The sequence below is a fragment of the Falco rusticolus genome, chromosome 10 (genome assembly GCF_015220075.1).
Source record: "Falco rusticolus isolate bFalRus1 chromosome 10, bFalRus1.pri, whole genome shotgun sequence".
Classification (NCBI taxonomy): Eukaryota; Metazoa; Chordata; class Aves; order Falconiformes; family Falconidae; genus Falco; species Falco rusticolus.
In genome coordinates, this window is record NC_051196.1 from 6,701,689 (window position 1) to 6,945,481 (window position 243,793).

At 37.9% G+C, this 243,793-nt stretch overlaps 1 protein-coding gene across 4 annotated transcripts; it reads right to left on the reverse strand.

The window, feature by feature from the left end:
* Window positions 1-118,328: 118,328 nt before the first annotated feature.
* Window positions 118,329-238,011, reverse strand: INSC (INSC spindle orientation adaptor protein). Of its 4 annotated transcripts, XM_037403183.1 has the most exons (16): window positions 237,868-238,011; window positions 237,595-237,683; window positions 223,154-223,288; window positions 222,236-222,330; window positions 213,822-213,915; window positions 180,594-180,939; window positions 180,042-180,094; window positions 178,567-178,690; window positions 176,027-176,140; window positions 170,098-170,223; window positions 139,893-140,064; window positions 137,019-137,197; window positions 124,686-124,752; window positions 121,666-121,821; window positions 120,929-121,005; window positions 118,329-118,999 (listed from the first exon to the last, which is right to left on the reverse strand). In XM_037403183.1, exons 5-16 carry the CDS (start codon window positions 213,872-213,874, stop codon window positions 118,871-118,873), a joined length of 1,596 nt encoding a protein of 531 aa, XP_037259080.1. In that variant the 5' UTR covers window positions 213,875-213,915; window positions 222,236-222,330; window positions 223,154-223,288; window positions 237,595-237,683; window positions 237,868-238,011; the 3' UTR covers window positions 118,329-118,870. The 4 variants fall into 4 exon arrangements, with proteins under 4 accessions (XP_037259080.1, XP_037259081.1, XP_037259083.1 ...); XM_037403184.1 differs by lacking the exon at window positions 222,236-222,330; XM_037403186.1 differs by lacking the exons at window positions 222,236-222,330; window positions 223,154-223,288.
* Window positions 238,012-243,793: the final 5,782 nt, after the last annotated feature.

The window sequence follows — 243,793 nt, forward strand, 5'->3', positions numbered from 1 at the left end:
CCAAGCCACAGCCCGACCTCGAGACTGAACCTTGAAGGGTAACTGCAGTGTTCTCACACAGTGCTGTTGAGTTGACAGTCTCAGTTGTCCCAGCAAATAATCACCTTTTTTTTCTTTTTTTTTTTCCCCTTACTTGGTAGAGTAAGAAACCTGAGTAGGTAAGAGACCTGAGTAGAACTTCATTTAACTACAGACTGAGGAACTGGTACAATTTAAACATTTCCTGATTATTGTTTTTTTGCCCTTTTACATGGTAGGTAAACCTAGGAGGTAATCCAGAACATAAAACAATTTTCTTAAAATACTACACCAAACCTAACTGAACATTAGATAGAAAAAGACTTGGATATAATTGATTTTTTTTTAACTACTTCGAGCTCAGTTTTCTCCCATGAAGTCTATTTGGCTATTATAAGATGTACTGTTAACTGCAGTGGCAGCAAGAACGTGCTCCTTTATGTATAAGTGATATCAGTGAGGTTAGCCAGCGCAGGATTCATCCCAAAAATAGTTGTGAAGACATTAAATAATGCAGCAGTAACACCATCATATATTGATTGGGGATAAAGAAATTTGCTTGGGGGGAAAAAAAAAAGCTATCTTAAAAAATCCAATGAAACTAGAAAAGGAGTATGATACGTATTCTAAAAATATGTACTTTGCCATTCAATTTTCTCAATGTAAGCCCAAATGCTTTGTCTTCAGGATTAATTTTAGCTCCATTCTACTGCAGGTAAGTCTTCTGCAAATTCTAGCCTGAGGGTATACTTTTTTCCTTTGTGTTTAATGCTGTTTGAAGCTGCCTGAGTGGAACTTGTGAAATTCCCAGCATCACAAGAGAGGTTTGTGTTTTCCATTTAACCCCTGAGTTCTAACTTCTGCTCACAAACTGTCTGAGCAATGTGCTACATGCAGCATTTTCCACATGCTGATATGGACATTGGGCTCCATTCAAACGAAAGCGGAACACATTTATTTAAATATTGGTTCCACTTAGACAATATTTTTTTACCATAAAAGCTGTACCTGAATGTTGTGGAAAGTGGGGAAGATCTAAGTAGCACTTCCAATACTTTTTCCAGTAAGAACACAAGATCAATGCGAGTAAGAAAACAGATCAACAAAGAATGTGCCAACAATCATAAGAAGAAAAGATTTAAATTACATGGGTAGATATTTGGCAAAGACTACAGTGGTTTATTTTTATAGACAAAGTAAGAGCCTTATATAAACAGAGGAGGAACTGGATATACTAGCTTTAAGGCTTTATTCAAAGAACTTACACCTGAAGTTAATGTATTTTTAGGACTGATAAAACAAATGTAATTTAGAGTGCTCAGTGTGCTAAATCTACTTGGCATGCTCTACAACTTCCCCTTTGCTGCTGTAAGATTCGCTGCCTATAGCTTTTGGCAGTCCCAACAGAGCTAGCTCTTTCCACTAACAAAATACAAAATGCAAAATTAATAAAAGGACCCTTTGAAACTGACAAAAGTGCCTCAGGCAAACTATCTGCCCAGCAGCTGGTTAAAATTTAATCAGTTATTTTTTTCCAGTCCTGTATATCTTTTGTATGGAGCTCCCTAGACTGAGTGTGGTCAAAGTTTGTTAAAAAGAAATAATAGATAAGTCTCTCTCAGTAAATTAGCTGCAGAGCTGATTTATTTCTGGTGTTTATTAACAAATTAAACTAATCGCTTTGGTCTCCTCAAAAGCATCTAAAAGATCTATTGACCGATGTAATTTGAATATAAGAAAACTAAGACCTAAACCCTGATTTGGATTATGATGAAACTGTGATGCTTTTTATCATGTGCTATTGCTTTAAACCATATGTTTTGTGGAGGTGGATTTTAGCAGCCATGCTGTTTCTCAGCATTAATGCTACCTGTTACAGATGAGGAACATAGACTCACTCAGTAGTCAGATGCAAAATATAGCGTTGCTCTTCAGTTCATTTAGTTTGCTTAAAGACTGTTCCCAAGCATTCAAGAGAAAAGATGACATTTTCTTGAACCAGCGAGTACTTTAAGACTGGACTTGCATATGCAGATCAGCTTACTTTCTAGTGTCAGTCTCTTCTTTGAAATCTTAGGTTACACCTTCAAAAGTAATTACATGCAAAAAGTGTTTTGCACAGTTTAGGTAAACTTTAATACCAGGGATACATTTCCATGCACTAGACTGAGCATGTAAAAATTTACCTCTTCTTGAATATAACTTTCAGCTGCAAAGATTGTAGCAGACTATTTTTTAATAACTTCCAATAAGCTCTAACACTCTATTAGCATATGCTTTGTCATAATGCTCAGGAACTGCAGGCTTAGAAAAGGATTCCATTGCATTGTGTTTATTGTGGTCACGCCATCAGAGTGGAAGTTTCCCCAGAACGCTTAAAATAGACAGGAAAGCTGTTCTAGGAAGCAAGTAAGTGAGCATGAGAAGCACAGGAGCATGGGTCCAAGCAACCATATAACATATGTATTTTAAAATTTTGTTATTATTTTTGACATTATGATAAAGGACAGTTTTAAAAAGAGACCTAAAGAATGAAATGAGATTAAAAAGTGAACCTCTGAACCTGTGCACCTATTTCCATTGCTTTTAATACCTGTTTTTTCCTTTTTTTTTTTTCTTTCTTACTTACATATAGCCTTCATGGGGATATTTTAAATTGTTTTTCTTGTGTAAAACTTTTCATATTTCTGCAATATCAACTCTTGACAGTTCTGCATTTCCAGTGCTATTTTCTACCAGAAGTGTACACTACTTTTACACTTATTATGAGACTTTATAGTTCTTCAGGGGAGTCTTTTAGGTGACATAATATTCTCAACATCCCCACCAAGTTTCTTATGAGTCCATGCCTTCATCTAAAAGAGGATCATCCTTCTATGGGCCTCTGAAAAAAAATTCTTGTTTTTAATTGTATAGCTAATTCTTATGAATCATCTTTCTGATATCAGTCATCATGCCAGAATAGATACTTGGTGTATGCAGAATAGATACTTAGTGTATGCGAGTGTTATTTATTCTCTTAGGAAGAAAAATCAGGCTTAGAAAGAATCTTACCAATGCACAGACATTCTGTAGGGTCTTTCACGTTATTGCCTTGACATAGTGATAGTCACAGTATATAAAGATGATAAATTTTTCTTTTGGCCATATTTTTCCATAGACTTTGAAGATTTTTGTTATATGAATTTAAATATCAGTAAAAGGATAAACTTTAAAGGTAACTCTAGTTATGAGGTTTGTTTTTTTTACTTCAGTGGTACCACTAACACATATAGCCAGATGTAGGACATAAGCTATGTATTTTTGTTTGCTTGAATTATAACTAGAAGTCTACCCAAAATGTGGATTTAATGGTAATTTTTCTTTGGCATATTACGTACTGGCAAAGCAGACATGGACTTTTATTAACAATTCATAGTATGATAATGGCATCAAGTCGTATTTACAGAGCAGAGTAAGGAAGTTTATTGTGGCCTATAACTCCAGTGTAAAATGGATTATTCCATGAAATCTAATGTCCAACAACCTCTCTGTAGCTTCATGACAACACCCATCCATGCCCCAGCAGGCTTCCCTTGATTCACAGATGCTCACATGTAGGCACAAAGTTCAGTCCCATGGTCATCTGCTACCAGGATCAGTCACCTTGGTGTCTAACAGGCTTTTTGTATTTCTATTCTGCAATTCCTTATTTTTCCCAAATTTTCATTTCCAGGGAAAGAAAATGTATAAGAATGCTCAAGCCTTTCGACCTAGCTGAACAACTTGGTTTTCAGTAAATTCATGGTACAGGTACCTACCTGACTGAAGTTACCTCAGTAGTATATGTTTACCCTAATGTTCTTGCAGTAGTAACTAATAAGCTGGTTCAGTAACATTGTGCTGTGTAAGACACTGCCTCAGGCTCTTCAATGAACCCAGAAAGCCCAAGGCAGGCCTCAGCTACACCTACGCATAAACAGATTCAGCTGCAGGTGGAAATGCTTTCAAGCTATTTACCTTGAACAGATCATATGTCTTTCCCTAAATAACCAAGATAATGTGGCCAATAAAACCTCCAAGCACAGCCTACTTACAGGCAAGGATTTTGACAAATGATTTTCTTCATAATCTTAATGTCTATTCTTTATTGATATGGTGCTCTACATATTTTTAATAAACCCAAATGTCATTAATTGCAAATTGCAAAGTTCTCTCTTCATTCTTTAAATCTAGCAATGTAAAAATAAGAATATGAGAAGTAAAGCATTATAAGAAGAGTTAAATAAATCTGCATTTAACTAACAGAAATAAACCAAAACTGCAAACTCTACATTTTAGTTTAATATTCATTGGGAGAAATAAATTCCTTTTATCACAACAATTCTGTTGCGTTTACCCATCTGTCCTCGTACGCTCCGCATTTGTTTATACTATAATGTTACTCACTCTTCCATTACTATTCTATTATTAATAAAATGGTGTTGCATTCCTAGCAAGCATCCACCTATGTAATATATATCCCCTAATGGTTCCGAAGTCTTGATGATACCTAGTTGAAGATAAATCCTGGGCCTTCTGTGCTCTTACAAATGGTGACCAGAATTCCATACAACCATTTTTGCTTAGCTCTGGAAATTGTGCTAGCAGCTCTGATATGAACACCTGCCTCTACCTGCGCTTAGATTCAGAGTCACAGCACTGGTATTCTGTGTACCCGACAGACTGAGGGGCTGCTCATGGTACGTTTTTCCCGTGTTTCTGTAGCTCAGTCAGGTATATTCTGTCAGCTTTCTGAGGTTCACTGATTTCTGAGGTTCACAGTTTCCAAATATGCACAATCTAGCAGTAATCATTCTAACACCAATCCAAGTATATCAACTTTCACACGCGTGAATCTTTACAAATGACTGACAAGGGGTGTAAAGTGGTTACAGACAGCAATGGCAAGAGTCTGATTCAGGCAGAAGTGCAAAGTAGACAATCTTATTCAAATCTGTAAGTACTGGAACTAAAGTTGGGACTATAGTTTCTATGTATTTCTCGTAGCTTACACACTCTGGAATTCCTCACGAAGCTCAACAGTTCCACGAGAAAATTACGGAGCAATCATAAACAAGCAATGCATAAAAAGGAAGTGATATATTTAAGGTAAATATGAGACATGTATGTGTATATGTATATAAACACACACATGCATATACAAGGTTACTTTAGGATAAATACAAGCTGAAGTACAGTTATTTTTCCATTCTTTGACATCTCATGGAATCCACAGCCTAAAAGTGGGCTCATCACCATACAGAAGGGAAAGCTGGATAAATTATTCTTAGAAGATAACAAAAGACGCATCCTCCTGATAGACCAGTATTTGGAATATTTATCTGACATGCAAGGTATCCTGGTTCAAATGCCTTTTCAGGGTCTGAGGACACTTGTCTGGATAGCCATTAGGAGATGAAAGAAATAAGTTAATTTCCCTCTCTATATAATTATGTGAGGTATAGCAAGTTATAAAGCAGTGAATAGGAGAATTCCCAACTAGAAAATCCTTTTTCAGATTATCTGTTAGCGCAAACTCTTGCATTGGGAGTGCTCTTGAGATAAAAGGGAAGAACCATCGTGTTCCTCTCAGATTTGCACTGTGCAAGCCCCAGGTCAGTACGAGTCTTGAATAAATCCTTACCTTAATTGGACCCCTCAGGAAAGACAGGTAGAGGATCACTTTACTGTGAATTGTAATAGGATCTGTGAAAAGATCTATAAGAGATGTTGGCAGTCTTTATGTGTTCTTGATGGCCCACAGAGACCTATCTAACTATTGCAGTTCAGCATTCTATGCTTTTACCAAAGAATGCCTTGCCTGCCAAATTGCCTTCCCTATTGCACCCTTAGATTGTCCAGAGCTTTGTGGATTCCTCTTTTTTTTTTTTTTTTTTTTTTAATGCTGTTAGTACTTAGGACATGCCTAAGGGTACTGTAACTTTGCCTGAAAAAAACCTTTACAGACCTAGCCACCTGTTCAGAAATCGCAAAAGTTAGGTAAGTTTTAGCATCACCCAAACCCAGACATACCAGGGAGAGGAAATACCTGTGTTGCAGTTCCAAGGACTTACGCACCAATTTGACCACTACAGTAACCAGCACATCTGTTTCGTGAACTCTTTTGTGCTTTACTATAGAAAACGTATTCTTTGATTCTTGTATGATACGAGCAGGACTGGTAAAATGAGCTGCAGTGAAAAGAGCGGAGCAAGACCACAGTTTCCTCTCTATGGACAAGAACTTGTACAGGTAGTTCTAACTAATAAGATGAAGATAATGAAGAAGCCGTCAGACATTCTGCTCAGAAGTACCCAAACACATTCATACTCTAAAAAGTGCTTTCCCTTCTCTTTCTTTTATAAAATAAGATACTAATTTGGGCGGGCAGAAAGCCTCTTCCTGCTGCTAGTAACCCTTCTCTCTTCTGAGCTGCTGAAGAACCTGTTTCTATAGTACACATTTTACCTGAGCCTTTTCAGATATTTTCCCTGCTTTCCAGCATGAATGAGGAGGAAAACCCCCAGAGTTATACATAGGTCCCTTTGGGAAGGCAGGGAAGTAACTTTGTGTTACATGTGAGAATCTAACAGGACTCCCACTTCCGTTTATTATCAAAGAGCTGTCACCCACTCTTAAAAAGCCTATGGGAAACCTTTCAAACTAACCAATCCTCAATAATTATTTGGCAATTATTGATCTCCTCCTTTAAACTATTAAAAACTATCTATCTGAAAACTCAAACAGTAGTAGACATATAGCTGAATAGCGCTAAGTACTTATACACCAACAGCAGAGTAACTCAGCTGCATATCAAGACATAGAAAAGCTCAGTTTTACCCATTATCTCTATCAATTTTTTTTCTTTATCCAAGGTCATCAGGCCTGGCAGGTAAAAGATATAATATTCATCTAAGAGTTGAATAGACTGAGAAAAATATTACCAAAATGCTTAAAAGTGTAAAGATAGTCTTGATGACTGAATTATTCTGTGCTATACAAGAAAGGTTTAAAACCTGGTGGTAAACCTTCTCTCGGATCACTAGGGTTAATGATAAGGTAATTAAGATAAAGAGTGTCAGGTTACCAAGCACAATTAATCTGATCTGTAATTAATCTGAGGAAAGTGGAGATTTGCAAGACAGATGAAATATACTAAATGAGTGTCTGATTAGGAATAAAGTATGTAATAAAGTACTTTCAGAAGAATAATATAACTAAAGAAAGCGTATAAGTATACTGTGCTGCAAGTAAGTTACAAATGTTGGAGGGTCAATTGCAAGTTAGATCAAAACTGAAAGCTCAAATCTGAACTGTTCAGGTCTCCGGAGAGTGCAAGGAGCACAGGTTCAGATCAGCCTACAATCCTGAATTCAGTGATCCACTACTTGTTCCAAATACCTAACTCATTGTGATGGAATACCCTGAAATCAGAGGGATCGTTTTCCGATACGCTTTTGCATAATCAGCTAGTAAAAAGGCAGAAATCCTCACAGCCTCACCATTTGTGAATTTTTATGAAATTTCATTTCTCATTATGTATAGAGTTGAAACTGTTTTCTCAGTAATACTATTAAAAGCAGTAGGGATGTGTAAGGGGCAGCAGTCACTTTGGATTTAAGTGACAAAATCTGAAATTAAAAGAAGAGAGAATTTTAGGCTGTCATTAACCATCACCTTTAATTAAGGAGATGCTGTAAAGATATATCTGAAGTCAGGTCTTAGGATAAAACACTTTGCAAATCCTAATGATTCCTGTGAACAAACCTACTAGATAGAAAAGACATTATACGTTACCGACTGACAGAGTCATACACCCTGTTTGGTATTTTTACTTGGGTTTCATATTGTATGTATAAATAGCTGAGACACTTGTATTAAAACATCAGCTAAAATTAGTAATACAGCAATTTAAATGTAGGGAGCATTAAAATAAAAATCAAAGAATATAATATAGCCTTAATCTTTTTACTGTAGCAGCTTTAACCAAGCTCGTCTCAGTAGGCACAGTGACATTGCCTGAGTTGTATATAGTACACACAGCAAACTATTGGAGCCTTTATTTTGCCAGAAACCACAGACATTTGTTTTTATTAGCATATCTGAGGTACACTAACTTCGTGCCTGTAGTGTGAAAAAGACAGGTATTTAAGTAACTATCTAAAAGTATAATTATGGACAATTTGCATATCTTTCATGATTCACCCTTTTGTAGCAGCAACAGTGATTGTATGAATTTCTATGCATTTCCCATCTCTGTTTTCTGATATCAGGTTTTAAATTATCAAATTGGAGGTGGACTTGTGGGGCTACCAATTGTATTCAGAGGGGAAAAAAAGGGAGGGGGGTCATGGCTTTTGGGTTCCACGTATACTTTATATCCAGCTAACATTTCTGAAAGAGCTTCATTCACAAAAGTTCCACTTCTGTAGATTTATGTAGATTTCTTCCCATTGTCACCCCTAATTCCACCAATTTCCCACTTCTGAACCCACGTTCTGCCCCCTAAATTAATGGGGTCTGTTGCCACCCCTTGACTAAGCCATAGCACTCTCTGAACTACACCCGAAGGTAAGCAGGTAGCACAGGGACTTTACAAGATTCCCGACTTCTGGCCCACTCTGTTGTGTTTGCTGGAAAACCTATGTTCACAAACCAGCCTGGATCTACCTCCACATGTAGGCAGCTGTCAGGATGAATCATTTTCAAGAATAAATTCCAGAAGCAATGTCTACACTTTGGGAATGACTATTGGGAAAGCTGTGGGACATGTTCAGCTGTGGTTTTGAGTAAGTATGATATATATGGCAGTTTGGAGTTAAGAAAGCAATCATTTGAGGTCATACAGATGGAGTTTTAGAAAATGCCTAATTTTTCAACATCAGCTCAGCAATCGCTAGAGAAAAAAATCCATATGAAATTCTTCAAATGCATTATATCATTATCAGACCATTTTACTGGCTGAGAGGGCAAAATCAACAATTTTTCTGTCTGAAAACAGAAAACATAGTAGATGTTCTGCCTAGGACCCCAGATCTTTTTCAGATACTGACTTCAGTCCTTCTTATCACTGAAAGACTCTGAAAGGGAAAAGGACTTGTACCAGCTGTGCTTTGGGCTTGCTGAAAAAGGTTTTGAGACATAATGACATCTGTAGAGGGAGGAACGCAAAAATACCCTTATAGTTTGTGTCTGAACCAAGAAACTGCACACGGCAGGATTCAGAAATCAGTGATCTCTTGGGAAATTAACTGTAGAACTTAACCCATAAATCAGAGGTGTGTAAAAAGCTTTAATCGGGATTGTTTTCATGCAAAAAAGCTGTTTGGGGCAAAATTACTGTGATGATCTATTATTTCCTATGGAAGAACTGTAAACTTAGAGGGGTTTGGGTGTATATTCCACCATGAAAATCTACATAAATATTTTTAATTTTAAAAATTACATTTCAAAATGAACATATTTGCTGCAGAAGTAAATTAATGAAAATAGTTTTGTTCTGGAGTTGGTAGTAAATTTCAAAATAAAAACATTAGTGTCACTAGAAAGTATAAGTGGGAAAATATAGTCATTTGAAAGCTACTGAGATGGGGATGATATCAGAACTTGACATTGAAAATACTAGTATTTCTTAAAATTGACTGTAACTCTGCTTCCTTTTGTTTTTTGGTTGCTTTTTGATGTTACTGTTGTTCTGGTTTTTCTTTTTTTGTTCTATTTCAACAGATTGAACTAGTATTATTCACTGGAATCTGCTAACTTGCCTAATGTGAGCAGCTTACGAAACTTGTCATGCTTTCTACAGCACACAGAGCTTCCGAGAACATTATTTGTATGCAATTTAGAGTTCTTTTTTTTTTGTGCAATATTAAAAGTTATTAGTTCAAAGAGGTGTGCAGTATTCTTCTGAGCTGATTGATTTCTTTATCAGTCTTTCATTCTACATGCCTATCAAAATCCAGATTTGAGATAAAATTGCAAAACGGAACACAGCATATGTAGGTGTTAGAGGATCTGATGGATCATGGCTAGACATTTATTTTGGCTTACCTGGTTCATGTTGCTTTCCAGCATAATAATATAACTGACTTTAAAACTTCCATTTCTGATTACAGAGCTTAAGACAGTCATAAATACATTAGCTTTGGAAAGTAGTATCATGTCACAGGCCAGGTTTCAGAGCCGAGAACATTGCAAAATCTTTCCTGTGGATGGATATTTTTCTTACTGCCTATCGAATAATGCACAGGGAGGACTAAAGGTGATCTCAACTTGAATTAGGTATCAAATACCTACTAGGTTATTTATCTTTTGCTTTTGCTGCTGAGATCCTTGGCACCAAATAACACAGAGTTTTAAATTAGGAAACTATCTGTCAACAGAGGAATCATAGACCCCACAGGTATACTTACTGACAGCTGCCCTAACAAAGTACAGTTTTTATTTCTCTCAAAGACTATAAATTAATGAGCACAATTAAAAACCATCAGTCAGAAGTTTTAAATACATGGTATGAGAGAAAGAAATTTTAAAAAAGGGATATTATTGTGGTGCACACACGAAGATTTGCTAATCTCCTTATGCATTCTTCCATTGATGGGATTACAGGCCAGTTTTAACACTGCTCTGAGATAAAAGCAGTTGTTATTATCACAGTAAGTTACAAAACAGAAGGCTCTACCTCCACATAAAATTAGTGGTGTGTAAGAACGTTGATCAGAAATAATCTAGCCTTCCTCCTGACCACCACATCTCAGCAGTTAGCTGCCTGTCTAAATGAGGCACATCAACGCATACTCAAATGCAAGGGCACCCCCAGGAGTTGACCACCTACCTACACATATGCACCTAAACATACCTATGTTTGAGTGAAAAAGTGAAAATACCATTTGAAAACTCATTTTGTCTTCCAATTTAGACTACCTATGCCTTAACATTGACAATTGAGATTCTGAAACAGGTTTGGAAGCATAATCAATCCTTCACCTGTATCAGCTTCAGTTTTGGACAGCATACAGCTACAGTGGCTGGGCTGTGCAGATCTGGTATAATTTGACTAATAAAAAAAAAAAGGAAATCTCAAAGCTCAAGAAAAATCTTGTCTCCTTGACTTGTATCTTTTATGTTTGTGGTTATTAAAATGTTGGCCCCATTTCACCCAAAATGTTTAGAAATATTTAATGAATGAAAAGCAAGGAGTTTGTTAAACGCAGAATCAGGAGGAGATCAGTGATATGCAGCTTGTGGTAATATCTTCTCTGATAGAACTGCAGCTACAGTAACAGACTTCTCACAGTCTAAGCTGATGTTACTACGTGTATTAAGGGCATCAGCATGTAAACTAATCATCCTTCACCCAGCTTTTTAACAATCAGGCACCTATTTTACAGGCAATTATACTGAGGTACAGTAAGAACAAATGCCAAGTGTGGAAGAGAAGGACATACTAATAGGAGAGATTAGAATGTAGTAAAAGTTTAATCATACGTGCTTGTGCAGATTTCTGAAGTGAGTTCTGACAGGTAATACCTGAAGAATTTACTCTGAATTTGTGCCCATAAACTGGATGACTGGTTGATAATTTAGAAATGCAGAAAAGAAATATGAATGTACACGCAACTGTACTTGGCCCAAATAAGGAACAACACAGTGGATACAGCAAGCTTTCCAAATAAAACAGCAAATGGCTATAAACTTCGAAGTTACAGCTGTGATGTTTTAAAGGGGTTTTCTTAGCCTAAAAATAAAACCTCATCTCCTCTGATCAAAACAAGTATATGTTTTATATTGTATATACACATTTACAATATTTAAAACATAATTATATTTATATTAAAGAAGGCACTTTACAAAATGTAAGCATCATTTTTAATAGATCTCAGTGATTTGTAAACCTTAGTTTCACTATGGGTACTTTCCTATGGGATCTCTTGTTTTTCCTCTAGTCTTTGAATCTTTTAAAGCCTCTCTCATTATTTTTGTTGTCTGAAGTTGGGCAATAATGTTACTGTGATTAATTAAGCAAAAAGACATGGAAATAGGGGTGTGGTAATCATCAGATAATAAAGCCCTCTGGGTCTCACAATGCATGAGGTGCAGCCAGGACCCTTTATCCCCAGAGGTCTGATTATCTCCAGGAAAACTACACCTCCCTGAACTTGCTGTATGGCTATTATGAAATATCTTTACATTTTATAGATAAAGTAAATTACTTTAATCACTGAAAATTGCCAGTGTTGTGAGGTTTCAGCTGTGAGGTTCACAGAGCTTAATCTGCCCATTTCAAGTCTGAAATAACCAATAATTGTTCTAATAAAAGCAGCAGTAAATCATTATTTAAATGCTGGGATCATCCCCTCAGAGTGGCAAAGGCACCTTCTGTATGTTTGATGACATGGGGTGCTCGTTTAACCATAACCCTGGAAGTGCAAGCCATAAGGGAAATACTTTACCAGGGCTATTTAGTGTGTGTAATCAATGTTTTGTCAGAGCACCAAATTATTTTCTGTCATTCTGCAAAGTCCTAGGTCAGCAAACAATAACATCTGCCCAACATCTGAAAATCTTTTTGGAAAAATTCCAAATGTCTTCAATTTGTCACACTTCCAATCAAGCATTTTTCAGAAAATCTTCAGTGTTTTTTGTTCAAAGGGAAAATACATTTTCCCATTCCTAAATTGTTGGAACGCAAAAGAAACATGTTTACTAATTACAAATACGATGGAGATGTCAGTGACAACTCTATCCTGCCCTCCACATGCTCTGGAATTGCAAACACAGGGCTCTGGCAGAAGCCATGGTCAATCAAAACACACATCAGTGTAACTGCTGCCAGCCCTGGGACCGTGATATTCTCATGTTTCCCTTCCATGGATGATCACAGAAGTCAAAATTCCAGAATTATATCACTGCTGATGCAAGAGTCACCGACTGAGAAAAGTATCACCTTCTGGAGTGTTCCTGTTGGGAAAGGCATTCCCAGAAACAAAAATTAGTTACACTGCTATGTTATCTTACCCTTACCTGTCATATTACAGTAATAAATTTTAAATATGTTAACTATTTGTGAAGATTTGCAAGCAGTTACACAGGACTATAGATTTTCAGCAGCCTACTTCTCAGAGGCTTTTAGCAAACTAATACAGTATGAGAAAGACACTGTAGGATACAGACATATAACAACAAAGGGTTCCTGATTATGTGAGTAATGGGAAAGACAGTCTGTGTCTGAACCATGTAAACAGAGGAATTAAAAACACTCCAAAGTTTTTTTGCAGTGCAGCATTCGCATACACTTGAGAGCTGAAGACCAGGCTCCCAAGAAAGCAACTAGTTACGTTTATTAGGATAATGTATGACGGTTTCAACAGGCATGTCAAACTGGAGGTGGTTTACCTAAGTAACAGAAAAACAGTATCCTTAGAAGAGGTGGAGAAACAGAACTAGGACGCAGAGGAACATGGGTCCTGATGCCATTTAGTCTATTTTTTAACAGAAACGTTAAAAGGTTGTTGCATTTCTCCTAACAGGAAAATAATTTTATTTCAAAAGGAAAGACTCTGCTATCAGTAATTCTCAGGGGAAATCCGAGATTATTGTGCCAGAGGCAATTAACCCTGAGTAATAAAAACTTCTAACAGCCTCAAATGACAAACTGATAGAAGAGCGGATATTTTCAAGGGAAAATTGTGACTTGCAAACAAGATATCTTTTGCTTCTGTTCCAGCTTTCAACCTGTCCTGGTTTGAGCTGAGATTGAGTTAATTTACTTCTTAGTAGCTGGTTTGGATTTAGATGACAACAATGGTTGCACGCTGATGTTTTAGTTGTTTCTAAGTCATGCTTACCGTAAATCCAGGAATTTCCAGTTTCCCATGCTCTGCCAGCGAGCAGGTGCACAAGAAGCTGGGAGGGAGCAGAGCCAGGACAGCTGACCCAAACCAGCCAGAGGGATATTCCACACCACAGGGCATCATGCTGAATATATAAAGTAGGGGAGTTAGCCGGGGGCTGCTGGTCACTGCTCTGGGACTGGCTGGGCATCAGTCACTGGGTGCTGAGCAATGGTATTGTGCATCACTTGAGTGGTTTGTTGTTTTTTTTTTTTCCCTTTGGGTTTTATTCTTCTCTCTTTCTCTCTCCTTTTCATTACAATTGTTGCTATTATTAATATTATTATATATTTTATTCCAATTATTAAATTGTTTTTATCTCAACCCATGAGTTTTACCTTTTCCCCCAATTATGCTCCCTATCCTGCTGAGGGGGCAGGGAGACTGAGTGGTTGCCTGGTACTTAATCGCCAGCTGGAGTTAAACCATGACACAACCCAAGCTTTTAAGCTTCCTGCAGTAATTTGTTTACCAAGTTGACTAATGTGAAGAATTAATCAAAAGAGTTTTCATAGGAGAAATATGACGAGTAATGTAAGCAAGAATCGTATGATACAGAAGACCAATGCAATGCCATCTGCTTCTGGAAGGATTCCAAATTGAAAGATTTAATCTGGTTACAAGTTACAGCACAGAAGATGAGGAGGAATGCTCTGTGGAAAGCTGCACTTAACAAAACTAATTGGTATAAAACCAAATGAGACTATAAGTCCTAGCAATGAAGACGAGATTCACTCCTTAAGTCATGTAAAGAACGAACTGGTAAAGTCAGTGAAAGGACTGATGTCAGCAAATCATAAGAAAATGAAAAAGAGAGAAAAATTCCACATCCTGATCACCAATTCATTAGTGTTGAAAATCCATTGCATTTTTGAGATACAAAGGTGTATGTGAAAATCTCAATTGTGTGTCCTGGTTTTGACTAGGGCAGGGTTAATTTTCTTCCCAGTAGCCAGTACAGTGCTGTGTTTTGGATTTAGGATGAGAACCACGTTGACAACATGCTGTTGTTTGCGTTGTTGCTGAGCAGTGGTCAAGGAGTCTTCAGCTTCTCATACTGCCCTGCCAGCAAGGAGGCTGGGGGACACAAGAAGCTGAGAGGGGACACGGCCAGGACAGCTGACCCCAGCTGGCCAAAGGGATATTCCGTACCAAGGGACACATACTTAGCATGTAAACTAGGGGGAAAGCTGAGTGGGGGCATGTCTCGGGAAGTGGCTGGGCATTGATCAGCAGGTGGTGAGCAATTACACTGTGCATCACTTGTTTTGTGTATCCTAATTCTGCTATCATTATTTATTGTTGTTATTATTATTATCATTTCCCCTTCCTTTTCTGTCCTATTAAACTGTCTTTATCCCAACCTATGAATCTTACTTCTTTTCCTCAGCTCTCTCCCCCATCCTGCTGCAGGGGGGAGGGAGCGAGTGAGCAGTCATGCGGTGTTTAGCTGCCTGCTGTGTTAAACCACAACTGTCCTTCCAGCAGAAGAGTCATGTGCTTTGGTGAACAGCAAAGTATTAAACACGGGGAGGAACAGAGAGGGAAGGTAGTGTTCACAAGAGAGTATAATCCTGAGGAATGCACATTAATACCAATAGCAGAACAACTAGAAATAATCAGAAGAGTAGAGGGACCTCCTGATATTTGCTTCCTACATGATTTCTTTACAACTGGTATTGTGGACCTGGTCCAAGGGAAGGTGTACTAGGGAATCAGCTCAATGTCTTCCTTCCATGCAGAAAAGAACATTCTTTGAAGCTACAAATGGAAGGGAAATTTGTAGCTGGATAATCCTCAGACTACAGGACACTAAATACAAGGAATGAGACTGATTCTCAATAGTTGGAATTGTCAGTATCCCACTGAAAAGCAAAAGAGCCAGTAAGAATTTTCCAATGTTTTCCTGAAACATTTCTGTGAATGTTTTCATTTTCAAGATCAAAAAATTAAATGTGACACTTCCTACAAATGGCTATTTTTTAAAATTTCTGGTTGAAGTAGTTTGCATGAAGGATTTTATATTTGTAACAAAACAGTGAAAGTGCTAGATTCCCATTTTCTATATTTACACATAAAAATTATAAATAGTAAAGCAAAAGAATACCAAAATGTTCCATTCTGCAAATGCTGAAACACTTCCTTAGCTTTTCTCTTCTTTAGGGGCAGAAGGGCAGTTTGCTTGCAGGGTGTGTGTATATGTGCCAAATCTGAAATGTCATTGAAAGTACCCTATACTCAAAACTGAGGCTTTGCTGTTAATACCAGTGGAATCACCATTTCAAAGAACAACAAAACCATGAAAAGTGAAATTTTCTGGAAAGCTTAAGTACCATCTGAAAGAACAAGAAATAGTTTTACTAATTTAAAAGAAGGCAGTCCTGGTCATCTGCAATCATCCTATATAGACAATTATAATACAAAAAAAAAAACATTATTCCTGCATTACTAAGTACAGATTTTGTACTTAATCTGTCACAAACTTTGCAAAGATTACACTCTAGTAAAGTTCAAGTTTAGCCACCAAATTGGAAGGAGAACTCTCATGTCCCACATATATTACATTCTTCATATGCCTAACTGGAGAGGGACCATAAAGAACATTTTGTAACACTAATGAAGCCCATCTAATTAAAAACATTTCCAAATGAAACGGATGAAGCATCTCCAAAATTTCTAGCTACATAGAGTTTAGCTGCCATATCTCATTGGTTAATCCAGTTTCAAAAACTAACTTGTGTCTTGTAATTCAGCAAGACAGAGTGAACAGAACATAACAAAACAACTATACGAAGAGTACTAAAGATAAGCAGGTTCTTAGGACTTCTCATTGAAGTAATGCTTGTTGAATTTTAGGGCAGGAATTAGGGTTTTGTTTAGGTACGTCTCTTACGAAAACTGCACAGCTGTCTCAAAAGTTACCTATACAAGAACTATACTTTGTGTGGTACATTATGCATTCAGTAATTTTCTCAGGCAAAGGAAGTAAAAGCATGAAGAAATCTTCACCATACTTCAGTATTTCTCAAGGTAATTCTCTTGCAAACAGGCAATTAAAACCAAATTTAACAAAAATTTGGAAACTGGCATGTTGCATATTCTTAAATATGCAAAAGCCTTTGTCATACTTGTTTGCTATGAATGAACACAACAAAATCAAAGCTGCTTCTAAGTATGTTGGTATGTTCTGCTACTCAGGGCCAGAGCTTAAAGCTCACATGCAGTAAAGAAAAGCTTCCAAACAGTTCTGGACACACGGTACACCTGAAGTAAAAAACCTAAGACCAGACAGACCCTTGATTGTCCAGGAATGGGAATATCGCAATGGTAGACCCCAGAGTGTTGGGTTCCAGCATTGCAGTATGTTCGCAGTGAGCATCCTGGGACAGGTCAGAGGAGCAGTTCTCCTTGCCTGTGGTTAGTGAGGAGAATGAAAATGTTTAACAATCATGTTAGAAAAGGATTCATGTAGATACTCGGTATCAGGTAAACTCCTAGCCTAATACAGAAACTGAAATGTAACATTCATGCAGAAATATTTTACGTAGCTACAGTAAATATGATCAAAGCCTTTAACTGTAAAACAGGCTGAAGCTTCTTGTGAAGAATTTTGGGTAATAAGCAAATATGAAAGCCAACTTGGGGGTTACCTAAAAGGGTGAACAGCCTTTGAGGTACCAAGCTTAAAGCTTCTTGTACTTCAAAATCTATAATATTTAGAAATGAAACAGAGAGCTTTGAAGGCGTGAAAATCCTGAGGCTTCAAGAATATCTTATTTAGGCTGAAGAATGTTACATAAAATGGGAGAGGGCAGTATGAACACAGTCTAGCAAGGAAACACAGAGTAATGTCTCAACATGCTTTTTGTTCAAACTTTATAGGAAATTAGATTAATAATGCATGAGTTGCTTTATGCTAAGGTTATTCATTCATCCACCTCCTCACTTATTTTGGTTTGGAAAGTATTCTACTTTTACATACAAAATTAGATTTTTCACTTTTATTCAACATGGCTATAGCAGATACAGAGCTCTCCGGCATGCTTAGATAAAGCCACTTTTATCGAGCTAGGCAGAGCACTTCTCTTAACACAGGTATTCTTTTGCTTATTGCAAATAGACAATCTAAAGAGAATCACAACTACATTATATAATTATTTTTACAGCATCATTAGTTGCATCAAAGACGCTATTAAAGTAACATGGTAAATTTTAAGTAATACTTATCAGATCTGTAGGGAAAACCATTACATGTTTGGAAACCTTGTTTGCTGTGGTGGAGAGCAACAAGATCTGGTCTACAGAACATTTCCATCTTTCTCCCAGCCTTTCTTTGTGGGAAGACGATCAAGCTTACAATAGCCCATTTTCAGCCAATAGTTTGGTATCAAAAACTTAACCTCATTCTTATTCTGAAGAGAAACAAGTTACAATAACGCAGCCTCTCCCTAAAGTCACCATACCTCCACTACTCCTAACAATCAATGAGAAGATTAAACTATACACAGTGCATATGTCTTCTCTCATGAAGCATAAGGCATTTTTGGCATTTCTTCCCTTTAACTGCAATTAAAGTAGAGGTAGTAGACGAGATAGAGAACATCTTTGCTAGCAGAGTGCAACTGTATGTACACAGGGAGGAGACATCTTGAGCACAGACATGGATTATCAGAGTGTCAAACGTACATTGTGATTTTTCTTTAAAGGACAAATCATCATCAAAAGAAAGCTGGGAAACATGTCAACACTTGTGGAATATAAATAGGGGAGAAGAAAGCAAAAGAGAAAGAAGCACATTTCTCTCTTAAAGTCACAAAACTCATTAACAGAACAACAATAGGTTTTTCCGTAACCTTTTTGTTGACAAGTTCTCACAATCACTAAGTCAGACAATTACAGGGATGAAAAGAACCTCAGCAGATCACTTTGTCTAATACCATGACCTGAGTTAGAGTCATCTGTACTTAAATAAACATTTACCAGGGAAAGCTAACAGTTCTTTAAAATCTCCAGTTGCATTTCTTCCTTTAGGGAAATTATTTACCTCTTTACTTATCTGTACAGTGAAATTTTAATATATTTTTCGCTGAATGGAGGCCTCTTCTTTCTACAAACTAAGCTGATTTTCTCTTGTCCTTTACCTGACATACAGAGAGAAATTCAGCATGTTCCTGACAACTGTTTAGACACTGAAAAGCTACTGCCAAGATTCCTCTTCTTTTCAACAGCAAAAAACAAATCCAATTTTTAAAACTTTCTTAAGCTTTAAATTCTTAAACCAGACTGTGTTTTATCAAAGGAGGTAAATATAGTATAAATTAATATATCCTTAAGCTATATGTACTTTTTTGTCAAAGCACTTACTGCTTTGTCTTTAAAGTCATCATGAACTTTTTCATTGCCTTCACTAGGAATACCATTAATCTAAAGAGAAAAAAACAGAGTACCAAACCAGCATGATAATTATGAATAACAGTACAGGGGGAAATTCTGGCCAATTCCTTTCTTGCAAGACGTATCTCTTCCTTAACTTCAGAGAGAAGTTGCATGTAGGAGATAAGCAGGATCTGATTGTAAAAGAACTCCCTAATCATGTACACTACTATCTTAAGAGGTCATTATCCGATACACAGGCAATATTAATAAAATTTAAAAAACCAACATAATTCAGTTTTGTTTTGCTTATAATTAGTATTTTCATTGCCAAAACTCTTGCAAATTGAGAGAGCCAGCAACAAGACTCATTTTCTATAGATTATAAAAGTTAATTTCCAATACATTATGTATATCATTCATTAAATGCTATATATCCAAATGCATTTCTTGTGAGTGATCTTAATTTTGCATATGCTTTTAAGTTGTATTCATGAAAAAGTAATCTCAGTAAATTGATGTCAGGACCATATTTCATTTCGTCAATCAAATTCCTGAAACTTTTGGAGACAACTTCTTGCACATCACCGACTACACCTGGGAAACAATTGTTTCATTCTCACTTGAACTACACTCTGAAACATCAAAAAAATATTAGGAAGTTACTAGGGAGAGATCCTTCATTTAAAGCAGAAATGGAGAGTGCTACAATGCTGCACTGAGTCTTCCAGGCTGCCTTCCCTGAAGCCCGAGGTCAAGGTGAACCTCCTTATCAGCTGGGCAGAGCCACAACAGCCCACACCTGGTGGCAGGGCTAGGTTTTCAGGGTGGTTCTGCGTGACGTACTGAAGTGACTGACCTTCTCTGCATATACATAAACATTTCTAATTCATTTCTGATTTCAAATTAGACTGAAAATTCAATGAAGAGCAGGTTTTGCTTTAATTTACTGTGAATTTCATAATGTAATAACATCAGAGGAGTTAATGTACAGCTCTATTAATTGAAAGTAGAGCTCCAGGGGTTGATGGAGCTCTTTGGTTCCTTTCCTCATTTCTCTGTAGAGAATGAACTTTGAATTTTATATTTTCAGGTCCTGTAGACTTGTGAGACAAAATATTTTTTCCTTATTCTCGCCACAACGTGATTAGGGAGATAAGACACTTTTTTGGCTGGCTTATTCCTTCTCTTTTTTTACATATAATGACTCAGATCAACTAGTCAGTCTGAACACTCTTACAGTGTTGCAGCTTTCAGTACTGACAGCTGTTTCATTTTATATACTCCTGGCTAATAAAGAAATTTGGGAAATAAAATACTTATAATTGTTTTTGTGGAGAGATACAAAAAACCAAAATGTTGAAGAAAGGGGAAAACCAAAACTGAATCAGACTTCAAAGAGTTTCCCATCAAGATTTGGAGGAATCCTGGCAATTTCTTCCAGACAGATGCAATGTCTATTGAAATCAATTGAGATACTAAAGGTCATTTTCCTTTACTTAGTGTTGTATCAACTGGCAACTGAAAAGAGATATAAAAGTAATTTATTCTTCTACCCAACACAATAACACATACAAAGAGATAGGACTGAGCAGCACTGTATCCCCTTTCACATGTCATAAAGGGAAATTGTCCGGGGTGCACTGAGATACATGAGCGTACACCTGTATGCCAGGTACACCTGCATGCACATTGCTGCTGTTCTCAGGCAGGACATATTTTGTATTCGTCCTTCACACTTTCATATTTAAATAAGTATAAATGTAAGTCTTGCTGGAAAAAAAGAGCATGCTTGAAGTAAATAGCAAAATATGTAACAGAACACATCTCAGTCTTAACTGCACTGTGATGAATTCCCGATGACTCTGATCACAATATAGCCTACCATACTCCTGGACCAGCTAATCTAACTGTGAAATATGAACAATACAGAAACAGGGACTTCAAACCCCGAACTGCCCCTATATCCCATTCTCTCTTTACACATCCTTCCCAATAATTTCTGCAGGGGAATAAAATCAAGCAACAGAAGTGGAGGCAGAACTTTTCTCCTAGGAAATACCTCATGTCAGCCACAGGTAAAGCTAGATAGGAGATACCAGCCTTTGAAATCCTGGAGTAACTTCTGCTCAAGGCTTATACTCCATAATAAAACTGCAACTACAATTTAGATGACTGGCAGCCCAGCCTAAAAATCAAATGGAAGCACAGGTAAAGTTCCTGTAACAGCAAACTGAGGCCACTAGCTGCAATGAAGCTATGAAGAGAGATAACTTGCCAAACCAGACAGATACAAGCTAGAATCCAGTTTTGTATATTTTGTTGAGGGGCATGGCCGGTAAAGGAAAGAAGGTCTGCTTATACATTTTCTTAAAGTTTAGTACATCTTTTTTTTTTTTTCTATTAAATATGTTGCTTAGTATAAAAATCAGGGTGTTGCTTACTTCAGGTGAGGAATTCTGTTTCCCTCTTTTGAAAAATCACACACCGAACATTCCTCTCCACCTGCAAATATACAGACACAGTCTTGTACCCAAAAATATATAAATTCATATAAACCCCCAGAATTTGCAAAAAATCTGACTATGTTTCTGCATTTCCTTTAAGTGCAGAGGAGGGTTATGGATTCTGGCTGCTAACATGTCTACCATCAAAGCAGAAGGGAAAGGGGGCTAGGAGAGAAGTAAGCAACATGCTGGCCATTGGGTAAAGTTAAGGTACTTGATTCCTGTATTCCTGGTTTGATGCAAGAGCTCCATAGTCACAAAACACTGTTGCAGTTTCCCAGAGGATTACCTGGCCTCGTCTAAATCACAGGAAACTCTAACAAGTCATTGTGACTTTCTGGTTTGGAGACTCTTGTTTCTTCATTTCATTAAAAACCATATTCTGGGACAAACACGGTAACATGCTGGAAAAGTTTAGTAAATTTTAATTTTCCTCCAAAAGGGAAAGCATTAAACTCTACTGTACTAAAGATATATGATTCCTCAGGAAAACCTGAGGCAGAAGAAAAATAGTCTAAAAATTAGATTTGTTGGCTGTTAACACCATATTTTATATGTAATTTTCTTTTGTCACATTCCAGGAAAGCAATTATTTTTGCATGTACAGACACAATGCTCTTTCTGAAGGGCAGGGTTTCATATCTTTGTCCATCCCTTTTGATTTATTGCCTCAGTGTCAAAATAAGGTGGCTCTGCCAGCATTTTGAAACTCAAAAAGGGTATTCGCTCCACAGAATACAAATGTTAGTTCAAAGAAAACTTTGCTTGCATTTACGCTTTGAGAAAACAGATTTTAAAATCTTTGAAACCTGTTTAAATTTGAAGATGATTTACTGACAGTATCTGTCCAGTTATGTCATTTACCTCATTAGCTCCTGAAGGGTAGCAACATAGAAAAACTACTTGCCGTGGTCTGCAGATTAGTAACGGGTGACTCTAAAAATAAAACTATAAATATAATAAACATTACAATTTGATAAGGCATCTAACATCTAAAAATATAAACAAAACTGATGGAAAATTCTAAGTAATGGAGCCTACTAGAAGTGCCTAGAGCTTTCTCTTCTGGCTGGAATACATTATAGAAGTGCTATTGGCAGGTGCATATAGAAATACCGTTAGAATATTTTTGCAACTCTTAAGCTTTTTTTTTTTTTTTGTATCACCAACTGTTATTAAGTTTTACTGAGACAGAATCACAGTCCATATTTGCTATTGGGGTGGTAATCTGCTAACAAGCAAGCACGGTTCCCCTCATCAGTTTTGTTTGCTCAAGATGTTTATACTTTTTGTTTGTAAACACAGCAATGTTAACGAAATTTTCTCATATTCTGTGCTTAGTTTTTGAAGCCAGAAAGAACTGTTCTACAAGCATGGATGAAAACCTTTTTTTGCTGTTTCTATGGGACCAGCATTTATTCATATCACATACACTAAGACATTTGAATGAAATACTTCTATTTTCAGCTGAAATCCACTATTACTGTATATAACAAATTTTCTGAACTAAAAAAAAACATTAATAAAATAAGATGAATTATTGCAGACTGGCAAGTGCTCTTTAACTCTTCACAAAGGGGAATAACAGCTGTGAATATCAAGCAGAACTCACTCATTGAAAATGCCCCATAATTTACAGAGCTCACAGTAAAAAGTGCTGGGGGAGGGGTATACAGGGGTGAGGAGAGGGGGAGACTACTCAAAGATCTACCAAATCCAAAAAATGTTTTACCTTACTGCAATATCTTTGAATTCTGTCTACACCACTACTTTTAAAAATGCTTTGTTTGAAGTGTATTACACATATGAAGGGATTTCATCCGTGAACGCTATAGGTTAGTGCTTTTTAATTTTAACATGTAAATAACACATCCATGCATCACACCCCCTTGCAATGTATCCATGCTGAAAACACACAGGATATGTATTCTTAACCCTGTGATTTGAGAACAATAACTGTTAATGTAACTCAGTTAACTATTGCTTTTAATTGAAGATAATCTTGATTACAGCCAAAGGGCACTATTAATACTCTGAAGAAATGACTAAGACTTTAGCATTTGAATGTTGTAGAGAAAATAGAACTAATTAGCACTAATTTAATTCCAAGATTAAAGAAAATTCTTTTTTTTTAATTTTTAATTTAAGATAAACTATTTTACTCAGAACAAAGAAAGAATAATAAGTACTTTTTCCAACTGAAAGGCATTTTTTACTTTTGCATTATTTCATTAATATGGGAATATGGGAATCATGACCCCATTAAAGATCAAATAATAAGCATTTAATTATTGACAGCAAATAAATTTTTAATAAAGATACAAGGGTTTTGCTGTATAAAAGAAAAAAAACAAAGTACCTCTGACCCAGAAAATTCATAGAGGATCTCACACCACTATATAATCTATAACCTAATTTTAAAAGGATAGGTTCACAAAGGGACATGTCATTTTTCTTTCTTCTGTACCACAGAATGAGGTACTGTAAAGTATAACGTCTGTGAAAATGCTCCCCAGAAGTACCCCGGTTCTATCTTAATCATGCACTTAAACTAAATAATACATTGAATATGTCATAACCAGGAGGACAGTCATGATAAAAAGTGATTTAACCCCTTTTTACTCTACAAAATAATACTTTCTTTTCTTTACCTTGGGACTAGTTGTCATTTATAATTTCTGACCAAGGGAGACATAATGGATTTACAATGAAACCCTGATGCTTTTCCAAGGAACATGAAGATGCAGAAAATAAGCACCCATTACATTAGCAGACAAAAAGATGTTTTCACTGGAACTCTGAGCCTCATTCTGATGCTGGCAAATAAATGGACTGTTTGCAGGTTCTGAAAGCATAGTTTCTGGCTAATCATGATTCTTCAAAGGTAAAAATAAAATGAACTTTTTCTGAACCTTTTGATGCATCACATAGAAAAAGATCCAAACATGACTTCTTCCAGCTTTGAACTCATATTCAGAAGGGGCCCAAATCCAAGAGGCCAAATCCAGCCAGTAACCACCAAACACTCAGATTAGTTTCCTGAAATTATAAGATTTATCTACATGATGTCAAAAAAATTGAAGGAATTAGGAACTTATTACTGCAAGAAACTCTCATCCTAACTCTTTTCCCAAATTATTTCTTTTGTCACCTGTAAGTCTCATCAGAACATGGCATCAAGGAGGAAAAAAAATCTCAAAAATGTGAAGAGCAGAAGAAAAAGAAGAAAAACTGTCAGAAGCCAAAATATTTACTAAATTATGGAATCTATTTAGTCTTTTCATAGTTTAAATGAAATAGCATATTCTTGACAGATGAGCAAATTTCAAAAGATTCTGTGTTGAGACTCAGTTTGAATAACCCACGTACTAGCTGAGTTTCATGAATTTGCAAAAGTGGGTTGAAGTTCTCCCATGCATTGCTTTTCTCTACATTCCTCAGACATTGAGAAGAAACATAAATACAAATAGGGAGAAATGAGTCACATGAACACAAAAAAAATACCTCCTCAACAGTTCAGTCTAATTTAGTTTACAAAGCATAAGATCCAGGAATTCTCTTAGTTGTCTCATCCCCAAAGTGGTGGTAGGAAATTGGCAGCAGTCACGTGTACGTAGCAATCACGGAAATAGTCTTCATTTTGTGCCTGGCACTTAGATGATAGCAATATGAAGCAATACCCCTCATTTTGCCTGTGTTGCACAAAGTAAAAAAAAAAAAATCTGCAACAGAAAGTACTTTTCATATATGTATTTCTCATACAGTACATGTAAACTGCATGTACAGTGTCAGATGTAGCATGGCCATGAAACACGTGCCCTTGGCCTGCCTGCCAACACAAACACCAAAATGGTGGTTACCAATGCCACTTTCAAGGAGATCCAGAACATTCATAAGTAAAAGCAAACATTTTGGAATGAGTATGACTGCTTGAGAAAACCAGACAGACAACTGGTAACCGTTGAGCCTGAATCTCCCTATTGTAAAATTCTGTCAGATGCTGTGAAACATCTGGTGCAGGCCACTGCTCAAGGACAGGGTAATTGCTACTCTATGATTTGGACCAAGCCTAAAGGACCATTTTAAAGATAATATTTTAAGGTGGGATTTCCAAGTCTCTTAGACCAGGAAAACTGCAGCTCAGCAGCATCTGCTTTATTGGGAACAAAATGAAGCCCCTAGTAACCACTCTTGAAAATCCTTTGTAGTGAAAATTCCAAAAAAGCATTGTTATCAACTGGTAACATTGTAAAAAATCTGTTTGATTTTCATGTTTCTTCTAATGTAGTATGGATTTTTAAACTGTAAAATAGAACATATGATGCCTTTGGTTGCTTTGTCTTTCATGCAAGTGGAGTCTTTGTGCATATTTACAGTAACATGATTATTATGCAGACAGCTTCTCAGCTTGTTTGCCAGGGCAAGCACAGTAACATTGGGATAGCACCTCCAGTGCTAAGGCTTCCCAGTAACGTTAGAATAAAAATAAACCATGGGTCCAAAGCAGAGGAGCATAAAACTGAGCACCCATGAATGATTTCAGGCTACTTAAAGCAAATATTCAGAGATAAAGTACCTGGGGAAAAGGCAAAGTCTCCCCAGATAGACATACTGAGTACAACAAAAGTTTTTAATGACAAAACATTAAAAGAAGTTTCTATGAATTGAACAGCCTGCACAGATGAGAAGCACCTCTACCTGAAGCCTCTCCAGAACATGACCTGGCTGCTGCTGAACACCACAGAAAAATAGTATGAATCAATATCTAAGAGCCTCAAAGCAATGAGACGTTTCACATCAAGACCCAGGCACGTTAAAATGCATGGGTTATGGGAAAAACAGAACAGAGAAAGCTTCTGTGTTTGGTGAGAAGCTAACAGCCTTGCAAATGAAAGTACCAACTTGAAGAATTCAATGTTTAGAAATAACCACTGCAGATTTTTTTAGCATTAATGGAACATTTAAGATTCTTTTTCCCCTGAAGGATGCATACACTCAAAGATACTGACCCAAAGCCATATCTAGTGCTAATCAGTTGAGGACTTTGGCCTGCAGTAGATCATATATGCATGTACTCTAACATTAAGGACTAGAGAAGCATCAGTCAGATATACAATATACCTAAGAATGTACATCTGTTTAATAGGATACTTTTGGAACCAGCCCAGAATTACTCTAGAGATACTCACTTAGCACCAGTATGGTGTTAGAGCCTGACCTAACCTAAGGGTGACATGCTGTGCAAGTTTCTCAGTAATACAGGAGTCCACCTAGAAAATGTAGTTGATAACTTCATTGCCACAGTTTCATGCTACATTCTGTCCATTTATAAATTCTGCTTACCAAAAAAGACAAGGACAGTACATACCCCAAACCCTTCCACATCACAGCTTTTGTGGGTCAACAGTACATAGCTAACTGTTCGGTTCAGGCTCATCTGAATTTCCCAACTTGATGGAGAGGGCAGAAGGCATCAAAAGCACCTCACCTTAGATGCAAGAAGAGCAGTGTCCCACTTAAACAGCCCCTGACACAGGCCAGAGCCACCTGCTTTCCAGGGAAGCTTGGGTATTGAATACTCTGACTCAAAATGGAAGTTTTTGCCAATAGCTAGATGACCGTTGAGTAAAAATCGGAACTTTGGAGGTGATACAACCAGCATGTTTTGAATATTTGTTACCATTTAGCAGAATATTTAAATAATAATAATTTAAAAAAAAAATCTTCCTAAATTCTGTAATTCAGTGGCATCTTTTCTCAAGGAATTCTGCCAGGGAACCAAGTGAAAGTTTTTTTTTAATCATTTTGAGTTTGCCTCCTTTCCATTCCATTGTAAATTTTCTTGTTTTAGTGTTAAGAGAAAGGGTGAATAGCGTGGATCTACCTTCTCTACACCAGTCATTCCTTCTGATCGCTTTATCATATTTTTCTTATTCACTCTACTCTGAAATAAAAAAGCTTAGTACTTTCAATCTCTTTTCATATTATTCTTGTTCCATAACCCCAGTTATTCTTGTTTTCCCTTTCAACATCCTGTTTATTTCTTCCATATTCTTTTGAAGCTACTGTGCAAGTAGAACTGAATATTTATTCTGGAAAAAAAGAACAGATTTTACTTGAAGGTATTAGACTAGGTTTTTTATTCATTTCCAACCTATTCTTTACACAAGCTAATATATTCTGCTCCCTGGTGAATAATCCTTCAACAAGTCCAATGCCTTCCAATACTGCCCTTCAAGAAACCATATAAACCAACTTTTTATTGCACTTCAAGCCTGTTTCTCTTAGAATGATCACATAATCACAGAGTAAGATGTTAACTACAGCAAGGAAAATGCTTGACCAACACCCTTGGCAAACAATTGATTTCCATTTGGTTTTATGGGCTAGAATTTGAAGTATTGATACTAAACTTTCATCATAATCCTATGAATAGCTTAAGATTTTTTTAACCAGTATTTCAAAGATTCTATGTCAGCCATGAATGGACTTTGCTCTTTCAAGTAGGCTGATGTCTAGTTGGTTTGGGGCAGGGGAGAAGACTCTCAGGAAGAATTTCCATTAGAAAACAGAAGAATGATTATTTAAGAATGATAATCTAATAACATGCTGCACCCCTTACTTCTGCCTGATGGTTTAATTATTAGTAACTCAGTGCAGTTCATTAGGGACCTATTGTGCTGCTGTTGGCAAAACAGAAATGTCACTGCATGTTAAATAATTAAAAGCAGTAAAACAAACATTATCTTTTGAGTCCTGGATTTATAAATTGCTGTTAAGCATGCATCCCTTTAATCAATAACTACTTATCTATTTTGTTTTTGTGAATAATGAGTATAAATTCTTTCCTGCCATTCTAATTATGATTTGATGCTTTCCCAATTCTTCCTACAGTAACTATAGATATTTTATTTCATTTTGGTTTTGCAACAGAATATAAAAGTGAGCAACTGCTTGTGCATCCAGCAAGTTCTCCAGCAGTAACAGCCTATGCTTCCCCAAGCTAATCATTACATTTTTTCCTTTTTTAGAGGGTCAGGTATTTCCAGGGGACCAAATCCTGCACTTACTCAGGCAGAAGATACGTCCATGCCATGTCTTGGTTCTGTAGCACAGGAACTGGTTCAGACCCAGTCCTGAGCAAATGACAAAGTTGTAAGAAGTTCAGGGAGAAGTGGCAGTGAGAGGTTATTGAACAGCATTACACTTCGTATGTGAAATAAAGTAATGGTTTTGCTGGGTCCAATCCCCAAAAACTTTGAGGCTATTAACTTCTCATTAGCAGTGGGGATGCTTGTGCTGAAGTAACTCTGCATTCAGTCCTTAGTTCCTAGCATCAAAATAGCTACACTGCATATCATATATTTCATCACCAACCATTACTATTATTAAGCCCTGGTACAGCAAAGACTGAAGAAAGGTACAGTCAGTCTCAGAACACTTTGCTAACAGGCAGATTATTTAGACTGGAATAATCACAGGAGGGATTATTTTGTAACTGAGTATCCTCATTCTGATTTTTCATCTTTTTGGTTCTATTACATTATGGCAGTCTTGTCAAGAAGTTTTGCCAGCCTCAGTCAGAAGCAGACAGAGTGCATAATGAAAAATAAAAGGCAGAGTACATCCAACTTTTAAAAATTGTTGCTGCTGACATGAAAGAAATGCCAAGTGAAGAATAATGCTTCAGCTGCTGACTTTGTCACAACTTGGGAGAAACTTTCAGAACCATTAAGAGAGTCACTTCCACATTACAATTTCAAAACAGCTTTGGGCATGTGTTGGCTGGATTTTGAAAGGCAGCAAACCATTTAATAGTTTAAAGTAGGCATTTATATTGCCATGCTGGCAACACTCACATTTTAAAGTCAGAGCTAAAGCACCACCAACCCTTTTCCTTTACAACTGACTTTTCGCTAATTAAGCAAAGCAGGTGAAGTGCCGCCATCCAACAGCTAATGCCAGTGCGGAATAATAATTCAAATCCTTGGAAACAGGATACTTAAATTAGCCTGAGGAGTATCTGCCTCACCTGTTGGGTCTTGTAGCTGTATACAGAAAGTCCTTATAATTCAGTTGTGTTTCAGCAGAGGGCAGGTTAACTGTGATAAGAAAAGGCGGGTGTGATCAGAGACACAGCAGCATAAGCATGAGAAGAGAAAAAAGCATTTCAGATACTTATATGAGGGGTAATAAGTGCCTGACCTGACTTGAATAGCTTTCTCCAGAAGTTTAGTGGCAGAGAATAATGAAGAAAAAACAGCAGAATGTAAGATCTGTGGAGGAAGGTACAATCTCCCTGCACTGATTACTTTATGGACAAAGTAATTTAATACATCGGAGTGACAAAAATTATTTCTTTAAATAATCTGTTGCAAACTAGTCCTCACAGCTTCTTCTACACTTTGTGCTTCTTTGTTTTCCTCTATTAGGTCTCTTACAACCGTGACCTTTGAATTTCTGTTTTCAGTTCAGCGGACCTGAAGTACCTTCCCTTTACCCCAAAGCATAGCTGCACATGACACAAGCAGGTAACACACAACTACAAGCCTATTACTCCTGGCCTTAGCTGGCTACTGATTACAGTGCCTTTCATTGTACAGTCTCTCCGACTAACAGGTTTTGCATTGCCAGTACCTTCAGCCTAGCTTGCAACACAATGATTGTTATGTGTGTAACCATTCCAGCAACTGAACATAGGAAGACAAATGTTTTATATTAAAAGGGAAACTCAAGCAAAGCCTAAACCCAAATGCCAACAGGTGCATTTATTTTCTTCATGAGAAAAGGCAGCAAGAAGCCAAAGAAAAACAACAACGTAACATGCACTAAAAAGCCCATCAAACCTGAGATAGTCCTGGTGAAATGTACTTCAGCACCAGCACTTACACAATCCACACGGCGCATAGTAACAGCCTAGGTCCCTAACAGTAGCCAAGAAAAACAAAGTCATTTCTTATGCCTGCTCTTCAACAGGCAACTAAAACTGACATATCTCTTTTATCCATTTTACATAACAGTTCAGTGGATGATAAATGCATCTTCAATCACGTTGTCTTCAAGGCAAAGCCTGGTTTTTTTATTTGTTTGGGTTTTTTCTATGTAGGTACACAGGCACACAGCACAGACAACTGAGGCCTCCAAAGACTACTAGAAAGCAAACTATGTATTTCAGAAAACAAACAGTAAATGGGAAAGAAGGAACACCACAGGGAGGACAGAATAAGTGGGCTCCCTGCAGGACTATAAATGAGAATGAACAGTGGCTTATACAGGTGGGAGATGAGCAAGGAGAAGGCAAAAAGCAGATTGAAATTGTGTATCAGCTCCCAAAGCCTCACCAAGCAGTAGTTAAAACTTTAGCAGAGAGCAAATTATGGGGGGGGGGGGGGGGGGGGGGGAGTTATGCATGTTACATAGGCACTTCTTCATTTCTTCAACATCTTGGTTGCGTATGTTCTTCAGGGCTGGTGCAATCTGTGCATATTTACAATCTGAATGGATTATTTTTAGAAGACCAACAGGATTGCTGTCTGCAGAGTAAACATTACTTGGGGTCCAAGATCTAAGGCAAAGCAATTCAGTCACTGTTCACTTGACAGAACACCACAATGCCAACAGGAGAATCGTTTCCTCCTATTTTTCATGTGGGAGCTTTTGATTATTTTTTTTAGGCAATCTTCTCTTTCACAGGCTCCAGCTGATAGTTCATTTCCTCCTTGTCCTTTCCACTCCCTAGACACAACCACACTGTCTCCCTAGGTGCACATTATTCCCCACAAACTCCTCTTTGCTGATCATGCTGGATCCTTGAGCAAATTGGTTCTTTGCTTTTAGATATTTGCATTTTCAACATGTTTGGTTTGGTGCTGAAATAAGAAAAGAGCAATGGAGAGAAGAGAATCTGCAACAAGACAGGAATAGACTTTTCAGCATGAATAAAACCAACTACAGATTCAAATGCATTTTCAGACAAAGGTGATTTCAAGGGAAAGTTAAGGGAGATTAGTTCTGGGGAATCTTATCCATCTTTGCGTGTGTTTGTCCAAATTCATAAATACGCATATATTACTAAGGCTAGAAAATTCAAAGTACTAAACAATAACTGAAATTCTTTAAAGTGTAAGAAGTGAAAAAAGCACTGCTTAGGTACCTAAGAAACCTTAATTTACCCTATTGCCTTTCTAAAAAGTAACCATGCAAGTTTGAAAAACACCTCATAGACACATAATTGAAGACTAAATTAGAGTGATTGTTAAAAACATGTTTCAGTTCCCTGATATTGATAATTAGGTAACACTAAAGTTCTAAATTAACAAAGAAAATGTCATCTACAGTCAAAAACTGTTGTAGCTTTAGACTACAGATTCTTCTTCCATCCTGAGTCTCCCTGTGTTGGAGTGCTGTTATAGGTGAAAAACTACCTATGGCAAGTGTTTTCTGACTATGGTGGCCCATGAGGGTCCTGGGTAAGTGTCACCAGGTGGTGTTGTTAACCTTCTGACTTCTGTTTTATTAAAAAACAAAAACACAAATGAGATTTTTGCCTGGGAAAAACACTTTCATCCTTGTCCTGTCTCATAAGCTTTGAATACACAAAACCATCAAAACAGGGGGAAGATCAGTTCCTGAGATGGAGCAGCTTCCTGCCTAGTGAGGTCTGAGAGTTTTAGACAGGATAAGCTATGCTTACAACTACCCCTGGTGCTGGGGCACAAGTATAAATACAACAAGTTTACTTTAAAATATAAATATAATATGGATATTTTTTCTTCTCTGATGAATGTCAATCTCTAATGCTAGAAACTGCCAGAGGGGTAACATTCTTGTTGGCAGCAAGACAGCATTGTTGAAAGAACAGCAAATCTTTTTTATCTTCTTTTTTTTTTTTTTTTAATGAGATTGACTTCATTATAACACTAAGGAGACATAATATTGATTAGAAATCAGAAAGGAAGAAGTGGCATGTGTCTCAAGTATTTGTTGCAATTAATGGCCCAAATTACTAAGCAGTAGTCATATTTTGTCAAATATGTCTATCAAAGTTTTTCCTCTTCTAATCTATGCATTTTTCTGCATTGTGTCACATACTGAAAGGTCACTCCACCCCTGGTTTTCCAGCTACTATTGTCAATTCCAAAGCTTTGCCACACTTGCAAAACATCTAGTTTCATGACACTTCTTGCAAGGAAAAAAACGGTATTAGCTTTGCAAACAGTCTTGATACAGGAGAAGTTAAAACCACTGACTATAATCTCTTTGGAGCACAGTGCCTCTGTGTATTGTTTGTGCTACAGAATATTGGAAATCGTAGAACTCAAGAACTACACAGAAAAACTTCTTACACAAAATGCAGACATCAGAAGCAGGTAGAACAAGTTATGTGGTGATGTACACAAGCACCAAGCACAGCATACATACATGTATTCAAACTGTGGATGAATCTGGTACAAAGAAAGCAACTGGCCTGAAAAGCATTTACTGGGAGAAAAAACACATTTAAAAAATCAATAGTTAGGCGCTTTTTTTTTCCTACAGACAATGGCCTTAACATATAATCCATGTTCGCACAGACTTTAAAAAGAAATAAAGCTGCAAGATGACAATTTTTATGAAGTATTTGTTCACATTTTTAAAACCAGTGTTCCATTTGTCTGTATTCATGTTCCATAAATAGAGACAGCTCTACGCAGGCAACTGCCCAGAGAGGCTGACTGCTAAGGACAGCTGTGCAAGCCTTGCTTTATTATATTTCTGCCTGTGCCATAGCCTTGGAAAACCAGACAGACTTGCTAGTACCGGCCATGAAGAAAAGCTGAAGGCAAGTGGGGCAGCAGTAACAATCTGTTTGCAGACAATACATGAATATACTGAAGAAAGAAATTGCAAAGTAATTTGGAATTTTTTCCTGAACCAAAATAGAACCCATTTAGCCACTAATCCAGGGACTATGGATTTTTTTTTTTTATATTCCTATGGATTCACAAAAGAAGCTTCTTACATGAATTGGGTTTTCTTAGCCATCACATTCTCCAATTGTTGTAATTATTTTAATACCTATGATAAATGGGATCCTAATTTAATCTGCAGTTACTTATTATTAGAATTACATTCTTTCAGAACTAGATACTTGATAACTCCCATTAAAGTTTTTGTTTTGGGATACTTCTACACCTCCTCTTACTCAAGTATTTCACTTCCAACATTTACTCAATGGAAACTGCTTACGATATTCTCCCTTCTCTTTATTCAATGACATTACATAGATACAGTGGAGACTCCACAGCTGTATTTCCTAAATATACATGGCTTTAAAGTTTTCTGGTGGTGTCTGGGAGATAGAAGACAGCTCTGGACAACAAAGAGTCCTCATTTAATAAAGGAGTTATTCTTAAGTTAGCATACAGTCACATCTCATTAAGCATCTTATAGAACCCACCAACAGCATTCAGAGCTTCCCCCCTTCATTAGGGGTTAAGTGAAACTGTAGTTAAGATATAGATAACAATAAAACAAAAAACTTAAGAGCAAAGCCCACCTCACTGAATATCTCTTCATGGGCAGGTAATCCAAGCTAGTAATATACTTAGGCATTGAACAACACTGCAAATGGATGCAAGTAAAGCAGCATGTGTGCAGGAAAATAAGTCTGCAAGGTTATGCTAGACATAAGCCTATGTTAAAACTATTTCAACATTTAGGTTTTATTCTGTGCCAGAATTTCTGGCACAAGTGTGTAGCTTCAAATGGCATGTTCCTACTCTATTTTAAACAGCTAGGCATAAGTAGTCAACTGTTTGAGAGTCAAAGTAGAATATGCAACTCCAATTAACACTAATGGGAGCTGTATGTTTATTCAGCTACACATGGTGCTAAAAATGTACTTCTTGGCCCATAGCTTTAAAGTAAGAAAAAAATCATGTTCTGAAATGTAAAGGGAAAAAGGTTCATGTTTCAGACATTTTCACAGTGTGCAAAAAAAGATTATTATAGTGCAGTTGTTATAGGCAGTATAAACTGCTACATAAAGGCAAATCAGGCCTGCAATAAAAGATCTGATCACCAAATAATCATTTCTGTGTCAAGCCTCTTACACTGATATATAAACCGAATCAAGGCATTTGCATGGATAGAATATAGTGGACATAACTCACAGCTAAATCTTGAAACTTGCAATCAGCAATTATTTCAAAAAGTTTCCAAGTGCTCTGCATCATCTAAAGCAAAAGTATCATTCTAAAGAGGGAATATGAAACCATCTGTGTTTGTTAATATGGCCTTAAGTGTTAAATTTGCTGTTGCTGTCTTGAGCTATGTCAAGACTGTTTAAATAAAAGCTGTGACTTGCTAAATCCTGTCCCTAGCTAATTAAAACCATGAGTTTGAAGTATGTTGCTTAATACATACCCTTTACTCACTGTTCACTGTTGATACACTTACTAAAGAATTGCACAATACAGGACACATTCTGTTGCGTTAGAGGCCCTGAATAAGAAATGAAAATGTGAATTTAAGAGAATTCTTAGAGTACAAAAAAAAAAATCAAACATACTGCTGTTATTAAAGGCAGGAGGGGCTTCATGAAAATGCAGAAAATTCCTTGGTTTTCAAAGAAATTTATTTATTTTTTAATGGCTAACACTCCTAAATATAAATCAGACAAATGCAGGTTATCATCTAAGGGAGATGCTTTATAAGAAATTGTTTTCAGCATTGGAAGATGGACAAAATCCAACATTTAAAATTGAGAAAAAAAATTGTAAACACAATTCCAGGATGAATTCAAAGCACTTACTAAGTAAGGCACATACCAGCTTCTTAATATGGCAGATCTTTTCTTTTAAGTAGGATTTGAGATAATCCAGAAACAGCACTATGGCTGTGTGCTCCCTTCCGTTTTAGGAAGACACATTGTCACTCAGCTGTTTTAGTTACAGACTGGTTGCATTGAGAACTGTTTTTTTACAGTGAGGAAGATGTTTTCAAGTCCAATACATTCAAAAGGCGCTAATAACTTAGTGCAATCAGTGCAAGATACTATCAGTAGAGAGGATCCTGCATATAAAGTTCACACACGAGAAACTTCTGAGCATTGATTAAGTTTAGATCTGAAGCCAAACTTCATCATTATGGTTCCTCTGTGTCCATCAGTCAGCTTTCTTATGCAGCTGTAGCAAATTACAGTTGCAAAAGCATTATCCATCAGTTATTCAAGAATGGCTAATGATTGCGCATCAGAGAAAAGCCCTTTAAGTCAAAAGAGATAAAAAACATATTCTGGCTGCTGTCGGAGTATACAGCTCTTTGACAGTAACCACATATCGCAGATATACCGTGCAGAAGGGAAAGAGAGATACTGGTTCACACCCACACAAGCCACAAACTTCTTAATGTTAAAAATTTTCACCTTCCCAGAGGCAATGAATTCTTGGCTCATCCAAAGTATCTGAGACAATTATCAGTCACAATCCATGTCCCTGAAGCTTTTTCTTTAGCAAGAAGCAGCTTGTGCAACCAGGCAGCGTTCTACTTCTCTAGCAAATATTAGTAATAAAAGTAATAGCTCTTCATATCCTACAAATTCTACACTGCATTTAGTTATTTGTAATTGCAAACTTTTCAAGTCAAGGATAGGTTTGTATTTTGAAGGTAGCCTTAGTGCATGGGGACCTAACCATAGGTTCAGCTGTAAAATAAATGAGTAACAAATGGCATTTATTGAGAGTAATCGAGCAGCGAAATAAGAACAGTACTCTTCAATCTGCGACCTTAAGGTCAAAAGAATATTTCTTCATCCTAAAGAGGACATCAGGGAGCTCACCATTTCCACTGAATGGATACAGGGATTGCAAAGATATAGACTTCATTGCCAATCATCCTAAAAAAGCCCCACCATGTAAATGGGGACCAACTGTCCAGTGGTACACTGACACAAAGACCACTGTGTCCCCTTCACCAGAAAGTACGTACAGGTAAGGAGAAAGTCTCTCTGAACATGTGTAAGAAGGAGAAAAGTGACAGCATGGGAGATGCTCCAGATGTCCCAGTCCAAGTTTCATCTGAGACCTGAGAGATCTCAGGATATGTTCTGTTTGCAGTAATGTTTTCTTGCAGTCTCAAGAAAGGGGGGAGGGAGAAAATAAAGGAAAAAGGAAATAAAACACAAAAGGCAAACAAGAAAAACAAGGGAAAAACCCCCAAGAAAACAAATTTTAAAAATGAAGGGAAGATTTTGTAAACTTAGAAAAGTTCTTATTTACATAAGACCTACATTCACTCTGATTTTAATGGAACTACTTCAGCTTACAGTTGTGTGATCAAGAGTAAGATAAGAACTGTAGTTCAGTCTAACTGTACTTCTGAACTTGCTTTCAGCCTGAAATACCCATACATCAGTGCAATGCACAGAAGCTTTAATGCAAAACCTGCCCTTATCTTTTTCAATACAGTACCATGTCTATTATATTCTACAACTTCATTAGCATGAATAAATTCAATCAATATTTCAGCAAAGAATGAAAGTCAATTGTGCTTCTTATTCATAACCTCTTAGGGAACACAGTACTGTACCAATGACAGCCTCACACAGCTTTAGTAGAAGGTGTCTAAAGTAATTATCTGTGGACAAACTAGACAATTTTATATACTTTTTAATGAGGAACTTCCTGAAATAGTGAGCCATTTAAAAGTCAAAGGATTATCATGGCACTTTTATGTGTACTGTGTTTCTCAGGCCAAACTCGGCAGCAGTGTGCCTGCATATACATCCACTAACATTAGTGGAATTACGTCTCCTTGCAACGGGGTTAAATCGGAGCTCACGTAACCATGAAAAGTTAAAACACTGCTAAAGTCAGGTTGTTCACAAGGGGAAGAACACAGCCCTTTAACTAAGACATAGATCTTCCATAGCTTATTTATCATTAACAGAAAGTGCTTTATAGCACTGCATAGAGGTTGCCATAAAACAACATTTTAAGGCACTCTCAACCATATTTCAGCCATAAATGTCCTATAGACATAGGAAGGAAAACTACCAAGGTTCAATATTATCATCTTTATTACAGATGACCTCACTATTGTGTTCTCTATAAAGAAAAAATATTAAACCATTAACACAGCCTGAATCCTAAATTAATACAGGTTTACTACTCATATCTAGATCTAAATGGCCTTAGTTGCAGTGTAATTATTTTTCTGTGAAAATTTTGTTGACAGCCTCATTAACAGTGATCAGACCAGAATAAATGTTACCTCTTCCACTAAAAATGCGACTTCACTGGCAGAGTGTGCCATATATTAGTACACATCCATCAGTGATTCAGTTTCCAGTGAAGTTTTATAATGAATGATATATTAAAAAACAAGGCACAAATTAATGAAGTCAGTCATTTCACTATGTTTTACAAAGCTTAAACAGCTGAAACAGCTATACTGTTTAATCCAGATATTTCTATTACCCTATACACTACTTCTCAAAAATAGTCCTATTTGCCAGTATGCTTCCAGAATACAAAGATATTACAAGCTGTATCACTGCAGCCCATAAAGATTCTTATAAAAATTCAAAGGAAACAGTAGAAAAAATAATACTAGTTATTGTTTCATTATTTTTATAAGATTAATATGTTTGATACCAAAATATATTTCTGCTTAAATGGCAGCTCTATACATCCTAAATCTAAAAAGCCCCAAGGCAATTTCTAATGCCTTGTGTCAGAGTATGGCAACAGCAACAGTTCTCATTTTTGAGCCTATTCTACCTCATTATTCTACTGGAACTTCACAGAATTTGCCTGACTTACTGAAATGTTCTGAGATAAAACCCACATGATTTATGAAGACGGGCATTTTTACTTAAACACAGCAGATTTAAATCATTAAAATGGCTTTCTTACGTTGGAAATAGTTCCATCCACAAAAGTCATATTTCAGTACAAAGCAGTGTTACTCTGAAAATGGTTTCCCGTCATACAGTGCTTTGAAAAGGACTTTCTCTTATTTGCTCTGGAAACCACATTTTGCCTTGTATAAATAATAATGATTGCAGCAGATTAGATAAAAATGCTGTATTTTTTAAAAACTATTTGAAAATCCCTCCTTGCTAATTTAATTATTTCTTCTAATTGTTTATTAATTTTTTTTGGTCCTCTGGGAGGTACACACAGAATTTCTTCTTCTAGTTTTAACTATAACGTAGAGGGCACATGACTACAGTCACTGTATGGTTGCACCAAAACAGACCTGTGAGCACCGTTCTGCAGTAGGAACGTGTCTCTATTGATCGTGGCAATAAGCTCCCAGGAATTTGCCTAAAATCCTGAATGCCTCTAGGTCTCACTACTGTAATAGGCCCCAGGTTATTCTTTCTTTTTCTTTTGGTTATTATTGTTTCTCAAATGGGTAACACAGAAATCAGTTACAGAAAGTTATATTCTTGGCGGTTTAGGCATGAAAGAGGGCCTAGAGAGATAGGCAAGCTACAGCGACAGTATATTCTTCTTATTCACCTTGATACAGCTTTTGTACATTGTGCTCATCATAGTTCAATAGTACCTGACAAAACTAATGCTAGTTTTCATCTAACACTAGCTTGTGATGTGAAATAATCTGTGTGTGTGAACATGCTTTTAAGCACTACAGTGCACCAAAGAATGAGCTGTTTTCAGCTAACGTTGAGCCACTAATGATTTTAATGAGAGTGCCTTCTGGATTCATATTTTTTTCATAAAATACATCACACTAAAACAAAATCAATGAGAAACATTAATTAGGGCCTTTTTAGACGCCTTCTGTGGTGTTGTTTTTCTTTTGAGAAGCACCAGATGAAGAATGCTGTGCTTTATTTAAGCTAAGTTGTTTGACATTTAGATGAGAGAAAAAAGAGAAAAATACTAACAAACACAGGAACAATTTTTGACAGCTCTTTGTCATGCAAGAGAGAAAAAAGGGGACCGACTGTGAGATACTACTTTGAAGCCCTGGAAATTTGTAATGAAAAATTTAAGATACAAGAGAGGAAGAAAGATGAGCTATTCATTTGGTTCTGCATATATTAACACTTGTAATTCAAACTAAAGGTTTGCTATGTGTTTTCATAATTTTGACTCTAATAAATATCTTGGAGAATTGCTTTGATATTCTAAGATCATGCGTGTAGCTTGCATCCATTAAGAAAAATGGGGAACAATCATCATCAGCCCTCTTGGCACTAATGAGAAGGTCATTGCTCTTTAATTATCACAGACATGAAACTGAAATATTTCAAAGGGTTTGTAGAATACAGTAGCTATGGGCAAGGCTGTGTATCTGTTTATAAGTCTGTCTGTCCCACAGCAAATCAAGCAGGACGTGCATCTTCAATACTGTAGCCTCTCTGCTTTTGTGTATATTTAATTTTCAAGTTTGTATCACTGTTTCTTGCACATTGGATTAATCTGGGAAATTTAGACCAGCTATTAGCAGGGGCCGAGTAGGAGGGAGGAGGGCAGGGAGAGGCGGAGAAAAAGGGATAGAGATGTGAGAATAGTAAAATGTTCCTCATCAGGAGGTATTGTGAAATAAGTACTAGTGTGTTGTGTGACCTTATTTCCCACAGTAGGGGTGTTAGGAAGAAATAGCAACGATGAGGTATTGCAGGAAAATATTAGCAAATTAAAAATTTGTGGTTGGCATTGGTTGTGATCTCACTCATATTTCCACCCTTGCAAAGGAAGTGACTACAGGGGGAACAGATACAGTTGAAGCAAAGCAGGGGGTGGAACAAAAGTGAGTTTTTCCCTTTTGGTTCTGAATTCTCCAAAACAATTTCCTCCTGCTCTGGTACAGAACTAAAATAAATCTCTGTGTTTCCACCTAATATGTTTACATCAGATAAATTATATTGACCCATTACAAAATCTGGAATTACTTCAAAATTAAATAGACTATTTTAACTTCAGTAAACAGTAAGCAGCCTCGTCTTTCATGCAAGTGAAAGACTGGAGTAGAAAGAGAAGTTTCCTCTCTCTGAGGAAGAGCGAGAGGAAAGAGGAAGAGACAGCTTTTGTATATGATTTCCATTTTGGTTTGTACAATTTAGAGTACTAATGCTGAACAGCAACCTTCACACTTTTTGCTCTATTTTTACCTTTGAGAGCAGTCACATTCCCAAAGGCAGGGTCAGAGTAGAGAGGGGAGTGGGGGATAAAGCATTCAAAATGCCAGCAATCAATGCCCAGTCTCCTCTGGATGCTTTGTTGTAAATGGAAAGTTATGGCAAATAGGCAAAAATCGCTTCTAAATCTAAAATTCACAGATATTTGTCATAATTCAGACTGTTTCTATTTGCCAGCTTTGAAAGATCGATACTGAAATTTCAACTCATATTGACTTACAGAACCCGGATTTCTAAATTTTCATTACTGAAATCTGATGTTAACATTTCAATAGTTTCACAATGGCAAATCTTTACGACAAATGAAAAATTTACCTTCCTCCAACCCTCATCTTGAAAGCCACCTTAGGTGGAATTGCATTAGGTGAGGAAGGAATAATTTTCCAGGTTATTTCCAACAGAAATTCCAACCAATTCTTTTCACAGAGTTTGATCTTTCTGTGGAAATGCAAATTCCCTTTCCTCCCCCTGACAGACGTCAGGCCAGAAAAACTTCTGGGGACTTTTAAATTCTAAAAGCAAAACCCACCACCCTATATTTTTCAGTCTTTTATAATACTTTACACACAGAAAGGTAGAGAGAAATGTCATCATAGAATCACCATAGAATTGTTTGGGTTGGAAGGGACCTTAAAGATCACCCAGGTCCACCCCCCTGCCACAAGCAGGGCCCCCTCCCACCAGCCCAGGTTGCCCCCAGCCCCATCCAGCCTGGCCTGGGACACTGCCAGGGACGGGGCATCCACAGCTGCTCTGGGCAGGCTGGGCCGGTGCCTCATCACTCTTCCAGTAAAGAATTTTTTCCAAGTGTCTAAAGGATCATGGGCAAAGTCAGTATAGAGTAGTAGCTGCACAGATCTTGTGTGTTCAACTGGTAATACAAATGCAAAGCATGAGGGACTGGTAGATACCCTGAAACCAGGTGAAGTGGCCTAATCCCCACAGAAGGCAAGTCTCCAATTAAGTGATTCTGACCATTAAAAAAAAAAAAAAAAGATTTCCCTATTAAAAACTAACGTAAACATTTTCATAGGAGTTTTCCCTTGAGATCTACATACATAACATTGTACAAAAAGATCAGACCGCCTTTTTCAGAGAAAGGCTCAAGTAATTATTTCCAGGGTGACTAAAATGCCTGACTTGATATGGTCAAAGCAGCAGCATAGCCTATATCTGAACTGAGATACACATCTGAACACCCAGCTCAAGAAACGTTTTTTGGCCTTTCTCCTTCCCACTTTCCTAAGAACCTGCTTTCCACATTAAAGAAATTTGTTGCGTGAACCAGATGGGGAACACAGTGTACCTCCCACAAGTACTGCAGATGTACTGCTCACACCTGGAGAGAGACAATTTTAATCTGTAAATCAAGCAGCACAAAAAGCACCAGGGAGCATCTTTCCTCTTTCAAAGTATTATCCTGCTGGAAATATTTAGCAGGTTCCCAAATACTTCTCATTTACAGTATTTTCTCTCCTAAAAACACAAAACCAAAGTATAACTTCTCAGTACTACATTCCTTTTATATATTTTCCCCTAGCTTTATACAGCTCAATATCCAGAAATATAAATTACTTTCTATTTATGTAGCTAATTTATCCAGATCATTCTTAATTATACTGCCCCCTGTTTTTACTACTCTTTGCTTTGTATCTTTGGCAACTTAAATTCTTTTCTGTTTGTTTTTTCCTCTTGATCATTAAGACATAAAGCAAGCGAAATTAGTCCTAAAAACCGATCCTTGTAGCACTTCTTTTTTGTCCACCTCCTCATACCCTGAACTGACAACTCACAATTACCTTTTTGCGTTTGGTATCAAAGTACTTTAAAAGAAAATAAATCATCACTTCATGTAGTAGATCCCTATACAATACTTAGAAAACTTGCATGTGATTAGAAAAGCCTTTTGTGCAGCATTCTATCAAAAAATGCTGAAAGGAAAGGAAAACAGAAGAACGTTCACAACGTTACAGGACGAAAGATGATAAAGTAACTTTTACCAGAGACAGTTGCATGAGATTTTGACAGCTGGTGGGGGTGGGGGATGGGGGGTGGGGAATTGCTATTATTTTAATCTCTTAACAATGGAAATGCCACACAATGGACAAATAACATAGCTTGCTACTCAAGTTTTCTATTGCCTCAAATCATCTCCTTCTGCCAGTTATTACCAACCCTTCTTTCTTCTTCAGCCCTGCACCACATACAACCCTGAAAGCTGCACCTACCATTGAAAAAGAATACTCCGCATTTGAAGCATCTGCTTTTCTTTGTGGACTCCCCATTTCACTGTGATTAACATCACAGATGACAAAAAAATTTCCACTTATGGAACAGAAAGTGGCTGCTCAGTTCATCCCCATTGCTCCCACAAGAACCAAGTATCTTGGTAGACATTCATGGAAGGCACAGCATGTTTCCAGAACTCGGCTAGTAGAAGAAGAAAACAATTGGATAAAACTCACAGGTATAGAGAAACTAAAACTTCCTGGAAGTACACAAAACCGCGTCGAAAAGGTACAGTTTGCAGCAGTTACGTGGGTCTACTTAAGTATATCTGAAAACCCAAACCATGAGATCTGATCTACCCTCTGGGAAAAGCTTTACATGTTGAAGGCAGAGGTTGTTCTGTAGTTACCCACTCTCAGGGTTAACTAGTGTCTGAAGTAGACAAACATACTAGTTGAAGAAATTAAGCTCTTTCTTAAGAAATCATGAAAAAAACCCCAAAACTTAAACATACTTATTTAGAAATAGAAACACTGTGAAAGCTCATGAAAATAAGGCTGCTTGAGTTGTAAGGCAATGGAAAACCTGAGCATGAGGCAATGAATTCCTAGATCAACAGGGGCCTAAAGGGGCCAAACCCCGCACCTATTAATTTCATGCCATTGGCTTCAGTAGGGCCATATCCAATAATGACAAGTGATACTCCTGGTGCGGTTGTTTTTATGTTGTGTTAATACAGTGTTAAGCCAGTTGTTTAAAACTGCTTTGCAGTAATTAAGTAATGGCAGTTACTGTTACATGTGTTTATTAGTAAAAAATAGTAAAGGGCTGTTGCTGTTCTGTTCTTTATACGTGGCCTAAGGGACTCTAGTTTTTGTACTCCCCAAAGTGCCCTCTCATTACTGAACTAAACTTGCCAATAAAATGCCACAAGGGATAAAGGAGTTTATTTTTTTTCAGTGGGGTGGGAGTTCAGCTGAACCTGAACATCACCAGAACGACAGCTGCTGATTTCTTGCAATGGGAGCAGCAAGCCGTGCAGGGAGGGCTTTCTGTGCTGCTCTCCGCTCGCTTTCACATTGCGGCATCACTGCGACACAAGAGGTGTGTAGGCGGATGCTACAGTTTTCTTCCTACTTTATTTCTCTTCAAGAATACTAAACACTGCTGAAGTCAGCAGTAACTTTTCAAATGCAATGTCAGAAATCTGTAACACAACAAGCATGGAGCTTTTTCTAAGGCAACACAAGTATTACAAAAACGATCACAAAACCAAAGTCCAAATCTACTTCTTCACTGTATTTGTTAGAAAAGACAAAAACAGGCCTGAGCTTCTATCCCCACATGTAGCCAGAGCCCAACTCAGTTAGCCTCACACAGGGCACCAATTGTTGCAGCACACACAAACAAACTAGTAGGTTGCAACAAGACTCTTACCCGTAGGTCAGAGTCTACTATCTGTGCTGTAGCTTCTTCCTCCAGAGGCCAGACCACACTGCTCCTCCTCCATCCAACCCCCTCTCCCACAATCCTCAGGGCTATTTAACCACTTAGCAGACAAGCTACAGCTCCACATCGTCCATGTCAATCAACCCACTGCCTTCAAGGCAAGGCCACAGCTGCATGTTATCAATACTAATCAACCCACTGCCTTCATTGCTCTACAACCACATACCTTACACACCCCTTAACAGGAGTGTGAGATCAGCAACACGTGAAATCTTTATGTTCATCATTCTGACATTTGTTTACTAGGCAGCAACAATATGGAGAAAGTGCCTGAAACCCCAGGCTGAATGAAATTATGGCTGTTCAAAGCATATCTTAAAAAGACTGCGTCATAAAAAAAACCCCACAACTTAAGCCCCACGAAGGATAACCGCACAGATTGCCATGAAACATTCAAGGATCTAAAGATCAAGTGGCTCCATTTTTCACTTAAGAAAGGAAGTTCACTCCTTTTATTTGCTGACTTCTTCCAATCACTAAGCAATAAAAAGTGAACTTTATTTCAAGTAGGCAGCCTACAACTATGATAATATGAGCAATATAATCATCCCATGTCAAAGGAATATTCCTTATATTTACATTTATATTCTACATCATCTTTTAGTTTTCATATGAATGTTTTCTTTGCACTCCAGTTTTGATATATCTTGCCATAAGGACAATTTTAGTAAGTTCTGAATAGAAGTCTGGCAAAGATGAGGTATGCCTAAAGGTAGCATTTTCAGCAAGCTGAGTAACATGCAATAGCTACAATATAGTAAGATGATTTCTCTGGTCAAGACTAGCTTTCAGCAAATCATTGCCTCATAATACCATGGCTCCAGTATTTTAAAGACAATTTTGTCATAAATTCTAGTTCAAATGCTGCCAGTGAGTAAATCCTATGCATGTCTGACTTAAAATTCAGAGGGTGATAGTCTTGAAGATTCTTGTTAAACTGTTTTCTTTCTCTTGGACTCCTTATTTGAAGCATATTTTTAATTATGCATCATTGCCCACACATAAATTCATTTATGTATATTAATTTTTGCTCCACTTAGCAGAGTGGTCACTTAATTAAATGTCTTCAGTTGTTCTAATGAAAAGAAGAAAAAAAAAAAAAAAACCACAGCTTTAACGGAATGTTGTAACACTATACATTTAAACATACTATTTGTTGCCTTTATTTCAGTCCATTTGTAGCACTGATACTAGGACATTTGTGGAACCAATATTAAAAAGTAATATACTTTTCTAAAGCCCCTAGACTGTTTAGCAGATTTTTAAATTGAAATCAAAATTATACAGATTTTTCATTCTGATAATTTTACCAATTCACTAATTCTTTAATCTTTACAGGTCATTGAACAGCTTCACATTAATGAGATGTAGTTAAGAACAAATTTTACAGTTTTTCTTTTTTCTCTCTTTTTTTTTTGAAAAATGTTGCATATCATTTGCAAATTAGAAAGAACTTGTTCCATTTATGGTACATTTATTTAAAATAATCGAATGCATGAGAGCCAGCTGAACACTGTGTGCAATGATGCTTTAAAACAAATTACCATTTATTTATAAGGAAGAAATAGACTTTTAAAAAGCACACAGACTGAATTTCATTATTAATGGTGTTCTCCATGCAAAACCGATTTCTTTCAATAAGGTACAAAACCAAGAGAAAACTCAAAGAAAAACCAGGAAGAAAGCCTATCGCAGGGACACGCATATTTTGCATATTAGAAATTTGTAAAACATGAACAAAAGTCTTGAGATGCATGGATGAGGAATTTCAGTGGCAACTTCCCTGCAGCTGCTGGACAGTCTCAAACTATACAGTAGATACTGTATTTAAAAAGAAGTCAAATTACTCAACATCAGCATGTAAAAACACCACTTTTTTTCCAGTATGCACAGTGTATTCGAGAAACACTTCTAACATCAGATGCCTGAAAGAATCAATATTTCAAAATTATCGTAGACTGTAATTTCATGCTGTGGAAACAGTGAAAGGTAATTACTTTGGCTCAAGTATGTTAAATTACTATTATTCTATTATAAATTGAATAGACTGTTTATCTTTCTAAACAGCAAGTTAACCCCCTAGGGTTTCTTGGGCCAGGTTTGGTGCATAGACACATGTGCACACCACCCATGAAAGTCAGCTCCTGGCCCAGAGGTCCATTGTTATTCAGTCAAGAAAAATTAACTTGCTGAAGATTAAAGTTACATCTCTTAGCTGGATGTTTTGACTGCTGTTCAACAATTCTCTAGGCTCGTTTCTAAAAGCCTGCAAAATGTGCATTTGACTCCCTCTGGAACTCGAATGAAAAGCATTTTATACTGTTTATAAACAGTTATTTCATTGCAGAAGAGCAGCAGTCAGGAACAAAGATTTATTTATTTTTTTCTTTGGTTGAGAGAATAATTGAAAACTGTAATTCCATGAGTACATGTCTTATAACTTCAGCGTGCTCATTCCCTTGCCCTTTAGCTCCCTCTCTGATATTTTATCAGCTAGAATCTGACCTGTAGCATCACAGCTCAGTATAAAGGGGTACCACACGTTTCTTGGTTAATTTTAAGAGGTATAGATGGAAACCTAAGAAAATTTTCTTTCAAGTCAGCTTTTGGAAAGGCTCAAAAAATACCTTAGGTTCAAAGACATATGAACTGTTTGGCAATAATTACTACACACCTGACAATTCCAGAAAACTTTTTCATGTAGAGGAATGACGTACATAAAGCTTGGAACTACCGTTACTAATTAGATTGCTGTTAACAGTCAGCAATATCAGTGCTTGACTGCAAATTCATATCTGGCCAGTGATCTGACAACAATTCCAAATTACTTATTAGTGATTTTCACAACAGGAGGTGCTTTGTAAAAATCTAAACTAATTCCTTTTTCTCTCACTGAAATAGCTATTTGCACGACTCCTGAACTACCAAAATTTTTCTGTGTAGCTGCCAGCTATTGTAATTGATGAGATTCGAAGGGTTTTTGCTTCTAATAATCTTCCTTACCAAATTTCTTAGTAAAAAAAAAAAAAAAAGAAAATCAGAGATCCTGGGGCCTGTTTTCAGCTCTGCAGTCAGCTCCTCTGATGATTGTGCTTTCCACCTATTCTGATTTTTCACTCTTGCAGCCTTGGGGAGTGACATGGTCTCTGCCTAAGTTCTACTCACTCATTTTAATACTGCCTTCCCACAGCAAAGGGCCACTGAGATGTGGCAGCTTCTCCGAGCCTTCATTCCCTCACTTGTTCTTCACTACCTTACTACCAAATGGGGAGAGAACAACCTGCGCAGGGTTAGCCTGCCCGCTCTCACCACAGACCCTAACACGGCAGTTTACAGCTGCAACAGCAAGTTCTGACAGCAGATCTCAGGGTTCAGAGTAGCCTGTAGGGAAAAATATCTATCCTTCCCTTTACCACTCCTATTTGCTTCCATTTCTCTAAACACAGGAAGAAGGCAAAGAAACCACAGAGCTCTGGATGAAGAGACACGAGATAAAAAAGTAAAGACAGAATACAGAGAGAGGGGGGAAATGAAAAGAACATGTTCCTGGGAGAACGCTTTGGAAAGTTCAACTTGCTCTCTGCTGCTAGCAACCTGACGATGTAAGGAAGAGAAAGTGCATGATTGTCTAGTTTCCTCCTCTGTTAGCTCCAGCATAAGGAAAAGACACACTGCCCTGCAACATCTGAAAGATAATGGTCTGCCTTCAAGTACAACAGCTTCTGAAAGCCCCCATAATGGACTTCTTATTATGGCCTACACCACAATTAGGCCATTTCTAAGACACTTCTTCTCATTTCTTTTGGTCTACTCTCATCCAGTATAAGATTTGCACCCTTTTCTTCATGCAGTGGCTAATGGAAAGTGCTTAATGGAGCCACTATAAGTAAGTTTTTGTCTGAGAATCTGATTTCAGCAGAGCTGAAGTTCTAGAAGTTTCTGTCCAGCCAATGTGATTGAAACCAAAGTACCTCAAGTTGAATTTAAATCACTTGTGTAGCAGTACTTTTAAAAAATGGTTTGCCTTGTGATGATAAAGCCACGGAGTTACATTTTGCACAGACATAACTTAAATTATTTTACCTCTAGCACCCAAGTAATGTAAGTTTTTATATTTGTAGTTTTTGTCCTATGTGCTCGAAGCATAACACTCATGCAACATTAAAAAAATCTTTACACTCGAGCCTAATTCTAATACAGATGGACGGACAACGCCTATCTATGCCTTTCCCATTAAGGGAAAACCCGTAACATTCACTGTACATCCAAGCATGAAGTTTTATTTGGAAATTGAGAGAATTGAGTACAAAAATTAGGAAGGGGCTTAACCTTACCCATCAACAAGTTCTACAAACAATCAAGAATATACAGGAAAACTATTTCCCTCAGTTATCAGTCCCTGTTTCTTAAGATTATTTCCCCACTAAGGTTATTTGTGTTGAAACAACTAAGATCAGCTTTCTAAACTGCAAGTTCTCTGCACAGAGCTGCAGTACACGGTCCGCCTCAATAACTCATAAGAGTGGTTGACCTGAAGACTCCTTTCTCCTCTTCTGAAAGAATAATGTCCAGCTATTTGGCAATGCTAGCTTTGGCATTTTCACTTCATTCTGGAATAAATCTGGACTAATTACCCTAGCGCATTGTCACAGCCCTGATGCTTGTCAGCACATGGGCTGGGCACTGGAGCTGCACTTCCATTGCCTCAACCTCCACATGGCTTACAAACCTCCTTCCAGTGAGGAGCAAACCTGCAGAGTCCCTGGGGGAGAGTCCAGGCTCCCAGAGCTGCTGAGACGAATCTTTCTGTTCACCGTGGTCATCAAGGGAAACAGTGTGTTGTAACTAATAAAACAGCTGTGAAGCTATCTTTAAAAAAAAATAGGCAGAATAGCCCCATGGATATACTGAGATGCCAAGGCAATAGTAAAAATAATAATAGACTCATGTACGCTTTATTTTGACAAGAAAACACAAACTATTGTTTTCTCTTTGGTAACGGGTAATGTTTATGAAGAAATCATTGAGAAAGTAGTTGCTGTAGAAGAAAAAGAAAGCATTTGAATCCTGCTACTTATAGATCAAATAATAGAAGCAATTCCGAGGAAAATGTAAGATGTCACAGTCCTTTGATAGTTTTAGAAAAGGCAGTCACAACTCACTGATGGAAGACATTAGTTAATATTTTAGGGCTATAACCAATGACAATAACTTCTGGACAGATATAAACTGCTGGAGAAAGCCTTAAAGGAGGCACAAAACTTTCTCTGGTATTAATTTATTACCAGATGATAGTTTACCCAAAATAATACCAATCAGTAATTTGGATCATATTACTCCTGCAATTAGGACAGAACTCTATGTCAGTGTAAATACAGATCCATGCAAAGCAGTGTAACCAACCTTTGCCATCTTCATGTTCACTCTCTTGTCCTCCAGCCAGAAAATTGAATCTCTTTTTCTTTCAAAAATTCAAAGCTAGTCTTGCCATAGTCTATTGGAATTGGGCTGACAAATTCTCTAAGCCCCAGGGATTTGTCCTTGCAAAATTACATTCTTCAAGTCAACAGTCTTCTGCTGAAGGAGTCTTTGACTTAGAAGCAGAAGAATTGGGCAATATCCCCAATCTAATGCTCATACCAGTGTTGTAGCTTCACAAACTAGCTGCATTCCTTAGAATGATGGTAATCAGTATCGCTATTGGAAGCGTACATGCAGTAACCACAAAAAAATAGATTCTGGGAGAAGCAAAGGTAGTTGCAAGACAAAAGAGAAGCCCCTGTTCTACATTTCTCCTCAGCTTTCCAAGTAAAAGCTGCTTCACATCATAAAGACATGAAATCTGTCCTGAATGCAGTCTCTTGGGAATGGACTGAATGCAATATTCTAGATTAGGTAATCTATGCAATATTTCATTGTGTGCCCAGCTCCAGGTTGCACTCTTATTCCAGACAGCGCTCTGTACAGTCAGCTACTTTTTTGTCTGAAAAAGTCCATCTCCTGTGAGACTCACCTCAGATAAGCTGGGTGGTCTGAGGGAATGACCCAGCACAGGCATTCGTGTTGACACCTCACCTCAAGCCCAAGCTGGGCGTTTTTGCCTGCATCACTGATACTACTCTCCACTGCAAAAATGGCAAAGCCCAAGGAAATTCTCAGCAAGTAAGCCACAGAAAGGAAGCGTTTTTACAAAATACTCTTCCTCGGTCAGCACATCTTCACTTCCAGTATGGTTTCTCAATAGAAACAAACCCTGTTTTTCTTGGGCTACAGGAGGATTCCTGCGTCTCTTCAGGGCCCTGCAGCTCACCATAATGTGCCGATACAGGAGCACAGCCTGGCCCCATGCTGCCTGCCAGCCAGCCAAGCCACACAGCCCAGCAGCCCCTGCCCCCATGGGCTCTATCCCTTGAGACACCCATTGCTACCATGAACCACTCTTCCCAAAAGAACATGTCACAACCATGATCAAACAAAAGCATCCTAACAGTATCCACCACAGTCACAAAAAGGACCTCTATCCTCTTAGGCCAGCTTTAGAGAAAGTCAGCATATAAGCAGAAAAAGTTATAGCTACAGTTATCATTGTAATACTTAAAACCACCCCTTCAAGTTATAGAATAACCATGTCATTGCAATAGTACCAATGAAGTTTTCACATCTTTTCATGCATCTTCCAAGCTTTCTAAACCCACTCTGAATAACAGCATCTCACATGATGCCCACTCCCTATCTCATCACGCCTATCCTTAAGTGGTCTTCCTGTTTCTCTCAGAGGCATGTTCTCAGAGCTCTGCTGTACTCAAAAGCATTTGCAACAATAAATATTTCCCTTCAATCTGCAGTTTTCTTAACAAAGTGCTGCCCTTCTGAACAGAACCACATGGTTCTGCTTTTTTCCCCAGATACTTAGGTGGATGTCTCATTAGAATGGGTTTATAACAGATACTGAACTTGCTTCTGAAGTTCTGCCAAAAAATACTGCAGATTGCATGGAGATTCAACAGCTTGGGATGCTCCCACTCCCCCCTTGCTCACCCATTAATGAATTGATCAATGTTATTATGGTGACGTTATGCTCTGTCACAAATGTCTTCACAGCATTCAGTTTTGCACATCCATTAGGTGAGAGACAAGGGTCAGTTAGGAAACAGAGGTAGGCAGCTGTTGAGGCAAGAACAACTGGAAGCTAAGCCTGGGTACATCCATCCACTCAGTTTGCCTGTAAGAGCAAAACTGGAGCAACATGCAAAGCAGCCAGCTACAAGGTAAGCAGGTAGATGAGAAAAGAAGATTTTTAAAAGTTTCATATGTCAAAAACTGAAGGGAAATGGAAGAAGGAAAAGGAAAGGAAATCCAGAAAAGGAAGGAAAAGAAATGATTCAGCATGCTTTTTTCAGAAGAGGACTGGGGACTGGTCATCGGACAAGACTAATCAAGCCCAGAGAATTCAGGCATTGAACAGAATCCAAGCAAGAACTAGGATTCACTAGGACAGGCACCTAGGATGAGGATATTGTAGTGACCATAGCATCTATTAAGAAGTTAATTACACCACAGAAAAAATGGTGCCAGGAAAGGATTTTCCTGCAACAGGATAGCTGACAAAATAGTTCAAACTGCTCAAAACAAATAGTCTATAGCAAAATTTAATCCAGCAGGGGACTTTTATACTATGTGTCTTACATTTATATGTAAAATAATGCATTAATGTTTTCAGAAAAGATCTGCATTTTAAAACTTACAACTTACTGTAACCTTCACCATTTGTAGAGACTGGTATCAGCAGGCAGTCATACTATCATATGAAAATGGATATACAATAAAAAGGTTGGAAGAGACCTCTGAAGGTCATTTGGTCCAAACACCCTACTATACGCAGGGCCAGAGACAAGGTTAGAGACAACTTCAAAAGTTAAAGCGGGTTTCTGAGGGCCTTGTTCAGTTCTTGTTTTCGTTACCTTCACAGATGGAGATTTCACAGCTTCTCTGGGCTCTTGTACCTTGTATCTTGTTTGAGCACCTTCAGTGTGAAATTTCCCCAGTATCAAAACAGGATTTCATATGTTGTAACCTGTGCCCATTGCCCCTTCTCTTGCTCGACACATCTAAGGAAGAGTCTGACGCCATCTTTAAAACTTACTAAGCAGTTGAAGACAGAAGTATGATTCATCTTCTCTTCCTCAGAACAAACTCTCAAGATGCTCCAAATCACGTGCTTCAGCCTCCTCCATGATCTTGGTACACCTCTGCTGGACATGCATCTCTTTACTTATGTCTACTGTCAAGCCCCAGACTTGAGACAGCGCTTGAGACGCTGTCTCCCTTTCACCAAAGGGAGGGGGAACAATCGCCAGGCTGCTCTCTTGCTGATACAGCAGTAGGTTGCTGACCTTTCTTGACACAAGTACACACAACTGACTTGGGTTTGACTTGTTATCAGCCAAGACCCCAAGTGCTTTTCCACAGAAGTGCATCCTTGCCAGTCTGCTACCCCAGGTGCAGGACTTTGCATTTGGCTCTGTTGAACTCCATGAGATTAGTGCTGTCCCATTCCTCCAGCATGCCAAGGTTGCTCTGGATTGCCAGGCTTGCTCTCCAGCATAACGTCATCTGCAGAGTCCTGAGGGTACACACTCCATCCCATGTCCAACTTGGTAATAAAGACACTGAAGCACATTGGCCCTAGTATTGAGTCTTGAGAAATGCAGCTAGTAACCAGCCTCCAGTTCAGCCTGTTGGTGCAGCCAGTTTCCCCCTGACCTTAGAGCTCACCCAGTCGGTCCATATTTCAATAAAACATAATAAACAGTTAAAACATGAGAGTACGCGTATAATTAGGAACTGTTTCAAAGAGGTAGGCAGAAACAGATTCGCCATCCTGAAGAGAAGGGACCAAGCTACCCCTGCTGAGAAGGAGAAGCAGAGTCGAGAGGCCAGAAGACTGGGAGGTCCCAGGGGAGAGCCTTTCCTCATGCCAGATTTGCCACCTGCCAGCAATAACTGCAGGGCACATCACATTCTTAACTTCTTCAGCCACACCAGCCAGCCTGAACCTTCTGGGGCCATGCACCAGCAATGGAGTGGCAGTGGGGCCATTTTGCTACCCACACAACTGCTTTTTGTAGGGTGACTGTAGTCAGCCTAGGTACTATTCTTGGTTCAACTTCCTGGCCGAGCAGTCTGTAGCCATAAGGTGCAAATTGTAAGCATGTCAACAAGGTGCTTAAAATTCACCAACATAAGTAAACATTAAAATTGTGATGTGCATAAACTTTTGTGTTTTTCTTTAAGCATGTATAAATATATAAAAATTCTTATTTACATTATTTTCCAGGTAAAATAACGGCAATGTCTTTTTGTGACTTAAAAGAATCATACCACTTTAGCAAATGCCTAAATAACCCAAGTACTTGCATGTATTGATCCTTCCTTTATTCCCCACAGATATTAGTTATTGCAGTGTTTTGGGCCAACTGAAAATATGTTTCCAGTCATTTGCCATTGAAAGCTTATACTCTACTTTCTAAGACCTGCACTACTGCTTTTTTTCCTGTAAGGAAAAGCATTAGAGATCTTCCACGTCCCCATTGTGAAATCTGTGTGCTTCTGCTTCACTTCTCAATCCAACTTAACATGTACATCTGTCCTGTTTTAGCAGTTGGTTGCTTTACCAAACACAAAAAATAAGAGTAATAAATGATTCTTGGTTTTAAACTAAGTCTAAGACATGAATAAAAATCCTTTTCTTCAAAGCTCAAAAGAGACCCTTTCATAACCACTTTTGACAGACCACAGAGGATGGGTTCTAGACATATTTTAAACAAGAGGTTGTAGATGCCAACTTTATTTCTCAAGTGGCTAAACCAGATGTATTAACTCAAATGGAACAAGAAAGAAAGATGCCTTCCCTGTCCCAACAAACCTATCATCATGAGAGCTGTGAGTATTACGTGTTCAATGTTCTGTGTGAAAGAATGAACAGTGAAAGCTTTCAAAATGAAGTCAGCTGTAAATGCATACTGTTTTTTGAACCTAAGATGCAAGCTCCCATGAAAGTTGGCCTTTTAAAAAGTTAGAGAACAACATTTGAAAAATGAAGGCATAGCATATATAAAATTTCTATATTTTTAGAGCAAATTCAAAGATGAATACATCATAATCTTGTTAAAAAGAGATTTTTCATTATACTTCTAGTTGTACTAATCTGATGTTTAAGGATGATGTGTAGATCCTTCCTGCTTTATATTTCAGAAAACAAGCATTGATTGGTCCCAATTCTAACACTGTTATCTTGAATTCCAGTATTTTTGGTATTTCTTTCAGAATGACATGTTTTGAAAGCAGCATTAATTTCAGAAGTAATAAAAAGACAAAATTGCTAGCTTCATGGTTGGAGAGAAAGGCTGGAAAACATTAACTCAATACACAGATAAATTTCCAGAACATATTCCAGTTGAAATAAATTATCTTTCTCACAGTAGTTATTCCAAAGCAAAGTGGCTTTTGTGCCATGATAAAGAAAACCACACAGAGGGATAGTCTTTAACAAATCACATACCATTTCACATTTTTTGCAAAACATCTACAGTTCCTTATTCTCATGTAGATTAGACTTAGGCCTTTCAGGCTACACCTGGAAATTATGGAGAAACCTTTCCAGACCCTCATTTCATATTTTTTTTTCCCCCTAGTCGAGACTTCTTAGTGGGTGGAGGGCGATTACGGCCACATCTAGGTACAAAGAATTTTGGCCATTTCCTAGACTGGCCATCAGCTTGCACATCAAAGATGGCTGTTGTCCCTTAACCTATTTCAGTTCTACATGAGCCCTGGTAAGTCAAGCTGGTGATGGCACAGATCCCAGCAGGGATACTGGGGTGGGTTAGGGCACATGGTCCTCCTTGCTGCTGCCCTCATCCTTCCCACCTTAGAAGCAGCAAACCCAGTGCTGCAGTGCCCTTGCGCTCTTTCCAAGGCCCTCTCTTTCTCAAAGCAGAACTCACCATGGCCCCTGACCTGCACAGTGCTTGAATTCAATTTTTGTTTCACGCTCTGAAGAAGCCACGAGCTGAAGCTGAGCACAGTCACATAGGCAAGTGCTTGCAGCTGACTATTCTGGGAAGTACGTTATTGGGAGCTCTGCAAGGGGGAACCTTTACAACAGGGCTCTAGGACTAGTTCTGCCCTAGTGTGTGTAATGTGTGAATTACTGCACTTTCCTCACTGAGGATAAATAATGCAGTTCTTTCTGAAGCAAAACATACCCCAGGTCAAGTTTTCCCTCCTCAGTTATACTGGCAGGCTGGAGTACATGGAAATATGCCAAAATGGACTGTAATAAAGTCAATGGCATTTTATCAGATACCGTAGCTAGGGGCAGAATATGATCCAATATGTACATTCTGAATAGAATTCTTTTAGAAAGCACTTCAGAGAAATAAAACAAAACCAGTTTATTTTCCTTGATAATATTCAGTCCATGCAGTGCAACTCACAAGAGGCCAATAAATGATTGTTACTGGAAACTTTGAAAAATCATTGCAAAAGAAAACATTTATACAAGTTTATGAAGGCTTCTGAAGTATGGTTGATATGTTCAGGTCCAAAAGGACTGTAAAGTATTAGGATATTACATAGAGTAATGCTGATGGTTCTTACTCTGTTTACATTGAATGCAGTTTAGTTTGCTTTTTGCATATGGGAAAGGTTAATTCTATACTGAACAATGTTTTGATTCCACTCTAGTGAATTTCTTACAGAAACACAAAAGATTACTTGGATTAATAACAAGAGTAATAAAAATAGTTCCCACTTTATAATACAAAGATAAACATATGTATTTGTAACGGAAAAATGTGTTTTGTGGAAAGGATATAAAATTCAGATCTTGGCAAACAGTTTTGGAGAAAGTAAAAGTAGCCTTGAATGCTCACCCAAAACTGTTTTTAGCCCCTATATTTGTTTACAGCAGAAGTATTTTTCTTAGGTCATTTTTGGTTTAAGCTTGCTACTGAAGATAATTAGATATGCTTAATAATTATAGTAGGGTTACAGCAAGATTTTAATTAAAATGTGATGCATCTCAGGGCAGCTTTTCATCAATGTTTGAGCCAAGTTTGCTAAGTTCATGAACCTTTCAGTAAAGCTGGGTTGAGTCTAGAATGAACTCTGATTTATGGCATTGTATTTAAAATAGAGGTATCTTCTTATCTTCAGAAATGTTTTAAAATCAAATAATAGCATCAATATTATAAATCAGTGGGATATACTCCTATGGAATAGTTTTTTTGTGCTTTGTCTATGCTGCCTTGAAAAGAATACAGAGAAAGAAGTGGGCAGCTGACAGGATTCAAAACCAGGCAACAGTCATGATTGCAGTCACAGAAATACAACCACAGAAGCAAAGCTTGAAACACTTGGAGGTTTTTATTGGAGAGGAAACACAGGGGGAAGAGGGAGGGAACATGCTAGAGCTACTGCATTGAATGCATGGTATGACAGAATTCAGATGTTCTAATGTCCCCTACCACTATGTGAGACTAAGGGAATTTTCAGTAGGATTGCAAAACCACTCTTTTTAAAGTGATAAAGAAATTGCTCTGTTGTTTGGAGGTTTTTAACTACAAATTATAAATAACTGTAGAATTCATTGTTATAATCAAAAAGCTTAGTTATGTAGGGAAAATGAGTGATTACATCCAAAAATTCAAGATTATAAACCATGATGCTTAGCACAAAAGCCAACTGGTTAAAGAGGTTAACCTGATTCCAGACAAAACAAAACTCCCCTTTTGGGCATGTTGCCCTTCGTACCAAATACTATTACTACTACTAATGTTATTAAATTTACCTATTATTAATTCAGCATTTGTATTTCCTCCTATTAATGCTATTAAATTTCCACTCTTTTTTTCTCATTTAGGAGTTATGTTAGTCTTTATTGCCAAAGGATTGCTCTGAGATCAATCATCTACAAAGACTGTGTGTGTTCTTCAGTGCACAGGCTTCTAATAGAGGCCTGCAGAATAGAAGGCACTTCATTCATGATTATTAGACATACCTCCTTAAAAATAAAGATACTATATCCAAATAATTCACATAATTCTAGTGATCTTTATCACTGCATACCACCGGAGTAGTCTGGATACCATCTAGGAGCTTCACTAAAATATTTGCATAAATCATCATCATGGAGCCCCTCTAGGCATTTGTTGGGCCTCAAGTAACTAAAATGCAACAAAATCTCTTTGACTCAAAGTCAAGAGACAGCAACTGCCACCAATAGATGTCTTTAACTCTGAATCAGCTGCAACATCTTCCTCCAGAAGCCTGGACAAATGGACAAAGTAGGGGACATGGAAAGAAACTAGGAGTGGCATTGAGAACATGAAAGACAAATAAGGATATGTTTGCTGGAGATATTAGAAGAAGGGTGTAAAATACATACAAGAATGCCAGAATAGTATGGATTAATCACAGGAATCCAGAGGAGGTCAGTTTCTGTGCTCACAGAAAGGTTTATTCCATCTTCCTCTGATGTATCAGAGACTGACCACAGCCACAAAGAAGTACTAGGTAAAGGTGGACACCTCTTAGACAACACAGAATACTTATTTTCCTAAACACATATCTCAGGGTATGAGAATCAGTATATTAAAAGCCTCCACTATTCAGGGAGTCCTATGACATCATCAAACTGTTTCTCTTCTCTGCAGGTTCTAGATGTTAATCATGTGCCGTAGCCACTTTTCCTGTCTGCTTCATTCACTTTGGGCATAACACATTGCCTGTTGGGTATGGAGAACGGGGGCACATAGAACAATAGCAACAAGAAATATTAAGGATTTGAATCTCACCTTGCACACACGTCCTTCCATTGCCAAGAACAAACTTGGAGCAGACATCCTGCATGGTGCTTGTTCCATGCTACATAGCTTCACGTTTGTGGCAATCTTTTGCACAACCTTATACTGCAGTTGTTTCAGTAAAAGGCATTGCCTGCAGGAATGCAAAGCCCGCAAAACATTTTTCTTTCCTCCAAACACAAAGTTTGTTTCCTCCAAAACCAGTTTGAGCTGCTAAAAGATTGGGGAAGTATTTTTGAGACCTGTTTTTCTGAGTGTCCCGTAAACCATTGAAGAGTAAAAGAAGGATGGATGAACTGGCAGATACAATCAGTGCACACATTGACATGTTGTAGGATCACCCCTCCACAGCAAAAGGGAAAGTTAGCTCACAGCTTACTACCACGATGTTTCTGGGGTAAGCAGGAGGACTCAGAAGCCCTACCTACATGCTAAACTTCAAACTGCCAGTCCAGCCTATGGCATTTTCCAAATATTAAAAAAACAGTCCACAGCTGTAGAAGCAGATATATTAAGGGAGCTGACCGGGGTCACTGACTGCAGGTACTGGGCTTTGACTTGAAAGTCTCTTCCTCTCCACCTGGCCTACAGTAGTCTGTACTACCAGAGGGAGAAGCCTCTCCTGGACAGCAGTTTCTGGTCAGCTCAGAGCAACCACAGTTGCCAGGTGGCAGATGATACTCAGCTGGACCACCAGGAACTTGCAGAAGCATAGCCGTGGCTGAGGTTCAAACACAACCAATAACTAAGCTCCACATCTGTGATGTGCATGAACCCTGTAACCTTTTTTTTTTGTTTGTTTGTTTGTGGGTTTGGGTTTGTTGTTGTTTTTTTTTTTTTTCGGGGGGGGGGGGGGCAGGGAGAAAACAACAATAAAAGTCACAGCTACTTCTGTCGCCAGCTTCAGCTGAGAAAGCTATTGTCACAAAAAAAAAAAAAAAAGCTAGAAAGTTACTTTCCTTCCAAAAATTAAGTTTAGATGAACCTTGAAATTTCTAGTTGAGAATGCAAAGTCTACCTCCAGGTAAGAGTATATATGCTATGTATGTCACTTAGGAAATATATACAACTAAGAAGCATTAGTTAAGAGAGGCCCATTAGTCATTTGTGCATTTACAACACACTTCCTGACACTTGAACATTGCTTCTCTGGCTTGAAGAAGTATATACAGAATACCATTGTGAATTTTCTATCGAACACTAGCTGGTATCAAGAAAATGCAAATACTACATAGTGCTATAAGATCCAAATACACGAAAGTACTGTTGTAGCTGAATTGTTTGAAAAGACATATGGCATCCCAAGTGTAACAGATAGTTGAATCTCAAGGGGGAAACATTGTTCATTCATCTGGACCAAGTGACATTCTTTATGCAAGAATAATTCCTGATTAAAGGGTGAGTTTTAATGGAAACTAATTAGGCAACCTCTTTAGCCTGGGCATAATGATCAAATGAGCTGTCACACAGTACCTGATACAATGATCTCACTTGGTACAAGATTTTATTCCTTAGCAATTACACTCCCACGTTGCACTGCATGTGTTTATTGCCTGGAGCACACATGTCAAATTAAAGAGCAGCTTATGCACCTGATATTTAATTATTGCCTAGCACTACAGACAACGGGGAAATGTCAAAGCGAGCAGTCCTGCACTGGAGTAACTAAAACGGATATCTTCTTCGTCAAAGAAAAAAATAGAGATAAAATATGTATGGACGATTCAGTTGTCTTACAATTCAGTTACAAAAAATGGCCTCCCAAACCTTAAATAATTTACCATCATGCTCAACGCAGAGAATTCTGCCAAAGCAGAAGAGTACGTGAAACAGGTTCACTAGCTCATATGCTTATTTGTATTAGATGCATCTTTGCAAGATTAAAGTGTTTACAAGAAAATGGTAGGATTTGAGCTGGTTTACACCAACTTCAAATACCAAAGGAATCATTTATTTATTCAGGTATGGACTAATTCACAGGTGTTAAAAGAAACATTCATTTCTACAACTCTGTTATCCTGCAGTTAACTTAAAATCATCCTTAGCTTACTGGAAATTTTCCTAAATTCCTTCATAGTCAAATCACCTCCTTAATCCTAGCTGTAATAAGGTTGAAATGAAAAGCCAGCAATACTAAAAGAGATGTAAGCAAAGCGTTTCCAGCAAATTGAGACATGCTAATCAAAAAAGAAAGTTTTATGGCTGCAACAGAGGTGCTGACAGTAAGGTGAGGAAAATCCATACCGCCCCAAGTTTTGAGTACAATTTTTAATAAAGAAGAAACGTGCACAATACAAAAGAGTTTCTCTTAGTCATTGATCTGTAATGGAACACCCAAATAGAGATCCGATGGTATCCTGTGGCTAAGAAAGTTATGTGTGTATCTTGGACCATTCTACTCCAAATAAAGGAATCTAATTACCCGTAATCTTAATTGCACAGTCTAATACTAAAAAGGCTTAATAAGAGTGCTTTTGTATTTACAAAACTGCACAGCTTGTGAAAGAACCCTCAAAACATTTGGCAGGAATCCCAGCCGAGGTATGACTGACTGGAACCTCTAATGACTACAACATGTAAACAAGTGTTTTGTTTCGACTGATAATCATTAACTTCCAGTGTCAGACTTATCCCACAAGGTTTTGTTCACTCCTTCACCAGCCTGCTTTACAAAGGCATCTGGTGCTAAGGGAAAGGGGGGTGGGGGGGTGGGGGTGGCGCGGAAAGGGCAGAGTGCTATACAGTGTTGTCACTCTTAAACTAAAGTGGCAGTAGGCAAATGAAAGGGTCATGAGGTAAACGCTTCTAACAAGGAGCAAGCTGCTGTGATAATTCCCACTATTCTTTGATGGTCCCTCTTACTGTGTTACTTAGTGACATAATGTGCTAGACCTCCTGGTTATTTTATTTTATTTTTTAATGAAGAAAGGTAATTTGAAATGGAGCCTCTCTGATTTATTGTTTCATGCCTTGGTAGCTTTCAAAATTAAACATGTGCAAAAAAAAAAAAAAAAAAAAGGAAATTTGGTTTCCCTAACTACTGCATTACTGGAACAATCTGTGTCTAAGTGCTGCATTAAAATAAAAGACAGAGGAGCAGTTGAATATACTCCTACAGGGACAAATCTGTTACCCTAACAGAAGGGAAGCATGTCAGAAATTACACAAACTGCACTGGTTAGCTCAGCAACAGTCATGTTAAAAGTAAATTTCAAATGGCCGGATCCTCAGCTAGAGTAATTCTGCTAAAATGCAGGCACCATGGAGAAGCCTACCCAGATTTCTCATAAGCTACTTTGTTATTAAAGTGGTTATTGTTCAAATAATTTTATGTAGAAGCATTGGAGAAGTTGTAAAAAAATTATGTCTATTATGTAAAGTGTTTGGTAAAACCCTGCAGTCTATAAACAAAAAACTGAATAGTCCATATTTGCATTTTCAACCTTTACTTAGCTTGAGAAATGCAACTACTTCAGCAATTTTTAATCATGTAATTGCAGATAGCCAGTCTTTTGAGTGCTTAGCAAAACAGCTTATAGATTGCAGATCCAGTACTTCTGTGGCTACCTGTAAGTAAAAGGTCATTTGTAAACTCCTTTTAACTATCGATACCACGAAGACGAGTTTCAAAGGTTACATTTACTTCATGTCCTGCTAGGATCTTGCCTGTGTAACAAGTATTTCCTGATCAGTTTTAGCAGAACACTCAAAAGCGTACTGTGCATAGCTCTCATGATTGCATGAAGGAATTTATGCATGCAACTCTCCAACAGCTTTGATATACAACCCCGCACAATCAGGTAGGAGCTGTGAATCCGCCTGGTTAAATTTATTTAAAAAACACTTGGCAAAGCAAGTTTGCAATTGTTTAATTTTCATTATAACTGCTGCCTCACAAGATAATGAGCCCTCATAACAGTGTTTTATATAAAAGCACATTATGCCTTTACACAGCACACACAAATGGCCGGTGATTATTAACAATGTTAAAATGTCAGTAGAACCAAGCCAGCATAACGGCATACATTTAGATGCCATAAAAGCTGCAAATGACTGTTACATTGTTTTAAAGGAAGCATCTTAAAAAGGCACTTACAAATAGAGGAAAAGAAATATTTGTTACGAAGAATAGAAATTTATGATGAAATGTCAATCAAATTCGACTTTGTGAAAAGCATTAGCCACAAGAATCAGCTAAGCTCATCACTGCTGCTATTAGTACTCTCAGTTTTAGGATTAGAAACTAAATGCTCCATAAATAATTTTTGCTTTTGCCTTTGACTTGATTTTTTTTTTCCCTTGCCATTCCAGGATTTCAGTGTTTTGGAATGCTTTAAGAAAACAGTCTCAAAGTAAAACTTCGGAGAGTCCAAATGTGCACATTTGCCACTGATTTATGGTCTGAGAAAAGGTCCAACATTTAAATGAAAGTCTAGCAAAGAGTAAAAGGTCTAGACAGGGTAATCACTATCTAAATTATTACAAATCTTTTAGAGGCTTTTAGCTTCAAAATGCCACTCGGCATCATCCTAGATACAAGTGGGTCTTATTCCCATTCAGTGAGGGGAAAATTAATATGGTAAGAAGTTTGAATCACAAAGGATTCACGTTGTTAGGCTGCTGTTGGTTATTTACACCAATCCTCCAACATTATTCTTGTGAATTTGAAATTATTCAACTCATTTATTAGGCTATGTTTAGGTCAATTTTATTTTTAAATTAGAAAGAAAGGATTGCAGGGTGCAGTTTTTTGGGTTGGTTTATTTTTTTTGTTTTTCTGTTTTGTTTTTTAAAGTTACCACTATCTGGCAAAGAAAACAGCATCATCTAAAATTTGTCAGAAGAATTACTGTTTGGCTCCATGCAACTCCCAAGCTCTACAAACACATATAAGTTAAACAAATTATTGTTAATTTTAACTTGTTCATTTGCCAGGCCACATGCCACATTTAATTTCATACATTAACAAAAGGTGTTCAAGAGCAAATTAGTTGTGAATGTTCATTTTTCTCCTCAAAAAGAATTTTTTTAAACATAAACCCTCAATCCCTTTATTAAAAGTGAATATAAACAGAAATGAGAAATCGAGCATTTTAGACTGTCCTAATCCATGTAATCAATTGTAAATGTATTTTTTTATTCCTAGCTATCATAATTTTATCTTATACAGACAGTAGCCTATTCAAATGTGATATTCAATAAACATTTGTATCTCCCTCTCATTAACCACACCCCATTTTTTTTTTCCTCCCGGTTATTATAAATCAAATGCTTCAGAAACTGAGTCAGATAGCTCAAAGAATAAATTGGTGCATCTGTATAATTAACATAATACAGATTTTGAACACGGTAGATGTGACTTTAAAATATTAATATTCCATTGCTCTCATCGTGCATTCAATTGTGAGCTGAGTTAAAGCAGTAAATTAGTCTTCCTTAAACACACATTAAGTAGATAGTTTCTCTAAAGTTGGAAATCTATCATTTGCCTCCAGTCAGCTTTAACACTTAGCAGGTTTGTAATAAATACACAGGCAAGCAACAAAAGCCTGAACATTAGCAGAGACATTAAGAGGGCAATTAATTAAGCCACATTAGTACAACGTGATCAAAAACAAGGCATCAGTATCCTTAGGGCAAAAACACATTTCAGGTCAAACTTTACACATACGCACACATATACATGTACACGTATACATACACACACACGGGCACACATACAGAAGCATGTATCAGACAGACCCGTTACGTTAAGTATAAAACAAAAAAGCATCAAAGTAACTATTTGCACTGGCTGCTCCGTTTATTTGCACTGTAAATTATTTGAGATCAGATTTTAAAGCTCGTTTGATTTTTGATATGTACAAACCCAAACCATTGTCTCATACGGTATATACTGATGGCCTGGCGCCACCCAATGGCAGCCAGCAGAAGTGCAGATGGCAGTTCTTCCAGATGCATGCAGAAAAATTATCAACACTGAAACATATTAAAGAAAATAAGCAGTGGGTGTTTTCTCAAAAATGATAAACAGCTATTTCTTCAGAAAGTAGATGGCTTCTCTTAATCATGTTTTAAATTGGTTCAACAAGTTTCGTTCTTGCAAAAAGGTCAGTGCCATCCAAAATCCATAGCAAAGCAAATTAGTTGGTTACTGAATGCTACATTTGTTGTTTTAAAAACACCATTCAATGATCACATTTCTTATGACATCAAAGCTCACAACCAGATAAAAATTATTGTTAAGCCCTCTGTGACAGGAAAGCTCACCTACACTGCATAACTACAGAGGAAAGGGTAAAAGTTAATTCCAGCAACTAGAAAAAGAGAAATAGGTGGATTCCAAGCAGAGAAGGAAAGTCTTTAGTGATTTCTTAGCCACTGCAAATGTTATTCAAGCTTTACTTGGTCCATGATACACACTATAAATAAGTAAGAATATAAAGTACATGCACACGCATACACTCCTCAATCAAATGTAGGAGACTAAAAAATTCCAGTGGCTCCTCTGTTCCTTGAACAGGATAACAAAAATTACAGGTTTTAGGATCAGGAAAGCTGGCTATTCCCACTGAAGAGGCAAAGTCACAACTTCATCCCCAGACTATCTTATTCAGTCAGAACCTTTGTGCAACTCCAAATTAGATTTCCAGCCTATAGAATTACAACAAAATGTACAGGCAATATAAGGATCCCAAAACACTTGTTCAAAAATCCTTGGAAACAACACAGTTTCTTTTTCTCAGAGAAGCTGCTAAAAAGTCACTTGGTATTGCAATGTATTTTCATCACTCTTGTGCTCTAAGCTGTCTTAGGCTCTGGTGCATACTTTGCTCTTCACTGACTTCCTTACAAAGACTGAGCTCTATCAAGTGTGATGATAATTTCCTGCTACTCTCAGAAAACAATAAAAGAGAGCAACCGTATTTAGGCTTGTCCTTTTTGTTTGTTTGAACATACACATAAACTTGAAAAAGGATGAACTGGTGAGGTATTCTTTAATTGACAGACTGCTTACTATAGGCTTTACATGGAACTGAATGTACTGAAAACCTCAAAACTTAACACCTTCTGGGTCTCAAGTGGTACAAACATTTAGCACCTGCAGAATGCCACAGAAATGCCACAGTGGGGTTTTTTTTCACAGGAAAAAATTAAGTCTCAAATGCCATCAGGGGCTAAAAATGCTGTGGCAGCTTTATTCCATTTCAGATAAGCTGCACCTTCCTAATGTAAAATGAATACAGTAATACATAAAGTTTACTTGCTCCTGAGTTATCTAGTTCCATTTAAAGCTGGTATGCCTTGCCTGTATACTTTCATTATTTCCATGTACTTCTGTGAAGAACAATCTAAGGACCTTACAGCTTGGAACATAGGATATTCCTATTCCTGAGGACAGAAAGATGAAATAAGGACCAATGTTGTAGATATTCCTGTGATAATTATAAGTTGTTTTAATTAAGACACAACCTGTGATTCTTAGGTTTCAGGCTCAACAGTGCCAGTCTAATGGAGGCAAAACAGCCTATGTATAGAGAGATCATTCTGGATGCTTGAGTGCTAGGAAAGGAAATATTTACACAATTTTTTTTTTCTGCAGTTCCACACTGACAACTAAATCACAGATTCTGGACCACAGCTCTGTGTAAGGAGAAGGATTCTGCAGCAGATTTCACAACCAGAAAACACCTGCAGTATAGAAACCTGCAGTTTCTATAAAAACTTCCAGAGGAAAAATGCCAACAAATAAAGGCACACACAATGCTCCAGAGGTAAGCACATATTACCACATGCACTTTATAGATAGGATGGAAGTACACAGGGACTTAATAATTTTCCCTGGATCAGATGACAAATCCGAAGCATCTTGTGTCTTACTCACTGTAACAGCCTTCCTCCCTTTTCTTTATTCTCTAGGCAATAACCATGCTAATAACAGAGGTTCACAGAATTCACTAAGAGAATGGAAAAGGCACAGAATGTGTTCTTATGATGGTGGATTTTAACTCAGAAGGCATTATTTGTCGGAAATTCCACGGCTTCAAAAGGAAAACTAATAGCAACAGCAAAGCTTGCAGACTAAATATAATAGTAAAATTTATATGTTATTTTCACAAGGATAAGCTGTTTTCTAAGGACAAGACAAAATAATCAATCCTATAGAAGCAGCTTGAGTAGTCTAAATATGTCCCAGTTAAAATTTTTAATGAAGCTGCAGAGTGAATGCAAATCTGCAAGTCCCAGAGCTGGTGTAGCACCATGTAATTTCTAAGTAACAGTGCCTGAGAAGTCCCCTAGCAGCACACTGCAATCCCCGCTTAAAGAACGGAGTACCCTTGTAGCACATTAGTGGTCTACACAGCAGCATTCAATCAGTTTCTTTAATCCGAGGAGTGCCTTTTTAGTTTGCGAGGATTCTAACTCTACTGGGGGGATTTGAACTGGAGGCCCTTGATTCCAAAAACAGCAACATTACTAACGCAAGCGAAGGCAAATCTCCAGTACCTTTTAGCTGAAGCCTGTAAAAACAGTGAGTGCCTCTCCCTTGCAGGGATACTAGTTATAAAGGGTAAACCATTCAGCTAGGTTTAACAGAAATGAATGGGGTAGAAAAAAAAAAAAAAACCCACACAGGAAAAAGGGATGCTAAATTATAGGGGAACGGTAGCACGTATGTTGTATTCATTCCAGGTCAGAGTTCACAAGGCATTAAATTCTGGCAGAGCCTTAGTGCTTTCAGCTACCATCGGGCCAAATCCTCCCATCTTTAATGTTTCCTTACGAAACAGCAAAACTGCCAGTGACCTCTCAGATTATTTTTTTCCACACTTAGAAGAAGATCTGGTGGTACTAAAATGAGAGGGAGACGCAACAGAACTCTTCTGGCTTACAGACAGAGGTTTCTCAGCATATATTCTCCCCCTTAAAGAAGCAGGAAGATCAGATACATAAGAGAACAAGCAAAGATGAGGACAAATACTTCTCATGAAAACTAAAGGCAAAAGATGACTTGTTCTGCTCGGTAGCAGGACAGCTTCCCCCATGGCTGGAAGCCTTGGAGCGTCGGTACACTCCTTCCCCTGGAAACAGCTGCCCCCCAGCCCTGCTGCTGCTGCCCAGTTCCAGGTGAGATCAGCAGCTCTGAACTCCAGCACCCAGGCTGACGGGAAAGCCGAAAGGCTTTCCTGGCGTTTTTGGCTCACAACCTCTAACTGTTTGGGATGATGCCAAAGTACAGCTCTTTCTGTGCTTGTTGGCTCAGCAGCCCTAACAGACCAAACTAAAGCACAGGCCTCTAAAGGACAATTACTCATTTATGCACAATGAACATACAACCTTTTAACAACCAGGACAGATACAGCACTTCAGGGTCAGACTCTGCTTTTGGATAAACACGAAGTGAATAACACAGAGTGCATGTCATTTAGACATTTTTTAGCAAGTCAACAAAAAGCATATGCTTACACAGAAAAGGAAACCTTACCCCATTGGCATAACACAGCAAATACTGCTCAGTTGTATTCTATTTCAGTATCACATTTGTTACATCAAGAAGGTGAAATCTTCACTACCATCTACAGCTCTCCAAGAGACACAGTGATTCCAAGAACTGGGTTCAGACACTGACAGTAGGATGGCTCTTCAAAACCCCTCTGGAAAAGTTGCAGGGTGAATAGGGAGCACTTGGATCCGAAATTTATGTAGTAATATAAAATACTAACTCCAGCCAGGGTGTGCAGCCTTTGCCAAAGCTTGATTGGCGTTAGGTGATTTTGGCAACGTTGCTTACAAAGATTTCAATGGAAACCCAGGCGACTGAAAATTAAGTGTAAAAAAGTTATATGGACTAGCATCTACCTTTAAGCCCTTGTGCAGCAGAAGAGGTCAACCAGGTAGCTGTTATTCCAAAGTCAAGGAGGTGTATTTAAAAGCAGTTTTAAAGCTTTATAAAAAGGAAACACTGATATAGAAGATACCATGAAACTTCACCTGGCTAACAGCTTCTTCTAAAAAGCGACACCAAAGAAGTGAAAAAAAGGCAGTGAGCATGGGAAACCAAGAAAAAAAAATTAGCATAGGAGGTTCTGTCATTTCAGTTAATTTCTGTGTTGGCTATTCATTAAGTCTTTTGTCTACATCTACTGGTAAAAAGCTTTAATCTCTACACTTCAATTTCAAATCTCTACGAATGACAATTTAAGGCATTTTATTTACCCCATATTTTTAAAAGTGTGGTAATTAAAATAATCTGTTTTACACTTATTAAAAATAAATTATTGCATATTTTAATGTTTTTCTCCCTGCAACTTTTTCTTAATTAGTTATTTAAACTGCGTTGAAAATCCCAAGCCAATACATTTCAATATTCATTTTTCTATTTCAATTTTTCAAACAAGAAGAAAAGTTCCCCTCTTTAAGCTGAAAATTCAATTAAAAAAGCAGATTAAATACTCATTGGTGTTATTTTACATCGTTCACAGAGAGCTTCTTTTTTATTCAATATTTATTAATGACGACAATCTTGCATGTACCCATTATCTTACATCTATTAGCATCTTTCATCTGAAAGGATCTTGAAGAGCTCTAACAAATGGACACTTTTGTAACTAAGATGAGGGACTGATTCACCACTCAAAACCAAACCTCTCTGGAACAGAAATCCTTCAACTGTTTAAAAGTCCATAGTAATGCTATGAAAAGCAGCAAAAAAGCGCCTTAGCAACCATTAGCAGAATTCAGTGCAATGTAGCCCCATTCCCTCTTGGAACTGGATTCTAAGGTAAGATTCATAAAGTAAATAGATTGTCAAGGTGTAATTACTTCTGTTGAACTCCAAGATATCAGGGCTTATATCCCTAAATAAAGGATTAGTAAACTGTATATTCCCAAATTAGAAGTGGCTACACAAAATTTACGTAATTTAGCAGCACATACTTTCAATTATGTTGTTGTTTTACTCTCTGAAGAGCGCTGTCAAAAAGCCTACTAGTGGCCTATTTCAGTATTAGCCAAGAATTACCAAAAATATTACCAAAGACTGACTGCCATACTGGACAAGATCCTCAGCAGATGTAAGCAGGTGTAAGCCATGTGTATCATGGCCACACAGCAATGTCAGAGCAGAGATTCAGTCCAGCGAAGTGCTACGAACCAAGTTTACAAGATGCAATGTGAAGACACAACTCAATCGGTACTGGTGCTTGTCAGATGATAAATATAACTGGACAAACTCCATATGGGCTGAAAATCTCAAATTAATCATTGCAAAACATACATAAAGTTCTTTGGGATTTTTCAGTTGGGTAGGTTTTCTAAGGCTCTCCTCCACTTTAAATATAGATAAGCGCCATAGAAATGTTTTACTAGCATACACATACAATTGTATTGGTTTAAATTTACTTGTAATTACAGAGTTTGTTTAAAAAGTTCCAGCTGAAGATAGAAGTGTACTGTCAGCTCAGCTCCAACTGAAGTAACCATTACACAGTGTGGAATGTTAAGAAGAATGAACTCAGTAAGCTTAGGCAGAAAGTGACTGAGTTTAAGGGGCCCCTCCACACCTTAAAAAAAAATAATTTTTTTGTTCTTTGATATTCCACATGGCATAGTATAAACTAACTTTTCTCAGTTAGGCATGTGCTATACTGGGTTTGGCTGGAACAGAGTTAATTTTCTTATGCCTATAAGCATGAATGTTCTGTGTGGCATGCTTTTTCTATAACACTCAAAAAATACATATTTTCTGGTTTTCTACCACACATGCCATTATGACAGCCACTGTTCCTTGTGTCATCTTTTGTTCCCATGATACTGGTCATGACTGAAATATTTCTAGTTTGGCCAGTCTGTTTCCAGGCTTTCAGGTAGACATCCAGTCCAAGTCTGGCATTGTTTTCCCCCTTTATCTATTCCACTATTTTAGCCAGTGCAGACTGGTATATTATTCACATTGAAAGTAACAAGGTGAAACATGAGAGCACGGCCTTGGCACAGGGTGTTTTCTGATCCCCAGCATAGTTTTTATTGTTTGCATTGTTTAATGGTTCCCTAATAAATACTGTCTTGCTTCTTCATGCTATTCATATAATATAGTGTGTAGTGTATGCTACTCTCTCTTTGGCTGGTTTAATCTCTTCAGTGTCTCACTGGTACACTATCGTTCCATGTAGAACTCAGTTTAATTGGTGGAAATGACATTGCAGCAATTTACAAATTCTAAGTTCTTCAGTTTCAACATCTCCTTCCCAATTTTGATACATAGTTGCCAAGAAACTTTAAATTTTTATGCAGAGACCATCTTTAAAGAGCTGAAATAGGCTGCTGTCAGATTCAAAATTTTACAAGTTCTTCAGCATAAATATTAAGACCAGATTCCTAGGGAATTGAATTCCTCTGTGTAGTTCTCTCCCTCATAAGCTCCCTTTATTCATTTCATATAAAGTATCGGAAAGAGGAAGCGGTTTTCCAAAGTCCACTTACGAAAGTACAAACAGAGATAAAATCCAGCACATGCATGTACCTGTAGCAATGCAAACTCCATGTCAAACTGATGTTCTACATCTCTGTCACTCCTGGGCTGGAGTTGCAGAGTCTTGGGAATCAATACAAGGCAAAGCGCAGTGAATGACCACTTCTGACAGGTGCCATAGAAGGCAGCAACAGAGAAACTAGATCTATACAGCTATGAATACTGTGTTAGGAGTGAAAAGGACTCTTGTCTAACCTCCCAGAAACTAACTGCTATCACCCACCATATATCCTGATTAACTAATCACAGCAGTCCTCTTTGATCATGCTTTGAGCACACATGATGGGTATTATTCCTGATTGCCTCCAGGGCTAAGGGTAAAAGGACATAGCAAAAGAACCCTGGTTCATTTTTGTCCAACTTGGAATGCAGTATTTCCAGATAATTTCCCAGAAATACACATTGCACTAAATTGAAGCAAAACAAAAAAGATAAAGATATTTAAGTTTATGATATTGCCCAGTAACCTCTGTTTTCCCAATCTTCAGCCTTATTGCCTTTCAAAAATGCATTAGATTCTTCTGCATTCCTACAGGCTTTCTCTGTAGCTCAAGTGAGATGGTCAGGCCATATGTACATGGCAAAACACGATACCCACAACAAATATTCCTATGCCCAACAGCATGCCCAAAGCAGTGGGGTTTTTATGTTACATGATCAACATGTTACTCCTACTTCTAACTCCAACATAACCCCCAATAATTTTGCAAGTGTGCATCTCAAACATGGTACTCTGTAAAAAAAACGGTAGCTAAAAGAGCTACCTCATTTGCACAACGAGGATTAGAACTTGACACAACATTTCAGCCTAAATGCAGGTTGATACAGCTGAAGAGCTGAATTTTAAAGTTTTAATATCTGCACTGTGACCAACTGTCCACTCTATTAATTCTGTAAATTGACAACAGTGAACAAGAGCAGAGATCTGCAGATCTCAATGCCAAATCAAAGCCAAATTTATTGGCTGTCATCATAATGTCTTTATTCGTGTACACATATGCACATAGATACTCTGTACACTGCATGCAAATTCTCATTCTATAGGAATTACACTGTTACAGAGCAGAGCCAGGAAAGCTCTACTAAGGCTACATCCCTGTGGAAATACTGCATGAAAAGGCTTTTTATTTTTAAAGATAAATTACTTTTTTTGTATAATTGAGTCACACTTTTCATGTAGCACTCAGCCTAGGGATGTCTGCAGGAGAAAAGAACAATATCTTACTAAACCCCTTTTAGGATCATTAAATTTAGATCACAAAACTCTCGCAGGCATGCAATTCCAAACATGTCACAGAAACAAAAGGAACAACAAAAAATGACAAGCTTCCCTTACATTATTTTCCTTCTTTACAATGATGTTTAAGGTAGTAAAGTGTTAATGAATTCAGTACAATGTATCATGCATTGTGTTAGAACTTTTATATTGTTGAAAAATTGTCATATTTGGCTAGGCAGCTGCACAGAGAAAAAAGCTTTGACAATATCTAATTGAGTCTATTTTTACTGTCTTTTAGATAACATTGTTAGAATTATGTACTGTACATATTTCTTATTTTTAGTTTCATACTCCCTCCCCCCTCTTCACAGTCCTTCACTGCAACAGTATATTACTATTACTGATATAAATCCAGGTCATTTTCACAAAAGAAGAGTAAGTCCTATTCTGTAATACTGAAATGGGGCTACAAGCTGTTATGTAAATCACTATTAATAACAGAGTATTCAGGACATGTGCCTCTTAAAAGCTGGTCCTTCTTTAGAATGCTGACTGGGACACAAAAGCTTCAAGCTCTGTTTCCTACTTTATGATATGCTTCCTGAGCATTTCTGAGCTAAACATTTCATCTCTCTCTTGCTCCTTTCTGTAAAATGGGAATAGCAGAATATTTCCTTTTTTTCTGCCTTTTTAAACCATGAATGCTTCAACGTAAAGACTGCTTTTTCTATATATATATATCATGTCCAGTGTGACTCTCCAACTCATACACACGTGTGCAAAATTTCAGGTGTTGGTATGGGATATTTGTAGGTATCTCACCACAACAACTTTACATCTCATCCTTACCCAGTCAGCCTTTTCACCCGTGATTTTTCGTGAGTCTCCCAAGCCTTCGTAGTCTCGTAGGATAATCAGGTAACTAGGCTAGTCACACAGAAAGAACTGTTTTCTCTGAGGCTAGAGGAAGCATGTCTTATGCCTCACCCTTTGCAATCATCTGGTTCCTCACTCAAACTGGCAAGGTGAGTTGGATGACTAACCAGGACTGTCAGGAGCACAAATTTCAGACTTTGCTTCCATGCAGAAGAACAACACACCAAACTAGATAAAGCAAGCCAGGCAGGTCAAATAGCCTCATCGCCACACAGAAACACAGTTATTTAAAATTACTACTACTCTGGCTGAATCTCTCTCTTTGAAAATATCCCACAATTGAAAAAAAAAAAAAAACAAACCACGCAACAATACCACCACCACCAGTCCAAACGTTGTTGTTTAAATACAGTTTTGCACTCACAGACTCAAGGCACAGACTTTTGGGAACAGGATACTCAGTGAAAATTTCAACCAGGCATGACCCAAGAGAGCATTCTGCTATATATATGCTGGGGAGACTATCAATAGCTAGGCTCCACAATGCTTTGGAGGAAGACATTTATTGAGATGCAGCAGAATTATTTCAGGGACAAGGTGCAGGAATAGAGAGTAAGTAAAGAGGAGTTTCAAGATTGGAAATCAAACCACTTCAAAAAGATTACTAAGACTGCTCAGCTTGCTTACTTTGAGTTTCTGTGACTTCTCTAGTTAGCTCCTATTAGCACTACTAAGATTTTTAGGCAGAAAGGAGAGGAAAAATGTCTCCTCTTGAACTTTGATAAATGTATATTCATGTGGGTAAATAGGAACACTGAGCATGAAGTCAAAACTCGAGAAACAAAGTACTGCATTTAACAGGAAAAAAAAATTAGATTTACTCTTACTTTTTTTCTTCCCAACAATAGAAACATCAAGATTAGAATTAAAAGCAAGATATCATTTTGCAGAAGACTGAAAAAAGTAAAATACAAATTCCCTATACCTCCTTCTTGTCCTTTACCCTCCAATTTTATTGTTTTCTGCGTGACACCCCACATTCAAACCTAGTACTGAAACATTGTTCTGAGCGACTCAAGCTTGTGTAAGCTTTTAGGTACCCATGGGGACACCGATTATTAGAGGAACAGGAGTGAAAAAAAGGAATGAAAATAGAACTTGGAAAGCATGGCAGTCTGGGGAAGAATAGCTGGGACCTAATGAGGAGCTCTACCTGTGAAACCCAATAGCCAGAACAGAATTAGCCATTCAGGGTGACTTACTCAAAATAGTTCTTACAGCAGTTTTAACAGCAGAAGTGCTCCAAACCATTATAAAGTGCAGCTGTAGATACAAGTAACAAATGCATGAGTTAGTAGACCTGCTCCTCTGTTACAGATGCCCAGAGGCTATGGTCAGACATCCAGGATATGAAAATGGATACACCATGTAATCAAGACCATAATGCCCACGGCATTCACTTCCATCTAGCCTGCAGGCTTCTGAAAGTACAGGGAAAAGTCTAGTCGATTATGGGAATGGGCATTATATATGTATTGCCAAAGAGAGAAAAAATCTCTAATATGATAACACCAGTTTTCATTTTTCATGAGTTTCCTGATTTACAGTGCATAACATACTGGTCTGAACAGATGGATTTAGGAATCGATTGGCGTGTGCGCAAACTCTCTTCTGTTATTAAAAAAAAAGTCAGCATAATTTTCATGTGTGGATCTACACAAAGACTAAAAATGGAATGTCACCAACTTTGTAGGCTGAACTGTAATAACATTAACACAGATTCTGCCCATGTCTTTGCCTGTTCTCAGTAGAGGTGAGGACAGGGTCTCACATGAAAAGTTTTTTTAAAAAAACAAATTAAATCTGCTTGACTGCTACCATTTACTGTCTAGTGTTATTATGTGACTGCATATAAAATAATAACTACTAATGACAAAAAAAACCAGAAATACTTTATAAAAGAGATTTCCACTTTCTGAGTGCAAGATGAGCTGTAGCCTCATAATGATTACCGTGACATTTATTATTAATAGTATATTTTTTAGAAATAAAAGGATGTGTCGAGTTTTTTTGTGCAACATACAGTCTGACCCTTAACTGTCTACTGTGAAGATTATGGTTTAATACGTGAAAATAAGCACCATGTTACGATCACTTTATGTTCACGCCCAAGCTGTACACAGGATGACTATATGCCCAAGCCTCCTGCAGAAACACAGAACATGAGTGCTACCTGAACTATCAGCTCCTGGCCTTGTAGCTGCACTGCACACTTCATGTAAGCGTTTCAGAAGCAGTTAAACCTGCATCTTAGAAATGGTGATTTTGGTTCATAGGACTCATGCAAGGCATTTCTAGTCTCTCACTGCTCTGATAGGTTTGCTCCTGATTTTCAGTTTGAACCTATTCATGGCCAGCTAAACAATTTTCTCCCAAGTGTTCAGTGTTCCTGCATCTTCACTTCCTTTATACAGTCTGCTTCCTTGCTTGTTCAATTTTTCCCCCTTTCTCTTCTTTCCTTCCTGTCCCCCATGCTGTCCTTAAGAGTTTCTTGGGTAAATTACTGTTTGCAAGGACGTACTTGACAGCAAATTATTCATTTCTATTTTGCACAATTATGCAAGTAATTTATTTAAGCATCCTGTTGAATGTGTGTACATATAACACACACAATTGTTACTAGTAACTGAATTATCAAACAGCTCAACACAACAAAAGCAAAAACAGAGACTTCATTTTTGTGTTGGTAAAAACACTCACACTCACTAAGGCAGAAAAATATTTTTTGGCTCTTAGTTCTGTTTACAGCAAAGTCAGTTTTCAGAGTGGTTCTGCAGGACATTTCCTACCACAGTGGATTTGCAGAAGGAAGATTATTTTCTTTGAAATATCTGCTTCTGGCAATTTTCAAAGAAATTACACTGGACTAAACACACCATTCATTTGCCCCAGCATGTGTCATGCAAGCAGTTCTTACACCTGAGTTGCAATACCGGACCAACACTCAGATTTGTGAACAAATTCCTGCTTTAAGTGTCAGTCCCACACCATCCTTCACTTTGAGAACTAACCTTAATAAAATTAGCAGAATGTACTGATTGTACATTCTTCTCTCTCAAGTAAAGGTAAACACTAAAAAATCATTGCAAGAAAACAAGTACATCCATAAAGAGTCAAAGTTTCAAAGAAGCATGTGTAACAGGACGTAACCACATCTCTATTGTGTTCCCTGTTTATAACCCAGGAAACTAACTGGTAGGAACAGTACATCAGAGATGTAATACATGGTAAATTCAATTTTAAAACATCAGAAACAAAGTTGAACTTCATAAGCCAATGTACAATCTGTCGTGGAAACGTGGAAAAATTAAGCCTCGTGCATGGTTTGAGGCTTTATCAAATTTACACCCTTAATATTTAAAATTATGCAATTGCTGCAAGGCCTCCCTCTATCTCTTTTGGAAAGTCTAATACAAAACTTACATTAAAGGAGACTGTAATCTTGTCTGTGGAGCCAAATAATTTCCTCATACCCCATTTAAGAAAGCTCTTATTTTACAGGTCAGCTTTGCTTGCAATAGATGCTTATTTTGTAAAGGGCTGTAACTCATGCCAGCTAGACTAGTGGATAAAGTGCACTAGAAAAAAGAGATTAGCCTGGTGACTTGGGGGAAAGGACTTCATCTGGCAGCTCCACCTGATTAATAAAACATGTATTTTACGTTTTGAGACTGACTTCATTTTTCTTTCCCTTTGCATTTCACAGCCCATTATAGCCAAATGTTTTTTTCTTTTTTTTTTTTTTTTTTTTGTCCTTACCCTGTTCACCTTCTTCACATGCCATGCATTACTGCTCTGCTAACTCTCTCTACACTCTGCTGTCCACCTTCCTCCTTGCCACATGCTGTCTCACTGGGGATTCACCTCATCTTCTGCACTTCTCTATCTTCCACTTTAGAGCAACTCCCACATAACTGAGTCCTTTTAGGAGCTTCTCATTGCTACCATGTCCTGAAGGGTTTCTAGCCTGATAGGCACCTTTTATAACACGCATGGATCACACACAGCAAGGAGTACCCCTCTGGATCGGCTCCCCTCTACACCAGGGCTCTGGATATTACAGCATTGGGGTGTCCTATACATTATGAAGGCAAACAGCAAGCCCTTTGCTCCTGCAGGCCAGGTCCTTCTGTACCAGGAAGGAGGGGTATGTCACTACTGCTTTGATTCACCACAGATTTCCCAGACAGGAACTCATAAATACACTCCAGCTGTGTTCCTTAACCAGGGGTCTCACAGTCCACAAAGGGGGTTCTCAAACCACCCTGCTCAGCAGGAGTTTAGGAGTCTGTGTATTAAAAACCAGGACTTTTCCACATAGGATAGCCCAAGAAAGAGAAGAGGGGAAGGAGAAACTGACACCTAACCATGGATACCTAAACTCTGCTCCCACTGAAGTCAGAACACCCTTCAGGCTCAGGTCATCTGATTTGAAGCCCCCTAAGATCATTGACCAAATGCAGATTATGACTGTTTTACCATTCAACAATTCCTCTTCTCATGTCCCCTCTTCTCACCAAGAGATACTCTCTGTACTAGAGCTTACAATAAATAAAACCCATCTATGCTCTCTCAGTGTGCCTGCATCCAGAAGGGGTGGCTTTTGTCCTTTTGTGCAGCTCAAAAACAAAGCAGAGGATCTTCCCCATTTCTCGATTTCAGAACCCTAAAGTTTTGAAATAATGTCTTTGCCTTTCAAGCTGAAAGGGTTGGAAGCCATTGCATAGAAAGAGTATAAAAAAAAAAGTGAGAGAAGGAAAATCGGCAACAAAGAAAATGTTTTTGAAAGCATTCACTCAGCGTTTCAGAATTGATCTGCAGAGTGTGTTCCACTTGTGTTTGCTTTCCACAGCCATTAGAGCAAGAAAGCTCTATTCGCACTCATGCTCTGCCAAAGGGGTGGGAGACTGCAGAGAGAGGCCTTGTCAACAGTGCACACCCCAGCTTGTGTTGCAGCCTGGCAGAGTTAGGCTGCTATTCCACAGAATTAAGCCAAGGCCTGGTCAGAGGCCAGGCTAGAGACCTATCCTGGTTGAAGGGGAAAAAGCATCAAAAAGATCAGAGACAGTCCAAGTGCCCACACTCCAGACTGTTCCCTCATATATCAGAAAAGGCATTTTATTGCAACACTGGTCAGAAAGTGCAGACAGCTATGCCCCTGCTTACTTTCTTTCTGACCTCAGAGAATTAGTGACTCATAGGAATCATTGATACTGCACCCTGGGGAATGATGATCTTTCCCTAAGCTTGCCTCTCCCCTACCCACCATTCAATTAGGCAGTATTCAGCACCCAGAAATTACAGGCTGGCTCCAAAGGAAAGAGTCTCTGAAGCTATACAAGCTGCCATTTAGCCTGATCTGATATTGAGGAAATTCTATTGATCAGAAACATACTTCCTCAGGTAAGAAAAAAAAACCACAAAAAAAACAAAGAGAGGAAGGCAGCTGAATCTTTCCCAACATCATCTATTGGCGCATACTTGGTAATTCAAATAAAAAAAAAGACAATGCAAAAACCCACATCTGCCTGAAGGCAAGTAAGGGGATAACCATCTTTTTGACCTTTAATCGATGCCAACTTGAATTGCTCCATCATGTCTACAGCAATGCATTGAACCACTTGCAGAACAGAAGTTATTTATCTCAATGATCTCCTGTAAACTTCACATTTTCTGTGTAATCTGAAAAGACTGCCAAAATACTATTTATTTACTTCCCAACATACAGGCTCGTTCAATAGACCTTCCACAAGTAAAAGAAAAACCAAGCAAGCAACCCTTTCTCTGTCACAGAGCAGGCAAGTTCCTCACTGCTGGAATGCAAGACCCCAAACTTCTTTGGCATATCTCCTGTACATTGACAGAAAACAGTACAGGAAGCAATAGCTGTTTGACCTCTCCTTCTACTGACAATAAGCACAACAAACATATGGGATGTATCTGTGTAGTGAGAAAAGCAGACAAATTCTTAATTTATTTAATGTTATCAGAGGCTAGCAGTATTCTGTGACTTAGAAGGTCCCCTACAAACTCAGGCTTTCATGAAGAGATTATCACCATGGAAAGAAATATATTTAGAGATTTACTGCCCTGAGACTTATGAAAAGTATCAGGTTACAACCATCTTCTGGAAGTTAGAATTAAAACAAAAGGAACTTATGGGTTTAGAAGAGACTCAAAAGTTCAAGTTCTCAGAATAAATTTCACTAAGATTTTTAGAAGAGAGACAGACTTTTAAAAAAACACGAACATGTTTCTCTAACAAGTAGTCCAAGACTCCATGGCAGGAATATTTGACAGCATACTCTTTCCCATCTTTGCTCTGCCAAGATGTTTATGCCATGCCAACGGCACACCAGAGACCTTCACCCTAACAGCTGCCATTCTTTCCCAGTAATCAATACTGATCTGTATCGGCCAATATGGGGAATTCTTTCCTGATCTCAAACAGGTATCATGACGATTGTCTACATCATATAGTGTGTCATTCTATGCATTCTGCTGCATAAATTCCTCACCTAGAATAACTTGAAGTCTCTTGTATCTGAATATGCTGCATGGATTTTAGTCATGCTGTTCACCCTACTACTTGGCTATTTTCTTTAGGGCTGCTTCCTTTGTCGGCCTAAAAAACTTTAATATGACAGTGAGAATTTAAAAAAAGTTTTAAAGAGATCAAATTCTACTTTTACATCTACTCACAAAGCTGTTCATTTTTAATGAAAAACAAATCATTATTAAAATGCCTTGCAATAATCACAGAACCCATACCTTTCGTGGAGCTTCAGGAAAGCTTCTGGTTTTCAGCAGGGCCAGACTTAGGCCTAGCTGGTGTTAACAGCTCTAGGAAAACAAAACAAATGTTTTAAACAAATTTATCTGAGTTTAAGCTTTCTTCCTGACAAGTTGTGACTGTGCAGAAATTCTTTTTAATGCTTTCGTGCTACTGCCATAATTAAATATCACAGAAATTCACTCAGAACTACAGCAACACACGTGTAATTTTCACCATGTCAAAAATACAGTTAATATCATACTTCCTACTCATCTCCTGGCCACAGCATGACCGAAAAAGAAGGGGTGGGGTGGGAGTGGGGGGAGAAGAAAAAAAAAGATGTGGGAACTGTCTCCTTGGGAAAAGGCTGGAATTTCAAGTCTTGGCACTATTTATGCATGCTATGATTTCTTATGCACACTCTCTATAGCATGAAAAAGCCTACATCAAATATGACCATCTTCTGAAGATTCTGTGTGGGTTTCGAAAAATCACTTTGCGCATTCCAGTGCTAGTAGGTACCCACACTGAGTTATGAATAACTGCTAACGTGTCTCAAAGCCAGCAAGCCTCTGGCACTACTTCAGGATATGCCTGGCAAAAGAGAGTTTTCCTACAACTATCCTATTATACTCAGGTAGCATTTTGGAAAGGACATTCTACCTACTGAGCAATCTTTTTTTAAGAAGGGGTCACCCAAAACACTCTTCTTCACGTATATAGATATGCAAATGGGGTTTTAAGCCTGGTTTCCTCAGAAAACAAGGCTGATGCAATCACATTTGTTTATGTTTTCCCCCAAAGCTTCCCATACCAGCACACTTGCAAGTAGAACTAGCATCAAAGATAATATGTTGAGTGAAAACAGGCTGTCAATAGAGGGAAAAGCTGCAAGCAGGGCTTGTGCACTTACTGGTCTCCAGAAAAGTTTATACTGGGGAAACCAAAATAATTTGCTGCTTTTGAAAAGCCAGGATGATAACACAACCCTAGGGCAAATACAGGAGATCCGTCCAAGCCACAGGAAAATGTCAGATTTTACTATCAACCATTATACACAGCTGCATTGAAAACCAGTCTGCAATGGTTCCTGTGCTCCTGGAATTAGTTGCTTTTACTTTTCATTTTGCTGTTAGTGTCTGTGCAGTTCAGCAACATTAGAGCTCAGAAATCAGATGTATTCTGTTCTGGTTGCACTTGTGCATGTCTGTACACTTTCAAAGCTACTTAATTAATTGCTTTTTTGTTCCCATTTGGAAAGAGAATCTGTATCAGATTCGCCAAAAACAAGCTGGGCAGACAGGTCCCATACATCAACCTCATTCATTACACAGGCCTCTTGGAAAGAACATACATCTTCTAGTTCCTTTATGCATACACATTTTCTGAAGATTTATTTCTATAGAATTTATTTCAGTGACACTAAGAGTATGACCTGTTCCAAGTTCTCTTTCTCAATCAAAGTGGTAAAATCAGTATGATTTGACCCACAAAAGCAAGTTCCAACCCCATTTTTTTGGGCCACAGAGAAGAAAGAATCTAGGGCTTTAGTTCACTCTTAAATCTAGTTTAGAGCTCTGAAAGTACATCTATATTTGCACTGTGTTCTCATTTGGCAGATAAGCAATAAAATCACTCAGTTTTCTTGATGCTTTCAGCTGATGGTAGGCATATTTTACATGGCTTTCTTTATCTGAGTTTTACTTTTTTAAAAAAGTTTTATATATATATATATCTCCAAGAATGAATGAGAGCATTAGCGTCCACACATTCTGTACTTTATGCTATTTACTACTGGATAGCCCTGGAATATTTGCAGCTGGCTGTACTGTGTTTTGTACAATGTGGCTCTTTATCATGTTTTTTTATCAAAGAACTGTGGTTAAGCACAGAACGAGGCAGTGCTGCATTGAAGCTGTAATGTGGCTCAGGTTACCATATTGCAGTTTTGATGATTTGGTATTAAAGCGCTCAACACAAAATAAAAATCAACATCCAAGCAATGCAAGTGATAAAAAGCTCTAAATAGAGTCTGAATAAACTATAACATGGAGATTTTGCCTTACTTTCTATATTAAAATGAGTAGCTTTGAGTAAATACAAGCGAATCTCCCTATTATTTTCTTTCTGAGGCAAATCTTACACTCAACTTTTGCTAGCAGAAAGTCAGGGGTGCGAGGACATGGGATTTGCAACCAAACACAGCTGTGCTGGCAAAAGGCCCTAGCATAGATGTGGTTTTACTGGCAAAATTGAGCTTTTGCCAGCATAGCTAATTTCTCTCTTGGGAGTTAGTTTTGCCAGTACAGCTGCGTCCAGACTAGGGATCACTGGTGTTACAGACTTTTACAGCTCTACTGTCACCGACTTTCAAGCATAAGCACGCTTTTGGTCTCAACCTAACAGTAGTTTGCCAATGTGTGTGCATGTTGGCCTCTCTGAAATTGCAACCATGACCATCTAACAAAAAATAACCAACTAAACAAAAAGTTACCTGGCTCCTCCAATACTGTTTCCAGTGTCCTGAAGTTAGTGTTAGGGCTCTTCTTACTACAGTGCTTCCACATCTCCACACACAATTTTTTACTGCCACAGCTAGCTGTTTCTTGAAGCAGAGGTATATATGTTAGCATATCATATCTTTAATTTTTTTAGGGAGAAGCTTTGCTACTACAGATGCTTCTTTCTACTTTGTTCTCTTCTTGGCTGCTTCCAGCCATCTCACTCTTGTATCCTTTCTCCAGAAAGCTACATTCAACATACTTACTCCTTTTCTTGCCTTTATTTCTTGTCCTGACTGCCTGCTGTAGGGGAATCACAGGACAGTAACCTAAAATTAGAAGAGAAGTTGAATTATCCCACTACCTCCCCATCTCTAGCAATTTCACATCACCTTCTCTTCACTCCTTTTACTCTCCATAAAGCTTTTATGCTTCTGAGATCAGCTCCAGTTTGCAGCTGATACCTATGCTAATAATTGCTATCAGCTGCAGTTCTACCACCTAGTTACAGTGTTTGCCCAGTTGCTCATTTCTCACTTTAATGGACTTCTGCAGCATGCCATTTCTGATATGCTGCTGAAGTTGTGCTTTAAAGTGCTTTAAAGATCTGCTACCACCTGCACCCCTTTATCAGTTTTTCTGTCTTTCTCAAGCATTATTGCCTCCTGCCTGTAGTTCTCTTTCAAACTGGGATCTCTTTTTCTGTGGGAAGCAATTTCTGCTGCTGCACCAGATAGCAGACAGGACTGCTCCCCCTGCACATTTAAGACACTATTCTGCTCTAGTCGGAGTGCAACTTTTGCAGTTAGATGTTACAGAATGCAATTGTCTCCCCTGTGCCTCTCTGTCAGTAAAATTCTGAAGATGTTGCTCCATGTGAGGGTCTGCAGAGCAATGTTTTGATTTTGCAATAACTCCTCTGCCCTTAACTTACAGTAAAAAAAAAACCACAACCTATGGTACTATTCCTGCTGGTAAAGAAGAAAGACCAACCATAAAGCAGGATTAATTTACATCAAAATAAGTCAACAGAGTAGGAATATTCTACTTTCTATCACTGCTAAGAGCAGACTCCAGTGAAAATGGGAAATTCTTAAACAGAGAAGATTTCAGCATCTCAAGCCTTTGGTAGGGGGAAAACAATGACTGTTAAAATACTGAATGGTTTTCCTTGAAAGATTGTTTTTAATGCTCCTTTATATAGCTGAACGACCACAAAACACACTGCCTTTTAAAAATGTTTTCTTTCTTGGGATTTAAACTGAACCATCTAAACCTGTCATTTAAGTTGCACTTTTAATGATCAGAGTACTGTGGAATTATAATTCCCAGCATCCTTTGAGGATGTTTGCTTTTTAGTTCAGTTTCATATACAAATACATGGGCAGCAATTAAATGCCAACAGGCCACTTCGTTCTGTGTCATCCACCATTGAGAGTGCCATAGCCAGCACCTCCAAAGAGTCTCTGTATGCAGCAGCAGCAGAGGTAGTCTGCAAATATGCACAAGACGTTGCTTTGTTAATAGTCCCTCAGCACAGCAAACTAATGCCTTGATTACTAATGCCTTCAAAAAAGCAAATGCAACAAGTTGCTACCAGATTTCTTGAGAAAGAATGAAAGCCTTGAGTAAGATTTCTTTGAGAAATAGATCATGTGTATCAACTTATTAATAAAAGGCAAATCAGAAACAGATTTCTTTTTCCTCCTATCCCAGATACATCACTGCAGGTAAAATACAAAAGCATTCCTTAAGAGATAAAATTAAACCCCAGAAATCTCCCATCACAAGACACAGAATTCACCTCTGATGCAAAACAACTTGCATCCTTTGGTCCCTGATGGATGGAAGCCTCTACCCATCTCCTGGAACCTTATACTGGGAGAGCTGAAGAATGTTAGAAAACACCCTTCCCTGGGTCCAGGGTTTATTAGCTCCCTGCACAGATGGCAATTATTTTGAAGACTGTCTTTTTGAGGAGACTAACTTCCCTGTCATTATCCAGAAAAGACAGGTGTAATTTAGGGTTATGGATTCTACCCTGAAGATCAGGTGCTTACAAATTGGTTGCTGCAATGAAATGTCCAAACCTTTAGTAGGTCTTTCCAGTGTCTGTATTGTTTCATTTTGGTTTATTACATTATTCATATATTTATATCTCCCTCTCCAAACTGCTGACACATAACCTTTATGTTAGCTCTACCTTCCTGTGGTGTTTTTTCAGAGAAGCTCCACAGTTATTTAATACCCAAACAAAAGCAGTAAACAAGCACAAGAAGCAAGCCCGTGATACTTCTAACAATTTGTAATTTAGTATTGGTACTGAATAATTTTTATTCATTTTATAAAGGCCATTAACTAATTTGCTAAACACACCAACAGCTAGTTGGTTATGAGGCTTAATGTGGTTTTGGATTTTGGGGCAAGCATGTAAAACTACCACAACTTACAGGGGACTCTGGCCTTTAAATTGTATATCTGTTTTGCTCTACTGTTGGGGTTTTTTTCTGAGAACATGCGGAATGAAGTAAGGACAAAGCCAGTCTCCATACTTGATTTTTTTTTTTTCTTTTTAAACACTAACGAGTAGTGATTATGTAGCCATGAAGACTTTAAAGACCGAGGGAAGCAGTCCAAATAATCTACCAGTGAAAACTCTTGCTATGTGTATTTCGTCGTTCGTACCCTGGAGATGTTACAGCGAAAGGTGATGCTGTGTTCCCTTGAGCCCCAGGAAAAGGGTGGTACTCGCCTGGGACACTGCAAGACTCAAAGAGTTTCAACTTGGGAATCCTCCACCTGGAGTTCTCCAGGCTACTGGCCTCGGCTGAGTTGTGAACACTTGGCCTTACTATAGTCTCTTTTCTCCACATTCAGAGAAGATGCACTACCGCTACTAACTAAAAATTACCAAGTGTTTAAAGTACTTCAAATTATGCATTGTTGTAACAATTTGAGACAGAGGAAATAATACAGATGCTGCTGGTTTGTTGTGTTTGTTTTGTTGATTTTTGTTGTGTTTTTTTTTTCAAAGGGAACTAGTTGTCATTTCTATTAAATGCAAAGAAATAAGGGGTTTAACTGTCAATTCTTAGAAATTTATTTCTAACCTAAGGAAAAGATACTGTTATGTCCAGAGAGGATATTCTGCCTTTTTTTTTTTTTTTTTTTTGGGGGGGGGGCTTTTTTGTATGAAATAAAAAGTGCTTCAAGTCCAAAGTAAAACTCAGTGGGATACAATAAGCACATAACTTTGAATTTGGTGGCCATATGAAAATGCACACTTGATTACATACAACTTATCATATAGGCCAGGTAATGACAAGACTGTAGTTCAAACTGACAAATTCCAACAGATTCTTTGCTATAGGACTTTGTATATGCATTTGGGAGAGATTCTCACACACACACAGAGCAATGACCATACATTTCCTAAGTACCCTAATAGTACAGGCTGCAGATTCAACTTATCCTGAGCTTTGCATTTCTCAGCTATTGTCAATTTGCATCACAAGCATAAAGTTATTTAATACACAAAAGCTTTAATGCTTCTTCTGCATCATATAACAACACATGTTTATCTGAGTGCTAAATAAAAGCTTTCAGAACTTTAAAGTGACTTTATGAATTGTATGTACCATAAAATAAACATTAGAGTATAATAATATTCTGTAATTTGGAAAACAGCAACAGAAACCAGTAGAAGACAAAAGAACAAATGCTTGAATAATCTGCTGCATGTCAGAAACATTAAATTAATTTATGCGGTAATGTAAGCACAGTGATGTTAAGGTAATATGGAGGACATAAATTATACATTACTATTGTCAGTTCTAGCACTTATCTTAGTGGTATGTCAAAATAAATCCTGGTATGTTAATATTTATAGAAATGAACAACAAGTGTCACAGCTCAGGGATTCATCTGTGATATTTTTATATATAATTTGCATTTGCACATATGGTTGTCATTGTCTTTTCTGTAATTTGAGAGGTAAGCATCATGCAATTCATTTCTAATGCATTTTACATTACCATGAAAGCACATTATGCTTCTTCCACTAACGCTTTTCAAATAGATGGCCTGCAATGATTTAGGGATTGCACAAAACAACTCAGCAAATGGGTGACAATCTACCTGCAAAATCTGCAGTAACAATAGGTTATTGGTGAGCAAAGTGCATACTTGGCTAGTGACAGATTGTTTCCATAGAGTAAACACATCCCAAAGTTCTTGCATTGATGCATTTCTTAAGGATTAACACCTCTGAAGAACACATCTTTTCATTCCTTACATTTTGCACAAGACAGGAATAATTCACCATCCTCCTCCTCAAATCTGAGGATCTGTATTCTGCCCCCTTTTTTCACACCCATTTTCATCCAGCAGATCGGTTTCTGGCTGAAGGTAACTGGGCACAACTTGACTTAGCATTTGAAACTCACAGGAGAAGCTTCCATAAAAACAATACAAGAGAAGGTCCCCCTGCTAGGATTAAGTACACTCACAGTTGCTGGTACCTCAGAAGCAAGAGGCATACTTTCTTCCTTCAGCAAGAGACCGTAATTCCTTCCCTGGTTAAGGGTGGGTTAGGGATCTTGGCCTTGGGCCATGCCTTCTGGGGTCTGGGAACCATGCTTTGGATAAAAAGGTAGCTATAGAGTTTATATATTGCTGAGTCTACAAGTATGGCTACTGTTTCTAATTACCCAAGATCATTTTGCTGTTTTCCAGAAAAGAAGTGTGAAAATACTTATATTCCCTGATTCAGCAGTAAAAAACAGCCTGAGCCACACATTTGTGTTCTGCTTATGGAAGGATTGCCATGTCAAAATGATTTGGCTAAGTCTGATGATCCTATCTTTTCCCAATTGTCTCATACACAGCTGAAGTTTGTTGCCCCAAAGTTCATCTGTCAGGATTTCGAGTGCGGAAGAATCTAAGTTCAGATTTTTTATCTTTATTAATGCAGATGCCTGGTTTTAAAAAAAATCAAAACGTTTCCCTCTTACCAACCTTTATGCTCCATCTTATCTTCTGAAAGAGTTCGTTTCGAAAAATAGCTTCATATTTTTCTTTTAGTTTCCCTCCCAAATTATTTCTGGGTCTAATTAAAAACTATGAAAATCAACCCAAACATTCATTTTGATGGTACCATAAGCCTGAATACAGAGGACAAATAGTAGAGAAAATGAAAGGATAAGCCATGAAAAACATTGACTATCATATGTTGTGACCTAACACACAGCCAAGCTCCCCTTGGTATTGTGTGAGTGTACAAGAAGTTACAAGAGAAAACACAGGGAAGTCTCAGATCTGAGGTTTCTGATCAGCATACTCTAAAACCAGCCTAACACTTGAAAGATGAGAAGGGGCTGCACAGGGGAAAATTGAGAATATAAATTGTCCTGTAAACCCTTTTTCAGATGTGACAACATGGATGAAAAATTCTACTTGATTTCATCTTTCAACAGGAAAAACCCCAAAACGCAATGACCATATTTTCACAGATTCCACATACAATTCAGGCACAAGGGAGTACAATCTCTCTTCACACATGGAAACCACACCTGAAGAATTCTATACCACTACAAGCAGCAAATTATATACATGGAAAGTATATAAGTAAACATAGTATGTGGGTCTGATTTATCACTTGCCTCTTATTTATAACATTTTATGCTCCACAGAAGTATGGGATTCTCTTCCATCATTGAAATGAAACTCCTGTCATCACTGCAGTGAAATGAAATACTATAAAAGGCTGCTTGAAAGTTCTGGGAACAGAGAGGAAATAGACTTGGTGTAAGTGTGCAAAAAGCTTCTAAGTGTGCAACTTTACAATAGCATTCATTCCCTGTGGGACAGGTCTTCAGCCATGATAAATGTTATCATTTCACTAAAATTAGTGGAAGAGCAGCGATCAGTATCAGCTGAGGATTTGTCCCACTGACTTCAAAGGATGTACTAACAGTGCACATATTTAAAGCAAATGTATAAACCTTGCCAGCACTGGGGACTTCAATGTAAGCACACCAAATCCCAAGTCCTTACTAAACATTTTACATTATTCTTATTCAGAAATCTGTCATTGGAATGAGTCAGGATAAGTAATGAACAGAGTACTAAAAGGTGTTCTCAGACCAAGATAATACATTTGAGAATCTTACACGTCAAAGCTGTTGAGAAATGCTCTTTAGCTAAGTAAGGTGTTTAGTTTCATGTAAATTTGTATTCAGGAACCAAAATCCTTTTTGTTTCTTGAACTTAGGAAAGAAGGGGGACTTTTTAAATTTTTTTTTAATTATAACTTTCCCAATGTAGACAAAGCAAAGAAGAGAGTGAAAACAGGAGGAAAGTTAGAAGTAAGCATGTGTACACATTATGGATTTTAACTGATTAACTACCAAAAGGGAAAAATAAGAGAGGCAAGAAAAAACTTTGATTTCTAAAATAGCAAATGTGTTTTGCAAATATTACTCATTTTACAATTTTACAAACAACAAATTATGTCAAGTATTTTGAAGAATTCCATAAACTGTTTTTTCCATTTCCCAGCTAGTTTGTATACACATAAGCTGTTTATGTATTTTTGAGTAGAATTTTAGGAAAACATAAGAATATGTTAAAGATGTTTAATATGTGGCCATCCTTCTTGAGCACTCATAAATCCTAATAAGGGGAATGGGAGTTTAAAGTATAAAAGCATATTGTATATTTCCTCCAATTTCTTCTTAACTTGGTTTCATCTAGAGTTCTGATGTATATATTTGTATAAATTGTGCAAAGTTACTGGAAAATTCCAATAATGGGCATACAGAAAAACAGAGTAACTGACACTTGTCAGCTAGAAGGGAGGAAAAGGTGCAACTTTATAGCGTGCTGTTAACGGTAAAGCTGCCTCCCTCTCCTAGATTTAAAGGACCCTTTATAAAATGGTCACTCCAGCAAAGGTATCATTAAGAGATGTTTAATCTTGGCTACACAGTGGGGTTTAAGTGGCAGCCTGATGCTTGTTACTTGTTTCTTCGGTTTCATTTAAGCTTTCTATCACTGCACCGCAACGTATTTTTCAGTTTATTTCTTATTCTCCCCTCTGTAATGTCTCTAGTTTTCCCAGTACTACTTAACAATGGCTTCCTTGTTGCCTTTGGCTCTGTCCATCAGGCTCCTTTCCTACTTTGTCTTTTTTATCCTCCGAACCTCCTTTTTTGTCACTTTCTCACACATGACCTTTCTTCTTGTCTATAAAATATATTGTGCTTCCTCAGCTAGCTCAGTGTCCAACAGCGCTCTTTACCCACAAGATAATAAGACACATCCTTAGCATTTAGCCAGGAAACCAACAAGACCCCAGTCAATGCTCCTGCATTGAGAAAATCCCTAACTGGCATTGAGCCACTACACCAGCATATATGGCACGGCCCATGGAATACAGGATATATTTGGAGTATAAATGGCCTGACTGGACAATCCTGGTGCAGTATCAGCATTGGAACAACTCTGCAGGCAGTCAGCCAACCATGAGTTAGCACAGTCCTGAAGTTTACCAAAATTATACTGGCCACTAGGAAATGGCTATGGGATTTGGAGTGCATAAGCATGTATAAACCTGCTGCTGCTTCAGCATTTTCAGCTTCTAAAAGCATTTCCTTCTGCCTCCCTACAGGCAGCCATCACCAATGTGTTCTTTGGTCAGATACACTGCTTTGCTCCCTGGAAAACTTCTGTTTCTCTTTCTCAATGGCACAAACTGCCATAACTTTCTGTTACCAAGCTCAATTTCCATTAATTCACCTTTTGGATCTCTTCAAGGTCTCCTAACTCTGCTGAGTGCCAGCTAGCTTGTCTTGTACAAAAGAGGTGTAACACTACAATAACCTTGGCAGGGCAGAGAAGCACACGTGTCTAGAGAGAAGGAACAGGAGTCAGAGAGAACCAGGAAAGGTCTAATAACCCAGCCACAAAACAAGCTCTCCTATACACAGACGGGACCTACTGTATTGCCAGATGTGTATTTAGTGAGTTCTAAAGTGACATACCCTTTTGTGAGGCAGAGCAACACCATGTTTCTCAAACTTCAGGATCTATTTATACTTTTCTACAACACTCACCACTCTCACCTGGGACTATGTTGTGTCAAAACAGCCTGCTATATTGCTTCAGAGTCTCATAGTTACTTTTCTTCCTTTTTTTGATCTCTCAGGCATAAATATGCAGCATCCCTAATGCTACTGGTAAAAAATAAATAATCTAAAAATAAAACAGAAACACAAGTTCACACTGAGATGATTTTATTCCAGCTAGAGAACCAGCATGCATAGTCATGTGGTGTGCACCTGTAGCTCTCTCTCCTTCCTGTCTTTCGCAGGTCTTAGGCTTTGGTAGTAAACACACCCCACACACCTTCTCAGGGTGGTACAAGGGTGACATAGCCTGTGGGTACTGAGAGCAGCCAGGCAGGGTTGTGTATGTCAGCACCAGCTGTTCTCTGCAAAGAATGCGTGTTATCATGCTAAACAGGATGCATCTTTTCTGCATTAGGCTGGTAAAGCTTTGCAACTTTGTCAACCTTTTTAGTATTCAACAAATTCTGTTAAACATATGACTTTTAGTAAGTTAATCCATTCATTGTTTGGAACTGTGCAAAGTGACATAAAAGCACAATGAAGCCTAATTAAACTTGTTCTGTGAAAGCTAATTTGTCAAACCCAGAAGCATAGTTCATGGATAAATGCTAATATTTGAAAGTCAAATTAAAGTTGAAAAGGTTTGTAATAACAGTTAATTAACTCTTGTTTTGTTTTCCTCTCACAAACTTGAACCAACTGAAATATTGCTCAGTTCATCTTTAACATTTTGGACCACAAAGATAAAATTCAAAGCTTTGAGATAAGCCTTTGATGTTGGTATTCTCTACAGATTATATATTATTTTAAGATCTCTTTGTTTAAAAATTCATTTTTATTATCCCTGCATGAAATGCATGGCAATTCCCCAAATAACTAACCATCAGGGCAATTAACATCTTCGATCGACACCATATTCCTGATAATTAATACAGACTTTGTACCTCCCCTGTGATAGCTGCAAGGGTTTGATTTTTCAGAGCAACTGTTCATTTACAGAATCAGTTTCATCCTAATGAAAATGGATTGTGAAACTTTAATGAACAAGACTTTGCTGTCATAATAATAAAGACTTTGAAACAACACGAAGACCTACATAACAAGCATCTCACTATACCCGTGTCGCTACACTGTATCAAGCCAATTAAGCCATACAATGAATATTAACACCAGTGTACTTCTAAACTATATGACATCAGACAAACTCAAAAAACTGAGCATAATTTTGCTTCGACAACTTCTGGCATTATAGCTTAATAAACTCGCATCTGTAGAGCAAGATGGCCTGATCTGCCCTCCTCTCTTTGGTTTAACAAAGGTAAACAAAAGACTGGAAATCCAATTTACATGCAGTGCTAGTGTTTCTGCTATGAAAGGCAATGGATTACCTTTCCTATGTGCTTCCACCACATGAGGAGGTACATATAAAAGCAAACAAGTATGAAAGAGAGCTGCCAAAGAACACTGTCTGGCACACATTAAGTGCCTGTACCAGTACCTTGCGCTGTAAATAATTCATCTATTAACAGGTAGGCTATCCTAAGGAAGAGTGTGCTGTTTCAACATTAATCTTGAGTGGCCTTGCCAAGAACTCCCTGTCAGCAAAGAGTTAAAGGGTTTTCAACTAGGTAACTAAAACAAAAATAAAATCAGAGACAGGGAGAGAGAGTGCAAGCTGGAGAGAGACAGACAGCAACCGACTGCAGCCCAGGACACTGGCACATGGCCGCTTTACTTCTCCTGTCCTGCCAGAGCCCGGTGGGAAGGTGCAGGGGACCCTGCAGCTCCGCTCCCCTCAGCACCCTCAGCACCCTGCCCCAGGCCCAGGGCCGGGGAATGCGGAACCTGCTCCCCTTGGGCCCAGGCATGGAAGGTCTCTAAGGCATGTCCTGACCCGTCTTCTCTGGAAGCGGCCCCCTCAGGCTGCGGTTCAGCTTCAAAACCAACCAACTAATGGACTGACCGGCAACTGCGTGAGAAAATAAAATATCCAAGGGGAGGGAGGGTTAACATTTTCATCTGCTGAACCAAGATGTCAGTGTTCATACAGCCCACCTCACCTCTGTGCGGGGCTCCCTGGAAAGCTCAGAAAGGGATTTTGCTCTACCTCTGATGCCTTGGCAAAAGGTCTTTCAAAGTTGTCATCTAAGCTATAATATGCTTTTAGGTTTTGTTTGGCTAAATCCCCTCAAACATGGAAATGGCTGATTGTTCCCATTTTAAAAAATGGTGTACGGGAGGGAAGGGATAGAATCATTAGTAAATAAATGAATGGGATGATTTTAAAAAAGAATAATTTGCTCAATCAAGAATAATTTGAACAGCATCTAAGTAGTCATGGAAAATCATAAACTATTACCCTATATAGTGCTCTGTTGACTATTAAATGCCTCCTTTTTCACACCACTGGCCTGAATGAATAACTTGGCAGCACAAAATTAGCCAGGTGGCAAAATGTGCTTGTGTCAGCTATTGGCCAAACAAAACGGCAAATAGCAAAGCTCATTTTGCAGTGTCACATTAACTCCTTCAACACTGGGGGTACACATTTTTGTATCTGCTGTTCCGAAGTACCTGGGAGCAGGCCAGAAGAGAGCCGCTCACTCCCTGCAGCACAGGTGGCCCTGCCCTTGCGCCACTTGTCACTGTTGCAGGTTGAGGTGATGTACATGAGCGTGTCTATACATGGCATCTAAGATTATACGGAAGGGACTGTTCTGTTTCATCTATGTCAGCTTTAACATCCCAGTTTGGAAAAACTATTCTCGGATGCTCTTTACCAGAGGGAATTTTACGCACAACTTCCTTTACTTTTATTAAAGCCACCTCTTCACATTATCATAGTACTTGCCAATTTTTCTGTTCTCGTATTGTCATTATCTTATGTTTATCTTTGGCTTCCAAGAGACCTTCAGGAAATGGCTGTAAAGAGCGTGAAGCCAGGTGTTACAGGACTAGACTAACCTATACTATGTTCTGAGTAGCTTCAATGGAATTACCTCAGGGATTAATCTGGAGTTTTACTTATGTAGCATTACTAAAATATTATATACAACAAAAGGGCACTTATCTCATTGATGTCAGTGGGATTCTTTTGACAGATTTCACAGAATTTATCAAGAGCAACCAACAACCTTTTTCATTCTAGTGGTTAATATAGGGGAACAAAATACATTCTTTTATAATTAGCAGCCTTTTCCAGCTATAGAAACTCACCTTCCCATTCCACAGCTAACAGTACATCCCTGAAGTTAAGACTGGGCCTGGTTTTTGTTAACGGAGAATTTATTTAACCTTAGTATGTAATAATTCCCTGAAGTACTATGGAATTTCATTAAGAAAATAAAGGCAGTATTTCATAATTAAGTTTCCAGTTTAATATTTTTTTACATGAGACATGCTTTACTGATAAAACTGACCATGTCATTCACTGTAAATCCAAAGCACAAAAGGGTAGGATATTGGCAGCTGTATTTTATCCGAAGGACTTTCATAGTTTTTTGGTCCACAATATATATATCTCATATTTCAGATTCACTTCCAAAAATGATAAACACATTGTACCTAGCCAAGGATGATGTCCTGTTCTTATCCAGACAGTCTCTTTTCCGGAGTTGTTTCACATGTCCTAGGCAAAAGACATGGGTGAATATTTTCCATTAAAAACAGCAGTGGTGGGAGGAGGGTATCAGCAGTACTGTAAGTTAATGAGATGGGGGGCTTTAAATACACTTAATAAACAGTCACTTAGGCTGAGCATAATAAGTCATGGAAATTTATAAACTATTACCCACTATAGTACTTCATTGACTATTAAACATCTATTTTTCACACCGCAAGCCTGAGTGAATAGCTTGGCAGGAAAAAAAATTGGCCAGGTGGCAAAACGTGCTCAGTACAACCCATGTCAGATATCGGCCAAACAAAATAGTCCAATAGAAGCTGATTTTGAAATGCCTTTTTAACCCTTCATAGCCTACCGTGAAGTTTTCTAGGAGCAAACACACTTGTATTCCTGAGAAGGGTAATATGCATTTACACTATGCATGTATGTTTTTCCAAGTATCGCACTTCTGTCTGTCCTGGATACCTGTCCTCTCTATACTGCAGTCTCCAGTTCTGCTGATGGTCAGAGGCCAGGGAGAGGCACTGTCTGTCACCTGAGGTGTAAGAGCGCACCTGACATTGTTTCCATTGTTTTTCATTGCAGGGTTTTAATCCTGGGGTTTGGACCATGCTCTAATTTGCAAGCCTCTGTCACCTTAAGTTAAAAATGAGCTCCAAGGAGGACTGGAGGAATTTCCAGTCTAGTTAAACACATGGTGATCCCTAATGACTCTTGCATGACTGAAAAGGCTCTTTTCTGGTGTAGAGGTAAGGATTTACCTGTGGATTTAAAACCGGTGTGCATGGAGTTCCACAGAACAAGAAATGTCTGAGAGGAAATCTCTGAGCTTGGTTGCTTGATGCCATATTAGCACTGCTGATCTCTATGGAGGGACCAAAAGAACCACATTAATAGTAGTCATCAAACCTCAGCCACCTCCAGGCTGTTTAAGCATCCCAGGAGCTAGGTGTCTCACGCCTAGCTGAAGAGCCCATATATAAGGTAGGGTACAAGGGCTAAGACTGGTAGCATACAGCACACTGGAAACTGTTCAAAGTCCAGATGAAAAATGAGAGGTTTGCACTGCGGCTGACCTTTCATCATCCTTTGTGACTTCAGTTAGGCACAGCAGCAGAAAGACAGCAGCCTTGTTTTCCGTTATGTCATCATATCTATCAGAGCAAAGGATGTATTATTTTGATTCGGCTTCTCACCCCAACCTCATGTGTTTCTTCCTTTCTCCCATATAATACTGTACTTTGTCTTCAGCATACTCATCCCCTCTCTGACAAATTTTGAAAGCATTTTACCAGGTTACACAGAGAGACAGAATTATCTTTATCTCTTGCCGGTACCATCCATCACTACAAATCCAACTGCACAACACACACCTCCTGCCGCAAGCTGACTTGATAGTGTTCCTGTGTGCCACTACAGGGCTAAAAATCATTGGGTTAGAAGAATGACTCAGCCTCCAATGTTCAGTTTCTCTTTAATAGCTGATCCATTAACTTCTTGGGTTCCCGCTGAATGCTACTGTCTAGAAATGCACACACACACACACACACACACACCCATGCACTGCTGGAGAAATGGTACAGGTATATCACTGAAAACATGTCTGGTAAAGCTGTGTCAAGCATTAATTATATTCTTGGGACAAAGGGCTGTATGGAAGGAAAAGGAGGAAAAGGAGAGCTTACAGTTGTCTTAGTGTCTGCATCAGTCTAGCTGACAAAAGGGGGCCAGTGGGGCAACACCGAATTGAGCCCAACATACACAGCCAAATGAAACTGCTGAAGAAATGTGGTGTAAGTAAAGAATTTTATTTTTTTTAAAAAAAATCCAATTACCGGAGCTGGAATTAGGCCAGAACACCTTCACTAACACCTCTATTCATGAAAATAGAAAAAAACCAAGTGATTCTTAATGACCACAAATGATCACAGACTCTGTTTTACATCTCTTACAAAAGCCAGCATATTCAGCAGCGTTACATTCCCCAGAGCTGGACGGATAAAGGGGGAAATATGTCATTGATTTTTTTCCCCCCAAGAAATTCATGATACTGTTTGCACTAATTTCAACAGTACAGAGATTTTCAAAAAGAGATCAGTCCTGTTTAACCTGGAAGCTAACAGTATTAAAAACCTAAGGTGTCTCACTCACTACTTTCTTTTGCAGAGGCAATCAGGATCTGCTTCTTTTCAACCAGTATGCATAAAAACTGTCTTAACCACTAGACTGTAATGCTATTACCTGCAGCAGAATGGAAACAATGAGCCTCTCTGAAGGTGCCTTGTAACATCACTCCAGTGGGGCAATTACTGGTCTTTTCCAAAGCCCACTGAAGTAGATGGAAGGGCTTCTGTGGGTCTCACTGTTTCACAGCCAGGTATGGACACACATAGAAAAGACTTTGCTTTTTTTATTTCAGCTCATGAAGAACTATCAGTTTATATGAATGCTAACTGCTTTTAAGGATCACACCTTCATTTGCCTTTTCTGGTTCGTATCATTCTGTCTCAAAAATGTCCTGTTTTATACTAAAACCACGTAACCTATTCATCCACTGGTGGTTCTTTACCAAAACTTTGTTCTCTGTTACTGGCTACTATCTCTTAGTAATTTGTCCTGCAGTTGCAGTCAACCTCTCCCTTAGCTGTGCAAGAGACACACTCAGTCTGGGTAAGCTAATTGGACTTGAACTACACAAATCCTCAGTGGTTACAAAATTAGCAATAGCTCATAATGTACAAAGGCACAATGGAACATCTAGCTCAGGGGTCCTCAAACTTTTTAAACAGGGGGCTGGTGCACGGATGAAGTGGCAGGCAGTCATCTGCGGCTGCTTGGTTTCCCCCCCCCCCTCAACCTCGGGGGGGGGGGGGGGGGGCAGTGCAGGGCAGTGTGTGTCTCTAAATACCGGGCGCCGCCGGATTGAGGACCCTGGGGGGCTGTAACCAGCCCATGGGCCGTAGTTTGAGGACCCCTGATCTAGCTGCTTGATACTTAGTACTGTACTGTATATACATATAAGCCACCAAAAGTATTCCGAATTCTCTTCAGTATCTATGGGTACATTTTACTTACTGCATGGTACCATTCATCATAGTACTTTCTAATAATTTGAGCCACTAAACTGTGTGAACAGAATGGCATGATTAATGGCAGCAAGTGGCACAACTGAAGAAGCCTTGAAGAAAATGGATATTTAGTGATCACTGTCCGTGAGAAAGGTGGATTTTACCAAGAAAGGAGCTTATCAAGCTCTTTTAAAGTTGATAAGTATTTTCTGAGAGAGCAAGAAAGGGATGTCTTTTTCAAGTGAGGAACAAAATCTACATGGAGTTCTGTAACTAGATGCCTACCTAACACTTTAAGAATCAACCTCAAGATATATCTCATTATTTCAATTAACAAAATCATTGAGATCTGTCCCTTGAAGTCAGATTTTCTATTCATAGGTTAGGAAAATAGAAAAACTTTCCTTTATTTGCAAGTAGAAAAGTATTTTTTGTGAGGAAGAGGGAACATCAAATTTACTCTTGCTAACAGGTAGCATATACTGCACTTTGATTTGTCTGTTTTGAACTTTAACGTTTATTTATTAAGCAACATAAACCTGAGGTTTAAAATACATATACAGGTATGCAGTGTCAGACTATGGCTTGGATTTGATAGGAGTCAGTGTCTATCTTCTCTTATTCACATACAAACACAGAGATATATCCTCCCCTTCTCCGTATTCCTATTTATTCAGTTCCTTGCCCCCTTAAGTTTGGATCCACAGGAGTAAGAAGGGCTAACTTGCCTTTACTTACCCATCTTACCCTCAATTGGAAAAGGAAGAGGAGTGAAGAATTAGGAAACCATCTTTACCCCTCACACACTTGCTGGTCATCTGTTCTCATTGGGATTCAATGTCTTGTGGGACAATTCTTGGCATAGTGTATTCTTTTTCCCAATAACTTGTTCATGCTGCTGCCTACTAAAATCTCACCTTTACTTCACATGAAAATTACTGAATCGAAACTAAGAGAACAGCTCACATGGATCTACATATATTCCTCAGATTGTTTGTTCAAAGAGTCTGATATATTTCTGCTGTCAAACTTACAGTTGGCTTAACACAACTTGGAGCCTATAGCGTTGCTCCAACATGTGCTACTGGTAAAGTTCGCTCTTTCCAAAATGTTATTTTTCACTGCCAAAACACACACCAATCCTGTGCTCAGCTATGGAAACTTAATGAATGAAAGGGGACCATTTCTGAACTCTGAAGAATTTATTTTATTTCATATTCTTTTTTACATTGGCTACTACTCTGAAACACTTCTGCCACTTTAATGGGCAATAAAAATTGTCCAAAATCATTGTTGTCCTTAGGCCCTGTGGTGGTTAAATAAAGCAATATTCCAGCCTACATGTTGAGAGGAAACACATAGCCTCGCTTCACTTCCAAAGCAGACAAGTATCTTTGCTTAAGTGCTTGCAAAGGAAGAGAGTTGTCATACCATCACTGTAAGGTTTGGCATTAGGGCTGTTAAACCTGTTCTCATTTCTAGACTCGCCATTGTTGGGGGAAAATCCTACATTTAACACCTTAGGCTGACAGAAGAAGTAAGAAGCATGAAGGCTTGTTGCTTAATTGCTGACACAGTGGCATCTTGCCACAGATCCCTGTGATGGATCTGACCAAAATACTGGGGAATTTTTAAAGCAAAGCCCCATTCAGTCCCTTTAGGCAAAAAAAGGGGGCTCCAAAATGGAGGGTTTTCTTCATATTTATCTACTTTTATTTCATCTTTTGTCAAAGGAAATAATTATTAGCACTGACCAAATATTTTTGGCTCTGGTAACAAGATCTCTTCATTACCCATTATTTACTGTCATCTTACAACCCTCTGAATTCTGAATTTCATCTAGCAAGAACTCAGAGGATTTATGGTCCTCTAAGATGCTTGTGGTGTTGCTTTTTTCCTTATTATATGCCATTCATGGCATCTACACAAACTTGCTGTTTCAGCTATGGAACAAATCCATAAGACACCACTGTAGATGCAAGCCGTGTACCCAAATTAGTTGATTTTGGCACCCAGATTGCTGATGAAATTTATGCTTCATTAACAGATGCCTAATGTATATAATACACATACTTTAGAATTGACCTCAACCTGGCCAGGGAGGCTGGCTGACCCCATGAAAATACAATTACCTAATGAGAGATTAGAGAGTTTTGCTTATTGTATTTACTATTTCTAGGAAATTACTTTGTGTCTCTGTAGCTGCGTCAGCCTTCTTGCTTAAAGTATGTTTTAACGTTATTAGAGCTAAACTAGCGGAAAGACAGGGAAAGGCAGCACAATTTCCTTTTAGATCAGATCCAATGTTTCTCCAAAACCTTAGCAGGCTGGGTTTGCCATAAGATCAATGCAGCTGAACACTCCACCTGCAGAATGAGCTCACTGTCTGTGCATTACGCTAGCCCTCTGCCAGTCCAAGTAGTAAGACTCCTGGGGTTGGTCTTGAACCTGCTACTCCCCACACTGGAGTGCTAAGCTCTGCTGCCAAGACACCAGGCCAGGTATTAAATGCATTCTTGTTTCTGTTACTTTCCAGCACTCAGAGGACCACATTAGAAAGCCCAGAAAACTTAATTGGAAAGCAAGGAGAATGCAGCATGTTTAAAGACATTTTACAGACAGGGATATATTCTCAAAAAAACCCACCCAAAACTAAACAAAAATATACCCCATGGATTTAAACATTCAGCTCACCTTTCCCTTATAGAGGAATGAAAAATGATCAATCCTATTTAAAAAAAAAAAAAAAAAAAAAAGAAGATCAAGACTGAGTAAGCTTGTCTTCATTGCTGTGTTAAATTTTATGTGGCCTGCCCATTTCAGCATTGTAAGACTTGCATCTTTTGGAGAAGGGGACTTCAAATTCCCAGGTGTAGGAGTATAAACCCACCCAGGACCTCCAATTCAGTTTACTCAGGTCTGTGGACAGGGCATGTGCCCCCCCATGAATACCTTGGAAACCATAGCAAAGGGCAGGAGTGCTGCTTTCAATTAATTGGAGTAAAACTAGTGAACAGGAAAGTGAGGTTCCCATAAAAGTGATTTGGCAGGAGAGCTTGCCTTAGGTTTTATAGCTCTTGCAAGGGAAAAATGAAAAGTCCATTTGTGGTTTTCTAGTTGTGCTTACTGGAGGTAAAAACTCAAGCACCTCAGGTTTATCATTGTATAGACTGTATGCATGGGAAATAATGCACAGTAGAATTTGACCACTATGTTAAGTCAAGCTTCTCACTTGCAGGTTCTCCTAAGATCAAGATAGCAACAAGAAGCAATTCAAAGATTCTGAGCAGCAGTGAGGAATGCAGAAGCACATAGGCACTAGGATACATTTTTTCAATACAGATGATTGTTAAAAGAACATCAGTAATTTACTGTTTTCTGAATCACAGCTAAATTTTAGTCTTTCATTGTTTCACAAGACTGCTACTTGTAACTGTTCATTTGTTCCAATACAAGGAGCTTCCCCACTAACTGTGCTTCTTCTTGTCTACATTTTGCTAACTGAACTCTGACAAAAAGAAAAAGAAAGCTTTCCATTTGTAGTTATATGTCTTAAGAGAAATATTTCTATGCTAATTTAGGCTACCCTAAACACGACACTGCCTTCAAGCTACTCAAGTAAGTCAGGGGGAATAAAGAGGAAGCAGTCATATGAATTTGTATAGCTCCACTATTTACAGTGGAACTGCACTGATTTATCTCTTCTAAGATCTTTAAAACTTAACTATGTTGTTGGGCATGGAGGGAAAGACTTCCCATAAAAAATAATTCAGCGTGTAAATAACAAAACATTTGAGAAATCCATAAACCCTCATCAAAATACATATCTACTGCTGTAAACAGCAGTTCCAAGTTTTCCGTGACTTGATTTGGAAGGGTTCTCCATCTTGAACAAGAAATGATTAATGAACAATAATTAATCTGATGGTTTTGACAGCTGCTATTTATGTTGAACTTCGATATACAGCCTAGTCAGTTTTCTTGTTGGTAGCTTCACAATAAGGTAATTGATCTGGATCCAGACTGAAAGGCAACCATGTCTCATCACAGTCCTACAATGTCAGTCCTCAGTGCAGAGGACAGCAGTAACTTAAAGAGGCTGTTATTCAAAAATATTAACTTGCTTGAAAAGAAAATGCATGTTGAATGCATGTTGATAAAGTTTTGCTATTAACCCTAACATATTCATTAATTGCAAGAATAACAAATCTGTTTTCTCTCTGATTTGGCTAGGAACAATGCCAAAGCTAGGAGTGTTTTCACATTAGCGCAAGTAGAGGGTAGAGCGTAGCAATAGAGTTACTATATGCATTTGGAGGTACTATATCACTTAAAGGAATAGCTCTCTGTTGACAATGACAACCCTGACTCTTTGTATAAGCAGGGAAATATCAAGCAATAGCACTAAGGTTTTTATCCACATACATGACATTAGTGAGGTCTTTTAGATCTAAAAAAGCCCCACCAAACCCCACAAAGTGAAGATACTGAAACGGTCAGAAAGTTATAAAATGGTGAGATCAAAAGCAACAGCCATACAATGAGAAATATCAGAAGCTTTTTCTGTGCAATTCAAACATCTTGATTACAGCCCAGTCATACTTAGGTAGGGGAAGGAAAGTTCTCCATTAACGCAAGGTTCTTTGACATAACATGACAAGATCCCATAGCTGAAGATTAACTTCAGCTTCCAGCTGAAAGAAACCCACATTAGAAATACACTACTTTTTTTTTTTAAGCATAGATCATCATTAGTCACTGCAGCAATTTAAGCAATCAGTTTACTGTTAATCCTATAGTAGCTCAGTCAAAATAGGAGAATCTCTCTCTAAAACACATACACTCACTTGGGAGATATTAGATGCAAGGTCAATTATTGCCTTCAAGTAGCAAGCCAGACTAGATCATTTCAAAGTATCCCTCTAAAACCCATGACTCAAAACAAGAAAAATTCTGTTTAAATCAGTGGAGCTACATAAATGATGTCCCTTAAAAAATGAGAATAATAAAATTTAAAAGTCAGGGTCACTGTTTTTGTGTACTTGTGAAAAAAGACACTGAAAAATATTTGTAGGGCTATATGCTAGGCAAGGGACCTCCCACCCTGTTCCGAGTATTATGGTGTTTGGATGCTGACAAATAAATTACATTAATTACATCCATTCTAGCAACCACTTAAACACCATTAGGGCTTATGCATCCAATAACTGTGACATTAGTCAAATCTGGATACCTCACTGCTTGTAATCAACGTTCTGTCTTCTTCTAGTATAACTATCCTAATTTCTTTCTGCAAGCCTCCTTTAGCACCGTTCAGCTTTTCAACATGAAATGAAGGACATTATAATTTTGCCTAATAACATTACATGGTGTTCTCTCAGAGTTATGGTCTACTGGGCTACTTGCAATTACTTGCAGAGAAAAGCTGAGGAGGTTTGCTGCCTATGCTATTTTTTGCCATGCTGCAACCACCTGCTGCAATACCATCCTCATATTACTGTTGTAATTGTTGCTTTGTTTCTTTCTCAGTCTGGGGGGAAGTAAGACTCATTTTCTTTCTTATCCCTCTCCCAGGGGACTGACAACCTAGGCCAGGAGGGACAGAGAACATGAGATGCAGAGGAGTAAAAATTGGGAAGTTGCCTGCCCCTTGTACCCACTTTGAAATAAGAGAAAGTGGAGGGTGGAGTGGGTTGCTTCTTGAAATCTGTTTTCCTTCCTTGCCCTCCAGCTGGCTATAGGAACTGCCCCCAAGCCCGCAGAGTCCTGGGGTTAGAAAGTCGACTGCATGCCAAAGCTGCCTGTGCATGCTCTCCCAAGAGTTGATCCAGCTGTAGGGGCACGTGCTCTCAGCAGTCCCAGAGTACCACCTCCAGGAGACCCCAGCTTTGTCATCACTATAGCTGCTTCTGTATGTGAGGAGCAGGGGACTATGAGCCTTCTTTAAAAAGTAGCTTGAAAACACTCTTGGAATTTCAGCAGTCCTGTGTCAGTCCATGATCACAACAGTGAGATGATTTAGTTATCACATTGACACCAAAACCTCATCTATGCACCAGGGAGAAATTCCTTCATTATTTGAGTTAGAGAACTCTTTTATGTAATTGGGGGAAAAAATTAAAAGGCAGGGTAGAAGGCTTTAAACCTGATTATTCAGGTCACAGAGATCTCTATTTTTATCGTTTCATTAGCATTTGTTTCTGTTTGATCAAGGCAATAAAGAAAGGGATGAGTATACCCGGCATAGTATTTTGCAACTTTGGAAGTGTAGTTTGTCCACAGCTTTAAGTGAAGCTCAGCAATAAATCAGCAGACCTGAAAAGTGAATCTTAGGGACAGCATCTCACCATTATTTCAAACTCTTCATTCCACAGACAACACCTGCCCAAGATTCTTAAATTCAGCATTGATACAGCATTGTCCTAAATGTAACAGTTGTTCATTAAAATCAAGTTCTTTCATTTATGTTCATTCTCCCCCCTCTTGTGGTTCATTATAAAATCACAATTGTTGCTTTCAAAAATGTTCTATAGTTGGACTTTCATGCAGAAAGGATAGAAAAGGATCCACCAAATCTAAGCAGGCAGATTCAGGGTAATTCAGGGTAATTCTCATTGCTAATTTAAATGTTCCCTGTAATCTCTGATTGAAAGCAAATCTTGCCACAAATGATATGGAATACATTTCAGACAGATTTACCATAACTATTAATTGTATATCATGTGCTCTTGTCTGAGGAAGATTTTAGTACTTGCACCCTCAATCATTTATTGTCTTACTCGCTTAACATGAAGTATCGTAGCTATAATGTCTTCAGCCAGATCTTCAGCTCATTTAAGTGGATGCCATACTAAAACACTATGAACTTGTGCCAGATGGTTTGCCAGCTCCCTTGTACAGGCAACTTTTTGCATTTCTTACATACATTTCTCCACCAGACTGCGCACCCTGACCTGATTCAGCAAAGCATAATTATGAAAAGTACTAAATGAAAAGATATAAAGACTTTGTGTACAGATCTTGGATATTCAAAGGTCAGCAGTAAGAGTAGGTTTTAGCCATAGAAATGGATGTGGATATGCACACAGACTCAGGGAATCTCTGTTCAATTAAAAATGTGTTATTTGTGTCACTATAAACCTAGAGTAACCTGTGAGCAGCAGGCTAGCTAAGTAAGATTGGTGGATTGATAGAAACTTGTCAGTCTAGCAAATCAAAGACACAATGCAGGAAAGTCAAGATGTACTAACAAAATGTGTTTGGAGGATTAAAACTTATTAATAAAGTCAGAAAACTGTCACATCAGAGTTTCTCACCATAATGCCGACAGCCAAATAGTTCCAATTTTGTGATAAGTTAAAATACCACACGTAAAATTTCTTTAGACAGGCAGTGTCATAACCAGAGCACACTTCTGAAGTGAAACAACACCCATTACAACTCTATTACAAGAAAATCTAGTGTGACTGGGGATCTACTTTGATTCACAGGACTCAACTGAAGGCTGCAGGAATAGAATATTACAATAGGTCATATGCTCACAGGTGCAAAAATCAACACAAAATCTCCACACATTTGCAACTTTCAGAATTAGAGGTAAGACTGGTGTAGACTTGCATTTTGATGAATGACAGCAGATGGTTTCCTTTTGTCATACCATAATAATAAATCTCCTTAACAGTACAAAAAATCCTTAAGGACAGCTTGGTGGAAACCTTACAGAAAGTTTCTCACAGATTAGACACTTTCTAACAAAAAGGATATAATGGGTAAAAAAAACCCCAGGCACAATAATAATGTGAACCAGCTACATGTAATATTTGAAATAGTTCTTTCAAGAATGAAAAATGGTGGGACTTCAAGGAGCATCCTTCTCCATTTTCCCCTCAGTATTTCTTGTGCATGTTACTTTACATACTGCAGAAAAATCCAAGTGCTGCAGAGTCTGCCAATGATTAGCTTTTCTATTAGGAAGATGAGTTTGATTCCACTAGATAATTTTGAATCAGACACTAAACAATCATTTAACATCACCCACCAGAAATCACACAATTTATTTAGTCTATTATAGGCAAAGGTTGAAAATGCAGAGTGCCAGGTAAAAGACAGAGTTGCTAAGAGCCTGGGGAACTAGGACAGGCATTACTTCGGACATTGGTAATCTGGCTTTTCATTTTAGATCAGCAGGAAGACTCCCATTCCTCACCTTCTACAGTTTTAAATTGTATGACACAATCGCATCCTACGATCAGGTCATAAACTCTGTAAAGCCATAAACTCTTTGGATTTTAAGGATTAAAGATTAGGCATAGACTGAAGGGGATGGGATAGGTAAATTGCAATAGCACACAGACAACATTGGAAAACACAACTCAAGGGGTCAGTTTATTGCCTACATCTTCCTTGTCCCACAGGTAATTATTTCTTATCACTGGTTCATAATAATAAAATTTTGGGAAACCCTGACCCCCCAGCCAATCCCAGAAAGCCAGTTGGAGGATTTTTTTTGTGCCAAGAGGGATTGCTTCATCTACAATCCCATCCCCCTTTCCCTCCCCTCACATTCCCTCAGAGGGGAGAGAAGAAGCAGATGTATAACACTTCTGCTCCTGCAGACCCAGTCCCAAGGTCCACACAACCTACATCAGGATGCAGGAAAAGCCTTGCACTCTTATTGGGCATGCACTACGCATCACAATCTAGCCCCAAGAAATCAAGAGATTAAAGTTAGAACATGGTTTAAATGGATCTGAGTGAATAATTTTTAATGAATGCATTTAATGATGGATGAGTTTCCTTCCTTCTTTCCATGAAATGTGGGGAGCACGTTGCAATTTGCTTCACATATTCCTCCCTCACTGATTTTTTTTAAATTTCTTTTGAAGTAAGGGGTTGCTACTCCAAGCACAAACTCACTCTTCAATTGCAGTTGGTCCCATAAATCACTTAATATTGTTTCCATCTTCCAGTCTAATGAACATAACTCATGGAACCAGCTTTGTGGTACAAAGGCTTACAGAAACTACATTAGAAATTCACTTTTCATAGTATTCCTGTGTGAGCTTAACATTTATTTTCTGCCAACAGTTATGCAATTAAAGTTTCATACTTCTATGACTGTGTACAGGAAATGACATCAAAAGCAACCCCAAGATGGCTGAAGATTTGCTTCAAAATTTGCACAAATATAAGTAGAAATTGTTTCTTCATTATTCATCCAACTTCAGACCTAAACCAAATATGTCTTGCTAGCAGCCTTGGAAACATATGATGAAGTGTTTTAAAATTCCAGTAGATGTCACCACTTCTCCCCCAGCAAGTCCTTAAGTACATCTAAAACAAGCTTTCGAAAAGTCATTTTGCACTGCATCATGAGTTGAGAAAGCAAAGAGACTCATTTAGCTTTGGGTTACATCTATGTGTTTTGAAAGAAAAAAAAAATATCCATTTTTCTAATCTGTGTCAATGAATTAATGAGCTCATAGAACTCATGCCACTATTGTAAACCAAACACAGGCAGATGAGCTGTCAATTGCGAAGTGATGTCATTGCTAATACAAAACAGTATCTAGTGTTGTATCAGTTTTTCCCATGTCATTTGATGCTTCATAAATATCAAAGTTTTCAATGACACTTTGATTATAACTACATTCATGATTGTGACTACAGTTGGTTTTCCAGCTATAGTGTTCATATCGAGTCCCTGCAACATTTATTTGCTTTAGTTTCCCATGTTTAACCAAGTCCCAGTGGGGTCTTCTTCCTAAACATTTGGGTTCAATTCTTTTCAACTTTTACTTGCTCTTATCCACCCCTCTCGTGAAAAACAAGACCTCATGCTTTGGTTCACCTGGTTTTCATGGCTACATTTTTCTTCACTCCCACAGGGAACAAGAGGCCCACGAGGCCCAGAGTTCCCACACTATAGAAGAGGGCTCATACCCTTCTGGTCAGCTAAACCCAGACAGAGATTCTCAGTACTTTCCCTTCTTATTTGCACACTAAGTCTCCATGGAAGCATATATTTTTTTAAGAAATAAAAGATTAAACTCAGGATCAGCTAAACTCTGGATCTTTGATTAAGGAGACAAAACATCAATCAGTATTGATTTGTTTATACTGACCTTGACTCCTTGCACCTGACACCTGTAGCATCTTTCATTGTTCTCTATAAAACTAGTAACTTTTCATCACTTTATATTTATCTGCATCATGCATTGAAACAAAAAATTACTTACTCTGCTCTTTTAAAAGAAACTCAAATCCACTGAACAATATGTAAAACCAACTTAAGAAAAACTTATCCTGCTACAGAAAAATTCTTTAGTCTGAACTTCTTTTTGTGAAGAGCTTAATTTTCTTTAGAGACAAATTTCAGATTTTTTTAAGGCTATTGGAAGACAAAATTAACCCTCAAGAATTCTCCGTGCAATCAAATGTTTTCTGTGATTTTTTTTCATGTGACCAGGTGGCCCAAAGAGAAGCTGGCTATCTGGCTACATTCATCCCTTAAGACTTGGAAGAGAATTTGGATGCATAGCAAGCAGTGCATAGTGATCATATATTTCTGATGAGTTCAACAGCCTTATAAGACTTCAGAAAGGTTCATTTGAAGGTCTTTAGATGACTTAACCTTATTCAGATTTCACCCAGATTAAAACAGCCAAACTGACTAGAGACGTTACACATGTAAAGGAAATTGGCTCTTAAATATTTTAGGAAGTAAGATAAGATTCAAATGCATCACTAAGACCTTTTAAAATGTCCTTGTTCATGTGACTGGGTCACTTGAACAAGTTAAAAAGCTATCAAGCACTTTTCAAGAATATTTAAAACGTGATTGTTTCAATTCCTTTCCCACCCAGCTGTAAAGGGGCCCCTAGATTACTGTATTGTCAACGGGATTTGTAGAACAGCAGCCAGAACTAACATGAAACTGAACAATAGCAACATTGTACTTCTGGAGAAAAAAGAAAAATGCAGCCTATGGTAAAACCTTAGGCTGCTACGTGAGGATTGACTCCTTTTACAAGATTCTTTTGATTGCTCTTTATTTTTTTGAAAATCAAACCTTCACATTAATATTTTAAAATTGCTTCCTTGTTTAAAAATAAGTTAGAACTGAAAAAAAGACTTCACTTGAACCGTTAAAAGCAGTTTGTTGACAACTAAAATATGTGACTGGAGGAGAATAATATAAGCAACTGTTCCTAACAAAATTGGCTAATTATTAACATTAAGTATTCCAGAAAATGCTTCAGTATTATAAAATAATACTTGTCTGTACACAGAAGAAACATATTAGTTATGTGGTGAGTTTGACTGCAGTTTTCTAGATTTCAGAAAAGTTTGCCATGAGCAAATAAATAGTAAGGAAGATGGTTCTTCAGCAGGCAAGGGTTGCAAATAGAGCGGAAAAAAAGAGGTATGCAGACAAAATTAGAATTATCCACAGGGCTGCAGCTCTCAGCTGTCCTGATACGAACAGAGAGAAGTTACTGCTCAAGAGGCTTTTTTAAAAAGTAAACAAATCCACAGGATACTGAATGAAGACAATAGACACCTGAACTCATTAGGGGCCATGACGCATTCTTCAGATGAAGACTTGGTTGAATCTTCAACAGGAGAAGGCACATTCAGCAAGACCTTCCCTTTTGCTTGTACTTCATATCTTTCCTGGCTCCTGGCCTCCCACATGAAACAGACCTTCAGTCTGCACGGCAGGACTACAAAAGTGCTGCAAGTAAAACCATATGACCTTTTTTCACTTGCCTGTGACTCAAAAAGTAGCCCCTGGGTGAAACAAGATTTTCTTTTGTCCATTGACACAGGAATGTCTGGACTCAAGGTAAAAAGGGACATACAACTTTTGTGAAATATCTTGAAAGAAAGCAAGATGTGAGAACTTGTTTGGTAAAATCTTGTGAAAGGTAAACAGATATCTAGAACTGCCAAGAGTCACTGGACAGTGAAAAGTTGTTTCAGGACTTTGGGACAGTTTGTATCCGAGACATTTATTCCACTAGTGCAGTCACTAGGCCTTAGAAGGACGACTAAAGTGAAATTTATTAAAATAAATACTTCATACGTCTAAAATTTTTACTTACCAGCAGCCATATTTTATTCTACTGATTATAGCTGAGACCCAGAAATAGTTTTATATTAGAAAAAGTAAATCAGAATCTTAATAAAATTCATAGTTTGTCTATTCACACTCACCAGAGAATGAACTAATTCACAGGTAGCAAGACTGTAGAAACCAAAGTAATGGTTAAAGATTTTTTAATTCATTTGTATTATGGCTCTTCTCTAAACAAAATAGTTTTTCTTCTCTAGTTAGCTTTTAAAAATAGCAGGGAGGGTCCATTTGCGATTATTTTAACAGAAATACTTTTCATTAAAAATATAACTATGTAAGAAAGAATTTTTTTCAGGAAAAATAATTCATACTTCTTTAGTGAAGATGTTCTACCTCAAAAGTCTGAGATCCTAATGTCAATGACACCTCTGTACCAGCGTTTTGAATTATTGACCCCGCTAACTTACAACATTTAAATCAGAATTAAAAGAGCTACAGCATTTTTTCCCCCTATTATTTTTGGGTGAAATGAGGTTGGAGGGAAAGTTAACTAATAGGTGCCATTCTCCAAATAAAATTGGAGGGTTTATTGATTTAGGCAATTCAACGCCCAGTATTTCAGTTATGTAAATTTTCTCTTGCTTCTTTGCCTCCCCTAAAGATTCTAGTGAAGAAATTTTTTCTTCTTTCACCAGGAATATTTTGCATGCCTGACAAAGTAACTCTCCTCCTCTCCACTATTAATAAATTCATGGCGCATTAATATCTTTCTTTTGCTCAATGTGATTCCACTACATGTGTTCTGTTTTAATGGTTAATAGGATAATGCATAGTTAAAGTATCATTAGTAGACAACACTTCACAGATCATTCACCATTAATCATTGACAACAGCCAGAACAAACAGGTGAGCTAAAGTTCTAAACTAACAAAGGGGGGGTGTGGGGAGAGTGCAATGTATTTTTTTAGTCTGCTTTTTGACAAACAAACCCAAATGAATTTATCTGCTCTAGGTAGCAATGTGATGAAGTAAAAGAGAACTAATCTATGTAGAAAGACATTAGGCATGTAATGAACTACAGAGAAAATGCTACATTTCTAATTTACAAGGCCACAACTGTAGTATCAGCACGTGAGCTTTCCTCTGAAGGCTTTAGTGGGACGGGTGTGGAATCTGGACCTGAAAGGGATAGGTGGATTTCAGCAGACAATGAAAGATCTTTTACATGATTAGCAACAAGTAAGTCCTTAAATATATCCTTTACCATGAATAAAAATCAAAACTGTGTCATCAAAAATATCTCAGATCTGGGACATTTTCTTATTGATACGGATCATGAGAAAAGTGAAAAAATTATGAATGTGATCAATGGATAAATGAAGAAGGCAGAACACCAACTGAGTATGAGAAGCAACAAAAGTATTGCCGCCTGAAAGGGGCATTCAGCTGAGCTTGCAAACAATAGATGTATCCATGGAAAAAATGTTTGAATTCAGCTATTCTTTTTGAATAAATGCTGCAGCTGAAAATGGGCTTGGACACAAAAGGCAACCATTTCAGTTAAAGCCATGTCAGATTATTAACTGCAAAATAAACTGCAAAGGCATACACCACAAGAACACCACAAGGTCACAAAGACAAAGAACATGTTGGTACAGCCAAAGGAACTGCTCTTTGTATTAATATTAATTTTTAATATATTATTTTTAAGTGGCCTCAAATAAAATGAGGGATCTTAGAGAACTTAGTATCATATAAAAAGATGGAAAGGAATACGCCACACCTGTAGTTTTTAGTCTACATATGAAAGAGAGACAAAAAATGAGAGTAGAAACAACTCATGGACATTCATCTGATCTTTGCAGCAGAATCCAGAAATTCCATCTGAGTGCACTGCTCAACACTGTGGTAACTATTCTAAGTAAAATGCTTTCAAAAGGGAAAAGTAAATAAGATTTAAGTATTTGAGGAGAAATATTTGTCAGATGGTGATAATCTGCAAATGAGAAAAAAGACAACCTTTTAGCCAAGGTGCTAGACTAAGAGATTGCCTTGCAGATGTAACAGAGCAACGAGACAGTGCCAGCAAAAGCACTGTAAAGCATGTCACTGTCTTGGGGTTTGCATGTTGGGTTTGATCTTAAGCTGTGATTCACTCTAAAGGCAAGCATTAATCAGTTGACATCAAGCGGAAAGACACTGAGAAAATCAGAAAGGAACACAGTTGTGAACCACCACACATATATCATTATCATCTGCAGCGTTGATGGAAAGCACATTCTTGATTCAAGAAAGGGTTGCTAAAGTTTGCTAGCTCAGTGCTTAAGCCACACTAAGCACAGCAGCAGAGACTCCCATGCCAGGATTTAGCAACTTCCATTTATGCTTATAAGGATGGCCTGAACCACCTGGAAATTGCCCCCATTAATCAGTGTGTTACCCACTGACGCTGCTAGGTCCCAGACTCCACCTTGTAATGAAGGGTCCTTTCTCACTGTTATCCTGTGGTCCAAGTCTCCTAGCTGTCTGGTCAAGTGCAAAAATTTAGAATACAAACGCTGACAAATTCCTCTATAGCTATTAAAATGCTGTTGCCTCTATTCCTTCCCCTAATGATTGCGGGGGGAAAAAGGTGTAAAGAAATGTATTCAGTCCAGCAAAAGTATATCCAAGAGCTTCTGTATTTCTGGCCTACTGTAAAGTGATGGCATCTGTGAAATGGCACATTAACGGCTATTGGTTTTAAGATCCACCTATATTTATCTTGTGGCATAATTTACAAAAGCCTCACCTCATTGTCTCAAACAACTAAGTGAAAAACTCCAAACCGCATCATTTCTGAAGTTCTCTTGAGTCTTTCAAAGCTGGAAATATTGGATTTGTGTATAAGCGTAACACAGTTTTTCATGACTTCAAAGAGGACCATCCTGACACAGTTTTTCAGTTATCTACTTCATTAAGAAGCTGTTTAATCAAAACTTTGTTTTAAAATGTTTTTATGCACTAATTCATTTCCAAAAAGAAATCTCTTCAAGTTTTTCAAGTTTTGGCTTTGTATCTGTCCATTTTTCGTTTTTCATCTCTTATTTATCTAATACCACATTTAGAGCTAAAAATTTTGAGTTCAAGGAAAAAAAAATATTCATGTAACAGTAATTATGAGATCTTTAATACAAGCAAAGGCAAAGAAGACAACTTGACAGGCAAAGACAAGCAGTACAATTCAGACCATTCTGAATCAAAGTTGGAAATGTAAGAGGATTTTTTTCTCCTTAGAACTCACCTTTGTTCTTTCCAGGAAGGCTGCGTGGCGCTTGGTTGCCAGCCAGGGTTAAACCATGACAGAAGGGATGCTGGGTTTGAGGGTTTTTTTGTTTATTTCTTTTCTAGTGAGCAGCACCTTTCCTGACCTGCAATGCTATTTATTAGCTTAGTGGTTTTAACTCACTTTGGAGATCATTCTGAGTTACTGTCCTGTGACCCATTTTCTCTCTCCCTCTCTTTAATGCAATAGATTTTTCTCTAGTAAGAAATGTATAATCTGCTATAGTATTCTGGGTTAGATGAGTTGCTCCAGCTAGTCCTTATTTTACAACGCTAGCAAGAAGTCATCATCCAGTGCATACCAAACAACAAAATAATGTCTCAAGTTAGTAATTCCAAAGGGAGAGTCTGATGTTGCAAAAAATTCTGATTTTGATGGGAATTGTATTTGGTACGTAAACAGCATGTGAAACCCATTTGAAAAAATGCCTGCCTTTTGTCTCCAGACTGAGTCTGAAATTCATCTCACATGATCTGAACTAACAGCTAGATGTCAAGAACTCCAAACAAATCACCAGCACTTTTTTTCCATAGCCACTGGGAAAAAACCAACCAACCAAACAAACAAAAAACCCCCCACCAGCTCCATGGTATAATGTATACTCTCTGTCTTGGGCAGTCAACCTCAAAGAGAAAGAATGGTCCACTTCTCTCTGTGGTCTACAGAAAGTACCTAATTTTTTGGTCTGGGCTATACTTATAAAATTAAATTTCAAAACAGTTGAGAATTCCCCCCTAGACTAAAGCACAGAATAGATTTCTTCTACTCCAGATATCCTAAACTAATAACTATTCTATCTCATTCCACAAAGTTTGTGTCCTTCAAAGGATGAGACATGAGACGCTCATGTAAATAATTGGCTGTGCTTCACAGTATTGAATCACTTTCCTGTTTATCCATCTCTAAAGATGGGACAAACTTCTGAAATTACTCATTTGTAATAATTGCTGCTCTGAAAAGAAGTGTGGCCTTTTTAATAATTAAGCAGTACAAAAGTAAAGAGCCGTGATAGAAGGCATTGTATCTTGCTTTGGAAATGGAAGCAAGTGTAAACAAGTAAACTGCTTAATGTGCTTAATGTTTAAAGCGACTCCTTATATGTTCATGGTCATCACAAAATTTTACAAGCCATTTATCCTTAGCTTCATACTGTGAGATTTTATTTAGTTTTATTCTATAGGTTAGATCTCTACAGTTCAAATTCTAGCAGGAATCAAAACCTGGGGGTTAGCTTTGGCTCTTCTGTACTGCAGTACAGGCACACAGACCTACCATAGCTTCAAAGAAGGCTTCCCTAGATGATTCAGCCCATTCCGTAATTATTCTTCTAATCCAAGTGAAAATGGTTGTTTCTGGATCTTTTTAGATATATCTTCTCAACTTATCATAAACTTTGCCTTATCTGATGAGCATACGTAATGGACATATCTTGTTAGGTATATCCCTCCAGAGCTACTCAAAAAGAAGATTTTTACATTCTGTGGTATATATATAAAAAATGAGATTAAATTTTTTTAAGCACCAAAATTAAAAACTTTGGAGATACGTGTGCATTGTTAGGTCACATTTTAAATGTTGTTCAGGACATGGACAAAAGCAAGTTAAAAGAAAGCTTGAAGAAAAAGAGTAAAAGCAGTGTACCTTTCAGTTAGACATTTGTGACACAGGTGATCACAACAGTGATAGAAAAGGTACCACATTCAACATACCTCCTTCTTCACGCCATTTAAGCCCTTTGATACCTTTTGATTTCTCTCTAAAGCAAACTAGCAGTATTACCTACTACACCTTTTTTGCACTGGTTTCGCATAGGTTCCATTGGGTTCTAGGCACACGTGAATTATTAAAACAAAAAGTCACTGATTAGCTGTTGAAAAGGAAAGAGAAAAATCTTTGACTTCCCAGTGTTTTGTCTGTAGGTCTAGTAGTTTTCCTTTATTACTTTGATTCAGTGATTATTTAGCAGCGGACTGATCAATTCATTAACTCTAGCAAGTCTGCTAATATAAGTACCACCTGAAATCAGACTATCATACATATACTTTCTCTCAAGTTTTCTGGAGAATACAGTGGTTATTCCCCCCACACTGTGGGAACAATGAACATTTCTTTTTGTTCTAGGTGATCTAAAATACATTTATTTAAGAAGCTATTTTTATTAGTCAGTTTCTCAGCAAAACCCTTATCAATATAATAATTAGAAGCACCAGACCTTGGAATTTATCTCTCTCCTATTCAGATAACTAGCAATTATACAAATAACACTCCCAAGAGGAAGAAATTTGTCATAGATGGAAAAAGAGAAACTCAGGCCCAAGCACAAACTAGAAAGTAGAGATAAGGAGTTGTGCAAAGCATGTGAGTATCTAAAATAGATGACCCTGTGTTTTCCTTGTTCCTGGTTTTTTAGTCTGTCAAGGGCTGAAACTATTCACCCACCTCCCTTCCCCACCAGCTAAGCACTTCCAACTCAAATGAACAAATTCACTCTAGACCTATCTTTCAATGCTCAATGCCATCTTCCCTCCCTCCCCTTAAAAATGAGAACACTAGTGAATAATTTACGGTGTCTGGAGTGTTACTTTAAATACATTTAATATAAATTTAAACTGAAAATCAAAGCAGATTTATCCAAATACAAAAGCCATTGGGTTTTTTGACTGTTCATTGCTGATATTTAAACTCAACATACATATTTGGAACAAGCCAGATGAGATACTAGAATCAGTCTTGTGCTAAGACAACATGACACCCTAGAGATGAAGTCTCATCTTTTAGATAGTAACGGGCAACCCTAAAAAATAGGTAAGACATTCAATTTACCAAGACATTATCTTATCCCTTGTAGACACAAATATTATTTTATTTTAAACAAAACAGGTCAGACAAGCAACATTCCACATAAATGATTCATGTATCAAACACACAACAAACCAAGAAAAAAAAAATATTCTATGAAAGAAACATCTGGGCCCCAAATACCTGTAAACAGTTCAAACTAAAGCTGAAATTTGAACATATTGTCCAAAGTCACTGGAATGTAAATCAAAGTTGCAGAGAATCCTACAGTTCACTGCACATTTGTCTAACATTTCTAATCTCATACAAAATCTAAAATGTTCAGAAAATGAAACTACATTTCTGACAAGCATATCATTCAGTTTCCAGAATGATTAAGCTAAGATCTACCCTACATGAAGTCTCTAAAGGTCAGTGAGTCCACACAGAGGAATTGATATGTAAATGTATTACATATACTGTGTATCTCAGTCTACTAACTGTATATGTATATACACAGGGAGTCCAAAGATTGATCCACCAAAATATGTGTTTTAGTGAAAATCTTTTGATATGAAACATTTTGTTTCATGCTACATTGAAATCAAACATGTTTATTCTGGCTTAAACTGCTCTTTGTTTTTTGTTCATTTAAAAACTGAAAAGTCGCTTTCAGAGCAGACATTTTTTATCCAGAATTCATTCAGAAGTAATGTGAAAATAATATTTCAGTATTTTTAATGATTTTTTATTTCCAAGTTAATTAAGAAGAAAGGAAGAGGTATGTTTATGTTCTGCTAAACTTTAGCATATAAAAAAATAAGGTGCACAGCTTTAGGTGAAAAATTCAGACCTAGCAAAAATGTTTTTGATGACACTTAGATGATAACAGGTCTGAACTGGCTCTTTGAAGATATGTTTTTCTACTGCAAATACGAATATCACTTAAAAGTATTTTGTTTCTTTAACGTAAAAAGCCCCATTCATAATATGAACACATGTAAATGGACAATATAGGCTAGAATAATTGCCATATATTTACAGATCGAAAGTATCTGTAGTAAAATCAATTTTTTGTGGATTGACATTGCATCTGAGAGCAAATTACACTCATTCATTGCTGCTGGCCTGCTCACTGAATATTTGATTGAACTATTAGAAATGGCTTTAAAACCTTATTGGTCATAATGTTATTTTCTTAACAGCTCCTTCAGTCCACTTTACATGTGTGGACACTTTTTTGGAATGAGGTTTTAACTTCATGTAGTAGGGGATAAAAACTACCCCACCTACAAACTCATCTCTGGTGTTCATTGCAGCTAACAGAACAAGGTTCGGTACAGAACATCCACAACAGAATTTGATGTGTTGTATTCTGTTAGGGATTACTATGCTATCAGCATGATAGCAATGGGATCTTACTGAGTTAATTTTTTTATGAGATTTATGAGAACATTGTTTAGACCAGAAAGTTGATTTTACCATTTAAAGTATCCATAGTTCATACATGTATTTCTGCTTAGTGAGGGAAGTGTTAAAGTCCATCACTTGTATAACATTTTCAAAGCTGTACAGTACCATACATCTTAAGAATCTTGGAAATCTTGGAAATCTAAGGAGCTGTCTCAAAGTAAGCAAAGCAGAATTCATTTCTGCTCTTAGCAGAATATTACATCTGTGAAACATCTGATTCAACACTTATCTTTGAGTAGTTGCTTATGACAGAGGTCACTGTATGTTTTCTATGTTTTAAAACTTCAGTCAAGATAGAGCACATCGTTAAATGGGGAGTTCACAAGAAATGTTAAGGCAGAGACTTCTTAACCTATATACTCAAGTGGAGAAAAAAGTAGCTACCATATACCACTGCTAGAAGCAGGAGAGATTTCTCAGACACTGAAAATGCAGAAGGCAATCACAGCTTAGCAATTTCCTGGTGCCTTTCAACTAAACACCACATAATACTAAATAAACATTAATGAATTTAGCTGCTTAACATATCTACAAAGTAAGTACAGTAAAGAAGAAATGTACTTACTTTTTTGGCAGATGTCCTAGTACCCTAAAGCTGCTGATCATAAAATGATCCAGAGCAACTGTTGCAAGCCATCAAGAAAAAAATACATATACTTTCATTATCTAGAGATGTTTTGTGAGAAGCTGGGGGAAAACAGTCTCAAGATATTGCTGGTTGAGTAATTTTACATTTATATGGTTTGTTGATGAAAAGAAAAAGCAAATTTTAAGAGGAATGTTCATGAAAAAATAATTCTATTTTAGAATAAACTCTATTCTTTACTCTTTATGTTGTTATTTATGAGTAAAATCTCCCTTTTGTCAACTCTGAGAGCTCCTAAAAGTCCCATTTCAAAGTTTTAGAAAGACAGGACTAATTAGAAAAACAGGAAAATGGAAATTCAAGTTACAAATAGTTTATCTGTTCTGATCATTTAGTGTATGCATGTACAACTTTTCACAAAAATAGTAGCTTGAATCTTAAAAACGTGTCTGGACGTGCTTACTTCCAGTTCTTGTAAGGCTTGGAAAGGAGGGAAAATTATCAGTATGTAATGACTTTAAATCTTATGTGGATACCTTCACATTGATGATGTGTGTTTGATTGCATAAAGATGTTTCTAGAATACTCTCAATTTCTTTGTGAAATTTCAGTAAATGTAAATAAAAGAACTGTCTGCAAGTGTGTATCCTCTGATGGAGCACATCTTTATAGAGTATAAGAATGTCCTCTAACATGATTCCAAGCAAGTATTTGAAATTTAAAAAAAAAAAAAAAAAAATCAGCTAATCACAGTCCTATATTTTCATAATTCTATTTAAAAAATAACAACAGTTAAGAACTGGACTCAGACTGTAACATCCTTTTCATTTCAAAGTAGTTAACTTCAGCTATAAGATTAGTTTTCTTCTAGTGCAACAAATGCATGAGACTAAAGCATTTCTTAAAAAACCCTGCAAAATATTCTAACTGTAGAAAAATATCATTATAAGAAGCATTTAACATCGGAGCACCAAATTCTTGGCTTTGTTACCTTGACTCAACTATATTACACAAGGTAACATTTTGTTAGATTGCAGTGATAAGGTCTGTTGATATGTCTTGGCAGGAAAATAAAATATAAAATTACTTTTGCAAACCACTGAAACAAGTTCCCTCATTCTGTTTCTCTGCTCCTACAAACCACATGTTCATGGTTTTAAAATAAATAAGTCATAAATAACAATAGGACTAAAATGAAATAAAATTGTATATGTATTATCTTATTGTATATCTATCATCATGATTATTTTTCAAAGATTTTTGGCTCACATTTATACAAAGCTCTCTTCCATATTTGTGCATAGCAGAAAGGAATCCACAAGTCTGGGCTTTACTAGCTGCTGAAAATCTGAATCTTCAAGTCCATCAGGACTCATGACTGCTAGTCTCCGTAAGGCTGCCTAGAAAAAGAAAACACCACAACTGTAATACTGTTAAAGTTTGATGAAATCTTCATTGCAGGAATCCATTATAACAATCTCTAAACAATAGCCAAGGCTCAAATCTGAACCATGCAGGTCTATGGACATTTCTATCTGGCTAATATCTCATTACTGTCTTCAGCTATCTCAAGAATCTACCCTCAAATGCAGCTATTAAATGACAGTTCATTTTGGGCACATTACTCTCAGACCTGAGTGATAGTGTAGTGTTAACTGATCTGTTGCACATCTCACACTGTCTCTTTGTACCTCAACTCTCCTCTCAGCTTTTGCCTTATTTATGAGAACTGTAAGCCATCTGATTCAGAAAATATCTGCTTTTTTTTTATGCAATGCCAACAGCAGATATCTTTTTAGATACTAGCGTCGTAGAAAGAAACCATACATTTCAAACCATTTGGGAACAAATAAAACTGCCAGTTGTTCCGATTATGAGGCTGCACAATAAAAATTGCATTGATGTTACTATTATCTTCATAAACTCTTCCCTTCTGAGTTGTTACTTGTTTTTCTCACTGGAGGAAAATAAACAACAATTACATACCTTCTAGCAACCTGACACAACAGATGCAACTGGAAAACAGGCTGGCTTTCCTCAACAACAAAAATTGTCTTCTATTAGTAAGGTCTGATAGTTGTGATCAGCTTATCTCTGCGCTGTCAATGCAGCACTGAGACAAGAGTTAACTGCCTGCTTCAAAATGTACAAAAAGTAAACAGTCAAGCTAAAACTACAAAACACTACAAGTCCTCAGACTTTAGTGATGATACCTATCAGAGCCTGGAGCAGCTTCAGTCTCAGTGACAATATTTTTGCCGCATATTTACTAGAAAGTGTCATCAGGCAGTTACCAAAATATCAGGAGAAGCAGAATTGCTGAGATGGGCAGGCAGGTAACATATCTAGCAATAGGCATGAATTCAAGGAATGTGCAGCAACAACTTCAATGAGACAGGGAAAATCACAGTCTGGGTTGCTGCCATCACTGTGGCCTCTGCTCTAGCCATACAAGATTAACAAGCATTCTTGGTACATATGAAGAATAACCACACCATTTCTTATGCTTACATTCATACTCTTTTCACCCTGAATGAGTCCTGCTTAAACGAACAAAACCTCCTCATGTGCTGGTACAAAGCTAGCTGTTAATCAAAGCTGCAGTAACCAAGTTTTACATTTAAAATAACATTAATATTAAAAAGCACTGTCAAACAATATTCTTCAGTCTTCATTCATCAAACCTATCTCCTAACCCTAGATTACCCACGTCCTCAGAACACTTTGCTCTCAGAACGCTAGGTGAAATTACTCAACTCCAACAGCTGGCTGGGGCTCACATTCAATGCAGCGCAGGGCCAGCAGCTGGGAACTTTCTCCTAAGCAGAGAAAGTGTTAACCTTCTGTTGGCAGCTTCTTGGCTGGACACTATATTGTCTTGGAGGCTCAAATAGAAAAATATGTATTATAGTGAAAGCAAGAAAACACCTTTCTTCTCTTTGGCCACTTTACATAAATGTCTCCATACGTGTGTGTGTGTGTGTGCAGAAAAAGGGCTGCTACTCCTGTGATTCAAGGCTCGTTTCAACAAACAGAGCATCAGAGAATGGAATTTAAGAATTACTGAAACCTTAAATTATGAAGCATTCCAGTGAAATTTTTTAGTGCTCAATAATGTGGAGATGAAGCCAATTTTCCTTATGTGCTTAAATCTTCAATCAGAGGATAAATAATTGACACTGTATATGATTACGCTTAAGGGGAAAAGCAGGAGACCCTGGCATGAATTTAAAACATTCCTGCAATACTTAGGCATTTTGAAATCTAAAGGGCTGTTTTTTCCTGTATTTTTCAGGATAAGCATGAAAGAAAGATTAAAATGTACCTACCAGACATGCTACTAAAACAGAATCACTGTTATTTCTTTCAGTTGGTGATCTGCAAAGCTTAATTAGGCGAGGAATACCTGAGTACACAAAACAATATCAGGAAAAATAACTTAGAGAAACAATTTTGAGATTAGGTGGGTTTTCATATGTTTCATATTTATCTTCCTTAGTAGATATGATCTCTAATGCAAAGATGACACGCAAATACTTAAGGGATTGTCTATGGAATTATGCAGTTCTGAGGCATCATAATTAATAGTTGTAAAGTATAAACAAACAAATGCATTGTTTTTACCCACTATTGCTGTTTCAAAGTGGAAATTGTAATCTCCACTTCTTCCCTACCAATCTTCCCACACACCCTTAAAAAACTCCAGCCAAAAGAACATGTTCCTTCCTGTTAGATTCATCACATCTGAACCTGCAGGGGTCCAGGTTTTCTGTCCACTGACAGATCCTGCACAAGGGTTTAAATAAAGGAATGGAGGAAGCAGCACTCTCAGTTGGCATCGTCTGCAACAGCTATGTGTTGAGTGGATGCTGCACCTCAGGTTCCTCTGGGAAATGAGCCAGAGGTTCATCTAGCACAATCTCCTCAGTTACTCTCTGGACAGACTGTATAGGGAACCTTTTCCATAAAGTGTACCAAGTGAGGCTAAAAATTAAAAAATGCTTCTCCATGACTGGCAGTCGCTCCCTCTTCTTCATCTGCCATTAAGCTAGTGATAAATCCTTACAGCTGAGTTTTACAGCTGCATCTGCCACTTCAGGATCTCGGCTGAGTCGTGCCAGCGTAACTGCAGATTTCTGTTGGACTCGCTCACAAGCAGCAACTTCTGCTGAATTTCCTGAAGATGATCTTTCAAAGAGCATTTCCATTAAAAGCTGGACACCTAAAAGGATGTAAGAACCATTGTTATCCTCTCTCTGAACAAAAAATTCAGTCCAAAAAAGTAAAGGGAAAAAGCCAGCTACATAAATACAGACCAATCACTGCCCAAATAGGGCACAAAGAATGCATAAATGCAGACTGCAATTTGGTCATCAGCATTCAGGTATATGTGATCTTTGCATACCTTTGTCTTCACTAGGGTGCTACAGAATTTCTGGAAGTAGAACATGCACTAACCCTTCTCTCCTCCAACTTCTTGACTCCCCTACAAGTTGGTATTTTAGATTTCAGAAATTTATTTCTGTCAAACTAAATGCAATTCTTTATTTGCTTCTAAACTAACCTGAAGGTAAGCAGCTAAAAACCTGTAGTGATATATTTCATGCCTTTACATGAAGTTTTGCTTTGAATTAAAGGAAAGTAAAACTTTTTTTCTTTCAGTTTATGTATTTTTAAGCAAGCATTTAAAAGTTCCCATCTCAAACTCTTTAAAGGTATTTTAGAATAGGGAATCCTTTAATGAGGGAAATCAGGAAATTCTGCCTTTTAAAGTTTACTGTGTGAACTGACTTCACTTCAGAAGACTATGTAATCTGTGACAAAATGGTTTTATTAACTTATTGCCTGTAGGAGCTGATATTCTTATTGTAGCACCACAAAAACAGATGAGACTGTGCTGATTCCTATTTTCTATATTATTTTAAATGTAAGGACAATTATGTGCTATTAGACTCCATATGCTATTAGGCATTCAGATTATTTCAGGTAGCATCAGAGGATTTTAACTGTTAGAACGTTTGCATAAATAATTAAGAGAATTAGCATCAGAATCATGTTGCTAGGTCATAATCAATCGACATACAAAAAAGTCAAAGTTGAGAAGAAAATGCATCTAAACTTTCCAGGATTCAAAGACCCTTCTCAGTTTGTGAATCTGGCTTCTGACCAGCAGCTGATTACTACATTAGGCAGGCACATAAAAACTTTATACAGAAGGTGAGTGACAACCCTTCTCAAAAGCCTCGAGGCAAATGTGAACTTCCATTAGGGAGTGTATACACAAACTTTACTTCATCACACTGTGCTTGACAATCCACATGTAAATCTCCACCTACTGTAGTAATCTAGCATGAGTTAGAGTTGGCATAGCTGCTAGTATAAATTCATGAACTTCAGTCAAGTTTCTGCTGCAGCAGAAGTACATGAAATATGAACAAACACCTGTCCTGAAGAATAAAACTAGTTTTGGTGTGCGCAGTGAAACAGATAGCCAAACTACATAACCAATCTGTTAATGATGAGGAGTGCAAAAGTTTCCAGGGCATATCTGGATTGTGAGTGCTAACAGCAAATCAGAAAACAGCAGCATGAGTCAAACAGACAAATCACTGACAGGGTATTCCCTACCCAACCCTATAATTATAGACACCTAGGGTCCTGGGAAATGTCCTGGGAAATGTTTCTAGAAAAGACTCTGGGTAGGGAAGCCCCACATGCCTGCACTGAGAGTTCAAAGACCACCTCTGCAACCTCCAGGAGCACAGGGAGCTTGGACCAGGAGCATGGCAGAAACCATCATGTGGACCTGATCAACCTCCCTCTGGGACTGTCCCATCCCTCCCATGCAACAAGGAGATCCAGTAAGAAGCCACCATGCTAAAATGGCTTGCTACTACTAACCCCTCACTGAACTATCTTATGCATGGGACAGGAAAGTCTGGTAATTTGTAGAGTTGCATATATCTGATGAAACTGTTTCAGTATTCAGAACCATTCAACCTCCACATTATCATTTAGTCTCAAACTGAAACACCTATGCACTCTAGCAGGGACATCAAATACATACTACCTCTGTGCACACACAGATCACACCAAGCGAATTAGTTGTGCCTGATCCTTGCTAGTCATATTTGTGCGCACAGAGCTCAAATTTTCCACTGAAATGCAAAAAACATCTACATCCAAACCTACATAGGAATTGGCCAATTCTATTTCAAGACCTGCTTCTACGTAGATGCTTTCTAAACCCCTTCTCCCACCTACAATCAGCCATGTCTGAGATTCAAATGGATCTAAACTGAAACCGTTCCTATCCAAACCTTAATTTAAAAAGTGTGGAAAGGATATTCCTAGGACAGTAGGACAGAAAAAGCATGATATGTGAAGTTTTGCTGTAATTTAATATCTAAAAAAAAAAAAAAAAGCTGTCTTAATATATTTCTTGGCCATGAATTTGCTGGTATGTGTATTAATAAGGCAGTTACGCCTTCCTCTATCCTTATCCACAGAATTATTAACCTAACTTCTCAGACTTCTGTGGGCCTATAACACCTAAGGTTTTTTCAATGTAATGGATTTCTCAAAATATGACATTTAAAGAAGGGGGAAAACTGGCAACTTCTGTATAGTAATGAAAACGTAATGCTTCAAAATCTATCACACTTCTGAATGCCTGTGAAAAAAATGACACAAAATGCAGGTATGCATGGCTCAGTATCAGATTATTTCTTTTAATGCATAAGAATTGCTACCTTATACAATATGATTACTGGAATTACTATAATTACTGTTGTTGAAACACTTTGTACTACCTTGCTTTGTATCTATAAGTCACATACAGAGAGAAAATCAGCAGTATGGTTATACATGCAAAGTTTTCTAAAGCAGTGGTAATTTATTTCAGTTACATAGAACCATCCCAAGGACTCATTTTGTACCCTGTAGCAATATGCAACATCCAGCAGAGATAGGATGCAAAATGAGGTATTATTAATGAAGCCTTTCTCCCTTACCTTGTAAACCACTACTCTCCCATTTACCCACATTCTCCACAAATACAGAATACAATTTAGCTAAAATACATACCATTTCCTTGAATTATTTCTGAAGCACACTGGTCCAAGACAGACATGTTTGCCAATATTGTTACCACCTGTTATTAAAAAGAGAAGGAAATATGAAATATAGCCCTACAATTCAGTAATATTAAATAACACTGTGGTTTATAAAATTAGTATGGCAGAAATATGGCAAACCCAATAAAATTAAAAAGCATTCCTGTAGTTGAACAGTCTATTCCCACCTTTGTGATTTCTCAGGGGTCTTTATCTTACAGCTGCTAACTGAAATCCAAACAAGAAGAAAAGTAAAATTCTTTTTCTCACACTCCTATATTTATACATAAAAGCCTGTCATAGAGATAATACAGCAGATTTGTTCAGTAGTCAAATTGGTAGGAAGAGAAAAACTTAACAAAAAAGAGCCAACCAAAAAAACCCTGGAGTCCTACAAAGAATTCAGCCAGGAGCTGCCCACCTTCAGGAACCAGTCCTGTAGTCACATTCTAGCTCTGGCAGAGCTCACAGTGAAAGCTAAGAACCAGTATACAGCATACGTTCAGTAGTGGTAAGTCATTGCTACCTTTCTGCTTCAGGGTTCAGCTGAAATGTCAAGAAAACCGCACAAAAGATTTTGAGTTTTGAGCCTTGATTCAAGGAAGTATTTAAGGAATACTTTTCAGTTCTACTGAAGCCATAATTTGTGTGCATGTGAAAGCACTGTGCAAAAATGAGCTGGATTTAAAAATCTGTTTATACTTCCCCTGAGCTGAGGCCAAGATTAGGTTTTGTACCAATAGAAGCACATTTTGACATCCTAATTTACAGCATTTCTTATCCAAAATAGCACTAACTGTTTTAAAGATTAGGTGTAACTCAGCTTGCTTAAAGTGATGCAGCGAGCTGTTGACAAGAGACCTGATCATGTGGAGCTGTTGGCTTTCAATCACGTATTCCCCTCATTGATACCATATGCTTTCTCTCATACATCCTGCAAGATAACTCTTTTTTACTTTATCCTTCAAATAACTTCCTTCTGCATGCAAACACATCTCAATAATAACAATATATGTAAGAGACCAAAAAAGAAATGTTATAGATCATTAGAATACAAAATAAAAGAAGTATTCTTTCTTAAGAGGTTTAAATTTATTCTAGTTGAGAAAAACTGATAATCCTCAAAAATAACGATCAATTTGAGAACTGGTTATAAGCTTTTTAATGGTACAGTGTCAGTTCACAAACAAGCAAACTTCTTAGATGTAAGTAGGCGTGAGATCAAATCACCATTCTGATCTCACTTTGCCATTTTAATAACAAGGATGACTCATTTTTGATGCTGTGACATAAAGGTCTTCCACTTTGGAAGGTAGTGTTACAGTGTCATCTCTCTGAATAAATATACTTACTTAGGATGCAAATGAGTTGCTGAAACTCTATAGAGTGACAGGTAGAAATATGGTAACTTAGTATATGTCTATGTATTTATTCCATATTAATTATTAACTGTGTTTCAGGCAGAGTGTATATGTTTTCTCATTCTAAATTATATCCTGTTAATGAAAATTGCTTCCTCTATGCAGAATCTGCACCCCATGTGGCTCTCTAAGCCAGATGAAGAATTCAATTAACCACAATTTGAATACATGCCAATTATTCCACTGCCTCAAGTTATTTTGTCTAATAAGTATTTTCATACATAAAAATATTTTGTGTGTATCTTCTGACATTAAAAATTATTTGAGGTTATATGCATACTTCCTTCGTGTTGATTATGTGGCCCCCTATATTTTGCAATGTATTTATGAACTAGCCTAGTGGGTTTATATGTAAGCTTCCCCAGAGGGGTTTATAAAAGACCCTTGTCATCAATAACCACCAAGTTCTACCTGTATTATATTTTAAAATCTTAGTAGGACTTGAAAGAGAGTTAAACTATAGATTAGCTCACACCATATAGATAGATTTTTCTTCCCCCAAAAAAGTCACATTTTCCTGTGATATAAACAATGTAATGTGAAATACCATAACGTAAACTTTTCCAGTGGCATCTCTCCCACTGTAGATATATATATATATATTTTATTTTTTTTTTTTGTCTAATGATATAATGATACATCAGCTTACACTGCAGTCTTTATCTTCTCTTTTCCTATCATCTGGGTCCAGATTTCATAAAGCCCTAGACAGTCTCTCAGAAACAACTGTGAAGTCCCGCTGAATCAGCAAACCATTTCAGATGTTATTGTGAGACATGGAGCACACAAACAGATATAGATAAAAGTGACTGCCTAAGCCTCATTTTCACCAGGAAAATAGACGAAAGTTACCAAAACTTCTTTCAGAATTGAAATCACAAAATCATAGAACGGTTTGAGTTGGAAGGGACCTGAAAGATCATCTCAGTTCCAACCCCTGCTGCCAGAGGCAGGGACATCTTCCACTAGACCAAGTTGCCCCCAGCCCTGTCCAGCCTGGCCTGGGACACTGCCAGGGATGGGGCACCCACAGCTGCTCTAGGCAGCCTGGGCCAGTGTCTCGCCACCCTCACAGTAAACGATATCTTTCTTATATCTACTCTAAGTCTGCCCTCTTTCAGTTTAAAGCCATTCCCCCTTGCCCTATTGCTGCACGCCCCTGTAAAAACTCTCTCTCCAGCTTTCTTGGAAGCCCCTTTAGGTGCTGGAAGGCTGCTGCAAGGTCTCCCCTGAGCCTTCTCTTCTCCAGGCTGAGCAACAACAATTCTCCAGCCTGTCTTCATATGAGAGGTGCTCCAGCCCTCTGGTCACCTTCACAGCCCTCCTCTGGACCTTGCACTTGGCCCTATTGAACTCCATGGGGTTTGCGCGGGCCCACCTCTCCAGCCTGTCAAGGTCCCTCTGGATGGCATTCCTTCCCTCCAGCATGTCAGCTCCACCACTCAGCTTGGTGTCATTGGCAAACTTACTGAGGAAGCACTCAATTCCAGTGTCCATGTTACCAACAAAGATGGTCAACAGCACTTGTCCCAATACCAACCCCTGCTGAATGCCACTCATCACTGGTCTTCACTTGGACATGGAGCCATTGACCACAACACTTTGAGGGCAACCAATCAGCCACCAAGCTGTCCATGTGTCAGATCCATATCTCTCCAATTTAGAAATAAGGATGACATGCCAGACAGTGTCAAATGCTTTGCACAAGTTCAGGTAGATGACAGCAGTTGCTCTTCCCTCATCCACCAATGCTGCAACCCCATCACAGAAGGCCACCAGATTTGTCAGGCACAATTTGCCCTTAATGAAGCCATGTTGGCTGTCACTAATCACCGCCTTATTTTTCACATGCCTTAGCATAGTCACTAGGAGAATCTGCTCCATGGTCTTGCCAGACACCAAGGTGAGACTGTCCTGTAGTTCCCCAGGTCTTCATTATTTCCCTTTTTAAAAATGGGGTTTATATTTACCCTTTTCCAGTCAGTAGGCTTCAATGGACTGCCACAACTTCTTAAATATGATGGATAGTGGCTTAGCCACTTCATTCACCAGTTCCCCTAGGACCCACGGATGCATCTCATCAGGTCCCATGGACCTGTGCACCTTCAGGTTCCTTAGATGCTTTCAAACCTGATCTTCTTCTACAGTGGGCAGTTCTTCATTCTCCCAGTCCCTGCCTTTGTCTTCTGTGACCTGGGTGGTGTGGTTGGAGCACTTGCCAGTGAAGACCGAGGCAAAAAAGTAATTGAATACCTCAGCCTTCTCCATATCCTGGGTAACCAGGTCTCCTGTTTCCTTCCAGAGAAGGTCTATGTTTTCCCTAGTCTTCCTTTTATCACCAACATACCTCTATAGAAGCTTTTCTTGTTGCCCTTGATTTCCCTGACCAGATTTAACTCTATCAGGGCTTCAGCTTTCCTAACCTGATCCCTGGCTGCTTGCACAATTTTTCTGTATGCCTTGCAGGCTACCTGCACTTGATTCCACTCTCTGTAGGCTTCCTTTTTGTATTTGAGTTTTTCCAGGAGCTGTGTTCATCCATGCAGGCCTCCTAGCATTTTTGCCTGACTTCCTTTTTGTTGGGATGCACTGCTCCTGAGCTTGGAGGAGATGATCCTTGAATATTAACTGGTTTTCCTAGGTGCCTCTTCCCTCCAGGGCTTTATCCCATGGTGCTCTATCCAGCAGATCCCTGAAGAGGTCAAAGTTTGCTCTCCTGGAGTCCAGGGTAGTGAGCTTGCTGTGTACCCACCTCACTACCCTAACAGTCTTGAACTCCACCATTTCACGGTTGCTGCAGCCAAGGCTGCCCTTGAGCCTCACATTCCCCACCAGCCCCTCCTGGCTGGTGAGAGCAAGGCCCTGTATAACACCTCTCCTTGTTGGCTCCTCTATCACTTGGAGAAGGAAGCTATCCCCAGCGCACTCCAGGAACCTCCTGGATTGCCTACGCCCTGCAACAATATGTTGTCCCTCCAACAGATATTGGGGTGGCTGAAGTACTCCATGAGAACCAGGGCTTGTGAACGTGAGGCTGCTCCTATATGTCTATAGAGGGCCTTATCCACTCAGTCTTCCTGGTCGGGCATCCTACAGCAGTCCCCACACCACTATAATGTCACCTGCTCCTGCCCTGCCTTTGATCCTGACCCATAAGCTCTTGGTCTGCTCCTCATCCATCCCCAGGAGGAGCCCCATGCACTTCAGCTGGTCATTGATGTAGAGGGTGACACCCTCTCAAATGCTTTAGTTAACAAAGAGATTAAACCTCAAGAGCACACAAAACACAGAAGGCTTCTTTGAGAACTTTGCCTTAGTGGAAAATTTAAATTGATCTGCAAGTGTTTCTCATTATCGTGAAACCAGCTACTCAGGAAGAAAGATGCAATAGGATTTGGAAAATGAAAGCACACGTTTTAGCCTGTTAAAAGTGGCAATATCTTCCACATCGGAAGGTCACTTACCTCACTTGGAGGAGGAGTAGGTGTCTACAGAGATGGAAGATGTGATGATAATATACCTTTATTGGTAATGAAGGCACACTGTTCAGTAAGCTTTTATTGACAGTCCCAACATAAATAGAAAGACACACACTCAAAATGAGAATTAGCAAGTAATTTAATTGAGTGGTAAAGTAGATCAATATAGAATCGCTAATTCTCTTACTTAATTACTCCTTTAAGGCTGATTCATCGCTAAGTAAAATTATTTTTTCTATATATTATAAGAGTATTTTGTAATTCATTCAAATAAATGACATGAAGATAAATCAGAGTCCGTCTGCAAAGTTCCAGATACCGTCTTCAGAAACAAAGGGGCATCTGACAACTAATCAGAAGCAAGATGGAGTCTTTGTTTCCGAATGTAAATTAAAAACATCTGAGCTTTATGATTCAAGATCAATCCACAGGGAGACAGCAAAAGAGTACATACAGAGGGGGTCAAGAACAGGCATTACATCAAGTCTAGGTAGAAAAATCTTTCAGGATACTATTTAGTGGGAGAAAAAAGCTTTGCTAAGAAATCTCTAGAAATTTTCTCTGAGACATTGTATTGCTTAAGATACAAAACTTAATTCTCATTGCTTCTGATAGCCATTTTTGTGGTTGGCAATTCAGTTTTCTTCCTGAAAACAAAGAAATAAATACACCTAGATAAGCAGATCAATAGGTCTTTCTGTCACCTGATTGGAAGAGGCAAACATCCCCATAAAATAGTAATAGTGGTTAAAGACAGGACCTGCTTGCCAAGTCTAGGTCTACTCTGAGATTCCATCAGGGAACTATAACCTTGGAATTCTGAGGCAGAGCAACAGAGACTAGAACTAAAGGAATCTTACCCTTTGGAATGAAGGATGTCTTTACTACATTTTTATTTACTTTACTTCACAGTGCTGACTAATCTAACTAGGGAATACACAGAACAACCAGATTCTCACTTTTTTGGTTTGGTTTTTTTTGTTGTTGTTGTTGTGAAGCAGCTCACAGGAAATGCATCGTGCACAGGTTACATGGTGAATGGGCATGTCCCGTAAACTATGTCATATGACTCTAAAATGGTGATGGAACTAGACCTGTCTCTTCCCTCACATCTAAGGCCACAGTTTTCTGCCTTTCAGATGAAAATCCAGTGGAAAAAAATATAATCATCCCTCAAGACTTCCTTTATGGTATTAGAAAGCTTCTTTGATTTTGAAACTGACTCAACCAACTAAAGCCACCTAAGACGCACAACTTCGCCTAAGACAATGCACAGTTGTAGGAAACAGCTTTGTTTGCCTAGCTAGTCTAACTGGAATCAGGGTTTGAGTATGTGGGAAACAATTTTTACATTTAAGAGGAGGCAGAAATTGCAAAGAACCAGCTCGTCTGCCACTAAGTCAAGCAGAGTGGTCAGCAAGTAATTTCTGGTGCCTTCCTAGAAGGTAATAGTTTTCTAGTTGCAGAGGAAAAAGAAACAAGAAACTGTGATCCCTAGGAACACTATTTATGAGCTCACGTGCTCAGAACCGCGACTGAAATCACAACTTTCACCTAGGCAGGGATACTGTTTGGAAAAAAAAGATCAGTGGCAAACCTCAGAGGCTGTTTAAAATCTGCTATCTCATTTTCTGAAGGACTGAAGGCAAAAAGACAACAAATGCAGCAAAATGCATACATAACAGTCTCTGACTTACACCTTTATGATTGATACAACCTGCAGCAAAGTCTCTTGTTTATAGTTTCTGCAGTAAACAGCCTGGCACCAGCCTGATTGTCCTGTGAACGTGGCAGGCAAGGGCAGGAAATAAAAACTGCAATGAATTGTGCTGACATAGCATGTTTCCTCTAAAGAGACTTTACACCAAGTAAGTGAAATGTCTGCCCAACTTTACAGATGATGAAACAAAAATGCAGAGAAGTTAAACCACTTCTTCAAATTCAAAGCAGGAGCAATGTTAGGAATTGATCCCAGGAACGAAAACCTCACCACACTAAGCTAGCAAAAAATAGCAAAGTTCTTCAACTGAGCTGATATTTTACTCTTCCAATTGAACCTCTTGATTTTCAAGTTGGATCACATTGTTTTATCCTGCATCAAATCTAAATGTGAAAGGCAGAATTGTAACTAAGCAGGCATTTTGTATCAAAAAAAAATTAGTGTTTAAGAGGAAGAGTCTGTGTTGGACCCCTGAGATTTAACAATCCATAACATTGATCAAATATGCCAGTCAATACTGTTACTTATATTTTTATATTGTTCAAATGTATACACAAAGACAGAGATAACCAGTTAAAAAGAAAGAAAGGACATCAGGGAAGCGATTACAGTCTTAGCAGAAAACTAATTGGGATATCAATGATATAATAGCATGGTTAAAATTCAGATAGTCATGTGACTTTTGGTCTAATTTTAATTTTTTCATCTGTTACTGGCAGTCTTGTTTCTTGTTTTATTACTTAAGGTTTTTCAAATAATTATATAATATATCATCTCTTTTTTTAGCTATATTGGTTGAAAACATGCTTTCTCAGTGTGATCTAGTCAATACTGGAAAGGATCACACAATATTAGTGTACAGTTTACCAACCACAGTTCAAAACAGAACACTGAGAGGGAAGGCAATTCTAACCCCACGTCTAGTCATCATTATACTAACATCAGAGCTGGATATTAATGGAGACCTGTGCAAGAAAACTGTGCAGATACCATTTAATGACCTAGTTCTCCTTATGTAAAGGCTTTGTGTTGCATTTTTACCAACAGTGGGTAAATGTACAAAAGTGAGAACTACAGAAGGGATGTGTGAGCAAGCAGTTGAACCACCTGGGGCTGTTAAATATCACTTACAGCTGATCTTGAAAATAATTTTCAAGAATTAAGACAGGAAACTTAGGCCTACTGAAGGCAGACCACGAAGCTTTGCTCGTAACCCTGTCACTGGCTGATTATGTAACATGTCTTATGTGACTGAGTCCCAGGGTACCACGTGCATTTCTTCTCTGGGAAAGACCAGCTGATAGCTCAGCAGTGGAAGGGGATTCCTCTTCTGGTCCAACTGGGAGAGGGAGCTCCCCCTTCCATACTTCTTTCGCTCCAAGAAGAGAGCTTTAAAAAGCAACAATAAGGGCTCCTCCACAACTGCTTTCCCCCTGGCCAGCATGATATTGTCTAATACTTCTTGTCAGATGTAAGGAAGACAGGCACCTAACATGGGCTGCAGTGCTCAAACTGCTTCAGGCTCCCTGTTCGTGTTAGTCCACATGGGCTTCCATACATATGGGGCAGCAATTTAACAAAATGCAGTCAGGAATCCCACAGTCGTCCTGACAAGTTGTTGGAGTTGCCAGCAACAGTTGGCAAGGAGTATTAAATTTGCCAGTATTCAAGAAACTCAGATTAAGAAGTAGTACTGCAGGTCCCTTTCATCCAGGCAGGGATTTTCAAAAGAAGTCTAAAAGACCTGTTAATATTCTTCTCGTTAAAAGCATTTCTAAGTCTTTCACTGGGTGTTGGGCAACATTTAAAAATGAAACATTCTTTATGTTAAAGGAACATCTGTCTCTGCTCTCCTTTTGATCCTAGAGTCTCCCAGGTAAGAAAAAAAAGGAGGGAAAGGCAAAAAAGGAAAACGCAAATGCCCTGAAAAAAAATGGAAAAGCAGAGAAAAGAGTATGGAACCTAGAAGAAGAATAGTATTAAGGATTTCAGATCTTAAATGAGACAGAAGGTCTCAGCTTCAGAGCCTGTAGCATCTCCCTAACACCAAGAAAACAGGAATTTAGCAGAAAAGAAGCAGCTACCATTTCCATTTTCTCCTTCCAACTTAAAAGCCCTCCTGCACCTCAAACTTTTTTGAAGCATAATTCACTGATTTTAGACCTAGAAATAACCACTTTAAAATTGATGTGTTCAATGCACATTAATTCTTTGTCTGCCTGAATAACAGAAGATCAGAAGCTGTTAGACTATACCTCCACAACTTCACAGGTAAGGTGAGAATACTAGCAACACTGAAGAGACAAGTGGGAATGCAGAGAGAAAAAAATTATTATACATAAACATACTGTGCAAACATACTGTGCACAGGCATGCATATTTCATATTTTTCTATGTAGAGTCTAAGATGATGGTTAAAGTCAAGAAGGCCCTGAATGATAAGAGTTCTGGCTAAATCCTTTTTCTGACAGTGCTTAAACTCCATTAAGATATCTGACTGTATACATCACACTGCTGAACTTAGGCATGAACCCTTCTGAAAGGATATTTTCATACCACTTTGAAGTAAAAAATCTGCTACCCAGAAAATAAGTATCGGCAGAAAGAAAAAAACCACAGCACATCAATATCCATCTTGATCCAAAACTAGAGGCTAAAGTATCTGGAAATAATCGCTTTATCTGACAACTGTTATACAAAGTATCGTGCTATAAAACTAAGCAATCTCAATGTAATGTGGATGGTTACAGAAGCAATACATGCTTCAATAAAATGGACAATGATCATCTTGTTTATCATTAAATCCAGCACCCAGTTGCAGATATCTTACCTGACCTAATCTAACATTGCCTGGGAAATGAAAAAGAAAGGAGGTTGCTTTTCAGATAGTGAAGACAGGAAGTTTTATTATTTGCACACAAAAGCTTTTCAGAAGTCAAAAGACAGAATACTTTTAGACATGCTCGAGCAGGAAAATACTTTCTGTGGGCAACACAATGCATCTGACACCAACTCCTGGGCAGAACTTTATTTATTTATACCATCATGGAGGGTGATAACTAATCAGTGCTAGCTGTCCTTAGAAAGGCTGTATAGAAGGACATACTGTGACTTCAAGATGAGATAAAATGGCACAAATGAAAACAAAACTCAATGCTCCTTTCTTGCATTTCAGCCACCATTCTTCCATTTTTGGCTTACAGTGAGCATGCTTCAATCTATTTTAGCAAATTACAATTTTCTTAAATCAGCCATAATGCTAAAATAGTAATGTATTTAGAATGACTGGGTAGCTTTCTATAGGATAATTGTGTTAAAGCTTTGTATAAAAAACAGGACATTTAAGTTTGAGGGGCTCTTTTATAACTTTTTATGATAGTTAGACCATATTTTGTTGTATTTGCTATGAATCATATTCTTACTTTGTTTAATTGTTTCAACATTTAGTATAGCTTAATTTAATTCATCCATTTTACTGGCCAGGATGACTTGATTATTCAGAATGGACATTAGTCCATAAAAACATATTTCACAGTAGTTGCATATTCCAAAATAAAACCTTGAATCAAAAAGTTTCCAAACCTACTCAACTTTAATCTACATGTCTTTAGGCAAATGTTTACTGCCTGGGACATAATAATATATATAATGGGAAAAGTTAGTAACTACATTATGTACCTAAAAGGAATTAAGCCAAAATGGCAATTTAGAATACCTTTATAAAATATAGTATTGTAGTGTTGCTTTCCTCTCTAGATGAGTGTTTTCCTCATTGCAACAACTAGGCACAGAGCAATTAAAAAGCAAAATATTCCATAAAACTGTCATAATAGGCAGAAACCCTCACCCCACCCCAATATAACACAGAAAGAACTACACTTTTGAAAGGTAAGCGATCCACTCAAACACATACTTGTTCAGGAATTTAAAGGAAGGCTTCTCTTAAGGCTGGTGCATTACCAAAACTGCTTGACAAGCAACAATGACAGTTCTTAAAGACAAGATGAGCAGTACTCAGATTCCACATGAACATCAGGTGCACAGTAACAGAAGAACATAAGGTAGGATTTTATAATCATCTTTGCTGAAGAAATAACAAGGAAACTTACTCAGCTCATACACTTACCACAGCAAACTACAGAAAACATCACACCTTCCTAATCTAGTTTATCATTCCAAGAAGGAATGTAAGTGGTTATTGGGGATGAAATCTCCTGAATTCTTGGAAGGAACCATTCAGTTCTCTGTTCCTCTAGCTAATCAGATGTCCTGCAAGCTGCAAAAGGCCTGGAACTAGTCTGTTATGTAACTAAGTAATACGTGCTTCTTTAAATTTTTGCCTTCCTCACACAAAGAAGGGGCTTGCTATGCTACCCACAGTGTGAACTACAAACTCACAGCTGACAGCAGAATTAAGATCAGGGCATAAATAAGTAAGGAAATCAAAACTATGAGAGTGCATAGGAAAAATGAAAAAAAAGAACATGAAGAATTGTTCATATGCAATAATAGTATACAGCTGTGTCAAACACCACAGCTAATGTCCTTGACTTTGCCCAGAGAGCAATATAGTAATCATGGCTTAACTCCATCTTTTCATAAACAATTCTGAGCTGTTAAAACTACTGAGTGCTATTCATATAATTTAAAGCAACCCTAGTAACCTCTCCAGAACACCAATAAGCAGTTTCTAAGGTCACTTGTGCCTTGATTTCCATGGCATGGCTTCTGTTGAAGGGTACACAGAGTTTTGTGTGGCAGTGCAGATCCCAAGTCTATCATAAATCATGTTTTGGCTACTTCAGAGGTGGGAAGGGGATGGATGGGCTTGTGAGGCCTGAATTATGGACTTTTAGTTATATTCACAAGGTCTCATAAGCAGAAGTAGGCTAACCAAGCTGACTAGCAACCTCCATCCCCTAGTAATAATTACTGAAACCCTCAAGCCTCATACTTGTTACTCTGTCAAGGCAAAATTAATCACTGAGGTGCAAAATACGCAGTGCCTCTGCAGTACCCTATTGCATGACAGTACCTGAAAGGAAAAAAAGAATTTCCTCTGACTTCATCCGTGCATTAGCACAGACCTTTTAATTTTCTGTGTCTCTTTACTAAAAAAATGGTGAAAAAGAAAAGGAAATGCAAAAGTACATCAGCAGTATTTGCCAGTAAAACTTGCAAACCATCTACCATGCAGTTAGGACTTGATCCAAAGCCCACCGACGTCAATGGGCTGAGAATCAGATCCTTATTCAGCTTTTGGAGCTAATTCATCTTTGAACTGACAATTGTATATTTAGGTTGCAGTGCCCATATATATCTTATTTGCCTCAAAGCTCTGTCCAGTCAAGTTCTGAATACCTCCAAAGATGGAGATCCCACAGCCTCTCTGTGCCTCTGTGTCATTGTTTGGCCATCTTCATGATGAAAAAATTTCCAGTATCTTAGAAATATAGAATTTTGCCTTCCACACACACACACACATTAAAAGCTGTCATATTTCATAACGCTTATAATAAAAAAGGAACAGAAGCAGATAAAGAGCGAGCCATATATTGAAAAAAAAACAAGAACAGAAGACATGAAAGCAACTTAGTTTTGACTATGTCAAAACAGACATAGAGCTGAAACGTTGATTTTTACACAAATGTGCTCAGGCAGCATCATGCTGAGAAACTGCTCACCTGATCTCGGGAATATGGAGTATCCACTATGTGTTTGTCTGAACATGCTGCTAGAAGAATCTTCATTGCATTTAACTGGAGCAATATTTCACAAGCCATGGTATCAAAGAAAGTAATATTAGCAAGAGCTGCTGAAGCCAGCAGGAAAACTTCACCAGATGAGGCTTCTTGGCACAGTTCTAGGAATGCAGAATCTAAGTTGAATAAAAGTCATTCCCTCATTGCAAAAAAACATGGTTAGACGTTTCAAAGCAATATTTAAGCATCTGCAACTTCCATTAGTAAGTTTAGAACCTAAGATTAAGTTCACAATCATGAAGATAAAAAAACAAAATCATGTTAATTTTGTCAATTATAGAATATCATAGAATCATTTAGATTGGAAAAGATATAAGATCATTGAGTCCAACTGTTAACCCAGGACTGCCAAGTCCACCATGAAACCGTGTCCCTAAACACCACATCTACACGTTTTAAACACCTCCAGGGATGGTGACTCAACCACCTCTCTGGGCAGCCTGTTCCAATGCTTGACCGCCTTTCCAGCACACAAGTTTTTCCTAATATCCAATCTAAACCTCCCCTGGCACAACTTGAGGACATTCCCGCTGGTCCTGCTATTTGCTCTCTGGGAGAAAAGACCTGCCCGCCCTCCTTTCAGGTAGTTGTGGAGAGCAATAAGATCCCCCTGAGTCTCTTCCTCTCCAGATTAAACAACCCCAGCTCCCTCAGCTGTTCCTCATAAGACTTGTGCTCCAGACCCTTCACCAGCTTCATCACCCTTCTCTGGACATGCTCCAGCACCTCTATGTCCCTCTTGAAGTGAGAGGCCCAAAACTGAACACAGGATTTGAGGTGTGGCCTCACCCCTGATGAGTACAAGGGGACGATCACTTTGCTTGTCCTGCTGGCCACACTGTTTCTGATACAAGCCAGGGTGCTGTTGGCCTTCTTGGCCACCTGGGTATATGTCACATTGTTAGGGTGCTTTATAAGTGATATGAATGTTAAGCACCTTCATTTGAACCACAACAGAAGGGAAAGATGGCAAATACCAACCTAGACACCAAGTGTTTCTAACATTCATCTAATTAATGAAATGGTCTACCTAGTATCCCATTCTACAGGGAATATTGCACTGAATGTTGTTCAACATAAAGCTTGATATCTAAATAAAATTAAATACAGGAGGCAGAAGGCCAACAGTAACTGACCCATAAAAGAATAATTCTGCTATATATCCTATTCTTTAGAACAAGATATGTATACAAGTTGCCTATCTCTAAATCTATTTCTCTGTACTCAAAGATCATCCTGCATATTTTCCAGCTTCAATAAGTGCTGAAGACACAGCTACCTTTTAATTCCTTGCACACATGTATTTTAACTAAGATCTGAATCACCTGGTAATTGGATTTCAGAATGATTTAAAAATTAAACATATTACAGTAATTCAATTACTGAGTTATAAATATTACAAGGAAACTGGTGTATGATTACTGAAATGGCTTTTCCATAGTTATACATGTTCTATTTTTAATGCTCACATTTCTTGGGCAGAGTATATACTAGTAAAATTCCTGTCCAACCTAAACAGTGACAACTGAGGAAATATTCCACCCGCTAATATCTGCTGGATAGGCTGTTCAGATTGTACCTTGATTGTGGTACAGTGTAATAACCCGAAAATCATCTTAAATAAGTCAGGTCAGATGCCTCTAGCAGTCTAGCTACAGCGGAACCAAGCTCAGCACAGGTTAATTCCACCCACTGGATTCAGGGCAGGTTCAGGGTAGAACCTTCACCATCTCTTGCAAAAAAGTCTGGTCATCAGGAATAAATTGTATCCTTGATTTCTGCAGCACTAGTTCTGTTTGGGCATATCAAAAAATGCTTAAATATTTCTCAAATAACTTCCAGCCACTGCATAATCCTCAAGCACTAGCACTACTGTACTCTGTTCTGGTTTTTGTTTTGTTAACAGAACAAATAAAAAAAAAAAAACAAACCACAAAACAAACAAACAAACAAACAAACAAACACACACAAATCACCCAAAAAACCCCCCAGAAACGTGCATGGAAATTGAAGTACTCTAGTTTAACTGTAAACATTGGGCTCAGTAGAGAAACATCTAGATGTATTGATCTGTTATACCTAAGAAATCAAACTAAATGACCCAAACTGTACTTTCTGACATGAAGCTTTGGGAAACTGAATTTCCAGATCAGAGAGAGGAAGAGCATGATTGACTGAAAGCTTCTGGTATTTGAGAAGGATGGAGCATGGTGCCAGAAATAAGATATTCCTCTCTTTACAAAGTAATAAGAAATCTTATTTTTCTGAAATGTCCACACTGACCTAGGTTAAGGAAAAGCTTGCTGTTACCTTTTCCTCATTTCACCCTGGATCAGAGGCCTAGGCAGGAAAGACAGATCTTTTATTTTCTTGTAACAATGCCCATAGATCATACTATACTGTACTTTTCCTCTGAAGTATCATACAAATGTAGATGCAGTGGTGAGTTTGAGTTCTAGCAAGTTTAGAAAATAAAACAGGCATAAAGGTTAGCAACTATTAAAAACTGCTCTTTTACAAACATCGGACAAGTGCTGAGTCTTTCCTGTGGTTCTTATGGGAAAATTTCACACAGATACTATTTTGACAAATGTACATAAATTCTATTCAAATATGGACTGGAGTAAAAAATATTATGTAATTGCAGAATGCTCTGATTCAGAATTAAAAATGACTGAGTTTTTTATCTGTTAAGGAAAGAATGGCAAACATTATTTAGGGAATATTTCTAATGAGAGTCCTCCCCCAACCTGTTACTTTAACTGGAAAGACTAAGAAGTCCCATAAAGAACTTACTGACAAGTGCTGTTACAATTTCTTCCATATTTTCCAGAAAGCTGCTAAGATGCTGAGTGAACGTGAGATGTGGAGATGTGATCTGTGCAATTACTGCTGCTGCTTCTGCATGAGTAGCTTCAGAATGGCTGTTATCAGTAAGAATGTCAGCCAGGCACAGTATCCCATCAACCTATGGAAAAACAACAGGTATAGGTTGGAAATACTCCAGGAAATACTTTTGCAGTCAAAGATGGGTTTGCATTTACAGTTCTCTTTTCTTGGCTGTGGCTAAACTATTGGTTTTATTTTCAAAAATTACTTAAACTGGTGGCATTTATGACATAAGAAGTTTCAGTTTAGCAGATACAAATTAGTTCAGCACAGAAGCTTGCCGACCAGCAAAAAGTCTCTCATTTCCTTCTCCCTTAATGTTTCTGCTGAATTTATTTTTGTCAAACAAACAAGTCTTTTCTGACAGACACTGAAGTTAAATATTAGTCCAAAAATAAGCTCTGATAAGCAAATGCTAACTGCTACTATGCCAGTCTCATAAGCTCCTGTCTGAGTGTGTCCCACTGGGAGACTTGAGCCTGAGTATGCAGTCAGTTCTTCACAGACCTTTTTTTGCTACTTTTTTCTGAACTTGTCACAAAGCCAATTCAGGATCAAAAAATAAGGATCTCCTTAATAAGGAGAGACCCTGGCCAAACTGCACCTGATGAGTTTGCACAGCTCTCATATTAAAGCTAGGTTAATATATCACTTCCTTACTTGGAAGAAAAACAGAAAAATTAGTAAAACGTACATAGCTTTATGCTTTTAGAGCGTTTTAAGTGTTCTAAAATCATTCCTTACACAGTTTAGGCAGATACATCATGTGTATGCACACCTTGCCCTGGATTACAGGAGACCCACTGACACAATGTAAGACTGCAACAGAGCGTAGCCACTGGGTTAGCTTAAACTGCCAAAATGATCATCTGTAAACAACCAAACCCAGCAAAAGAAGATTCTCTGTAGACAAGGACATAACCTGTGAACTTTCAAATTAACAAGACTATGTTTCTCCCCCTGTTTAACCTACCCTGAATAACTCATCACATGTTGATGTGCTTAGAGGGCACCAAGCATGAAGATTTATGTAATCAATTATGGACATGTTTGTGTCAAATTCACATAAATTCACTAATTAAAATCTTTACATGAATAAAACTAATGTAACTACAGGGACAGATTACAAATGACCAGAGCTTTTAGAAACTTGAATAACTGTTTTAAAAACTGGCCTTTATTTATTTATTTGAAGTTCCAAAACAGTGTGGGGTCAATTGCCTTGTATGTTTGGACACTATATAGATCCAAAGAAGCGTTATGAAGGCTTAGAACTGAAATACACTTTAACAGTCAAACAAAAAACAACCCACATTTCTGTTGTGCACTCACCAAGACTCTTTCTTAGGTCTGTTGTTCAGACCACATTCTCTCTCTATTCAAAGCTTCCTCAGAACATGCATATTAAGGACTATCCATTATCTCCAGAAAGGGTATTTAGCAGATCTCATAGTCACGTTTTTGTTATTTATTAATACAGAATGTTAAGTTATCTTAACTACTTATCCTGCAATGGGCATGAATTAGATTATTTTATAAGCACTGACAGTTACTGTATTTTACAAGAAAAGCTCTCAGATGGATGGGAGCAAAAATTACCCTCTGGAAGATCATTCATTGGGATGCACTTTTTAATAGGCAATAGACTATATCATTGGAACTCTAATAACATAGATAAATACAAAAGAAATTATATCTCTATTTTTCCTCATATTATAAATGGGATTTAGTATAGAAGCTCAAGTACTGGCAAGAAGAGGAAGAATAAATTTTCAACATTAAACTTTTTCTTGACAAGCTTTCAACATTAATCTACCTATAGCAAAATATTTCCTCCTAGTTATGGCAGAATTCTACAGCTTGAAACAGCAGATTCACATAATTCACTTGGCTTCAAGGTATATTAATAGATCTCAGTGTCAAGAATTAATATATATCCTCACAAGATGATTTAGTAGCCAAAGTGTGTTAGACACTATATGCAAAACCCCCCAACTTTGTCACCTTGAAACCTCCCTAGATCACACCTTGTCTGGGGTCCGAAGGATGCTAATAACAACAGTCAGTATAAAAAGTTAAATATATTCCAATGCATTCAAAAAATACCTCACCAGAAACTTCTTGTAAGACCTTGTAACAGGATACAGCACTCTTCAGCTCTAAATTTACAGGTTAAAATTCACTTGGCCAACTCTTTTTCAATGACCTCAACAAAATTACTTTAGAGTAGTTTTATACTATTTCAGAACAAGTAATGGCTTATGAAAGACAGGTACAAGCACATGGTTAGATTTTTCTATCACCACTGGTTGTTTCTATCTACACCACAAAATACAAGCTTTTAACAACACAGGGATGTACTCAACTTTCAAATTACATATTTGATTTTTTTTATTTGCTAAATGATTATTTTTTTAAAAAATTGAGATTTGCTGAATCATAAATGGAAGTGGATATGTTTTTATTCAGCATAAAAATAAAATACGTATTTGGGATCCATGAAAGTCAGCACTAGTTATTCTCCTTCCTATTCAGAATCATGTAAAACACTAACAAATTCAGCCTAAACTTTGCTCTATACGGTTTTGTCTTCCATCGGAAATATAGAAAAAAAATTAAAATAATTCTACTTCAGCAGGCAACCCCACTTATAAGTGTCTAGCAATAAATTTTAAAATGACAGGGGAACAATCTAATAAAAGCACTTTAACATCCAAAAAGAAATTGCTGCTCAAAGCATTTTTATAATTAGCTTTCACACTGAAAGGAACTTTGGATGGCTGCCCTGTTTTCTGTTTAATTTTGGTGAAGTAATCAGCTAAATGTCAAATCTGTTCATCACCTTGGCAATACAAAAGAACCAGTTAGCCAGATAAAGCAAACAAATGAACTCCATGAATGCAACAAGATGCTGTGGAGACCCTGCATTTGAGGAATGGTGTTCAGTAAATGCTTGATCACTAATATTTCAATATTGATAACTGGAAAAATGCCAGGAACATCTTTATGAGCATAGCCCTGTTATAGAAACTTAATCTAAGTGACAAAATAAATGCGTGACTGCTTTACTGCATAGATCAAGTCTTCTGAAAGGAAGTATTTTTTTTTTCCCTGCAACAGGAATAGAGTTCTGGGGCAGGCATCCTTCTTTCTTCAGTATACCTGTTCTTCCTCCTAAAAATACCAAATAAAACTAAGCATCTGTTAAAGATACCAACACAGAACTTGGGATAAATTGCATTAATGACTTCATGATTTGAAATATTACACTCAACAACAATCTTAACTCTCCACTTTTCACAAGGAGGTTCAAGGCAGGTTTTCCATGCTGCTCCAGGAACCAAGACTCATTGCACTCTTTTTAATAATGTCTGTTTTCATTTGAATAAAATGCTGTTGAAGGACTTTTCTCAAACTATGACTTTCTCTAATATTCCTGTTTGCCCGCTCTAACATTCAGATGATCTCTATATACTGGTAAACTTGCTCAAAGGGTTTTTTTGCCTTCTCTAAACTGATCCTCCAAATCACCTTGCTGGGATTGGAAAGTCTTACAGGCTATCATCTGATTTCCCACTGTCAAATCCATGAATAAAATTATCACCCCACAACTAGGTGCTTCTGGTAAGCAGCACCAGCAGGTTCCAAAGCAGTTTTAAAGGAAAAATGGAGGAAGGGAGATTTTGAGATCCAGATGTAAGGCAGCAAATATGGAAACAAAATCACAAAGGGGATCACGTCTTAAAAATTGTCTCCACCTTCCAGGAGAGTAGAGAAGAATTTCAAAAGCAGAGGCTGCGTCAAACAGTCAAGAACTAACAGATCAGAGTTGTGTTTGTTTTACCCTTTCACATATGCTGTGTACTAGCACCTTCAACTTGAAGCTGGGACAGGTCAACTATATAGGTGAAGACATGAACATTAGCAGCCTAAATAAAAAACGCATAGCTGGATAAAACCCCAAACACATTAAAATTTATGGGATGAGGAAGAGGGAGACAAAGGAAGGAAGGAGGGAGGGAGGGAAGGAGGGTGGAAAAATTATCATATTCAGAAAATGTTTGAATCCCCTGCTCAGCATACTTTGAACACAATCTGCTTCACTCCCCAGACCACTGCTTGGACCATGAGGTCACTTCACTATTCTGCAGCTCCATTGAAAATGTCATCCAGCAGAATCCATATACTGTCACTTTGATGGCTTGTTATTCATGAAATGGATTCCTGACCATCAAGGCTGAGATATATCCTATGTCAAACTTCTTTAACTTATTCTACACCTGTAGAAGGCCTGTAAGTCTTGTTTAATTTCAACATTGAAATAAAGGAAGGGAAAAGGACAAAAGTACTCTACCTTGCACAAAATTATCTTTCATATTAGAATAGTTGCCCTGCCAAGTGCTCTGCAGATAAAAACTGCCTTAGCTCCACTAACTGAGAACTTGTGCTGATTTATACCAGATGAAGATCTGGTCAGCTATTTTTAAAGTGAGATGATATATTAATAGAGTGATGCCATTAAAATTTCCACAAATACTATCCCAAGCAGAGCTACTGCAGCAGTTCCATGGCAGCAGCAGCGACCAGTGACAAAACTGCAATGACTTTTATAACTACTGCTGTACAACAGTGGCTATGGGACCTAATTTATAAGCCATATTGCATACTCTACAGAACGGTGGAGCTCATAAAGGTTGAATGGTTCCCAACTCAGTAGCTTTAAAACTGCTGGCAGTAACCTTAGCTTTGTATCTAAATTGGCTGTGCATGGGTGCTTTGGTTCATTGCAACTTCAGCTAAATCTTCCCTTTTAAACTTCCCTCCTTCAGAATGTGGTCAAGCTAATGAAGAGGTATTTGTTGTAGGTCTCTCTCTCTCTCTCTCTCAAAAAAAAAAAAAAAAAAAAAAAGGAGACAGCTGGAGCTGGCTTAATCAGCTTGAAGGATGCATTAAAAGTGGCAATGCCTAAGCAGCAACCTTGCAGCCATGCTGCAGGAAGAAACAAACTGCAGAGCAAGATGAAATAGCAAGTTTCTTATTCTAGGCTGACTAGGAGTTTAAGGATAAATAGCATGTAAACCTTTTCTCCCTACGAAACCTAGGGAAAGCTGTCAAGCAGTTACCTCACAGTGTCAGTTCTTTGGCACTCAGAGATGCTCTAAGCTTGTTGCAGATATAAAGTACAACTGTCTGTCAAAGAGGTAATAGAGAATAAGCCATTTTACAGAAAGAATGGACAAAATCTGATACAATAAGATCAACATCCAGACCTCTCTTGTCTTCGTTTCAAGGATAAGGGAATAGCTGGCTTTGAACACCCTCAATTTTGAGGACTGATATGAAGGGTAAGACAGTCTTTAAAAGTATTATTTCTGTAGTTGACAATAGAAACCAGGAACTGTAATGCTAATAGTCTAGAAGCTCACATATTCCTGCTCCCATAAATCACAGCTTACATTGCTTCAAACTATCCAGAAATGTAAGTGAACCACCCAAGGTTCGTTCAGTTTTCCTGATCTCCTCCACACATGCACCCAATTCTACGTGGTAGCTGCAGAGTGGCTACAAAGGGCAGAAGGAGAAGAGATCTGCAAAGGAATTCACCTGCAGTACTCAACCACTGTTGGTGTTTATAGAATTGGGGTGCATTGATAAACCAGAAGGAAAACTACTGAGTACAAATGAGTATGGTGGCTTGGGAAGAAAAAGGCATTTGCAATGGCCTTTGTACGCAGCATTGGTTACTTTCTCTTCTTCCTATTCTGTCACAGTTAAAAGACAATCACAATAATGAATATGTTACCTGTAATTTCAGGGGCATATAAGAATAGGGGAGAAGTATTTGTGTTCACATATGATAAAATTAGATATTAACTTCTTCATGTTATGTGACACATGACAGAAGCCAACGGTTTCTCAGATTTTTTTACCCTACATTTTGGAGGTCTGAGTATACTGGCTTGTTTTTAATTTGCAGGAATCTATTCCTATTTGTAGGATTTTCTTGATATCTGCATTACAAATTCCAGAAAGTATATGCTTGTTTCTTTTAAATAATGGATAAGGTTTTATATATTATAGTTTGGGGTCTGAATTTCATTAAAATAAAGCCACACAGACACAAAACAGACTCAGCAACAAGATGAGAGGAACTGTCATGTTGTATAAGAATGCTGAACAAGGTACTGCGACCTGAGGTCTGAACTAGGGAAAGACCATACATTAGTAGTTTCCACATAGCCCTCATTTTTATTTACCCTGGGGGATCATAGTCTGAGAAAAAGAAAAAAAAACCATACACCTTAACTATTTCTATAAACAAACAGGGGCTCCAGGGTTATGCATAGCAGGGCACTCCAGAAAATGAGCTGTGCTCACTGGAAAAAAACATGCTCCAATCATCTAGTTTTAAATAAATAATGTCATAGACACTTCATTGCATGAGGGCATATTCTCAAACACCTGGTGCCTGGCATTTAAAAACAAGAACACTCTTTCAACATGTTTGATTACTTTATGTCATTTAGGTTTTGGCGTGACATCATGGATTTTACTTTCAAGAAGTGTCTGTTAGTGTACCTCTTCATGAGAAAAAAAATAATCCATGGACATCACATTTTTAGAGGACCCTCTTCATCTATTACAATAATGAGAAAGTGCCTCTATCCAAAAAGAGCAGCATGGAGGTCACAGCCAATCAGTCATTACCAGCTAATCTAACTCTTCATAGTGTCTTACTTCTCTCTGGAAAAGTATCTGATAATCTTTATGCTAGAATTCTCGATCTGTTTAAGTCAATTCTTTCAAACCTTAACATGTTTATGCTAAATAGTTAATACAAAAGCTTATTATTATTATTATTACTGTAATTTCACATACAACTTCCTCTTCTCATCACAGTAAAATTCTTGAACAGGTCACTGTATCACAAAGTTAGAAACAAACGTAACTCTACCCTATGCTCAAAATATGACAATGAAAACACCACAGCAGAAAGCAGAGTTACATTAGAAAGGCAGAGAGAGTAAATAAGCAATCGAGATAGCACAGGATGTGGCTTTTTTAACTGTTACTTTAAATATGAGATTCTGCAAATGCATTCAGAAACAGAACAATTTTCCTGCAAATATTTTTCATTTCAACGTTGTCAGTAGGTTTAGCCTGAAAAATACAGTCTCTTAAATGCCAGGCCTCTACAGTATTTGAACCATATGTACACCAATTAAATGCACCATAACAGTAGGACATTTATCTAATAGAATGTATTAAATATATACAGCAACTTGTTCAGAAAAATGTTTTTATGTCTAAATTCATATAATTGCCACAATTGACTCAGTGCTTCACCTATATTGTTCTTGCTAAAACTTTTTGTTGCTTTTAAGAAAAGCACTATGAGGCACCAAGCTTTAATACAATTGTTTGCTAAATTCATTACTTCACAATGGCTGTTAAATTATTTTAATAAATTAAATAAATTAGCTCGAGAACCAACCTTGTACATGCCAGATTTTTATTGGCAGAGAATTTTTACAAGCAAGTTGTACAGTTTTATGATGGCCATTTATAACGAAAACACTCACAGCACTTTAGCTATAAAACTTTTAGTGAGCAACTCAATAAGAGTCCATTCGTGTTGTAATAACAACAGAGGAAATTGCTACCCTTATTCAAACAAGAATTCAAAAAAGTAGCAGTTTTCATCTGATGAAAATTGATGGAACTCTACTGGCTGCAGCGGATTCAAGCTATTTGGTCCTAAGATTCCTCATCTGACAGTTAGGAAAATCTCCTTGGGTCTCCTACAAACATTGATCTATTTCTATGACTGCAGTGGCAATAAAATAATTTCAGAATTGCTTTAAGCATAAGAAATTCAAGTTTAAGATCAGCTGTTTGCATGGAACCTTTATGAGCAGTCAGAGGTCTACTATGAGCCATCAGGTAGATGACCTTAGAGGTTTTTCTCTCCATTAACACCTCCCAGTACTGCTCTTTGGTCAAATAGGGTTGCTATATTGATTCTATGTTAGAAGAAAGAAGGACAATGCTAAAAGGCTGTGAAAATGGAGTAGTTTTACAAGCTGGTTTTTTATTTTTCTTCTACTCAATATTGTTTGCTGCCTTACTAGGTCTTGACATAAATAAGCATCCTTTATTGAGGATAACAAATATACATATTTAAAATTAAGCGAGTGTTTGAATGCTTCATTGAAGGAAGAAAAAAACCCACAAATCTCATTATACTTTCAATAGAGATTATTTTTGCAGCACGCAAAGATAGCCAAAACATAGCACTTTGATACCAGGGCAGTTCCAATTTCCATTCAAAAATCATATTTGCAAGTCAGGCTTATTTTCATAAACTGATCTCACATCAGAAAACCATGTTAGAATTCACTGAAATTGTATTTACCTAATGAGCAGATTCTACCTTCAATAGCCCAGGATCTTCTCTGGTTATTTTAGAGGGAAAAACGTGTAAGCATTATGTTCTGTCAAAGATAAAACCCGAACTTGCCATATTTTAGCTAAGAAGCTGCATAGATCTGGGGAAATAAGCATGTTGTTGAAGGAAGTCCCAAATACTGTTCTGATTGAGTCATTCAGTCATCGCCTGTTTTTCTAATAGCGTCCCTAATCTATGAGCCAGTTTGTTCACTCAGAATAATAATCACAAGAGATGTTATGACAGAAGGAACCTAACAACTATCAGGTACTAAATATTAGAATTCCCCAATAATACCCATTTCACTTCACATAAGCAGTAAAAACTCTCATTCCATATTCCAAACCAACCCAATCCGCCACATCTGTAAAGCCCAAGTCTGGGCTAGAAATTTCACATGATCAGGCTTCATTCTGCCACCTGCCAATCTGTAAATAACACAGCAGCCATTGCAGCTCTCCACAGACAGGTACAGGGCTTCTCTGGGCTCCAGGAGAGGCTCCCAAGATTAGGACCTATTCTATTCTCTTTCAGGGGAAAGCAGAGATAACATCATGGGACAGCTAGAAAAAAACTTAGTATGACCACTAGAAAACAGGGGTATAAACATGTCACACTGAAATCATAACTACTGAACCCTTGCAGCCAATAACATAATTTTAGATCAAAGTATACTGAACTTTTAGAAAGAATTCAAATTCTGTTAAAGATCAAAGAGTCTGGGAGAAAGAAAATGCTGTTTTGAAGGACAATGCCTTGCTAGACACTAGAATGAAATAGTGGCGTACTGGATTCTCTCCTGAACCCTGACCACAGTGCCCTCTCCCTTTCCAACAGCACTAACAGAATAAATGTAATCTGCTTGGAAATCTAATTTAAAGTAATTCAGATTGTAAATAAAATATTAAAATGGAACTATTTTTACAATATTTCAGCTCTACAGCTGACACAGAACAAAAGGAAGAAATAACTGAATATGTTTCTATTAGGATTGGGTGCTCTTTCAGCCACCTCTCACAGTACAGCTGTGTCTAGCTTCATTGGGCTGCAGGTAGAGCCCTGGTCACATTCTTCTCACCCTTGGGAAACTTGCAACAAGACTGAGCTAGCGCTGTAAGCAATGATAGAGACTGGTAGCAAAAAGCCAGTTCAAAGTCTGTGTTACATCTCTCCCACTAAATTTAGTGTATTTTTTAAATTTACTTTGACCGACATCTGATGAAGAAGGTAAGCCATACAAAACCAGACTCAGTAAAAATGTATTATGTCACATGCAAAGCCAACAAGGATCCTGGGCGGAAAAGGAATAATCAGTGCACATAATTCCTAAAAATAATCCATACATTCTATTCTTGCTTATCACTAGATAATAGCCTCCAAACAAAAAGTTCAGGCCAATATCTCTTACACATTTTCTTTTGCTTTCTACATGTATCTTGGAAGAAGAGATGTTCTAGTAAAGATCAAAACTTCATCTTGAACTGAGTCTCTGGTGTGCTAAGAACCACTGTTCTTACCACTTCCCATGAACAAAGAGCATGCTACAGGCTTAGTTTCACACAAGATGTGTGAAATGTGCCTTGCAATTCAGACACATTAATCATATGACATACAGAAGTCTTACTGTTCCCCGGTGAAGTCCTTCCACAAGATCAAGACCTAGCTGAGCTAAGAACTGTTCCACATCCCATACTGTCCCATATTTCACTATAGGTCTTTACAGTTACAAGTACTCTCAGACTGCCTAGACACCTAGATGTTCTGCTCACAGTGCCTGCTCTGCAGCTCTGATGTGTCTTCACAGTCCCAAAAGAACTAGGTTACCCTTCATATGTACATGATATTGCCCTTGAATACACGTTTAAAATTAGTTTCCACCTTGCTTTTCTTTCCAGGCACTGTTACATCATTCTTGGAAGTTACAGTGACTGGCTGACAATTTTAGAGAACAAATTTTACATTTGACATTCAGATCTCAAAGAGAACATATATGTTTAGAACAGCACTCAGACTTCAGCAGAGCCATGTAGAGGGTTTTTTTAAGTCTTTTTCTAAAACACTTTTAAAACTGCTTTGCAAAGTATTTTTTATCATGCATCCAGGGAATTTTAGCAACACATTTGCTTCTATTTAACTGTTGATTTCCACTCAGATCTTCTCAGGTCCAAAAACCTGTTCACCATGAACTCAGTAGATTCATTAGTCACATCACTTAAGCTAAGGTAGTTTTACAGCAAAGTAGATCCAAACTACCTTATAGATGGTCCTTGCCACAGCAGAATGCTATGGCTTCCCAACTCATGCACAAAGCCTGCAGGGTGTCTCTTTGTCATCTCCATTGCTAGCCAATATGGACTAGTTGCCCAGCTGCACCAGAGATATTGGCTAGGCTTTTATTTGCCTGTGGATTATATCCTTGGTTGTCTTACTGAAAAGCACCATTAACCAGATGTAAAATACAGAAGTCGTTACAAACCAAGATGAATGGCCAAGGTAAATACAAGGCAGTACCTACTCCAAAGCCTGAAGGATTTTAAAGGAAAGTGCAATCCTGTTTCTGTTCTGAACAGCTGGCACAAACCATGCTGCTTAAAAAAAAGGGGGTGTGTGTAAAGCCATATCAGTCATCTTTCAATGAGCTTGAACAACTGATCTTTCTTAATTCAATTGTAAATCTTAATCCATGTTACTTAAGAGGTCTTTGTTATATCCCTTCCTATCTCTCCCTATTATTTTTCCTGCAACTCTGAAATACCATTTATTGGTATAGGCTTACCCTGACTGGCTTCCTTTTAGTATTAGAAGTCAGCACTCATAGCTTTCTTTAAAAACCTAAGGGGGAAAAGGAAAGAAAAAAGCCAGTGTCATCTCTACTCAAAATTACTTCCTTTTCCATTAACAATTTCAGCAATTGCCATACTTTGTGTCTTTTCTTTTTTTTTTCTGTGAGAAAAATCAATTGTAATTACATGAGTACATCCCAATTACCTGTCTTTTTTCAGGATGAAAGTCTTCATCTGATTAATTCGACTTCTATGTCCTAATGCCTTCTCCAGTGCCCTAGGTCCTAGGTGCCTTACCTTCTTCATACATTTTGTAGCAAGTTCTTCATTTTGACTAGTTCATACAAGACAGAAATCATTCTAGCAAAGAAGTGGCAAAAATTAGATGCAAGTGTGGGTTTTTATGTTCTAAGAACCTTGAGGGGAAGATGAACCAAACGGGAACAGCACACAATTTTTACTCAAAGTAACATCAACATCGTTTGCAATAAAATTTACATGGCAAAGCCAGTATAGTAAGGGTGCAGGGTTTGCTTCTCAACATAATCTGACATAACAGCACAGAAGTGCCATGTGCTGGGAAATTCAAAACTGCCAGTTCCCTGAGGCACAAGTCTTCAATACTCCTCTGAATAAGGGTAAAAGCAATTTTTAAACAGCCTTTAAACACACGCAATAAATTTCTCTAACAGGAAGTCAGGAGACATATGGCTTCATCCATGAGTATTTCCTGGGTGAGATCCTGTGACTTGTAACCCAGTTCTTCCAGGATACAGCATGAGATGGGAGCAATCTTTAGTGAGTAACAGAAAAGGTGTCTTATGCCTTTTAATAATTCTGCTCAGAACAAATCTAGTATCTAGCTAAAAAATAAATAGCAAACCTATTCTAACAGATCTGATTCAGCTTCTCTTTCATTACAGTTCCTTCCTCAACATAGACAGTAATACATCATATTTGGATCAGCCATGAAGTTCACATCATACATTTAAGGCAGCTTCTTACTCTTGAGTGATTTAATTTTGCTCTCACACCCTGTGCTATAAAACGAAGATAAAAATCTACTTACCTACCACCACATAATGGTTGGATAAATGCCATTGTAATGATGCTACCTATTATCATTAAAACAAGCAGTCATTTATCCAGAAATTATGAGAGTGTATCTTATACTGAATAGTAACCTAATCAACAGAAAATCCTGGTGGTGACTTAATGGGATCACTTCCAAAATATAGTACTGCAACAGTGACAAAGCATGCACTTAATAAGCAGCCTCTTCTGCCTAAGGACTTTTGCACCTATGAAAACAATTCCAAAATGAATAAGTAAACAAACTGGTCCAACTTGTCATTCTCCCAGTTACCTGATCATCTTTTCTGCATCCAGCCTCTCCTTGCAGGTCTAAAATAATTCTGGCATGGCCAAAATTCAAAGGATTCAGTGCTTTCAATGAAATGTTAAAATAATGGAAAAAAAAGGGGCAGAGGGTACTAAATTAGTTAAAGATGAAAATTTTCTAGGAACTCAGATCATCATCCTCATTAATGACACTTTTCTGATATTATCAGACACTTGAATAGGCATGCGACCTCAAACTGAAATCTGAGCTCAACAGCACTAGGTAGGCAGGAACATTATCAGGAACAGTATTCATTCAGTTCTCTTTGACACTACGAGTCAGTTATTTCTAAATCCCTTTCACCACTACTATTTGCAATATATGACTCCTGAAAAAAACAATAAACAGAAGATGAGACACACAGCCTCATTCCCTACAGAAGTGTATAGACCAGCCTCATAGTAAATCATGTATTCTTTAGAGAAATCTGCTATTCCACACACACTGTAACATGACAAGGACCCCATTTTTTGAGGGGTTTGATCTGCTTACAGCTTATTATTAATGTCCATTTATTTTTGGTGGTGCTACTGTTAGCATTACCCAAGTTTAACATTAAAATACGCTTCATAAAGACTTCCTTCCCACCTACATGACATACATCTAGCATTCCTCCTGTTCTCACTCCCCTCTCGTACACCTTACAGCCTATTCAAACTATTGTGTCCAGGCCCAGACTGCGACTGCATCAGGAGCCATGCTTTCCTTCTGTTCCTCTTTGCCCCCATGTACACACACTGTTCCTTACTTTCTCTCCAAGTTTTTCAGGCTGATACTGTTATTATTCAAGCAGTACTTCCAGGGCAGCAGGAGTAGAGGGCATTTTTCCTCCACTCCCCATGCTGCTCTTACATTAGATGTTGCTTACGGTTTTTGAACTAATACAGCTAAAGCAGAGGGTCTATCCTGTAGGAAAAAGCCCTCCCACTATCCAGTTTTTTTGTGAATAGACAGATAAATGCTCAGATAACCTAAAGTTTTTAAATTAAATCTGGTTGACAAGTAAGAGTTCTGTATTTAGGAGAATGCTTAAGTTGTGCATAGCTTTCACCCTCACAGGCCTACTTTCCCGAATCAGCATCTGCAGTCCTAAACCCGGGGTAGATTTTGGGCAAGCCTCACCCAGCAGCAACGGAAACTTTGCTGTAATTCCAGCCTCCACTGGGTGCCACTATTGCATAATGCAATGTGTGGATGGATTATGCTGCGTGAGTCAACCAACTGGCAAAACCGACTTTCAACTTGCACTTCACTCTCGTGAAGTTTTCAAAACCATATTCAGAGAGTTATCGCCCATTTTTTATGTCCTTAAAATACTGTATGATGATCTTTTTAGAGACAGAAATACAAGGAGGATGTAATTACTTCTAGATCACTACAGCTAAAAGGCTCAAACACAGAAGCGCTCTGATTCTTTCCTGATTTTGTACTTGAATAAGTCTTTTAGCCCCGTCAGTGGATCTGTTCCTCCATGCTGACTGATAACCAATTTAGCACCCTATTTTGACCTATCGTTTTTAACCTCTGAAAGGATAATTGTCACATGGCTCTGAGCAACTTGCTCTAGTTGAAGATGTTCCTGCTTACTGGCAGGGGGAGTGGACTAGAGTACCTTTAAGGGTCTCTTCCAACCCAAAGTGTTCTCTGATTCTATGTCTCCACCTAAAGTGTTTTGATGAAAGCTTAACCATCACAAGGGTAAAACCTTACCACAAAACCATAGGTGACCTTAACAACGCTCAGTGAGTGTTCTTAAACTATGTGCACATCAGGATGGCAGTAATGCTGAAAATGTATTATCAGCCAACTTTTAATTTAATGGCAATTAAGTATCAGTTCTATGGAATCGATATAATTGATCATCAGTGGATAGCCGCAATTTGCTAGATACCAAATTTCATTCATGGAATCCAAAAATACTGAAGTTTAATGTTATGAATCACTTTTGAAAATTCTGGCCCGACAATGTACTCACCACCTTTAGTCTTTTTCACAACATCCCTGCTAGTGCATTTTGCATTTTTCCTTTTCCCAGCCCTCCAATAAATAAAGAAATAATACCAAGACTTAATTTCAGTCTTTTCTAATGAAAGATCTTGAAAGCTTACACTAAACATGAAAAATTCTTACAGGCAAAACACTGTTAGAAGGCAATTTCTGCTATCCTTCCATACTGGAATCATTTGTCGTATTATTTGACAGATCTGACATAATCACAATTGTTTCAAGTTGCTGAAGACAGGGGAAGCAATGTCTCAGTGTTTATGAAGCCTACCTTTATAACTTGTGGCCTTTCTTCTCACTCCTCTCAATACTCTTGTCTGGTAGACAGTGGCATTAATAAGTACAGAAATTTCTATAGCTATTGTTCTTTGAAAGGATCATAGCCTTTTTCTAGCAGAAATCCAAAATAATTTCTTGAAATTCTGTTATATTCTGACACAGATTTTCCTGCAAAAAGAGGCTGATGTGACTCTGTCAACATTGGTTGTATTATTACAGATGGACAAAAAAGGACAATGTGTAAGCAGTTGTCTGGAAGTACAGGCTCCTTTAGAGCAAAGAAGATATAACAGGAAAAGAGAAAGGAAAAGACTATATGACAAACCAGGGAAATCAACAGAAGCAAACAGCAAGTGGACCAAATCTTAATCAGGCCCCCAGGTTCTTTCACAGCCAGCTAGACCTCTGGCATCATGCCGCAAAACATATCTATGGTTCAGGTCTGGAGGCAACAGACAAGCCCAGTGCCCCGAAGTCTGGCCATACCTGCATCACTGAGAAACTCACACGTGGCTGTTTGTGGCTAAGGAGAACAGCAATTCATTTGGTAAACCACTAAGTTCAAGACGTTCACCCAGGGCAGGAGATGGAAGTACTTGTAAAAGGAGATTGCACCAGAGGCAGCATTTCACTTTACTATACAACAACGCTGCTAGGGCTTTCTTCCCAGCAAGCAGGCTGTTGTTCATCAGAGATGGCAAACTCTGCAGGGATGACTATCACCCAGATGCCAGTTACCTCATCCTCTTTCTGCATTAAATCATGACCACCCCTTCGCATGGTGAGATCTGTTAGCGGCGTTTCATTGCACAGATGCTCATTATCTTCTATGTCCTCCGTTCTTTCTGCCAGCTCTTCGGCAGAGGCCTGGCTCCGGTCATGGTAATCTACAAGGACTGTGTCCTGTTCGCCCTGGAAGCAACTGGAATTATCATAGACAGGACGGTTTTCAGGTCTCTCTGACTTATTGCCACCTGTATGATGAATTTAAGCTCTGTGACAACAGTGTGCTTTCTTCTTTGGGTTTTGTGGATGCCAGGGATCTGCTAAAAGCAACTGCTTTACTAGTATAGCAGAGCTTGATGCTAGGAGTGTGGTATAAATGATACCAGTATAACTAGGTTTATTTTCACAGTGCCCATCAGAGATACGCTTGTTTTGCAGCAAATAATCGTCTTTTCTCTTTTTCTTCCTCATTTATATCTGCCTGGATCTGGAGGATGACAGCCTCTTTTAGCATTCATGCAAGCAGCCACCATATAGAAAAACACACACAACAGGTTTATTACGGACAGGTTTATCACTAAGTAATGCAACTATTTATGTGCTTACTGTCATCCTGCTGTGTACAGTGCGTGTTTTTGACCGTGTGCTGTTTCCCACCCTGTGTGCTTGTCACCAGTCAGAGGACATGGCTGCAAAGACATGCATGGAAGCTTAGCAAAGAAACTACAGAACCAAAACCATTAAGCTTTCCTAATTATTAATTTTATTTTAAAAACATATTAATTTTCTAATTCCATTAGCTCTCCTAATACCGAAGAAAGAGCTCCTCCTGAAGGCAAAAACCAGGACCTGTGGCTCTTTTAAGTTATCTGACCTTTCCATGTGTTTGCATTGCATATAAGAAGATAACACTTTTTAAAATTGTACGTGCACTATATTGAGCCCTAAGCCCAGAAAAAGGAATACACAATCCAAGGAGTTCAGTTACAGAAAAGCAAACGAAAGTGCAACGACGTGGAGGAAGTCCAGCATGCGGGCAAGGCAGCAGTATGTGCTGGGGAACGACAGCAGGGTGATTTCTTGCCAGAGAATTGGCACGCTGCTTGGCATCGCTTAGAGTGAGTCATGGATTTCAGTGTTCAGTGGCAGACTATGATGGTCACTGCTTACGTTGCATTACATTGGTAAGAACTCTGCCCACACCGTTTGTTTCTCTCCCAAACAGCTCGATTGATGTGCAGATCTCTTCATGATGACATTTTCACCCATTTATGTCTGTTTCAGGCCTAATCCAAAGCCTGCTGGTGTGACTGAACGTTTCTTTCTAACTTCTGTTTGTCTCCATGACACGCTTGTGCATCCCTACGAGAATCCTAATGCCATCTTGCCTGTCTTTGTTTAAACGTGGGCTTATCTGGATCTCAAAAATTGGGCATTACTGTCATGAATGCTTCAGAAAACTGGGTTTGGAAGGAAGGCCAAACTTTGTGCTTACATACAACCCATGAAGCCACCTCTTGAATCTTCAGATTCAAAGAGGAATCTAAAATGTCTATGTGTGAAGAAGCTGACCTTTTCTATTAAATGTGCCATCATGTTCTATGATGTCATTACTGTAACTAAACAGAGCATTTAGAAAAACAAAACACTGCTAACAGTTGCCCATGTTTTAAAGGATAAAACTGGATAACTGGCCCTGCCCAAGATTAGCAAATCCCACAGGGTGTTTCCCTAAGAGACAAAGTCTTATAAGAAACAAACCTCTTACAGTGTTTGACTGTAAAACATGCAGGAAAGATGACAAATCTTGGAGCTTTGTTAATTTTGTTAGTATCTTAAAAATTCTTTTCTTGGGATTGAAACTAACAGTTCATTTCAAATAAAAAATCCTGCACTTGGTGACATGAAAATAAGGTCAACTGGCAGTTATATACAAAGTATAAAGGGGGTATACATACATGAGGAGATAATGTCGAAGGCCTTACAGTAGTCCAGATAGATGGCATCATTAGCTCTTCGCTTGTCCACTAATGTTACTCCATCACAGAAGCTCACTAGGTTGGTCAGGCAAGACTTGCCCTTCGTGAAACCAAGTTACTAGGGAACCTTTCCCACACCTTCTTTGTGAGAATAAAGTAACAAAGATGAGCTCTTGTAAAACCTAGAAAGACTTCTAACTTCTTACTTCCACCTGCTAGTCCTATAGGGATTCCTTCTGCAAGACCTCATCTCAGCTGACAATCCTTGTCAGATCAAACTTTTACTTGAAGTCTAAAAGCTAGTGGAGTTAAACAAAACTAGCTATGCACAACAAGGTCTAAGAGACAACCTTCAGGCCTCCAGACTTCTTCCAAATTAAAAAAAAAAAAGAAACCAAAAAAACCACCCAGTTCAAGTTTCCAGCTCAGGTTTATGTCAGCCCTAATTAATCTGTGGACCTATCTACCAAAACTCAAGCTGGAGGGGAAAGCCTGCCATACTATGACATGTGGCAAAGTATCTCTGAAAATTGAGACTGATTTTGCAATCAGTAAGCCCTGATCCATACAAAAGCTTGCTCGTCCATTCCCAGGAACTGCAAATGAACAAACTGAAAGCCCTCTGAAAAGGAAAAGCTCTAGACAAGGGAAGGGAACATCAGTGAAAGAGCTATTGTCTGGGACCTAAATGATAGGTAAGAGAAGAAAGTTATAGTAAATATATATGCAATGCTGTTAGGTGTTTAGTTTTTCAGAAACAGGATTATCATCTTAAACAGATGAGATTTTTTTTCCAATAGCTCTTTAAATGTTTTCAAAGATACTTTATGAAACATTAAAGTTTTAGTATAAATCAGGCAGAATGCCAGATCTAAGTGGCTTCCTGCAAACAAAGCAAAAAAACCTAAGCAAAACTAAGCAAAAAAAACCATTATACTGACACATAAACATGCCTCTGCATCACCTGCCATTAATTATTGTTTAACCTTCACTTTTTTAAGAAATACATGGAGACTCATACATATCATGAGTGAGCTTCAGCTAAGACATATGGCAGCTTTTAGTTCGTTACAAATGTAAGGTAAGAAGAAACTTACACAACTGACTTCCTTTGGTTTTGTTAGTAGCACACGCAGGGTACTTTACCCGAGTAATTCAATACTTTCAGCTCTGATTTAAAATGCACATCACAAGGAAAGGATACTGAGTTTCAGCTAATTAGTTAATTAGCTTACATTGTGTTTGAATTCCTGTTTCATTTTTATAACTAGCTCTAGGAAAAAAATTCAGCTCCAGCAACAGTTAGCATTTAGCCCATGTGACAGAGTCAGAATATACCAATACGGACAGGAAAACCCTGAGACAGTTTTGTTTATATAATGGTGCTCAGGTGGGAAAGTTAAACTGCTAGCTGCTCATTTAAACCAAGCAAATCCACTGGTAGAAAGTTTAATAGTGGCCAGTTTGGAATGGTCAAATCTATTATCATAAAAGTTTCCTGTATGTACTTTTACCCTGTTTTGTAAAGTGTTTTCTCACTTTGTTGCAGTGACAGATACTAGAAAGGAGGAAAGAGAAAAGTTTTGAACCATGTATTTTGACCATAATTTTGGCAAACATTGGGATAAAACAAACAAAAACCACAGGCAACTGTCTATCTATAAAATGAGATTTTGCAAAATACAAATTTGTGAATGTCCTTCGCAATAACAATATTTAGAGATTGTACATTTTGGCAGCACTGCTGGGACCCAATTTGCAAAGGTTTCTTAGTACCTGCAGCTAGAAGATTTGCAGCTCAGACCTGTGTCACAGCAGGACTCTTACAGCCTCTGCCTTGGCATGTGTGAACACTGATAAAAGTGCTGTAATGCAAGAGGCTTGTTAACCCCATGTTGAACCCAAGGAAGGGTAGTAACACAGGTGTGCAAGAATCACAAAACTGGTTTTGGAAAAGAGCCAAGATCTAAATTGAGTGTAAGCTGAGGTTTATGTATTTTGCTAGTTTGAACTGCTACTAAAAAACAAGCCCAGGAAAGTGGTCAAGTTGAGAAGCTAACTCAGAATATGGGTTCTCTAGTGAGGAAAACCAATCTTCTGCAGCACTCTCACATCCTGACTCTCACCCCAATAGATGACCAATATCCACTACTGATCAAAGCAAGCCAGTCACTTTGTCTAGCAGCCTCCATCATGTTAACCCTTAGGTATGATTAAGATCAGCTCATTTATGGATGAGTTAAAAATTCCAACAAATGGAACATACAGAGCATTCTGTTTCCAACTGGCATGCCCCAAAGAAAAGAAATATAAATCACCTGGCACCAGGAGAAATAATTTTTTACTTTTGAGGGGTTCAGTACTTCTGTAAATGCAGTTTTATATTATATATTTATTCCTCCTATATTTATATGAGGAATTCCATAGCTGCAGTTAAGAAAGGATTTTTCTCCTTTTGCTTTCTAGTAATGTGCATCTGTAAGAGTTCAGTCCTTCAGAATTAAATGTGTGTAAAAATTTTGAAAGCCAATATTATGCAAGCAAGAATAGATATACAAGAAACCATACAGAGCACTAGAAAACTCCAAGAGTCATAGTTAATTAGTAGGAAAATAAACATGGCAGACACCTTAGAAGGGAAAATAATGCCAGTACTGAATTCTCAGGCTCCAAAGGCATTTAAATCTCTGTTATGCAACCAAATGTATGTAGGTATGCTTTCATTCCTGCAGAGGTCTCTGAAATCAGTAGGGTTTTAGACAAGCTCTGGAGGCTCTGAGCAATAAACGCTTTGGACTTTTCTAGTGAGTCATAAAACCCATCAACAATACTGAGTCATGAAGTCCACAGCAGGATAGGTCAGTTAGACTAGCATATCTAATTTCAGCAGAGATTTTTGTGAGGGGGGAATTATCTAATGTGTCTGTCTATTTAATAAGTATTTCCACCCTCTTCTCTCCTTACATTTTATTGTGGCTACAGCTAAGCTATTTAATGCATACAATGTAAGCATATTCAGTATGTGTGTTTACATATGGATACAAATGCAGCTATGCGAAGCAACAGTTTCCTGCTGAGTGAGAAGAAATATTATGAAAGCTGCTCATCTGTTAGGTCTTTCTGTAAGGCTGTGTCTTTCCAATTTCTTTTCTGCCTCTACCAGGGAGAAGAGGAATATCTGAGGTCCAAAATAGCTCTCTCCCTGCACTCTTTTTAAATGCTTCAATTGATTCTCATTAATCTCTGCCTTCAGTTTAGGAGCTGAGTAAGCTTCTTCTTTCATCTTAAAATTAAATTTGTTAGATAGATTATTATTATTATTATTAGGTAGGGAAAACCCACCTGTCATTTGATGTATTGGCTTCTGTTCCTTCAGACGTCATCCGTGGATCATTTGCTGCCCTGATCATTGTCATTGCTTTAAGCAGTATTTTAAATCATTACAGAAAAATCATCATCTGGTGATTTCCAAATTATTTTTCGTTTATAAAATTCTCTTAACATCCTGACTTTTGAAACATAAATCTATAGCTATTTGGAGTGCTTTAAATAAAATACTTAGTGAAATATAAAATCAATAGATGGCATAAAATACCAACATAACTGACCGCAAAAACCATGTGTAAATTATATGGAAGCCAAACTAGTGCAGAGTGGTAACCTGGCACCAGCTCAAATTTTCAAAATGAAGTTGGAGGGAATGACAATCTACAGGCAGTGCTCCAATTTGATCTTGCACATTGAAGTGTACACCTCAGTAACCTGGCATACTCTGAGGTCTTTCCTTTTCAGCTTTCAAAATCTATTTCAAGGAAACTTATCTGTTTAAAACAAGAATAAAAAAAATCTGAAGACTGACTCTCTTCTGCAGCTCAGATAAAAAAATAAAGGTGTATATAAAGGCACAGCTGAGGGACAGATGAGAAGTGAGGTTGTTCCTCCTACAGTGACTACATCATATCAGAACCAAATGCCAAACTACACTTAATCTCATCAGCTCTCACTATGTATGAGCACTGTTCTGGAGCCATGAAAGAAAAAATACAACAAAGCAGTGGCAAGATTTACTCTCAACACATAATTAATAATACCCAAATGCCACTGCAATGCCTTCTCCTGAGCAGGTCTTTCTGAAACATGAAAAATCCCAAATAAAACAGGGCTTCTTTGACTGTTACAAAATTTTTGCATGTGGACGTGTTGATGAAGCAATATGCCACTTTAAGCACAGGACAAAAGGAAGCAAAGCCTAAATCTGTGGATGACCATGGAAGGACTCACACTAAAGACAAAAGACTTAGGTTAAAGGACAACTCATGCTTTTGTTGTTAACTTATAGATTCATATGTCAGCTCATAGTCTGCCTGCTATGCCTCTATTGAAAAGACAGACAAGGTTTATCAGAAAAGATCTTGTACCTATTTGACCTGATTCTGAAAGTTTTGCTTTCTTCCACAGCACTACGCGTTCAGTCATCACCAAATGAGTATTTACTCTGGGAAATGCATTGCAGAGTAAAACCTCAGTTGTGAACAGATCCACAGATGTGCATCTCTCTTGACATTTTTAACAGGTAGTGGTTCTCTTGTTTTGGAATGATGTTACATGCTTAAGGCTAAGCACATCTATATATGCTTGCAGAGTCTGGGCCAGGCCTGATACCTAAATAAGGATCTAGTGGTAAACAACAGAATCTGTGTCCTCCAAAGGCAACTATTCACCAACTCCTTAGATAAGTCTTACATCGTCCTACTTCACCAGTATTATCAAAATGTTTATCTTTAGTGCTACATTTGCTGGCTCCTTTCTTCACTTTCTCCTTCTTCTAAAGTCTGTAATATGATTAGAGTGAAGCAAGGTTTGTAAGGAGAGGTAATATTTTTTACTACAGCAACTGATACATGCCTCCTTAGACCATCAGGGCTACGATACCACAACCACTATGATTTAACTAGTCATTTTAACAGAATTGGAATAATGGCAGTGACCTCAGCCAAAGCATTTTGTGTATACTTTTTCCTGCAGAGATTTGGCAATGTCCCATATACCTGCACTAACATGTCTGTATTTATTCAATTCCATGTCTCTTGAGTAAGTCCATGAAAAAAACCCTTGCTTTTCTCTTTGTGCGATACTGGGTACTACAATAAAGCAAATTTTAGTCTGCTGTGTAACTAGCAGAAGGTTTTCAATGGACCAAATGATAATCCAGAGATTAGTCACCATTTGATTTGAGGGTTTTGTTTTAGGTTGTTCTTAGGGGTTTTTGTGGGGATGGCTTTGTTTGGATTTTTTTTAAAACATGTTTTCACACTGGTTTTCAGTATGAAACATGTCCCTTCCATGACTGCCAAAACATTTTGCCCTAGAACTGCAGACTGTCACATCTGAAGATGGTCAGATTCTGCAACAACCTAAGAAGTCTTGCTACACTTGCCTGGGATTGTGCTGAAAGAAGCTGCATTTACTAATTACATATACATAGCTGTGTAATCAGGAGGTAAAACTTGAAAAGACACCTAATATATACGATGCCAGCAGTTGAGGAAGGGCAGTTCCTGCACTCTCAGATATGATTTAATGAATCTTGCAGAGGCTTTGACAGAAATGTAATTTGCCAAACCCAGCACATTTTTCACTGCCAATTAATTAAACAGCCTTACTGAGAAGAAGTGTCCAGTAAATTAAAGAGCTGCAAGCCTAGAACTTTACATTATCTAATTGTACCACAAACTCAGCTACTGAAATAGATTTGCCTGCTTATCAAAAAGGCTATGTGAAAAGCAGCTTTCAAAAATGTTGTTCCCCACACTATTCCTTAAGGCTGACTTATATTTCCCTCTCATTGTAGCTCTTCATTCTCCTGTGACCTACACAATTTCCCAGCTGACAGCAGTGGGACAACAGTTTCCAGCTCCAGCTGTCAATGACACCAAGTTCCAACGTGCTCTGCACTACATGTCAAAAATTGCCTGGATTAGTCTTTAGAAGGTTATCCTCCTCTCTCAAAATTCAGAAGACAAATCTATTTATTCATTCCTGTTTACTATTTGTAACTTCACAAGCATGATTTCAAAGTCTGGCAACAAATGGACACGGAAGATGAGCCAAAACAATGTTCTTGAAGGGAAAAAAGTACATTATGCAAACCAGAAGAAGACTTAACTCTCCAGCCAAAGGGTTGTAAAAGGATCACATCACTTGAACCCTTTCCACCTAAATCATCGCACATGCTTTTAGTGCAGAAGCCTGTGTTCTGTGGTTTTAAGCATGCAGTAATAAAGTTTCTAGTCTCTTTCCAAACATGAAGCTTCATGTGTTTTTCCTGTAAACAAGCACTACTTTGGGAAACAAACAAGAATGTTTTGTGACGGGGAATATCAGTGTCGAGAATGTGTTTGTCAACAGCACCATGAAAAATCAGTAAAGGATTGTAACTTTCCATGTTACCTGTTTTTGTCAGAAAGAGACAAGAGATGGGCCCCTTAACAATTTATCACCTTCCAATAACTTCTAAAAGTCCTGAATCTTGCTGCTAATACCCAGCCTCTCCCTATCTCGCTCAGGAGACAGAGTAACATGAAATTTGACTTTCCACTAATTAAAACTAAATTTTGGAAACTATGGGATTTTTTAAAATATTTTCTTTAAAAAAAATGCTTAATCTTTTAAGCTCTTAAATTTAACTCATTTCATAATAAAATAGGCATACAATTTTTATCATTTTACAGGACCACCTAATCCCCTGTTCTGAAACTAACTGGGTGCAAAACCACTGAAATACGCCATAAGAATTTTTTCATATATTAACCAGAAAAAAAATAAATTTTAACAAAAAGCTCTTCTCTGAAAAGTCAGAGAGGCTAACAGGCTGAGGCAGACCACTGCACTTCCTGAGATTTTCTCATTGCTGGAAGTCATGTGAATAAGCTGCTACTTGCCATAATAAAAATCAACATTTCACTGCTTCTCAGAAAGCTGCACAGTACTCTTGCACTTACAAGAAGCAAACATACAGACATGCTTCTAAAATGTAGCAACCTATGAGTCTATCCTTCTTAATCACTGGCAACCTCACACCCCTTTTCTAGAAGACTGTTTACTATTGTTTTGCTTCCCCTGGTATTTTGCATTTGGAATATTCAAATATGAAGACAGCAATATAGTTCATTCAGATCAGGCAAATTTGCAGTCACTTGTATGGTACAAAGTTATTTCCATCATATGCCAGGTACTATGAAAATAAAAACATCCAGAATTTTGGAGCATTTACATGCTGTGACAATGAAATCCATGGGCCACTAGCTAACTTCTGTGTTCAGATTTTAGAAATCGTGACTGTACCCTCAAAACCAGGTCATCCAAACTCTCAGTCAAAGCCCTCTCCATAATTCTTACTTCTGCCTCATCCTACAGCTACATAAATCTTGGTAGTTTTAGCAGCTGGGATTTAAGGCAACAGAAGTTACTCGCTGGTTTTGACTGAGGTTAACGCTTGAAACCAGAAGTTCAAAGTGGTTAGAGCTGAAGTAATCACCCCAAAGCTGTGAATAAATTGTATTTACAGGTTCTGTAAAAAAACATTTTATTTAATTCCCACCAAAAGCTTGTTTTTCATATATATCATTGACAGACTATGACCCTGTCATGCAGAAATTATTATTATTGTGTAAAAGGTCATGGTTGCTCTTAAAAATCAGACTATGCTCACAGTGAACATATTTTAGGTCATTCATGTTTAAGAAGTGTTTGTGAAATTCATACAGTTTGCCAACCACTAAAACCATACACTTTGTACTTTCTTCCCCCTTCAGATTCTTTTTCTGGGGGTAATTGGATATAACGTGCTTTAAATGAAGAATCCAAAGCAATTTATAATCTATACCTAGGCAATTTTGCCTAAAACACAGTGATAAAAGCTATGTCATTTGTTAAAAAGAAGGTTTTCTTAATGAAAGTAACAACTGTTGTCACCAGTGTGTCTGGAATATCTTCCAGGTGTCTTGCTTTCTGGAGTAGTTTAAACAGTGTAAGTAAACATCACTGCACAGTATTAATATTTAGGCAGCTGCTTGAACGACTATTTGTATAAATTATTATGTTTTTGTGGCAGTTGAGCCTTGATCTAGATCCCAGCTGAGCTGCAGCTTTTTAATGAAATAATGTTTCACATGCACAGTATAACTTTCAGTACGTTTCACTACCTGCTTGCTATTTACTTCTGAACTAACTCTGCAATTCTTTTATTGCAGCAGGAAGTTTGCCTCAGGAAAAACCACAAAATTGAGCTTTGCAGGGCAAAAAATTGGGAAGCCACACCTTCCAGCACCAGTCAACAACAAGCACTGCAGGGACACACTTGAAGCAGAGAAACTGCCACAGTCTTCAGACTTCAATGACACTGCACGGCAGCATATGAATAGGAGACACTTTGTTTACAGAGCTCTTCAAAACAAGCACCTAATGCAGCCTCAGGAAGGAAAAGATGTATGATTGTATTCAAATACAACCCCCTTTTCCAGTTGAAGACAATATCTGTTAGATTTTATGTGTGTCGACAATGAAAATGGTATTTGAAGTATAGTCATTCCTAATGTAAATTGCAGGACCCATATTATCAACCAAGATCACAATTATTTCTTTTTTTTACCTTAAATTTCATTAAATGCACATGTTAGTCTATCGCAGCTCTGTGCCTTCAACAGTCCTTCCTACATGAGAACCCTTGAGATTAATTAAGTTTTCAAAGAACATTCATGAAGGTTCAGATATCCTTCTCCCTCTAGAACCCTCGACAAATGTCTATGTTAAGAACTAATCTCCCACTACATCACTATATTTCTGTCCTAAACAGGGCTGGATAAACAAATAGGCCTGCATGTACATCACCAACGTTGTTCTTCAGTTTCCAGTCATGCTCACCTCTCCCAAACTTTCAGTTCTTCTGGTTTTAGCTATTTTCTGCATTATCTATTATCTATCTGTATTATATATTGTCTCTGTATAAACTCTGGAATGCCTAGACCAAGAATAACTGTACTTCCTGATGCAGTGAGCTATCTCCTAAAATATCTGCATGCTCAAGTGCCACAATATACAGATGACAAAGCTTTCTCAGGTATAGGGAAAGGCAGCTACAGGAATAATGCAAAAGAGGAAAATTTTGATTGCTTCTCCAGGGTCTCTCTACTCTTCTCTGAAGTTGGACTGGCTGAGCAGCTGAAATCAAAGAATGATCTCAAACCTGCTGGTGTTGCAGTGGATGATGAAGTTAAAAGTGTACCAAACAACTGGACAGCCATAAGCAGCTTGAAGCACCAAAATTACTACTTGTGGAGCACAGGTTACATGGAACAACGTTTATTTACACACAGCTCCCAGTCACAAAATGAGACTATGACTGTTTCTTCACTATCCTTTTACTTTAGTTGCTTGACTAACTTGTTACTGTTGAGCTCCTGGAGCTCTGTAGTTCATGTACAAAATAACAGTACCTTTTCAAAAGTCAACAAAATACTTGCAAGTAAAATAACTCTTCCAAAAATGGCCATTTAACCAACTGATTTTGCATGTTTGTACATACAGTCAATTAGATTAACCTAAAAGAGCGAGACTTTGTCATTGCAACAACTGTATTGTAATTATACATTGTAATTATAGCAAAGACCAGTTTATTTACCAAAATGATGAAAAAGTAATAATGGCTATTTTAAGTGTGCTGGTAAGAGAGTAGTGCAGGTATCTATTTAAAGATGCATGACTGGGAAGAACAAGAGTTATTTTTTAAAAAACTGAGGAAAATATATTTCCTTAAAATAGGCAATTTTCTACATCTTTAGAAACGAGCACAGAACTGTTACTTTCCTTCATTAGTAAATGAGGACAGGATTTCCACATTGCAATCCAAAAACTCACTCAAGACAAATGGTTTAAACCCAGAACAACATAATTCACATTAAATTTGCAATAATTATTTTAAAAAAAGCCTAATATTCAGGTATCTTAAAACCCAAGAAAAATGTTAAAATATTCTCTGCTCAGATTGCCTCCTGTGAACTACTGACTCCCTCGCTTGCTTTCTAAATAACCATCTGCATTAACACAGATGTCCTTGTTACCTTCTTGTGTTGCTACTGAATTGGGAATATCAAAGAGCACTGGATAAATAAACAATATTGCTAATGTCTTTAGTAATTAAGCACTGCAATTACTGTGGAAATTATACCACCCCCTTTTTAGTTCACCTCCCAGACAAATGTTCCATTAGAAATGATGACTCTTGCTGCTTTCTTTTAAGTGGTCTTTTAAACACTTTAATATTTGTGAAGCTTAATTGAAAAATAGGTTGGTGGGGGTGGTGGGGGGTGTCTGGGTCTTTTTTTTGTTTGTTTTTTCTTTGTTTTGGCTTTTTTTTTTTTTCTTAATCCTGAGTTACCCAATCTGAATTGTTTGGAGTCCAAGCTTTAATTTTTTGAATGAGGTTTCTGACATTAAATATCAAGTTCAAATTGCACTGATGTTTTAATGCACTAGGTGGCATAATGATATTCACGTTAGAGCATATTAAAAGCTTCACCACCACCCAGGTACTTAGTTGGCTAGCGGAAGCCACCCTTCCTGCCAGGTAAGAAATCCTGTGGTAATTTCTGTAATGATAGGAATGCTAATATTGTTAACCCTCTTCTTTGTTCTTTGCAAGAGTACTTTGAATTTTGAAAGAAAAAAAAATAAATCAGTGTTATTTAAAGAAGACAATATAACAAACTGGAGTGCTGTTCCCACCAAAATAATGGTCATCTGATCCATGCACTTTCCCCTTGATTCCCTAATGTCAGAATATCTCATTGCTTCTAAACAGGCATACAAGAAAGGTGAAAAGACTACAAAGTAGAAAATTTCTTTGTTTACTATCTCTCTTTCACTCTATAAACTGGCAAAGCTGAACTGTCACAAGCCAACAGTTTATTTACAGATGACACAGCATGGTACTAGCCTGTGTTGTTCAACCTCCATTAGCACTTGGAGGGACATTAACCCCATTGCAGAGAAAATGTCTTTGTTTCTTTTGATATATGAAATATTCCATTCTCCCCCACCAGAAACCCAGACACCTACTGTACCCACATAGCATACGGATCCTCAGCAACACAATTTTAGTCAAAGAAGTTACAAAGTGATAACGAAATAGTCCTGTCATAAACCTGTCTGTTCAGTCAGGTGAGTAGTATTAATGTCCAGCCCCTCATGTTGCAGACTTCAGTTTTGCCAAGATGTGGTGTAAGAATTTAAGGCTGAGGTGAAAAATGAACTACTGAAAGCAGTGGTAGGGATTCCAGTTAAAAATGCTTTAAAACACTGCCCCAGCCCCAGCTGTAACAGAGTTTACCCTGAACAATTTTACTTGTGACCAACATTAGAGTAGATCAAAGACATATGAGCTTGAGAGTCAATAATTTTTTCCTAGGACTCCTGTTTCATCAGCTTTGATCTGGGCCATGTTGAATGCATGTTGACACTGCCAGGAATTGGACCAGGTGAGTTGAATCAATCTTTCCCATTTCTAACTCTATTAATTCCACTATTATAGTGGACATAATGAAAGATCCTTTTAGACTGATTCTGGTGTCAGCCTGAACCAGCATTATGTCAAAAAAAATTTAAGTCATCTTCATTTACTGTAAGCTCAGAGATTTGCTTTTTGCTGCAGATGTTCTGTCACGGTTTGCTTGAATTCTGGGCAGTAAATTACAAGATATGTCAATGTAAAGTGGCAGTGAAATCATTTATCATTAACTTGAAGAGGCCATTATTCAGCTGTGAAAGATGACTGTTTTATGAAATACAAAGGATGAGATCATGATTTAGTGACCAGAAGTGTTCATTTTCCAAAACACAGCAGTATGTTGTCAAAGTGAGAAAGGAAAGGAGCCTAAGCAGTTGATATAATTTTATCTGGATAATGTTTTGATGTTTGCCATCCCAGGTAAAATTGGCTTTTATGAGCCCTGCTGCTGATTAGCAGACACATTTTTCTATTGGCTAACTGCTATATCTGTCACAGATTACAGCTCTCAAAAGTTACAGCAGTACCACAAGCAGGTGCCCTACCTGAGCATCAGGAAAAGATTTAAAGAGGTAGAAAGCTTTCTATCTTTTAAGTGTTATTTGAAATATTAGAGTTTCTAAACAAACACTTCAGAGTCCAGAAATTATAATTTCCCTAGTTTTTTTGACGTAGTCACTGACGCGTTTACCTGTTTTATGAAAATTATTCCCACTTAGATAGCTTATTAGTGCAAGCAACTGAATAGAATAACGTTATTTATCTCTGGGACTAATTTTGTAAAGGCTGAAGATGTGTTCTTTACAGAAAAAGTGAGCATACTATGGAGCACAGTATCAAACACCATCAAGTTATCAATTCCTAGAACAGATTAAATACAAGACTTTGTTTTATGACACAGCCAGTAAAGAATGCTGAAGTGCCTACCTTTTCAAGCTGGTGCATCCCTTCTTCTACGCAGCAAATGGATGCCAATGTTCTCAATGCCTGGGGATAAAGGCACCTGAAACAATCCTGGCGACAGATCTTAAAGAGCGCAACTACACCTCCTGCCTGCCGAGACAAAGGAAAAATCAGAAAAGCAGCACTGAATGTTTCCCTAGTACTTAACTGAGCCTGGGATAAGGGGCAGATTCCTTTAGTAATTTCTCCAAATTTGCTACTGCCACAACACCAACAAAGAGGATCTTAAGCTCACGCAGACAACTCAAGTTGATTAATGCTTATACATCAATTGATGAAAAAGTAATATAGCCTCAGTGGGAGGTGTGCTTAATCAATCGACTTTTACCAATTACAAGCATAATTTAAATTAAACTTGACATTCATGTGAAAATTACGAAGAATTATCAATAGGTAGCAATTGGAGTGGCATTGAAGTGATAGTTCAACCATATGGTATTAGTTTAAAACAGATTTTGTTAGCGTACATTTCCCATTCATCTATACTTCTGAGCTCCATACAATATTTACTTAATGCTAAAATATGAAAAGACAGTCATATGGTTAAAGAGCTACTGAAAATACAGTGGAAATAGGTGTCAAGTTCTATACAGATACAATACATTATCTTCATCCTCTAATATGTAAAAAAAATAATCCTACACTTTTTTTTTTAAATATGGCAATAATGACAAAGATTTGAGTATATCTATATCCTTACAGCAGCTATCATTAATGATTTCCAACACAGCTTGTAAACATGTGTCTTAAAAAAGTTCACATAATGAATGGAAAGATGAATATACAGACAATATGTGAACTTCCTGTGGTGGGGATTTTTTTTTTGGATTATATTTGATTTCAAAATGTTATTCCATCAGGTAGAGTACAGATGCCATATATATTATGTAAGAGCAGACATATAATGAAGAGGAAAGCATTAAAAAAATTAATGAGAAATGAAAGATTTCCGACTAAATAATTCAGATTACAGAAGTAAATTAAAAATAGGTGGAATCATGGAGCTAATGTAATATATACCCTTCTTTTGAAGCCTGTTTCAGTAGCCTCTGTATATAATATTTTTCAGATTCACAGAAATAAACTTTTTCTCTTCAACCATTTGTGTTTTTGAAAGCCCAACAGGTTGTACTGACATAAAAGCCCTGGACTACAATTCAGACTTCCCTCATTTTCAGAATTCTACATTTTTGTACCAGTTCTGCTGGAATACAGTAGAGAATAATAGAGCGAGCAAACCTATCTGTTCAGTCTAACAAAAATATATACCAATTTATAAGAAAAATAGAATTTGACAAAATTAACACCTCAAGAATGAACTGTTGCATTATGTCTTTACACATGTATATGCAATATCTGTGATACCAGTGAAAACACCAGGCTTACAGAGCTTTGTTAAAATTTATTTCTGGAACTGTAATAACTACACACGTATCTGTATGAGTTATTTTATATCTAGTATTGCTATATATAGCTTACTGCAGGAAGGTATTTCTGAGCCTTTAAAATAAAGTGGGAAAGAGGCTTTCAGTCATATTTTTCCTTCCACGAAAGGATATTGATATTTCACCCAAGCAGTAATTATCTATGAAAAATATAGAAAAAAAAAGCTATTACAGTGTTGTCCCCAAACCTAAGGTAACTGGGTATTATTTATTTATTTTATTATCACTTTGAAAGTCCCCCACAGTTCAGTGGAATCAGAGGTGATCTGATTCTCTATTTTAGTCATAATAAGCAGAAGTTTGTGGACAACTCCAGTAACGCTCCTGTGATGTTGGCACATTTGCATCAAGCTTCCAGTATGACAAATGGTTGCCCTGCTTTTCCCTCTGATGGACAGGAAGAGATTTATCACTGCATTTAACAGGAGAAGATCTAAACTGTTTATTTTGTGCCCTGTGTGCCATTACCAAGCTGTAAAATATTGATCATGAGTTATGAACCTAGGGAGCTGTAAGTGAAACAAGGAATAGGTAGGAAACACTGAGCCTGATTCACTTGTCAGAAACACTCCCCTCACTAGGGAGCATTCCCTAGGATTTATTCATCTTTTTCAAGATTTGTCCCCTGTATCTTTTGCAACGATGACAAAATTATGCCATCTGACAGGGATGCACATAAATGGGTCAGGTGGGTAAACAGTACCATTCAACAGCATTGAGCTTTGCTTGCTTTGGAGATTAACTTGGACCTTTCCAAAAGTTCCCAGTATGTCTAAGGATGCTTTTATTTATCCTTTGCAAACTGCTTGGCATTTCCGGTTTTTAACCAAATAACACATACGTTAAACGCTGCTGTTGCTGTAATTCAAGTTTCATCTCAGACAGGCTTCACATACTCTATGAAGCAGTATTTGAAAAAGAGGAGAACTTGCTTTACTGCTGGATGACCTACTTCTCTCCTGTATTGGACTGACAGGAAATCAGTTTTGTGGAGACATCTGAGAAGCTGTTCAGAAGGGCTAGCAGTAGATAACAAAAATCACCTGAAATACAATCACAAAAAGTATGTGAAGGAGATCATGAGTATAAAAAGCCCCACTGCGCATAGTGAGTTGAATGAATAAAGAGGGGAGAGAAAAAGCATCCAGCTCTAAGGTGTATTATTTTGCAGTTTCAGCCTGAAATCACTGAAGATGGTGAATTCTCATCGAGCCTTTCCTCATGATGGAGGACATTTATAATTGGCTTGAAAGATGATCTCCAAAGAAATCTTAACAAATACTTGCTAGAAAAGGAACTGACCTGCAAAGGAGGTAAGGCCAAAATGTATTAGAAGCATTAGAAGCTCCAAGATGAATCCTAGGAGCAAGTCATCTGCTGCACATCCATATGGGACTAAAGTAGTCAAGCATTCTCTAAGGAAGGGTGAGATAAGCAGGTATGGCTATCTTCATTATCTTCAGTTTTGCCTCTCTCTCTTTTAGGAAATTATAGCAACCAGACCAATAGTTGGTATTAGACTCCAATTATGATCAGTGAAATTGATTTACTCACAAAAACTTCTTTTTCTTTATCACTCTGTGTCCCAGCACTTATTTATTGTAACTGTGGACCTTAGTTTTACTGATTCTTCTAGTTGTTATGAAGCCAAATCAATTTAGAACTAGTCTGCTTCAAGTAATACCAATTTTTGACAGCTGCTCAAGTCCACTCAAAATTTGTAATTTCTGGGGTTTAGTATCTCCTTATTCTCTCAGAACATGAAAGGTAGAGATTTAACAATGAAGACCAATTTATAAAATTTTAGTATGAAAGATCATAGGATCAAAACCTCATAATGTAATAAAAAGGACTTTTGTGAATACATCCCTGGAATGCAACCCCAGGCAACGATACAGCAAGTTAGTCACATTGTTTGATGCTTAAGCATGTGTCATAAGACTTGACAGAGGAGTATTGTAGCAACATTTGGTTCCAAAGGTAGGAAACTGATCTGCAGACAGAAAACCGACTAAAACTTTTCTGTGGTAGTTGCAAAAACTGCTTTACTTGGTTCTTCCTTCCCTCATTCTCTCTTTCTGTTTTTTAAATTATCTAAACTGGTCGTTTCCATTATGCTGACACCTTGTAGATGAACACTATGTATTATGGTTTGACACTCACAGCTGAATGTTATTTCTTCTTTTAGTTCAGAATGCAAAGATTTTTATTACAATTATATAGGCTTTCTCCCTTCATTTCTTATCTTGCCCTCGTTACTACTAATTTGTTTTAGATACCTTAGACTTTACACTTCTGACAGCTAGTGAGAATGAATAGCTGGCTACCAGGGTGAGTCAGCACATGACTCTTTCACATTAGATTACAAAGTTATGTGTTTAAAAAAAAAACCAAAAAACCAAACCACAGTCAAAAAATGCCTCCAGGTGGAATAAAATGATAGGTGACACTTCAGCACAGAGGGTTAGCACTTCACAGTCTTTCAATATTTTGGTAAAATATTGGCAGGGGAGTAGAGGGCGGGAGAGAGAAGACTGAAACCCTTACCAAAATGCAAAGTGAGAAACCAGGTCCTATAATATTGTAGCTTTACAATATTGTTATTGTTCTTTGTTTGCATGTCCATTATTTTGGTGTGCATTACAGTTGTAATTTATAGCTTGAGAAAAAAAGTTAACAACATTGCACAAGATCACACACTGTCATGGAGAGTAAGACTTCAAGGGTACATGAACAAATTTGTTGAGTTTTGCTTTCACTGTAAAGAAATACTTCACTTTTCTGGGTAGTTTTTACCAAAGATAAAATGACAGCTCTCAAGGGAGCTTCTACATCTGTAGTAGGTTTTGAGATCTTTGCAAAACTTGAATCCATTCTCACCCTCTTAATGAGTGGGCACAATTCCAGATTTTGTGTCCGTGTTCCCCCTGCCCCTGCCTCAAAATTACCCTGTGCTTTCACCGTCATAGCTAACTACTCAAACGACTGAATTCAAAGTTCTGGTCTGTTATGATTCCTCTGCCACCTTGGTCACTGATGCAGGCAACTGAAACAGTACAGAAGGTGAAGGATGATGGTGAGTCAGGGCAAATGTATTTCACAGTGCACAGAGGAAAGAGACAACGCAGGACAGGTGATTGCAACCGCCACTGTAATTTGGCAACCAAACACCACTTAGGGCTCTTTGCATAAGGAGATGCATTTACTCACTTATAAACCTGTGACATGTCCAGGTTTTAGCAGTAAATTAATTCAGTGATTTATGGAAGGTCAGACTTCACTTCTGCTAAATTAAACTGTTATGGAATTCACACAATGATAAAAAGCACAAGACCAGTTTTCCTCTGTTTGTTAGTTCTGCACTTCCTCAATTCTCAACTTTTTAACATTGTTTTTGGATACCACTGAGTGGAGCTCAAATACCAATTTAGAAAAAAATAAAACTCTCAAGCTGTTGTCAGGACCCACTACATGTTTCTGAGTCTACCTTGTTTGCAGCCTTGAGAATAAAGCAGTACATTTTATGGTGCAAACATCCATGTAAAGGCAGATCAGAAGTAAAATGAATTAAATGCTGCTGTTTAACCTCATCTCTGAGCAGACCAAGGGATTGGCACGCCACAAGCAGAAGCTTGTGAAAGTTTTCGGTTCTTTCTTCTTTCTGTATCTGCTGTGGCTGTGATTATCCTGTCCTTGACCTCACACAATGCCCTGCCTTTCTCACTTTTTCAAGATCCAAGTGTCCTCAAAGGCGCAAGCTCTGCAGGAATTACCAGCATAATAGAGTGTGGCAAAGTGGTTCGTTTATACCAAAAATTAGTATCAAATACTCAGTAAACAAGAACACAAACTGCCAGAAGTAACTGTAATGATGTTCCTCTGTAAGAGGAAAATAATGGGTGCAATGTATTTCTAAAATTACATCTTTAATAATATATCTAACCTTCTCTCTACATACAGCTGTAGAGGTTTGCTGTTTCTCTGCATAGTCAGCCATATGCATGGCCAGCTGTAAAGCTTCTCTCCACTGACGTGGCTGGTATTTAAAAACTTTTGTCAGGAGAGACACTAAAAAGATGCCCAAGATGCTGAAGGGCAGGGTAATACCTCAGGTGCTACAAACACAACTGTAGTTGAATCAATGCCCAGAAGCTTGTCGGAGCTTACCATCCTACTGCAATTGTTTGCACAGGCATTGGGCTTTATTAAATCTATTTAAATTTAATAGGATAGTTGTGGTAATAAACTTCTGCAGAGTAAGGCTTGCAAACACAGCAAAAATAGTTTCTCAGAGTAAATTTTGTTCTTCAACCTAGATCATTAGTCTCCTGAAATACAGAATTTCATCTTGCACTGTACATTTCAAAACTTGCAACCACTTCTGTGTTAAGTAAAATAATTCACTTGTATTTCTATTTTACTTTGGATTAATCCATATATACTCTTACCTTAGCTACGATACGGCACAGATGCGCACCTTCCTGGGTAAGGCTGAACAAACTACTAATCGCTGACTCAGTGATGTACATACTATCCGACAGTTCTATTTGTCTCAGCAGATTCTGTGTGACAACATAATAAACATAATTTACTTCCAATGATAAATGTTAGTGTTATATTTAAAGATACAATTGAGTGGAAAGTCCATTTAATTCATATCATCTTGCTTCTCACCCAGAGAAAGGAAAAAGAAACACTGGCAGGAGTCAGACTGATAGACAACAAAGTAAACACATGTATCATTGCTTTTGAATAAATGCCAAGAATAGTGATATTTAAAAATAAATACAAATGGAGTATGAGAACAGGTGTGTGTGAGAACATTCAATAAAGAACTCTTCAGCTATTTAGTAAATTATTATTGGGGTTGGCCAGGGATTGAACTAAAATTTTCGGAGGCAACTAATTGTCTTAGTGTAGAAACTGTATCACAAGGTGATACAAAATTTGCACCTTATTTATAAGGAATATTGCTATACCCTTTCTAACAGTACTTTCTAAGACTCTGGGTTAGTCATTATTCTCAGTCTACACAGAAAATGTTGTTGACCAATACAGGGAATTCTTGTAGAGGAATACAGTTTATTTCTCCAGTGCATGAAATAGGTTAAATATTTTTATCTTTGTAAACAGTTACTTTGCTTTTGCATGTGTGCCATTGCAGCTTCACAGAGAAACACAGCTGTAAGAAGAATATGAAGTTTATTTACTTTTACTCTTTCTGAAAGTACATACAATCATTAGAAGAAGAATTAATTGTATTTCTAGAAGGAAGAAGGTAAGCATTTTTATATTTAATCCAACTTTGAAAGAAGTCCAAGGAAACACCCACATTTTACGTTCTTATTTTTACAAAATTCAATTATCTTCCCTTTAAGAGGCTGTGTTCTCCCATCTTCAGCATTAGAAAAATGTTCCATGAAAGAAGTATCTTATTTCACATTTTTATATGAACCTATCCTGAATAAAATCCTGATACACTGAGTAGGAAATTATACAATTTAAGCTGAGTTCTAGTTTCTCACACAGACACAGTGTGTTTCAGAGCAGCAAACTACCCATAGACAGCGTGGTTGTATGGCAGAAGGGGGCATGCAGCCTGACTGAAGGGCTCAAAAAACTCTTCTTAGAAGTATTTTTATCAATGACCTCTAATCCAAGTCTTCAGCCACAAATACACACAAGATGATACAGAGTAATTAAATCTGCTCCCTTAAAAGGAAAATGGACTAGGATTTCATGTGTATCAGTAGGTGCCAAAGTACCCAAAGACAGAATATTAGCCATGAAGAATTGCTCTTCAGATTAAAAAGCAGACGCATCAAAACAACCAAAAGCTATTCACTGAATTGGCAATGTGCAAAATTATTTACACACTTTAACCCGTATGTGGTATTTTATGTAGTTCTCAAACCCTAACCAAAATGCATTAGTTAGCAGCTTGTTAGTTTAACTGTAATTCTGCAGATGTATCCTGGAGATTCTCACCTCCTAGTAATAATCTTTACAAACTATAAGGGATGTTTCTGAAAGAGCCACCATTTTTTTTTTTTTTTTTGCTATCTTACTGCATTCAAGGTATGTTAGAATTTAACCAACACCACGCATTAATTTTGCTTTAGCACCATAGTAAATACTATTTAACTATTTCCTCTTCACTAAGCCTCTCATTTCCTCTTTTTCTGCAGGGACAATACAAAATTTCAGCATAACATCACCTTTAACATACAGACAAATTAACTGAGCATTATTACATTTGGGGGCTTTTATTTGAGGAAGGTTAGAGGCTGAAAAGGGATTTCCAAGGAGATCTCAAGAAAGAGATCAATGTAAGTCAGAATACATTGGTTAGAGTTGCAAGTTGCTACTATTTCAATAATGGTCTAACAGAAAAAAATGTAATGTGTCCGTAGTCCCAGACTAATTGTTCAGCGTCCTTATCTACATTTAATCACCACAGGAAACTAGACATCATGCCTGCAGTGGTACAGCTCTGTTTCTGGAAAGTTACACATGTATAACTTGTACCCAACACTATTTTTATCGCTTACTTCCTGGAGTCTAAGACATGCACTGGTTAAAATGTGTGCTGTAATAATATACTTGCTATACTTATATTTTCTAAAAAGTTTAGCTTTTAATGAGACTCAAAACAGGACAGGCTTTTTTTCAAGGTTTCTAAAGAAAAGCAGTGTCTGCATGAAAGGAAGAGAAAATGTGTCCACAGGTCTTTTTAATAAAGACATTTTCCAGAAATTAGATGCCTTGTAGTGAGCCACAAGATCATTTTGTTTGGTATTTGGGGTTATCGAAGAATTTGACACTACAAACGCCTAAATCTCTTTGCAAGATATTTGAATTAGGGATAATAAGTTTGCTGAAAATTGAGAACTGTAATTCTAATTCTCCTCTTAATGGATGTTCTCCCTCAAGAATCAAAAATTTTTAGACTTCTTTTTTAAAAAAAAAACAACAACTATAAACTAACCTGTGCCTCATGTGTTAAAACCAGCTCTATCAACTGGCCAAAATACTGAGCAACGGTAGTGAGCGTTTCATTAATACAAGATTTCATGGACTTCAGTATTTGCTCATCTTCAGTTTGTATGCACCTGAAAAGAAAGAGAAAGGAAAGGGATGAAGGAAAAAAGATGCAAGTCAACTATCATTTCAGCATGCTGATTGTCACAGGTGAGTTCTGTGTTAATAATGGGGATATAATGGGAATTCAATTGTTCATGAGAACACTATCTTTGTGCCATTAGCATCATACCAGACTTCAATCAAAGCTTTGTCTACATATAGTAAGTATACCATTAAAGGACAACAGTGGACGTTAATGAATAATTTGGGGATAATAATTTACTTCACAGATTGCAGGCCAAATTTTGTTGCAGATGCTCTGTGTTTATACCAGTGTAACTGCTATTTTCCATTTATCCTAATAGTTACAGTCACTCTAGGATGCCTGCATTTCAACTGCAAATGTGTATATCCATCCATCATTCATGACCAAAGAAGCGCTTTCAAAAAATTTTTATTTCTTTACCTTCTTTGCCATGCTTTTATGATAGCAGGATAAGGGCCCAAAATGGATGTGCACCCAGATGAGTAAAGTCCATATACATTTCTAACAGCATACTCAAAAGTAAAATTTGGCCTCCTATGCAGAAAGATTACATACAGCAGTTTTACAGAGTTAGTATAACTATCCTGGAAACCAGCTTAGATAAAAATGGAAAACTTTATACAAGTCATATGAAATAACTAACACTTCCTCACAGAAATGCATTCATTTGAATTGCCAAAACGTACTCCACCCAGGCAGGCCAATATAACAGAAGATACAGTTCAGTTCATCGGTGTCTCCACCTACACAGTAGGTCCCCTTTTCAGATTTACGTGTCATTCAGCCACATCCAGCAACTTTTTTTCAAACAGACAAGGAGGAAGAGGACTGATTTGGGGCAGACACTATGAGATCACAGCTCTCATTAAATTGCTGTGTTTCATAGTAGACTATAAAGTTTGAGCTGTGTGGGTCTGACAAAAAGCAATACTGATCAAGAAATGTTCTTTCCTGATAATTAGATGGTGTCTTTTTCCCTGATGATGCCCTGAGCAGAATGACTTGCACAGTGTTTAAAGTAAATCAAAAAAAGATTGATTGAAGTGTGCTGAAGGAAACGGGGTAACATGTTAGGCAGAGGAAATATCATAAGAAGAATTTTGAAGAGATTATTATTTCCCAGTCTCAGCATCCTGGAATGCAAGGAGCTGAGTAAACCTACAACTGCAATTTAAAGGCATCAGTTTGATTTAATAATACATGGATATATGCATACAAGAACATGCAGTACAACAGTCTCACAACATAGGTTTTCATTCTACAATGCAGGATTTCAAATAATACAACTTAATACAATAGCAAAATTAATATTTCCACTAGAAAAATTAAATTACCTTTCTGTGAATGCTGTAAATTCTGAACACTTGTCTATTAAAAGTTTTTCAAACTGTAAAGAAAGAAGAAGTGGTTTTAAAGCAATATCCATACACACAATTCCTTTTTAAAAATAAATAGTGTTTGTTGACGATAAGTAGATGAAAACCATCCAGAAACATAGTATTTCATATGGACACCCTTTTTCTACTTTTCAGAGTAGAAAAAGTAGAGGTAAAAATGAAGTTAATAAAAAAGTAGTATTTTCTACATCGGAAATGCAAACAAACTCACAAATGGGATATCTAATTACTTTAGTCCAGTAGTCCTCAAAACCAAAATCTTTTTCAATATAATTTATCAGTATTATTAAAATTCAGAATCAGGCCCATGATAAAGTAGGATACAAAATGAGTCAAGAATATTTCTGTCACTGAAAAGGGATTAGAAAGTCTTAAACAAGGAATAGTATTTGTATGTAAGGATTTCTTACAGACTGTTTAAAGTAAGTTTTGATCATTACAGTAAAAAAATTAAACAAGACAAACATGACATCAGGTAAGGCCTCCTACCTGGTGCATCTCTTCTGAAGGATTCCTGGTGAACGTATTGTATTCATTTACCATTGAACGCACATGGCAGTTGACTCTTACTGTCATGCTGTGGACTTTCTGCCATCTGTTCTTCTCCAGCTTTTGAGCAATCCTGGTCAACTCTGTGCTTATGATCCAAGCTCTTTTTAACAGCAGCTGCAAGTTATCACATCTGCTGTATTGTGAGGAAAGGATAAGTTCATTTTGTTCATCTTTTTCAATGCTGATCGGCTTGGACTGGAGAATACACATACATTCACAGTCTGTCATCAACTTCAAATCTTCCATCCATCGCTGAACAGAGTCCACCTGAATTAAGTGCATGCTAGAAGGCAGAGAAAGGAAAGGAATGAGATAAAGCAAAACAACCTTAGAATAAACACCAGCAATATGACACAGCTGCATCCACCTATCAGGTTACACTTGACTGACAAAAGGCAACTAACCAAACAGTTTTCTTGTAGTAACACAGCAATATGCTTTGCTTTCTATTCCAAACAGATTTTGGTTTTTTAATTACCTTTATACCACATAGCCTGCTATAAAGTTATTTGTGAACAAACAGCAGAGATTTGAGATAAGTAAATAGTACATGCAGTGCTTAGGGATATGGTTATTGGGGGATTTGGCAGTCATGGGTTACTGGTTGGACTTGATCTCAAAGGTCTTTTGCAACCAAAATGATTCTATGATTTTATAAATACATTTATAAACCATTATAGATCTACTAATGATATTCAAGATAAGTATATCTATAAATTTCAGGGACAGTTACATAGAGCTAAGGGAAAAAGACAAGTTACAGTTAAAAAGAAAGCTGTAATGTATTTTCAGATTACTTACATTTTCCTTATCTTCATGCAAAAGCTTAAAAGATTCTCAGTGGTAGTTGCTGAAATTAACCATGGTTGCAACAATAAAGGACTGACTGACCTTACCAATATTGCCCCCCACTAGGCCCATTACATCCCCTCTCAGGGCAACTTCATTCACTGGTAATAAAGCAAAGCAGGAGGCCAAGAGTTCAAAGAATTACTGCAAGTTTCCACAGCATGGGAGATTTTAATTTTCACATGTCTAAAACAGTTTCCACAGAATTTACAAATACAAGCATGGGCAATGAATGTAATATTTGCATACAAAATACACTTCCAAAAGTGTACTCAGCAAGAATTTCAGATTTCTGATCTACAACAAATAAAGTAATTTTTTCTGACAGTTTTCATCAGCTGAAGACTCAGTCTTCATTTTTGGCAAGTCTTCTAAACATGAAATACTTCAACATTTTAGTATCTCTTCCTCTAGTGAAAGATGGATTCATACTAAAGGATTCCAAAGAAATGAAGACAAAAGGTAAAGAAGAAAACAAATTCAGTGAAAGCAAGAGAGGTTGGGCTTTTTTTTCCCAAACTTTTATTGGCATCCTACAGCTAGTCTGACAGTATAGTGGATTGTTGTCTACCTTCTAGATACATGCTGCAGTTTTATATGATATTATACCAGAAAGGACAAGAAGAAAGTTTGTATTATAGCCCCCATTCTTTTAATCCAGCCTGATTTATTGCAACTCAGTATCACAGCAGTAATGCTCTGTGCTGTTTATATAAAACCTTACTGTTAGAACAAAAACTGCAATTACATTAGCCAAGCTAAGAATGACCAGGTGGAAGGTCTTTTTAATTCTTGCACTTCCATTTATACACTGAGCACCACCTGAACTCAAGAAATCTCCTTCCAGACCACTGAAGTAATATTCCACAAATGACCAAAATTTATTAACATACATAGGAAAAGTAGCCTCACCTCGACTATAATTTCATAGCAAACAAGATACAAGAGGTCAGTTTCATTGATTCAATCCCCCTTTTCACCATATATGATGAAACTGCTTTTAATTTTAAACTTTAAAGGCTACTGCTATTTAAGGTCTTTATTTCACTCAGCTTTGAATATTGTGTAATTGCATTTCATGATCGATTGTAGTTTGCTTTCTTCTTGCTATGTGTAGTCTCCTTATTGCCTTTTTGGATCTGAAGCAAGGTTTCCTAATAAACAAAAATAACAACTGTAGAAGTTTGAGATCATGACTTATAACAATTTGCATAGTTTGCATGCAGTACAAGATAAACTCATTTGACACAGAGTAATGTATTTTTCATTTCTAAAGTGCACTATGATAATTGATTAAATCTCTGTTTAGTAAATACAAAAACTCCTGCATTATAAATTCAAATGGAAAAACCCTAGACTAGAAAGTTAGTCAGAAAACACAAAAAAATCATTCACATTTTCTTTAATCCCAAAAGCCAACCTTCACTTTGAGAAGAAAGTATGATAGAGTTGTAAAAAAAAAAAAAAAAAAAAAAAAAAGTACAGATGTTAAAAAACTCTCCTTGTTTGCCTCTGTTCCTTCTAATTGTCAGAAGTACAGCTGTAGAATCTAGGATGTTTTGTCATGAAACTTAGTATTCCTTAAATTACAACAAGACAAAAATAACAACATTAACCCCTTTTCAGACAGAAGGAAAATTCCCCTGCTCACTATATCAGTTTTTCTGACACATTGTTCTTTAGAATACACATAAATCATGATCACTCAAGTGAAATACATAAATGATTTCTCTTTGTCCACATCCCCCTGTATTTAGAGAAGATCTTCCCAAGCATCAGGAGATTAATTTGTAGACAATTTTTTTTTATATTAAAATAAGGAAAGCACAAAGTGTGATCATGATAATTAGCTATTATGAATCATATTCCAGACAGCATTTACCCAACTCCAAAAAACAAGTTGAAAATTTCCATTTTGTCTCCCCATTACTGACAAAAAACTATGCCTACAAAATAAAGAGCACCTTAATGGGTCAGACCAAAAAAAAAAAAATAAAATAAAATCTGTCTAGCCCATTATCCTGCTCCAACAAGGCCATTAGGAGATGCATAAGGAAATATGTTAAGAGGCAGAGCCAGACAAGCAACTCCACCTTCCCATCTTCTGGCAATTAGTGGCTTAAGAATTTCCTAAGCCAGAAGTTGTGTCTGAACAGGATGTTTTCACAATTCATGAAACAAAATTAGCCATTAATCCCTTTTTGAACTCAGTTAAACTTTTGGCCTTTCTAACATACAGTGACAATGCCTCTACACTGTTTGATTATTTTTTGTGTGAAAAAGCATTTCTTAGTGTTTGTTTTAAACTTGCTACCTGGAAATATTAACACAAACTCTTTAATTTGTATATGTGAAGACATACTGAAACAATAGTTCCACATTCACCACCTTCATGTAATTCATTACTTTATTTGCTCTACCCTCTCTTCTCTCTGTTTTCTCATTTCCAAGCTACAGAAACTCAGTCTGTCTAGTTTGTCACCATATGGAAGTGATTCCACTCCTCTGATTACCCACTTACTCTCCCCACCTTTTAAAAGAGCCTTTTACTGTTTTCCTATGTCCTAAGAAGTGATGGCAAGAATAAGCACACAATATCCAAGATTCAGGTAAATGACGGATTTATACATTTGAATTACATTTTTTGCACTGTCCCTATTTTCTAAGAATTCCCAAAAATTATTTTCTCTTTTAGTGTTTTGCAGAGAGCCGTTTCATTTTCACTTTTAGAAAATTATTTATTTTGATTTCAGAATTTTTTCAATGAGTGATAATGCATAATTCAGAGTTTGCTATTCTATATGTATGACAAAAGAGACTGTTCTTCAGTTCCATTCCCCTCCTCACATGCACTACTTTATGTTCTTTAACACATAATTTCTTCTGGCATTTTACATTTTGGTGATTCAGTACTGAGAGACGTTTTTTGTTTGCACTTTATTTTAAATTAACCTGAGCAGTTTTGCATCAGCAAGAAGTGCTGCTGTCCTGCTATTATAACTGTTTTTCAGGGCAATAAATACATTAAGCAAGATTGGTTCGAGCATAAGGAACCTTATTGGTATGATTTCCCCAGTTCTGTTTAGCTGAGCAACAGTAGATGGGTAACTGGCATAGAAGCTGAAGTATATAGATAGTAGTTCCCCATCAGTTTGAATTTCTGAATTTAGTATGTCATGGCATATTGACAAAAAAGCAATTTATCTAGACTCTACACTATAAAAGCAGCATTTCATGTAATAATAGTAGTAAAAATAATTCAGTGCAAAATAAAAATTCAAGTGAAAGTCTCCAGCATTTCCTCAAAGTGATTCTATTTTAATTGAGGTTGTAAAATATTTGATGAAGTTTTCAAGAGCACTCAACTGAACTTGAGTAACTAGCAATTTGAATACTCTGAATTCTAGCGTGCTTGCCAAAAAAAAAAAAAAAAAACCCAGAGTCTTTAAGAAATTGTCTTATTTTGAAAAAATCATTTGATGTCATCAGCTGACACCAACTTGGAGCAACAGCACGTTAAAGTATATTGCTTCAAAAGATACTCAGACCTTGTTTCATACAGACATTTCTGCAGTATGTAACACATAGCAGGCAAATTTCATCCTGGAGAAAGGCTCAAAATAAATAAACCTATTTAAATTTTCTAAAGAGAGGCATATTATATTCAGAGTTCTGTTACTAGCATTTCCCTTCTATTTTGCTATTTTCTGTCATCTATTAAGTAGTTTGTTAACTAGTGAATCACAAGATCTTTAGGATAGACAAGATGGATTGACATCTAAAGGGTTGCTCTATCTCACATTGGTGCTACATGAATACAGAAGTGAAGAATTAATAACTAGATCATTTGTTTAAAACTTCCAGCTTGGAGCTCCCTACTACAACTTTACTGGCAGCACATACACTTCTTTTTAAATTGCAAATGTTATAATGAAAAAGAGTTATACCTCCATTTTAGCACTGAGTTTCACTAAGTGCAGGTTTCATGTTTTATAACATTGTGTTGAAGTCTGAGCTGATCAATTCATGTGAATAATTTCAGTGGTTATATTTATAAAGTGTAAAGACTTCTGCTAGTCAAATTATGTTTCCAAGGCTTCTTAGCCTTTTTATCCATTTTCACCTATTATGACAGATTTATTACTAATCCTAATGATAGCATTTAATGTAACTTCCAGATAAGCCTATGGTTAAAATCAATGCCAATTCTTACAACTGCACCCAAATTTATTATTCTAATTAGCGGTAGGTAATTAATTGGCAACAAACAACTTCTTGAATGGATTTAGCACCCTCTTTGAATATAAATCATCTCTAATTTTTTTCTAATTCATCTTTTCAAAATTATTTATAGGTACCCAATATACTCAGGGCCAGTTTCTACATCAATACAATGGACAGTAAAACTCAACTCTCAGTAAAATGATTTAGTGAAGAGCCATAGAGACAGCTCTTATTTATCCTCAAGTTGCTTTACATAATATTAATTGCATGAAAGAGCCTTGTAGATGTATGATACCGTATTTGCACTGAGTTTAGAAAAATTTTTAGCTTAGAAGATGCAGAATAGCTTTAAGGTAGCTGAGAATCAGACTCATGATTTTCAAGTGAGCACACTTCCTTTGTAGATCATTCCTAAGGTAATACAGGTCTATGAATATCTGGTATTTGTAACTGATGTGGCAAGCTAAAAACTTAGCCAGATTATTTGCTCTGTGTTCTCTTTTCCCCTTGATTTTAAGTCCTTCTTTTCCAGTAGAATCATAGAATCATTTAGGTTGGAAAAGTCCTTTGAGATCATGAAGTCCAACTGTTAACCCAGGACTGCCAAGTCCATCACTAAACCATGCCCCTAAGCACCGCATCTATGCATTTTTTAAACACCTCCAGGGATGGTGATTCCACCACCTCTCTGGGCAGCCTGTTCCAATGCTTGACCGCCTTTCCAGCACACAAGTTTTTCCTAATATCCAATCTAAACCTCCCCTGGCACAACTTGAGGACATTCCCGCTTGTCCTGCTACTTGCTCTCTGGGAGAAAAGACCTGTCCCCACCTGACTACAACCTCCTTTCAGGTAGTTGTAGAGAGCAATAAGATCCCCCTGAGTCTCCTCCTCTTCAGATTGAACAGCCCCAGTTCCCTCAGCCGCTCCTCGTAAGACTTGTGCTCCAGACCCTTCACCAGCTTCATCACCCTTCTCTGACATGCTCCAGCACCTCTACGTTCCTCCTGAAGTGAGAGGCCCAAAACTGAACACAGGATTTGAGGTGCATCCCCACCCCTGCTGAGTACAGGGGGACAATCACTTCCCTTGTCCTGCTGGCCACACTGTTTCTGATACAAGCCAGGGTGCTGTTGGCCTTCTTGGCCACCTGTGAACACTGCTGCCTTGTGTTCAGCCACCCATCAATCCCCACACCCAGGTCCTTTCCCACCAAGCAGCTTTCCAGCCATGCTTTCCCAAGCCTGTAGCATTGCCTCTGCAAGCCAACTTCACTAGGACAAAAGGTTAGTTTAGTATGAATCATTTAAATCTTTAGGAAACACTGCTAAAAGTACATTAGTCCCTAGCTTTCACAAAAGTTAACAGCTTAGTTTAGAATGCTATTTTAATTTCCCTCAGTGGTTACCCAGTCATTACAGTTACTGAAGTCTAACAATTTCCCCAAATGAAGTCAGTAACATATAATGCAAATTACAGCCCTGAAATATTTCTCAAAACAAAACAGCTTAAGGAAAGGTACACTGTAGTCAGCCAGATATCCTGAAGTGTACTGTGGAACACAGAACTCTGTTAGCCAACACCAATCATGCCTTCTATTTGCTAATGTTTCCATAGTAAAAACTTAACTGTTTTGTTGACCAGGGATACCTCACTAGTGCTACTTTTCTGATAGATGATACCTATGAGTCTTCTTCACCTGACCTGAAACCAACAATGGGCTCTCTTTGCCATTTACTGAAACTTCAGTACCATCAAATTCAGTCTGGCATCTGCACTCTGGGATAATGGAATTACTCAAACAACCAGCCTCCTCAAAACTAGTGCTACTCTAGAGAAAATATGTTAAAAACAAACAGCTTGTGCCTTGTTAAACACCCATCCAGTTTATGCAGGGAGGTCAAATGAAGACCAGCCTGTGAAACTTGGAACTAAACACTGCAGTCAAGCTACTGCATTTTGGAAATCTTATGCATTCACCAATATAGAAATGTCTATAAGGAAAGTAAAAAACTATAAACACTTGTAATATATAGGGTATGATGTGTAAATTAACTACAGCTTCATTGCACCTATTTAAAAGGCCACATAAATCATTTAGTGTTAAGTGCTGCACCAATGTTCTTCTCAGATCTTTATGTTTTTCTGAGAAATCCTCACTATAAGCTGTCCCTCTAAAAACGTCTGGAAATATTATACCATCCCAGAATTACTGGCAGACTACAGAACATAAGAAAGACACAATATAAAAATGACAGACCAGTTTGGCTTGCTGATTAGCCTAGGTAAAATCTAGGATAAACTTATCATATATTAGTTTTCTTTACAAAATTAGAGTTTAAGTAGGGCCAGGTCCTTTCCAGCCTCTGTCAACTGAAGGGATAGTCAGAAGGCAAAATGACTAGTTCAAACCGATTTTGTGGATTTTTACTTTGCCCCTGGTACATTAAATTGCTAAAACAGTAGCTGTCTCAAGAAGCACATAAAGCCATTGAATTCACAGAAAGTAAAGGCAGCAGTAACAAAGAATATAATTTGCTGACAGAAAGAAGAAAATGCTAAATGTACCCTGCTATCAACAAGTTAATGACAGTATAAGGCTGCTGACTGGCATGCATACAGGCAAAGATGAACAAACAGTATGCTAATATTAATCACAATGATCACCAAAATACCTCTGTTGAATTTATATTTGTATAGTATTTATTAATTCATATTTGCAACAAATACTATTGCATTAGTAGTGTCATTATAAACTAGTAAACCAACTAAAAATTCCAAAACCAATTAGCTTGGTTAACCCTGTGATATTGGTATATTCAGACTTAAACTGTTACAGACTCAGATCAGACTTGATGGACTTTGATCCAGCTCGAGGAAACCACCAGACAGAAGCAGGCAATTTTAGCTACTTTACAATTCAGACAATGTGGTAGATGGGGGAAAAAAATGCTCTCCCCACTGGCCCTGCTTGAGAGTCCATTCATGTTGAAGTGGGAGTGGGGGACAGCCAATATAAATCTACTGCTCCTACATTGCTTCACCCAAATGTGGTGGCATGAGTTACTGACATGCTTATATTTTTTTAATCTCCATTTGACCACTGGAAAAACCTAGTAATGAAGGTGAACATCAAATTCTGCAAGTGGAACTGATGGAGCACTTGTTGCCTTTTTGTGTTTTTTTTTTTTTAATATTGCTCTTTTTTTAATTCTGTCCATGTGTAAGAGTCTGTTACTGAAGGTCAGAGATAACCCATTTGCAACAATGTTGATCATCATATCTAAACAACTCTGCTTCCCTCTGCAAGTTCATTTCAGCAGTCATATGCAATCCATCAGCTACACCGGCCTAGATGTTCTCTGGCCTGAGATTTCTCACTTAGCCAAACCTGCCAAACCATAAGGCAGTTTAGTGCTCTGCACTGAAAAAAATTATAAGACCATCCAATGAATTATCTCCTCTATAAGCCTCTGTTCATTTTTAATTATATTTACAGAATATCAATGTGAGATAAGACAGAAGAGCTATAAATGAAGCAAAAATAAAAAATCCACTGACCAAGCTTTGTGAAAGATATTTGTTCATTTGCTCTGCAGTGAGTAAGGAGATTCCCTTCATTCCTCAGGCAAATTGCTCTTTGATAGCTGGATGAAGTAGCCATTCCCTCCCCTGAAATAAGAAGCTGTTCTCCAATGCACAGACAAAAGCAGTGCTGAGGAGGCAAGATCCCACCACTCTTGTTCTCTTTCCAAATGACAGTCTTCATCTTGCAAAACCATGAAGCAGTTACAGTTTTTCTTAAAAATTAGTTACCAGAGCTGAGAGGTCTTAGCTTTGTGCACAATGATAGAATCCATGACTTTGGACTGTATTTAGTCCAATGTAAGCAGAACAGCATAGCCTGATGGATCATCACAAGGGCAGATCTACTCAGCACGTTTTTACAGCTTTCCAGGACTTTTAAGTCTGACTTGGTGACTGTAAGTACGTTGATAATCTTGAAAGGATGTTGTCATCAGCATGGATTTCAATTGCTAGTTACTGGGTACACACAAAGTTCTCACTCCCATAAACAGCTGGGCATGTTTCCTGCATCATATGACCAAAAAGTCAACAGGGCCATCAGCAGGAAAGAATGTGCTCATGATATTAACCAGAGTTCATCCCAGTTCACCGCTTCCTGATGCTCAGGCTACACTCGTAATTGCAGAGGACAATATTCCTCATAGATTTATAAGAACAATATGCTGTAAGACGGAAGTCCTTGTAAGCACCTAGCAGGGAGGGAGAAATAGAAATGGAAGAGAGAAGGAGAAAAACAACATTGGAAATAATTTGGGGCCATAGACCATCGAATTGCTCAGACACAATCACAAGCAAGGACTAATTTGGAGACTAACATGAGAGTCCATGAAAATAGTGCCAGTGCCTCATTGAACATTTTTTTTTTCCTCCAAATCTGCCTTAATTTGCAGTTTAATAACAAACAGTACAGCTCTCTGTGCCTTTTTCAAAGGAGTTATGACATGCATTATGAGCAGCACCATTAGCCTTTCACCTTTTACTATTTACTCATTTAGGGTCCTAACCCTACTGATTTAAGTAAAGCCTGGATTACTTAATGAAGGAAGCAACAAGCATTTTACAGAGTCATGAGATCAGTATCACTCAGGAGACTACAGAAATTTGGGGACCCTCAGTCACATCTATTGCACAGCAGCTCTAGCTAAAACTGTCAAAAAACGAGTAAGAAAAGGGTAGCCTGGTGCTGGCTTTTCCAACTTTCACATTGGAACATTAGCCTTTCAACAGACAAGTTAAAAAGATGAAAACTAGCAACACAGTGTCACAAACACTGGAATGAATTGGCAAAAATACCTTAAGTAGTCTTATTCAAATAAGAAAGCAGTTTCTCATCCAACAAATCCAATGTTTATGTACATATAAACTTCTGTGTAAGTCAGAGGACTGAAAATTGAAACTTATGTCATCAAATCCACTCTTCTGATACCAGAAGCAACCAGATCTTGCTCTTCAATTGCTTAAAAATAAACACTAAAGATAATTTATTGTGGGTTCAAAAGTGTTCTATTAAGTGGTTATGATAGAATTGCACTGCTCCAGTTGTTAGAAATTTCTTATTTCTAATCTACATTTCTTAAAAGCCTGTTCATTCCCATTTGGTTTCATCTTTCCTTTTAAATAAGAATTTAACTTCCAGTGCATTTCTAGAAAGCAGAAACATGCCCTCAGCTTCTGTTTGGCCAGACTTAAACAGAATTCTTTAGGTTCATTTTATGAAACTCTGTTACGTTTCACTCCTCCTGCCCTAAACAGCCTGGTAGATCTGTTGATGCTGTGAAATCCGTTTTTTACTGAAAGACTTGACAATATGCTTGACAGCAAATGAAGTCTCACAGTAAATTGCGCAGTGACATTAGTACACCCTTACCTCCACCGGAAATATGTTGCTTCATACAGTGTAGAACCAATCTTTCTGCCTTCATCGCCACATCTTACTGGCAAATGCATAGTCATCTTGTTATCAACTAGTATACATAGGTCCTTCTCCTAATTTTTTCCCCCATCAAATGAGCTACAAATTGTTGCAGACTTTCTTGTTCTCAGGCCCTAAATGCACAACCTTAAGATTTCAATTACTCCTCCCTTTCCTCCAATACCTGAAGTCTACTTCTAACTCTGCTTTCAAAAATAACCCTTGCCATTACCACTTCCTAATTTACCCTTTGACTAATAGCTACTGTTTTCTAGTAATAAACTAGTATATCACTAGTAATTACTAGTAAATTACTATGTGTATAATCTTCACCGAATTACTTTTGTTAAATGGGAAATATAGGGAAATCAAATTTGCCTTATCAGAGAACGATAGAAGATTATTCAGTACAATGCATCTTTGGTTCATGTTTTGGCATCCCATTTCCTGCTTAATCCCAAACATTTAGTTACTCTTTACTACAATTTCTTCCTTTTCCTTTCCAGTTATCTCTTATTCAACCCTCTGTCACTCCTTAGATACAAGCACTATGTTTCACTACTTTCCACTTGCAGTCACTACAAAATTTTGCTAGCAAGTTCAGCAGCCTAGAGTCATTTTCCTGCCTTTTGTAGATCAAGTTGTGTTTTTCTTCACCCTCAGATATTTTTCTTTATCTTTCCATGCACCTGACAGAGTCAAAACTAGACGGTTAGCGTTCCTGTCTGGGCAGAAAATAAAGTCTTTGTTCAATCAGGGTATTACGACAGTGTTTAATACCTAGTACTTACTGATTGCATAAAGTAAGCATTTCTTACCACCTTCTCTTTTCATCTGCACAGTTATTGAATTCAGATAGCATTCATATATATTAAATTGCTTTCCTCAAAAGTCTGACTGGAAAAAGTATAACTGGCAGTATATACTAGATTGGAGTCCTAGATAGTCAAATCGCCTCTTAAAAGGCTATTTAATAAACACAGACCTGCTGTGTTAGCTTGCCCAGATGGACCCTTCCTTGTACTTCAGATTAGGATACAATAACACCAATTACTCTTTGTGTGTGTATGGATGTGCATGCATATACCTATGACATTTCCCTTCTCTACACAATACATCCCTCCCAAACCACACATTGCATCTAAGGCTCTGATCTAATTGGAATAGACATTGTTTTACTCCTGCCTTTTGAATGCAATTCAAAATTCTGATTTCTCTTCCCTTTCCCTCCTTCTGCTGATACTATTTTATTCTGTTTATGTATCTACTGCTCAGTTGCCAGAGAGAGATCCCTGAGCCAAGCAGAAGCACGAGATATTTGCAGTCTATTTGCTGTACACACCCAGACTTGTATTTTCTGAATTACTTAGAGCTTGTGTGGTCCTCCAGCCATAATAAATTTACTCAGAGCAGCAGAGTGATCTAGTGGATAGACTCCTCGAGTAGAAATTTAAAAAGTTGGGCTCCATTCTTTGCTTTCCTACTTATATTCTGACAAGTTTTGCCACCTCCTGCTAGACTCTGTCTCTCTCCTCTACTTGGTCTATGAAGTGACACTTTCTTGCTTTTGCACTGACTGTTGTGCACAGCGTTCTGATCTTGATTGGAGTTGCCAGATGCTACTGTAACACATGTAGCAGAGAAAGGCAAAAAAAATCTAAGTTTATCAAAGTAGTCCTGAAGGCCAAATAACCAAAGGAGAAAGGAAATGAGCAGTTATCTTTACTACCGTAAAGTCACTTTTGAATGAGGGACAACAGCTGAAGTGTAAAGAATGCCTGAGCTATAACAGGCTCATCAAAATATAAAATCCAAAGCAAATGGATTCCAAGACCTGAAAAAAAGACAAGAGTTCAGAAGGGTTCTTCAAAATGCTGAATGAGGGGTGGAAACAACCACAGCCTGGTTTCCTGGTAAAAGTAAAGATGAGTGGATTGGAAGTCCCACAGATTGCTCATTCCTTGGAAATAATTAACTAGCAAGAACTTTTCACCTTACTACTGTTCACAGTAATTCTGATCATCTCAGATGTAAAAGAGGAACAAGTGAGAGCGCAAATCTTGCTGACAAGAGCCCAATTTCACAGGTATCAGTCTCCATCTTCAGAAGAGAGCATGTGAAAAGAATTACATACCATGGAGGACAGAACCAGGTGGCTTTTACAGGGACTGAGAGAATATTACAAATGATTACAAGACAAGACAACAGAAGAAAGATCTCTTCTTTTCCCCCTTCTTAGTGCGTAGGCTGAAACAGCATACCTATTTATTCCTCTTCATTTAGAGAGAGCAAAGTCTGGGTCACTGTCAGTGAATCTCTGGCACAAATGAGTTCTCCATGATTCATAAGGTTATATACAGGCTCTACATTTTGCAGTGCATTACAAACAGGACAATGTTTTCCAGAAGAAAAGAATCATTCTGGTATCACTGCACAAAAATAAGTCAATTATCTCTTCTTAATTATTTATTTAGAATTAATAAAATCTTGCTGGCCATGAAAGGAACCTGGGAAACAGCTAACAGGAGTGAAAATTTAGTGACACCATTTTTTTTGCAATTATACATCCCAGATTCAATGAATTAGCCTCTGGCACCAAGTATAAACAAACAGGTATTTTATGCGAGTACAGTGTTTTGCATTAAAAACCAATTAAGGGATAAGTGGTACAGGTTTTCATCCTGCTATAATGCTCTATGATACCTCACATTAGAGCAAGCAAACTGGATGTGAAAATGTATCAGAAATGGAAATAAGGAAACATTCCATAATATTAAATCTGTTATCACACCAGGCTTAGCTAAATAAATTTGCTTCATATAAATTACTGTGGGATAACAGAACTTCCTCACAAATGGGAAATACATGTCTGATACACAAAAAATAGCTGTCTTATTCACTGAATGGTCTCTTTTCCTTTCCCTTTGTCGGTCTCTATTATAAGAGTAAAGCCTCCAGAGGAAGGAAGAAAGCTCTCTGTGTATTTGTCAAGTATCTGATTAACAATCCTTTTCTGCTGCCATCATGTAACCAGAAAATAAGATAACTGACTTCACTGTATAGACATGAAAATACAAGTAGATCCAGTTTTCTATGTGATTTCTATGTTCCACTGTTTTCTGGAGTGCGAGAATAAATCAATTTAGCTTTATTAAAGGATTTTCATCACTTCATAAAATTTTCAAAGCACATGCTCAATGGTTTCTCAAAGTCCATCAGTTGTCATGCAGAATGTACTTTTCTGTAGCTGCCACTGTTACAAAAATTCAGGCGGGAATCTTGGTGGTAACTTGGCACACTGACTGCCTTTGCTGTGCAATTCAGATTCTACCTCTCACCTGATGTGTTTCTAAACAGACTCAAACAATGCCATGAAACCCAGATCCTAAATCTGAAACAATTGAAACAGGATCAAAACTGTGCATTTTGGGCCATCTCTAACTTGAAGGGAAATGGAGTTTCTCTCTCCAGTGTCCCCCTCCCCAAAAGTTGCATTTAACTAAACCCATTATTAGACTGGAGATTATCCCTAACAAGGAAAACAGTTGAATCTTCCTCCTGAAATCAGGAGACAAGAACCAATTAGGTAATTTCCATTTTCTGAAAAATATAGCATTTCTCTTCAATTTATTCCAGAAAAGAATAATTTAAATAGATGTGCTTTTCAAAAAGCACTGACAGGTACTCCTGTTCTCCATTACCAATAAAAGAGGTATAAATCACTGCACCCACACCCCCAAACCAAACAAAAAAGTGCCCCTGCTTTCCTGCTTCTCACCACTGCAAAAGCCAAAGACAACCCATTTCCAGTGGACAGGAGAAAAGAAACACCAACAAAGTTATTTAAGGTTGGTCAGAAAGCAAGCATTAGAAACAGCGTGAAGGTGGCACAACTAAAACAGTAACAGTTCACCACAATTTCCCACCTTTAAATTACATTCAATTGGCTATGTAGAAGTATATTTTAAAAAAATCAATACTAAATGCTGTAAACTTACTCCTACAATTGAATCAGTGAAAACAACATTATACATCTTCTGTCTACATTTTGCCAGATATGAACTGACAATAAAGGTTGTGTGCTTATGTCTTTGCTTTTCTCTTCCCTCCCCACCTTTCCCCACCACCTCAACCCTCCAGATATCTGACTTGGATTCAGAAGTTTTGAAGACTTGAAATACTCCAGATTGCACTATTCAGGCCAAAGTGTGATAGTGCAGCTTTGGAGAGCAATACTGGTAGAAGTCTCATTGGTCCTACTGAGATTGGAGAGGGATGGGACAGTATCCTTTTCCTGTATTCAGGATGTATCACCTTTGTTTCAGGGCACCCTTGATTATTAAATATACAGTTGGAATTTCCATCAAGCATAACCTTACTGGAACTAGTCTTTCCTGTATTTCACAGCTGCCTGGAAAGATGGCTGGTGATAACCAGAGTGAAATTATGACAGGGCATATGCTAATCAAGTCATTATCTTACCTGTATCAATATCATATGTATATGCTCACTTGTGAAAACACACATGGTTTAAATGAAATGCCATGATGCCTCATAGGGGGAAAAAAAAGTAATTACTAGATCCAGGAGACTACAAACCAAGTATCAAATTAGATTAGCAGTGGCTGGCCATTTTCTGAGTGATTGTTTTGTTTCCCCCTTCCCCGCCTTTCTTTTTTGTCAAATCAGTTTTAATGTACCAGACTTAACTTGCAGTCATAATGAGAACTGCACATATATGCAACCCATGCTAGTCAAAAACCCAGCATCCATGGGTTAATAACAGGCCAAATATCTCCTGACTTAGTCCATGAAGTAGTTTCTTTAACACATCTTAACTCCATATCCCATCTGCTAGCCATTTGCTATTCTAACATTAAGTCTCATGCAGTAAATTCTGCTGGGAACATTTGCCTATCAATGCATATAAACATATATATTCAGAAAAATATTAGGACTTTTATACTGAACTTAGGCTCAAGCCATCACTTCAGGGGATATTTTTAAGAAACAGAAGTTGACAGAGAGAAAGACCTTCCTCTGCTGGTTTCAAATACTTCAGTGGAATAGACAAGAAACATTATCTTTATGCAGAGGTAAAACAGGTATCTTTGAAATCTCAAATATTCAAACAGAAGACCATTTCTCAGCCAATTGTAGTCAAAATTCCTGTTAATCTGTTGCACAGCTTCAGAGTTGAGAAAACCAAATGTGAAGACTTGATAAACAGTCCTACAACACCTCCTTATTTCCCTTCATTGTATTTGCAGACCTAAGCTGTTGTGAAATGATCATCTTATGCTTGTATACAAGGTTTATTCAACTTTCTACCTTCATATTTCTTGAGGACACTGCAGAAAGTAAGTTCTTAATGGAATTCTTTAGGCCATGCTAAATAATCTCTGGGTCACACTACTATTAGCTGGGATACCTTTTGATTGCCTCATCACTCAGTGCACTACTTGTCTATCCCTTGCGCAGGTGCGTAATAGTGACAGCATTCTGAGCACCACAGCTTCACAGGCACCCAGGAAAAAAAGTTGGGAGAATAGTGTTATGGCAAATATCAGTAGTACTTTACTGTCCATTAGAAAAAAGTTTGACTCTTTCTGACATAAAAGAACCTCTGAAATCCTAACATGTCTTCTCTTGTGTAACTGTAGTAAATTAGCTAATCTGTACCACATTTATCTGCTTGAAGTAGAAAAACTTGTCCTAACAAGCTGCAGGGATGTATACAGACCTCTGATGATAATGGGCTGTTTCCACTGTTAAAGCTCTTTGAGGTATAAAACATAACTAGGCTCACTTCTAGTTATAGATTACTTAATGACCGCATTTGGGAAGCAGCACTGCTGTACTCCAGCGCAAGAATGATTGGGGGCTATATATAGGTTCAAATAAAGCTAAGGTTAACATACCTGCAGAAAGCATGTATGATTCTTGTGTTATGTTTGTGAAATATTATGCGTGTTCCATCTTATCAGTTTTCTTTCCCGATTTATTTAATGCCTAGGTGATTATATTTGCCAAAGACATTTCTTCAAAGTATGAAGCAGGTAATAAATGTAGAGGCATATGGGAAGTGTTAAAGGTGGCTTCACCTGTTCTTCATACGGGCTTCCAAGTAAGCAGACTTTTACAACAACACGGGTGTGTGTCCACATACAAACACACATTGATGGAGGGCACAGATGAAATGCTTAGTAGAGTGACGTGACACCAAGCATAAACAAAGCTAATACACATGGAGGGACAACCTCCCTGCGTGGTTTTCTTTGTAACCTTTGTAAGCAATTCTGAGAAAATCTCAGCTCAAGTGTCATTGTCAAAAGCATCATGTATCGAAAATGGAAAGAGCAGTGACACAAAAGCATTCCTTGAGACACACTGGGGGGACCGCAGGAAAAATAGTTCTATGTAAAAAATAAATTATAACCCTCAAAGAGAATAGATCACTCAAAAAATGCCCACAAAAGAGAGAAGTAGAGAGGACAGACTAAGAATGGAACTAAGTTTTTTAAATGTATGGAGCCACTGCATTTTTCCAAACGCAGTTTACAGCTTCTTTCTGGAGACACAAGATCCTGCACAGATTTGCTAGAAAAATAAACTGAAATTAAGTTTTCTATGCTATTGCACTATGAATAGTGTACTGAATGTATATCATACATATCCTGACATTGTATCAAATTAAAAAGCAGATAGCCAAATGCTGTCCTAAATTTTAATTGAAAAAAAAAACCAAAAACCACAACTTCAGAACTCTCCAAAGACCTTCCCTGTTTCTCTCACAAGCACATACATGTACACACCAAAAATTAAATTGTAAGCAGAGAGCAATATCATTTTTAGATGCTGGAAAGTTCACAGAGATAACAGGAGAAATGGCTTGAACTCTTGTCTCCCATTATAAAGAGAGTAATTAAGCTTTATTACTCCAGTTTCCCACCTCCTGAGGACATGGGGCCTGATTCATCCTACTTGGCACGAGCAAAAGCTGAGAGTGGGTGCAGCTGCAGTATAGCTCTGACCCTACTGCAGACAAAGCAACTGTCAGTCTGCTTTAGCTTTCACCTCTGCTACCATAGTCATTATAGCACACACAAAGCACTGGTGATGCTGTGTGCCTGCAAACTTCCTCCATGCGTGATATTCTGGCACATTTAAGCTTACGTGCTATACTGCATTGGGATCATTTGAAGAGGTGTGTAAATTGATATTGAGGTCTCAATTTAAATAGTAAAAAATGCTCAATTTGAGCATTTACTCAGGGCTCTGCATTTGAAGCATCTGGAACTACAGTAGAACAATACTGCATCTGATGCACATTTTTAAATACTTACCTCTTTTGCAGCAGGGCAGCGGTGTAGCAGTTTACTCAGTTGGACTATCTTCACATTTTACCAAGAAAAAGGTCAATCTGTCACCCTACAGTTGAACCACAGAGAACATTCAGTGCAGTTCCAGCCCTTCTTAGCAGAACAAAATGCTTGGGGGAAAAAATAGCTTATTTTCGCCTGGCAGTAGCACACTGATTTCTTTCCAGGTTGTTCCTGGTTCTTTAGCCAAGAGCAATACAATTAGACTCTCTACCCAGCAAAACCAGGAGTGTTTCAACGTAATCACTTCCTGATTCATTCTCACAACATAAATACAGCCCTTACCCCTTCACATCAGGACTGTGCCACAGGAAGTTTCCACAGCCTTAAGAAAAGTTTGTTTCCTTTAAATGAGATAGAAAACCCAGCTTTATGCCTGAACCATTATTGAGGGAAGGTTCTATCAAAAGAATGAAAAAAAAAAAAAAAAAAAGTGAAGAGACATTGCCATTTTTCTCCATAATGACTTCCCACTAGGTGCACTGAGATATTTAATTTTATTAAATAGTAGCATAAAAATATTGTTACCTGAAATCTGGAAGTCTGAAGACTTCAATGATATTCTCAAGATTACAAACCCAACTTAAACACCTGTGAATAAAGGACTTTTGACTGTTGCAGGCTGAATGCTTGTAATATTCACTAGGTCACTGCCAAGGTCTCATCCTTTAAATCTTAAAGACAGGACAGTATGTCAGATTTTATACTGAAAATTTTAGCCTTAGTAGTTTGATCTAAATGAATTAAATTTGAAAGTGGCTTTTAAAAAGGTGTCATTTTGCATCAATGGCACAAAACAGAAATTTCTGATCTTGAATTCTGAAGCCACTGCCCCAGAATTTTCACGCCTGGACTGTAAGTCAGCCTGCAGACAACTATGGCTCCATTACTTTGGGATCCTGACAAATAAGAGTAACAATCTGAATAGGTATCATTAGCTGAATTTACTGCTTACTGATTCTAATATTTTCCTGCCCTTTGCTTTTTATTCCACTCTCTCCCCGCACCCCTCCAACACCCCCCCACCCCCTGCCCCCCTTCATGCTTACCCAGAAGCAAACTGGCTAACACATACAACATTTAAATCAATTTGATCAAAGTTTGGAAAACCAGTTGTCATGGTTTAACCTGAAACCAGGACACCAGTCTATAAATACATTAAAAGTATAAACATTTTTGTAAAAAGGTGAAGAAACAGGAAGAAATCACCTGCTGCAAGCAGGAGATGGAACTACATTTCACAAGATTCTTTCCAAACCTCCTCCTTTGATTTAAATAAATCTCAGAAATCAAAGGTGAATTAGTGAAGTCATTAAAACAGTAATTTCACATACTGAATACAGATTATCCTCTTCACATATAAACTGTTTCCCCTCAATGAAGATGACACAATTCTAATTCCACTCTAATAAAAATCTAATTCTAATAATTTCACAGGATTAAAAAAAAGAAAATTTTACACCAAACAAAAAGGGTAACATTCTGGCTACTTTTTCAAAGCTGCTCAGCTATGCTATAAGGGCAAAAGAAGGTCAAAATCTTCTGTGATGAGAATATCTGAGGCTCTCTGGCCACAAGCTGGAAGTAGTCAGAGAAGTCACAGACCACACCGTTCACTGCCAGTGTGGTGACTCTATTGGCAGGCCTGTGTGTTGGGAGACCACAGACCCTGTTAAAACTTACCATTTATTTCTCCCAGTTAGCATTACACTGTGTTCTGCAGAATATTTTTTAAAATTAAAAATTTGATGGAATATTGCACTGTGAATGTTTGCTTCCTGGCTAGTTAGAAGCCATGGATGCATAATCATGTAATAATATCCTTTACTTTTCAATTTATTTACTTTAAAAATACAGATAAACCAAATTAATTTAACCTTCTTGCATAAGTAGTATCAAAAATATTTTTTAATTGCTGTAACAAAGTAACTTACTTCCTGCATCAAGGCTCCAAATTGGATCTAAAGTTCATTTCAAAGTGCAAGCTAGTTAAATTCCAAAAATGAAACATTTACATGTGCCCAGATGATACTGAACGAGACATTGTTGCTCTGTAGCACTTCCCAAAATGTTGCTTTCAGCTATCTTCCTATCCACTGAATAACCTCAATCTACTTTGATACCATTTCCTAGTTCTCCCCTTCTTCCTCCGATAATTTTCTCAACTTTCCCCTGTTCTGCTCCTGTCTATTCTGAGCTCAGTCCTGCTGCCATTGAAGATAATAGAAAAATATTTCCATTAACTTCAGTTGGACAGAATATTATGTTCTTGATGCAGATGTTTCCTATATTTCCATTGTACCCCTGGAATAACTTCAACAATAAAGTATCCACAGAAAGCAAGTTAAAAAAGTTCAAATACCTGAAGAATGGTCTATACATGCAACATAATAAAAAGTTTTTTCTTTAAAAATAAGTAAAAGATTGCATACCTAAAGTCCTTTAGGCACAGTGCCCTAAATAAAATAACATACATATATAACATATATACACACACACACACTTCATCACACTCTTTAAAAATTCTGTAAGGAGCTAAAAGAATCAACTGGTATTGCTAACAGTCACATTTCAGCTTAATGTTAAACTCCTGTATGCATTTCACTCCATCACTCCAAATCCCTCAGGGTTAATATGAGCTCAGAAATCCAACTGCTAACAGACACTAGTAAATTTAATGAGACTAGAAATGAGGTCAGACCAGCACATTCCTTAAGATCACTAAACTATTTGTCAAAAAGGGAAAAAAGAAAAAAAAAAAACGTTTACAAAGTTGTTGCATTGTTCTGCTAGCTTTCGTAAATCTGCTCGTTACAGGTTACTGAACAACTGACTGCAATATCCTCCCACCATCCCCAGGCAGCAGTGAACCAGATTAAGAGAGACCAGGCAATTAAGTAAGGAAGAAAATCCCAGGAAATGTGAAGTGACAAATATTGTATTTAACACAATATGGTACTAGTATTTCTAGCAAATAGCTGAGAAGACAAGTCATAGTAAGATCATTAAAATATCCTTAATGAAGTGATTTATTTTTTTAAAATCAGATTGTGGGAAAACACCTCAGAAATAACAAAGTATGGGTAATTAATCATCAGCCTCTGTTATAGCCACAGTTGTAAAGACAGTTTAGTGAATTCACTTGCCAGGCAACACCACTGTAAAAATGGTGGTAAGATGTAACACATAGAAAGAACATGTTTCTGTCAACAGTAGCATACTCTTCCCATTTACTGAAAGCAGCTGCTGGGTAGTATTCAACATTACCAACCTGCAGCAGTGCAACGGGATGATGCACATGTATTGGGCACAACAAGGCATATGAGGTCATAACATATCAAGTGCTACGTAAGTATAATTAAAATAGCAACTTGTGGAGATAGGCTAATAAGGACTTCCATTGCATTTCCCCAGCTGAGGCGGAGAAAGGAAAGACACAGGAAGGTAAAGTGGCTTGCCTAAGGCAAAAATATTAATCAGCATTTCAACCAGGGCAGAATCAGAAGGAATGACATATAATGCTAAATCAAAATTGAAGTTTCAACAAACCTTACTCCCCTTCTGAAAGCAGATGGCAACACTGTCTTTTCTCACAATAAGGTAATAACAAATTCAGTGAATCTGCTTTCTTGAGCATTAAGATCTCTTCATTAGTCTGATCTCTTTTCAAGTTGCATGGAGGTATATTCCCATTAAGGAAGACCACTTGGCTCTCTTCCCTCTTGGTTAGCACAGTGAAGTTGTATGTCCCTGGAACACTTCAACAAAGCTTACATTTTATACAGGAAAGATATTTCAGGTATACTTAAGTCAACAGACAGGATTTCATCCTTAATTGCCTTCTAGGGCTAACAAGAACGATTGCAGCTACTTTACTAACATGATGAGAACAATAATATAGCTCAGCTGCTAAAATGAGGCACAAAAGTGTGGATCTTTATTCTTGGCAGTGGAATACTAAATTCAGATTGCTTGGTATGCACAAAATTGCATAGAAAGTCAAGATCTCCCAGTAGTTTTGCAAAACAGGTAAAAACCCCATACTGTAAATGTAAAAACAAAGATACAGCCTTTACTGTAATTTGTCTAAGTTCATAAAGACCTGTAAAGTAATCAAGTTAAAGATTAAACACTGCATGCTCAATGTTTTCCTTGTAAGCTGTACTGTTCATAGCTAATATATGTAACTTTGCATTCCTGAAGGCTCCTTATAACTTGCAAACAATTTCATGTGTGACCAAACTTGCTAACAAATAAAAAAAAAATTTCTAAGATTCACACCAAAACCTGCAGTCAGTGCAGCAAAAAACTTCTCTGTACAGTTCACAGGCAGGGCTTGAGGACTCCTATACTTATGTGGAACAGAATAGGAACAAGGATGCAGCCAATTTCAGGATGACCTGCCAAAGAAGGCTTTACCATTTCCAGCTCACAGTTCTTACATGCAGGAGACAGCATCTGAAGGCAGCCTCAACCCCTTCAACGCAGCATCACTGCCGGGCACACAGCATTGCTCTGCGACCACATGAGACATGACTGCAAGATACGGGCTTGAGTTCTGAGAGACACAGCCCTCTGAGTTCTTCCCATTCTTAAGTGCAAGACTGACCGACCACTCCTTATCTTGTGTGTCACAAAACATCAAAGTATCATGATCCTTGTTTCTTACTCTATACTCCTTTTTCCTTTTTAGCCATATAGCTGCTGGGAGAGGTTCCTTCTGCATATCCCTTCCCCACAACTAACACACTGGGTTCAGAAAGAATATGCTTGCAGTTCAGGCATAGTATTCTTCGATGCCAGGAAACACACAGACAATACAGAATCCAAGAATGTGGCTCCTACCAGCTATCAACAGCGGAAACATTGTTACATAACATTATTGCCCAACAACAACTCAACCAAAAAGAGCCATTTAACTTTCATGGTAGATTTGGGAGGTTTTTCCTAAGGCTTTGCAGCAAATAAGCAAGATGCCTGGATACTTTACTTAAGATTGTACCAAAACTAGACAGTTTCAGGTTTTGAATTTTGTCCTTTTTTTTTTTTTTAGGGGGGTATGTGTGTGTCTGCACGCATGTGGGACACAACCTGTGAACAAAAAAGGAAGACTGTTAACACTAAAACAGGTATAAAGTGTAAATCATTATAATAATAGACAGACAATGCTGAAATAAAATTCTGAATTAAAAAACAAAGATGACAATATAAATACAATCACTTTACAATTTAAAAATTCCATGAGCTTCACATAGTACACCTGATACATCCCAAAATTCCAAGAATCCATCCACATTACTATACACATAGACTTCACAAAGCAGATAAATATCAAATTGCAGTAAAAATATTTGGTAGACAAAAAGAAATCAAAGCGTTTGTGTCAATTAATGCATCATTCACATTGTTAAATTCACAAACAAGACAGACTACTCCCACATGCAAGATAAAAACTTAAACACATAACTAGCAAGACTGTCTGCTGAAAACAGAGCACAGACATCCAACAGGAATGGTAGAATAACGTGTAACCCTGATCAGCATTTCTTCATAAATGTGCTACAGAAAAACAAGTATGATGAAGATTGGAATGCAAGTAAACATAGCCAACCACAAACAACACACGAATTCTTTGCAAAGGTCTGGCTAGTACTAGGGAAAATTTGCAGAAGCACAAACCACAGAGTCAAAGCCATAAAAAAACGGCTGGAAGAACTAGCTAAAGGGTGTAAAATTGTCAGGATTACTGATTTGATGTCACAATGAAAGTTTCATGCAATAGTTGTGAAGATACGGTCAGAAAGCATCATCTATATCTAGCAGATAAGGTAACCTAACATTCAGGCAAGTCCTGTTGCTGTTATTTCAGACATTAATTTGAGGGTACTTTCTGAAAAGGATACCAAGTCCCAAACACAGGACATTTGTCAGGCGAACAGGGACTGCAATTTCTCTAACACACAAAAAGAGTTTTCTATAAACTTTATCTATAAACTCCCACATTTCAAAAAAATGCATTCTGAAAATAATCAGCCAAAGTTCTATGGTTAAGCTTACACCAGCAGGAGCTTGACCTCTTTACAGTGCTTGTATGCCACATACTACGAAACATGTTACTGACCCTGACAAGAGGGTTTAAAGATAAAACTCTTAACTGTCTGTAAGGATGAAAGATGATACTTAATCACTTTAAAAGTTCACAACTAACAGTAAGCCACAAATATGCAGTCCCAACTTTCATGAAAAAAAGGTCTAGTGAGGCCAGTTGAACAGATTGTTTAAATTCATCTATTTGTTCACATTTTAAAGTCATCGTAATTTCACAATTACTATAATAGAGAATTATTCAAATTGTCTTCAGATTAAAAGCCAGAATTCTTTTATGACTTCTATAGTTCAACATAAAATATTTTACAGCATAGCTCTGGGAAGCAATATAGTATGTTTCCATAGCATGCTATACAACTGAATATAAAGATACAGTGATAAAACTATCAGAATGAAAAAGTTAGGAAACATCTTGTATTCTGGCAGACTTGTACTTTTATCCATTTTTGGGGTGTGCAATTGAAATGCAATTATTTTACTGCCTGCAAGCTAAACTGCTGACCTGCATTTTAACATCCTGGATGTAGGAAGAGACATTTTATCCAGGGATTCAAAACAAAACCAAAAGATATCTCTTGATTTCATATTCCTCATGAATGCCACCCAAGTGATGGCAAATCAATAGTCACTACTTTACTAACCTCGTCCTTTGGATTCAGTCTGCTAGCATACCTGAAAATCCTTCCCAGAGGGGCCATATGAATACACAAAATCTGCGTTAACCACCATCAAAACTCCCACAAACAACCCAGCTTTCAGTTTGGTTACAGGTGGAATATAAATCACTAAAATCAGATATACTCCGTAGTAAAGCAAGCTGCCTTTCTAAAGCTATAAAATTCTTTGCAGAATTGTTATAGGTAACAAAGTGAAATGAAAAGAATACAAGGTCATTAAATGAGGCATCATTAGTGTCTTGAGCTATGCAATAACTGAATTTATTCCTTGTCACCCAAAAGTAACTTTATTGCTTTATTGGCAGAGCACTTTCTCTGTAGTACTCTTCTCCTACAGCTTACTGCAAAAAGAGGTGTTGTGTTTTGTTTTTTTTTAAAGAAATTCAATTCCCCAGCAAGCATTCCATTCTTGAATGGTTTTTAAAAATTTATAGTGCAGTGATTCACAGAGTCATTCGTAAGCACATTGAACTTAGAACTCTGCAAATCTTCAGTTCTAGCTCTTGTATTATAGATAACATTCATTTTTTTCCTCTATAGTTTCTTACAATCTTTATCCGAATGCTTTAGAACAGCCACAAAATACAAGTTCCTGACATCATCCAAATAAAACTGATTATAGGGAATTGTGGTGGGTTAACTCTGGCTGAATGCCAGGTGCCCACCAAAGTTGGTCTATCACTCGCCTCCTCAACCAGCCAGGGGAGAGAAAATACAACAAAAGGCTCATGGGTTGAGATAAAGACAGAGACATCACTCAGCAATTATCATCACTGGCAAAACAAACTTGACTTGGGGAAATTAGTTTAATTCATTACCATTCAATTTGGAAAAACACCTTCCCCCAACCCAGGACTGACAATTCCCAATTTCTCTACCTCCCCCCCCCCCCCCCCCGAAGCGGCACAGGGGAACAGGGATTACAGTCACATGTTGTTTCTGCTGCTCCTTCCTCCTCACGCTCTTCCCCTGCTCCAGCATGGGGTCCCTCCCACAGTAGTTCTCCATGAACTATCCTTCCCACAGGCTGCAGTTCTTCACAAACTGCTCCAGCGTGGGTCCCTTCCACAGGGTGCAGTTCCTTCAGGAACAGACTGCTCCAGCACAGGTCCCTCACAAGGTCACAAGCCCTGCCAGCAAACCTGCCCCAGCCTAGGCTCTTCTCTCCACAGGGCCCAAAAGTCCCGCCAGCAAGCCTGCTTCAGCACAGGCTTCCCGTGGGTCACAGCCTTCTTTGGGCATCCCCCTACTCTGGCATGGGCTTCTCTACAGGCTGCAGGTGATCTGCTCCACCATTAACCTCCATAGGCAGAGGGGGAGAGCTTGCCTCACCATGGTCTTCACCACAGGCTGCCAGGGAATCTGCTCCGGTGCCTAGAACACCTCCTGCTCCTCCTTCTGCACTGACCTGGGGGTCTGCAGGGCCGTTTCTCTCACACATATCCTCACTCCTCTCTTCTGCTGGTGCAAAATTATTTTTTCTCCCTTTTAAATTATGTTATCCCAGAGGCTCTGCTACTGTCACTGATGGGCTCAGCCTTGGATAGCAGTGGGTTCATCTTGGAGCTGGCTGGCATTGGCTTCAGTGGACATGGGGGAAGCTTCTAACACCTTCTCACAGAAGCCACCCCTATAGCTCGCCCTCCACTACCAAAATCTTGCCATGCAAACCTGCTACAGGAATGTAAGATTCAAATTAGCAGGGCAAGTTCTATACACAGCAAGTAGCCTGTAAAATACAAACAGGAACTACAACTGTTGTTTTCTACTTTGCATGGAGTGCTTGTCAGACAGGAAGTTTAGTTTTGCAGATGTAGGTGGGAAAAGCCAGAAATACAGAACAAGCCACTGAAAAACAGCGTCAGATACTGTAGGAAACCGTGAAATAGAAAGAATTCAGCCCTTAGAGAAGGTGTCTGTAAAGTGTAAGGATGTATACAATCACCGATTAGACAAAGCATTTACAGCACTTGTACTTAAACATGATTTTATAATTAATTATGAACTTAAGCACAGTCTTAACAGTTGTGCATACTTACAAATGGATTGCTCATTCTTGAAGAGTCAAGTGCTATTAAAAATAAAATGAAAAAGGCAAATTTTGTGAGGACAGGCACTAGTAACAGAAGTGGTAACTAAGTGCAGAAGCCATGCAGATACAAAGTAGAAAGGTAACAAGAACAGATAGTTTAAAAAAATAGACCAGAATGAGTTAAATGGGAATAACCTTTATTCAGGTTATTTACAGAAGCCTAATCCCTAAGAATCATTTAGCTGAGAGGTTCATATCTAAGAAAATAGGTAGCTAACCGAAAAGGAAATGTTTCAATGAACTGACATGCAACCAAACAAGTTGCTGCCCAAAATTCAGTCAAAACCAGAGCTTCACTTGAACTCAGGCCAGATGAACAGGTGGCATCAAAACCTAGATTCCCATCACATACAGAATACAAGGGGCAAGAATCATTGACTAGCCGAATAAAAAGGAAAATATCTGTGCAATTTTGGCCAAGACTCAATTTTTATGACTGGATAACATAATTTCCCTGCCTTCAACTCTTGAGAACTAAATCACCAAGTATTTGTGAAATTTTAGACACTCTAGGGATAGAAACCCAGTAGGTGGATTCATTCTTTTTCTGACAGCCTTATTTGGAGTTCTATTTCTTAATAAAAAACTTCTGAACACAAGATTAAATATGTTGAAAGGCTCTTCACATATCTTATACCTCAAACTCAGTTTGTTATCAAAAGACCTCTTCTCAGCCACAGGAAGCTCCAGAAGCAAAATCTGATGTGAATAGTCCTTGAAACAATTCAGTTCCTGAACAGGTAGAAACGTATCTTACTCTACAAAGATTTTTTATTTGTTTTTAACCATACATCTTCCTTCCTAGGAATATTTTGCCACGTGTTGGGTTTCCTTGCATGAGAAATGCAGTTTCAGTTATTAAAAAAAAATCCATTTTACAGTGCTATGTTTTTCATCTCATATGCCCATATGTTCCATAAAGTTCTGCAAGTCTGTCACCCTAATTTGGCAGAGAAACAAGTGGAATCCAATGCAGTTTCTGCAGCATAGAAATTCTGAATTTCTCTTGCTTGTATTTCAAGTCTCACCCTTCAGCAAACTTTATCTGTCAATTCCAAACTAGGTCTCAGTACCTTAAGCTACTGTTAACTCAAGAGCCATCGCAGTGTAAGCCTTGCAATAGGTCTGTTGCTATGTTGCCATCTCAGCTGTGTGAAGGCTTCTTGCACAGACCTTCCTAAGGCCCTGTTCTTGCTGCATGTTAGAGAAACACATTCCTCAGCACAAACTATTATTTCTGAAAATGTTTCAAATCTGAACTTGAAGAGCACATCGATTTTTGTGAATTACACTGGCAAATACCAGCTACTGGGTTTGGTCGTGGGGGTTTTTGTTTGGTTTTGGGGGAGTTTTGTTGTTCTTGGTTTGGTTTTGGTTGTTTTTTGGTTTGGGGGGGGGGGGGGTGCGGGTGGTGGTGGTGGTATTTTTTAACTACTCCATCTATTTCAGGGTACTTGAGTTTGAGGCAAGATGGTTATAATTCTACCTGGACTTAAAAGACATACTTCTGTTAAATCAACCATGTTCTTGCTTTCATTGTAAAGTCATGCCTATGACAGGATTTTTGAAGTAATTTTATGAATCTCCCATGTTCAGTAATTTCCATCATGTCTTACATAGTGTACAGACCAGATATAGTCACTACAGCTTGTACAGCTCCTTTCACCAGAGACAGCATGCATGCACAGTGAAGAGATCTCCAGCTGTCCCACTACCTACCATGCAGATATACAAAAATAAAACTGCAATAAATAGAAAAACTTAAGATGAGTAAGAAGTAGGCTAAAAAAACCCAAAAGGCATACTGGAAAGATTTCTTAAAAGCTGACAGATATTCTGACACTGATATACTTAATAACAGAGGACATGTTAATCTGAACTTACATAACAGGACACCCAAGTAGATCCTCTACAGAAGTTACCAGAACACCTGCAGATACATAGTACCTTTTAAAGAGCAATGCAGGGCTATAAATATGCATGGCATGACCTCATTCATTGTTCTTTCATAGGACAATGTTCTTTAGTTCAACAAAAAAAAAAAGGAAGAAAGTAACAAAAGGAGGAAGGACTGTCTTTTGGTTAAGAACCGGGAGACAGGAAAGCTAGATTCTATTTTTGGCTCTGCCACAGAAGTCCATTATGGCAAACTTTTCCAGCTTTAGGGTATCAAATCAAGGAAGTGATTTTGAGAGATGAAATGCTACAGAGGACTTAACCACAAGTACCTATATTTGAAAGGTTTGCCTTCTTTCTCTGCCTCACCTCCATCTGAAGCAGTGATAAAAATTCGCATCTATATCCCAATGTTGATGTAAACTTCCATCAGAAAATAACAAAATAATAGTATTAAAAACAGGAAAAATGAACTAATTCTAGACAACTATTAGGTTAAACTTACTAGTCCTCATACACAAAGTATTGGCCTTTTATAAACAAAAAAAAACCCCAAACCTTTAAAGAATCAGCATTGCCCTTGGTTTGTATGGAAGTTGAAATTATAACTTCCAGTATCATCATTCATTTTTGAAGCTGTAAGGATGTTTAGACAATGTATTAAACAGTCTAGCAGTGCTGTATTTTTGAGGATAAGGAAGACAAATTCTCTCTGCCCCACACCCACTTCATTTTCCAGAGTACCTCCAAGATATATAGTCTAAATTTCAACATCTTTCAGCAAGATAAGGGGTTTTATCAGTTTGGGATTTTTGGTTTGGTTTTTGGTTGATTTTGATATTGTTTGGGGTTTTTTGGTGGTGGCAGTGGCAATGGGGTTTTTACCTGATTTCTGTACAAGAACTTCCTTTATTGCTTTTTCAAAAATGTCTAATCATACTGTATTTCTCACAGGTGCAACACTGAACTGAACATGTAATCTAAGAAGCAAAAACAGTGTCCTATTTCACTTCTTGTTATGAGTACTTTTTCTTTAGCTGAATGACTTCAGATTCAGCGCTCCAAATGTTGACTTTAGTTTACCATCCCATATGGAAAGTACAAGAAACCATGATCACAACAAAAACCCTGTGTAATTTACAATTTTAACTTTAAGAAAACAAAAGGCCAATGAACTTTCATTAGACAGGGCAGGGGGAGAAGAAAAGAAAGGCAGCTTCTTTTACATTGGCTTTCCCATCTGGAAAAACCTCACCAGAAATATGGAAAAACAATACCAATAGAAAGATGTGAGGAAAGAAAGAGTCATGACATTTTTCAAAAGCTATACTAAAATAACTACTGTAGAACAGGGATACACACATCTCTAAGGAATATATCCACACTTCACAGGCAGTAGTGAACTGGCCATCACTTAGGGCAACAGATTATTTTTTATGGTCCTGTAAAGTGCTTTGTGTAGGACTACTGACAGATTTTTGAGAGTAACTAGATCAATTCTTTAGAAAAGTGATCCACTTCCAACTCTTTTCACTCCTAAGAGTCAAAACCATCACTAATTTTAAGTTCCTAATGTGCTGAAACAAAAAATAAAGTTTGTTACAATTATTGTTTTTTCCTCAGGATATAGTTTTAAATACTGTATCAATAGCAGTCTAGATGTCAATTAGAGAAAGCAGGTCTGACAGTATGTTAGAAAACCACTAGCACAGTGACTCAATACCCTAGAGACTTTCCAATACAAGCTGTGATTTCCCACAAAATCTGAGGTGAGAGAAGAGTGTAAATGATTCATGCAGCATAGAGACTTGGTTTCAGTCCCCAGCTCTAAATTCCTTATACAACCAAGATAACTTGACTTTAATAGCTGCTGTGGAAACACTTGGAATCAGTTTATATGTGTATGGTACACTTTTCCTATGTATCAGATATTGTTGCTTGGAGATGTGTCTGCTTTTACTCCTGAAAGATTCTGACGTAAATATGAAGCCAGACATAGTTGTGGTGCTACACAGGACTAACCTCAGCTGGATTTGTGTTACCTTTTTCTTGTGACAGGACACAACAGTGTATGCCCTTAAGTGAATTCAAGTCCCTCTCAGAAAAAGCAGAAGTATGACCTGGAATCCTTAGACAGGCATACATCCTATGTTTGGCTACAGGGACAATAAATACATAATACTTGAATCTTTTTAACTCTTTTGAAACCTGACTTAATCCTTTGAAAATCCCTATAGGATTCATATCACTCCTTTCTCCAACCCAGTGAAACAACTTAATCTCACATAAATTCCATTTCTTTGGAAAAGCTATTATGTTGACTGTTTAAAAAAAAAAATAATCAAGAGAAGCATTTTGTACAATTCCTGGGCTTTATTGATCTAGTCCATACTGTGTTATTTCTGCAAAATTCTTAGGTTAAAAACATATTTCCTCATTTTCAGTTCCTGCCTACCTGTGCCTTCACCGGCATCACCACTGACAACTTCAGCCTGCCCATCTTGTTACATGGGCTTTCTCATAAATAACTCAAAGGGAAAAAGGATTCTCTTTAAAAATAACAACAGAAAATAAGAGCTTTTTATTTTCTTGAAGGTGAGGGGATATTTATTTATTTTTAAGTTTCACTATATAGAATTGCCCTGCTGAGCCAAGCTGTTTGCCAGAGCGTAGTGTTTGCTGTAAGGCCTGGGCCAGATCACTGCTTGTGCTAAGTAAGATACATGGTAGCATAGAGTCAAAGTAAGGTGGCATGGTTTTGTTCACATAGCATGGCAGAGTTCTGCTTCCCTGAATGCAGTAGAACTGACCTGCAGACAGTTTCCTTTTCCAGAAATCTCTAGCTTACAAAATTCAAGGCTTTTCAGTCCTGTGTTGCTGTTACCTTTGAGTGCTGCATGCATTACTCTTACTCCACATTTCTAGGTGTTAGCATAGAGAGCCTGCAGCTAATTTCTCCTTTTATGTATTGGGAGACAAAATTTGCACCACCAACCTGGATCAGCCCTTGTCACCCACAGAACCTACTGCCTTTGGTTCCCTTTGCAGCTAGTTTGCTACTGTAATAAGTGGCTTTACTGGTCCATTTTGCAGCCTAAGTTCTTGGCATAGAAGTTAGCATTAACAACTACTTTGACTTTTGATCCAGGATTCAACTTCTGGAACCCATTAATTATCACCAAGCAATCAACCCCTATGTCTGTCACCTCATCTGACCATTGGGTTAGCCTGAGCATTTGCATAGCAAAGTCATTAGTCTGTCTTCACTACTGTGTGCATCTGAAGTGATATTCCATGGCTCCATCCCATGGAAGAAAATGAAACAAGGCAGGATACCTCACTGCTGTTTATGCTAGTCCACTCCATGCTGGGGTATTCAAGGCTCCTAGGACTCACTTATTTCCAAGGCAAGTTGTGGCCAGAATCTAATGAACAGTACCAGTTAGCTTGGCACCCGAGATCCCCAAACCATGTTCCTCCACACAGTATTTCTTCCAGAAGACAATATACTTATGATTTTACTGTGACTGTGAACTTCATGGCATTACCAAAGTATCAGCTGGAAGACTCTGGTAGGGGAATGTAGAGAAATACCAAATTCCCAATGAAGAAAAGCATTTCATTTTGAGGTTGCATGTCAGCAGCAAGTTAATTATGATAAAGAATTACAATCTGACCTGAACAAAGAAGACTAGGAGCAAGACTGAAGTTTCAATCCTTTTTATTTCTGATTTTATTCCTGCATTCAGCAGACACACACACACACACACACCCCCGGAAAAAAAAGAACCTGAAGAGTTGTGCTACATATCAAGACTGTAGTTCACCGAGGATGTAGAAGCTGTATTCATTACTCTTTTTTTTTTTTTTTCTTTTCATGGAACCTCTATTATGCTAGAAGTGAAACTATACTACACAGATACAGCTACTAGATGCTGACCAACAGCCAGATTTTAAAAACTTGTTGATTAAAGTCACCAATGTCTCGTATCCCCCCAGGGCACCACAGACTGGAGAGATTATGCTACAAGCTTTGTATCATTACCATAGCTACACCTAAAGAAAGTTCACCAGGTTAAAGAAATTTCTGAAGATAGCTGAAAACTGTGAATATAGTGCAGCAAGTTCCAGCTATTTCCATCATGACAAAGAACTGATCCAGTAAATAACAGTCGCATCTCTACTGCAAACGTGTTCATCCATTTAAAATGACTGCATATTCACTGTCATGATTTACCAGACTTCAGGTATACAAATTTGCAAATGCCTTGAGAAATACATCCCAGATTTCCACATTCATTCTCAACATTTTGTATGAACATTACCTAAACCTGAGTTTAAAAATGAGTTTTTAAGCATCTTTGCATCCTCAAAGTGCAACTGCAGCCTTAGAAGCATTTAATCACTCAAGTCTGGATGACAGAGTGCACCACTCACCGCTGAACTGGTAATGGAAGGGAATCTAAGTGGTCCTCGCCCTTAAAAGCCATATTTATCCTATTTTCATGTGCACCTCTCCATAGGCTGGAATCTAGAAAAAAAAAACCAAAAAGTAATTTAGTAAATCCAGGGAAACTCAGACCTCTTCAGCCCAGGGTGGCATGGCATTCTCCTACTGATCTCTGAAGCCAACTCATTAACAACAATTCAAAAGGCATCTTTTCCTCAGGCTACCACACAACTCCAGCAGATAATGAAGGCCACTAAGTAAATTTCATGGCATAAGGAACATAGGGTTTACATATTCCTGAACTTCTTGGACTATTGCACAGGTCAGAGTCATCTGGGTTGAACATTGCTGAGTTTATAGTGAGTTATTTTTTAGCCTAATTTATTTTGAATTAACTTGAACTCTGGAGGAAATAGATTTAGTATGATTGTAATTCTTCAGGTTATTGCAATCATTCTCATGAAAGAAAGCAAGTGTATATTATGATTTCAGGATCATTTTACACTACATTTAAAGAAAGGCCCTTGATGTCTAAGTTACTGAAGTACTGGATCCTTCCTTCCATGGTAAATGATTTCATTTTTCTGTTAATTTGAAATGCTGTACACATCTTTTTCCTTTATACCTGGTGACCAAGAGATGCATCCAAACATTATTGTACTACAGAGGCAAGACAGAAGGAGAAAGGAGAAAGAGAGCCTCCCCATTTTCGCCAAAAGGAGTCATGCAGTCTCCCTTCCTCTTCTTTCAATTAGCCCCATCTTACATTAGGGTATTACCTACCACAGATCAATGCATATTCCTCAGCGAAAGCCAGAGAGGACCTATCCTACCAAAAAAAGGTGAAGTCATTCCCACTCACTCACACCGCTAGAGGAAAATTAATGCAAAATATTTGAAGGAAAAGATTAATCCGTGACTCAAGAAGAACAAGGAGGAGACAGGAACAGTGAGAAAATTATGCTTTCTCAGATATGAAGAAAAAATTGAGATTGATGGATCTCTCTTGGAGAAAATACTTTACACAGGAAATTAACACTGTTTGTGTCACCAGATAAGACAGAATGTTTTTGATTTAGCCACTTGTGAAATTCTGCCATTTGGTTATTGCCTACATTCTGCAAGCTGAGTCAGCCATCATTTAAGATATTTGCCATTCCAAATTGCTCTTAATTGACACAGAGTGGTCCTCAGCATCTTTCCTAGCAAACTGATCTTGTTGCTAATGCATGTCCCTGTTTTTTTCCCCCCAAGATCCCACTAACATTGTCCTGAGTACATAAAAGTATTTCAACCAAAGTAATGCACTCACACACTCCATCCAGTATTATCACCAGATTGCTTTGGAGACTGTGTCATCCTGTTTTCCTCCCCACCCCCTAAACTTTCCTGGAAATAAACTTAATCTTCTTAGTCCATCCATCTAATGAAAGAGTATGTTGAAATACGGGAGAAAAATCTGCTTAGAAAAAAAAAATGGCAATTTAAGCGTTACTGAATTCTCTGATTTAGAAAGATCACAGATATTTGATAGACTGTGCCTGAAAACTTCAAATACCCAAGTATGAAAATATTAGTATGTATTCTGCTCCCATGACACACCAAGATTTGAAAAACAAGCTTCCTGTTGTTGGGTTTTTTTAAGCATTTAGCATATGATACACAGACTTCACTAACAACTGGAATACTTTTTACTAGTATAATTTTTTTCTTTGTCAAAGATACTTAAAATCATTAAATACAAATAATCATATAAAATCAGATTTACTGGAAATAGCCAATTATCACCATCTTCATTTGGAGAAGACACCCTTAATCAAAGATGAACACATCTGCATAAAATCTTAATTGCTGATTAAGTTTTCCTCTGCTATATACTACCATGTAAAGGACCAAGAAAATAGTCTTTCAGCCTGTAGAAGTACAGACTTCATGGACACCAGCTATCTCTTTCCGCTCAGCATCAGGCACAAGATTTACCTTCTTATGCTACCAACACAAAATCAACAGCTTCCCTTTGGCAAGCTAAAGCTACTTCACCATTAGCTCAGACCACTAATGATTTCTACGTGTACAGATCAAAGCATCTGCTTGTACTCCATTACTTGTGATCAGTGACATAATGTACACAGACATAAATTAGGTTATTGCATGTCAGTGTTCCCTATAAATTAGAAACCTGACAAAAACGCAGCTTTTTTACATGCTGTCTTCCCACAAAACACACATTTATATTATGGCTGAGAGCCTTTAAAACCATGATCAACTCCTACTTAGAGGTTACTTACGCTCCAGGAACAACAACAAGATGCCACACCAATATCTTAACCAAACAATCTGTCTCAAGTCTATGATTAAATATTAGCTGAAATCTTTAAGCCTAAATTAATGTAGACAACAAGAGGAAGTACTCTCCTTAAGCACCTGGCAGTCTGTCAGAGGACCAAATGTACCCCCAGGACAGCAGAGCCTGCCTAAACCCATGACTACAAGAGAGGTTGAGCCCCAGCAACTGATATGGTACAGGCTGGTCCTGCTCAAAATGGCTCCTCTGTGTACCTGGTGATTATGGTGCTCAATGGCAGATGTTCAGTTTTTGGTGTTCTCATTCATCTTTCTGGGTACAACCATACTTCCTAGTAAAAACCACGACAGGACTGATGAATCCTTCTATTTAGTTGATGCTGCTTTTTATTAAAGGCCACAACACAGTGTTGAGCTTAGTCAGCATCTCCTACTACAGCTGACCATGTAAATGACTCCCTAAGCATCGCCTTAAGTCAAAGCAAGCAGCTTTCAGAAACATCAAAATGTTTCACCTTTACAAAAAAAAAATCCTATTTAGGGTTAAAGGCTTCTTTGCTCTGGCAAATACAAGACAACTGACATGGAAGAACAAAGACACGCTGTTACTAACAAAACCACATATACCAGCAATCCATCATGATAACCTCTTTGAGGCTTTTTCTTTGAGGGACTGAAAAACAGGTAGGGCAATGTCCACAGCCTCTGCTGCAACTTCTGTCTGAGCCTCTGTGCAGAGGCACCAAGAAATTAATAGCTTTCACACAACAGTTATACACAACTAAAACAGGTGGTATGCACATGAGTCCATGCGCCTACACAAAGACTGCAAGCATACACCCATGTCTCTCAATCCTTCCCACTAGCTGCTTCCTCACAGATGATGGAGACAGTGTGGCAGCAAGCAGACCTACAGATCTGAAATAGTGCCTGAAGTCAGAGACCTTTCTCCTAATGACCAATTAAAACAACCCCTCCAACTTCAGTTTTCTTAAAAACATATATATACAAAGCTTAATATATAAATGTGTATATATATATATATATGCATAATATATATGTAAGTATATACATACTAATAGGCAACATTAGCAGAGTTGTACAGGGAGGTTAACTTGGGTTTTTCCCCACTGGCTTCAGTGGCCACTAGCCAGGCTCAAAACTGGTCAGAGACGCTGCCTAGGCAAACTTGTACCAAGCAAAGTAACACTACTTGTAGTTCGTGATGTTGGTCATTTTGGTACAAGTCTAAGCGACACATGCTGAAATAATAAAATTGTCATTCTTGGACTATTATAAGGATATTTTTTTTAATACCTTACATAGGATTTTAGATAAATGTCTGCACATAGACTTGTATTGTAGTTATAAACAGCAATTTATAATTGCTTTAATTCCTCTGGTAGATACCAGTGTGTGTATATGGAACTAGATGTATTCAAGGCAGCAGTCTCTCATTGTGTCCTATCATTTTTCTCTTTGCCATGTCAACACTGAATTGGATTTTAAGATGTTATTTCCTCATGTTTAGTGGATAGATGTACATAAGCAGACCACCAACCACATTTCAGTCCCATCAAAGACAGTCAGCCAAAACTTGCTTTCAGAGAACTACACACAACAAGAACAAAGCATCACACCTGAAACAGCACATAAAGCATTGCTCACAGAAAAAAAGCAGTATCAGCAGAAGACGTGACCTTCATGGCCAAAACCCCCCAAAAAACATACCACCAGGAAGAGGGAACTTGTATATAAACAAGCACTAGGCCCTGATGCTGGCAACAGACACAGAGAACTAGAAGCAGCTTGAAAAAAAAACCTCAAACCAGCCCACCAATAAGTTAAAGGAGTCGTCATCTCATCCTTACACCAGCCTTGGCAGCACCTGTGAAACCTGCGCAATGCTTCATTAGTACAGCAATGTAACTGGAAGCTGTTAAAACTGGTTCCACAACGGCACACTGCTCCTGCCCTACAGGAGCTCCCTGCTAGTAGTAGCCTCCTGTTGCTCAAGTCTGTTTAGCACTGGAAAGCAGCTTCTACCGTGCAACGCGGCTTTTTAGCCTTCTACAAAATATGTTATTACTGCAAAGAAAACAGATTGCGTCTTGTAAAGTCCCCCATTTTAAATTTCTTCATCATTCAACTTGTTAGCTTATATTTAACAAGGCAGAAATTAGGAGGATTTTAGCAGTCAGGATTCTGTTAGAAACGCATCCATGTCCAATAGTATCACAGTAACAGCAGGTATTCAAGGTGAAATAAGCATGACTCATTTATTCCTACTACTGATGGCTCCAAAGAAGTACATCACAAAATTCTGTCCTAAATAATTAAGCTCTGAAACGCACAGTTAAGTTCACAATTTTTAGCTCATTCCCTACACATGTGTCCACCTTTGTAAAGGTTTAAATCAAAAGGCAAATCCATGAACTTTCACCACCCCATTCCTAACCCCTAACATCATAATTTCAACACTAAGAACATCTTAAAATAAGGTCAATCAAGAGTATCAGTTCTCTTTCTGAAAGACAAATTCATGCATCTAGCCTTTGATTATTAACAATCATCAGAATTAGAAAAGCACGTTACCTGTAAGTAATACGGTTAGCCTGAGAATAAGAAGTCATTAGCTAAAAGTAATTTCAGACTAGATATCCCTTGATTAATATGAACAGTTCCTGTCTGTAGTAAAGTATACTCTCTGTTCTGCCAAACAGTGCCTGTCCTTATTTTACAATTCTAGGAGTCTGGGCATCATTAGTTATTATTCTCCTGGTACAGAGAATAACTTAATGGAACGCTACATATCAAATTAACAGCAAAATTCTGACAGCATTTATGTGATAGGTCAGAAAGTAAATACATACACTCTGTCCTTCAGCAACACATCCAGTCTCATCACAAGTTTTTCACACTAACTATTTGAGGACTCAGGATCCCATTGTCATTTTGCATTATAACAGGTTTATGTAGGCATGAATTAACTACAATAGTAAAAGCCAACTCAGAATTAAGCTGGGTGTCACAAATCTAAGCAGCCATGAAACCAGGAACAGGAAATAAAGAGTACTTCAAACAATGTATTAAAACAGGTTGTATTAGCATAGGATCATACCTACAGATGCATGTACCGCAGTCCTAGAATGCAAAATTAAAACTAGAAAAGGTGGGAACAGACGCTACCTGCAGCATTCATTCATGTTAGCTGCTCTTACAGAACCAATAATCAAAGAGGAAGCACTGCTGAGTAGTTTAGGTCTCACACTTCAAGTACAATCTGAAGCACAAATCCATTTTTATTCACACAGGGTTTTCTTTTTAATGTATATTTCTTCCCATCTTTTCTATTTTCTGCAGAGAGAGGATCTCATTTTAAACAAGTCTTTATCTTTGACAATACCCCTTTTTATGTATCATAGAATTGTTTGGGTTGAAAGGGACCTTAAAGATCATCTGCTTCCAGCCCCCTGGGGTTGGGTAGGAATACCTTCCACTAGATCAGGCTGATCAAAACCTCATCCAACCTGGCCTTGAATATATATATACACACACATGTAACATATATAGCATATATTTATATGACATATATTACATTACTATAGTAAATGACATTTTATATTTTAGAAAATATAAAATTACTTTATAGTACAGTTATTGTATTACTCTATAAATATATGTGTATATAAAAAAGGGTATTATGTGTGTGTGTATATATATATATGTAGCTATTCATGCAAACTGAAGTCTGCTACTTTTGTGTTCTGGGTTTTTCTCATTTTAGCCTTACTGTACACAGCTATACCTTAGAAATATATGGGATGGGGAATAAAGAGGAGCAGCAGACAAAGTTCTGTCTCAGTTCAAATAGATCAACCTGAAAATTACCAACAAGGAACATTACTTTTTAGATCTTAAGATAACGTAAGTGCAACATTGTCACCTGCAAATACATGAGGGGGGCATGGGGGGCTGGAAGAAAAAAAAAAAAAAAAAAAAAGGAATCTGAAGCCAGTCCTATTCACCTGCATACACAGCTTGATTCCTTCATTCACTTTGTTTTTAGAGCCTTCACGACACACTCTTTGAACATACCAAATTTTTTATTATCACCACAATGCAAAAATCTGCTTTTAAAGCAATTTATATTGAATTGCTCGTTCCAATTCTTCATTCTAGCAAGTGGATCATATGGAAATGCACTAAGTAGAATATCTGCAATGCAACCAGAAGATCTGATGGTACTGGGAGGGAAAGCATAGAGCCACATTAGCCAGGTTATCCAGTTTTCTCCATGACACAGATTAGGAATGGTAGAGATCTGTCGTCGCGTGCACTAGAGTCAATCCTTTTGCCAAGGCATGAGTTTTCTCACAACATATCTTAAGCAGATTTTCCCAGTTAGATATAAAAATCTCTAGAAAGGTGGAGTTTATATCATCATGGACTACATTATGAAAATACTTCAAATAAGGAGATAGCGCAGGACATCACAGATTTTAAGATTACCTTTCCTCCCCCTCCTCCCACCTTAAAATTATTTTGGGCAAAAAGCCACTGGACTAATCACTTAGTTGGCAGCTTTTATATATATATATATGTATGTATGTATGTGTGTGTATCAGTGAAAGTCTTTAAAATCTTCCCTTCTGGAAGGAGCACACCGATTTATATAGACAGCAGGATTATGAGAGCAAACTGATTAGTGGTCACATTTTTAGCAATAAGCATTTTAGAGGCAGCTTCCCTGGAAAAGAATTTGCTTTTGAGGTTCAGGAACTGAATAATAGGTGGCAAGTTGGTGCACTCCAGAGCTATATTTTGGGGTTTTATGTGAAGCAGAAAAATCACCATATAAAAATGTTTATTGGTTCTCAGAGCAGTATTAATGCAACTTGCTACCATGAAAATGTGGTGAGGTAAAACTCCTCTATATTTACACTTCCCTTACTTTCTGACAGACTGTGTAGCACTTCCCCCCAACTTCTTAAAATAAACCAAACAGCCAATTTGACATCACTTGCACCAACACATGTCTCGATTCAAACACTCACAATAAGGGCATCCCTGTTCCTGGTCATGGTCTCTTGGTTTCAAAAGTGTTTCTGAAGATAAACTAAGCACCGGGTTTTCAGACCACCTCTCTTCACTCTGGATCTCCCTCAGTCGCGGCCGTGCCTGTCTCGATGCCCCCTATGTGCTATGAGGGCTTTCTCTTCAGAGACTCCCTGCTGCCATCAGACCGAAGAACAACTCCCCCCTTTCCCCCCCGCCCTTTTTTTTTTTCCCCCTCTTTTTTTTCTTCCCCTCCCGCCCCGCGCCACTAGACATAAAGCAGCAAGTGGGGAGACGCCAGCTGCACACTTCAGTACCTCCCAGTACCTCAAGGGCGTGCGTTACAGGGCGCGCGCGCTGCCCGCCGGCGCGAACCGGTTGCAGCCAGCCCTGAGGCAAACGGGAGCCCAGTCCAGCCCGCGCTGCCGGGGCGGCGCCGAGGGATCTGCGGCCGCCGCGAGGGGGCCCCTGAGGAGCCTGCAGCCGCTCTGACCGGCGCCGTGAGGAAACCGCTGCCGGCACCCAGCGGCCTCCCAGGTCTCCCCAAAAGTAAGGGCGGTTTGGGCCTCCCACACACTTCCCACAGCGGCTGTACTAGTCAGGGGGTTGTGTTGATTGGCAATAAGTTAATTCAAGTGAAATTCCCCTGCTTTGGTCTGATTTACACTCGACACCATAGCCACATGCAAACATCCAGTTTAAAGGGTTTAATCGCTGAGAGGAGGCGGGATCGTGAGTCTCTCCAATCTCCGTGTGGGGACATCAGAAATAAAAGGGCTTTTATTTCAACTAGTTGAAAAATAGAAGTTAAAAAAAAAAAACACACAGAAGCAGATTTTGCACCTTATGTTGTACAAGCATATACTACGCTGCTCAGAAGAAACGCCTACAGAATACCATGGTTTTCTGCTATTTAACACAAGGCTGCTAAGCATTATGAAGTTACAGCTAAGATTCATTATTTCCCCTAGAAACATCAAAAAATTTCAAAAGGAGCTGAAAACGGAAAGATGTAAGAAAAAAAAAAAGTCTCCCTTACCAGGCAGGAAATTGGGTAAGTCTTTTTAACTTCTCTTTCTCTAAGTTAAACATGAGGCAAGTACAACTTGAAACCAAATACTTCAGTGTTCAATGCTGTAAATAAGTACATAGGGAAGACAGTAACATTGTATTTAACAACTTTGATGAAGGGAAAAAGAACAAGGACCTACACAAGTAACTCACTGCAAGGAAAGATGACAATAATATCTTCACACATATCTCTGTGTACAATCCATTTTCTGTAATGAAAGGATTTCATCTTACTTAATACCCATTCCAGTTAGTCAGACAGGCAGTCTGAAAAACATCTTCACTTACATTGATATTCCTCTAAAGAAAAAAAAAAAAAATACCTGACATTTTAACAGAGATGAGCAAAGCAATATTATTAGTTCAGGTCACAGCCCACAATAGCCAAGTCTCTATTGGAAGTATCACAAGGCATTACATGGTAAACAGTGGTGGTATTTTCACAATATTTGCCATCAGCCATTAAGTTCTTTTATTTTACGGAGTTAATATCCAATTACTCTCTTTTGTCATAACTCTGAAAACCTTAAAACCAGCTTTAGATGAATCTAGATAAACATGCATTTACCTAAAAGTTAACACAAACAGAAAAGGCCAAGAATAGCTCTCTCTAGTCATTGAATAACCTATTTGCATTACTAAGAAACTTGCTACTTTTATCACTAAAGTTTATCATAATTCCTCCCCCGCCCTTTTCCTCTATATATTGGGGAAAAGAAAGAAAGGCCAGAGAGCTATAGAAAAGTTAAAATGGAAGTAAGTGAGAGATGTCAAAGTTATTGCAACAGAATACCAGAACAGGAGATCCAATTTAGCAACAAGTACACACAAGATGAGCCAACATACACCAAGGAACATGTAAAGCAAGTGTGGTTGAGCTATGTACCTTGAAGGATCCCAGCTCTCTCAACTGTGATTCTCCTTTACTAGGCTATCTTCTCGCTAATTGCGGTCTCTACATTTAAGCATGTCTTTTCTAGTTAGAGACAACAAATCCAGTAGACAAACTTCTTCCTACGAACTGAAAAAAAAAATATCAGAGTAAGTTTGTAAAATTACTTATACACAAAAAAATATGAATGTTTGAGCCTACATTAGAGTGTTGTTTCTGTTTCTTGCTTTTTTCCTTTAATAACTCAAATTAACACTTCCAGACGGCCTGTCAGCAGAACTATGTTGGCTAGTAATTATAATTCTATATAAAGGTCAAGTAATAAAGCGGCAGTGGGCTTTTTCTCTTTTTAAGAAGAAAATACTGCATTTATATTTTTGAACTGCTGCCAAAGAGTATCGAATCAGAAGGTATTGTCTTGTCCTTCTGTCCTTCACATAAAACAACATAAAAGAGCCAAAAAACTGTAATAACACCACAGATAGGAAATCCCCAGCAGGACTAGAGGCAGAACTGCTCTGTAGGATCACTCCCATATTCGGTATCTCAGGGGCATGTGTAATGTCACCAGAGCACATCCAGAAATCCCTAGCAAATCTAAAGGCTCAGAGGCACTATGTAGCCTGTACACATTAGATTAGATTTACATCAGAGATCACACTGTGTCTTGGGAACAGCTTGGAGCAGGAAGTGCAAAGCCATTCTTCAGGTCAGTGTCCTGCACCAAGTCTTTGTGTCATGAGCATTCCTGAGCCTCTGGTTGCAGGGCTCCAGAAGGCCAAGCAAAAACCAGTTGATATGGTATTACCTGATGAAATGGGACAGTTTTCATGTGGTTTTGTGGTTTGATCTTTTTGTTGGTTTTATTTTGGTTTTTTTTTGTTTTTGAAATGTCCCCCCCCACCCCACAATTCATAGGCTGAAGTTTTGGTATGGAAGGGCCAAGAAGGAGAGTACAGGCAACAAAACAACAGGAAGAGACACAAGGAGAGAAGTATTGTTTGTTGGCAAGTAAAGTTTGGATGCTGATGGGTGTACATGTGAAGAACTATGCTGACCCGAGAGCTTCTAATGTTACTGATTCTGAATAAAAAAAAAATGGATGCCCTTTTCCAGAAATATGTCCATCAATGAAAAGTTTGCATGACTAAGAATTCAGTGAAAATGGGAAAGAAAGAGCTTCAGGGTTTGCCACTTTCACTCAGTACAACATCAAAAACATTAGTGTAGATCAAAGAGTGCTTTGTGCTAGGCCTTTTGTTTAAAATCCAGCTATGCTGTAGAGTCAACACATGCTCCATCAGCTTATAGCAATATACATCATAGCTCTGTACTACACATTACCATTTCTATGAATATTGTAGCTCAGTAGGGACCTGTGTAGTTTGATTTACAAAGTGGTAATCTACATGTCACAGTCCTTTTACTCAGTAAAGCTCCAACTTCGGAAGCATACTATATCTTTCCTATTGCTAACTCCCAGATACACAGCAAGTTACTGGAGTCTAGCGACTTTGCATCCATCAGCTGAACTACAACAACTGACTGCTCCTCAGCCAATGTTCAGTAACCTATTACACAAAGGAACTGGCACATAGATTTTGAGTACACAAAGAACTACTTCACAGCCTGTTCCAGGACAGCTGTATTATTTGTTCTCATAATTTTCTGAAAGGTGATATCAAACAAAGAGAAAAATTATCTTTTCAACAGTACAAGTCTCATTGCAGAAGAGGGCTAATGTTTTGATAAATATTTCTTATTATTACCACAAGTTTTTAATAGTTTGGGATGGCACAAGTGGGCATACATACACCAGAACTAGTTGGAAGCAAAGGTCCCAGAGCCAAACTCTTGCTATTAACAGCCAAATTCAATGAATTCCTAATCTTTAGGCTTAGGAATCCACAGTTTCCAGACTTTATTTTTCCTCCCCATGGAAAAACATAACTGTGACCGTGGTTTGTTCATTCACAATTTTGGCTTGAGCTTTGTAGTTATTTATGACTATGCCATAGAACTTGCTCATTAAAACTTCACTGAAAGTCAAACAGACAGTTCCACATTAGACTGCTTTCCAAATGTGAATCTGTTTACTCCATTCCAATGCCAGCCTGTGTACTACTAGCCCTCAAGGAACATGAGGCTGGTAAGACCAAGGAAATCTTTAAGTGTGAAAGTTTTCTGTAAACTTTTATTCCCAGAAATCTAGTGTTGACTGTTTCAGGTGCAAATGCACCAAAACTTAGCAGAGGTCACAAAGCTGATCCATTGCCCTGAAAGCTTCAGTCTTCAGGCTTGCTTCTGTTGCTACCTGTGATGTGTGGCCTGTGGAGCAGTCCACCTCCTATTTACAAGAGTAGCCAAGTAAAGTCCAAATCTCTCCTGAAAGCTCACTTCACTATTAAAATGCCAGCATTTTTCCATCTGTCATCTCTAGAGATAATTACATGTTTAAGAGTTCCATACATTTCCATTTTTTCATGATCAGCCTCAGAAAACTCTGCTCATCTGCAAATACCCGTCATCTCCCAATATTGCCAATGCAACTAAAGCCAATAATTAGCCTCAGCAAGAAAACAGACACATACCTAACCCCTCATGGGGACAGAGTGTATATTCCACCTGAAAATATGGCTTTCATTATTTTCAGAGTGCCTAAGCTATCAACAAGCTAACATTTACCTCAGCTGGATCCCAAGAACCACTTGTGCCAATTACACTTATGTCATACCAGTAAATACCTGAGGGCCAGGCATTCCAGATAACTTGCTAGATATTGCCAATACCCATCTACTGATGTGCCAGCACCTTGTCATCCAAGAGAAAGGATCTGCCATCTGAGCAGTCAGGAAGGCTGCCTGCTCCACCAGCAGTAGACTTCATGTACTAGTTTTTCTTTAGATACACATACCTGGACAAAACTCAGCACAGAGGTTTCAGGGCAAGAGCCCTTGAGCTCTCTCCGTCAGTGCTCAGGTGAAAGAATAGGATTCCTGACGCCACATACCATCTATACCACGACTTGACTGTCACATAGGTAACTTGAAGCTTGTGTACAGGGGCCAGATTTGGTAGCTACTATCAATAGAGACCTCGGTGAAAAACTGTCCCCAAAAGCAGAATCAATACTTGTACAGCAGTCCCCAAAACCAAAGTGTTTTTATTTGAAGATGGAGAACTGTGACCAGCAACATACTGTGAAGAAAAAAAGTTACATCCTTAAATTGGAAGAAAAAATTTAAATTACTGCAGTGGTAAATGTAGATCAGTTCTGAGGCCCAGCCACCTAATTGTCCATTAAGATATCAAAAAACAGATTCTTCTTCTAATGTAATAGTCTTCTAAAAGAGAACCCAAGAAAATGCTAAGCATTACTCATGATGGAACTACAGGACAGAGCTTTCGACTCATGACTCATCCAATAAAAGTGAAAGCAGTTCATAAGAGATTCTGAGAAGTTTCAAAGCACAAGATAAATTTACCTTTAAAAAAACCATTTCAGTTAGAAATGGAGGCGGGGGGAGCGAATCAGTTACAGGAAACATAGTGCAATAGTTACAGCTAGGGAATGAAAATAAGGAAAACATTCTGCTTTCCACAACAAGGTTTGTCACCAACTTCTTCCCCGCTACACAGCAAGTTATTTAACCTTTCCATATTTTGAGGTAATGGTATATCAAATTCTCCTACTCTCTTCAGTGCAGCAACAGATTACATTTGCAATAATGTTGGGGGTTGTTTACTTACATTCCTTGAACATCAAGTTGGTTTTAAGATATCTGCCCAAATCTAATTCCAAGAATTGAAGAGTTCATACATGTGAGAGTGGAATGCCTAGTGCACAAAAGTGCATTGTTTCTTTTTTTTAAAAAAGTGAAATGGTTGACCACTGAGAGGAGATGACTAAGAGGGGAATAAACACAGAAAAATAAGTTAGGAACCTTTAACATCCTAGAACCCCTAAAAGATTATAGAGAATAAAACAGAGCAAAGTCAAAACTCAGAAGGAAAATGCTGTTTTACAAAACGTGCCATTTATTCCCACAAAGTCACTGTGACTCAGGAGCTGGTATCACATAGTCACCAAAGAGTTAAGGTTGAAGGGACCTCAGTAAACTTCAAAAAGGAACATTCTTATGGTTAATACAAACTACCAAAGTTAAAATTAATTAAAATTTTAAAATCAAGTCTCATACCTCAAGACAGCTGCTACCTGTATATTGCATCCTCCTCTTGGAATGTCACTGAAAGTTTGGCTTCTGATTTTAACTGAACACCAGCCTTTTCCAGGATGACAGCGAACAGAATGGAAGAACTAGATGGGACCAGGGGTTGTCAATAAGACATACATGTAGAAACACCCAACAACCCTGCCACTGACTTCAGTGGTGAAATAAGCAAAACATGTATCATAAGTTTATGAGTCAAGGTTGACTGGGACCTTTTTAAAATTACATATACAAAATACCAACTTTTGCAGATAATTATCAGGTCACATACCCATAAAAGTCAAGAAAAGCTACTTTATTACCTGCTTATCTTACTTATTTATGGAATAGAGCCAATATTAGTCAGCACAAGTAGCTTCTTGCAAGCAAGAAGGCTTCAATCAGTAAGAAGTGGAGGTAATTAAAACGAGGGAAATCCAGAACACAGTTATACCTACCAATCATGTCATCTAAATTGTACTATTTTATTCATTAAAAATAAAGCTCTGAAACAAAGATGCCATATTTTGTGCAAGTTCTTGATTACCTTTCTGCCGAGGGAGCATGTAATTTACAAGAAAGAGGACTTAAAGCTTTAAGTGCCTCTGACTTAATTCAGCATGCTGTATTGATGGTCCCATTTAGATGATTCCATTTTAGGCCCCTCTAACGCATTAAAGGCATGACTTACTCACATCCATTTGGCTAATGATCCCCTACTGCTCTAAAGTAAATGACAGCTATTTACAGTAAATTATTCAATTAGATAGAGGGAAGTGCAGTATTCATTTTATATTGTTTGACATGGCAAAACAGAAGTGTGCAAGAAGGCAGGTGGGGCATTTTAATCTTTCAGAATCAATTGTTTAATCCACAGCAAGAGAATAAATATACTCCACAATACTTGTCAGCATCAGATTTTTATTGTAAACATTCTGAGACTGAAGTGTTGCAACTCCAGATAATACTTCTGAAGTGGGCAGAATTCTAAGTCATTATACAATGCAAGGAATGCTAGTAACCAGCATCTTACAGAACTGCGCACACAGTTACTTTTTTTTTAAACACGCTAGCAGGAGACTGAATTTCCATTTTAAACAAATATTAGGCATGAGCAATTCTGAATACCAGTTATTTGTAATGGAATTTATACTACAAAGTGCCTACCTCATTGTCAGAAATGGGGCTGAATCTCTCAAGACACTTGGATAGTGGGTATTTTTAATTCACAAAATCCCAGGAAAGGACAGCTCAGCTGCCCTCACAAATTGAGAGGGATTCAGAAAAAAAATCAAATAAAGGACAAGCTACAGAAGTGCAGATTTGGGCTAAAACACAGCCTGAAAGAAGGGAGTACGATCACACTGCAATAACTCAAAAATAGTCTTAGATTTGAAGACCTTTTCACACATTCTTCTATTCTTTCCAGGCGCTGAAGGGTGTGCTTTCATGCATGAGCACATGCACATGTTACAATCCCCACTTTATACATGCTAGTGTGGCCACCACGCCTGAAAAAGGCTGAAACCATGACTTTGATGTCCCCTATCAAACCCCTGCCTCCTGAAGGGAGGAACAAAGGAAAAGCTCTCCTCATTATGGGTACGAGCACAAAGTCCAAGGTGCAGGTAAGGCCACTGCACATCCTAAGCCCGTCAGTGACCATGCTTTGCACCATTCTCAGGCCTCCTAGCATTTAATACACAGAAGAGGAAAGAAGAGGCAATTTGCCTGAGTCCTCCTGGCTAGCCCTGATTGTGGAGAATTTCTCTTTTCCACAAGCCCAGAGTGTCTCAGAATAAGTGCCGAGCACCCCAAATAGAAGAACACTTCCCTCTGGCTAACCTGCCAATGCATTTAATTTTCTGCAGGCAGAGGGCCAAGTTCAGCAAGCACAGCTCCCACTAAGTTTAATGGGAGGTTGCTCTTGCCTATGCCAGCAAGCAAAGTTTGCCCAGGCACTGCAAGCAACATACTACAGAAAATACAACTGTAGCCAGCATCTGTATTCAAAGGATAAATTTGAATGGACTACTATTTTTTTTCCTCAGTGGTTCAGTTCTAAAGCTGCTGGCACAATGAAACCCTTCCTACTCTTGGTATGTACTCACTCGCTTCTGTGAGCAAGAATTCCAGATGGCCGTTTGTAATGATGACTTTAATCAAAAGACCAGCTTACCACGACTAGCTTAGTAGACTATTATGTCATCTGGTGCCTATATACCCAAAAGCACTAGCTAGTTTGTTCAGAAGACCTCCTACACACATGGCTACTGAATTCCTAAGGAAGGCCTGCATTTCAATGGCTCCAGAGCCTACTTTCTGCAATTCAATACTTGCTTATTTTGCTAGCTACCATCCCCCTCTTATGAAAGATTTATCTTATTTTAATTTCTAGCTCCACCAGAACCAAATATATTAGGCAGATTTTAGTCTAGATTCTCAGTGGCTCTGAGCTACTGATGCTGTGCCAATTTTTACTAGGCAAAGATTACTGCATTATTATTTGCAGAAACTCAGAAATCCCCTTCCTTTGAAATACCTTTTAGAGGCTATAGTAATACAAGTAATAGCAGTAACAATTCTAAACCTTAGCAAGCAATACCCTGATCTTTCAGTCTCTAGTGGCTATCTCTGCTTGACCTACACTACTTCATACAATGTCTTCCTTGTCCACCCTCCTGCTCTCAGACTAAACATACTTATATCTGCTGACATTCCCTCTGGTGCACAAGAGGCTTGGATGTACATTCGTTAAACATGCAATGATCCTCTGAAACATTCCACAGTTAATTTCCAGTGAAAAATTATCTGCCTGAAAGGCACTGAGTCAAATCAGATTGCAAGCCAATCCTTCATCTAGTAAGGAGTTAAGAATAGTGAAAACACTTAGCATGGCACTTGAAATCACCCAGGAAGCCCAAACTGTAAAAAAAACAAAACAAAACACAAAAACACACACACAAAACAAAACCAAAAAACAAAAAAAACAACCCCAAGCAATCACAAGATTGTTCTCTACACCAAATAAATTTATATTTTTCCAGTTCTGAAATCATCCACCCAGCCAAACAGGAAAGTTCAGAGCAACTGAGACATTAAAGGTACATTACACATCATAGCTATACTGAGCAGTACTGAAAATGAAATATTGAGTATGCAAAATAGTTTATATATTTCTGAACAGTTGTTCAGAATAGGCTGCTTGGAGTGGTAAAAGTTAGAAGACACTGAAGTGGAGGAGGCAGGAGCGATCAATATTGCACTTCACAGTTTCCCTTAAGCTCTTCACAGAGAAGTCCTTCCTTCCCCAATGCCAGGCTGTGATGGGTGCATTAGCTGCCCACACAGCTGGTGGGAGCACAGCTCAGTGGGCTGCTCACACCAGCGGAGATGGTACAGCCAAGCTGGCCTAAGAAAACGGCCAATACTGTTGCCAAGAAAATATAAGAGCAACTATTGGAAGGAATGACTTAACCTACGATGAAGCACTTGACATCATCTCCTTTCAGATGGTACAAATAGGAATGCTGAGGCCCAGGGACTCAAGCTCCCATGTCCCCATCCCCATTTACTGCCAAACCCTTCTGTCCCAAGCAAAAGCCCCGTCCTTATTGTGCACAAGTTTCTCCAAAGCAAGGACATTAACTACATTAACAAATCCAAATGGACTTGATTTACAAATATTATTTACAAAACACCCAAACATCCCTCAGAGAGGGCAGACCACAGTAGTATGATACCAAAACACAGTACAATTTCCCTCCACCTTATGCAGGTGCACTGCGTTTTCATTCATGTTACAATTAACAGACATTACAGGTCAGGCGGACACATCAGCTAGAAAATGGCACGATGATTAGTTAGCAGGCCTGCTCATATAACATCAAGCTTTGCTTAGTTTTGAGGCTTTTTTTCCTCCCCTCAAAAGCTTTGACATTGTTTTCTAGCTATGGTAATATTTTGATAAAAGAACAGGCAACATTTCCACATAAGGTATTGAGTGTGCCATCCTATAATGGCCCCTCTTCCTAATCTCATAATTCATACATGTTTAGATTTTTTGAAAAAATTATACAGAGTACTTTAATAGAACTGACCACAAGATAGAATGATTCCCTGAGACTTTCCAGGTCTCCCACAATGTCAGCAGCTGTTTAATACATCTCTGTAGAAGTCCAGATTTTTTTGTGGGTTTTTTCACATTTTCTTTCCTAGAAGCCAGAAGTCCCCTTATTCTCAAGTCCTGTGAATGCTCTCTTAAGTCATATACTTAGGAGCTAGAAACGGGAGGAGAGAAGCAAGAGCACTCAAACACACAAAATATGTAAGAAAATAGATGTGAAAGAAAAATCTGCTCTAGGGAAGCACTTGCATTGAAAAGGACTGTGACCTGGTCTGAAAAGCAAGCAAAGATGCACCATGAAGAAGTCTTACTGCATCCTATGCTTCTAGCTTAGCACACCACTTTGTGTTGGAAATAGTAATTCCCTGGCACGAGGCAATGCTCCAGCAATGATGAAAGCACATTTCAGGCACAGTACTGTGTTAAATTCTAATCATGCATCCTTCAACCAGACAATCCATGTTGGCTAAATTTTTCTTTTGCAAATCAACTTAATTTGGCTCTTTCTAAATTCATCTTTCTTTTCCTTCATTTAATGATTTCTCCAGAAATGCTTAAAATTGAGGACATTTTGAGAACTAAATTACAAGATCTGGCATATGAAGAAGACCCAAATTCCTATAAATAGATGAATATCCCATTTTCTGGAATTCTAATCAGCTTCTGCTTTTTATTTCATCCCTATTAGATGGCAATCTCCAGAGCATTTTTATGACTGCTGAATATTCATTCCTGCTTTTTCCTTTAAAGGAAACCTATTGATTGACTGATTTTGTAACTCACAAAGTGCAGGTCCCACGAGGAAAAAAATAAAGTGGACATAAAAGTACCAAAGTTTATACCTTATAAGGTAGAAGGATAAACAGGATTTCAACAGTAAACCTCTTTCTACTTGAGAGACGGGCATAAAGCTCTGCACCTCACAGACTCCACATTGGTGTCTAACAGTGCTGTGCAGCACAGCTATATTTTAACATTTCTAGAGAAATACAGCTCCAACTTAGTATCTACCTCACATTCACAGATTATCTGCATTTTCTCAGGATGAAAAATAATAATACCATGTTTATATTAAATTGCTACTGTAACTAAGGGCTAGCAAGAAGGTCTCTTTGTTGGTTAGCATGGGCACTTTGAGAAAGCAGGGAGGATGGAACCCTGCATATAACAACACTCCTCAGTCTCCTGGGTTTTTGTCTCCCACTTCGTTGCACACAATTGCTCCTCTGACGTCTTCCAGCTGTCAGACCCCTCTTGAGCACTGTAATGGGACTGGCAAGAGCAGCATCCGGTGTGTGTCTGCCCAGACACCACAGCAGCCATGTCAGGGAGGCGAGCAGTACTGAGTCACAGCTGAAGGCAGTGCTGTGAGTCCTGTCCCACACACAAATGTCAAAGTATATACTCACCTTCTCAGTTATGAGTCCAAGAAAATGCAAAATCAAACCAGATTTTCTTTTGTTCATAGCCATGTTCCTACAAGTACCTTATATAAAAAGTAAGGCAGGAAAAGCTGCCACACAACACACACCTAAAGTAATCTTACTTCAGCCACACTTTGACAGAAAGCCTAGGCAGCAACAAGATTTTTCCCTTTAGCTAGCAAACAGATCCCATTTCCCTTTTTTCCAGGGCCCACATCCATATGTTCAACTATAGTTTTGGTATCAGCATTTAGTTTCATATGGTTACCATTTCTAAGGAAACCACTTCCTCAGTATAGACACAGTTAGTATATTTTCTTATTTATATGTTATTCTTGATTTGGCAGAATACTTCCAGAGTGTGGGAGAGGGGGGAGGAGAGACTGCATGGGATAGAAATCAAACCTAGAAAATCAAAGATAACTTTATTCCTTAAGACATGGTAGATCAAATACAAATCACTACAAAAACAGTTTCAAGCTCACTTTCTACCTTTCTTTTCACAGTACAGCTATCACAACTGTTCAGATCTTTTCTGGTGAAATTACATATAAATGCATTTATAAATACATGCAAGCATTGCATGAGGAGGGACTAAAACAGCCAGATCACCATCTTCACTGCTATTTGCCTAGGTGCATCTAGCTCTGCTTTCCCGGGGAACACAGCGCCCTGGAGATATCAGTGACTTTGCTCACTTGCAGTCTCTTGGATATCACACACAATCATCACAGTGTTGGTAGAAAACTCAAAGCATTTATGCAAGTGCAATCTCTAGCAGATCTACACCTTGATGTAGTACATCATGGTGGCTAGCTAACAGAAGCAGCAAAGGCAACCAAAGTCTCCAGCACAGGTTGGGTATTATTCTATCTTCATTTTCTTTTTGTTGTAAACAGAAACAAAAACTAAAGTGTGCTCCAACAGGCAAGGAATAACTTTGTCATTTCAATACCAAGTTTTGAAACAGTAGTTCCAGAACCGAGTATCCATAAACCCTTTAGGCTCCAAGACTGGCATTAAATACCATGGCTTTTAAAGAAAATAAAACCCCAGTCCTCAGCTTGCCCTGGTATTAGTGGCTGCCAGAAGCGAGCTTTTGCCTACTCTAGCAGTTTACAGGTCAATGCATTGAACTGAAACTGGCAAAGACACAAGTCCAAGAGACTCAAGAGCACAAGTTTCAGTCTGACACTGCTGTGGCATGGATTGACATCAACCATTGCAGCTGCTTGCTCCATCACACGATATCAGAATGATTCTTTTAAACACATAATAAATATTGCCTTGAATAAACAACCAGCCACTCGTCCTGAAACATCTCACCTGGCCTGGAACAAACAAGAGTCAGAAAAATGAAATACCAAAAGGTCAGTCCACTATTAGTACAATCAATGCTTTCAAACTCACATTTGGGCTGAAAAATGCATGTTTAAATCCTATATGCAGTGTATGCTTGACAGTGTAGTTTCTTTACATGAAGAAAGTTGACATTAGCAAATTAGTTTGATCCTGACCTTTGAGAACAAGTTGTCCTACTTTTAATTCTTCCTGTGCTTGAATCTGACCAGGTTTGCTTTCCCAACTGCAATGTTATTGCATATATATTTTCTACCTCTTCAATCTGTTGGTGGTACTCCAGCTGTCTTCTGAGGACAGCTAATGATCAACAGCCTATTAGATTCTGGTGAACAAGTTTTCAAATATTTTTTTTTTCTCCAAATGAAAGTAGATCTCATGAAGCAGATCCTGGGGAATAAAATCTCTCAATGAATCAGATCAGATTCAAGGGATCAGGTTTTCAAATAAAGAATCATAACAAGAAGACCCAGAAATCTTTTCTAAATTTAATGAACGCTGATTTTCTGGGTCAAATATATGGATGACAAAGCACACCTGACATGAATTTGAAAATTACTTTTCTGAAGCTAAATATAATGTTGTAATATAGATTCATTAGGAATGTAATCTATGGTGAATCAACAGCTTTTCCCTTATTGGAGGGCAGCATGGGTGCCAACAAGAGATGGTGGTCATGGAGCAGTGCCAGGTTACACCAGCTGAAAATATGGCTTACTCCCCTTGCCACAGAGAGCTAGAATCTAAGAATACTAAGCTATGGCCCAGGTTTATTAAAGTGCATCTCCAACTATTGTATTCTCTCTGAAATTTTTAGACTTTGTCCTGAAGTACACAATGAACTAGAATTCAGCTCATGTAACGCAACAAGCTATCCCTGGGGAAACACAGCATCTCTGGGTACCACTTCCCTACACAGAAAACTCAGTGTAAATGCTATGCTTCCTTTCACCCCCATACACTGGTCTTACCTTGCAGCATAGGACCAGTAAGTAGAAATGAAAAGCTGCTTTTCTGTAGGATCAGAGCACAATCTGAAACTGTATGATTCAGAAAGTCCTCTTCAGGATATAATTCAAATTTTGTAAACATTAAGAATTTATCAGCACCGAGCTGGTTAATAAAATCATTTGTGTTGTCACTATTAACTAGGTTATATGAAGAATTTAAATGAAAATAATTTGAAAAGACATTACATGAAGCAGAAAAACATTTAGCTCCTCTTCCAAAAGTTTTGCAACTTTATCCACAATTTTTAGGAACTATTTCCTGTGAGCTGCATACTAGAAAGGATTTTGATGACAAAAAAAATCCCATTAATAAATCAATTGACATTTCATGATTAGTAAAACATCATATTAATTACTGTCTTCATTAAAATAGTCAGACTTACAGGAAACAAAACAGATATCCTTATTACTATGAACAAAGGTAACATTCATTGCCAGTCAAAGACTGAGATTTTTGGTTCCAGTGTTCATCTCATCTTGTAACAGTGAGAAGCATGTTTAAGTCCATGAAGTTTAAAATTAATCAGATGACCCAAACAATGAATAAGAAATCTTTCCCTTTAAAAGCATTAACTGTTCCTTCATATTATGTGACACAAACAACATTGAAGCTTAAAAGTAGTTTTCAAAACTATAAATCAACAACAAAGAAGTCAACATACTAATGCAATACAGATGTAAAGTTCAGTTTGTTTTTCACAGCATAGTAGCACAGCTTAGTACTTAGACATGGCATTTACTTTTCTGTCTTTTAATCCATCCTAATAAAGAAGCAGACATTTACCCTACAAGCCACTTTTTCAAGCCATCTATAGGCCTTCTGGGTGGATTTCTGCCCACTGCAGGCTTGCAGAGTAGAGAACAGGAAAAGTATTAAATGCTTTAGCCTACATGGGCACATCGCATCTCTACTGTATTAAGTGCAGACATAATTTTCGTAAAAGAAAAAACAAAAACCTACATATTTGCCCAATAGATTTCTACATCATCTACATGCTCCCTTTTCAGTAACTTTAACAGATATGAACTAGCAGAGCTAAGTTCAAAGAATTGCTCCAAGAAACATTTACCATCATAGAATTAATAGCTTACCAGGAAGGGGATGGATGGTGCATGGCTCTACTTATTTTACAGTTCTTGTGAACACTAGCCTACCTACCAGTTTGGACATCACTGGAATATCAGATATTATTAAACTGAAGCCTGGCCAGCAGTTGACATAATGCTGAAAGTAGACTCAATTCCCTTTACTTCCACTGGAGCAAGGAAAGAAAGCTGAGATCACATTTTGTTACCAAAATGGAATTTTTAGAAGAGAAATGGAGGGGCCAATTCAGCCCTTTTGAAAAAGCTACGCAACCTCAAAATAATAGTCAGGGCTGTGATGTGATTGAAGCAACTAGTATCACATTTTGGGGGCCAACTTACTAGGTATGCCTTTGTAATTACAAGTTTACATCCATCCAGCTGGAGGAACAGCAGTAATGGTGCTCATTTCCAGAAGATCAGTATTTAATTGTTAAAAATGTTTTTTTTAAGTTAAAATTCTTTCTGAAATCATATCCTCTTTGGTTTCTTTCTTGGCCCAGTTTTCAGTACTGGAAACTGCCGAAGTCCATCTATCTTGAACAGGCTCTTTAGCTGGGAAGGCAGAGCACCTAAAGCTGGAACAAGACCCTTCTGCCTGAATATTTTCCCTCTGCACTGAAAAAATGCTGCATTATCTCTCCCTTCAGGTAGAAGGGGACACTCATTAAATGTGCAGAAATCTGTTTTAGAACAGGAAACCTGCAAGCTAGAACTGCACAAACTGAGCAAGTACAGTCCCGCTCCAGCTGCCTGCATCATAGCTCTCCCAGCCTTGGTTCAGCTTGCTTCTCATCAGCCAGAAGGAACGTATGTTGTTCTATGCTGAAAACTCATTTGATGGTTATTAGCATTTAATCCAGCTCGTTTATGCTAACAACCAACACCTTTTGAAAAATTCATTGTATACAGTATTTGCCATCCAGCCTCCCAATGCCTTCTTCAATAATATACAAAAACAGCATGAAGAAACTTTACAAAAGGGAGAGGTATCAAAGAGACACAGAGGGGTATGTAATGCAATCATGAAACATAAGCAGAATCAAGCTCAACAGCACTCATTTTCTAGTATAACTAATACATCATTGATGATGGTTTGCTGTTAGCTCTGTGTTCTTACCTCACATCTTGTTTCAAAGGAAAAGCATAAGCTCAGCTGTTGCTAGATCTACTTTATCTTTGGCTTGATGCTAAGTGCAAATATACCTCTCAAACTCACCTCTTTTATGCAGGCCAGAATTCAGATTCCTTCTCTGCGATGACTTCTTTGACAAGACTGCAATTCTCTCTATGGACAGCCTCAAAGCTCTGGAAAAGGAGTATTTTCTGTTAGTTCTAGTTTTGTAGGTTTTGTTCGTTGTTTCGCGCACCCCCACCCCCCAGGTCCTTTCAACTTGTTTGCATATCTAATAGCAAGAGAATGTAGAATCTTGAATATAAAAAAAGTAAACTATTTCAAGCAGCAAGAACAACCAACAGGGGAATAACATACCTATGTTATATAATTTAAGGAAAAGCTGCAAATACACCACTTAGCATGCAAAGAAATCCAAGGTTTCAGTCCTGCCAGGATCCCAATCCAGCCAAGTACTTAAGGATGTTCATAGGAACCAAAATGAAAAGCCTCATATGTTTAAAACCTGACACCTGCTTAAGTGCTTTGCTACATTAGGGCCAGTAGCCTCAGCACTTCTCAGCTAAGCTGCTTTTGAATCTTCACTGAAATTCCTTCCATCGTCCTTCGGCACTTGCCTTTAACCTCTCCAAACACCCTGTGGTTTGGATCAGGGGCCACCTGAGGCTTGCCTCAGCACAGCTGCTGTTTCTCCATGAAAGTGTACATAGTAAAAGCAGTTTCTAAGCCTTTGACACAGCCCTTGAAATGAAAGGGAAACCTGGTACAGAAACTTTAAGAGCAATACTGAAAAGAACATGCCCTCATGCAGTTGCTTAGATCCAAAACAATTTTTTTAATGCCTCGTAGGGAATGGCTGCATACCACACCTACCTTAAGGGCTATTTGGAAACAGCTGCTCTTGGAAGTTCATTTGGAAGTGACACACTTTTCCAGACAGACATGGTTTTCTGGTTAGAGCACCAGTCCGATTCTGTCCCTGGTTCTTGTGCAGCCCAGTGAGTCACCTACACCCTGATTCAGCAAAATGCATGCCTAGCCAAGAAGATACAGAGTATATGCTTAAGGCCAGTTTATTAAAATTTGAGCATGTTTGTCAAATAAAGCAAGTTTCTGCTTTGTTGGACTAAAGTCTCATGTTCTACAAAATATATAATTACAGCAGAGGGCTATTCTTCCCTTTAACTTGCCTTTCCATCCTGCCTATTTAGTTGATAAGCTATATGAAGTAAAACTTCCTTGGATTGCACCTTCATATTTAGCACAGCGGAATGGGTTTTCAGTACAGGTTTCTCAGTGCTTTTTTGTGGTCCACCTTCATGCTGAGTGTACACATTAGGCTCAGTAGTGCTTAGTTATGAAGTACTACCTTAAGAGGGTTTGTTTCTTGGAGTTTGGGTGTTTGGTTGGTTGATTTTTGTTGTGGGTGGGGTTTTTTTGGGTTTGGTTGTTTGGGGTTTTTTTGAGTGGGGGGTAAGGGGGGCTGTTAAATAGAAAAGTCAAGAACAAAACTACAGCATCTGAATGTTTTGCTTTCCCCCAAGCTCCAAGAAGGAAATAACTGTAGTGTGTGATCTAGTACACTACTAGTAAGGTGCTGAACAGGTGCAGAAATCTGCTTCCCCTGAGTCACCTCAGCACAGTTATGCTTTTCATATGATGTCACGTGGACACAACCTGGTCGTCCAGCCCTCCAATCACTCTAGATACAAAATAATCATATACCTCTAGTCATTTCTTGCTTTATAGTATTCCTTCACCTTCCAGTAGCTTCAACAAATATAGCTCCTGTTTGCCAGATTTGACAGGTATGCAGGACATACTCAGAAATCTGTATTTTCTGGACTGGATGGGAACTCAGTTTCAAACATTTTATAGCTCTGAGAAAAATTTTCAGACTATTTTATCCTCCATTGTGTGAGCATAACTCTCAGTTAAAGACCATTAGGGTAAATTGAATAACTCTAAGATACGAAGATTTGGCCAACACTTTTTTAGGCAAATTAAATATACGCAGATTGTAATTGACAATCTATTTCAAATGATAAAATACATACAGCATATTGCTGTGTCTCAGACTGCCACAACTTTCATACTGGAAACAAAATGCCTAGCAATCCAATCTTTAGATGTGTGTTGCAATGAAAAAATAATACCAAAAATGCATAGTTGTAGGCAAATGACAATATAGATTCATGCAGGAAAAAAATAGCACATGAGTGGAGAAGATCTTGTGATTAAAAAGTTGAACCTGGGACAAACTCAGATAAAAATTAATTTATTGATTAGAAAAAAAGAAAAACCAAAGAATGGCAAATTGAGGCTGCTTTTGATTATATCAAAGTCTGTCTCATTGTTTACCAATACCCCAACAAGTCTCTGCACGTGCATCATCCCTCACTACCGAAAATGACAGTAAGGCCTATGTGTCTGTTGGGATGGTCTCTTAATACATGAATGAGATGCCAGCACACTACAGGTATGATGCAGTGTGGTGGCTGACAAGCAACTGCCTTCTCATTATTCAGCCTCTGATCCCCTGAAATACTATCCTAAACAGAAATTATTTGCACAAATGGGTATTTTGAACATCAAAAAATGAAACTCACACTATCCACAGAAAGCCAGATCATAGGAAAAAACCAACTTGTGGAAGTACATAAAATAGTGTCCCTCCCTTTTAAAAAAAAAACAAAAATAAATCAGGTTAGCATAAGTCTTGTCTGCATCACGAGCATGTCTCTGTTACTCTGTTCAGAGAGATACCACCATAGTCTCCCAGGCTCTAGGACCAACACACTAAACCTACTCATCTTTACCTTGAATAAAAATCCCAAATCCATGCAAGACTAAGTCCCCCGTGTATAAAGCAGGGATTCATTGTGCACAGAACTTTTGAGGAATCCTTCCATTAATCTGGGATCCTCCAACACACAATAAGCTATGAATACATGAAACATCCCAATATTGTTGGTCACATGCCACATATAAGTAATGCTGGAAATCCCTGTGTATCTCTATCATACTTACAGTAGCTCCGACACTTAAGGAAGTGAAGCATCCTTACAGCAGAGATACAATCACAGTATTTAAAATGCAGTAGTCCAATACTTCCTGGAAGCTTCAAACTTACTGCAAGTGCACAGAACAGCATGTGTACATGTACTTGGCCATGAAATCCTAGACTGGCATACATTAGTCTCATTTAACTACCTAACAAGAAATGTCTTCTTGTATCACTAGAAAACACAGATCCTTCAAATAAGGAACAATATTTCCACTGTAGCAACCAGCACTGCAATGCTCAGAGCACTTCCATCCCACAAGAGTGATAACACCCCTCCAGAATAAATACAACAATCCACTTTTGTGAACCTTATTTATCAAGCGAACCTACTGACATCTTGTCAGCACAAGCACTTCTTTTCATCACCAGAGGTTTGTCAGACCAGAGAATATTATTTCGATACTGCAGCATTAAAAAAAAAAAAAAAACATACCTTGCATTTGATCTAATTATACTATTACCTACAATTTCTAGTGGCACTTTAAAGTCTGGACTTTACTCTTCTGCAATAGCACCATAACAAAATACAGCTACATACAGTGAGGCCTAACAGGTTTTATAGCAGTATCTTACATTTTCTTTTAGCAATACCTTTTCTTTTCATGCCATTAACAAAGCCTGTGGTATACAAATATTGATCAGCACTGAATTATGTCAGATTCCTGTCAACAGAGCTTAGTTGCACTGAAGTTTGGCCAGCTGCTCAGTGTTCAAACAATTTCACTGAAGTCCTTTTCTATGGTGAATCACTTTGAGAAGAATATATTATTGTGGACAAACCATAAGCATCTCAAAAGTTCTCACTGTTTGCTTATATTTTAAAACATTCATGCAGTGGTTTTGATCCATTTACACACCATTTGAGGGTAGTATTACAAAATAGTGTTCATAGTCCTAGGAGGGACTGCACACAGCTACCATTGACTCAGGGGTATGATCAGAACCATGTCTGGCTTCTTTTTGTTTCAAAGGGGTATGGGAATGGGTGAAGCTACCATTTGGGCTAGGTAATGGTAGTTCCGCCTCTTGCTTAGCAGACTTCATAAACAGAGAGTAGGAGGCAGAGAAGGGCTTTGTTCATTCCATGCATGCTGTGTGCTTGTACAGAAAGGCAATAACTGATTTTATTGATAACACCATAGAGGTTTCTGGCCTCCCTGGTACCACAACTCCCCTTCTCAGACAAGTAAGCTGTAAACTTGCTTTAAAACTGATACACTAGACACTCTTGTGCCAAGTTTATGAAGCATAAAAACTTTTCAGATGGCTCTAAAAGAGCTTTTAAGTGTCCAAGAAATTACAGACTTATCTACAGAACTGAATCTTCTTTCACTCGCAGTTAACAGACTTCTACTACACAAACTTCGTCATTTTCTCAATAATTTTTCTATCTACTAGCCATCCAGTTTTTATAAACGTATTAAGAACCCCCTTCAAGCTTAATCACTTTTAATGTAAACATATATATCATTAACTGTATAAATAAATTTGCAAAGATATTCATTTAAATCTCCCTCACCTTTCAAGACAAGGCTAAAGCCATTATAAAATCTAAGGTTCAAATTATGTCCTGTTTTTCTCTCATTAGTCAGGCACACAGAGAACTAATGCACTATTAAAACCACCACCAAGACAAAACAAAAAGTCGGCTCCTACAAGTCATCCATGGGAGGCTGCCTTATTACAGCAGAAGCCAAATCAAACACCGTGTGTGGTCTTTGGGAGAGGAGGCCTTTGCTGCGGGAAGGGTTTGCAGTCTCCTGTCCACTAGGAAAGACACTAGCATGAGCAAAGCCACAGAACAGACCAGGACAAACGTAAATAGATCATGAAAGCATTAAAGATATGGGAAAGCAGACTGAATCCAAGGCCTGTGTTCTGAATAACAAAGGACTTTGAGGAGGAGATAAAGCTTCCTATATTAGATGGGCTGCAAAACAATGGTCACAGCCAGGCTCCAGGATTTTATTTTCCTGCTGGTTTTAGTCTCTTCTTCCCCAAATCAACACTATATTGTTCAACAATAAGCACAGCTGATTCTGCCCTTTATGTGGAATGAAGCAAGTGTTTACCAGCTGTCCCAAAGCCATGAAAGGCTCTGTCATGAAAAAAAAAAAAAAAGTCTTTGGCCATCCCAGTACATCAAGCTGTCAAAGTGTTTGAACATGGTTATTGTTACATCTCTGTTAATGTTAAAAAAATAAACCAACAAACAGTGATCTTGTACGACATTTATATAATAAACTATTAATCAAAATCCCTATGCAAAGTTCATCTCTTATTAAAAAAATTAACTTGACAGATTAGCTCTACAAGAGTTGAAAGCTGTCAAACTTAAAAGGCTGTGCCATAGTTCTCCCCCACAGCTTTTGGCAAAAGCTAATCAACATAGCTTTTCAACATCCCCTAGTTAATTCACTGGCAAAGACAGAAGAATTTACACTCCTCTTGTGTAAGGTTATGTTAAAATTGCATCTATTTTTGCAGCAGATCTTACACATCCAAATCCCTCTGTAAATATCCCCCAGTTTCCACAACAGCGAGGCCACCAGGAACCCAGTGTATCAGAGATCAATGATGAAACCTTCTTCTTCCCACTTGCAGTGTGTCATATGCAGATTGCGTACTGCCTGAAAAAATAAATAGCAAACCCCTGACAAAAACGTAAGATAGGGATTTATCCTTGCTTTGCTTTTAGGTACCACATATTTGAAATTGAACTCTACAAATTCCAGGAAGCCAAAGAACAAATCAGAGAAAACAAATACCAACACAGCAGAGTTTTCCCAGGTCCGGCGCCACCAATCTGCTGTTTTAGCAATTCCTGTAGGAAGTAGTGTCTTTGCACATCTGTTTTAATTTCAGAGTTTGAGAACACTTCCTACTTAGAAAAAGATATTGGTACTTCTTGACTCCTGGATCCTGTTCTCATGTGTGCCTATGACTAAATGAAACTTAGCGTATTCACCAACTTATTTTTGCTACAGTATAGCTCATGCTTACCTTCCTACACATATGTATAATTCACTTAAAAATCAATAGCTGATCTAAAGTTTTCCTAGGAAAGGCATTACAGTATTTGCAATGAACCAAATTGTCTCTTCAGACACTTATGGAAGTTTGGCTCCATAAGAACAGTTATCACAGAAACCCCCAAAATACATTTCCCTACACTCACCACACTGCAGTATGTGATGTGCCACAGCCATTTCCTCT

Coding starts and splice junctions, on each gene's coding strand:
- INSC (XM_037403186.1), bottom strand. CDS start 213,874: ATGGCTTTTAAGGGCGAGGACCACTTAGATTCCCTTCCATTACCAGTT. Junction 180,095..180,593: donor CTTCAGAAGAGATGCACCAG/GTAGGAGGCCTT, acceptor CTTTCTTTACAG/TTTGAAAAACTTTTAATAGA. Junction 176,141..178,566: donor TTTTAACACATGAGGCACAG/GTTAGTTTATAG, acceptor GTTGTCACACAG/AATCTGCTGAGACAAATAGA.